Source organism: Zootoca vivipara, chromosome 8 (assembly GCF_963506605.1).
Source record: "Zootoca vivipara chromosome 8, rZooViv1.1, whole genome shotgun sequence".
Taxonomy (NCBI): domain Eukaryota; kingdom Metazoa; phylum Chordata; class Lepidosauria; order Squamata; family Lacertidae; genus Zootoca; species Zootoca vivipara.
The window spans coordinates 52272929-52519067 of record NC_083283.1 but is presented as its reverse complement, the minus strand read 5'-3'; the positions used below and the strand labels follow the sequence as shown (position 1 = coordinate 52519067).

At 40.7% G+C, this 246139-nt stretch overlaps 2 protein-coding genes and 1 long non-coding RNA gene across 6 annotated transcripts; 2 read left to right on the top strand and 1 right to left on the bottom strand.

The window, feature by feature from the left end:
* Positions 1 to 3262: 3262 nt before the first annotated feature.
* Positions 3263 to 20859, top strand: CD226 (CD226 molecule). Of its 3 annotated transcripts, none has more exons than XM_035126233.2 (7): positions 3263 to 3901; positions 4180 to 4500; positions 9377 to 9724; positions 12956 to 13055; positions 15022 to 15085; positions 16673 to 16770; positions 17229 to 20859. In XM_035126233.2, the coding sequence occupies exons 1-7, from the start codon at positions 3814 to 3816 to the stop codon at positions 17269 to 17271; spliced, it is 1062 nt and encodes a 353-aa protein (XP_034982124.1). In that variant the 5' UTR covers positions 3263 to 3813; the 3' UTR covers positions 17272 to 20859. The 3 variants fall into 3 exon arrangements, with proteins under 3 accessions (XP_034982124.1, XP_034982122.1, XP_034982125.1); XM_035126231.2 differs by having other exon boundaries at positions 9374 to 9724; XM_035126234.2 differs by lacking the exon at positions 16673 to 16770 and having other exon boundaries at positions 9374 to 9724.
* Positions 20860 to 26998: 6139 nt separating this feature from the next.
* On the bottom strand, positions 26999 to 194878 carry DOK6 (docking protein 6). Of its 2 annotated transcripts, none has more exons than XM_035125321.2 (8): positions 194379 to 194875; positions 120973 to 121080; positions 100681 to 100795; positions 86360 to 86479; positions 77639 to 77828; positions 65862 to 66000; positions 57932 to 58049; positions 26999 to 27138 (listed from the first exon to the last, which is right to left on the bottom strand). In XM_035125321.2, the coding sequence occupies exons 1-8, from the start codon at positions 194442 to 194444 to the stop codon at positions 26999 to 27001; spliced, it is 996 nt and encodes a 331-aa protein (XP_034981212.1). In that variant the 5' UTR covers positions 194445 to 194875. The 2 variants fall into 2 exon arrangements, with proteins under 2 accessions (XP_034981212.1, XP_034981213.1); XM_035125322.2 differs by lacking the exon at positions 26999 to 27138 and adding an exon at positions 43081 to 43472 and having other exon boundaries at positions 194379 to 194878.
* Positions 194879 to 202696: 7818 nt separating this feature from the next.
* LOC132592551 (uncharacterized) lies at positions 202697 to 245882 on the top strand. Its single transcript, XR_009558035.1, has 3 exons — positions 202697 to 203633; positions 214914 to 215014; positions 244928 to 245882. It is a non-coding gene; the product is annotated as an uncharacterized LOC132592551 (long non-coding RNA).
* Positions 245883 to 246139: the final 257 nt, after the last annotated feature.

Here is a 246139-nt window from a genome sequence, read left to right as displayed (position 1 = left end):
TAAAATGCAGTTTCATTGTTGGTAAAAACTCTAAGTTGGGGAGATATATTAGAATATGAGTATTTAAAAATTGAGTTTATAGATATAATTTAATGGTGATAAGGAATGAGGAAATGTTAAGTAATTAAAAATTATCTGGTATAAGGTGAAAACTGCTCTATGAGGAAGTAAATTAGGGAATCAAAGAGGGGGGAACCGGGGAAGTCTCAAAGTTATGAGAATGATATAAGATTATTAGATTGATTTTTTTTCCTTTCCTTTTTATTGTTGTTATATTTTTCTTTTTTTCTTTTTTGGGGGGGGTAGGGGGATCTTTTTCTTTTTCTTTTTTTGTATGCTGAATTTGTATTTTGTGTTATTTCTTTTAATGTGTAAAATGAATAAATATCATTTTAAAAAAATAAAATAAAGCATATTAAAACTGAATAATAATGAAGGGTAGTTTCCCAGGAAAGCCCACCAGATTCAAAGGGTGGGAAATGACTGAGCATCTCCAAAGAAATCCAGGAGAGAAACTGTAAAAGGCAGATGTATTGGGCTTTATGAAGCTTTGAGATGTGTTTGACATCAGCTGATGCAACACACAATGCTAAGCAAATCAAAATTATTTAAAACAAACAAGCAAACAAAAAAACCTGGCAGTTCTCTGCTCCACCTGCTATTAACACATCAAAAATAGGTCATATATGTTCCCATAGTATGCATGACTGAATGAATGAGCACAAAATTTAGCATCACTCTATGTTTTTTAACTATACATTTAGACTCGCTCTTTATTAATCACCATGTCCCTGCTATTCTCTATTTTGTTTGCCCATGCTAAAATCAGTCACTTGAGGGTATATCTGTGTCAAGTAGGGTTGCTGAAGGAGCACTGGCACATCACCGATAGAATTAAGACTTTTATCATGTCTATACAGTAGCTCATGCAATCCGACTGTTAGACTGGCCAATGGGCGGAGGATAGACTTACTAAATATTTATAATTTTATAACACAAGGACGTGACACACTTGCAATTCTGCAGAGATTAAGCCTACCCGAGAGAATAAATGTATGTATTCAAGCTAAATTGGAAAGTTTAGTGCAATTGTTCGGCAAACACTGAAACATCCCTCTTTCCTTTTTAGAATCGCATTTGGTATAACACATATTTTCCTTCCGAAGCTAATGAATACAGAGTAAAGATTTTTGTCTCTCAAGTGGCAGCTTGCTCACTTGGGCCAATATTTTTAGGCTCTATTGATTCAACAAAATTGATGAGGACAAATTGAATTAATGTACCTTTTACTCTGCTAGAGTGGCAAGCCATCCTGCTTTGTAAGACCTTGGAATGGTAAGCATGGAATTAGTAGCAGGCCAAGGATATGCCCCATCAATAGGCACAGTGTCTCACAGAAAGGGTGGCTAACCTGTAGTCCATGGGCCACCCATGTTTCCCCAAGGTGGGGTTTTTTTTTTGTAGCCCACAATTCCCCCACCAGCTTATTATTTCTTCAACATTTTGAAAAATGACGACTCCTACCCTGTTGTGATATTTTTGGGCCCTCCCAAGCCCCTTGTTTCTATTTTTTCACGTATAAAATGCTTTCGTTACTGGGTGCTCTCATATGTCTTCTGATGTAATCATTTAATCCCAAAAGGTTTATTTGTGTGCCTCTTGCCCCCCCAAGTTGTCCACTTAAAAATAATATTATATAATATTTCTTAACTGGCCTGCCCTATGGCCCTGTGGTGTGATTCTGTGCTGCTAAAGATTTTTGTGGTTTCCCAAGACCCTGCAAATTTGTTATTTCATGCTCCCCCCACTTCCCCCCAGATCTGCTTTTACATTTGGCCACACCCAATTTGTCATCCTCCCACCATAGCTTAGCCATGGGTCAATATGGCCTGCAGATCAAATCAGCTTAGCTCCTCCCCACTCCCCCCAACCCCGATTTAAAGAGTAGCAATAGGTCCCTAACCCAACACCATTAACTACTAAAATTTACTAGCAGTGGGAAAGTAGGCAAGGAGTAATGGGGATGGGGGACGGGGGGTGGGGGTGGGGACTAAGAAGTTGTGCAAAACTGAAACTGACCTGAAGGCCTGTGCAATAAATTCATATTGAAATAACATTGTGGTATTGAAATAACATTGTGAAAAGTGTTTCAACAAGGCAATACTGTATACCGGTGAACAAAAGGTGGCCACTTCGGTAAAGTAACCAAAGAACTGGAAAGCACTTCTTTCTTTCCTCACACGCACCCTCGCTGGTGGAAGAAAAAGAGGGGGAAGAGTTTTTATTTTTTACTTTTCTGGTGGTGTTTATGTTGTTGGTTCCCCCTACATAGCTTTCCTCCATATCAAAAAGGGAGGGTTTTTATTTATTTATGTATTTAAAGGAGACTATTTTTTTGCTTCCTTGGCCTCCCTCCCTCCCTTTGATAAAAAGGGAGCGGTTGGTGGGATGAGGGCCTTCTATGGGGTGGGGAGGGAATGGAGAGGAAAAGCGTTAGCTGGCTGCCTTATGCTGAAATGGTAGGTTGGGTACTATGTGAGAATGATGAGGAGGGTGTTTTTTGGTAAGCGGTGCAAGCAAATGTGTGTCAACTCACAAGTAAGCCCTACTGAATTCAATGAGGCTTGCTCCCAGGAAAGTAGAAGCAAGTTTAGTTGAACTCAGTGGAGCTTATGCATGCACAGATTCCACTTAGACCTCTGAGTGAGTGGGGAAGCAGATGCAACTTGACTGGCAAGTCACTTAAACTACTCTTATATTAGTTGAAAATACATTATCTGGAAGTTTATTAAATCTGCCACTATGCATTTTTAAGGCCCTCCACCATCATGAGGAGCCTTGTCAAGGCCCTCAGCTGTGGCGGAGAAGTGCCACACACACCCCGCCGCTGTGTGGAAGTACGGCGAGACCTTTTGCCGCTATATATACCGCGTTTCTCATAAAATAAGACACCATCTTATATGTATTTTACTCAAGAAAATAAGCCTATGGCTTATTTTCGGGGGTGTCTTATTTTTAAAAAATTACCTCCTCTTCCTGCTGAGGCTCGGCGCCCGGAACTGGCTGCTGCTGCTGCTGCTGCTGCTGCTGGGCGCTTTGTTGGCGCTTCAGCAGGGCACACTGCTGGGTCCTGCCGGGTCGGGGCTCCAAGCAGTGCGCGCTGTGGCTCTTGCCGGGTCCCACTGCTGGGTCGGGGCTCGGCAAAGCGCGCACTGCTGCCTTTGCCGGCTCCCGCTCATTTGGGACTTGGCGTGCTGCGCGCTGCGGGTCGCACAGGGTCCTGCTGGGTTGGGGCTCGGCGCGGGCGTGCTGCAGCTTCTGCCGGCTCCTGCTCCGTCTGAGCTCCACGTGGCGCATCCGCTTCCGGAAAGGACAGGCATCTTCCTTTTCCTGTTCCTTACGGAAGCGCCATCCGGACCTGCTCCCAGCACAGTATAGTGTCGGTACCCCAGCATGTCTTATTTTGGGGGGGATGCCTTATATTTTATTGCCTTGAGAAAATCATGCCATGGCTTATTTTATAGGCACGTCTTATTTTGTGAGAAACACAGTATATATATCATGATATATCAAGCTATCATGATATTTACCTGGTGATATATTGTGATGCTGAAAATCAGATAAGCTGAGCAGCTAGGATGGGTGTGAAAGTAACTTAAATTAAGAAGGGGAGCATCTTTGATTCTCACAGACTTGTCATAGGTCATGCAGACATTCCACAGAACTGTGGAAATGGCTTTTCATCTTGCTTACTCATTTCAACAGGACGTGAAAGTATCAGCTACACCATGTGGTCAGGAAATAGACACTTAGATGAAGTTCTCGCGCCTGTCTTTTTTAGTAGTGCTGGAGATGGATTACCTTGCCTTCTTCATTGTTGCTGCTCTGCAATCATATCAAAGTAAGATAAGTTTCTTAAGTAGCATGCTGGGTGCAATCTCTGGATTTCTTGCCTGCAGATCCTAAGCATGTTTTGTAGTAAGTTCCATAGAAATAATGTCACCCTTTGGAGATCCTTGTTTAGCCTGAGCTTGGTCAACTTGTTCTCGGTGTGGATGGTGGAGGGGGGCTGTTGGTTCTGGAAGCATTTAGCTTGATCATTAGATGCTGTAGGTGTTACTGTGGTTCAAAGTTTAATGAAGATAACAGCATTTCCCCCCTCTTCTCTTTCTGTCACAGTTGAAGGAAAACGTGTGGATTCTACTGTGGAACTTGCCAGTGCTATGACTCTTGAATGTGTCTTTCCAAAGGCTGGATATATATCCCAGATGTTTTGGCAGAAGGAGGAGAGCAAAGAGAACATTGCAGTCTTCAAACTGCCTGACCAATTGCATATTTCCAGCAGATATAAGGACAGAGTCAGTGTTACTAACAATACCTCGAACATCAAGTCCTTGGTGTTCAATAGCACAGCTGGGGAAGATACTGGCTTTTATCTATGCTCTTTTAATACCTACCCGTTTGGGATTTGGGAAAAGAGAATACAGGTTGTCCAATCAGGTAAGGTAAAAGTTTTAAGTACCGCCTTATACATTAATGTAAATTACAGTATACATTATAAATTCAATTTATTAACCTCTTATGATATAATAAATAATAAATCAGTGGTAAGTACAAATCCTAAATATCTGTCAGCAAGAAAACATCAGCTGTTATGATTAAAAATAAAGCAGATATTTCCAGGGATGCAGCTGCAATGTGAGCAGAGGTGGATTGAGGGGAGCATTACTGGTTTGGTCGCACTGGTGCCTCAGAGGATGCCACAATGATGGGATGGAATGGAAGGCAAGGGGTGGGGCGTGAATGTTGGCATTGCACAGGGTGCCACTGAAATTGGTTGTCAAAGTCCGCCATTAAGGTAACTCCTGCGACTCTTGTTCTTGTGACACCGCCCCCTCCCCACTGCTCTGGATACTGGACCAAAGTGGCTCAGAGGCAACCCCCATATGGCAAAATGGCAAGTAACCATTAATGGAAGCAATATAAAGTGTTTGTTGAGGCACAGTGGAGGGAAAGGGAGTTCTGGGTTGCATTATTAGACCACTTAAAAGAGAACAGATGCATTCCTCATAACTAAATTTGTTAAAATATCAGTATCCCTCTATTCTCCAAATCTTCCTCCACCACCCCATGGAATTCTGAATTCATGTATGCAGGATTAGAAATGCTAGAGAAGAGATCTGGCAATAAGAATGATCAAATTGCAAAAAGGGTGAAGAAACCCCTTTTCTATCATCTAAATTCCCTCATTCTGACTTTTCTAAATGAAAAAAAACCCAACAACTATTGGTTTTCAGCTAGAGGCTCAAAATGCATCCATCTCCCATATCCCCTTTAAAAATGAACATTTAAATAAGTATGTTTGGCTTACAGTCAGAGGAATAGGTCAATCACCCACAAGCACCTTCATTCTTTCAAGACGCACACGAGATTTTTCTCAAAATTGCTAGTCGGAGATTCAAGAAAACCGATAACATATAGGTGTTTCGTGGGAAACTCGGACTAAATCTGTGACTAATTATCTTCATCCCAAAGCTATTTTAGCTAAAGAAGAAAAATTGTACTAAGGGAATTGCTGCTTTTGTTGTGTGGCTGTCAGCAGTGAATTACACTAGCTATCCAATTATTCCACCTGCTGCTAGGAGTGTTTAATTGTGGATGCTGCTGTGCGTACGTTACCAACTTGAAGCTAGCAGCCCTTGTTAAATGAACCTTTTATTCGGTGATTTCCTGTCTGGCTTGAAAGTTTTGTTGCCTCTCATTCTGGACTTTGAATAAGTGAACTTGGACACTGAGTCCCCAGTTCAGATTGTTAATAAGTCCCAGTGAAAAGTTTTCAAAGTGAAGGTTCACATTGGGAGGTGGAGGATCCTCTGTGTCTGCATGTAGAATAAAAAGCAATTAGATGTCCAGTATATGAAATTCAGTGGGAATTTGACACTTGCCTCCCATAGCTGATGTCTTCTGATTGGCAGGCGCAATCCCTGTCATGTCGAGTTTAATGAGTTCTGTATTCTCTCTCTTTTCAACTGTAGCCAGAGTAACACAAGAAAGGCCTGCAGAAATGTCATGACAGTTTTCATCCTCCACAGAGGATGTGCAACCAGAGATATTCATGTTGTGTATGAGTGTGCTGACTTCTTGGTTTTCCAGAAGGTAGCACACAGTAGGCGAATATGAGTCAGTTACAGAGCCTATGGTTTTCACACAATGCCATAGTTTGCGCCTCTGGTTGGGAGATGATTGAAAAGACTCTTCAGTGATAGCGCAAGGGTACCATAGAAACAGAAGTTTGGAGTGACACAATACCAGAAACAGGTTGTTATATAACTAAAATGGTTGCCTGCATCAAAGAAGGTGGTAACTGGCCATTAATGAATCAATGAATCAATGATTATTACTAATAATTGTTAGTTTCTACATCAGGCATAGGCAAACTCGGCCCTCCAGGTGTTTTGGGACTACAGCTCCCATCATCCCTGACCACTGGGATGATGGGAGTGGTAGTCCCAAAATATCTGGAGGGCTGAGTTTGCCTATGCCTGCTCTACATTAACAAGGTGTGCTGCATAAGCCAGGTTTAAACACACACATACACCTGAGGGACTGGGAGTGGATGGAAAAGGTAGAATAGAGAAACTAAAAGTAAATTTCCCAGAAGTCCTCAGTCCTCTAGACAAGTTGTTATAGGAAAAGGTTGTAATTCTTCCTTTGCTCTGTAGCATCAAAAAATGAGCCTTAAACCCTTGTGATTGTAAGTGATTGTGACTTGCTCAAGGCCGACTATGATTTGTTTTGTCCTCTTCCTTCCCTGTCCCTTTTTCATTTTGTGTTGTGTGTTTTTGATTGCAGATCTGCAGACAGGGACTATTTTGTTCAGAATGATTGTATTTTTGTGTGCTTTTTTTTAGGGGTATGTGTGTAAGTAGGCTGTATGCCTGAGTCCCTTCTAATTCCTAGATTCGGCAATGGTTAAAATCGAATGTTGACATGTTAATGACCCTCAAAGTATGGGTTGTTAGGGTAACAGAGAAAGTGACTTTGTGATAGGGCAAATGGGCCCCCTCCCTCGCCTGTTGGTGAGAAGGACAAGGGCCAGAGACATTCATGTGTGAACTGGGCTAGACACAAGAGACAGGCAGAATCCTGATAGGGAGAGACATGCTTGATTTCTGCTTGAATCCAAGGCTGTGGCTTTGGGAGAGGCAATAGTTTCTTGGGGTGTTGATGCTGTGAGCTCCTGCATCAAGCTCGGGTTGTGTACATGTGCAAATAAGTCATATGTCACAAAGACACCACAGTCTCCAGTGTCCCTCATTCCAAGGAAATCAAACCCTGGGTAAACCCCTGGGATCTCACACTGCTCAGAGATTGGAATGGCATGCACCAGTATGTAGGCAGGTCTGGGAGCCTTTTTGGCCAAAGAGTGTGGGAAACAAATGATCTAAATAAACAAAAATAAATAAAACTAGCTGAACAGAGTTGTGAAACTTGGTTTCTCTCATCTAACATAAAAGCACTGCATCATGCTAAATACATCCTATGTGCTTTATTACATTATGACAATTTAAAAACTGTTGGAATATGAAGCCAAATAAGCCATCATGTAAAATATGGCAATATGAAAATGGATTGTAAGTGCCAATGACAGCCAAATCTCTATTACCATATGTAAAATCAAAGGGGGGCCACATACAGTATCCAGAGAATTTCTACTTTTTTTCATTTTATGAAGTTATAGCTTTATGTGCAGTATGTCAGCATTTCAAGTCACTATAATTGCTACATTTTAAAAGGCATTTTAAAAAAGATAGAAAAATGAGGTGGTTATATGACAGAAGGAGAGAAAATGGAGAGCCGATCTGTTGCTTACGAAGCCGTAAATCTGAAACTAGGGGAACCAGTGATAGGTAGCCATTAAAATGACACACATTCTTTCAGATGAGTGAGGAACAAGTGGCATGGAAATGCTTGCTATTGTAATGATCTGCTCATGAAGAAACTAAACCGGAGCTGTAGCAGAACAATGAAGAATAATAATAAAAGCACATCACCTTTGTAATAGCTCTGTTACTGCATTCATCTTTAATAGCTGCAAAAGATCTCCCTAGCAGGATTCTTGCAAGGAACAGGGTGGACGGGGTGGGGTGGGGTGGGGTGGGGAGATGAATGAATGAATGCTCTTGGAGATGCAAGGAAATTCTTCCCCCACCTCAGTCATTCCTAGCAGCCCCTTGCTTCTTAGAACATCTCTCTATTAGGCTTCCTGGTGTTCTCTTCCTTCCTGTATTGCTAAAAGCAGGAACATCAGAATGTAATCTCCTTCCTGCAGCTGCATTGCTAGCCTTACATGCACAAACATACACACCAAAGGGGGGGGGGGTAATGTCAGTAGCTAAAAGACAAGACACAGAAGGAAGACAGTGTTGAGGACAAGGTTTATGGATGTACGATTCTGTGAGATTTCCAGCGATCTTAGTTCTGTGGGGCAGGGAGTCCAGCTGCTGCATTCTGAACTTCTGACTTTGGGCTTCAGGACTACAGGGTCTAGCAACATATTAATATCTGCTAGGTGGATTATGCTATTAAGGACTTGAGCCATTTGACATGATTTAAGGATTGCAAATTCTATTTTTATGATGTTATCCAGTGACGACCTGTTCTTAACCTCAGAACCGTGAAGCATGACTGCATTGCGTTTTCTGGGAAAGAGTGTGTACCCATTCTTCAGGAATTGTCCTGGTATTTAGATTCCAACAAAAATGTTGAAAACAACAGCAGGCTTGGCTATATTCAGCACAAAAATGAAAGAAGGGCACTATGACTGATCACTGCATATAAAAAAAATGAAGCAAACTTGAGAAATCTAAAATTCAGTGTTAAAGGTCTCGATTGTGAACAGTTCATCTGGAGCATCTAATTAGACTTCCAGCTTTTATAGCCATTAGCACCTAAGCCAGGGAGGTGTGTGGCAGCATGCATGAAGAACTGTCTAGCCAGAAAGGGGCTGTTCATACCCTCTTAACACAGATAGAAATGATCCACAGTAAAGGAAGGGCTAGATAAATATGAATTTCAAAAGGGAGGGGGCCGCCTTCTCTAGTAATCTCTGACTGTAACACAGCAGGGGAGATTCAAACCATCTTTCTTGGCTGAGGTGAGGAAAATAAAAGATTTATAATGAAATCCAATGCACATCTACCCTCAAAAGTGAGCTCCTAAAACTTTAGTGGGACTTTCTTCCCAAGTAAGCATGCTGCCAAATCAGTGAATTGTTTTGCTGAAACAAAATTTGGGGTGGGTGTGTGTTAAATCACTTGTATAATTTTTTTTTTACAAAGTGTTTCTTTTCTCCTCAATTTCTTTTATTAAGCAGGGGATTTTCAGCCTCAACACTTGTCATATCGTCATATGGTTGCTGAACCAGGGGCAAATGTCAACTTTACCTATGGGCCTGACCCCGAAACAATACTTTATCAAGTGAAATGGAAAAAGATCCATGCAGACCGTGTGGACTTCATAGTACAATGTAATAAATCTGGTATACCAGTCTATGGTTCAGATTACGAAGACCGTGTAGCGATAGACTGTGCCGCACGGGTGGATAGCACCATTGTACTTCGGAATGTCACAGCTTCTGACTCTGGGATGTACAGCCTGTCTTACATTGGGACAAATGGCACAAATGCCACAGTCTGGACAAAACTCACTATTAATGCTAACAGTAAGTGAAGGGAATTTACAAAACCCTGCAGTTGTTTGTAGAATTATTGTTGTTTCCTAGACATTTGTATTAATTTGTATTAATTTAAACACATGTAAAATGGTGTGGAGGATTCCCTGGTCTTGAATGGGGTAACTGTGCCCCTGAAGGACCAGGTGCGCAGCCTGGGAGTCATTTTGGACTCACAGCTGTCCATGGAGGCACAGGTTAATTCTGTGTCCAGGGCGGCTGTCTACCAGCTCCATCTGGTACGCAGGCTGAGACCCTACCTGCCCGCAGACTGTCTCGCCAGAGTGGTGCATGCTCTGGTTATCTCCCGCTTGGACTACTGCAATGCGCTCTACATGGGGATACCTTTGAAGGTGACCCGGAAACTGCAATTAATCCAGAATGCGGCAGCTAGACTAGTGACTGGGAGTGGCCGCCGGGACCACATAACACTGGTCCTGAGAGATCTATGCTGGCTCCCAGTATGTTTCCGAGCACAATTCAAAGTGTTGGTACTGACCTTTAAAGCCCTAACCACCTCCACCATTCAGCCCGGACACTGAGATCCAGCACCGAGGGCCTTCTGGCGGTTCCCTCATTGCGAGAAGTGAGGTTACAGGGAACCAGACAGAGGGCCTTCTCGGTAGTGGCACCCACCCTGTGGAACGCCCTCCCAGCAGATGTCAAGGCAATAAGTAACTATTTTACTTTCAGAAGACAGCTGAAGGCGGCCCTGTTTAGGGAAGTTTTTAATGTTTGATGCTGTACTGTTTTTAATATTCGGTTGGAAGCCGCCCAGAGTGGCTGGGGGGGCCCAGCCGGATGGGCGGGGTATAAATAATAAATTATTATTGTTGTTGTTGTTGTTGTTATATAAAATTAGAGGCTGAATAGTTGTTTTGAAAAGCATTTGCAAGGCAAAGGGAGGGAGAGAAAGAGTGAAAGAGAATGGACCTTAGTTGGGCTTGGCTTGGCTGGATAAAAAGTAGCAAGAAAGGAAAAGGATAGATAGGTGTTAAAGAGGAAAGATTGAAGGTGGGAAATGATAGACACAACCGTCCCCCAGTAATAGTGGTGAAGGAGGGAAGCATCCAGCAGTCCAGATAAAATGAAGTGGTGGAGGGGATCAATTTCCTTCCCCAAGATCTCCTGCCTCCTGCTATAAGAGAGTGTTGGAGGATCCAGAAGCACTTATATAGCAATCTTCCTATAAAGAAAATCATCATCATCATCATCATCATCAGGCTATCATGGGAATATATATATTCAGAGAATGATAAGTGTCCTTATGGATCAGACCAAAGATCCAGCAGGATACTGCTCTACTCCCATCCCATCCAACATACTGTTTTCAACAGTGGATAGGGTTCCAGATCTCAAGGAGAACTTCCAAGCTTCTTTAACTGAGAATGCTTAGAAATCCCCTTCTGGCCTTTCTGCTCGGCTCTGGAAGATTGGTGTGGATCTCAAGTTCCCATTCAATGTCCAGGAAGAACACCTGAACAGGGTGTTATCTGCAGACTTGGCTATTTCGCTGTTCCAGGTAGTTTATTCCAGATGAACAGACAGGTTAGTCTGCTGTGATTAAATCAATAAAGAAAGTTGACTTAACCCGCACAATAATTTAGGGTGAAATTCCAGCCCCGCACATGAGGCAGGTAACAATTCTTGGTAGCCCTGGATTTCAACCTATTGCTTATCAACCCCTATTTGACTTACAGGGACATGCAGCCATTCCCCCCCCCCACCAGTATTGTTGCTGCCACACTTTGAATTTGTTCAGGAAAATGATTGATTTCAAACACCTGCTCTTCAACGTGGCCATTGTGATGTGTTTGCATCCTCCATCTGGTTTGTGTCACGTGAAGCTGTGTGCTCTCCGGAGACTGCCTCGCTTTCTGGTGCAAAGCTGGATGCTCAGGCTTGAGTGACAGTGGGAAGATGTTTGCAAGCTCATCACATGGCATATTTTAATTGAAATCAAGCAAGTGGGAGGAAACCACATGAGAGGTGCAACATCTGCTTAGGTGCAAAGTTCTTTTGCTCCATTTGAAAGTGTCTTCGTAGTTTCTCGCTGTCACAGACCTCTTCCTGCACAGTGTGTGCCTGCTTAGCGAACGTTGTAAAACCCTTTGTGGCAAGGCGCATGACAAGCTGTTGAAACCACTTGTTAGGTTTTAGTGCATTGTAAACTGTCGAGCCTGTCAGTGTTTCTCCCATCTACCTGAAGTCAGGGCAGTGAAGGTTGAAAGCACTCACCCACAAAAATTTTGGACTCCCGTGAAGAAAAAAGTGTCACTATAAAAGCACTTGCGTTTTTTGCCAGTGCTTTAGGGAAATGAAAACACTCATACACACACACTTAATAGTATCCTATCAACCTACTCCCCTCCAAAGACAGGGCAGATCTAGAAGACAAGTGATGTGTCTCTGACTTTTACACCATGTTCTTAAGAAATCATGGGTATTTATGCTAGAGATGAAATATTGAAGAAGCGCAGAACACCATAAACCGCTGCAAAGAAGCTAAGAGCTTCCAGGTTCTGCTATTTTTCTAAAAGCTAAATCTGTTGATATTCTTTTACTGAGATGCATAGACCCTGAATGAGTATGGTACAAAGGGAATCCATAGAAGTATGCAGTCAGATGTCTTCATCTATGTGTACAAAGTCAACCTGAATTGAACCCTTTTCAGACCACTGCAATCCCACAAATTGTACTGCTGTTTGGCAGGCACTGGTTCATCATGAGTATCTATTTTTGAGCACTTCATGGCTACAAGTTTGGCAATCAGTGCTCACTCTGAACAAAACAGCAACTAATATGAGCCTGATTTTCTAAATTTTTTAGAAACAGGTATTCTTACTGAAGCAAGTCCTACATCTGACGCGATAACACAATGAGCCAGACTGAAGCTCTTGAAGATGAAACATTGGATTATTGATCTCTTCACTGTTTAGAGCTTGTTATGCTTCAGTTAAATTCCAGCAGGGTTTCCAGATTTCAGAATATCAGATTAGAGTTTCCTCACGCAGCCAGAATTAGAAACCCTAAAGAAATGAGCAGATGCACACATGGGCGTGCATGCGCGCACACACACTTTTGAACATTTATTTTGCTCTTCATGATCACAACACAAGCTGACTAGAATTTCATTTGACTGTATATCATTCAGAAAATTGTCTTGTTTCTCTTCCCCTTGAGCAATACCGTAGTAATAACATTTACCATTTACCTTCCTAGTTTCTTTGGAGAATCAGCGTATCTTTGTTATTGCTGGAGCTGCTGCTGTCTTATCATTAATAATGATCATCATTACTGTGCTTATTTGTCATCATAAAAAGTAAGCAAGTTGTTCTGTACTCTATCTAATATTTGTTCACTAACCTGATACCTACTTAAAGCCTAATCCATATACAGTGGTATAAGTGGTTTAAGTACACAATTGGTTCTGGAAGTCTGTACTTAACTTGAAGTGTACTTAACCTGAAGCGAACGTTCCCATTGAAAGTAATGGAAAGTGGATTAATCCATTCCAGACGGGTCCGTGGAGTACTCAACCTGAAGCGTACTTAACCCGAGGTATGACTGTACTGTAATTGGTTTCGGAAGTCCGTACTTAACCTGAAGCAAACTTTCCCATTGAAAGTAATGGAAAGTGGATTAATCTGTTCCAGACGGGTCTGCGGAGTACTTAAACTGAAAGTACTCAACCTGAAGCGTACTTAAACCGAGGTATTACTGTATGCCCAGCTAAAATTAATGGTGATCTTCAAATTAGCAGTGATGAATGTGCGAACAAATGGATTGAAAAATTCATTTTACTTTTTTATTACATATTTATATACCACTTATTTACCACTTATAACAACTCTGTGAGGTAGGTTAGGCCAGTGTTTCCCAACTTTTTTCTTGCTGTGGCCCCCCTTTGACCTTGTTTTGTTCCTGTGGCCCCCCCCCATGGACGTAGCCGGGGAGGAGCAGCTGCCTCCTATAAGTAAAAATCAGTACAAATCAATACAAATATGAGGTTCTGTCCCCCTCAACAAAAGTCTGCCTCCCTAACAAAAATCCTGCCTGCCTCCATGCCCCCCCATTGTCCTACTGGTAGAAAGGGAACTCTTTAAATGTTTTGTTTATAAATAGAATGTTTTGTTTCTATTTTTTATAATTTATACAAAATACAATCACATAAAATAATAGGAACATAATGAAATATTGCTGAAGCAGAAAAACATAGAATCATGGAGCTGGCAGGGACCCCAAGGGTCATCTTTCTAGTGCAACCCCCTGCAATGTAGGAAACTCAGCTGAAGCATCCCAGACAGGTGGCCATCCAAGCTCTGCTCAGAAACCTCCAAGGAAGGAGAGTCCAGAACTTCCCGAGGGAGATCCATCTTCCATGTATTATAAAAAGTAAACAACACTTATTTGATCCCAGTTATTTGACACAGAGGGGAAAACCTACAGATATTGTCCAAAAGGTGCACAGGGAGTGGTATATATATATATGGGAGAATTTTTAAAAAGCAATTGGTCCTCACTGGAAACAAACAAGAACTGCTCCAAGAAAACGCTTGCGGCAAAAAGGAGTGTTAGGTCCTGGTGGGCTGCCCCCTTACCCACTTGTGATTGGCTTTTTAATTTTTTTTTAAAAAAATGATTCCCCCCTTCACTTCTCACTTCCCTCTGTGGCCCCCTAGCCTTGTGCTGTGCCCCCCCCCCTATTTCCGCGATTTTCACCTGTACTCCCCTTGGAATATCCTGCCCCCCCACCAGAGCCATATGGCCCCTGGTTGGGAAACTCTGGGTTAGGCCAAGAGACAGTGATTGGCCCTAGGTCATCCAGAGAGCTCTGTGGCTAAGGGGGGATTTGAACCCTGGTCTCTAGGACTTGGACTGACCCTTAACCACTTCGCCACACACAGTGGGTGAATGTATATGGGTGAATGCTCCTTTCTCATTAATTTGCTGATAACCAGCGTGGAAGAAGCATTTAGAAAGAGGGAGGCTATATCCTTCTGATTTCTGTTGAGGAAAAGTGCTTTCCCACTCCTCGATATGAGGCAGTTGCTAATGTAGAAGTGTGACTCAAGCTGGGTTGCAGCTAGTTCCTAGCAGGCATACAGAACATGACTGAACACTTTGATCATCTTATGAATGAATAGTTGGTCAGTCATTTAAATGCAGATTTTGCTCAGGGCTTCTAACTTCCAGAACCCGCCTTAATATTTTGCACAGAACCTCAAAATTCCTATGTCCTGGTTGTGGGTCAATTCTAACAACAGCGTGTTTTTATTTGCCAACAGAAAGAAGAAGAAGAAAAGGATGATGATGATGAAAGCCTTTCGTCTTGCTCACACACAGGCAAATGTAGGTGAAGCCTCCTTTCTTACAGAATCTCCTTTTGAGGAACATCTTCACCATATGCAATAAAGTCTAATGGCTGTGCCTCTCAAGTTTTTTTGAGTCAAGCAACTTGCCTATTAAAAGCAGGGATCACTTTTTGGGGAGGGGAAACAGTATTTATGAACAATTATGACATTTAGGGGGACCCAGGTGGCGCTGTGGTTAAACCACTGAGCCTAGGGCTTGCTGATCAGAAGGTCGGCGGTTCGAATCCCTGTGACGGGGTGAGCTCCCATTGCTTGGTCCCAGCTCCTGCCAACCTAGCAGTTCGAAAGCACATCAAAATGCAAGTAGATAAATAGGAACCGCTACAGCGGGAAGGTAAACAGCGTTTCCATGTGCTGCTCTGGTTTGCCAGAAGCGGCTTTGTCATGACCTGGAAGCTATACACCGGCTCTCGGCCAATAATGCGAGATGAGCGCGCAACCCCAGAGTCGGTCACAACTGGACCTAATGGTCAGGGGTCCCTTTACCTTTATGACATTTAGGATACTTTCGTATATCATAAAAACAAACTATGGGTTTTGGGCCAGTTGATTTGCTATGCTGAAGGATCAACACTCTGAAAGAGGTATTGTTGCTTTTAAAACAGGGTTCTGAACTATTAAAGATTTTTATGCTCTTCAGACTGAGCAGAGATTTGTTGTAACACTTAACTCAGTTGGTAGAGCATGAGACTTCCGATCTCAGGGTTGTGGGTTCAAGACCCATGTGGGTGAAAGATTCCTGCACTACAGGAGGTTTGGGTTAGATGATCTGCATGGTCCCTTCCAACTCTACAACTCTGTGATTCTGTTTTAAAATATGCTCACAAACCAGGCATTGCTCCTACCTAACCATAGAAGAGCATAGTGATAAGCCACAGGTTGTGGTTAAAAAGAAAATGCCATATGACTTGTTGGTCCCCCCACCTCCAAAGCAAACTTTGCCTGAGCTCATCCTGATTCATTCTTAGAATGTGCTTATAAACATGTGGCCTTTGACGCTTGACTAATGTGTATCCACATGACTCTATTAGTCTGAGGGTTTTGCTTTCTTTATTCATCCTTTTCATTTCCAGCAGAGGGAAAGGGGGATCAGTTAGTTACAACAGAGATCTCTTTTCCATTCTAGAGGCACTATTAAGCACTGCTGATCTGTGTGCTGATGCAGCACTGTTTCTTTCTAATGGCTGGTGGTGCAGGACAGAGGGCATATGAAGAGTGTTTTAGGTATGGTCTGTGAAAGTATTGTTTAGGAGATGGTGTCCAACAGCTTCATGGCCAAGGTGCCAAAGTTTCAATAGGAATTGCTTATCATGTTACATTTCAAAGGCATGAGTGCGTAAACATGTGCAAACAGCTTGCATGGATGAATGCACAAGTTGCATCTTAAGTGTTTTATATATTACCACTAACCATGTTCAGGGTAATCCAAAACCATTTACAGTACTTAGCTTTGTGTTATTTTGGGGGGTCACAAAGAGTTCCCATTGTTAGCAGTTATTTGACATACAAACATCTTCTTTGTTTTATTCTGTTGCTGGCCTGGCACCCTTTGTTCTCTTGCCAGCAAAGGCAAATGAGACTGCAAAGAATGAAGGCAAATGGGGTGCAGCAGCCAAGAGAACAAGAAATTGACAAGCAGCATCAAAACAAGGTGATCATTTGGTGAGATGGCCATTTTTCCAGTAATTTGTTCAACTATGTTAATTATAAAGAAAAGAAAAGAAAAAGGGAGAGCATTTGATGCAGCCCTAATAGGAGGAGTAAGGCACTGAGTTCTGTGAATGGTTTTGTGAACTTTTTCAGCTGTTTTTGGCAAAAGAAACCTATTTGGCCTCTGTTCTCTGCTTTTTTTTGTACACCGTAAACTGGATGGTGCATGGATGTTTCTGGCTTGGGGTAGGAGGTAGGATTGGGTCATTGGATGTTATGCCTCAAACACCCTTCCCAACTCAAGACCTGAAAAGCTGTTTCCAGAGTACTCAGTCAGACACAATGTGTATGGGCTTTGCAGTCAGCCTCCGAAGCCATTACATGCCTCAAATTTGCCTCTGTCATAAGCATCTCTGATAGGGTGGTAGTCCTCACTGTTCTTCACTGCTCTCTACTTTTCTCCTCTCTAGCCTTCAAACAAATACGGAAGACCTGGTTGTCAGAGTGAGGTAAATACTAGCAGAGGACAAATGACAGAGGATCCAGTCTATGCCAACTGCACAAATTACTCACACAGACAGAATATGTGAACACGGCCTCTTGTCTACTATGTGAATGACTTAGAGCCAAGGCTCCAACAATTTTTACATTGGGAATGTGACTGGAGAGAGAAAAAAACCATTCCACTACCATTTCACTCATCCGTGGCTGAAGAAGTCCCACACACATACAATTGAACTGTGTGAAGACTGTAGGTCTATACGAGGAGATAATTTACATAGGGGTCAAGAGATTAATAGTTGTGCAAGGAAGACAAATTGGCTGTGATGCGACTTGGAATGTCAGCAGAGCTGCTTTGTGCTTATTACAAATTTGAATATTAGTGGACTGTTGAAATAAGAGACTGAAAATAGGCTTTAAGTTGTCTTGCAGCCAAGCATTGAGTAGGTCAGATGCCACCTTCCATAACAAAACTGCTGCTGGCTCCTGGTGAGGTATGTTTCCTCTGGACACAATTCAATATGGACACAAACACACATCCTTCTGCCCAGAACAGGCAGCCTGAGCAGAAGTTCCTGCCCATTGCCATAAGATGACTACTCAAGCTTGCAGAGAATAGAAAGCAAATGAACAGGTGCCAAGTCTTTGCTTTTCTACCATACCAGTGAAAACAAAAATGCATGGACTCTTCTGTCAACCTCTAGAAAACAATTAGAATAAATCATTGTAAAGTTGAGTTATAGAATCATAGAGTTGGAAGAGATCCCAAGGGTCATGTAATTCAACCCCCTGCAATGCAACTAAAGCATCCATACAGGTGGCCATCCAACCTCTGGTTAAAAACCTCTGGGGGAGTCCACAACCTCCCGACGGAGACCATTCCATTGTCGAACGTCTTACCATCTCTTACTGTCAGAAAGTTCTTCCTGATGTTTAGTCGGAATTTCCTTTCTTGGAACTTGCAGCCATTGGTTCGAGTTCTGTGCCCCAGAGCAGGAGAAACAGGATTGTTCCATGTGACAGCCCTTGAGATATTTGAAGGTGGCTATCATATCTTCTCTCAGTCTCTTCTTTTCCAGGTTAAATATACCCAACTCCTTCAACTGTTCGTCATAAGCCTTGGTTTCTAGACCTTTGATCATCTTGGTCACCCTCCTCTGTACACGCTCCAGTTTGTCAATATGAAAACTAGAAATGCAAACTCTAATTGAGAGCAAGAACTGTCCATGAATAAGCATGGGGGGGGGGAATTTAAAAGAAAACAATGCTCAAACCACACTTCCTTCAGGCATCCAGAAGGCAGAAGGCAGGGAAGAGGAACCTGTTGTTCTCCATAAGTTGTCGGACTATACTCAATTATTGCCATTTTCTTCAGTCACCTCTCTGCATTCTGAGATTTCAGCAACATTGCCCGTATGCTTTCAAATGTTATCTTCAAGGCCAAAAGAAATAGCAACATTAAGAAAAAGGAAAGCTGTAGGAATCCAAATGTTGTGTCCAGGATTACAATGTTTCATCTCTTTCAGAAAGGTAAACTCAAATGCTGTTGAACTGCAAAATTCACACCACCTTAAAATATAACATGGTGACATATATGGGCTACATACTGTAGTTCCTATTCGCATGATTTTTAACAGTGCCCACAGACCAGAAACTATAAAGGAGTTAGCCCAATCTCTGTGCTATTAGTTATAACCAGTGGAAATTTAAGGGGCTGTGAAAGATGATCTAGGGACAGATAAGTAGCAAATACTACCACTATTAGAATCAACTCAGGCATGCATTCACATGGGAACAAATCCTGTCCTATATCTGCTAAGATCATTAAGTGATCTTTGCTCTAATGCTTAGGAGTTCTCAAATTCTTCCTGAAACCGAGATGATTATCTTATTTCTTGAACAATGAGCAGATAAGTTTACTGATTAGTGTTACTACCTGGTTTGTTTTTAAAGACGTATTGTGTCCTGTAGACTCGTATCACTAAGCATCAGCTCCATTTAACCTATAGGTAATAACAAAGAGAGAGAGAGAGGAGCTGCTGGTAGCTAAAAGTGTACTGTAATTTAAATAGCTATCTCCAAAAGCCAGTAATTTTTGGACCAATGAGATGGGGATCAGGAACGTTTTTCCAGCATTACATGGACAGTCTTGGACATTGTGCAGCTTTATTTATTTTACAGCAAAATCAAATAGAATTACAATAGTTAGTTTGCTTCACCCAGACTTGAAGAGTTTGATTGCCTGCCATGATTAGAAACCATCTTTTGGCACCTATGACCTCCTTATCCAAGTCACATATGTTACAATGGATGATGATGATGATTTTTTTTAGCAAAGAACTCGGGAAATGGGAATGAATTGGAAGTGTGTGCCACAAAACTCTATTATGTCAATGAGGTTTTTTTTGTCTGACATATCAACTGCACCATCAAATTTACAAGTAATAAGAGTAAAGAAATTTGCAATATTTACCAATGATCAGGAGTTCCATTTGCTAAGTAAATGTCAATGGAGAATGGGCATGCGGCAGCACTTCAGGCAGAGTGTAGAAGCTGCCATGTGTACTATGACATGCTGCGGCACCCATCACTCTCGCCCGTTGAGATTGTTAATCACATGGAGGGAAAGGAAGGCTGTGGTGGAGGTTGAAAGGGAGTTGCTGGGGGAATTACCTAGGCAAAAGTGGCTACAGCTATTGCTTATACCAGTGGTTTTCAACCAGTGTGCTGTTGGCCTGAATGGTCAGGGGTGCTGCAAGCAGCACTGGCCCCTGGCTCTCTTTCCTTCCCTGCCTCCTCTGATGCCCTCTTGTGTCTCTGCCTCCCAAAGGCTTGCGTGGTTGTTGCAGCAGCCCTTGCGCCTGCTGCCACCACAGCTGCCTCCCAAGGCGAGTAAGTTCTGGCCTCCGTCGGGCCACTAAGGCTGGGGGAATCCTCTTCCCAGGCCCTCAAGGGGCAGCATGAGAAGGCAGCTCTCTTTGGGGTGGGGTGGGCAGCTCAGAGACCAAGGCAGCTCTGGCAGCTGCCCTGAGGACTACCATGGAGAGGGGAGGGGGAGGGAGCACTTCACAAGGGTGTGAGGGACTGCCGGCTCTGCAGACAAGGGGTGACATAACTGGGCTTCTGAGGCTCAAAGCTCGTTTCCCCACCAAGGAGCCACAGAAAGAATGCAGTTGGTTAAGTTGAGCTCAGAGAGGTTGGAAACGTCTGGCTTAGGCATTTGTACATACCGGTATGTGGCCGTGCTCTGTGGACTGGGTAGCATGTAAGAGTGGCTTGATTGGGATCTGCAGACTTGCACAGGACACTGGAGGAAGGTTACCAGTTTCTGGTGATAGCCCAGCCACTTCCTTTTGAAATGCACCACCACCACCACCACCCAGGTCTGTGAACTATGTTGGTACAGCAGTCAGTACACACAGCTGTCTTGTTCCCATATGGTGTGGCTGTGCTTAGTAATTTGACTTCTACCCAGCTGGAACTTGAAATGCCTTATGCTAATTTATTTAAGACTTGAGTTTATAGCTCTTTCATGTAACACAATCAGTGTTTCTGGGTTGTGGGTTTTTTTGTAGTAGAATAACTTTATACTGGAAGAAAGCGAGCATGTTGTCTAAACAGAGAATGAAAAGGATTACTGTTGTCTTGTACTTTTTTAATTAGTTGGCTTTTTATCTAGTAAGCATTCTTTATTTTTTTGTTCATGTCTCAGATGCTTCCACAGTCTGTTCTGCCGCAAACTTTTCACATTCAAAGCGGGGGAAGGAGGGAGAGGGGAAATTATACAGCACATCTTAGTATTTGTTTAATCTGGTTTAATTCAAATTTCATAGATGCTTTGGTTCACAGGGAAAACTGGATCATCACATCACACAGAGCAGTGTATTTAATTCTTTCCATTAAATAGAACAGGAAACAACAGTAAATGTACCATTCAGTCAAAAGAGAGCATCAGTGAACAGTAGCTGAAGGCTGTTTTTAAACCATTAAAAACCACAGCTGCCCTGTACACACTTAAATTACATTCTGTCCACCACACAACTGGGGATATCAACAGCATCTCATAGAAAAATGTATCACCGTGTTTTCAAATTGTTTACACATGATGTTCTTGGAGAACTTTGCAGAGTGAGGTTCTCTTTAAATAGAAGAAGAGGGGGAACTGTTCCAGCTTCGCCAAGGCAGTGAAACTGATTCAAAAGCAAACATACAAGGGAAAGTGGAGAGCAGGAATACAGGATATGACCACATGGATCTTGCAATTCTTTAGAAGAAGGAGGTGAAAAACAGGTAGGCTTTGCTGAAGACTTCCCACTATTTGGCACAGTGAAGAAACAGCAAAGATCAGGCAGGGTAAAGAGGTAAGAACAGCTTTCATGTCACCCCCTACCAGCTGTCCATAGCACAAACACACATTTTATCAGGACTAGATGAATGAGAAAAACTACTGTTCCCAGCTTTGTACTTGTGATTGTTAATAGATGTGAGATTTACCCCAAATATATCTAGTATCAATGCAATGAAAATTTAGGAAATTCATAATGAACAATTACATGATTAGTGTGATAGTGTGATTGTACACATTACTCTTAGCTTTTTGTTTGTAACTTTGTTATTGGTATGTTTTTTATTGGTCTTGGTTGAAATCAAGGTAAAGTCAAGATCAATGCATGATCCCAGCAATGCATAGCTTAATGACCATAACTGTGGTCACTCAAATCTTTTGGAAATGTTTCATATGTAGAATAGTATTCCAGCTGCAAAAATTATAGTAGTGTGACCATTCATCTATATCTGTATGTTTCTGCTTGGGCACTTGGCTTGGCAACCTACTTGACCTGGAAGAGTAATTTCTAGTCTTGGATAAATAGCTAATTTCAGGGCTCCACTAGACATGCAAGGCTGTGCATTAAATGTACCACATTAAAACTCCAAAATTTATGCTAAAGATACTTCTGGTATATGCTGTTGCTTATTTTACTCATCTGCCATGCTTAGATCCTGGTGCACACTTTTTGTTTTCAGTGCAGAAATTCATTTTAAAGGACAAGTTTCAAAAGAACCTTACGTTCTTTAAGGTGCAACTCACATAAGAAAACCAAAAGGGTGCTTGTTTCAGTAGCCAATAGGATTGGTGCACGGTTGCCTTTGTGAAATGCCATTTTTACAGGCTATGAATAAGAAAAAGTTATTTCTCCAAGGGCCATTTTATATGCACATATATCAACATAAACACAGCTTTGCTTTATTGGCATCTGAAGTTTTCTGCTCCTACTTGGTTGGTTGGTTGGTTCCTTCCTTCTTGGACTGAAGCTGACTGTTCTTGAACTAGAGCTCCTTTTACAATTATTAAAAGTGTGAGAAGTGGGTAGACTGAAGGAGGCTTAAATTACACAGGCTTAAGAAAATGTACATATATGTACATATATGGAATGGTGTATGGAGGCAAACCCCCTGGAATTTAATGTTATTTACTTCTGACCAATCATGAATACCATTAGATTGTTAGCTTTTGTGAGTAAGACCTACATTGGTAAATACATATCATGGATACCGGTAGTTGTTCTCTTTCAACTGACCCTTATTGTTTGAGAACAGTAGAAGCAATGATAAGTTGGAGCATGAAGTTGTTATGGCAAGTGCCATATTTTTAACCAGTGCTTTTCTTTTAGAAAAGGAGATACTGGTACTGCATACCCTTGAGTACCCCCAGGAAAAAAAGAGCATGATGCATGTAGGCATTCTTATTAGCAGAACACATAATAAAATTGTGGGGCAGGGAGGAAGAAAGAAGTGGTTTCCATTTAAAAATAAATAAATCAAAGAATGCTAATCTACTTAAATTGTAATAAGAACACAGTCCAAGCCAAATGGATGTACAACTGACTTGGAGAAAATATGGGAAGTTTTTCAGCTGCATTAGTGCAATCTAGCTTTGTATCACTAATATTATGCAAAGCCTATATAGGACTGGTTCTTGTATAAAAAATATTTTTGACCAGGGAAGGATTTCTCACATGCTACATACAACTCCTTATTTTAAAATGACAAATGTCGATAACCACAGCTTCAAAAGAAGATCAGGGGGCAACAGCCAGAAGCAGAAATTCTGCATTGTGGTGGTAGGTAGCTCAACACTTCTCCACAGAGGAAGCTGGTCTCTCTGGGTAGTGGAAACAAGGTGAGTGAGATAAAGGAAGAGTAAGTGACAGAGACAGGGGGCGTGATTAATTCCATCAGATCACACACTGGTTTCATTCAGCAGCTGTTCACTGAGGTGTAAAAGTCTGCAATCTATTAGGACTGCAGGAATGGCTTGGGGGAAGTAATATCTCCCACCCTAATGTATCAATAAATGTTTAATCAAAGCAGACATTTCTTTCACACCATTTTTAAGAAATCTTTTCTTTCTGTCTTCAAAATGCAATAGATAAAACTTGATCTTACAGAGGTAGTGGGGAGAGGGAGAAGATTCTGACTCTTTCTTTTAACACATCCAGTGCTGGCCTCAGAAAACAATGAAAGGCAGGAAACTCTACTGCTAAAGAAGGCTGTCAGTTCTACAATGGAACAAAACACCCAGTCTGCTCACAGTGAATTTTCTCCCCTAAAATTTCAATTGTTATGAGAATTGTTTTCTACACATTCATTACAATGAGCTTTATGAAGATTGAAACACATGACCGGGGGGGGGGGGAACCTTTGGTGCATTTACGCTTATGCCTTTCACTGTGTCTGTCCCTTTATTGATTTCTAACATGTCTCATTTTGTTTGTTGTGGACTTTTAAAAAAACCAAAACTCTTAAATGGGGGAGGAACACCTATCTGGTGCCCTTTTAGAAGATGTACTCGTGAGTCATTATGAGTAGTTCAGGCCTCCTTAACAGTAGTATTCTCTAATTATTACATCCTGAACCCTAATTTGAAATAGAGGAGGCACATACTTCATATGTGCCCAGAGATCCTGTATTTAACTTACAATTTTCAAAGTGTGATCCAAAGCTGTTCACACAGTTTCACAGCTGAGACTTTTGTGAAATTACACTTTAGTTATAAGGGCATTCAGTTGTCCATTTCCCCAATGTTGCAGGTTGAAGACTCCCCCCCCCAGTACCTTGCAGTGGAAATTCACATGGAACTGAATTATTGGAAGCATAACCCCCCCCCCCAAGCCTGAAGGCTCATGCTGCAGTTCAGAAACTGCAACTCTGGTCAAGTTATTTGGAGCACGTGCCTCCATTTTTGATCACACTAAACTAGCTTGTTTCTCAACTGCTTGCTACGTTTAAAGCCTAAAATGTTTGCGTCTGGGTTATTGAAAGGTCTGCCATTTCTAGAATGATTCTGATTCCCCTTAGAGGTCAGCCACTGAGATCTTGCTTCATGACCCTTATTTGGTAGATAAGTCAATCCAGGTACATTGGACTCAGTTTGAACTGCTGGTTTTGGCCATTAGAGCTTTTCATAGTTCAGGGCCAGGGGATATGAAGGTCAGCTTGCATTCATGCATACCCACCCAGCAGGCACAGCCCAAGAAGTTTGGCTGCTTGTGGTGAAGGAGAATAGGGCACCTCCTCCCTACCCCATGTTAAAAAGCCAGCTGGACTGGGAGTGGAATTTCACTTTAACACTGGCAATAGGGTAGCATCTTCCATCACACCTGCAGCAGGCTAGTTTAGGGCCACCAGGACATGCCATATGATATATACAGCCACGTCCTACAACAGAGGGGACTGTCCAGGGAGCTCAGAAGGAACTACCAGGTAGGCTATTGCTCCTGATCCCTTTACATCGGCCACCTGAAGCATTCACCTACCTAATGGTAGGGCCAGCCTGAATATTAAGGTATGTGGCAGAGAAATCCCAGGGTTCTCTTGCTATCTGGTGGGAGGTGGGTTTCCTCAGTGCTGGCACCCTTAATTTGGAATGATTCTTCCAGAGATTTTTGCCTGACACCTGCGCAGATGCCATTTTGGCGAAGGTATTTTTCATTTCCCCAGACTTAGTTATTATTTTATGCCACTTCCTTTCATCTATGGTTATATATTTTAACAATGCATTTTAATTTTTTAACTGTGGATGTTTTTAACTTTACATGCTGCCTTGTGAACGTGTTGCTCTTTTTATCGTCTTAGTCATAACTGCATAATTTTGGGAGGAGGCAGGGAAATGCTAGGCCAAAAGCAGCTTTTTTATTTTTAGAAAATGATACTATGATAGAGGTATAGGAATGACACCAGTAGTGGCCAGCAGTCAATCAGTTATTTAATTTCTTAAGTTACAGTAGATCTCAGTGTTATTTGAAGACCTAGCTGAATAAATTGTGTTGTCCTGGAATGTGATAGGCATTAGCATCCTGTTAGCTCACATTTATTCTACTCATAGGTGCTGCCATTTATTTTTTGATCTTTAGAAAAAGACTGAAAGTTTTGGGCACACTGAGCTATTGTGATTTCAGCAAGACTCAAAAAAACAGTTCCTCATTTTCATGTGGCTGTCCACTGTAGGAGACTGTAAAAAGTCAGTGTTGCAATGAGACAAATGGCTGTGAAATTTAATCATACCCATGGTTGTGTAGCAGAGTTAGACACCAGACAAGGAATCTAGAACAAAATGAATGTTGACAAAGAGAACAAATCCATATCAACTAAGAAGACTTGAATAATAAGAACAAAACTTGAAATTGTAGTTATTTCTCCCAACCCAAGTATCTTGCCCTATAAAAGTATATGGAAATTGGGCTGCTGCCCAGCAATGTAATATCAATTTTCTCACCCGCACAGTATACAGAATTAAAAGTATACTGACTATAAAACCAGACTTCACTATTTAAATATTATCTACAATGGGAAGACTTTGACAATGCTTTGTGACAGTCTTCCCTTGATATCTCCCCAATGGGAAGTTTTGGATTATTAGGTTCAGAGTACACAACAGCAGAATCTGTGCATAAAAATTCAGTGTGGGGAATATTCTAGGCATATGACCTCTTAACACACAACACAATATATTTTCTGAAAGGCTACTAAGCACCGCCATCCCATCCCATTGACAGTATCTATCTCTATATCTTGTGTATTAACTGTAGTGATGAGAACCCGATTAAGAGCCACTGGTGCCTCCTCAGAAATTCCACTTTGGGCTACTTTCCTAAATCCCATGCATAAATCCCAATGGGAATAAACTGTGCATAATTGGTAATAGGACTGCATACTTCCTTCTGAAGTATATTTCAAATTTTGTTTGCCTGGTACCATTTCTGCAAGAATGACTCAGCTGGTGGACTGGTGCCTAGGATATCAAGGTAGCTACTGTCATAGATGAGCAAGCTTGACAACTTAATTGATCGGCAAGAGCCTCACATTGAAGACGTAATGTTTTGCTCCCCGCTCCCCCAAACAGGCAGTGTCTGTGGTTGTGCAGAAACTTCAGCTCCACACCATCAGTACTGCAAAGGGAATTCTTCTTTCTTCTTCTTCTTCACATTTTTCTTTTTTAAAAAAACAAAACATATGGACAAAACCAAATACAAAAGTTAAATAAATAAAACACTTAGACTCTGCCTCAGGGAAGCAGTGATCCAAGATTTCACCTTCACTGTTGCAGCCTGGAGACATGTGTCCTCAGTTTTCACTACGGCTTGTCTTCTGCAGACACCGAGGAAACGGCAAGTGGCTTCCAGGGCCTACAGGCAGGTTTCGGACTAGACGGTCTCTCTGGTTAGACACAGGGTGTGTGTCATTGGATGAGGCCTGAGCTGTAGCTGAATCCATAGCTGCTAGACAGTGACATGCGTGGCCCATGCTCCTCATCCTGCTCTGAGGTGTAGCTGGGAAATGTCTGTGCACGAGTCACTTTTGTTGAGCTGAGGCTGTGACCTGGAAGGAAAGGAGTGGGGAGGTGAAGGAGACCAATCTCATGAATATTGTTATACAGTATTTTAACAACTGCAAATTGCACATATTCTTGATGTTAACAAGATGCACTGATATTCCAAAAATGGTTTATCATTCATTTAAAAGGCTATGGTAAGATAGGTGTAAAGGGAGAGCTGATGTCAACAATAATTCTACAACCTATCTTGGGCTTAAAATATGTGTAAATGTTATGGTGCTCCTGCAGCCTATATCCCTCCTTATAGACTTCTGGACACTAGTTTGTTAAGGATTGCTGGGAATTATAACTGTGCAGTACCCAGAATACTTTAAGGGACATGTTTCTGTAATGTTACAGACCGTGATAGATTTGGAAAGGGGTGTATTGTTGCTCCACCTGTCACCATATATATTTTAAACACAACACTGGAAGATTGGACACATGCCAATTGAATGGGGAAAGGAAGGTAAGTATCACATAGATATCTCCAGTTTGCTCTAAACTCGTTGGTAGGTACATGCCAGCCCTTTACATTTGTCTCAGAACAAATTACAGTTACAGAATCTTTTGTAGTTTCCCCTCTAGTCTGGAGCAAAGAGATCTATGGCATGAAGCTTGGATGATTAGGATGATATGGCCATTCTAATGCACTATTAGTGTTCAGCTTCCCCTGCATTCAGATCACAGAATTATTAAAGGTTGGGTTAGTATGGCTCAGGCTTCCTCAACCTCTGCCCTCCAGATGTTTTTTGGCCTACAACTCCCATGATCCCTAGCTAGCAGGACCAGTGGTCAGGGATGATGGGAATTATAGTCTCAAAACATCTGGAGGGCCGAGGTTGACGAAGCCTGGTATGGCTGGTTATGCAAACATCTCATGACCATCTTGATCCAATCTGCTGGGGAAATGCAGTATGGAAAAGGTAATCTCATATAACTACTGCTTAAATCCACTGAAATTTACAAGCCAATCAAATCCACAGAAGGAGACCAATCAATAATAGTTATGAGCAGAAAAAGTACAACAGAAAACAGTGGTGGTATCAAGGAGTGAAAGCAGAGACAGTACAGTGACTGCAATGATCAGACAGTGTTCTAATATTACACATCAAATGTGAATACACATACATCTTAACAGTGTACTAGCTGGATGAATTAACCTTTGCTTTTGAAACCTTTAATTAAATATCATGGCTTAGATGTATTTTGGCTTCAGGAAGCCTTTGTGTTAAAATGTAAACCGGCAGATGATTAATGAATGGGAAGTCATCAATCTACGCAGTTTGCTGGAATACCAGAGACTGATTATAAATTGCTTCTAATAGGCATTACTCTCCCACCAGATTCCACTTGCTGTGCTTATAATACTCCAGAGGTTGCATCAGAATACAGTGTGAACTTGACGATGCCTCCTTTAGAAAGATGCCACCTGGCCTAAACTTTTGCGCTTCTTACTGCAGAAATGCCAGTGTTGTCCTGAAGGTCTAAATCTTGTCCCTATCATCCTGACTTTTTAAATGTTCCCCAGTGTGATGCAGATGTTTTATTTGTACTGATAAACTTCATAAGGAAACAAGCAGCTCTCCCTCCAAAAACAAAAATGCACATTCAAGATATTGCAGGCTGGTTCAGTTCGTCACAAAACATTTTAGCCATAATTTTTGACGCCACCTACAAAAGTTCTGTGAAGAACAATAGTAGCAGTATCTGGTAGTGCTTAAGTAGTTAGAAACATCTGAAACAGAGCAATGTGTATTTGGTTTTACCTAAAGAAAATAAAAGTTCCCAAATCCTAGGATGGTGGCGGAGGCGGGGTGTGTGTGTGTGTGTGTGTGTGAGTGATAGTAGGTCATAGCCATGGGCATTGTTCACAAATCCCATGATTTCTCTGCACTTTACTGATGTGTTTATCACCCTGCCTTATGCGTTTTCTTGTCATCAGGGCAGGGATGCAGAGCTTGTGGCCCTCCAGTTGTTGTAAGACTACAACTTCTATTAGCACCAGCTAGCATGACCAATGGGCAGGGTTTATAGGCGTTGTAGCATCTGAAGGGCTATGTAGGTTGCCTCTTCCCTGATCTTTTCTTCCACTGTCACCTGTAGCCAAACAGATTGTTCAGGCTGGCACCAATGCAACCTGTTTGGCAACAGTTAACATGAGTGTACACTCCATTGACCCATGACTTCCTCATTCAAATGACCTTCAATTTAAAACAAGAACAAACAAACAGACAAACTAATGGTGCTGTTCAACTTTAGTAATTCCCAACAGATTACTGCTAAATGCAGGGCTTTTTTTCATCTGGAATTCTGACCTTTAAAGCCCTAAACGGCCTCGGTCCGGTATACCTGAAGGAGCGTCTCCACCCCCATCGTTCTGCCCGGACACTGAGGTCCAGCTCCGAGGGCCTTCTGGCGGTTCCCTCATTACGAGAAGCCAAGTTACAGGGAACCAGGTAGAGGGCCTTCTTGGTAGTGGCACCCACCCTGTGGAATGCCCTCCCACTAGAGGTCAAAGAGAACAATTACCAGACCTTTAGAAGGCATCTCAAGGCAGCCCTGTTTAGGGAAGCTTTTAATGTTTGATGGATTTCTGTATTTTAGAATTTCTGGTTTTTTTGGAAGCCGCCCAGAGTGGCTGGGGGAACCCGGCCAGATGGGCGGGGTATAAATAATAACTTATTATTATTATTATTATTATTATTATTATTATTATTATTATTATTATGGCACCTCTCAGGTGGTCTCAGGGTTGGATTTAGGTTTGATGAGGCCCTAAGCTACTGAAGGTAATGGAGCCCTTTATATGTCCAGTTGTCCTTGGTCAACAACAAGTTGTCACTGTTTTTGTGTTGAATATATGCTATGTGGTAATTTATGGACCTAATAGGTATCTAAAGCCATTTGCACATAACAAAATATGTATTTTATCAAAGTAATTTTTGAACTGAAATACATCATAGGAGCCTTCACAAAACACTGTTGCTGTATGTTGGTTTTATTTTTTTATCTTTTATTTTGGAAATGTTCATCCAGTTTTTTCCCCTTTAAAATTTTTGGGGCCCCCAAGACAGTGGGGTCCTAAGCTATAGCTTGTTTAGCTTATACGTAAATCCAGAACTGGGTGGGCGCCATTGCCATTATAAGAGAACAAGGGAGACATTCATGGTGAGTTCCAGCACCTCTTTTTCTAGAAAAATAGAACTGGCTAAATTTACTATAACACAACCTGTTAGTAGACAACTTACAGTGATTTCGAGTTCATTCCCAGTGTAAAATTTCCGCTTCTAGCAGCCAAGCCATTTATAAATAATGCATACAACTGTTTTCATATAAAGGGGTGTGTGTAATGCATGCTTGATTCATGAGTTTGTGAGACAGATAGTTTAGGTCTTGTCAATAATTTATCAGTATTTAGAAACAGGATTTTTGTTCCAATTGAGAACAGCACTTCTGTAGCCAGCAGCTGGGAGACAAATGTTCCTTTTCATTGTTTCACTGTGGGGCTGACTTTGGGCTGGTAGGTCACCAGGGCTCCAAACTTGGTTCCAGTTGCTCCCGTTTTTATGTACACTTTGATAACACTCAGTCCCTACAGGAATTTATATAACAAACAGCCAACTAATCAAAATGACAAGAGTAAATGTAATAATGGAAGGGACACTGCAGGAGGCTGAGACAGGCAAGGGCCCACAGCCCAGATCCCTAGCTGGCCAGGTGGGGCTTCCTAGCTCTGAGTGGAGGGGTGTGATTTCTCAGCTGGAGTAGGCTTGGAACAGGTGAGGGTCACATGCCTTGTCAAACCCAGATGCTGCAATCACCATGCAAAGTATAAAAGGGTAGCAGAGCTGAGGTGTTGGGTGTGTTTAACTACCCAAGCTGATGGACCTTGACTTGGCTGCTACAGGACCGTGCTTCAGTTTGGACTTTGGACACATGGATTGACTCTGGGCTGGAGACTTTACAGTACTGACTTGCTGCAAGGTAGGCCAGAGTCTGGGACATTTTTATTGAAAATAAAGTGCCTGCCACCAAATAAAGGAAATGTTGAAGCTGACCTACAAAGCACTTTGTATTTATCACTCCTAATTTCAAAGGAATTTCAAAGGAAAATGTAACCAATCCACTTTAAGTTGTTTAATTGCAATGGTTCAGTTGCCAGCAAGTTTAGAGAACACTTGGGGTGTTTGTTGTTGAGCCTTACACTGCAAGTCTCTGCATGTCTATTCAGAGTCTCACTGAATAGGACTTTCTGCTATGTGCCTGATCATTCTCACAGTTTACATTGTTGTTGATTTATATCCCACCTTTTCCTTTGACAGGGACTCAACACAGCTTACAACCAAATTTTATTTCAGTCCACTTATCTGTTTAAGGTGTTGTACAAGCCTGTAAAGTAGGTTAGGTTGAGAGGTTTTAATTTGCTCAAGGTGACCAGGTGAGCTTTACAGGGAAGCTGGGAATTGAACCTGACACCTGTGTGTGTGACCTGTATGTGCATTGGGCAGGCTGTGTGTGTGTGGGGGGGCAATACAATGATGCTTGGTATCAAAACTGGCATGCTAAAAGCTGGTAACCTCTTGAAAGTTCCAGAGGGCACAAAACACTACAGCTTGATTTTTGTGTGCTTTGTATTGGGATTGTGTTTGGAAGTCTGGTTTTGTACTTTTGCAGATGAAGCTAAATTTCTTCCATGCTTTCACCTCCATATCACTAAACTGGAGGAAGGGAACTTAATTCTGTGGTTTGTCTCAGGTGCCAAAATGACTTGGGTCGGCCCTGATCCTACATACTGTAAATAACCTGCAAATTAGCAGCTTTTTTATAATACGGTATTACTGTTGTAATGTAACAGAACACAGATATATTTCAGTGGTTGTCAGTTTATCAACCTACTTGTATCATCTAGACGGCTCTTTAATAGGGTTTTTTGGGGGGTGGGGGGTGCTCCACTGAGTAATGTATTGGCTGCCATCTTTTCTTTCTCTTTCTCTTTAAGTTGGTTTCTTGCAAGTTATAAAAGCCAGGGGGTTATGACCAAAGCACCATAAGGTCATTTTTATCTGAAGAGCTGGTAGTGTTTGTTTTTTTCCTTTCATAGCTTGTTAATTTGTACTAAGAAAGAAAGATCTGTAGCAACTGCAGAGTCAATGGGGAATTTGGATTAGATGCTATTAAGGAGCTAAAAGAAGAACATTAATGGATATTTGAAGAATAAGATGAGAGCAGATGCTACTGCTCATACAATCACTTAGATCTCTCCAGATTGTGAAAGTGATCCCTTCTGATCAGAAAAGTTCATAAAAATCTTTAAGAAAATTTCCATTATTACTGCAAATTCCTATATATTTGCGGAAAGGCATAGAAATAGCATTGCTACACTTTGGAGAAAGTGTGTTTCAGAGGTGCATCAAATTCTATTTTTTGTAGTCATTTTGTGGAGAAATGTGACACAAGGGGATGGGGGGGGGGAGTCATATGCCCACAGTTAATTTCCACTGGGACGAATGAAAACACTTATTTCCAGAAAATCAATCATTATTATTGCTGCTGCTATTAAGGACATAAAAAAACCTTTCATATATATATATATATATATATATATATATATATATATATATATATATGAGAAAGTTTTCAGAACAACATACTCAGAATAAGAGCACATGAAATAAAAGTTTGCCATGTAGCCAGATTCTGATCCAAATGTTTTTTGGACCACAGCTATAGCATACTTAAGCAAGATCTGAAATCTGATCAACATCCTATAACCTCCTTTGAAGCATTAAGTGGCGGCTTGCGTATGTGTGTGGGTCATTATGGATCAAATATCAGTGAGAAACCTTTCATATCAACAGTATACAATTTATTAAAGTTAAGTTCATCCATTCAGCTGATAATTGAATCATCATGTGATATACATGCATGTGTTATCTGGTGCTTTCTGGCATTTATTTTCTAGTCTAAGGCTCATGAAAATGTGATGCCTTGCTTAATAGCCTAAGCTGTTAATTGCTTTATATTTTGCTGATGATCCTCTTCATTTTCAGTACTGATCCATTTGTGCCTGCCTGCATTGTGACTATATTTGATTAAATGTGGTTGTTTATGGCTAGTGGTAAGATTCAGCAGTAAGGAAATGCAGAAGACTTTCATTTTCATTAAAAACAGCTGTTTGGCATTATAGTCTGAAGTACAAAATGTGGCTGTGGTGTAAAATGAGCATGAAAAGGCAAAAGAGGAAGACAGTTATTGAACGCTCTGGTAGGAATATAATGATTCACCCTTTGTGAGAGTGCCTAGGGACTTAAGTTTATGGGCATGAACAAATAAGATAAAATATAAAAAAATTGGGGAAAATGTTTATATTGGAATGACCTCGAATGACCTGAGATGTGAAGGAAGATATAAAAGTAATGGAAAAAACGCAAACCAACCAACAGAAAGTGATTGTTGTGCCCAGGCACAACCCAAGCAATAGCAATACACCAAGAAAACATTATATGAATCAATGTATTGCTGATTTCACATCTAAGCAGATTTACAAGATAATTTTCTTTTATATCCTTGAAAATTACCTCTAGTACCTTGCATTCCAATAGGCACCTTTTACCAGCAGTGATGGATTTTTGATTTACAGTTCTGATAGTTCATATTACTTTCCCTTCTTGTCTCCAACCATGCCATTGTAATTAATCAGATGTACCCTTATCAACTGTTCTATATAAATACTTATCTATCCTATTGGATTCCCTCGTTGGTTGGCAATAAAATTGCAAGATGGAAGTAATATTAACATACTAATGTGATCTGCGAAATATTTCTCTGCTGGAAATTATTTATTACACTGTGAAGACCTGAGGAAGCTTTAGTGGTCTATTCCTGCAAGTTCAAGTGGGGACTTAGGATGGAAGGTAGTGTTTTGGCTGCCCCTCTCCTCCCTTCTCAGCCCAACCAAGAAACGTGTTGCTGCTCTTAGCCTCTTGGATTTGGAGAGGGCAATCTCTCTACTTCAAACAGAGAGGGAAAAGGGACTGATCTAGCTCATGAACAGATATATGGGCATTTGCATATTTAAACACCAACTTAGCTTCCTTCTTTCTCACATCTACCATAGTGTGTGTGTATGTGTATGCATGCGCTGGCGTCAGCTGTTGTGAAGAAATGGTTTGTCTACTATCTATCCCCTGATTATTGGATCTTATGACTTGGGAGAGAAGAGGGCTGCTTTTTCAGAAGGATGTGACATAAGTTCTTTCCTGTCCTGCCCAGCTGCCAAATGAGCTTCATTTGTAACCCTGATGCAGACAGAACAAAGTGACAACAGAATATATACAGTAGTTGGTGATGGGCTATGTGGTGTTCATCATCTGCATTATAAGAAATGCTGCAAGGGTTCGATTGCACAAGCTACTCCTGGAGAAGTATACAGTGGAACCTCGGATTATGAACACCTCCGTTTATGAATTTTCGGTTTACGATCTGGAACGGATTAATTCACTTTCCATTACTTTCAATGGGAAAGTTTGCTTCAGTTTATGAACGCCTCAGTTTATGAACAGACTTCTGGAACCAATTACACCCATGCTTCGGGTTAAGTACGCTTCAGGTTGAGTACTCTGCGGACCCGTCTGGAACGGATTAATCCACTTTCCATTACTTTCAATGGGAAAGTTTGCTTCAGTTTATGAACGCTTCAGTTTATGAACAGACTTCCAGAACCAATTGTGTTCATAAACCGAGGTACCACTGTAGTTGCAATCTTAGACATGCTTGACCTGAAATTCCTACTGACTTCAATGGGACTTTATTAAAATAATATCATTTGTTTGTTTATTTAAAACAGTTCTACTTTAAAGCACGGGTGCCGCTGTGGGTTAAACCACTGAGCCCAGGGCTTGCTGATCAGAAGGTCGGCGGTTCAAATCCCCGCGACAGGGTGAGCTCCCGTTGCTCGGTCCCAGCTCCTGCCAACCTAGCAGTTCGAAAGCATGTCAAAGTGCAAGTACCGTAGATTATTCCTGCCGCTCCGGCGGGAAGGTAAACGGCGTTTCCGTGTGCTGCTCTGGTTCGCCAGAAGTGGCTTAGTCATGCTGGCCACATGACCTGGAAGCTGTACACCGGCTCCCTTGGCCAGTAAAGCGAGATGAGCGCCACAAGCCCAGAGTCGTCCGCGACTGGATCTAATGGTCAGTGGTACCTGTACCTTTACTTTAAAACCATTCAAAAGTATAGTGTAATAATTTAAAAAAAACCTATTGATTTCATTAGCACAAAACAGAAACTTTTGGTGTGTTTCCTGGAAAACATGGTTATGTTTGTGGTGTGTGAATAAATGGCTCAGAACTGGCTGGTGCAGATATGCATCAGCATTAATATACTAGAACCAATTAAAAATGTCTCCTACTTCTCCCCAGACACTTCTCCCTTTTCAGATTAAAAGTTTTTTTTTTGTATGTGTGTTTTTGTTTTTTTAGGACTTCAGGGTTTGGAGAGTCCCTGAAGTGGTTTTTCTTCTAGTCATAAAAGTCTTTAGCAAGTAGTGTTAGGAATTCTAAAACAAACAAAGTAGTTTAGTAACCTGTTATAGATCTGAACAGTTAAGCAGACAGAGGATGAAGGCAAGCCAACGTTACAGCAGGTTCTTAACTCCCCATTCCGGCTTCACAATCTAAATAACAGACGTGAATTACCAATGTGCCTAATTTCCAATTTAATGTTGCCATCTGCAGGGATATCCTGTTCTTTATATATTTATTGTGATGCATTCAACTGGGAATCTGAAGAGTAGGGTTGTGCAGCCAAATCCTAAATTGGGTATATTTCGCACCCTTGCCTTAAAGAGATGAAGGCTTTATATTTTTCAACAGTAAACTCAATTCCTCTGTTTCTAAAATGCAGGATAGCAAATAACTTCTATGGGAAAATAATTTTGGGCCTAGTTTTCTTAGGTTTTGTTTGCGTTGCCATTTTACAAAGTTTTGATTGTTGTTGCTGTAAAACAGAAACTCCCTTAGATCTGCCTGTCTGAAATTTTGCTAGGTTAATTCTCTTGTATGTCTTCAGGTTTCATGCACCTATGTTTAAAAAAAAGACCCAGAGAGTTATGGCTGCTGATATAAACAGGATAGCTTACTATTATGAATGGAAGCAACTTTCTAAACAGAAGTGCATCGGGAAGCTTTTAATGTTTGACATTTTATTATTTTTTATATTTTGCTGGAAGTCACCCAGAGTGGCTGGGGAAACCCAGCTAGACGGGAGGGATATTATTATTATTATTATTATTATTATTATTATTATTATTATTATTAGAAACAAGCATTGTTATTCAGATTTGGAATAGTTTCCTATTCAAAGAAAAGTTGGTTTTCAAATATGGTTTTAGTATGTTAGGAAATAGTAAAAAAGAAGAAGATGGTGATTCATCCTTTGCTATAAATAACTAGATACAACAGCAAATATACCCAGTATACTTTATGGATGCCAGTATTGGTCCAAGATTAAAAGCAAACAAAAACTACAGAGCATAAGGTTGGTCAGTTATGTAACAAAGGAGACATAACCAATAATCCACCAAAATCACAATGAGCAACAGTTGCATTTACAGTTTGTCTTCTTGGAAAATAAGACTGTCTAAAAGTAATTCCACTATAATAACCATATTTCACTTTTAGTTAAAGCCAAATCAATTGGAGAACAAAGCTAAGTGGTGTACTCAGCTGGATGCGTCAGGCTGTGGCTGAAACAGCTGAAGTGTGGGATAGCAATGCCATTAATGATAATGCATAAAGATTTCTACTGAAACAATACCGAGAAATTATTATAATGGAACTCAGTCCAATAATGACTAAACCACCTTGATTACTCAGGACATTGATTTGGCATGATGAAAACCATCCCACTTCCAACCTTCTACCATTTAGTGGCTGTTGTTTTTACAGTTTCTAGCTACAGATTTTTATTTTTCTTACCCTAGAGAGCCAGCATAGCCCCAGGACTATTATGCATTACTGGGGGTTCTACTCTGCCTTCTGTGTACTGTAGTCATTTACTCTGCAACTGTTCTTTTGTAGGGCAATTTTCTTTTCTAGTATGTCTTGAGCCAAATCATATTGTGTGGAATGACAGGCTAAGTAAAATATGGCACCCTCCTCCTCCCTCTTGGGCTGCTCCTTGTCTGTGGCACTTCCTACATCTTGCTCCTCTTCATTAGACAGCAACAGTCACCCCAGTTGGGATCATGTGACACGTAATGACAAAAATATCCATAAAGGGAGAGCCTACCAGCTTTCTAGTTAAATGGTTCCATTGTTGATCGGCTATTACTATTAAGATGTTTCTCCTAACGTTCAGCCAAAACCTATCCTCTTGTAATTTAAGTCTATTTGATGTAGTCCTGCCCTCTGGAATAGCAGACAAGTATTTGCTTCCTTCTATGTGGCAGCAATTTGCATATGGGGACCAATTTGTGTATACTGTACTTAGCTATAATGGTGGTGCTGGAAACTCAGTGGATATGCAGGACTTGGAAGTAAGTGGTTTCCGGGGGGGGGGGGGAGCCATTGGCAACGAGACCCAAGCTGTTAGTTTAAACAGCAAATTGTGTCAGATTGAAACAATGAAACGGCAATTCAGGCACACACAGAATTACAGAATTCTTCTGTTTCAGTGTATCTGAAGAAGTGTGCATGCACACAAAAGCTCATACCAAAATAAAAACTTAGTTGGTCTTTAAGATGCTACTGAAGGAATTTTTTTATTTTGTTTCGACTCAGACCAACACGACTACCTACCTGTAACTAGAATTCTTACCGTTATCAAGAAATAAACTTATTTACTTATAGAAGTATTTATATACTTCTCTCTTGCAAAACATCAAGACAATGTACAGCAAAATAAAACCTTTAAAAGCAACACAAAACAATTGCTAAAATGGCCAGCTACGCCAGAAAAACACCCAACAACAACAACTGCATAGGCCTGTCAGCAGAAACTTTCATTTGGAATCATGCACTAAGATATAAACATAAATGAGAATATATGATGTGAATTTGGACGGTCAGAATCTAAAAGCTTTGTAATATAAGTAGTTAAATCGGGCACCTTTTTGTTGTTGTCCAAAACCATAGTATCACAGATGTCCCCTCAAGGGACATTTGAGAAAGCAAACCTGCAGTGGGTTTCAGATGACTGTTTCTAATAGTCTGAAAATATAATGCAACTATACATTCTCAGGTTGTTACCCTGAGGGAGAACGTTGCTAATTAAATAGTTTTACATTATATCTGGGCTTTTTTCTGGGTGCCTGTTTTTGTCTTAGTCTATTACTTAGATTTATTTTTTAAATCTACAGTCTGATAAGCTAATCTAACCTCATGGTTTTCAATAAGGAAACTTCCAGGTCCTGAGTATAAATTTCCTAAGAATCTGTCTACATTTTCCTTTGCCACCTGCTTCTTTCCAATATGTTGTCTTTGGCTCTTCCACAGCAGTCACAAGTAAAAAAGATGGCCCATCTGTTTAATGCTTTTGTCTGCCCACTGACAACCGGAATATGTATTTTGAAAGACCAGGGAGAAAGGATACAATGACATGTTTTGATTTTTGCTATTACAGCAGCTTGCAATAATTCTCAGAAATTAATATTTATCATGCATCCACTCACGATTATGAATCAATTTGTGTAATTACCTTTATTTCAACTAAAGTAATGTATTTAGGTATATAATTATATGAAGATAAGCTGACTGTTAACAAAGCACTTCTTCATGCTAAAATCCAATTACTACTTAGCATAACATTCAAATGCAAGTGTATTTTTAAGCACAGTGAGGTTTGAAGCTGGTGTGGTTTCATAAAGGTTATCTGCAAATGCTCTTTCAGTACAAAATAAAATATGCCGCTCAGTCAATTAGACACAGCCTGATCCTATATACGTGGTGTGAACAGTGACTTAAAACAGTGTTCCTTCGGTCACATCAGATGTGAACCATGACTCTCCTGCACTCCCTTTAAAACCAAGGTGGAGAACCTGAATGAATCTTGAGGCCAGTCATGTGTCTCTCACCAGCCCCCAGCTCTATAGGCTATCTCTTCTCTTTGTTTTCTTCAATGCAAGAGGCAGAGTTGGGATGGAGTAGCCCTTTGAAAAAGAAAAAAAAGTGTAACCCTGCACTGCTGCAGGTCCACCCACAATTGGTTTCTGGCACTGTCTATCATCAGCTGTGACCTTACATCAACTATTCCTGTGGTCAAGAGTCATTCATACGACAAGATTGTCACCAATGCCTGCTGTAGAACAAACCACTACAGTGTCTCGGGTGCAGAGGGATCCACAACATAAATGATTCCATTGTTGCTGAAAGGCTTTCAGTGTTGTATGTCATCTCCCATTTGCTCTGTTCCTATCCCATCCCAACCATCCTTTGCTTTTCCATGCCACCCAATAAGTCATGTCCATTAGCAATGCAATCTCACTACTGCACCACTTTGGTTTACACCGCTTTATGCCCCTTTCTCACTTACTTTTGGTCATGTGGTGGAATTGCTTCTCAATGTCTTCTATCCCTACTGTTGTCATAAGTAGTAATGAAGAGTATTTGGCTATCAGAACTGAATAATTGTCCGGGAGCCTTACTTCCAGCACGAAACATGATGGTACCAAAATGATATCAAGGTCTGTGCTAGGCAAGGCTCATTGGAGACAGCATCCTGCAGTGCAGGTGCCACCACTAAGTAAGCTTTTTCTTTGGTAGGTGATGGGGCACCCAAAAGTGTCTGTGTTGAGGAAAGTACATGGCAAGACAATGAGTCCTTCAATATTTTTGCTCCCAGTCATGAAGGGTGTTAAATGTGAAAATGAGCACTTTGAATTGAGTCTGATGACGAGATGGAAGCCAGTGGAGTTGACAAAGCACAGGCAAAATGTGAGATCGTAACACCCAGTCCCAGTTTACAGCCTTGCAGCTACATTTCGGACCAATTGTACTTTCATACTGTCTTCAAATGCAGCCCCAAGTATAACACATTACAGTAGCCTAATCTGGACACTTTTAAGACATGGGTCTGAGGCCAAGCTATTTTTGCCTAGAGCTTTTCCTTGTTTATATTGCTTGGTGCTGACAAGTCCAACCTAGGCCGAAAAGAGACGCAATTTTCCTGGTGGTGGTGCTTCCTCAAATGACTCGTCACACAGAGACTTTAAAAAAGAGACTGAAGAGGAGAGCCTGGTTTATAGAGCATATACTAACTTTTAGATAATGAAGAGATAATATATGAACATAAAGCTAAGATGTGACAGATATTATATGTAATAAAATGGTAAACTTTCTCTTTCTGGGCCTGCATTGCTTTATTCTTGCTTTTACTGCTTAAGTAATTCCCATTTGTCCTATTTCCCTACAAATGTGGCAACATTATTGTTACTTTGAATTCTAATATTTACAGATTAGTATCATGAGTCATTAATCAGTTATTCTCATTAGTGGAGTCTCAGGTGCCAGACCAGAGTACCCTCTTAAAGTCCAGGACTTACAGTACTTAATTTATTTATGAGATTGATACTTTACCTTTCTAATAGATATGAATTACTCAAGGAGGCTTGCAATAATTAAAATCACAGTGATTACTGCAACACAGCAACAAAATAAAAATATAGTAATAAAAAATAGGCAATAAGAGACAGCATGATAGCTAAGATGCAGACTACTTATGATGTTTCCTGCTTGGCAGGGGGTTGGACTGGATGACCCTTGTGGTCTCCTCCAACTCTGTGATTCTATGAAATCACTTCAGTGTAGCAAATTAAAAGCTTGCCAAAAAAGTGTTCATAAGGTGTTGGAAGGCAATCGGAGACGAGGCTATCCAAACCTCCTGAGACAAGTTGTTTCGCAATACTGGTGAGGCCACTGAGAAAGCCATTACTTTATTATTATTTCATTTTGGTCACCTTTTACACTAGAATGTCTCAAAGTGACTTGACAAAAAATAAGATACAGCAAATGAAGGCAATTTAAAACATTGACAATACACGATACATAAAATGCTCCACCAATAATAAATTAATAAGAACCAAGTCCTACCCACCCCACTGAAAGATGAGCACCACCGTATTGTTGGCATCTGCCCATCTTGGTAGACAATGGAAGGATGTGCCTTTGGGCATCAAACCATTGATCTAATTTCCCTTTTGCATTCTCACAATGCCCCCAACCTACCACTGCTCTGGTGAACATTATGGGAAATTTAAAGAGCAGCTAGATTCAAGTTGCCTGGTGGAACACGGCCACTGCAACCAGGTAAATTCACCAACAGGGGGACAGGCCCACCAGAGGACATTTTGCTCAGGGTTTCCTCAGACCTGGAGATCTGATGGTGGTAATGAAATACATTGGTCAATAATGACCGATTTGATGCTTTCTTTGTAATGTGCTACTTAGACTAGCTTGTACCACCTTGAATGTATTTAAAAATTGTAAAACTGAAAATATATATTAAAATATCACAGCTCAATCCTCTGCATGTTTATTCAGAAGTAAATCCCATCAAGTACAGTGAGGCATACTTCCAGACCAGTGTCTTATGTGGGGTGGTGGTGGAGATTCTGTGGCAATTGCTTTACCAAATCCCCATCAGGACATGGCATCCTCCTTTCTACAAATAAATAATGTTTAGCCGCCGCCACCTTTAAGAATCACATATATTCTGGAAATTCCTACCGAAAACACTGTGTTACCTGTATCATCAAACTCAACTTGGTTTTACTCTAGGCAAAGTTCTTTGACAATTTTAGTGTTATTGAAGGATCAAACTTATGTAGTAAAAGTGGAAGTTACTGCATTTACAGCAACGTGATTGATGGGACCCACTTGTGAACAACTTTGGATTCAACCTAATGGTCTAATTTCATGATCTGCTACAAACGATCACTTCCTGTATGTGGTACCATATCATAGGATTAATTAAGCTTTAGGTGGCAGTCATTTGGAGCCATCCATCTTCCTTCACAAAGGACATCCTCTCTGTTTGGCAGCTATTTAACTCTGCATTTCTGGTGTTTCTTTGAGCACAAATGAAAGCTAGCCTTTAAAAGGTACAGCATGAGCTGATAGAAAAATGCATCCCAAGACAGACACACACTGTGCTTGCTAGTAATCAAAAACTCACTTTTCAAAGCACTCTCTGTTGAGTCATACTTGACTCACCTCTAAGTACACTCAAACCACTGATACAAAGAAGCATGACAGCAGAGGAAAGGTTACAGGTAGGTAGCCGTGTTGGTCTGGATCGAAGTAAAATAAAAAAAAAAATAAAAAAAATTCCTTCAGTAGCACCTTAAAGACCAACTAAGTTTTTATTTTGGTATGAGCTTTCGTGTGCATGCACACTTCTTCAGATACAGTGAAATGGAAGTTTCCAGGCACTTATGTAGAGCAGAGGAAAGACGCAGTTTAAGCAAGCTCTGCCTAATTCATTAATTGAGATTCCAGCCAGATATTCACAAAGCTTTCTTTACACTGCCCGTGGCTGATACAATTGGTATGACATTTTGTTTTCTGTGTTCTCTGATACAAATCAGCTAAAATGCGAGCAAATCCTGTTGCACATTCTGTAGCAAAGTCTAAATTCATGCAACCTTCATTGCTATCATAGGTAGTTTTTCTTGCCTTTCTCCCCAACGTCGAAAATTTAAACTCCTTGGGGACAGAGCACTGGCTTTTTTTGTTTTGTTTTTTCATTTATGAAACACTGTAAAGTGCCATATACTGTACATTAATGGTGCAAAATAAATAAACTCACTCTTTAAACAAGAATTAGCTTAAGAACCAAAAATGTGGAACAATCATGGATGTTCTTCAAGAGTGATTATTTATTTATTTATTTATTTATTTATTTATTTATTTATTATCACCTGTAGAACAAAGGATGCATGGCACAACCATAATACAGTTCCTGGAGCCATTTATTATTACCTGGTTACTGAAACTAGGAAGGTATGTAAAACCAAAGTGCATTCTGGTAGGTTACTTTTTAAGTGGGAAGTCTATGCTATATCTTCTCTTATCTAATGTATACAAGAAGAAAAATACAATTCTATGCCAGCTAACCCTGGAGTAAGCCCATTCGAAATCATGCGTAGACATGCAAAGGACTGTGCTGTTGCTCACTCACTGAAATCCATGGAACTAAAAAAAAAATGCTTAAATTTTCTGGATCATGACTTAACGTTAAGAAGAAAAGTATTAAATATATTTTTCACTGTTCAGGCCAGGCAAAATAATGCAGAGGGAGTGGTGTTCTCTCACGCTTGTCCGTGAATCATGGTAAGGTTTGCCTGAGGATAAGGGAGAAATTAATTCATTTCACATTTTAATGTGCAGTTGCCTAATTTGTACTTTCTAAACCAAATCAAACTATAACACAGTGATCTTTCAAAATCTTCACCTTATGTAGAAACATGTGTATATTAGGAAAAAGGAACACAAACAGATGTGGAAATAGGGTGAATTTAACTGAGAATTGGAAAAACGAGAAACAGAAGCAAAAAATGGCTGTCACCCACCCCTAAGAATTTCAGTTTGCGTATGAAGCTTTTGACCACCAGAGGGCATTTGGGCTCTGTCGGCCATTTTGGCCCATCACACTGTAACATAAACATCTATAGGTAAATGAAATTAGATTATTCAAACCTGTAAAGTACGATAGTTACAGCGGAAACCAAACCTCAAATCCACCAGGATTATTGAGTTTCAAATAGGTGGAACTTGGGCTGTCCTGGCTGAAATGAGCTGAGGCTATGCTGGTTCAGTTAGGGCTCAACCAGTGAAATTTAAGCTGGCAAAAATTGTGCCGGTATAAATGCCCCGAAAGGGGCATTCCTGGGGTGTGAGGGGTGGTGAAAAGGGGCAAGGAGAGACCTATACATATTTCAGCTCAGTCATGTGACCCAATTACTGAATAGAACTAATGTTGGCTAAAAGGCTGGTGTAAGTCAAACTCTATTTTAACTCTATTGGTATCTGAAGAAGTGTGCATGCACACGAAAGCTCATACCAATGGCAAACTTAGTTGGTCTCTAAGATGCTACTGGAAGGAATTTTTTAATGCTATTTTAAAGTTTCAGGTAGGTAGCCGTGTTGGTCTGATGCAGTCGAAATATTTTTTTTAAAAAATTAAGAAATTGTCCAGTGGCACCTTAGAGACCAACTAAGTTTGTTCTTGGTATAAGCTTTCGTGTGCATGCATACTTCTTCAGATACTTCTTCGCGCATGCACAACGAAAGCTTATACCAAGAACAAACTTAGTTGGTCTCTAAGGTGCCACGGGACAATTTTTTATTTTTTTATATATTTCTATTTTAAAGGTTTACTTTCCCTCTCACAGGCAGCAGGCTGTCTCATCTGGCAGTACCTCCACTTCTGAATGGAGTTTGCGGTAATGTTAACTTATGCTGACATAATTTTGGGATTGCTCTGCCCATCAGAGTAGACCTATTAAAATCAATGGACTAAAGTTAGTCATGACTGACTATGATTTGGTAAGATGCCACTGGATATATACTTTTCCAGATAAAACTGATACCAAAGTGAAATTGTTTTTTTATTTGGGCTTATTTGCCGAAGTTTCTTTTGCTTTTGTTCCTGCTTCAGATGGTTTCAAAAATATGACCCGACCTTCCATTCAGGCCTTCTATCCACTGAACTGTACTTATCTACCAGACAGTGAAAAATAGCTATACTGTCCAACCCTAGGGTGAGTCATCCGACTGCATGCCACAGTTTTAGGTAGAAAACTTCATGCTAGTTTGAGAAGAGAGTTAACTGCCATGGAGTCAAAGCCACAGTTATTCAGGTGTAAGTTTCACTGCATTTAATGGTATTTACTAGATCATAGAGGATTGCAGCTTTTAAATGCTGATTTGTTATTTGAAAGTAATTTTATTTTCTTATTTGGTTGGCAAAGCTATTGCAACATTAAAGATTCTTTCTAATTGTCTGTGGAGATGACGAAAGAACAGCAAATCTGAAATGAAAACATTTGATCAATGCAAAGCATTATGCAAACCTGTAATCAACCTAACTTCGAATGAATAACCTATCCAGTTATTACCATTGCTTTAAAATGTTCTCATCCAGTCCAAGCCCTTTGGGCATCACAAGTCTAAGTCTAAATGCATAAGCAAGAAGTAACACATATGGACACACACACTTCCACTATAAGATCTGTCTGCAAAATATAAGATTATTTTGAATCAGTAAGTGAGCACCGTCCTCTCCTCCAATTGTGTGCTTTCATTTCTTCCAAATAGCTACTGTTGCTTTTGAAGTCCATTCCACCCCCATATCAGTCTGCAATACACAGTACCTCCTGTCCCCAGGACCTGGGAGCACTGAATTCATACAGGATTTATGATAGAAAGTTTTCAGCAGAAAATGCCTGATTTCTATGACTAGCTAATTAATCTAAGGTAAGACAAAGTCAGAAGCAGTCATTGGTCACCCCAGAGGAACAATGGACCAAATACTTTTGTGTTCTATCAACCTTGCATCCGTCCATCATTCTGCCCGGAAACTGAGGTCCAGCACCGAGGGCCTTCTGGCGGTTCCCTCGTTGCGAGAAGCCAAGTTGCAGGGAACTAGGCAGAGGGCCTTCTCGGTGGTGGCACCTGCCCTGTGGAACGCCCTCCCAACAGATGTCAAAGAGGAAAACAACCACCAGACTTTTAGAAGACATCTGAAGGCAGCCCTGTTCAGGGAGGCTTTTAATGTTTAATAGATTACTGTGTTTTATTTTTCTGTTGGAAGCCGCCCAGAGTGGCTGGGGAAACCCAGCCAGATGGGCGGGGTATAAATAATAAATTATTATTATAATTATTCTCTTCTTATTAAATAATATGTGCTTCTGTTTACTTGAATCCCCTTAAAAGTGGCAAAAGATGCAATATTTATAAAAGCAATGTAGCAAGAAAGTGTTTGTTTTATTCTGCATTCTTATTTTTAAAAATATTACACATACTAAAGATTGCTGCCGGCAATAGGGATTGTTTATCCCCAAGTCTAGCGCTGGTTTCTACAGATTTCAGGGGAGACAAAGCATTTGATTTTATTATTTTATGTTATTTAACGGATTGCTGGCACACATGATATGTAACAATAGAAAATGGAATCCATAGAGTCCTGTTTTGTGGCTGATGCATGCTTTTTGGTCCATTTGAAACCAATGGAGATCACTCTGGCCAATACCCAGTGCACTCTCTTGAGCTACACAGATTGTCTCTTACTGGCTCCATCTGAAGACATTTACAATCTCTCTCTAAGGCTCCTCATAAATTGCCAGCACGGTCATCACTTGGGCAAAATTTGGCTACCCTTTTCCTAAGCAGTTTGTTACTTCACACCTTTGAGAGCTATAATCAACTTGCATTGTAAAGCCAGCACAACAGGCACCCCCCCCTTACATTTATGACTGAAGCCTCAAAAATCTTGATGACTGGCTATAATTTTACAATACAGTGGAACCTCGGTTTATGAATTTTCGGTTTATGAACGTCGCGGACCCATCTGGAACGGATTAATTCATTTTCCATTACTTTCAATGGGAAAGTTTGCTTCAGTTTATGAATGCTTCAGTTTATGAACAGACTTCCGGAACCAATTACACCCATGCTTCAGTTTATGAACACTTCAGTTTAAGTACTCCGCGGACCCGTCTGGAATGGATTAATCCACTTTCCATTACTTTCAATGGGAAAGTTTGCTTCAGTTTATGAACGCTTACTCCGCGGACCGTCTGGAACGGATTAATTCACTTTCCATTATTTTCAATGGGAAAGTTCGCATCAGTTTATGAACGCTTCAGTTTATGAACAGACTTCCGGAACCAATTGTGTTCCTAAACCGAGGTACCACTGTACTCTGGGGCCTGTTATATCACCTCATTTCAATTTTAATATTTTCAGGATGGTGGGAGAGGCGCATGAAATAAAATAACACAGAGAACTGTTTAAAAGAAAAAGATCTACAAGGTGGAAACTAGAAACAAGCATGAAACTATTTTAACTATGATCCGATACGTCTAATGTGTACAAAGCTTATGACTCATGCATATAGCAGGCCGCCCATGCGGACCAGTATTACAGATACAATGCCTTTGCACAAACATTAGTCCATATATCCAATGTCTCTGTCACTGAAGTCCAATGGCTTGGGAGTTATTTCAGCCATTTTCTGCTCCTAATCACAATGTATGTGTTAAATGTGGTATTTATTTATTAGCAGAATCCAAACATGGGAATGAGAGCCTGAGCCCTAGCATCCTATATACAAATAGCATTCTGTGAGAGTGGACCTTTATGGGGTGCTAACTTGAATAAAAAAGTGGAGGGGGGAGGTAAGCCCCACCCCACACAATTGATCACATGGTGTGGTGTACACACAACATTTGAATGGCGATACCCATCAACTTTGGAGGGGGCCCAATCCCCTCCAATATTTTATTTCTCACAGTGAGAAAAGTGAAATTCAAGATGTAAAATACATACGGTAGGCAAAAGGCTGTGTTTAGGCAAGTTGCTATATAGTTAAGTCAATGATGATAGAATTTTGGGTTTAGGATATTAGAAACAAGATTTGCTTTTTTTCTTTTTACTAAATAACTATTGTTTTCCATAAATATATGAATGTCCTCCAGTCTGGGTGGATTATAGGAATAACATGTCTCACCTTTCATGTTAGCTGTGAATACAATGTTAACCACACAGAGAAGGTCTTATTATTCCCTGTAACTCTCCATGTTATCAATACTTTATTCTTGTGAGGAAGAAAGACTAAGGCATGGGCGTAGGCAGGGGGGCAGGAGGGGGCAATTGCCCCCCCCTAGAAGCAAAAGGCTGAGGGGCGCAGGCGCGGCAGCCCCAGGCTCCCGCTCCAGGCGCGACACTCTAGAGGCGCGCGGGGAGCGTAAGCGGAGGAGCGCTAAGCAGGAGTGGGGCCAACGCCGTCCAGGACTCTTGCGGAAATTATATGGGGATCCAGACAGAGTGCTGAGCCCATGAGAGAGGAACGTCTGCCATCGGGCGAGCTGGAACGGCCTTCGAAGCAACTACGACGCGTTTGCGAGGCTGCTGGACAGAAAGGGGGCGGGGTCTCAGCGCAGCCCAGTTAGAAGTGGGGAGGGGGAGGGCCTTCGGTCTTGCTTCCCTTTTGCGATTAGCCCTCCACGATTTCCTCCCCTCAGACTCGCGAAACGCCCTCTTCGACCGTGTGGGTCGCTGGCAGCGCCGCTTGAGCAGGAAGGGGGTGCAGTGATCCCTTTCCCCACCCCCACCCCTGCTCCGATTGGTGGAGTAGGCAGTCCATCCAGGGAGGCTCGCCTGGGGAACGGGAAGCTGGCCGCGCTTGTGCCGGGACCGCCGAGCGAGGAGGTTCCGCGCTTCCGCCGGGAATAATGGGAGGCTTTCAAGATAGCGCCGGCGCGTTGGTGGCGGACTGAGCGCGCTGTCTCCCTCTAGCCCGTTCTCTGGCGCTCTGAGCGGCTGGCCGCGATGGCTCTTGCGGGGCTGAGTCCCCCGAGGGCGGGCGAGGGAGTTTGGCCGGCCGGCCAGCAGCAAGAATCGGAGTTGGCTTTTCCACACGCGCACCTCTGTGAGGGCGAGGGGGGGCATGGCCACCATGGAGAAGCTGATGAAGGCCTTCGAGTCCCTCCGCTCCTTCCAGCAGCAACAGGGCCCCGCTGTTGCGGAAGACCGGGGAGGCGCAGGCAATGTAGCCCCGCCCACATTCCCACTGTGGCCCCTCCCCTCCCGCCCCTTGTCCCCCTAATTTTTATCCTGGCTACGCCCCTGGACTAAGGGAACTCTGAACTTGGTAACTAGCCAAGTGAAATTCCTAGTGATTTCCAACACTGGGGCTTGTTGGGAAGCCCTGAAACACCACACAACTGGAAATATTTTTGGCATCTACTAAATGTACATTTTGTTTGTTTGCTTTCAATAGGTGCCTTATGAGGAAGTACCACTTGATGAGATTATTGTTGTTTTTTACTATTAATACACTGTTTGTAGATAGATGGTTGTTACAACTGGCCACCTATCTCTTCTACCGGAACGGGGTGCATACATGTGTTTGGGAGAGAAAGTGAACATTTCTACTAGCTGGACAAGAGTTCTAATTTTCATTTCCAACTGACTATATGCATCAGTAAACTTAGGAGCTCCCAGTGCTGCCTACAAATCTGAATATTATATTACTGACTTTTAATGCAACAGCATGTGCCAACTCTGGGGGTATTACCCAGACTGTAGCAAATAAATGCTTGAGGCAATTTCATGCTGGGTGATGATATTGGGAAAGGGACCATGAACAGTCAACCATTTCCGCAGAGTTTTCCTGATAGTCTCAATAAGACTTTCTACTCAGCATCTATTGTGTAATTTTCTAAATCTGTTATTTATTAGCCTTTCACTAGAAGCAAATATAGCCATATAAGGCAAACACATCCCAGTGTGCTGAAAACCTTTCTTATAGATGACCAGTAGTTTGAGCAGTAATATCCTCCTTTTATTTGAGAAGGGAGAATCAAGTGCAGGAGTTCACAACTAATGTTATCTGCATGGTCTGCATCAATTTTATGATGTTCATAATATGTCTCCAGCTCAGGTATGTTCGAACCAAGGCTCTGGCACAGCAATCTCTCTTTGGATCTGGACCCACGTGCAGGGGCATAGGAATGTCAGGTGGTACCCGGTGCGAAAAATTTATTGTCAACCCCCCCCCATTGATTTTTTTTTTGTTGCCTGCAAAAATGGTTTTACGTTATTTCATATTTTCTTACAAAGGAATGTGGATTCTGGGCCTCTGATAACAAGTAGGCGACTATAGACAGCGACTATGGACAGATACTTAAATCTACAGGATGGATTGTGTTTTGGCTTGTGTTATTTTATTTATATTTATTGTTTATTTATTTAATAAAACTTACTTAAAAAAACCCTGCAAAGTGGTTTACCAAAACAAACAAAACACCACATCAGTGAAATCAAGAAAAATTAACAATCCTACTTTAAAACATACAAAGGTGCTGTCACAGTAAACAATGCAGTACAGATATTATGTGGAACCTGTAGTAGTGCTTGAAACTACTGAAGGAGAGGTTTTATTTATTGTGATTTCACCATGCTCTGTATTATATGAAAAGGAAAACATTTATTTCAAAAACGGGACTGCACAGCAGCAATCTAGTCTCATCACAGGAAGACTGCACAGCAGCAATCTAGTCTTTTCCCCCTAGTACAGTAAGAGAAGACCTTTGGAGAAGGCATTTTCAAAAACAAGTTTTTTATGAACTGCCCTAGTAGGGGAGTAATTGTTCCTTGATAATTTGTCACCCCCCTCCATGATGGCACCTGGGGTGGCCGGCCCCCGCCGGCCCCCCTTTCCTACGCCCCTGCCCATGTGTACATGCTGCAAGTCAGTTGATTTAATTTGTTCATGTTGGGGCCAATGAACATGCCATTTACGCTACCAGTTGGAAAGACCATAGCAGTGCAAAAAATGTATTATTATTATTTATTTATTTTTGGAGCAGTCTTTTATTTGCATGACTGTGGTAGTACAAAAACAAAACATGACTATCCTCAGGTTATCCATTTCCTAGCAATGGCCATTTGAGTAATGTATTAAGTATTTATGAATTTAATGAGTGGATCATCATTTGATAATTAAGAGAACTGATTCAGGTTTGCTTAAAAAAACCAATACAGTTTTTTTTAAAGGATGTTTTGCAATATACATTGGAAAGTGGAACACAGGAAAACAAAGCACTTCTGTTATGGTATGAAAAAAGAGAGATGAAAAAGAAATGCATACTGAACAGCATGCCTTACAGTGATATTTCTCAAAACAAAATACTCCTCTGATGAGTGGAGAATAATGAGACAGTTGACAAGACTGATGATAGATTTCCATTTCCTAACCTGACACAGATCATTTCATCTAGGGCAAACCATCTGGGACATCAAAGGCTGACTGAGGGATGACGCACCAAGTCTCTCTCCAAATATAAGCCTTGCAAAAACTGCTTAGGTGCTGGTTAATTATATATTGGGCATCAGCAGTGGAAAAGGTCTACTAAAGCCTGTATGATCCTGTAACATTGCCCCCAGAAGCATTGTTGAAGAGGAAGAAAAAATGGTAGCCAATGGGCAAGATCTGACTAGCAGTGGCTCACCAGAATTTCAGACAGGGAACATTCTCAGACGTTTCGGGAGATTGCTTTGCTTTGCTTTCGGGAGATTGCTTTGCTTGCATGCAAAGCAATCACTCTGCCATTGAGCTTCAGCTTTTGCTCATGGGATCAGAAATAAAAATGTTTCATTTTCAACAGGCTTCTATGAGAATATGGAAAAGCAGCAAAACATGGTCAACTAGAGTCATACTTGGTGGGTTTCTATTTTACCTCTAATAGCAGGTACCATCTGTTGATATTATACTTGAAAATGTACCTTAGCATAAAACAGAAACAAGTACCTTTGTAAATTAAATTTATATGGAGTAGGGGAAATGCACAATGTTGTTAAGAATTAAATGAAGTTTTTTTCTCTTAGGAAAGGAACCAGCCAAGCAAACCAATAAAACATGAACAGAGTTAAACAAGATTTGATAAAAGGTAATCCAATGAAGATATGGTAGAATAACCTCACTATTTTATAACAATTCATCTTTAAATAATGTCCTCAACAGTATAGCTTGCAATGCACACATAAAAATTCAATTTTGCTTAAATGTGTCATTCATATCTTAGCTCAAACTTGAATAGATGCTCTGCTTCACAAGACTTTGTGTCACCAAACCTGAGAAATAAGTACAACTATACTTGACAAATATGCTACCTCGCCTATGCGCCTAGGTCTTAATTTTATCCTATATAATAATGTCCAAGTTGTCCCTGCGTCCAAGCTGTCCCGTGTGTCCCTGGGTCACTGCGCATGTGCGCTAGGGATACAGGGATTGGACAGCAGAGACTGCGCGCGCGCACTCTCCCCCCTCTGCCTCCTCCAACCGCCGCTCCCGCTGGACACCGCCTCACTGCAGGGCACGTCAGGGAAGCGAGGGTGGAGGCCGGCGAAAGCCTCCTCACAACCCTCCCTGGCCCGTGAGAGGAGTGGCAGTTGGAGGAGGCAGGGGGGGGGGGAAGAGTGCGCGCGTCCTTCCTGTCGGCGGCTGGGGGAGAGGAAGGAAGGAGGAGAAAGCGCTTTCTCCTCCTCCGTTCCTGTCCCCCTGCCGCCGACAGCAAGGACGGGTCCCAGGGTTCGGAGAAGCGCTGCGCAAGCGCTTCTCCTAACCCTGGGATGTCTGCTTCCTGTCGGCGGCTGCGGGAGAGGAACGGAGGAGGAGAAAGCAGCGCTTTCTCCTCCTCCGTTCCTGTCCCCCTGCCGCCGACAGCAAGGACAGGTCCCAGGGTTCGGAGAAGCGCTGCACAAGCGCTTCTCCGAACCCCAGGATGTTCTAGCGCCCGTTATTAAACGGGCTGAAAACCACTAGTATGCTTATAATTTGTTAATTATGTTTCCCTAAATCAGCCTTAAGCCAAAATACTGGGCCTATCCATGTGTGTGCCTTTTGTACTGATGCTGGTTTCCAGGTTACCGTACTTAACATATGATAAACAAGACTTTAATGATGATGTTCTATTCCTCCATTCAGAGAATATATGTCTCTCTTGCTCTAGAAGTGGGATGGAGATGGAGAGGATGACCAGTTTATTCTGTTTCCTTTCTACTGAACGTGCAGAGCAATCCAACCCCCCTTTTGTGGGGGTTTTTTTTTGGGGGGGGGGAGTTGGATTGGACATAGATATCCTCCTCCCAGCAATTCAGGCTAAGCCATTAGTGCATCATTCCCACCCCCTTCCACCTGCCAAATGTGTGGGTGTGGGGGAGTGCCACAAGTGAGATCCCACTGGCAGCAACTATGGAAGGCCTTAAACAGGGCATTCTGGGGAGAGGGAGGGTCTAGCTGGCCTGGGATCTATTGGATCTGAACAGGGCTGGACTCTAGTTTCAAATCTCAGCAGCACCCTTTGCGAGCCCAAAATTTGGCACCCCTGTCTCTCGCCCTCCTTTCTGCTCAATTGACTATGTCATAGTTCTGATGCCCTGCAGTGCCCGCTAGACCTGGTGCCCCCACTGCAGTGGAACCAGTTACACTGCCCTAATTCTGCCTCTGATCTGAAGCTGGTCACACAACTGTCGTACAATGTCATTAGGCCCAGTTGCTAAACCATCTCCTGACTGGTGCAGCCATGCAAGGCAGGGTTGCTGATAGCAGTGTGAGTGTGTGGAGTGGGAGGTTGAATCTAAGGAATCCTTTTTTTGTTACTGTTGCTGAAAAGTATATAATATAACCTGTAACGTCTCACTCTGCATTTCTGTATCTTACTGTCCTATGGAATATGTGGAATAGCATTGCCAGAACCATGTGAAGCAAAGGAAGACTTGATACAACACATTTTGATGTGCTGTCTAGTGATGATATTATGACAAGATACCATGAAATGCTTGTAAAAACCTAAAAACAAAATCTGCTGGACCACTAAGTCCACAATCCTCTTGTTCACTAAGTGGCTAGAGAAACCTGAGGAGACCCCCCCCCCAAATAAATAAATAAATAAATAAATTGGTTGAGCAGCTGGAACTCACTCAGCATAGCCCATTATGAAAGGTGTATACACTAAACTTTCACTATGATTTGTCAAGACAAACCAGTTTCATGACTTAAGTCACGCATAGGCAAACTCTGCCCTCCAGATGTTTTGGGGCTACAAATCCCATCATCCCTGACCACTGGTCCTGTTAGCTAGAGGTGATGGGAGTTGTAGTCCCAAAACATCTGGAGGGACGAGTTTGTTAGCTTGTTTCAAAGAAATCATAGTTACAATTAACGGTTCAAATGAAACGGCACACTGTGCTCCCTTAAGAATAGAAACAGAAGTATCTGAAGCCTTCCTTCCAAGGAGAAGTGGGGTGGGGAAAAGAAAACACGTGCCCATCACAATGAACCATGGTGTATCATATTGCCCAAAAGCACCCATACTGGAACATTTTATATTATTTCAGAGTCACAGTAGGATGAAGGAATAAACTTAGCAGTTTCTGTGAATATGAACACACAGTGGATATGCCAAAATGATGAATGCCCCTGCAATTCTGTTAACACACTTTAATTTGCAGAGAACTACAGATGCGCAAAGGAAATGCCCACAGGATTAGCCTACACAAGGACTGAACAGAATGACTCAGGCAAGATTTTTAATGTTTTGTAATGGAATGCTTTTTTAAAAATAAAAATAAAAACCAAGTCATGATTTTGCAGCGAGTATTCATTCTGCTTTGTATTTTGCACTTGGGTGAAATCATTAACATCCTCTATATTTTATTTTCTTCAACAGTGAAACTTATATTTACACTTATATGCATTGGTAGCAGTCAGAATATTAAGATTTCAAAATGATCAATTTCTGAAATAATTACAAAAATATAATAAAAGGTCTTAGTAATGCAACTAACAGCTTGAAGAGCAGAAATTAAACACTAAGGGTGCGATCCTAAACATAGATCCACAGGGATGAACAAGTAAGGATGTGGTGGATCTCTAGCTCAGCCAGCAGATTCCCAGCTCACCAAGGTGGTACTGATATACGTCCCCCAATCCTGGCTTAACCAGAGATACACCAGTATAACTTCCTCATCCTGTCTCAGCTAGAGCTAAGCCAGCTGAACAGATATTGGCAGAACGTCATAGCATTAGCACTTAAGTAAAAATGAAGCAACTAAATTGCCTGGTGGCACTGTTTGCATAAAAAAACTTTAATGAAATTAATACTTTAGGTCCAGCCTTAAACATTTCTATTGATAAATATCAGAGTAAAGGATTTAAGCTGTACTCTAATCAATACAAATAGCACGAAGGAAATTTGGCTTGGATATCAAGTTTATACTACTTCATCCAAATGGCTATGAAGTCCTTTTTATTTATTTCTCCAAAGAAATCCACATTCTGTTTTATTTTTCCCATTTAAAACATTAAATTTTAGAGTCATTTATTAAGAAAATAGGGGCCAGAGCAAGATATGGGTAGCAGTTTCCCTTACCCCAACCCACTTTGGCATTCTAAATGATTGTACTGCCATAGAAAGTCAACCAGATTTTAAACACAAAGTGGGAAATTGAAGGGCTCTAACAAGTGAGTGGAACAGCTAGCTATGAAGAAAGATTATTTCTGCTTATTACTACACTCATTTAAGAAAATGGCATGCAAGCTGGTTAATTATTATTCAAGTGCACCTCTATGATGCATTCAATGTTTGCAGGAAAACTCCTAAACCTGTCTAGAAAAGGCAAGTTAACAGATTTATCCATTAAATAAAATGTATACATGCCTATGTATTGTACTTATACAAATGTTTGGGCTGCATTTGAACAATTGCTTGTGCAGGAAAAAAAGTTGCAATTACATGATTGATGTAATGGATAATAAAATATCTGGCGTTGGCACATACAAGTGGTGAGCTAGGCCTGTTAGTGTTTCTATGTCATTATGATATATTTATTCACTTTCTTGTGCCAAACTCTTAAATCCTTTCATCATCAGTTTGAGCTTCATTCCTTTACACACACACACACACACACACACACACACACACACACACACACACACACAATTAAAGAGGATTTGTGTATTTTACAGATCAATGGGGCATAGTCCCACGTAAATATATATAGTATTGCAGCTTAAATTATTCATCTTGGCCAATTTTCAAACCAAGGAATCAGCATCCTCTTCACCAAATGGAAATATTGTTTTATTTCAAATGAGTTGCAGAGAAGCGAAAATGAAACAATCTAACTTGCCTTGATGCTCACATTGTGTGTTTACTTTAGCAGTCTGTTCTACAAAAATGCAGCGGGTTACATGATCAGTTGAATTCATGGTGTAAAACCACATGCTTTACCTTACACATACATGCTGTCTTTTGAACAATTTCACAAGCTGGCCACCTGCTGAGGTTAATTTAAGGGAAAAAATATTTTTCAAAGGGAAACGAACATCTTTTAAAAACAACAACAACACTACACTATCAAAAACAGTTAAGTACTCCTTTGAGCAACATAACCCATATGTCCTATATTTTCTGAAACTAGTCACTGGTTTAACAATTGACTGCATAAACATATCTTCAGCATATATATATGTACGTTGTCATAGTTCATGTGAATTGAACAAAGAATGTGCATGAACCATAGTGATTTGCCTAGTCAAATGAGAGCACACAGGATGTAAACAAACTGACTGCTTAAATTGAGTATTTCATGAATTGCCAGTAACTGATCAGTCTCCAAACTGTGTTGTAGAGTGGGCTTTTATCCAATGATGTTTGTTTATATATATATATATATATATATATATATATATATATATATATATATATATATTACAACCATGTATATTAACAGAGCAAAGTACTAAATTCTGTGTTGGCATAACCAATTTGTGAAATTAAATGGAAGCTATGATTCTATGAAAGGATTATCTGTGACATTCTCTTTATATCCCTGTGCAGATATAACACTCTTGAATATTTAGCAAACCATGGGATCATGCACTCCCTTCCTGATTCCATTTTGGAGCACAGATTTTCATCAACTGCTACACGAATCACAACACTGTCATACAGGGCCAAGAGCTTAGGGAGAATTTGGAGACTGCTTTTTAAAAAATTCATCATGAATGAATAATCATTCACAAGTTGAATTTTTAAGCCAGGTTTGAGGACACTGACGCCTCAACTGTTCTACCATCAAATCAAATCATCACACCAGAAAGTCATGAACTTGTTATTATTGAAGGAATTATTGATGTTACTGTGTATATAGGGCACCCTTCTTTTGACGAGTTGACCATTTTAATTTAAATAAATCCAGGAAGCAACCGAGAGCAGATTACTGTCCAACCAACACAGTGGTGAATTCAAGATATTTCTTAATGACTTTTCAAGCATTCCTATGGAGAAGGGCCTCAGTCTGAGAGGATGATCTCTGGGTCCAGTGGCTGGCTACCACATTCCCTGGAAGAGTTAGCAGTGTTTCTTTTGCCTAGTTGCTTGCAGAAGACCATTCCCACCAGCATGGTCTCTTTATCAGTCAGAGAAAGTGTGCTTTCAAATGTACAACTCCTGGACAAGCAATAGGCTTTTGTCAAAGGTACGTCTCCTGCATGCAGAACCCTCACCATTTCTTCTATACTTGACAAGGCACTGCAGTAATTGCCTATTTATTTTTCACTGGGAAATGGCCAAAATGTATAGGGAATGTGCCAGTTTAAACAAAATAAAATCTTCTCTAACTGCAAATTGTTTCCTCTGAGAAATTCCATACCTGCAAATTGTTTCCTCTGAGAAATTCCATACAACCCTTCCTTATTAGATACAGAGAAGCCACACATTATACATATATTCCGTTTAAAAGCTGAACTGTCAAATTGACTTCTCAACCTATGCAAGATTTCTGGTAAGAATATATACCATTAGAAAGAGGTGGTGTGTGTTTTCTTTATTAAAAAAGTAGTGTGAGTGGTGTGTGGGGAAGCATATCTCACCATCCCTACTGAGTTTGATGACAAGCCTTAGTAAGTGAAATGGAAAGAAAACCGCCAGTGCAGATGAAAGCAGTTTGCATGAGTTTTGCTCAATGTGAGAGAAGCTAATGGACATACCATTTTAATATTCAAGTATCTTACCTTGTAAACTGTAGATTTCTCCCACGCTGTTCTGCCGAGTGATGTGATGCCAGTATGCGCTACGAGGAAGCGAGATTGACTTGGGCAATGTCATAGGTTCAGTCAAACTGGTCTGGAGCTTGAAAGAAGAATAAAATGCAATAAATTCTATTGCCCAATTCGCATCAGTGTTACATGTTTCAAACCACTATAATCACACACAGTGTTGTGAATTAAGCATAGTTTACTCACAGTTAACTACTTTTAATTGTGCACAGCAGTAATGAAGAGTCCACTGAAACATAGGAGGAAAGTACATTGATGATGAATCCATATGAAGTTGCTTCCAAAATTGCAAGTGAAATCCTGAGTGGAAGTAAAACGCTTTGACAACTCTTTTGGTGTCACAAGAAAAGAACTCCCCGCCCCCATCAGACTCGGTCAGATTTGGGAATAGGGCTGAGCAGAACTGGGAGCCAGCTGCTCTGAGAGGCAGTGTTCTGTGCCGAGTTCATGGGTTTGCAAGCAGCAATCTCATTAGAAGGTAATGATTCAGAAAAACAGCATTAATTCTCATGTGGCTCCTGTACTGCGGCTATTGTATAATGATTAAAGGACAACAGGGACATGTCAGAAAGGGACGCGCAGTACAGCACTCTCTGAACATCACAACAATGTGTTCCTTCCCTGCCTCCCCATTTCTGCCCACAGAAAATACTACATTAATGAGTATTGAATTGCTGCAAATTTAGATATATTCTTGTTGATTTCCCTAGGTAATATATTTATAATTACACAAATAATTTCTGCAAACAACATACTTACTCCAGAGAGATCCTATTAGAGTCCCATAAAATTACTAGTCTGGAGAAAATAATTTGTTTGTAGTTGCAACTCATATTATTATTATTATTATTATTATTATTATTATTATTATTATTAATTGCCCCCCATTTTTTTAAACTTGATATATTTATTAAAATGGGGGGGAACAATTCACTTGTAATCTGAATGAGCCTATTTCATTTGAGGCAGAATTTAAGTCAAGTCATCTCAGTCAAAACAGTTCCTGGATGAGGAATGAGGAATAAAATTGGGAAGGGGACACACTAAACTCTGAAATCATTCTGTTGACAGGCAAGCATCTTTCTATTATTATTTTAATAAATCTGACCTGTTTTATCTCTTCAAATTGTTTTCATTAATTTGTTTTATTTCTATGTGCTGCTTTTCACTTACTCGTTTAAACTGTGGTGTTTTAATATGTTCTACTGCATTTTTAACCCATTTTTCAAGTCGTATTTGGAACTTGTTGAAGAGTGAGGTATACATCCATAAAACAAAGAAACAACTATGCCTACTCTGCTAGATCACTAAGGGTGAACCACTCTGAGACCTGCAGGTATAGAGCAGTATATAAATTCAATAACAACAACAACAACAACAACAACAACAACAACAGCAGCAGCAGCAGCAGCAGCAACAGCAGCATAGCAGTTGCACCCTGCACACAGCCTCTGAACTTAAGACCTTTAAGCAGAACCTCATGTCTAAAAGTCTAAAAGCAGATCTATCGTCCATGGGTTTTTCCAACTCTTAATTCTCTTTTAAACCTATCTCAGGCAGTGACCATTAGCACACTTTGTGGTCATGAATTCCATACACATGCACCGGGTGAAGAATATTTTGTCTTAATTCCAGCCAATCAGCTTCATGGAATGACCCACAGTTCTAACATCATGGGAGTGGAAGAAAAAGTTTTCTTGATCTACACAGTACTGGGATACAGTAGCTCAGTAATGGGATATGTATAATCTAAGGGTTGTAGGTTTTGAGCCCCATGTTGGGCAAAAGATTCCTGCATTACAGGGTGTTGGACTGGATTACCCTTGTGGTTCTTTCCAGCTCTGCAATTCTATGATTCTACCTTATTGTCGTTTTATTTCTCAGGAACTAAGAGTCCCAAATACTCCAGATATTCCTCATAGGAAAGATGCACCAGCACCAATCGCTGCCATTTTCCTTGCCCTTTTCTTATGCTATATTTTCAGTTTCAATAATGATCATTTTCTGAGATGAGTCCACCTCAAATTCACCCCCAATCTGCTCAACAGCTGATCTTGTGAACCTTACTTTTAAAAGAAGGCAGGGTGTGTCCTAGGAGCAGCCTGGATGCAGAGTTGAACTGGACCACTACTTTTGGTTCAAGCAACCCTGAAAAGTTTCCATTTATTACATTTGATAAAAAGCCAAACGTAAAGTTTTGAAATATATGCCGCCTCTTCATTTTTTAATATTTTATTTTCAGTAAGAAGGAGGATATGCAAACAAGCACAATACACTGTTTCTGCCAATGGAAAAAATATGTATCTAATGTTGCAGTTTTATGGATATCGGTTTGTATTTCTGTATTGCAACATGTTTTCACATAGCTTACCTCACTTGCAAGTTTTTATTAGAGCCTGTATTGAGAGGACTGTAAAGTACAGGAGTACTGGGAGTGCCGCTCATGGGTGCCCTTTGGGTTTCGCTTCAAATGAGTAAAAAGTACCTCAACCTCCAGTGCGGCTTTTGAAGTTTTAAGAGCTGCATTTTTCTCTTGGAAAAAGGCTATTTGATCTCAGACATTATCTAAATGTTATGTGAGATCAAAAGACCTTTTTCTAAGAAAGAAAAACAAAATCTTCTAAGAACCTTCAAAAGAAGCTGCGGAAGACTTTATCTTGAGAAAGAGGGAATTCTATCTCAGAACCAAATCTGACCAGCAACAGTTCCCTGCCCTATTAAGTTAGCCTGGACTAGTTACATGTATTTACACAATGGGTTTTGGTTTACACGCAAAAACATAACAGCATGGTACTCAACAGGAAGTGATGGAACTAATGCTTGAGTTGTTACTTTTTGTTTTGCTGTAGCTATACTGTCAGATATACTGTTGCTATGGCATACTTCTGACAACTTCAGTTGGAAGAATGCCATTGTAGATTAAGATCTAGACACAATATATATAGAAGAGCTTACATATGGCCTGGATACAGGTAGGTAGCCGTGTTGGTCTGGATCGAAGTAAAATAAAAAAATTCCTTCAGTAGCACCTTAAAGACCAACTAAGTTTTTATTTTGGTATGAGCTTTCGTGTGCATGCACACTTTGTGTCTGCCCAAATGCCTCAGTTGCCTCTCACAAAGAAATGTGGAGTAGAAATGCACCTGAAACTAGGCTAGAGTTCAAATGTAGAAATATTAGAATAAAAATAGTTTCTGAAAAGTAAAACAAACAAATCAAAAGTGAGCATCTTGAGCTTTCCTAGGCCTTGATTTATTTATTTCCAGTCATTTGTGTCTAAGGAGTGCTTGTGAAATTTATTGCAATCTTTTGCTGCTGCATTTTATAACATAACATCTAGGCATATCTGCCTGTTTCTCCAGCTTGCACCATTTATATGAAATGAAATGACAGATTCATGTTGCCTTAAAAAGTAGCCCGATAACTGTAGTTGTGTCAGCCAAATATATGTCATCATGGCCTAATCCAAACCTGAATTCAACCTCAGGAAGATATTCTTCTCCATCCCCCTTTCCCATATGGAATGTGATTGTTATGGCTCTAAATATTATTCAAGCACAACTCTGATGACAAATCCCAATTTTATAACAGTCAGCTCAATATGTGACAACATTGCAATGGGGGAAGGGGGCTTAAATACTCCCTCTGCCCTTGTCATCTACCATCCCCTGCCTCCTAACCTTATGCACACAAACTCAAACTCTCTTAATATATAGCATTCTGAGCTGGTTGTATGCTGATGTTAAGACATACTGGAAAGCATGGTAGTTCTATGAAACCTTCATTAGCCAGTGATCCTAGTACTTGTTCTAAGTCATGAAAACATGGAAGGCATTAGAGAAAGCAGGGAAAAGAGAAATGTCCTCTCTTATCCTATCACTGCTGCTACCACTGGAGCAAAAATGGGCAAAAAGGCCCAGGGCAGAAGCTTTGTGAGAAATTCTGGACTTTTTCTACTTCTCCCACTGCTTTCCCCAGGGAAATTGGAGCAAATGTCAATTAAGTTCCAATTGACATTTTGCTCCAATTTCCCGGGGGGGGGGGGAGAGTGGGTTTTCCTGGGGAAAGTAGTGGAACAAGTGGAAAACTGCTCAGATCCATGCTTTCTAGGCATGGGACAAATGGAAGAGTGGGCGAGCCCTCAGGGAGTGGATGTGTGAGGCGGTATTGCATTTGGAAGATGGAGTTTGGCAGAAAGTTTAGTTTTGAAAGTCTTATTCTAAGACTGAGCAGGGGGTGTTTGGCAATCACTGATTCAAACACTGGTTTAGATAGGAGTCATGATTAGCATCAGTGCAGAAAGAACTTAGTTATTCAGAGAAGGAAACCAGAAAATCCATGCCACAGAAAAGGGGGAGATAAAAGTCACCTATGCACCTGGCTCCCAGTTTGCATATTACAGATTCCAGTGACTTGTACCTGGCCACAGAAATAATGTTTGCACATGGGACTTTGACTGTCTTTAGTTCAATGAAGTGCACCTTCAATATTCTGAGCATAGATTCCATAGGCTTTATGAAGAAATCCTGATTAATTGAATGGTACTTTAATGCATTCTGCCATTTTTATTGGTCTTCTGTTTGGTCAAGTGACAGTTGGTTTAACTGTCACTGAGGAACTTTAACTGAGAGCTGAGGTGGGGGTTGGAGATTGGACTCTCAGTATGCAAAAGGAGACTAGAAAGTATGCATTTTCTGATATGTGGTTGCAAGTTTAGAAGATTCAGTTAGACACTGTGGTTGGTCGAGCCTGAACTAAAGGTGCCGGAATGGAACATATAGCTGAGTGCTGGTCAGTCTATGTTGGTTGCTGCTTAGTGCTCATGGTGGATAGTCACAAGAAGATGACAGCAGAAGTTGAGGATCTGAAAAGAATGCAGGGTGGCTTGGTGGCCAGTTCAGGTTAAAGAGCCAAAGGGAAAACCTATGTATAAGCACCAAGGGTCAAGAAGTGAGAGGCAGTTTGGAATGTGAGGCTCTGATGTCTGGAAAGAGAACCAGATGAATATTCTTACAAAATAGGTTAGTAAGGGTTGAAACTTCAACAAGAGTCCTTGTTGAGGCCTAATTGGAGTGGAGCAAATAAGAAGGTCACCTGGCAAAAGAGTTTTAATAGGTTAACTAACTGCTTCTGAAAAACTTTCTTAGTAAAATAAATTCTATTTAAAATGACAGTAGCACGTTAATGAATTGTATACTTTTAAAGAAACAGTACTATATTAAAAAAACTACATAAGCTTGGGAGTGGAAGTTGGCAAAATGAGTTAGAAATACCTGCCTTCCCTTGCCATGGCTTTTAATAATGGATACACCATATTATTGCCCTAAATGTTACACCTACATGATGAAATATTTAAGTCCTTTTCAGTCCATAGATGTTAGGCTAGTATATGCTTCTTAAAAGGAACACTGCTAGTTTTTAAATTCTACAATCCTTATAACAGTGTCATTGTGCCATTCTGTTTCAGAATAAAAGATGTACCTGAAACCATGGAGAGAACCACTTCACACATGTTTTCCTTCTCACAAATTATGTAGTACACATAGACAAGAGTTGGGCATTTATGGAGAACATTGCAGAAATTATCCGATAGCAGATTTTACAGGGGGGAAACAGCAGGCTTCCTTTCAAACCTAACATTACTACAATTTCTGCTATTATTCCACACAACAGGAACAAAGCCAGTTACAAAGAAGACAACTATGAGGAAAAGGAAGAGAGAGAGAGTGAAGTTAAGCACTCATGCTATCTTGTCAATGTGATTCCATCTGAATTACAAACTGCGCAATGGGACTGCCCTCTCAGCCACTCCATCTCATTGGAAACTTGCCCTTTAGCCACTTATATGGAAATGGATTCTGACAGTGTGAATGCTTGCTGGAACAAACATCTTTCATTACAAGCCAGTCATGAAGTGGGGGATACAAACAAAAAAGTTGTGGTATGGGGTGACAGTGACAAATAGTCACTCCCCATATAATCTATATGGGCTTGTTTATTTTGTTGGTCTATTTAAACAGGACAATCCAATGCATGTCTTTTCAGCCCCATTGAGTTCAATGTACCTGATTCCCATAGTATAAGATTGTAGTCTAAATATCCAGGGCTTCATTTTTTTGGGGGGGGGGACACATCATTGAGCATGTTCAGAGAGCATTTCCTCTAGTCAGCTTCAAATCTTCAAAGAGAAGGAGAAAGGGCTTTAAGGCAGGCCTATGTTTCCTGAAAATATAATCATCTTAGCCTAGTGCTTTTCCTAGTGGCTCCTTCAGTTTTTATCACATCAAGAGGAAGCCTTAGGTCAGAAAAAGGATACACAGAACAAGTGTGTTCCATGCAGCTTTCTACTGTAGCACAAAAGACACTTTTGCATTGCCTGCAACCCTCACTAAGGATCTCAGCTTTCATTTAAAATAAATTAATCCACAGCTCGTAATTGGGATAGGAAACCTAAAGGCAAGACACTAGAACATCAGATGAACTAACAAACCAGAGACTAGATTGCCTGCACTTCCCAATTGCTCGACTCAACTGTCATTTAAATAAATAAATAAATAATATTCACCAAATTACACAAAAAGTGACAACTGAAGATAAAGATAAGATAAATATAGGAAAGAAAAAACCCCACATACTGTTGATAAATAAATACCAAGTATAATTGGGCCACAACTGTGGCCCTGTGTCAAAGGTAAAACAAATGAATTGCATTCTGCCGTTATAACCCAAAATCCTAGGGGGAGAAAGGTTTATCTTTAATGTCAGATTGTTTAGAATTCCATTTATTTCTAAACCGCCTCCATGCTTTTCTAAATAATATATATCAATGTTTGATATATATTATTCTTCTACCACGGTCCTTTTAAATAATATCCTAAAATGAAAAAGGAAAATTAAAATAAATCAAATGTATTGACTTTCCCCTAAACGGGCTCTTCCTTTGAACATCTTGTTGCCTAAAAATTAATGCACTCAGTTCAAGTTAGTGGGAAGGAACATGCCTGTGTGAGTCAACCATAGAAACATTGCATGCTCTCAATTTGCTGCAAGGCTGCCTGTTGCACCAAAGAAAGTGGCCTAAGCAAAGGACAAAATGATTTAGAATGCTATGATAGGAATTCTTCATGACTTCAAAGCTTTCCCCATAATAATATGCTCTCAAAATGTGAGGTGTTTTTTTTAAAGAGTAAAAACCAGAGTTTGTTCATGTGTATATTAACAGTCAAATATTTATGTTGCTAAACAAGGTAAGTTCAAATAAAGGGGGAGAGAATGAAGATTGTCTTGTGGCACCTAGGCAAATGTAGTCTTCTGATCACTGTATGATGACATATATTAACCTTTACGATGCCTTTGTAATAAGCTTAATTGGTTTTGCTTCAATAAAGGCAGGCTTCATCTACCAAACAGAAGAGCATATACTGGAATTCTTGAAAGCAAATATATTCATGGAATGACATCACTGGACATATTCCAGAAAAGAGCACATCTTGTTCCTTTTAAAAAAAATACCATGCCACAATCCAACTACTATTTAAACTTGGAAGGCTCCAAAAGCAGCTTGCAATGTGGTATGGTTAATGATTGGCATTAGGGAAAAGAGGATGTATACTCACATGGACACCACATTCAGAAAAATAACACCTTGGCGGTTGTTCCATCTACCTATCAGGGCTGTGTATTAAATATAGACTCTGAGGGAACATATGGCCTAAAATAACTACCGGTAATGTTTCATAACTAATCCATTTTTCAGAATCATGTTAACGTATCCATGGGTATTAAGTTTCTTAAAGAAGTCTGATTTTGTTTTTTAATTAATTTCACAATTATTCCCTTCCTAATGCAGCAAATGCCTTTTGCAATATTGGAGTAAGATCCTTACCCGTGCTTTTTGTTCCATCTCCATCATCAATCTTTCATGTTGTTCAGCTATTGCCAGCGTTGCAGAATGGACTTTCTGATAGATCATCTCGCCTTCTCTTGTCTGAAAGGTGAACAGCCCTTCTCCTGTGTCGCACATCCTAGAAAAAGAGTTTTTATTTATTTTATTTGTTTATTTTATAACGCCTTGATAAAATAAACATGCATAGTTGGGTTCTTCTGGTATTCATATTGCTAATGAATTACTCTGGCAATGGGTGCACAATATTATTCTGTCAATAGGTCAATGGATTTCTAATGACATAGGCAAAATTTAGTCTTGACATTAAAGCTGCTTTAAGAACCTTAAATACATGCATTTAACTTGTCCACATTCGGCTTTACATGTGTGGCAAAAATAAACATAAAAAATTTAAAGGGGCAGAAAAATAAAGTCTGTGGTCTTTATGTCACCCTCACAGAGACAACACCCTGCGGTCTTTCCTTTTGGGTGGCAACCTTGCTGATGGTGTGCCTGCTGCCCAAGGCAGCATTCCTGTTATGTTCCTGGCCAAGGAAGATGATACAGTTAGGCAGGGGCTGATGATAACCCTACAAGGAGGACCCGATAAGGAGGCAGCAGAGTCACTGTAAAAGGCCACAGAGTATAGGAAAAAATATGTCAGAGTTCATCTCTTTATTTGTCTGGGTCGATGTCTGTTCCCGCTCTCCTGCTGGTGGTCTGATGCTGCAACTGGTTCTTTAAGGTTCGGGCATCCATTTTTTGCCCTGGCCAACAAAAATGATGCTATTAGCTAGAGCAGGCACCCCCAAACTTCGGCCTCCAGATGTTTTGGACTACAATTCCCATCTTCCCCGAACACTGGTCCTGTTAGCTAGGGATCATGGGAGTTGTAGGCCAAAACATCTGGAGGGCCGCAGCGACTGCTGCAAAACTGTTTCAAACGTCAGAATTATCTGTCTAACTTATGCCTGGAAAAGTTTGCATATCAAAAAGGAGATCAAGTTCCACTTCCAGCCTACCTTCCTTGCTTTTCATATTGAATTTCAGCTTCTCCCATGGGCAAAGACCAGATCATTCACCCCAGTCGGTTTCAGAGTGACCATCTTCCTATATTACCATATCTATAGAACAGGGGTGGCATATGTGCCAGGTTGTTGGCCCTTGTATATATTTTAAATGCAATTGGTTCATTCACTTGAGGGAAGGAAGGAAGGAAGGAAGGAAGGAAGGAAGGAAGGAAGGAAGGAAGGAAGCAAGGATGGATCGAAGGCCAGAATAGGAAGTGGTAGCTGCCACAGTGACTGTGAAAAGTGCATTTGAAGATTGCTGCCTGTAAGTGAGACTGTGTCTGGATCATACCTCATCTTAGTCAATGCATGAGACATTTGCCCATGTACACTGCCTGTCCCTTCATGCTAACCATGATTAGACTGGAAAACTCTAATTACTCATAGTTTGGGGTACGACTTATGTTGCCACAAAAACTCATATTAGCATAGATTTAGCAGAGGGAAGCTTTGTGGCCGCAGTCCATTTGCCTGCATATTCACCATTGGCGTGTGAAAGAATTTTCCAAGTCCCATAATAATAATAATAATAATAATAATAATAATAATAATAATAATAATAATTTTTTATTATACCCCGCCCTCCCCAGTCAAACCGGGCTCAGGGCGGCTCACACCAATAAAATTACAATAAAACATAAAAAAGGAATTAATTAAAATACAGATTAAAATACAGTATTAAAATATAAAAATTTAAAATGCAGCCTCATTTTAAGTAGTCCATAAATCCAAGCCATGAGGGAGGAAAACACAGGGGTCAGACTAAGTCCAACCCAAAGGCCAGGCGGAACAGCTCTGTCTTGCAGGCCCTGCGGAAAGATGACAAATCCCGCAGGGCCCTGGTCTCCTGTGAAAGAGCGTTCCACCAAGTTGGTGCCAATACTGAAAAGGCCCTGGCCCTAGTAGAGGCCAATCTAGCCACCTTATGGCTCGGCATCTCCAGAATATTGTTGTTTGTGGACCTTAAGGTCTTCTGAGGGGCATACCAGGAGAGGCGGTCCCGTAGGTACGAGGGTCCCAAGCCGCATAGGGCTTTAAAGGTAAAAACCAGCACCTTAAACCTGATCCTGTACTCCACCGGGAACCAGTGCAGCTGGTAATGTCATCAAGCACCCAAAATAAAAAAGTTCCAGTTGGAATTTTCCCACTTACACTGTTGTGGGAACACAATTATACCAGTGCTATACTGCTACAATGATAGGGGGGAAAGCCAGGAGCTATACAAGGAATTTTTTTTTTAAAAAAAACACCAAACAGAAAAGAGCACTGAGGCTGTACTGGTAGGGTGAGATAGTCAATAAAGAAAAGGTTAAAGCACATAAAAGTTCACAATAAAAGCTTGCAAAGGTTAACAAGTAAAGATGAGAGTGAAGCCAACCAAAGTTGAGCAGGAAATGCAATTAATCAAAGCAGCATATCTTGACAGCAGACAAGCCCTATAGGTGAAAAAAGGTCATAGGAAAAGACCTGTAAATCAGGGATGACACAGAACAAAGATTAACAACAGGAAGAACATGGAGTAAATAAAGGACCATGAAGAGAACACACAGATCTAAGCAGTTCAGTGTCTGGTCTGCTCTAAAAGGTGTGATATAGTTATTCTCAGCTGCCTCCAATCCATTAAACTCAAGAAGTACTTGACAAGGTCCAAAAGTTCTACTGCTTCACAGGAGGGTTCTGTCCATATGTTACACATTTGAAATTTCCAAGAAAGATTAAAAACATGTATCTTGGATTCAGGAGTGAACTCACTAGCAAATATTGGTCCTGCTTTTGTGACTCGATGTGTTGCTCATAATTATTAGTTTGTGGGCTTCAGTAAATTAATTCCTCTTGCTTTGAAGTTCATCGGGCTGAAGTTGACAGAGGCAATATTCAGAGAGGTGGGGGAACCATTGGAAGTTGGTTTCACAGCTATTCAATTTGTTCAAAACTATGATTCTTAGGGTTTATGGAACTAACAATATAAACCCCTTTTTAGGTGATGAAGAGACAGGAAAAACTCAGAAATGTTCAACTGCACTTGTCTGGAGCAACCCTTCCTAGTCCTGAGTACGCCTGGTTATATATGTTGTGGGCTGATCAATTCTGTTACTCAATAGGAAGGTTCTTCTGTCTTGCTTACTCTCACCTTTCTGTTGTTAGTGTTCCAGAAAAATAGAATGCTGTTCTCAGGGATGAAATCCAATTTGTACAGTCTTTCTTTGTAAGTCCATAGTGACACTCCATAGTAACACTCCAAACACAAGCATGGCCAGAGTGTTTTTCACAAAGCTGGGCAGTGACACAAACACCTCCCATCCTGAATGAGGAATGCTCAAAGGGGAACTCCACAACAACAACCTCGGTCCTGTATACCTGAAGGAGCGTCTCCACCCTCATCATTCAGCCTGGACACTGAAATCCAGCACCGAGAGCCTTCTGGCAGTTCCCTCATTGCAAGAAGTGAGGTTACAGGGAACCAGACAGAGGGCCTTCTCGGTAGTGGCGCCCGCCTTGTGGAATGCCCTCCCAGCAGATGTCAAGGCAATAAGCAACTACTGTATTTTACTTTTAGAAGACAATTGAAGGTGGCCCTGTTTAGGGAAGTTTTTAATGTTTGATGCTGAACTGTTTTTAATATTCGGTTGGAAGCTGCCCAGAGTGGCTGGGGAATAAATAATAAATTATTATTATATTATAACCTGCTGGTACAAATGGATGAGCTGGGGCACTTTACCGGTTATTATACATAAAGCAATGTGTAAAAAGAGTTTTCCTTTTCACTGGGGTAAGACATTCCATGCCTGGTAGTTTCATCTTCACATCACTCCTCCTCTATCCATGCACTTACTGTTGTTATTTTAATAGCTATGGGCTTATTCTATAGATTTATTTTGAAGGGTGAGCTACAAAACCTAAAGTTATTCCAAGAAAGTTTTCATGAGACAGATGTTAGCCAATTTGAACTGACATTTCCCAATCTGGTTTTTAGAGGGCAGATGCTAACCTTTAAACCCCCCTTTGGATAAGCTGAAAACTTTTGCCAACTTGGCAGGTTTCTTGAATCCCTCTCAGAAATATCAACTGAAGATGGAAAAGAAACCAACTACAGTACAGTAAGGAGAGGATGTGAAGTATGTGATGTAGTATTAAGATGCGAACATGGGAGCTAATCTTTGTGTGGGTACATTTGTTTGTGTGGGTATATTTGAGAGTCCCGTGGACTGCAAGAAGATCCTTTCCATTCTGAAGGAAATCAGCCCCGAGTGCTCACTGGAAGGACAGAACCTGAAGCTGAGGCTCCAATACTTTGGCCACCTCATAAGAAGAGAAGACTCCCTGGAAAAGACCCTGATGTTGGGAAAGATGGAGGGCACAAGGAGAAGGGGACGACAGAGGACAAGATGGTTGGACAGTGTTCTCGAAGCTACGAACATGAGTTTGACCAAACTGCAAGACAGGAGTGCCTGGCGTGCTCTGGTTCATGGGGTCACGAAGAGTCAGACATGACTAAACGACTAAACAACAACATTTGTTCATGATGGATACATGTCATACTTGTGGTTAATATCGCTTTATATTTTGCACTTCTTCTAAAACAGCATTTCATATACCGCATAATGCCCCCTGCCCTCCCATAACCTGGCCAGCTCAGAAATGGCACTTGCATACTACTGATCTGTCAGGCAGCGCAGTGTGAACTTCTAAACTCAATGGCCAGCTGGTCCTCAGCCTTCACAGTTCTATCTGGAAAGGAGCCACAAGAGATATCCCTCCCCTCAGCACTGTAATTACTGAGGAGGTCACTAGACAGCCATCTTAGAAGTGGCTTCATATTCACTGGTGCTCTGGGCTATTCACTGGGCTACACAACACTACACTACAGTCTTGCTCAGGAAAGTAGTTCAGCTTAGGTCAAAACAGATCAGAGTCATGTGTCACTTCTGTGCTGACCAGCCTCCCTTCAGTCTTTCTAGCACTGTGGAGAGAGACACCCCAGGAAGCCTCTGAATTATTTCAAAGGTCTCTGGGGTTATGGAAGTGTTGAAAGATCTTTCAGCTCAGATGTGGCACACAACTCTGCAATGAGTATTGTGCTATTTGTACTATTCCCCCAATAGGAATAGTATTGACTGTGGAGGTAGATAAAGCATGCTTATAAACAAATTAAGTATTCAGAGAGCCCACCAACTTCAAAACATGAAGTTTACCTTAAAAACACAACACATTTGCAATAAAACATGAACATACACTGAGGAGGGCTTCCCCCCCCAAGAACCACCTTATTAAACTTACCTATATTACACGCTGCACTGAATAATAATATAAACACACAAACAAAAGCAGGCTGGTGAAACTAATTATCTATACAGTTTTAATGATGCATCCACCTTTTCCAGAGATGGAAGCAGTGGAGCAAACTAACATGTTGTCAGATAATTAATCCTCAAGAATTATAAAACCCAGTGCAATGGAATGAATTATACATATTATTTAGCACACCTTGCCTGGCTTTAGTACTTCTGCTTAACAAAGGCAAAATAACAGTACACACACACAAATTCAGAAGTCATAATGGTATATTCCAAAATCTGAGCTTCTTTCCTATGCTAGAGCAATAATTTATTAAGCTTATACAGTATTAGTCTTAAAATATTGTATTATTTGGACAACAAAAAAAATGTTATCCTTGTTACTGTCTTATCCTTCTCACTACAAATATGACCAATTTCATTCCTTCAAAAATGAAGATATTCTCATGTTAAGAAATAAAATACTTATGTACCTCCAATGTTACAATTTCAAATAGGAAATGAAACCATCCTAGGATGGTTAAGAACCATAGTGAGGTTTTTATTATGTTTTTAGATTTGCTATAAGCCACCCAGAATGGCTGGGGAAACCCAGCCAGATGGGTGTGGTATTATTATAATTATTATTCATACATATGATAACATAAGGCAAACAGTTCCATGTCTACCACATTGTAGGGTACCTCAAAAGTTCGACATGTAAGGAAGCAAGAAACAGGGATTTCATCTACACCAGATATCAAGCCAAAACAAGTGATGTGTTTTGCTTCTTGGTTGAATTTATTTCATTTCATTTCATAAAATTTATACACTGCTTGATTGTAAAAAACAAACAAACCCTCAAAGCAGTTTACAAAAAAAATATAAAAAAGTAGAATTATCAAGAAAAAATTACAATACAAATAGTTAAAATACCAAACAGGTTAAAATTCAGATCAACTTTCTAAGCATCACCTTCCTAAGCATCTAGGCAAGCTTGTTTAAACAATAATGTTTTTAGCAGGCATTGAAAAGAATAGAGTGAAGGTGCCTGCTTGATATCATTCGGCAGGGACTTCCAAAGTGCCGCAACAGTAAACGATCAGGTTCTTACAAATGCAGAACGTTTATCATGTGGCACCTGTAGCAGTGCCAATTCCAAAGTGGTTGAGTGGGAACATGCAAGGTAATGTGATCTCATAGTCCCAAGTTAAGATACTAATAGTAACACATTGAACTTGAATTTATGCACAGAACAAAGCTCATATGACTCCATTTCCACACAGAAAGGGAAATGACACTGAGCATTAGTTTTATAATGGCCTCAGACCAAAACAGCAAGTTTAAAAGGGCCTAGACTGACACCACCCATTCATGCCAGACAGTGAATCCACTAAGCCAAAGTAACACATTTTCCCTGAGCTTTGGCATGTTCCTGTATCCTTTGGTAGTTATTTGGTCCTACCTCCTGGCTTGTCCTTTCATCCTCACTCTCCTGCCCAGGCATAATTCCTTGGCTTCAGCTCAATTATCACAAGTTGCAATCTGTTTGTGACCTGGTTGTAACCTGTGGCCCTATAGACCCAAGCATGGCCATATGTGAGGGCAGAATTTAGCTTAACTTGAACACTAAATTTTCTCTGTAGGAGGAAATGTGGTGAATATATAACACAGCAAGTTTAAAAGTGAACATATTGCAGTAAATGTTTATGGTACTGAAATGACATCTTTAGTTCTTGGTCTACCTTGGGGGGAAAAGTTGTGATTATTCCCCCCCCCCTTTACTTATATTTTTCATCTGCTCCAGTTTCTTTTTTGCTGGATTATATATACTCCGTTCCACTCCTTTTTCTTTACAAAGCAAAAGAAACCAATTTATCTATTTATATTTATTTTTAACATTTCTAACCTTCATCAGAACATGATAACAGAGAGGAATACAACCACTCATCTAGATATATCATTAGTCTTCCATGGATGTGCTGCCTAGGGTAAATGGAAATAGCAATCGTTTAAAAACGTCCCTATATATTATGCCAACTGTGCTATCAGATACCAGCAGCTGTCTGACTTTCAAGAGTGGCAATCTCAAGATACTGACTGCACACGGCAGAAGATGGATGCCCACGGAGAGTCTCTCAATCCTTTTATGTCATGCATAAACTTATCATTCAACCTGCCCATGGCCCTAATCCCCAAAGCAGCTGATCACAGCAGGCCCTAACAGTCTTACGACCCTGGTTTTGCAGTCTAGGCCTTCAAGTCCCTGAGGGACAGTTAAGGATATCAGCCATCACTGTCTGCTCATTCATCTAGTTTTTCCACCTAGCAGATGCCAATTATATGGGGTATTCTGCAGGGGACAGAGGGAGAGAAATACTAGGACTGATGTTAACTGAAGAACTATGCACAACTTTTCCCATATTGAGTGTGTGTGTGTGTGTCTATATCATCTATCTATCTAGCTATCTAGCTATAACATTACACATTTACCACCACCTGAAAGCAGTAGCAGTACCTCTAAACCAAGCTCTGAACTACTGAAATGAAATAATAACAAGTTTGCCTGTCATGAAATGGAACAGAAAATGTTTGGGCATGCTTGTCATCAAAACAAGGTGTGTCAACATGACTGCAAATGTTGAACCAAAGCTCCATATTCAAGAGTTTACCTGACAAACATTCATAGCAACAATTGATACAGTGTTGTTAAATAAGACTTTGACATTTTACTTCTTTCCATTTACTGTTGCTTAAAAACCATACAGTTAAATTATTGCAAGTTTACCAATCCAACTCCCAGCTCCAAAGCTTAATCCCCCCTACATTTCTCTCTACAGTATTCCAATTTATTTTACATTGCAAGCAAAGAGTATGAGCAAACATTGTTTTCTATACCAAGGTGATTCAAGTAAATGACCTAAGCCAATATGGCAACGAATGATAATAAACAATCTCAATCGGATCTAGGAAACATTTGTTTTTTAATATAGCAAAGAGACCTTGAATGTAAAGCAAATTACACTCAACAAACCTCCAAATAAAGATGTTTCAGTCTTTCTCTCCAAAGCCTAATGCTGAGCAAGACATTATTTCATTATTTCAACCCTCATTTATACTGGATGCCAACGACCATCAGTTTCACAAAACCTACTACATTTATATACATATAAGGAGGTCCCTTCTTACGACTAAAAAGCCCCCATGCTCACATATGTGTCCTCTGCCTCTTTTTACACATTGATTCTGGAGCTTAAGAAGGATTGTGCATTGCTCCTAAATGTTATCCCTAGAGCTAATGTCACATTTTGCTTAAATGGTAAATCAGAAGGGTTACTCTAATCTTTGCTTATCTGTCTGCACTACTTAAAACTATTACGTTATACAATTTACCATAGTTGGCAATCCACAGAAAGAAACTTACAACAGCCACACACAAAATAAAATAAAATAAACAGGGCCAAGCTAAATCTGACACTAGAGTTTTCATCTTTTGGTAGATTCCTTTTATCAACACCATGGACAGCTATAAGACTGAAAGCTCCTCACCAGCATCTGGTTACATACTCTGCATCGACGTATACAAATGCCCACAGTTTATGTGGCAATGCCACATGAAGCTGCTGCTAGTTTATAGAACGATACAATTGTAGAGATGGAAGGTACAATGCAGGAATCTCAAAAAGTCATCTCCGTTCCTTTTTATAGGTCTGTTCTGAGCATGACACATATTAGATATTGCTAGAGATAGGTGATAAATTCAATTCTTATTTATTTATGTATTTTATTTATTTATTTATTACTTCTATATGCCACCTTTTACTCAATGGAGCTCAAAGTTGTGTACATGGTTCTCCTTACCCCAATTAACCCTCAGCATAGCCTAGTGTGGTAGGTTAGTCTGAGAGAGAGTGACTGCCCCAAGGTCACCAATGAGTTCTGTTGACACCAGGAATGTTTGAAACTACCATGTGATAAATTCCGGAACAAAGCAATAAATTTCTGAACGAGCAATTCCTGAACAAAAGTGACAAATTGGAAAGATAAAAATCTATGACAAATTGTTGTAAGATTTTTAATATTATTATTATTATTATTATTATTTTGAAAAATTAAGTAGGTCTTCCTCAACTTGAGCATGATAACCCTTACTTATGCTACTGGTTGCTCTAATATTTTTGGCTCATGTTAACAGTCCAGTTTCCCAGATTCTATCAATCACAAAAGTTTTAGCTGAATCTTATGAGCTAAAGCACACTGACTTCAGGCACACCAATTGTGATACGAAAAAGTTCATAGGTTTTTATCATCCTTCCCTTCCCTTCTTGGTAATGAAAACATTAGACACACTCGGAGGGAAGACCAAATAACAGAACTGATTCCTGCTCTTGAGCAGTTACGGTCTGAAAAAGCTCTTTTTAGACATTTAAAAGGTGGACTGAGGAGTCTGACCCTGACCTAAGCATGTTAATTATAATGTCTGTAGAGGGCCTACGTATGCAGATGCAAAAGGGTTTGCAGCTCCTTTGCAAAGAATACTCCACAGCTAGATACATGGGTTCTCTACAGGCATTCCAATTAATGTATCTGCCACCAACATGCTGCATTCCTCAAAAGTTTATTACAAATGTTTTAAATGCCTGAAAAGGGTTTTTACCATTTGGCATCACACCTTCTAGGTTCAAAACAAGCATGCGGCTCTTCTCTCTTCACCTAAGTATGGATAACTGACACACATTTGCTGCATTGTCAGCGTAGATAATGTGTGCTCAAAACCACAACTACAACTTAAGCATGCTTATTCGTCAACCTGAAATGTCTTATGCTTCATCCCATTTTATTATGGTAAGTACACTACCCTTTGCTAAGTTGGAAAGCACACAGACTAATGGAGTTTTCTGTCTTTGCTGTATTTATGTGTCAGAACTCCCAGAGGGTAGCTGTGCTGCAGCAAAACCAACAAGCAGTCCTATTGCAACTTTATAATAAATTTATTATGGCAACCTCCTTCCCCACACATTGCAACTACAAAGCACTCTTTTCACATTCCACTCAGTGATGAAGCCACCATTGCCTCATATTCTGCAGCCCTTTTTCGCACCCCTACTTTCACTCCCATTCCCATGCCTCCTACTTTCTCTTTTTTTTTGCACCTTCCCCCGCATGGTGGCGCTGTGGTCTAAACCACTGAGCCTTGGGCTTGCCGATCAAAAGGTCGGTGGTTCAAATCCCCGCGATGGGGTGAGCTCCCGTTGCTTAGTCCCAGCTCCTGCCAACGTAGCAGTTCAAAAGCACCACAAAAAGTGCAAGTAGATTAATAGGTACCATTCCGGCGGGAAGGTAAAAGGCGTTTCTGTGCGCTGCTCTGGTGTCGGTGTTCTGTTGCGCCAGAAGCGGCTTAGTCATGCTGGCCACATGACCCAGAAATACTGTCTGTGGACAAACACCAGCTCCCTTGGCCTGTAAAGTGAGATGAGTGCCGCAACCCCAGAGTCGTTTGCAGGGTCCCTTTACCTTTACCCACATTTTCACCTTCATTCCCCTTTTCCTTCTTCCTTTTCTCAGCTCTCCCTTGGATACAGACACCTCCCATGTCCATGTCCCCTCCTCTCTCTTCCTCTGCAGTCCCCCTTTGCACACATACCCCATGATTATATATGCTATTGTATCTTTAAGACGAACAGAATCTTAATGGCAAGTTCAGGCTGTTCAGTTAGAGGTGGTGAAGTTCAGCTGACGGATGTTGTAAATATATGGGCATTTGCTTCCTAATGAAATATGTGTTCTAAATAGAAACGCTGAATCTGGAGCTTCATGGTGGATATAGCACATGGTACAAGGAGTGAGATACATTCTGCGAGGGTACTATGGACTTTTCAGGGCTCTGGACCCCTTATTTCTCTCACAAGAGGCAGTGAGGAAAAGAAGAGGGGGAAGTTTGAGAACAATGAAAAGGAAAGGTCAATGAAAGGGGGGGAGTAGCTGTTTTAAACAATTACAGATGTTTGAGTAAAGGGTGGGTGGGCTTCCATGCCATGGCCACTGCAGTTGCGCAACCTGCCTTCAGTTTGATTCTCTTCCCCCTCCCTGATTTCATGCAAATCCAGGATTGTGAAGAGGCACCACAAATCCTCCAGTAGGGTCTACACTGTGACACTCTTCCATTTTACTAGATGCAAGACATGGATTAAATTCTGCTTCATCAACTGCATGAAGTCTGGTGCTCGGTTGTCAGGTATGTATACTTGATGTGAAAAGTCAAAGAAAGTTTGGATTAGAACTTCTTTCATTTTTTTAAAAAAATAATCATATTCCAGACAGAAGAATAACTTCTCTTAAAAAGTGCCCACTGATGCTTCATGCCCCATCATGGCAATAATAAAACATTCTTCAATATGAGTCAATCTACTTACTTTCCATAATTGTCTCTTACCTTCCAGATTCAAAAGTGAACCATGTTGAGTCCCGCCCATATCTTCTCAGAGAACTGAGAGGCCACATCACCAGCTTCACCTTAGCATTGTGTATATCCCAGAGATAGATGTTTTCATGAGTAATCTGCATTGTACATTCTCCATAGATATCTAAATTTGGTGTAGGCATTAGGTAAACATTGAAGCGCTCTGAAAAGGAGTGGAAAATCATGGTGAAAATAGTGAGCTAGCTTGCATTATGATGATAATTCCCTTTCAGTCTAGTGACAAGCATGTAAATAATAAACCCATTTAAATACATCAATGCAACTCTCTCAGAAGACAGCTCATAGTACATCTGGAAGCACAGCTGAGACCTCTTTATCATTAGTAACAGATGCTCAATGGCATAATGTAACAGTTAAACACTGTCTGTTGTCAGTGACCTTCATAAAATGATATCATTAGCTTCTTCTTATTGCATTAATAATTTCAATTAGCAAGCTATTTTGAAAGAGCTTCTTTACCATGATGGACCTTTTTTTATTCCAAAGGGAGAAAAAACCAAACAAAGCATCAACGTATTTCATTAGAAAATCTGAAAACATGTAAGATGAAACTGCACAATGGAACTAATTTTTCTTTTTGGTTAGGTACCTGTATGCCTTCAATTAGATACCAATAGAAGCTTTGGAAGAAAGTGGTTAATCAAGAATACTATGTAGAGTTAAACCCTCCCCTATGCTGTTGTCACAACCCAAATTGTCTCCTTACTTGTACTCCTTATTGGCTATTCTATCCCCTCACCACTACCGAAACCTTGATCTACAGGTTTTCCACATCACATCTAATTAACCTTCACAGGTGGGGTCTGGAAGGTCACATTCTTTCTACTGTGATTTTATCACTTCCCTCCCAATACTTCCACTTTGGGAGATATTGTGACATCACATAACTCAGATGCACTGTCTGGGCCAGCTCCTTTTTCAGATGTAACAGTAGGTGATGTTTATCAGGTATTCTTGATAAATTCAGAAGCCATGTTTATCAGGTATTCTTGAATTTTCAGTTGACATATTACTTACTCTATGCAAATGTGGACCAGCATATGCCCAAGAATATGTGAATATAGAGATTTTGGCAGTGGATATGCAAAGGCCTAGGGCTGAGAGGAGAGGGGAAGCAAAAATAAAAAATAAAATAAAAATCAGAAAAAGCATTTCCCTATTTTTTCCCCAAAGCTTCCTCATCCTCCCTGAAATTGGAAATTTTTGGATTAGCTCATATTTTCTTTTAGAATAATACATTTTAGGGCAATGTGTTGATGTATTCGACCTCCCCCCCCCCCCAAAAAAAAAATTCAAAAAACTGAGCTAGAAGACTTTTATGTAAGACTACATACTGTATACACCAAGAACAAACAAGTACTGAGTTATACACTAATACTACAGCTATCAAATGCAGCAGCAATATATATTGCTGCTTCTAGTGAGCACTGTCATTGCCACAACTGAAGGGAGGAGGATTCAGTCCCTTTTTAGGCTGTGGGCTTCCTCTTGCTGCCTAGATCTAGGCCTCAAAAGGCTGAGAGTGGGAGAAAGAACCCAGCAGCAGAATTTTGTTGCCATCCAATTCACAATTTTGGAAATCTGTTCAACCCAAGATTCGAAGGCAGAAATGTAAAAGATAATAGCACTGCTACTGTATTTGACTGGATTAAAAAACAAGCATCAGCTCACTTAGGGCTTGAAAAGCTTGCTGCTCTTGGGTGATGTGGTATTAATGCTTCAGAATGCAGAGGCATATTTTGCTCAGGATGTAGGGTTTAAACAAGTGGCTTCATTGCTGGAAGACCCACGTGGATTCTGTTTCTCAATCTTGGTTACAGGCTTGGTCTAGTAGTGCTGTGATCCAGCTTCACAGCAACTCTGCATAGCTGCCCAGCAATCACCACTGTAATTTTCTTCCAGATGGACTCTTCCACCAACAACTTGACAACACTTGTGTCTTTAGATGTACCTCTGTTACTGATTTCAGCTCATTTAATACTAGTCTTTTCTATGATCCTGGGACATATATTGCCTCTGGCTGTCAAATGCAAACCACTAAGCATTAGCTTGTGTCTTGATCTCTGGATACTGAAGTCATATATGACCTAGCATTTAACAGGATTATCCTAAAAATGTGAGGTTTTAAAAACTTAAAACTCAATGTAGGATCTAATCTTGTACAGCAAAACCAGGGCTAAGGATTACAAAGGAGTTGCAATTCACTGCAAATCACTCCAAAATGATATGCAATTTTTGAGAGGTGATAGAAAAACAAGCCTGAAATAAACCAGAGAAAAACTAAGAAATGTTTTTTTTTTAGAAATTTATGTGGCCAAAGAATTCTTATGTATATGTCAAAGACTAAAGCTCCCATATGGCTATAAGTAAATTTGTTAGTCTCAATATTATTTTCTGTCTCAGTCCATTTAATTTTTGTCCCAGTGATACCTCCTAAGCTGATTCACTCAATGTCACGGCTATCCATCCTCTCCTCTGAGGCTATATTTCTCATTAATCACACTAATGGGTGTCAGTCTTGCAACAAGTACTTTAAAACTAAATCCCAAGTATGAAAAGGCTATGTCTCCACTGCAGAATACTCTGATTTTATATGGGATTTCTGATTTTCGCAGTTTTCAGCACATTTGTTTACTGATTCTTCATCTTCCATCTGTAACCAGATTTACAGTGTTGAGTGGGCGGCACTCCACTAAGGACCACCACTGTTGAATGGCTTGGGGGGGCAGATTGGTATGGTGGTCTTGCAGCCTCATAGGTGCCACCTTCTGAATGTTGAGCAGAGGGGGTGGTTGGCACCTGTCAATCAATCCACATATGGTTTCCCTTTATGGGAATATGTTTCTGCCTCCCTTCAGTTTGGGTGAAGGAGTTGCTCTGAGACGGTTTGGCGCTTAGCAGCAAGCATGAGATTTTCTGCCTGCTAGCACAGGTTATACCAGCTTGCACTTCTGTTTGTTTTGGCACAAGTCTTCCTTGTTATATTTCAATAAATATAACCTTTAACCAATCCGTGTATCAAGTCTTCATTCTGGGTGTGGGGCAAAAAATACAGTCAAAACCTAAAAGTTCAACAGAAAGGAGGAAAACCCATAGCTTCCTTTAATTATTTGAGCATGTTATTGGAAAAGGGCATTCAGGGAACATGATATACTCAAAATGGCAAGAGACATTTGTCTGCTCTGCATTGGAGGTCAGTGTCTAAGGTGAGGTGTCATGGATTAAGAAGAAATGTTCATGATTAAATTGAACATCAGCTGCAAGGCAAAGAAACAGAAGCAACAGCGATTACTCAGGACTTGAGACAAAAAGTTATGCATTGGTACACTACAAGAATAGAACCAAGTGACTAAAAAGTTAACAGAAAATAATCATCCATAAATGATGCAAGGCACTGAAAAGATTATACAGAATATTGTTCCATTCCCTGGGTTTTTCAGCAAAGCTAATGGACATATATACACAAAACATTATTGGATCTTGCTAACAAATGTGTTTCCAGTTGTAGAAAGGGAGTGACACAAATTTAGAACAAAGTTGTTCGAGGCAGAATTTGTTTAGAAAAATGAAATCACCCTGATACAGACAGAGGGAGAGGGAGACAGCTAAATAGATCCTCTGTTTGGTTTGGACTATTTAGCAATTGCTTTGGAGTAGAATGTTCTCTATAAACCAATTCAGATATATAATCACTAAGTTAAAACAAATACTGGCTTCCTGGGCAGAACCCATGAAGATAAACAGGCCAAATATGACTGATCAGAGATACAGCCTAAACAATAAATAAATAAAGTACATCTGACAGCTCATGGGTGGAAAATAACAACTCCATCTCAAACCATTCTTGGAAGGACCATTCTGAATATTACTGGTGTTTCACCTCTGATACCTGTCATGCTGGAACATTATACTACTTGCAAGGCAAGTTAAATAATGGCTGGTTAGCAGATCTATGCTAACCAGTGTGCTATGGTCCATGGCGTGCTATGGTTCATGGGGTCACGAAGAGTCGGAAACGACTAAACGACTAAACAACAGCAGATCTAGTCAGATGTAGTGAAACTGAAGCTCAATCCTAGTAAGACAGAAACCTGTGGGTTAGTCATTCCTAAGTTTGGATAATTAGCAGGATGCCTGTTCTTGACAGCACTGCAGCTTCGGACTACTCTTAGAGCCATCACTATTACTGGAGCAGAAGTGTCCCCAGTTGCTAAGAGTGATTTCTTACAGCTTTGGCTGGTACACCAGCTATGCTCATTCCTGGACAGGGATAGTTTGGCCACAATGGTGCATGACTTGGTATCTGCTAGTTTGGGACTATTGCAGTTCTCTCTATGTGGGACTACCCTTTAGGTTGGTTTAGAAATTGCAGCTAATTGCAAGTTACTCTAAGGACCATTTGTCCCTTACTGAGATTATCTAGAGAAGCCCTGATTGTCCCAGTGTTTAGTTTCTGCACAAACTAAGGCCTTTAGTGCAATGGCAGCAGTACTGTACTTTAGAACACTGTTCCTATTTAAATCACAGATACACCTACAATTTTGATATTTCATCCCATGCTGAAAATACCTTCTTTTTTTGCCAAGCTTTTTCAGACAATTAACTTGATTCTGTGTTGGTCATTTGTTCTATATTTTATAATTTTATGATGTCTATTGCACATCGTCGTGACATCTTTTAACATGGCAGTTTAGAAATATTTTTATAAATAAAAAACAAAAATAGTGTATCTCAAATATGCTTTTAAATGTATAAACATGGATCTGTTCTGTAGGTACTGTAGCCCAGTTCAGATAACCACCTAAACCATGGCATAGGCCATAATGAATGAACAATGCAAAGCCTAAATGAAGCACTTTGATTATGCAGAAAACTTGGCAATCATCATTTAAATAACAAAAGAAAAACACAAACTCATTCTTTAAATCCTGTACCCATGTATACCACTTCACCTCAATAAAGCAAAACAACTGTAAACCAAAAGCATTTCAGATTCTAATCATATCATTTTGCATAAATCATCCCAGATGGAAAGCTGGATACAAAGCACAGCTAACCATCCATTAGCTGCTGCATTACAGATCTTTGATGTGCAAATAGAATGAGAAGGCAGATGAACAGAAGTGGAAGAAAACAAACACAATCTCGGGGGGGGGGGGCACAGTACTGTTGGTAGAGATACAGAAGGAAATGTTGTGGCTATGATCTTAGAGTGAGGCCAAAATATTTGTGTAAGAACAATGAAAGTCATAATTCAAGGTTTAGCTTTGGTCCCGGCTTTATATTATTTGCCACTGCTTCCCAAGTTGCCCTCATCACACTTCAACTGCTCCATTAGTTTCATTTTCCAACAACTGTGAAGGTTTGTGCCGCATGAACACCTGTCTAAATTAAATTAATTAAACAGAGTGGCTGTTGCTGTTGTTATTTATCAGATTTCTTTCCTGCCCTTCACCATAAGGCAACAATATAAAAATGCAATATTAATACCAGTTAAAACAATTTACAGCCAGAATATTTACAACCCTAAAAAATACAGGGTGGAATTCAATGTTAAGAACTATCTCTTCTTTATGGGTTTCACAACAACAAAGGACATGTAATTCATTGGGAATTTCTGTACAAGCTACCATCCATTTAAATAGGACTTGTACAGGTGAATACATTGAAGTTGATTCACCCAAATTTATATTCCTATTATAGAGATGCTATTTCTCCCCATAGCTAATGAATTTATTAATGAACAGTTTACATCATGTCCTCTTGCTACATACAAGCACAATGTCTGATTTGCTTTCTAGAGTTAGGGTGACAGATTTAGCTCTGTTAATTTAAATGTAAATTTCTGCGCTGGGGGATATTTATCAAAATTGCAATGTCTGAGGGAATGTACCTAATGATTCATCACAGAATATTACTGAAACATCAATTTCACTCACTCCTTACATTTTAAATGATGCCACTAATCATACCTCTTTGGTTCCTTATGGGTGTGCCTTGCACAGAGACCTTGTGTCTACTGGCCTAATCATGTTTGTTTCGTCCCATTTATTTACCACAGGACAATAAGCATGCTAATTGTGTTCATTTCTATTAGTAGTCAACTGTCAATGTAGTAAAATGGTGCACTGAAGCATCAATCCTGGCTTTCAGTTCAGTTCAGACCACTTATGTGACCAGCAGCTCCATCAGTGCTTGCCTGCTACTGTGATAGTCATAGCTCACGGACAACCCTTCTGGGACACACTTACTTTCCATAGTTTGCAAAGAACAGAGTTGAGGCCCAGTACTTCAGTTCCAGCGACTACACCTCAAACATTATTGTGAAAATTCTGCTAGCACTTCTGAAATACATGGTATCTCCTGCACATTAATCCAGGAAGGGTTTTCTTTTCAACACTATATAATGACTGTCCTCTATTTTGGTGGTATCTTTTCAGAATATGCCTCCCTATGAGAGACGGTGGTCCCTGCCTGCTTGACAGAAACAGTGGTAAGACCACTCCTTAAGAAGCCTTCCCCAGATTTGGAAAATCTAAGTGATTACCAGCTAGTTGCCAATGCTCCCTTCTTGGGTAAGGTTCTTGAGTGGGTAGTCATGGACAAGACCCAGGCACTCTTGAATGTAACTGATTTTCTAGATCCTTTTCAATGAGGCGCAGTTTTGGCACAGAAACTGCTTTGGCTAACCTGTATGATGATTTCTGCCAGGAGTGAGACTGGGGAAACATGCCCCTTTTAATTCCTCTTGACCTCCCAGCAGCTTTTGATACCATTGACCATGGTATCCTGGATGACTTTCTGAGTTGGGGGTTGACTACACTCCCTCTGAAAGAGTGGGTACATCACTTGGAAGTACTCCTGGATCCTTTGCTGTTCCACTTGAGGCTCACATAGCCTCTCTGGTGCCTTCTATGAACTTCAGCTGGTGTCCCAGCTGCACTCCTATATGGACAGGGATAGCCTAACTTCTTTGGCTCTAATATTTTTTTTATATTTTTCCCATGTCTTAAACAACGCGTTCCTCACTATGTGACCGGTAAAGTTATTATGCACTCTATATTTATCATAGTTTAAATAGGCATGCCAGCCATACCATAAGTCATGCCCTTCCAAGTCTAATAGTTCAGTATCTTGGAGTAAAAACCATTCTCTTAGCCAAGAAAAGCATGCTGCTTCATAATATAGTTTTAGGTCGGGGAGTCCAAAGCCTCCCCGGTCCCTGGTATCTATTAAAATTTTATGCTTAATTCTTGGTCTCTTACCGGCCCATAGAAATTTAGACAGTTCTTTTTGCCATTCATCAATACACGTGGTCTTATTTATAACTGGGATTGTATAAGAACATAGCTAATTCATGCTGGAGATGTGGGGGAAATAATGGTGACCTATACCATATGTGGTGGTTATGCAGAAAGGTTAAAAACTTTTGGGGTCAAGTTTATGATGAGTTAAAAAAACTATTAAAAACCCTTTATAAAACTAAAACTAAAAAACCCTTTATAAAAAGCCAGAAATCTTTCTACTGAGTATTATTAACAAAGCTATTCCAAAAAACCTAAAAGAGATTTTTCTCTATGGAACGGCCACAGCACGTACCCTGATAGCTAAAAAATGGAAAGAAACAGAACCCCCAACAACAACTGAGTGGCAAAGTAAGCTTCAGGAATATGTTGAAATGGCCCAACTAACAGACAGTTTGAGAGGAGAATCTGAACAAAAATTTCAAGAAAAATGGATAAGATATAAAGTATATATTAAAAAATATAGCAGGAATCGGCTAGTCACACCAGCATTTGAATAATCTTGAGTACGGTCCTAAACAAGTTAAATTCCGATGGAGATATAGTTAAGCAAGAGTATATGGGAAAAGGTAAAGATATTGTGGACTGAGTTGAAACATGCTCACAAAAATGATTGGATCATACCTTCGGGTTTGATAGGAAGTCACAGAAGGGTTATATGTATTGTATAAGAAGGGAAATTAAAGGATGTTGTACTTTAAAATTTGATAGTATTATTTTATATGGGTTTTTATTCATATGATTGTGTTTAGTTTAAAAATTTATTTGGTATTGATTTCTTTTCGATTTGTCAAATAAGCTCAAGTAATATGATGTAAAGTGATGTAAACGGAAACAATTTTTTATATTTTCTTTATGTACTTTATTTTTGAAATGATATAATAAAAACTTTTTGCAAGTTAAAAAAAGGGGGGGGGATAGCTTAACTTCTGTTGTCTATGCATTATATGTGGGGCTGCTGCTGAAGATGATTTGTGTTTGTGGGAGGGGAGGTTATTGGTTTGTTTTCATCTTTTTCATTATGCATTTTATTTTCTCATGTTGTATTTTCATGTTGTGAACTCCCCTGTGATCCTTGGATGAAGGGCGGCATACAAATTTAAATAATGCTAATAATCTTCTTAATTTTTTTTTAGCTAATGATATCCCACATCACCTTTTTTTGTCAGTCATAAATACTACAAATCCTATACTGCAGTGCAACGAATAGGCACACAATTTACTGGGTTTTTTAAAATTATTATTTGGGCTTTGAACATCATACCAAGGTCTTGTCAGAGATAAAAGAACCAAGCCGAGTTACCACAAATGAATTACTACAAGTTGAGGCAATAATGTTTAGAGGAGACCAGATGGCCTAAACACCTACCATTTTGTTCTCTCTGTACTCCAGCAGCAAGTAGATCAGGCTCACCAAGACTTATATCATTAAGCCTGGTTCCTAAACATTCTATACAAAGATGTTTGCACCATTCTTCTGCCTCAAGCTCTGAAAGAAAAAGAACAACAAATAAACTACCAGGAGTTACCACGAAGCGTCTGCAGTATTTGATTTAATTTAAAAGAAGGTACATAATGACAGCAAGCATTTGATTTACGGGGTAGTAATTGAACAACTTCCAGCTTAAAGAAAGTAAACAAACAAACACACACACTAATCTTGATTCATGATTGCTTTTGTTAAAAATATCAAATGCATTTTAAATGGATTAATAGTGAGTGGAAATTAATTGCAGCCTGCTCACTGTACTGGAAACTTGATCACTTGGGACATTAAGGCACATCATTTTTTGGTCTGTGAAGATGAATTCACATTATCCATTTTTGTTAGCCCAGATGACTTTTGCAGTGGAAGTATGGAGCCTTCACAGGATATTATTAATTGCCACCGTGACATGTACAATCTGTTTGCTGCATGGGTGACATAACAGGTAATGGGAGAAGAAGAGAGGAGGATAGTACTAAACTCTAAGGTTTGATGGTTTCTTTTGATGAGAAACATGAAGGGTTTCCTTAATGCTGAAAATCCCAAAAAATCCCATGTAAGGGAAGCCAGTGTTAAGTTAAGTTGGCGTTGTATGCTAGGTCACAGTTCTGCTTTGTGCCCTTATAAGCCCTTGCCCTCCATGGCCAGCTGCCACCATGCCCACTGGCTCCCTGCAGCCAGCCAGGCAGGTTCAGGACAGGCTGGGCAGCATCCCTAAGTGATTTCCAGGGTCTCTCTCTCCTCTCCATGCGCCCTCCGTATTAAATGGGGTGCTCCCCACTTTACATGATTTCACTTATGCACGTGGGAGCCTGGAAGTAGGGAGGTGCCTACATAGCTCTCTATCTCTATCATATCTATCTCTATCAAATCATACTTCCTTTGTTATATTATAGTATTAATAAACGGATGTGCTTTTTGCCACTAGTCATCCAAAGCCTCTTGCTCAGACTATGAATATGTATATGTGATTGCAAGAGCTGCCATTTCGCCCATAACCAACTTGCTGACCTGCTTACAACTGATTTTCCTCTTTTTTTATTTTAAAACCATGGTGCTTATGTCCAATCAATATAGCATATAGATGCAATAATCCTCTGGTCCTGATTATTAAAGTAAATTGCTTGGTTTTGACCTTGTCTTCAACTGTTTCCTGATAAACAATTACATTAAGTACTCTTTACTATTTATTTACTGTTTAAAAGCAAAAGCCTCCACCCTCAAAACGGGATACTGCCGGGACGGGGAACCCGTGGCCCTCCCTATGATGTCAGATTCCAACTTTCATAATCCATGGTCATTGGACATGTTGGCTGGGACTGATGTGAGTTCAACAACATCTGGAGGGCCAAAGGTTGTCTGTCCATCCTTGTTCTAGAGGTATATGAGAAAGGCTGCCACATGCTCTCACATACTGAGTTGGTAGGGGTAGATCATTCTGGACCTTGACCAGTCTCTGAACCTGGTGAACCCCTTCAAGGCTTCCAAAAGAATATAGAATCTTTTATAGTTATATAAAGTCTCTCTGACTACATATTTCATATATGCTTTGTATTGCTAAAAAAAATGTTGTTGTACCTGATGTTTTGCAATAGGGCAATAGAGAAATACTTTTATAAATAGGGGGGAAATTGTGCGTCCTGAAGTCTAGCAAAAGGAGCTGAGACCGATTACAATAATTGCTTCTAGGTGACAGAAGTTAATCAAATGTGGCTTGGCTTGGATCTAAATTTTGAAAACTACCCCCCCCCCCATTCACAATAAATTCGTAACCTTTGCAAGCACCAAACAACCATTCCTTTCTTCATGCGGACAGAATTTTGAGCAGAAGCTTTTGTCTCTTGAGAGGATGTCCAGACAGCTGTTGTTATCTGACCTGATTAAGACATTTCTGATGGGGATAAAGAATACATCCTCATCTGGGAAAACAAGCTATCAGTGAGTATCTTCTCATCCCGTGGAATGCCAAAATCTACTAATCTCTTTTGACAGGAAGGACTGGATCAAGATTTAAAGTACACAAGTATGAACTAGACAGAGAAACGGATGGTATCAAAAATAATCAACATATGGCATATCTATAAAACAAGGCAGGATCAATGAAAGAAAAAAAAAGGGGGGGGGGGTTCCAGCCTATTCAGTAAGATCAACCCCAGGCAGCCCGCATTTCAGTTTCTGTTCTGTTGTGTCCCAGACCCAGACTGGATACAGACTGCAGTAGAGGCCTCAGTTCATTGTCTTCAACCACTCTGAAACTAAACTTACAGACAGAAATATCAGGTGCTGGCCAAGAACCCAAGCAGGATCAGTTAAACAGAAGCAACTGATCCCAAAGTTGTTTTGCAATTATCTCTCTCAGACAATCTATTTGGCCTGGCCACTTAATTCCATCAAGCAAAGGCAGGAAGAATTAAAGCTGCTATTTTGGATGAGGCTTGAGAGTAGCTGATTCAACTTTTGAAACGTTAATGTAATTTGTGATGCACTAGCTACCACATTTTGTGTTTTTAAGGTATGTTTAATCTAGCTAATTCATGGCAAAAGGACATCGCCACCCTATAGCGAAATTTGCCTTGTGAATTTCCCCATTACATAAGGCAAGTAAGTGGGATTGTGTTTCTTGGGTGGAGGTGGAGAGTTGTCAACAATGCAGGGGGCAAACGAAGGCGTTGTGACAATCGGGGTAGCAAACTGCTATGTACAGCGCATGTGCGGTGTCGCACACATGCGCTGTACACAACGCCACCGCACATGTGCTGTACATAGCGGTTTGGCGCCGGCACCGCTCAAGCACCGTATGGATGGTGCTGGGATCCTCTGCTCATGGCTGTAGCTGCAAATGTAGGATCCTCCATTCGCGACGCCACTGTAACAATGGACAGCTATTTTATATTATTGTTTATTTAACAAAATGTATATATGGCTTGACTGTAAATAGACCCGCTAAGAAGCTTACAAAAATAAAACAAACTTTGTTTAATGGGAATTCTCTATCTATAAATATTCATTATCAGTGTTGATGTGTGATTCCCATCCAGGGGCAAAGAAAGGGGGCTGCCGTCCAGCCCGGGTGTCATCCCGGAGGGGGTGACAAAAGGGCCTACTGCAATACCCTGGGTGTCGGAGCAGCTAGCTACACTCCTGTTCCCATCTGGGGCATTTCTTCGCCAATTGCTCTCCTTAAGAAAGGCATGTGATTTGCTCTCCTAAGAAGACTATAAGATAATAAGATATGGTACCCTGAAAAGATAAGACTTTGTGTTGAAACTTCAGTATATCAGTGGAAGGGGCTGCTTGTTTATTCTTTGCTACTGCAATATTATCCAGGACCATTAGTCATTTATATTGGACTTGGAGGCAGGCTGCTTGTCTTTTGCTTTGCCTGTTGCTATAAAATCAAAGTCGCCAGCTCAGCAAGCTTTTTTGTTTTTAAAAGATGTAACAGATGCCACTGGAGTTTGACGTAGTTCAGATTACTGTATCCTTCATAGATAAGAAGCTTTGTTGCCTGGATTAAACTGCAGTAAGCAAGGGAGAAAATTGTTTCTCTTTAGATTTAGAACAATGAAATTACAGCCAACAGTTCTAAGTTACAACTGGAGGGAGGAGCATTTTAAATAATTTAGCCGGTGGTATGAAACAACTTCGCTTTATTATTATTTTGCACTGATAGCTGTGTCTGTGAATAATATTGGTTAATTCTGAATAATATCTAAACAATAATGTAGAAGATATTAAAAATGTTGATTAGCACAATACAAATACATTCATTCTTATGAAAAGGTCTAAAACTTCATTAGGTAAACAGAATATGTGTTTTTGTGCTTTTCATAATTGCAAAAATTGATTCAATTTTCCATTCATCCATGTATATATTGATACAGGAAGATTTGCTTCTGGATTTTCTTTCATTATTGAAGAAGCACTAAATTTGCCATAAAATTTCAATTCTATTGTAGCAAAGGTTATGTGTTCTTTCCTCCTATTTACTGAACAGATGATAACATTTTTGTTTCCTTTTTTCATAATTGATAGCTTCATAAAATGTTATGAATAAGGTACTGGGATAATTATTTTCTCACAAAGAGCCTAATCCCCTCTTTAGGGGCCATCTCCTCCCTTGCCAGCCTGCCAGCTCCTTATGATCAGGAGCTTTGTTTGACTTCTTCCAAGTTCTGATATGCTTAGAGTGCTGCACAAATGAGCTTCTATGGGGGGAAAACCCAGCTTTTTATAGCCTGTTTTTGTATCTACTGTGGCTGCTTTTATATCGTTGATCTGTATTTTTTATATATATTCTGGATTATGGCATCGTGATTGTAGTAAGCCATTCTGATTAATGTGAATGCATTAGAAGACCAGGATTGAAATCTCTAAGCGATAATCAACCATCTATTACAATCACCGATTCCGTCGTTGAAAGAATTTGATCATTTACTGTGGCAGTGCCTACACGTTAGTGAAATCAAGCAGGTGCCTTTACTGTACTCTTTTCAGCACCTGCTTTAAACATTACTGTTTAGACAAGCCAACCCAGATGCTCCGAAAGCTGATACAATTTAAATCTGTTATAGTGCTTTGAACTTTGGTGTGACTTAAAGTAGGGTTGCATTTTCCCCCCTTGATTTTACTGTTTTGTAATTTGTAAACCACTTTTAGGTTTTTTTTGTTTTTGTTTTTTACAATCAAGAGGTGTATAGATCCTATGAGATAAATAAATAAAACACTCTGTGGACAAAATAGTCCTAATCATAAATGCATCATCTTCTGAAACAACTTATTTACTGTAGTATTTATATTGCACTCAATTAGCCAAATATGTGGCTTTCAAAGTGGGCCATAAACTGCAGTCAACTCAAACATGTAGAGTTGTGTTGCTGTGTGAAGATCCCAGATAAAAAGAGTGGCCCAGCAAAGAATTAAGAGCAGGAGCCAGACTTTGGGGCAGCACCAATGCCACAATACCCAGTATCCCCCAATTCTCCCACCTGGGATTTTACAGGCATTCTCATTTCATAGATCATAGAATTGTAGCGTTGGAAGGGACCATTAGGGTCATCTAGTCCTGAAATGCAGGAGTGGGGCGTGAACTCACAACCCTGAGATTAAGAGTCTCATGCTCTACTGGCTGGGCTATCCCTTCAGTCAGTCTACTGACTGAACTACTCCTTTCATAGGGCCTGGTGAGCTGGGGTGCAATGTCAGATCCTTTAAGAGCATTGTCAGCTCCGCTATTGGTTTCTCTCACACACTACAGTGGTACCTTGGTTTAAGAACAGCTTAGTTTATGAACAACTTGGATTAAGAACGCTGCAAACCCAGAAGTAGATGTTTTGGTTTGTGAACTTTGCCTTGGAATAAGAACATGTTTCGCTTCTTGTTGTGTGTGTTCCATTGGTAAATTGAGTCCCCCGCTGCTATGAGAAAGCACGCCTTGGTTTAAGAACGCTTTGGTTTAAGAATGGACTTCCGGGACCAGATTTCCCAGCCCTCCCTTGGTTTTAAAGTCTTCCTCAGTCTAAGGCATTAAGTGGCCACTGTTTTTCAGAGCTGGAAAGGAATTTTCCTCTCAGCAACCATTGGCCATCGATAGAGAGGTTTTTGCCTTTTCTTGGTGGATAGCGCATGACTGTTAGGCACTACGCACATAGATTTTGCCACGTCTTGTGTGGAAATAGCAATGGGTAGGATATAAACATGGGGGAGACCCACACAAGGGGTCTTGAGAAGGTGCACCAGTTCCCGGTCCTAGTGGGCTGGGCCTGGCACCACCCATCTCAGGTTACCAGTGAGACTCCAGCCCCACGGCATGCACCCAACTGGATCCTTCTACACTGGTCAACTCCCAGGACAGTCCCCAGCAGGTGTGCTGGGATGGTGTATTGGGCTTGAGATCGGAAGTAAAGGTAAAGGTAAAGGGACCCCTGACCATTAGGTCCAGTCATGACCGACTCTGGGGTTGCGCGCTCATCTCACATTATTGGCCGAGGGAGCCGGCGTATAGCTTCCAGGTCATGTGGCCAGCATGACAAAGCCGCTTCTGGCAAACCAGAGCAGCACACGGAAACGCCGTTTACCTTCCCGCTGTAGCAGTTCCTATTTATCTACTTGCATTTTGACGTGCTTTCGAACTGCTAGGTTGGCAGGAGCTGGGACCGAGCAACGGGAGCTCACCCCGTCACAGGGATTTGAACCGCCGAACTTCTGATCAGCAAGCCCTAGGCTCAGTGGTTTAACCACAGCGCCACCTGGGTCCCTGAGATCGGAAGTCTTGGGGGCTAATGGATCTTTACCAAATGTCATGTCGCCCCCTTGCCTCACTGTAGTCAATAACACTTGCTATTTGCACCCACACTGGTGTCCTAAGTGTTATTCGCCCTCTACTCGGCTTGTGGGGGAAAGCACCCAAAATGTGGCCTGCCATGCAACTCTCAATATTCCTGTACTGACCAGAGCCAATTGTCCCTGAGATGGAGTAAAAAGCCTAACCAGAACCTTTGAAATACACTTCTAGTGACAGGCGCACCTGTAGAAGTTACAGTCATAAAATGGTGAACTTTCAAGCCTCTGTAAGTTCATTAAATTATAAAATGAGTGTGGGGGAGGAAAGAGTATGTGGCTTTGAGATTTTTTTGGGGGGAAAGGGGTCCTTAAAAATTGCTTGACTTTATCATTGGGAGGGCTGTGCCCTAATAGCCCTGGTGGAACAGCCTCTACTGCATATATCAGTCATCCACAAACCATGAATTCCTGTTTAGCCCTACTGGTTTAAAGTCATAATGGGGGGATAAAAATTTGCCTGCAAATTAATATTTCACCAGTGGTGGAACTGGGTACTCTATTCATTTCCTTAGAATGTAGGTTAGCTCTTTAGGGGGATTTGTGAAAGTATGAGCCATATTGCAGAGTCACATGACTTGCGCAACTCCAAGCATCCTCTGAGAATAATGCACATTTAGAGACAGCACACAAAAATGACAAAAATTTATATATGGAATTTAGGCTATTGACAGATGATGTATGAGCAGCTGGGCCTGGAGAGATTTCAATGAATAACATGGTAATTTACTGCACCTAACCTGAAATACCAGGTCTATTTTTCATTTTCTGTTTTCTGTCACTGTTTGGTCTCACTTGCATTTGGCAATTTATGTTGTATTTGCAGTACATGCAGCTGTAAATAGATTAATCACTTTATGAATTTTCTGAAATGCTGCATCTCTGACTGGTTGAAAGTCTACTAAAATGACCGCTATATTTAATAGTGGCACGCAACACAATTGCTCCCTCTAATATCAAACTCAGGTGTTGAGTGCCAATACCGGTAGTTATGTAGCAAAACCCAGATAACTGCAAAACAAGAGGGAGATATCCGCATTGCAAACCAAGGTTTGCAACCCCCCCCCCAAAAAAAACCAAGGTTTGCAAAAGTACATTTTTAGGACTCCCCTCAAAAAAGCATCTACTGTGCCAAAAAAGAAGAAGAACAAAAGAAGCCCAATGACGACCAACCATGTTAAGTGGCCAGATAGAAAATATTATGCCTGTTTAAAATGGCGCTTTCCATATTCAGCTTTTACACTAAAAATAATATAATTTTTCTGCCTGACTAGTGACCAACTGATTAATCAATAAAATGCTACAACCTCAGTTTACAGCAAGGCCTTTCAAAGAACATTTTAGTGCTACAGTGTAGTATAGTGGTCTCAGGGCCTTTCGCTAGAAGGGGGCAAGCTTCCTTAGATGATTGTAATTAGTATGGAGGGGGCACAAAGCTGAGAGAAGACTGGCTTGCCCAAAGCCAGAAAGTGGTTCATAGTCATCTGGGATTTGAAGTGGCAGCTTCTGTAGCAGAGCTCAGGCTGTTACCCCTTACCCCAATGCTACACTAGCTGACAGCTACTGTAAATCTGGTTCTAGCATCCTAGAATAGTTCTGAAAATGACAAGTATGTATGCACCTTGAGCAATCTGTGGCACTGTGAGTCACAGTGCTGGTCTTCCAACTAAAAACCAGATTGTGTTTATAATACATCTGCCGCAAAAATCAAGGCTTGATTCTTTCAGTTGCTGTGCTTTAATAGCAACCAACAAGTCCCAGTGCTGTAAAGTCAGCGGTAGTTGCAGCTGCTCCATCAAGGCTTATATGCAGGGTGTGATCTAGGGTGTGTCAGGATATATTTTAAGAGGACAGGATATATTATAGTTTCTTATGTTCCATTATATGTGATGTTTATCAGCTCTGGAACTGAGGATGAGTTATAGGAGAATAGGAAATGAAATGTAGCAAGACATCCCCACACTTGCTATAACTACTTTAGCTGCTATAGATCAAATGACCACAGCAGTTAAGTCCAACCTACACGATCAAGCTGCCCACCTCTATATTTCTTGCACAGATGTATGGAGGATTGTAGCGTGTATGGACTGATAGCATTAAATAGTTTAATTTGAGAGGGGTACACATTATCATACTTGATTTTTGTATTTTCCCCATCCAGCTTACAAAAAGATCTCATGCAAAGCTAACTTACAAAAAGGATTTTTAAACTGTACATCATAATCACAGATGACCACAGTCAGTAGTACACCTTTATCCCACCTAAAATAATTTCTCTCTGGACTCAGTGTTTTACCCTGAGATAGCCTGGGTGGATTAGGTTCACTTTGCCCAACTTTCCAAACTGATAAACTGAATGAAGAAATATTGAGACATTAAAGCAAATGATGGTGCTTTCACAGAGTGACTGAAATATAAATAGACTAAGCTGAGGTGGGTGGGTGTACTCAGTACTCAATTTAGTTCTCTCTCTCTCTCTCTCTCTCTCTCTCTCTCTCTCTCTCTCTCTCTCTCTCTCTCTCTCTCTCTCTCTCACACACACACACACACACACACAGCCTAAAATTAAGTACTTTCTTTGGGGCCTACCTGAAAGCTTGTTATATAAAGACATAACATGTATGGGAAAATAGAAATAAAGAGAATTTTAAAATGTCAGGAAACAGTGAAAAAAGTGAGTTTGGGAAAGCTGCAGAAAAGAAATGGACAGATGGTTTTTCACAGCATTTTCAAAATTTAGGCAACAGAGTTTAGTCTCTCTCTCTCTCTCTCTCTCTCTCTCTCTCTCTCTCTCTCTCTCTCTCTCTCTCTCTCTCTCTCTCTTATGTTAAGATTGAGGGTCCCAGTCAACTAGATTGACAATTCAATGATTCTGTTAACAAATGTTTGGCAAACACAGAGTAAAATGTCAATAGTTTGCACTTTTATAAAGGTCAATAATGAAATCTGAGCAATTGCAAAGCTGAAAGTACCACACATCAGAGATATAACTGAGTCAAATATTCCAAAACCCACAGTTGGAGAATACTTTCTTTAGGACCAATCAAAATGTCACAAAATAGCAACAAGCTTTTGTGTTCTCCAAAACTCAACTTTCAGGCAAGATGCTACACAAAGCATGAGATAACAGGGACAAAGGAAAACAAATACTGTATGCATAAGCCTTGGTTCTTTTGAAAATAATGAGAACCATAGATTCCCCCCCACCCAACCAAACTAATCCATTTGGAACCATCAATATCCAGCTGCCTAATTAAAAGGGGACTCTAATTAATTAATTAGCATGAACTAAAAGCGAGAAAATGTTTACAGTTGCTTTTTGTTTAAATGTTGCTCATCTGGACTGCAAACTCCAGGGCGTACCTAGCTTAATATATATGCTTATGTGTATATATAGACAGACATCATTGCTCTATGTAATCTTCATTCTTTTTGTTCTTTCCTATGCAAAAGTAATTGCTCAACAATTCAATGCAGGAAGCACAGTGGCTGGCCTAGGGTAATCAATTAACTTTTTAACAGACACAAGAAACAAACAAATTATGTTTCGGAAATAATGTATACTTTTAGTGGGTACAACTAAGATGCAGAAAATATTGTGAAAGGTTATGTCATCATCATGGTGTTAATCGGCTATGACATAGGTTCTAGATTTCTGCAAAATATTCTGATTGGTTTCATAAAGATGTTGAGAGTACTAACGTGCCCTGTATCTGAACATACATGCAAACTGGTCCAGGTCTGACCAACAACCCCAAGAATGCACAGTACACACAGTTCCATCATAACCAGGGCATAAATTGAATGAATGAATGAATGAATGAATCAATCAATCAATCAAAGAATGAAGCAAGTTTTCTATGCCTGCCTTGTAATATCAAGCAGGAAAGCAGATGACAGGGCTATCTTTCTACTTATTCTTGTAAGCCACTCTGGGAACACTTTTAGCTAAGGTGTGGTTTATAATCAATCAAATCCGTTTATTGTGAGGACCATGCCTGTACACAAATATCAACACAACAATAATTAAAAATATTAAAATCCATTTCATAATATCCCAACAAAACCTTCATCCCACAAAACACGAAGAGAAGGAAAACAAGCAACGAGTTAAACAGACGATGAAGGGGTCTTTACATTGTCATCTATAAATCTTTCCCTGGCTTTCATGGCCTTCATCACAAAAACCGCTACCGCATGGGTAATACGTGGGTTTGCATCAACCAACAAAAATTTTACTCTGTCTGCAGGATTGATTATGGAGTTGGGTATAATTTGCAGCATTGCGTCTCTAAAGCCCGAATAAATGGGGCAATAGAGGAGGTAATGTATAAGATCCTCTTTAATTTTCATAAGGCAAGGGCATAGACGATGTTCTACTGGGGTTTTTGTGAATCTACCGGTCAAATATGCAGTTGGCAATGTTTGAAACTGCACCATAGTAAAGGTGTGGTTTATAAGTAAGTACGTTCAGAATTCTCACAACTCCACAAGAACATAAGAGCCCTCTGGATCAGGTCAGTAGCCTATTTAGGCTCAGCATCTTCTTCTCACAGTGGCCAGCCAGTGAGACAACACCCTCTCCTGTGGTTTCCAGCAATTGGTATTCAGAAGCAAACTACATCCAACAGTGAAGGTAGAAACTAGCTAATAATAATAATAATATATTTACCGGTATACCCTGCCCATCTGGCTGGGTTTCCCCATCCTCTCTGGGGAAACAGGGTTAGTAGTCACTGAAATCTTCATTATCCATGAAAACATGTATTTCCAACATTCACATTACCTTTTGAGTTTTGATAGCTGCTACACAAACACTTCTATATGTAATGTGCAAAAAATGTGGGTTAAAAAACAGAGCCTAGGGCTTGCTGATCAGAAGATTGATGGTTCGAATCTCCCATTGCTTGGTCCCTCCTCCTGCCAACCTAGCAGTTTGAAAGCACGAAGTGCAAGTAGATAAATAGGTACCGCTCCAGAGGGAAGGTAAAAGGTGTTTCTGTGCACTGCTCTGCTTTGCCAGAAGCGGCCTAGTCATGCTGGCCACATGACCCAGAAGCTGTACGCAGGCTCCCTTGGCCAGTAAAGCGAGATGAGCACCGCAACCCCAGAGTCCTCCGTGACTGGACCTAACGGTCAGGGTCCCTTTCCCTTTACACAAACACTTCTATATGTAATGTGCAAAAAAAATGTTCAAATCACATGGATTTTCCACATTAAAGTCAGCTGTCAAGCTACAGATACAGTGGTACTATGGAACCACTCATGTGATCTAAGCATTAGTCTTTTAATACACTACTGATGGAACACAGAAAGGGAGCCATAGGGAAGGAGGTTTTAGAAGGTCACCCTGTCCAACCTGGAACAACACTAAAAGGATTTAAAGTGAAATGGGAGTTGGAAGTCTTGCAATAACATAGTGCCTGTGTAATTTTCTCTTGGGAGTCCATGGACTTAGCTCATCTGTGAACAGGGATACATATCTGTGAAAAATTACTCTATTTGCTGTTGCACTTTGAAATACTGGTTACCACATGGGACTTAGCACAATCTAACCCACTGGGAGCACTTTGACAATACCATTTTTGCTTCTTAGATGGCTTCCTTCCCTAGCCATTTATATCCCTAGGAATTGCTTTGGCTTTGCAAAGCGATCTGTCATCTGCTTCTCTGGCTGGCGTTTTCTCAGAGAAAGCAGCAAAGCAGAGAAGCAAGAATTGAAAAGCACACCACTTTTTATATAAAAGCAGCACACAAGATCTGTTCAGGAAATGTTTGCTTTCTTTTATTGCAGGATAACAATGGGTATGAACAAAAATATTTCAAATTGTCTTGAGAACAAAGGCCACAATAAATACGCACTTCCACGCAAAAGAGGGGGAAGCCAGCTATATGAAGCAAGTTTCCACTTCCATTATTATCTTTTAAGAAAACTTTTAAAAACTTTTGAATACAAACTTCAAGTGAATAAAAAACAACCACATTTTAACCTTCTGCTGAGAGCACATACATGCAAGCCTTTTGTATCGTTCTTCCACAGCTGCATGCTCCAAAGAGTCATCAGCTATGAGGAGGGACGTTTAGTCCCATTCCTTTAATCTAATCAAAAATTCTTGCACTTTGGGGGTCAAGCTCTGTGACAGAGCAGCTTGCTTACCGCAAGAACAACCAGGGAGAAACAGAGTGGCTGCAATCTTTTGACATGTCCTCACATTCATGCTCCAAAGTGCGGAGAGGCTTCCATCAGCTTTGGGTGGTGGCCCAGCTGCACTGCTCTCTGGTCAGGGATAGCCTAACTTCTGTCATCTGTGCTCTGGTAACCTCTAGGTTAGATTACTAGGTTATACATGGGGCTGCCTCTGAAGATGGTATGGAAACTGGTGCAGATGGTGCAGAATTCAGCGGCCAGGTTGCTCACCAGGGCAAGACGGTTTGAGTATATTACACAGATCCCTCCTTGACTGAACTGGCTGTCAAATAGTTTCTGGGACCAATACAAAGGGATGGTTTTGACCTACAGAGCCTTAAATGGCTCAGGACCGCAACAGTTTTAATAAAGATTTTATTAATTTTCAAGAAAAAATTCCAGGAACTCCCTTCGCCAAAACAGAAGACTAATGCACCAAATTTTCCCATAAATCTATATGTGTATTAGGTGAGTGCCAGCCATCAGGATGTTCATTTGGTTATTTTATAAAGCGGTTCCAAATGTCAACAAAACCATCAGTATCTGATATGTCATTCAGGGCACGGACTCTCTTCATTCGTTTCTCAGGACCACAACACCTCAAGGACTGCATCTCTCCATATGAACCAACCCAGACCCTGTAATCATTATCAGAGGCCGTTCTTCATGTGACAGATCCCCAACAGGTTGAGAGAGCAGCAACATGAGAACAGTGGCTTCCGACTTGTGGAATGCTCTCCCCAAAGAAGCTCACCTGGCACCTTCATTACATATCATTAGCTGCCAGGCACATTCCAAGATAAGGCACATTCCTCTTTTCCCTCTTTCCTCTCTTTAATTAGGCATTTGGCTAATTAAACAAGCTATGGCCTTTTAAACTGTTTGTGTGCAGGGGAGGTATTGTTTTTGCTTGTTATGCACGTTTGTATTTTTATACTGTAAACCATCCTGTGATCCTCAGAAGAAGGGTGGTATAGAAATGTAAATCATCATCATCGTCATCATTATCCATGGTTTGGTTTTGCATAACATGCAGCGCAGGCCAGCATAATGGTTGTGAAGGGGGAGAAATTAATACCAATATTGACTTCACATACTGAAAACATAATTTATTTTTTTCCAGAAGACAGAATCTTTTAAGACAGGATGACTGGCAAATGGTAGTGATTTGTTTCATAAAATGTAGAGAGTAGATCTATCAAAACTTTGTTCTAAACAGCCAGCCATAAACTATTTGAAGCTGAACTGGAATTTTAACTGTTCTTTGCTACTCTCTTATAGTGACAGGATTGTTACTACCCTAGAAAGTGCCTAAAGCAATACTTGGCAAAAAAAAAAAAGAGGCAACCCCTGATAATTCACATCAACGCTTGTCTTAATAGCATCCCATTGGCATTGTTTACTCAGCTCTAGAAGTTTAGATGAAAGCCTCAAGGGTCTTGTATCCAACTGGGGGCTAAATCCAGACAGAGAAAAATAAGAAACAAGCACCCAAACTAGTCTTTTTTTTTAAAAGGGGGAGGGACACATTTATCTCTGTATGCTAAAAAAAGATATTATGGCATATTCTCATTAAGATAAGGCACCCTGTTTAAATGCTGTATCTTAATCCATCTGAAGCATTGTTTCATAAGCAGCTTAATTTACTCAGGCTGAAGATGTGGTAATAATTGCTTACCTGACTCACAGGCAAATGTCTTTGATGTCTCATCATGGAAGATAATTGCCACTGCATGCTTCTTTGTCTCTCGAGGCAGTCTGGTTATGTTTTTGATGTTGTGCAGCTCAGTTACCTTAAAATGAAGAGATATAGAATTTAGTTTGGTTTATAAACAGGAGGAGAAAAAACCCAAATGTTCAATTTTCATCATTTTCTGATGACCATGGAATGGACTTTATCAAACAGTGTGTGTGTGTGTGTGTGTGTGTGTGTGTTGGAGCTGCAGAATTGTTTCTAGAACAGGGGTTCCCAACAAAATTTTCTCGAGGACCCCTCATCGAGCCGCTATTGTGACAAGGACCCCCATTAATTCCTAATCCTAAAATTAAAAAGTGAGAGCCAAATTAAGAGTCTTTTTAGTTACAACAGAGTACTCCATCAGTATACAGTTAGTTTTAATTTTCAGTTCTAGACCACATTTTACCAGCTTCTTTACAAGAATATCATGGGGCACCTTGTCAAAGGCCTTGCTGAAATCAAGATAGGCTATATCCACAGCATTCCCTTCATCTACCAGGCTTGTAATTCTGTCAAAAACACAGGATTTAGCCTGCACTGGTCTTGTTTTGAAATGCAAGTATTGAAATAATGTACAGTTCCAATTTAACCACTGGCTTGTTTAGTTCCCAAATCTTTCAATACTGCTCTTGGCTCAAACACCACCAAAAAAATAAATACATCAACAACATGTACTTGAAATGCATACTGTATTTGGACAGCAAATAACATTTAAAATGTGCATTTTGAGAGAAAGGCCCTTTAAAAAAATTCATGTTTAAATGTGAATTTTCCTGCAGACTTTTAGAGAAAAATCTGCAGGCTAATATGGATGGACTCATGACTTGAACATATACAGAACTGATATTAATGAGAAATATACTTATTTACTTGTCCCTGTTATAGGGAGTAAGGCAATATAGGAGAGAGGTGTGAAAGGCCCCCTAATTTCATTAAATTACCAAGTTTTAACTTGTACTGTTCAGATACTAAACTAAAGCAGTAGCCGTAGAATAAAGGACCCTCACAATCAGCTATCCCAATCCAACTCATGCTTAAGGCCCATTGAAATCAATGAGGTATAAATCTGTCGCAACTCACTTGGCCAAGAATGCACGCGGCGGCGGTCTCAGCGGCTCAGGAGCCCTTTGGGCAGCGCGAACACGCTGGCTACCCTCAGGAGCTCGGTGGCGCCGTGGCGCGCGCCAATAATGCCTCGCCGGAAGTCCAACAAGAAGCTGGAAAGATTCTCCCGCCGCAGCTGGACTCCGCCCCCTGAGCCCTATTGGCTGGCAGAGGGGTATGATGTGGCGGCGGGGAGGGGCTGGTGCAGGGGGCTGACTACTCCCCCCTGCAGACGCGGGAGCCCCAGGCAGTGGGCGCAGGCAGCGGGCGCCGGCGGCTGGCGGCCGGCCGGGCGGTGGGCGGGTGGACTCGCGGGGGAAGGGTTCAGCTCCCACGCAGCAGCGGCTGCGGTTTGGGTGGCTTTCTGCTTGTTTGGGGGCTGATTTGGCGGCACTAGCACGTTCGTTGAGTTTAGGAGCTCCGCGCCGCCATCTTGCCTCGCCAGAGTCCCAGTCTTGCGGACCCCTCTCGCATAGCTCGCGGACCCCTGGGGGTCCGCGGACAACCAGTTGGGAAACACTGCTCTAGAATAACCATTCTGTCACACATGATTTATTTATTTTTATTATACTTCGAGAATCTCAGAGCGATAGAGCCTATTCATTTTCATCTCCTTTGGCTTTGTGAATTACTTCATGATATACAAGCCACTTGTCTGAATTCCTAAACTGGCAAATTTGTTGCAGTAGTAGCAGCAAATAAGTTTCCATCTCAGAAAACTCTACAGCGTCAGCAAGAAGAAAGTTCATCCATCATGCCAATTAGCGCCACATACTTTTGCATTGATGTGGAGTTCTTTCCCTTTAAAGTGAGCTGGTAATTCTAGGGATATCCAAGCCTGAACCAGAAAATGCAACTTTGGCATTCATCTGAAATATTCCAAGGGCAAAGATCAGCCAAGAAAACTAGTACTGTATTGGTTTTATGGATTTGGGGAAGAAATAAGCTATCAAAATGTATTAACTGCAGAATAAGCAAGCTCTTTTTCTGCTTATCTTGGTTTACACAAACATTTCACATTAGCATCAAGAAGGGAGGAAACAACACAATGATCAAGGTGTGACTAGTAATTTTAAGAATGGATCAGCTCAGAAAATAGGGTTGTGGATATTAAGTATACACTGGGGACTAATTTGTGTCTGGCTTGTAGCAAACAAAAAACACCTTGAAGTATGATCTAATTAGTTTTCCAGGCTCTCTAGAGGCTTCCCACAGACTATTCAGTTTTTTCCTTAGGAGCCTAATCCCACAAAGACGTGAACTTTATGAACCCAATAGTACCTTTGCACAAGTTTAGACACATTTAGTTCCAACTTTGTTCTGTTATGTAAAAAAAAAAAAAACCAAACAAAAAAAACCTCACATGATTTAGCTTCTAAAGTGTTCTACCTCGAACAGAAAGTACTGGGGTGCCCAACAGATTCATCCGCTGAAGGTCCTTCCACATGTCACAATGTAGCCCGCTGTTAGCTAAGCTGCTTTTTGGTCAATATTTCTAGGATTTGAGCAGTTACCAGACTGCATTTTAAGTGAGCAATATTTAGTCTGGAAGCAAGCAACACCTGGAAAGCAGTTTTACTGGATACATGTACACCTTTTTAAAAGATTGCTTATCTTTTTTACTTTCTTGAAAAAAGGCAAAATGAGCAAGGGTCTCTCAGAAGTCATTGTTTTTCTCATATACAGTATATATTATAGGTGGATCTGTGATGCTAGGCTATACTTCTGCATTGATGCATGGAGTAAACGTTTGACTGGAAAATACAGTAAACCTGTACACTTCACAGGGGCCATAATACACAACTTTTTATAAAGTTATCCCAACAACATAGTTGTTACCTGAAAGCCAAATCATATGGGGATGCCCATGTGTTTGAGGACAACAGAATTCTGGTGACTGGTGGATGACGCAGTAACTGTGCATGTAAGCATGTACTACCATGTAACCTCCTGCCCAGGAGACAACTTGAGAATAATACCTAAGCTACTCTGAGTTCTCTCACAGAAGTGAAGGTTGAAGCAAATAATCTGTACAAACATTAGGAAAACCACATACTGTTTGAGGCATTCCCTGGCAGCATTCCTCTCCGCACAACCATGTGGGTGGCACTACATGCTAATCATTCAACTTCCTGGCAGCACCTGCGGCACTGAAATAGTCTATTAAATACAGGTCTCAGATAATGATCTAAAGGCATATACGTAAGGCCAAACCCCAGCTGAAGCTAAGGCAGTCTGGATTTTATTAGTGCCTGGCTGGGTGACTCTGGGAACCCTAGTACACTGCCAATGAAGAAAGGTGGGATAAGTGCAAAAGAGAGAGAGAGGAGCTCATGCTTCCGTGCTTAATTTTGTGAGAAACATCATTAAATCAATCACAACATTCACAGAGTTAGATGGGCATACACTGGAGCAAGAAAGTTTATACCATAAAATTCGGAGAGGAGTATCATTTTGTTGTATATGATATTATTTCATCTTATTTTATCCTTGAAATAACCACAGTCATGTGTAGGAACTGAGAAACAGCGATACACTTAGGGCAATTCAAGTGAGTATTTAGACTGAGTAGTAATGTGAGCTTAAGCCTCTCTCGTCCAAGGTCAAACCCCATATTCACTGCTCCAGGGAAACTGCTTCAGGTAGTATAGTTGCAGAAAGCCATGGAGGCAATATGATGCTAGCAACACAGATAGCCAAATGCTTTGGAAGTCTGGGCGCTTTGGAACTTAAGTAATGGAACCTATTGTTTAGAGTTAAATGCCCCAGTTGCAACCCTCTCCTTTGCCATTATAAGTGCCAGTTAAAGTTTTACTGCAGTAGCTGCATTTACCAGACTTGAACAGGCCTCGTAACATCGTCAGTTGGCCTGAACAGAAATATTGCTGGGCAAAATGGAACTAGGGAACTACTCGTTTCTTATTTGTTGTAGAGAAATAAAGAAAGGTCAGAGCTGCCCCAGGGCAGCTGCTGTTTCACACTTTTTTAAGCAATAAAGATTATGCTTTCCTTCTAAGAACAAGGGGCAAAGGAATAAAGCAGCTGCAAATGCTGAGTCCTTTCCTTTGGAGAACGATAGCAGGTATGCAATCCAGATGGACTGTACCAGGAATGTGTTTGTAAACTTCTCTCTCTCTCTCTCTCTCTCTCTCTCTCTCTCTCTCTCTGTTTCCTTCTCTCCTCCCCTTGTTAATCCTCTCTCCTGAAATCTAAACTGGAACTCCCATAACCAAATGTAGAAAAACTGGGGGAGAGGGAGAGAGAGAAGACTGCCCAACTGAAATACAATGAAGACTTTCCCTATACTTAAGAAATTGTGGGTTTTGTTTGCAAACAACTATGGAATACAGAAAAGCAGCAGGGAAGGGATTAGCTTAGCCCGAGAGCTGTAACTATAAATGCCAAGTGTGCAGCTGGGCTACAAACTGGGCAGGAAGGGAGGCAGCAAGTGGAACAGTGACAAGAGGAAAGCTCAGAAGCCTGGGTCAGAACCCTTCTCCCATTCAAGCAAAGTTGATGTATCTGAATACCCGCTAATCAGTTTCTAGGAAGGAAAGATCAAGCAGACATGATGGCGTGTGATGCCAAGAGTCTTCCAACAACCCCATGTAGTACAGTCTCAATTCTTCTTTTTGAAAGGAAAGATTCCTAGCTACTCAAAGAACAGGAACAAGAATTTAGTGTATGTATTCATCTGTGAGCACCAAATCTGTTACATATCCCTTTCATATAGGAAAAAAAGTTCTCTCTGGAATAGAAAAAAGGGGGAAAGATTGGATCACAATCTTTCAAAGATCTGAACTATAAGCTACATATAAGTTTTTTAAGTAGCATTTCAGTCAGTCAGTGATAAAAACTGTATTATATGGCTATTATTATAATTTGAGAAATTACTGAAATCATTTTGTAGTAAACCTTTTCCAGAATATAATATTTTTTTAAAAAAATGGTGATGCTGAATCTTGTCAAATACCATTTACACTGGTACTCCTTGCAGATGCTCCTACAAAGCAAAGATTGTGTTCCCCTTTGGTCATCCCCTTTGGTCACCTATACAGTGGAACCTCGTGTTACGTACCACCCTCCTTACAAATGCTTCGGGTTATGAGCTCCACTAACTCAGAAGTAGATGCTCCCGGTTGCGAACTTTGCCCCAGGATGTGAGCGAATGTTGTGCGCCAGTGGTGTGGCAGCAGCAGGAGGCGCCATTAGCGAAAGTGCGCCTCATGTTAGGAACGGTTTTGGGTTACAATGTTCTCAGTTAAAAAACCATGTTTTTGGAGGGAGTAGGAATGAGCACTCGGTTCTCTCCCTGTATACTCCTGACTTCAGAAAAGATTTTCTGCTTTATTAAATATGTTTCCTGTGATGTCCAAACCAGGAAAATTGTGACCTGAGCACTCCACACAAACTAGATTTGTGAACCAACATCAATCAGTTCCACATGCAGAGTTCCAGATTGCATAGAGGCCTATATGTATAATCTGCTGCTATTCAGATAACTATATGCAATGCATGGATACTTGGGAAGGTATTTAATGCAGTGCTAAGGAATTCTACAGATGAAGTTCCCTTCTGTTGGTTTAGCACAGGCACCCCCAAACTGCGGCCCTCCAGATGTTTTGGCCTACAACTCCCATGATCCCTAGCTAACAGGACCAATGGTCGGGGAAGATGGGAATTGTAGTCCAAAACATCTGGAGGGCCGAAGTTTGGGGATGCCTGGTTTAGCGTGTGAAGGAGACTTTAGATAGATGGTAGATAGATAGATAGATAGATAGATAGATAGATAGATAGATAGATGATACAGTAGTACCTCGCAAGACGAATGCCTTGTGCAACGAAAAACTCGCTAGACGAAAGCGTCTTGTGGTGTTTTTGGTGACTCGCAAGATGAAGTTTCCTATGGCTGCGCTTCGCAAGACAATTTTTTGTGGTTTTTGTTTTGTTTTTTGTTTGCCGCGGCAACCCGCGCTTCGCAAGATGAAATTATCGCTAGACGAAGCGACTCGCGGAACGAATTAATTTTGTCTTGTGAGGCACCACTGTAGATAGATAGATAGATGTAGGTAGGTAGATATAGACCAGCTATACCATGCATAATTGTTGGCTGTGAAATTATTTTGAAAGCTTACTAAAGGAAGGACTTCCTTTTGCAAAAGCCATGCTGATTTTTCCCTAGCAAAATGTGCTTTTCTATATGTTTATGAGTTCTAGTCTGTCTTAAAAAAAAATGTTTTTCATTCATTTACCTGGGCTTGAAGATAGCCTGACGAGTAATAATTTTTTGGATTCCCCTCAAATCTGTTTAAACACTGGTACTATCTTGGCTAATGGCCATATTTCAATACTTTTGGAATGAAGCCTGCTTTTAGCGATCAATTACATCTTTAGTTAATCGTTCAGCAATTTCACATTTATATTCTAAGAACTTTTGGGTGAAGGCCATCTGGCACTGGCAACTTTATGCTTTTTAATTCTAAAGCTTTGTCCTTTGTCACTGATTTTTTTTTTTTATAAAAACCTTACAACATTTAACTTAGTTACTGTGGTTATTTTTTTTCTTATTAGTGTATATATTCATATATAGAACACATTTAGGAACTTGCAAATTTTGCAGAATTGTTGAAATTAGTTCCACAGTTCTATGAAATTTAATCTGCATTCTCTGTTGGCATCCATCTGTCTCAAGAGACAATGGAGTGTGCCTCTAGGGGTGAAGTCAAACTGCAGGAGAATCACAGCACCTGCTGTGGCGGCAGCAGAGACAAGGATCTCTTAACTGCTGCCTCCTGTGTGGTTTTAAATGCATTAGCAAAACACTGCATTAGCAGTGTTTTTAATAAACTTTTGTCTACTAAAAATGTCCAAAAAAGAATATATTGATTATAATAGGAAAGAAGAATGAGTCCTCCAGGGAAAGCAAGTGTGAAATTTTGCGCACATACGTTCTCTTTCTTCTTTGAAGAGTTGATCTCCACGAATCTTTAAAGTTGCCATGGGAGCCGCATATTTTCTGAAGCCTAAAGTACCCTTATATTTCTTATATAACAGAAATTATGGATAATCATGCACACGCAAAAATATATGGCCACTCATATGGCAAGGAGTCACAAGGATTTGCATGAATGCCCAAGGACAGTGTGCAAAGACTAAAAACATTTTTTTAAAAAAGCAGTGGAAGTTTTCCATTTTTAAAAAAATCCAATTTGGTACCACTTGTACATAACTTTGCCCTATTCCATGCAATGCTCTATCACCAATTTAATGCTTAAATAATAACACATAAGATTATATCTATGCTCAAACAGACATTCAAACAGCATAACCTATATCCTGAGAGTCTACTGAAGGCCTTGTTATCAGTTCACTTCCATGGTAACTGAGACCATCTACCTGCCAATTTAAACACAGTCCAAGTGTATTTTTTCTGCTCACTTAATTATCTCAGAGTTGAAAGGCAATTAAACACTCAAATTAGTGAGGTTTTTCTTCAGGGAAGATACACAGTAACTAGAAATATTTGTTTCCTGAGTTCTCAAATACAGCTGCACTTGCCTTTTCAGGATTTAACAGATAGGATCCAGCTAGCACAAGATTAGTGGTATTTTAGCAATAGTCTACACACCCTGAAAGCAGAGGTGTCTCAGGGATGAAAAGAGCATCCTTTTACAGTTTTAATGCGGTATTTGCAGCAAATCCAGACAACCAATCAAACACCTGTACGAACCTGAAGAAGTAAGAGACATGGTCACTTACCTCCATTTGAAACCAGTGGAGTTTGTATAACTGGCTGGTCTGGTGCCAATAATTTTGACACATAATCCAGAGTTCGTAACCTGCAAGCTTTAGGTAACTCATAAAAAACACACGGGATATGGTGAGTGATAGCTAAAGTGATGTAAGCACATCTAGAATCAGCATCAGGAACTGGCATCCTTCGGTCTCTGTCTAGACCAGAGACCCTGGGAAGGCCAAACACAAATTCCTTGTGAGCAGGAAAAGCAGCTATAATTGCCTGCTTCATTTCTCTGATCTCAGGGCCTCCTCCTGAACAGGGCCGTCTCAAGCCGGTCGGGCGCCCTGGCGCCGTGGCACGGAGATCGCTCCGGCGCCCCCGCCCTGGTGGGCGGGCGCAGCGCAGCGCCCTGCGCCACCAAGACTACCCCTAGAGCCGGGCCTGCTCCTGAATCAATTAGCCCCCTTCCATGCCCCATCAGTTCCACACAAAAGGAAACTGTAGGTGGCAGTGTTCACTTTTTCTTGGCTCAATCTCTTTCGTGAAGTATATTATAAAGGTAAAAACTTATTTTAAAAATCCTCCTTATCCTCCCTTATCCTCCCAAGCAACATTTATGATGTATTGCACTCCAGGGGGCCATCCAAGTAAGAAATTATTAATGTTGTTGCATTTCCCATATGAGTTAGTTCTGGAATTTCCCCTGTGAGACTTAAACTAGTCCTTCATATATGGCTTTAAAAAAAATTAGCTGAAAAGTAAATGAATATGGATTGACTCATCTCATCTTCAATTAAGTGATAAAGAATTTTTCAAGATCAGTTGAGATGCAGGCTTCCGCGAATGAAGGGATGTAGCGAAGGGATGTGGCACACTGTCTTGGTGAACTTGCTGATCAGCTGGCTTCCCTCCCAACTGTGAAATTGCAGAGGTATTTTATTTATTTAAAATGTTGAAGCAGGCCATTCTGAGCAGCTGCATAGCTATGCTGGCCACCTCCTTAACTCCAACATTAGGCAGAAGGTTGGAGGTTGTTCAGCAGCTCCATGGTGAAGATGTCCAAAGAACAGCTGTGCGGAACCAAACCAGAAACTCTTCCCCCACTGACTTTTTCAGCTCCGGGTCAACATTTTCATTAAACTCTGCAGGATGTTCTATGAATGTCCCGGACACTGTAGAGCATATTCTCTTTCATTGCCCATTGTACAGTACGCTCCGTCAACGTGTGCTGTCCCCTCTTTTGGGTGGTCTGGAACCCCAGCAAGGTGAAAGTGTGGGATTCTGCCTATCTGATGTTGACCAAAGGGTAACGGCGGCGGTAGCCGAGTTTTTAGTAGCAGTCCTCCAAGGAGCAGGTTAACAAGGAAAACCACTGATTCTATATGTGTGTGTGTGTGTGTGTGTGTGTGTGTGTGTGTGTGTGTATATATATATATATATATATATATATATATATATATATATATATATATAGCCAACTGCTGCCTTTTTATATATATTTCAAGGCTTTTATATGTTATTTTCTCTTTTATGGTTTTATTTGCAAAATGCCTAATAAAGGTTTGATAAGTAAGTAAACTCTGCAGCACAACCCTAAGATATCTTTTCTTGGTCAATCAGTACTCATCAAGGCATCTATGAAGTTGGCTTTTTTTTTAACCCCAGTGTGCATCATTTTACAATTACTGCACCCCCAACTCTGCCTGTCTAGCTGGCCTTGCACAGCACACATTTTTCAAAAGAGAGTTACATGAACCAACAGCACATTAAAATACACTGTGTTCCTTTTTCCATTTAAGGACTATATCTGTCTGAAGTTATTAAGGATTTCAGAGTCTATTTTTATGAGATCTTCTGGTGATTCTTGACCCCTGAGCTATGACGTATGTATTCCTCTAAAATTTTTACTCAGTATGTCAGGAAAGTCATCCCACATAAAGCTTGTTGAAAGATGCTTCTGAGAAGTTGCTACAAAAAATAAACAGGATGAGGATGAGCAACAGGGTCTCATGACACCCTTAAAACTAACAGATTTATTACCACATAAGCTTTCATAGGCTAAATACCACTTCATTTGAATACGTGGGCTTTACTATGTAAAACCTACAGTATGCCGTAATATATCCATTAAGATGCCACAAGATTGTTTGCTTCTTCTTGTTTTCCTTGCTTACTTGCTTCTACATTTGACTAATACAGTGGAACGATTCAGAACCCAAATGCCAAAAACCCAGAAGTAATTGCTTCCATTTTTGAACATTCCTCCCTCGGAAGTCAAATGGCTTCTGATGCACGTTTCCCCCCATTTTTTTCTCATTAACTTTGCATTTACTTTGCAGCCAGCCCATTGATCCTCGGTTTTCGAACATTTCGGAAGTCGAATGGTCTTCCGGAATGGATTATGTTTGAAATCCCAGGTTCCACTGTATGGCCACACAAACACACCAGGAATTTTTCACCAGGAAAAAGGATGAACAGCGTGTTAACATGAAGCAAAGACAGGTGGAGAAAGCGATAGAAATCCGGTCATACATGCATCACTTCCAAATTGTAGAAATGCATAAAGGTAATAGTCATTAGCATCTAAACTTGATGGGTGATGATAAACACTGTTAGGTAGGATTTTATAAGTCCTTTTGGGACTAGGGTGTTGGTTTTGATGTTGGGGAGGTTTAAGGTAACTAGTCCTTTGGGTCCCGATTTTTGAAACCATATGACGTTGATGTGTACAGCTATACTTTGTCCTAGCGTTAGTGAGGTTCGATGGCAGCAGGTGGTGTAGTGTTGGATTAAAAAAGCCTCATTGGCTTCAGAACTTTTGGTGTTTCATTAGCTGTTTCATTTGCAATTTATAGGGCGAAGAGTGCAGCTACCACAGCTATGATTATGGTGGATAGCTTCATGGAGAGTGGTATGCTGGTAGGGTTGGGTTTTGTTGGTATGATAGTTGCTATAAGCATCCATCTTGTTAGCAGGCTTCTGGTGGTAAGGCAGATGGTTATAGCTGTTGCAGTTCATGGGGTTTTAGTGGGATGATTGTTCCCAGAAGCGCTTACAACTTTTGGCAACTCATTACTTCACACTGTGAAGCCATTGTTTTAATTAATATTTGATACATCCAGAAATAGGCCTTAAAACCTTAGCCATTATCTTGACCTTTCCCCAGCTGATTTGATCTGCTGGGCCATTTCACTGTATTTCAATAAGGCAACATACTACAGGGGTGACAAGATGTATTTTATGCCCTTTTACAATCTCTTAAGAGATAAGTCAAGTTCACTACTGACAGTTAAACCAGGCATAGGCAACCTTGACTCTCCAGATGTTTTAGAACTACAACTCCCATGATCCCTAGCTAACAGGGCCAGTGGTCAGGGATTGTGGGAGTTGTAGTTCCAAAACATCTGGAGAGCCAAGGTTGCCTATATGCCTGAGCTAAACTATCTACCGAATTCACTGTTTTACTTTTTAAACATTAACATTCTAAGTGCTTGTCATTTTTCCTGTTCAATTTAGAGATAAATATATTTTGGATACTACTCAGTGGCCAAGAATGGCCATCCCATTGCACCGAATAAACAACGGTTTTCAGGCCTGCCTGAATCCCTATGAAATCTATTTTATGAAATCTAAAAGGCTGGGTGTTGGGGCTCATTTAAACTGGTTCTAGTATTTATATTATTTTAGAACATACATTAAGCATTCCACAGTCTCTACGTGCCAAGACTGCCAAGCTTGGTCAGGGTAAATTATGCATGTTGGGTACCTTTCACTAAGTACTCGTCAAGCTATTTCACTTTGTCTTTTGAAACACACTGCAATAATGCTGCCAAAACCGAAGAATAGCTACCTCATCCATAAAGGCTGCCAGCACAGTGAGGTTACTTTCCCCTGGCCAACAGCTCAGCTGAAAAGTCAAAATTTAATGCATGTTTGTTGTGTGCCTATATTTCTCTCTTTTTTGGAATGTGAAAGGAGAAAAGTTATATATATATATATATATATATATACACACACACAGAAATACACATACATACAAATCAAATGCTACTTAACAAAACAGTTATTTAACAGCTTAAAATTACTCAGATGTGCAGATGTCCTTGAAATTATTGCCAGCTGTTGATGTTAATGAAAATGTGGTTACATTGAAAAAATATCACATAAAGCAGGATTGTCATTTCTGTCCACCATAGTACAAAAGTTCTTGTATTAATTTATAAGACACTTAATGGCTTGTGTCCTGGTACCTTAAGGATTCCTTCCTGATCCCTAGGGTTTTCAGACAGCCTGTCAGTTGGCCTTGCAAGGCTCAGATGCAGGACTCACATCCACCACAAACTGCACATTCAGTACTGTAGCCCAATTCTGCGGAACTTCCTTTGCACCAAGATTACAGCTGTTCCTTTCCTACTGAACCTCAGACAATTGGCAGAGACCTATATATTTCAGTTGACAATTTAAAGATTTTTTTTCCTGCTTTGACAATTTATTTTAATCCATCTCATCCATTGCATGCTTTTCAAATTGCTTGCTTAGAAACATTGGGAACTAAGTGGTATATAAATATTTGCATCAGATGCAAATATTGAGTTCAAATCCAGTGGGTTGAGCAGTATAGGTTCCAGCAGATCAACAGAATGGGAGAATGGGAAAGACCTGATCATCACCAATCAAGCCCAGGCTCATTTGCCAGCCCTGCTCACACTGCTCTGAAAAAGCACTTGAAATCTGATATAACTCCTGGCCAACCACACAGCAGCAACAGGATATAAAATGAGCATGCTGGAGACTCACTCGTAGGATTCAATTACGTTTCCACCACAACCTTTGTGCAGCAGAGCAGAAAGAAGGTGAGTAGGGGTCAAAGAGGCCTGAAATTGGCAAGGTCCTCTCTCCTGGGATTGGCCACCCATACTCAGGTGACCTCCTCGCCCACTTCCCTTAGGAAATTCCAATGGAGTCGCCTTCAGGTAAGGAGGCTGGGGTGGAGCAAATTCACCTCTCCTAATGGTGGGAGTGCCATAAACTGAGTATGCTACAGCCTCAGTTCACTTCACTTCTTGCCACTCGGTGTGGCATGCTGCCTCAAGAGCTCTTTGCATCAGGACTTTGTGCTTGGGAGAGGGACCCAGGACTTGTGGTGTAAGACACTTTGCAATTGAGGAACATACTCCAGAAACACTGGGCAGTTTCAGCACTTGTGTAACAGAGACCACACCCCAGAAAGTGGGGGTGCCCCGGGTGTCATCCCTGAGGGGGATGACAAAATCCACCCTGGGCAGATCACCGCCATGCTGATCAGCCCTCTGGGCGGATCGCCACTGCACTGATCACACACCCTGGGTGGATCACCGCCGTGCCAGATCTCACCACTGGGCGGATTGCCGCTGTGTGGATCGCCCTGCCCCCCAGTTGCATGGCGTGTGCGCCGCTCTGGGTGCCTGAGCAGCTAGCTCCGCCGCTGCACCCCAAAAACTGCAAGCAAGCTCCATGGCCACATCTCTCTCTCAAGCTTCTCCCTTCAACAGGAATGCAGCAGTAGCTGTACTCTGGGAAGCTAGCAAAAGAAGGAACAGAGAGAGAAAACAAGGTGAGTCTGGGAGGTGGGATCTCCAGGGGGGGAACCCTGACAACTTGCCCTTTCCAAATGCAATGCAGCACCCACAAACACCCCCACCCCACCCCACCCCACACTTACACAACCCAACAGCACCCACATACACGGATAACTCTGTAAGGTGGGGAAATGCCAAGAACACCCAACACCACCTCTCCAACCTGAGTGCTGCATGCTGCAGAACTGCTTTGCACCATGGCCACAAAGGGCACATACAGAGAGGTAAAAGGTCACCAGTTTTAGGGAGCCACATACAACCACTAGCCCTCATGGCCATTTCACTATCTGATTGCCTTGCAGCTAAAGAAGAGGCAGCAGCCGTACCACCACTTGCTGCAATTCAGGAGAACCACACCTGCAGCAAGGCAGGTGACAGTGGAGGGCACTCTCAGCAACCACCCCTCCTGCTCCAGTCAGCCACTCTATACTTTGCTTAGCAGGAGCCACCCCCTTTGCCACAGCAGGAGGAACCCCACCCAACCTGAAGGTCTCATATCACCAACACATGGAATCCCCTTGGTAGGCCAATGGCTGCCCTGGACATACACCCCACTCACCCAAAATATTGAGGCAGTGTACAACAGCATACACAACTATAATATAAACATAATTCTGTTATTGCTGTTGTTTATCTTGAGGACCATTTGGTGAAAAGGCAGGATGCAAATTTGAAAAAATGAAATATTTGAATATAATTTAACAATATATCGTGTTTCTCCGAAAATAAGACACCGTCTTATATTTATTTTTCCTCAAAAAACCACACTATGGCTTATTTTCAGGGGATATCTTATTTTTTTCCTCCTCCTGCCGCGACCGGTATTGCTGCTGCGCCTATCACTATGTCTTATTTTCAGGGTATGGCTTATATTCCTTGAATGCTTAAAAATACTGCTATGGCTTATTTTATGGCTACGTCTTATTTTTTGGAGAAACAGGGTAATAAGGCAACTCAATGCAAAGACACTTATCACACACAGAGAGCTTGTGACATAATCTGTATACTTGTGTGTGTTCAATTGTGAAACAAGCTACCAATCTGCAATACTTTTTTAGTAAGCGTGCCAACAGCAAAACACACCTGTAATTTAAAATTAGTAATTAGAGTTCATTAAAAACACAACAATAGCCTACATCAGGCTCTGAGTTAAAGAAACAATGAAATCCCAGATTCCCCTCCTTGCTGGTTATAATGTACTAATGTGCTATGGTAAAAACAATGATCCACACAGACATTAGCTCCAATGTGAACAATTGAAAAACATATGGTGTCTCTGGTGGCTGCATAAATGGCTTGATGATTTCTCAATTAACTAAAAAACACAGTATCAGAGACATACCAGTATATTTATTTGTTTAGGTTTCTTCCCCCCAGATCCCATTATTCTTGGTACCAGGTCAAGTTGCAAAACACATAAATAAATACAACACATAATATAATAATACAAGAGAGCAGCTGATAAATCTAATCCTCAAATCAATTAAAATTGATAAAACTAACCCTTGCTGTGGGCAACTCCCTAGCATCTCAACATTTAAAAGCTTGACAAATAAATAAGTATTGGACTGAAGCTGAATAGATCACCAGCTGAACGTTCAAAGAGAGGATGTTCCACATTCAGAATGCCACCAGTGAGAAAGCTGGTTCTTATGATGCCATCAGAGGAGGATTGAGGAGAGACCGAATGGTTTGGCCGCACTGGGTGCAAAGCCTTGGGGATGTCACCACTATGATTTAGAATGGCATGTGAGAGGCGGAGGGTGCTACTGAAATTTGAGACCCCAAGATCTGCCACTGATGTCACACAATGTACCAGTTCAGGACATAAAACAGCTATGCGGCCACAGTAATGATTTTTTAAGCCAAGGTTCATTGTATGCAATGCAACAGTCACAAATATAGCTTCCATATGTATGCACTGGTTCACATGAACCAGGTTCATTTAGAAACTCCCAAAAGAGCTTCCTTTGCTCCTGCAGCCCCTTTGGCTGTCTTTCTCATATATTAGTTATACTAAAACAGTTCAAGACCTGCTGGGACAAAAACGAAAAATGAAGCTTGTCATCTGAAAAATGCAACCAGAAAGAGTTAAATATGCTTGATGCTTTGAGGTAGCTCCTCGTTTAATTGCCATTAACGGTTGCTGCTTTAGTACAAGTCATTTCAATTGTCTCTTTTTTCACCTGCTTTCAAATTAAGTGAGATTTATTGGTTGATGATGTGAAAATTCTTTTAGTTTAATTGTCATAAGGGATGAATTTGTTTTGAATATGTTATGAGTGTGTACAGATCCATTTTCAACCCTAATGCATTTTTAATAACTTTCTCCATCTGCAAATGATTTGCATTTTAAATTTCTCTCTGCAACAAACTAAAACAAAAATATGAATAGATTTTAGAAAATTTGTCATAATAAATGTTTATTTTTATTTTTCCTGCAAGTATCTTTTTTTTTAGTCAACATATCAAATGTTTTATCAACCTTGAAAGTGCCCATAAAATGACTGGTACATTGGCAAGATAATCCTGTAAACAAAAAGCTTGTGCTAAATTTAAGTTAAGGCAGGGTAAAGTACACCATATCCAAATTCTGGAACAGGGCTATTGTTGGCTGGAGCCAGCCTAAACTAAGTCGGGCAGAAGGAAAACAAGCCTTTAAATAGAGTTTGAGTTTCACCACCCTTTTAGCTGGCTTACCGTAATTTACACTGGGTTCCCCAACATATAGAAAATCAGCTAAAATTAAAAGACTTTGAAGAGATAAGAGAACTGGTAACAGACTGGTTACAGTATCATCAATTAAATGATATTTTTAAGACAGATAAAAAGAAAGGTTTTAGTTATGAGTTATCAAGATTTCAAAAAGATGTTTTAGAAAACAATACAAAATCATTGTCGAAAATGTATAGTTTGCTCCTAGAATGGCATATCAAAGACGAACAGGTCAAATCGGTGATGATTACATTGGGCAAAAGACTTGGGGCATAATATACAAATGGCAGAATGGGAGAGGCTGCGGAAAACAGATTTGGAATTCACAGCATGTTGTTCACTAACAAGAAAATTATATGACAATGATGTACCGGTGGTATTTGACTCCTGTTAAGTTAGCAAAGATGTATAGAACAAGTACGAATACTTACTAGAAATCTAAAGAAAAAGATGTGGTGGATGTGTAAAGTAATTAAAAATTTATGGGAGATGATATAAAATGAAATGTAAAAAATATTTAAAATAACTTTTGTTTTTTTAAAAAAAACCCAGAAGCTTTCTTATTAGGAATTATAGGTACCGAGATACCAAAGGATAAGGAAAGACTGTTTATGTATGCAACAGCAGCCACCTGCCCAGAGATGGAAGGAAGCCTGACCAGAGAAAAATGGCAAACCACCTTGATGGTGTGCCGGAATGTCAAAATTAACTGGGAAGCTCAGAAATAAAGAAGACAAGATCGGGAAAAGGTTATAATTTATCTACGAGACCACTGCAGGTTAAAACCCTAGCAGGATTTTAACCACACTTGTAAAGTAATGCAAAGTATGGATAATTTAGATCAGGCATGTCAAACATGCGGCCCTCCAGATGTTTTGGCCTACAACTCCCATGATCCCTAGCTAGCAGGACCAGTGGTTGGGGAAGATGGGAATTGTAGTCCAAAACATCTGGAGGGCCGCATGTTTGACATGCCTGATTTAGATGGATACAAATTTGGATAAGTATTCCTATGCAGTTGTAAATATTATCATTAGGACCCATGGAAGGGATGGGGGGGGGGAGTAATGAGATTCAGAGTAATCTCGATATTTGGATTTTGAACTGTTTTTGTTGCATGTTTATATATATATACACACACAAACAAACAACCTTACGCTGGTTTCCCAGATCATGTCACCATGCTGACCAGGTTTAGAATCCATTCTAAGTCACCCTGTCACATCATGCTCCCACCATGCCCCCTTTTCAGGACTTATTATCACCTTAAAATCTGCTAGGCTTAACTAAACCAACCAGAGTGAGGACAGGGAATATTTGCTGGTGATGTTTCTCTGGCAAAGTAGAGATTAGTTTGGGAATCTCCTAGTTTAGCCGAAGATCCAATGGATCCTAATCACATTCATCTGGGCAGATCTCGCTACAGGACTGCTCCCTTACTTGCTTTCAGTGCAATGGAAACCTGCCTCAGGATTATCGGTTAATTTAGGCATGGCCAAAGAATCATGTAACCCCCGTGATTTATTTATTTTTACCATATAGAGATCCCTATATCTGCTCTTGAAATACCCAGGAGAGGTTTGCTATATAGGTGTGAGCTGTGTATCTTACTATTAGAGAAATTACAAACCCAAAACTCATTTCAGCATATAGAACTAGTCATAGGCCATTATTTTTATCTCGGAGCTTTTATATGCCCATTGAGTTTCCACACTAGATATTAGTTCTGGATAGTAAGACCTGTAAATTCAGTTAATTCCAGTAATCATTTGTCAAAAGCAATCTCTCTCTGTGTACACAACTCAAAAACACTATGTTGTTTGATCTGACATATTCTTATAATTGTATTGATTTATGACTTTGTTTCTGCCTTGAGCACCCAGGAAAACATCTTTACAACACCAGTAAAACATAATTGTTTGATGGTGCTGCCCAGGCATAGTGTTACAATCTTAAAATGTTTATTTGCCAGTATAGAAAAGACAAAGCACAGATCTTGTTCAACACATATATAAATATGATTAGGATAAAGGAATTGAGGAGATGCTCATCAAATTTGCAGATCACACCAAACTGGGAGGAATGAGGATTCAAGGTGACCTTAACAGATTGGAGAACTGGGCCAAAACTAACAAAATGAATTTCAATAGGGACAAACATAAGAACCAGCTGCACAAATGTAAGATGGAGCACACCTGGCATAGACTAATCTTGTTTTACTCTACCAGGCTTAGACTGGCTCACCGAGCCGTAACCCCACGTCACTACAGAACGGAGCTTGGATCTGGTTTAACATTATGCTGGCTTAACCTACACCAGCTTGCTTTACATCAGTTTCTTGTGAGTAAGCTATCAGTGGCTACTGACAACAATGACTAAGTTCCTCAGCCAGAGGCTTCGGCATACCAGTTGTTGAAAACTGCAGGAGGGGAGAGTGGCCTGATTCAGGAAACTTTTCTTTTGTTCTTACGTAATGCCATTCATAAAGAAAGCCAGAAAAGCAGCCTGCTCTACAATGTTTCATAGTCCTGATATTTACAGCAAAATTCCTTAGCAATGGTGCTGCCTGCCAAGTGCCAAAGCCTATAAAGTTGTTCCTATGTTTTGTTTTATAACTTTCTTTTGAAATGTCAAATTGGCTTAGTTTTCTTTTCAACTTAAAGTTAAGAGTCTGTGGCCCCTGCTGGCATGGGGTCCAAATCTTGTGTACCACCTGTCATTTTGCAGGCACAGCTTTACCTGTCTTTTGCTCAGGCCCACTGACAGTGGTGGACAGAGCCAGAGGGAAAGTGAGAGAGGCAAGAATGCATTTTTTTTACTTTTTTACACAAGGCTTTTTCTAGTTGGAATTTGACGGGTGCCATTGCCATTATAAGAGAACAAGGGAGGCTTTCATAGTCAGTCCCAGCACCTCTTTTTCTAGAAAAATAGCAGTTTGTACAGTAGACTAGTTTACACACTCACGAATGCACACATGTGCACATACCCCTCCATCTTCTATCCAGCCAACCAAGCAGCATTAGCACAGTTCAATGCCACATTCCAGCCAAGCAAAAATACCCAAGAAGTATGAAACAGGGCTAGTGGGAGATATATCTTGCCTGGGTGAGGGGCCAGATAGAGAGACCTGGAAGGCCACATTCCCTTCCCTATGCACTTGAATGTTCCCTGTATTTTATTTTATTTTAATTGCTATATATAGAAAATATGCATGTCAGTGAAATGGTTTCTAACCTTTCCCACAAGATGAACTTACCTTAACTTATATGCACAGTGACCTTAATTAGATGGAGATATTCAAACTTTCAATATCCTGCCTATAATTTGAAGTGCGTCAGTCCACAGAAAGCTGTTTGCATATCTTGGCTCTTGCAGCAAGTTACTTTGCTACAGCTCTGAACAAAGAAGTCCTGGAAGAGCCCCAGTCATCTTTTGTAGCAGTAAACAGCTATCAAGAGACACATCCTCAAGATTGCTGCACAAAAGGTTGAATCAATTATAGCTGCTTTGTTGAAGTATGAGTGAAAGGATAGGTTCCATTGAAATAACATATAATCATGTATTGAGTTGCAGATGTAAGATAATCACTGTCCAAAGCCTAAACTGTAGCAAAGTGACTGTTACACATTTAAGTCTTCAAAATCCTTGCAATCCCAGGCATCCTTATGTCAGTCCGTCAATCTTTTATTGTTGTTATTATTATTATTATTATTATTATTATTATTATTATTATTATTATTATTATTAAAGATACGGCATCAGGCATTTAGACACTGACACCTTCTGTTCAGGCTTCATTTGATTTTTAGGTAGTTACTAAACAAAAAGAATCTCATTCTTCACAATGATAACAAAAACGAACAGTAAAAAAAACAAAGAACTGGAATCTGGTTCTTAATTTGGAAAGATGGCTCTAGTCTTAGCCTATAATGACAGCATCACGAAATGTCGCTGTCAGCTTCAACAGCTTCAAAAGCAGAGAATGAAAATATTCTCTGTAATAGTTTTCTTCCCAGTAGCTTACACTACACATTTATGCAGATAATTATGACCTACCTTGTGAAAATTTCTGAAATATGCTGCCTTTTCATCTGGAAATTTTTCTAGCCTTCTAGGTCCTTTACTTGAGGCTTTCTTGAAAACCAACCAACACCTTCTGAAAATCTGCAAGGAAAATTAATGAATTATATTAACCTTTGGTTACACAGAACAGTATAATTCTTAGAAACTAACATATCTGCAACCAATGGAATACGAGTTGCCAACACAAGAAAGCTTCATACGATGGACTAGCATACAAATGTCAAATAAATGCACAAAACCCTTTGTCTTCTTGGTCCTTCCCCACCAAATTGCTTTCTTGTCCCTCCCCCATTGCTTTGAGCTAAGAACAACTTGGTAGATCCTAATTAGAGATCTGCTGAGTCAGTTTGACCGTGTTCCAATATGTTCCTGCCTAGACTTACACCTTAGATGCCAATGACATGCCAGCCATGATCCATGGGAGATGTGCGATTATGTAGGATTTCTCTTGTGAGGGCAAAAGCTCCATGGAGACAGCCCTATATGTGCACATCTGTATATTTTGTAGACCGCCTTCAGATTAAGGTTATCACATATTAACACATAAGGCTCAGGGCTAGCTGGGCACATTCAAGAAAGCTCATTTGCTCACTGTTTGATATTTACACAAATTACACCAAGCACAATAGTGACAGTAGCTTCTTTCTTCAGATATGCTACAAATCAGAAAAGACACACACAAATAAAATGAATCCAGTTTGGTTTTCAGAGTTAGTTCTTTAGAAGCTGATGATCAAATTCCATTAAATCAAGTAAAGTTGGTTTGATTAACAGTTTTAAGCATTATGGAAATTGCAATTATTATGGATTCATTTGTTTCACTTATCCCTTAAAAATAAACACAATACCGAGAGAAAGAAATACTAGAGCACCAAAGAACTTCCTGACTTCACAACTGAGTATGAACAAAATGCATATTCATGCATATTTCTGAAGACAGATGTTTGACTATAATCTGGGCTCTAACTAGTATGCAATCAATAAACTGTCAGAATTACTATTAAAGGAATGCTAAAATTTTAACAATTACTGGATTTGAATCACAGCTCATATCCATCTGCAGATGTGTCAATAACTCACCAGTGTAGTTACTAATAAATCAAACATTTTACACTATTTTCATTGCATTATTGCCAACTTGTCTTTAATAAGCAGGTTAACTGAATGGCCAGTCCTATGCAAGTTTACTCAAAAGAAGGTCCCAATGAATGAAATGTTGTTTACTCTCAAGTTTTCTTTGGATTACAGCCAAAAACCACACTCATATAGAAGTAAACCCAAATGAATTAAACAGAACTTATTCCCAGATAAGTATGCAGAAGATTGTCATCTAATTTTACTTACACTGTGTATGATAAAAGTGAATACTACCAATTCCTCCCTTAGAGTTTTTAAAATGAAAAATAGGAACTGTGTCAGTTAGGGCAGAAAGACATTCTCCAATGTCTTGAGGAAATGGCAAAATATTGTAAAGTAACTTTTTTTTCATAAAAATGATGAAACTGAAAGTATTAACATTGAAGCAGTACTGTAGGAAATCCATAGTTGACTAATACATGAATAGTGGCATCAATCATATTCATATGCAGGTCTTGTCCATTAAAAATACTTTTATTTCAATGCTTTGGAATGAATTGCTAAAATAAAATTGACCAGGTTGCTACTTGATATCCCCACCCCTACCCCGCTTTGCAGTTGGTTTAACAAGCCATCTTCAGAGCACTCAAACACAATGAAGTGCTTAAAAACCAGCCTGGTCCCTAACAGAATCTAAATTATTTCTGAGGTTTCAACAGATTAGGCAGCTGTCCCGATTAAACAGGAAATGTGCTAGCAGACTGCACTGAACTCTTCCGGTAAAGGTAACTTCACCTACAAGTTTATCTCCCAGAAATAATGTTACAACATGGCAGATTTCCAGGGAAGTGAAGAGAAAGTGAATACCCCGAGGTACCACTCCTTATGTTCTTTGATATCTAGTGGGCTCACTCAATGAATACCTAATTTACAGCGGTTTCACTTTCTGGTCCTTGAGTAACAACAGTCTCCTCTTATGTTCCCAGTCTCCAAGGGATTAGAATTCTGTTTCCTTTCCTCTTTGTTAATCTACCTCACTACTGTCAACTCTGATCTTTTTATTCAACTTCTGTTCTCTTTTAACCTACTTCTTCTGTTTATTTGGAAGAGTTGGAGAAATGTGATAATCTAATAGAGAGCTTTATCAAGAGCAACTCTCTTATTACAAGCATAATGAGCATATGCCTGCATTTAAACAAACGGTATCACACCCCCAGAAGCATTCAAGTGTAGAAAGCTGTGTTCAGATAACCACAAAAGACCACATAAGCTGCTTCTCTAGTCCCCTACTCTCTTTCTGTCTAAGCTTGGAGGGTGTAAGATCTGTAGGTTTCTTTATGCATAAGATAAAAAGCCTTCTGTGTCATGATAATATTTTACTTAATTGGCAGCAGAAAACTATGAACAGCAGCATGCCTACTTATTCTTTTAACTATATGCTGCAGGTGACGCCGTTTACCTTCCGCCGGAGCGGTCCCTATTTATCTACTTGCACTTTGATGTGCTTTCGAACTGCTAGGTGGGCAGGAGCTGGGACTGAGCAACAGGGGCTCACCCCATTGCAGGGATTCGAACCGCCAACCTTCTGATCAGCAAGCCCTAGACTCTGTGGTTTAACCCACAGCGCCACCTGGGTCCCTAATATGATAACTACTGGAGCTTATTTATTAACCCAAAAGTTTTTGCATGTAGGAATAAGATTAAGATAACTACTGGAGCTTATTCCTACATGCGAAAACTTTTGGGTCAATAAATTCTGCTCTCTAATACCAGATAAACTGAGTGTTTGAGGTTACACATTGGTAACAGATGATATCTGCCCACACACAGGTGCATCATCATCATCATCATCATCATCATCATTTCACATGTTTTTTATCCTGGGACTGACCCTTGCTCAAAGTAAACCTGATACTGCAGTCTTGTGTATATTATATATTTTAATGGAATTTAAGGTATCCGATATCTTATATCCCCTCTATGAAAGTCCTCACCAGAATCTTCATATATATCATATAATTATAAATTCTCCATACCTTATAAACTTCAAAGAGAACTGACCCTTCGTAGCTTAAAGGAGGGGGACGGAATTGTAGGTAAACTGAGCACAATCCACAGAGCCTTGCCAAGTTCTCTTTCTTGTTGGCTCTGATGGACCTGTCAGATAATATGGCAACAGCCATATTGTGAGCTCTCAAGGCTGAGTTGCCAGCTAGTTTGTCTTCCTAGTACTACAGAGCCACAGAACAAGATGAGTCACTGTCAGGTGGCAACAATATTCCAAGCTTCCAGAGCTGCCAAGCAAGAGGGCATGGCAGTCTACCAAGCTGTGGCCGATCCTTTAAACCAGTGATGAAGAACCTATGGGCCCTCCAGATGTTGCTGGCACTTCCCATCAGCTCCAGCCAGCATGACGACAGTCCAACAACATCTGGTTTAAGCGATACAGAGAGCTACTGTCTCACCGCTTAAAGGACCACAGAAAATGAAACTGGTCTCAAATCTGTCCTTAACTGTAAGTTCTCCAAGTCAAACACCAGAGAATGAGACCCACAGCAGGCAGGCTATCTGAATTGCATTGTTTTCAACTAATGTAACATATTGGCACATGTACTCAGACACACTATGCACTGAGAACAAGTGTTGTGTAGTGGTCAGAGTGTTGAATTAGAGTAGGGGAGAAGCAAATCCCCTACTTTCCATCTCTCAACCTAATGTGGCTCATAGGTTTGTTGTGAGGATAAAATAATGGGAACCATGTATGCTGCCTTGAGCTGTTGGAGTAAAGGAAGGAAAGAAATGAAAGATGTCAACTGTTTTCAAGAAAATTTATGCTCAGATGCTTTTTCAAGTGTCCATTCCACTGAAAGCAATGCAGTGTGAATAGATAAGCACTCCTATGCAAATTGCAAAAAGATCTACATTTTTAGAATATATACTGAATTTATGTTCTCCAAGTGTGTTTATGCAAAATTTCCTGCTGTAATAAAAGTTCATTCTCACTGATTTCAGCTGAGAAGTAAGTTCTAAATGTTTGTTAAAAAGAAAAGAACACTTCTCAAAGCTTTGAACAGGCAATTTTTGTAAACTTTAATAAATAATAAATAGGGCCAGCAAGATAGGCACCACTAATACATAGTAAATGAATGCATATTTTACATAAGACATCTTGTTGTCACACAGAAACCTGCTTAATTATTCAGGAACAGTTAACTATTCTTTTATCCCTGGCCTAGTTTTAACTGCCATTGGTTGTAACCAAATACAGATCAGATACTGTAGGAGATTGCTGATAATGTTTAGCAACTGTAGAAGAATTCAGTTTCAGCCTTTCAATAGGCTTTAAATACACCCCATTTAGCTATGTTTCCTGCAAGATGTTTTACATGTGGATTGTAATGATTGTCCTCACAAAAAATGTACATTTTGTAATAGCACACATTAAACACCACTTGATGGATATTTAACTAGAAAGAACAAGCCAGTTCCCACAACCAATTGCTTCAGTGTGGAGTGACCCTTTCTAGCCCTTCCTCTAGTCCTGGCCTTTATTTCCCATCATTCTCTTCCCTCCCGTCTACCTAATGGTCAGCCAACATTTTGTAGCTCCAAAGCATGCCAAGTTCACTTGAACTGGGTTTTGGGGGAGTGGGAGCAAGGGTGTACCCACCACGGGGCAAGTTAGGGCAGCTGCCCTACTCTAGAAGCCAGCTGCCCCCCCCCAAGCTAAAAAGAAAGAAGAAATCTCAATGCAAAAAACGGGGCACGCGGCCCCAGCCAGAAAGAAACAGACCAGCCCCCCCTTTCCCCTTTCCATAACCCATCGCACTTTCTCCTCTCCCCCTCCCACTATCGAGCTGCAAAAGCGGTGGGGTGTAAACGTAAGAGACGGAGGGATCCTCGCTTGTTCTCCCCACCCCACCCCGACCACCCCCACCAAGAAGTCACTTCTTTGTAGTTTTCTCCCCTGCAGCAGGAGAAACAGACACTCCCCCAATTCGAAATACAGTCACTGCAGGCTCCTTCAACCCTTCCAAGATCCTCCCTCCCCCCACTTTCTCCCCGGATCGAAGCACTCACACTCACTTTTCTGGCTGGGTGCCTTGATGTCTATGCAGAGCAGCTGCAGGGGCAGCTCAGCCAGGGACAGTGGCTGCAGAGCCAGCCCAGGAGGCACAGTGGGGAGCCGGGTGGGAAGCAGAGGAGGAGGAGGCTGAGCCGTCTGTGCTCGGGGCAGAAACAGCGCACCCGGGGGATGGGGCGAGCTGCCCAGAGGGGCGACTAGTGCCGTGGGCAGGGGGGCAGGAGGGGGCAATTGCCCCCTAGAAGCAAAAGGCTAAGGGGCGCAGCGTGGCAGCCCCAGGCTCCGGCTCCCAGCGCAAAGCTCCAGAGGTGCGAGGGGAGCGTAAGCGGAGGAGCGCTAAGCGGGAGCGGGGAGTGTAAGTGGAGGAGGCAGCCACAGGCTCGCGTTCCCCGCGCACCTCTGGAGCTTCGCGCCGGGAACGGGAGCTTGGGGCCGCCTCCTCGGAAGACCTGGGAGGCGCGGAGGAGGCAGCCCCAGGCTTGCGTTCCCCGCGCGCCTCTGGAGCTTCGCGCCGGGAACAAGAGCCTGGGGCTGCCTCCTCAGAAGAGCTGGGAGGACGCAGGCCACGTAGCCCCGCCCACATTCCCACTGTGGCCCTTCCCCTCCCGCCCCTTGCCCCCCCTAATTTTGATCCTGGGTACGCCCCTGAGTGGGAGAGCTTTTAGGAAGTTAATTAATTTATTTCTGCAAAGCCTTGAGTTGCCCCAGTGGGGGATTCTCCCCAACTTGCTTTGAAACATTCATTCATTTTCCAGGAATTTTCTAAGTCACCAAAGTTAGTGGCTATAACCACAACTTGCAGTAGTGAATTCTATACAGGGGTGGCCAACTCCCAAGAGATTGTGATCTACTCACAGAGTTAAATACTGGCAGTGATCTATTGTTGAGCTTTTTTTAGGTAGGAGAGCCCTGTTTTTAGGGGCTCAGGTCTACGTTGTTGAGCTTTTTTTAAGGAGGAGGAAATCCCTGTTTTGGGGGGGTGCAGGACAAAAATGTTGGGCCTTTGGGGGGGAGCCAAACTTGTTGAGCTTCTTTGGGGGGAGCCGGTGATCTACCAGTGATCTACCACAGACGTTCAGTGATCTACCAGTACATCCATCATGCTCTACCTGTTGGACGTGCCTGCTATAGTACAGGCATCCCCCCACTTATGCATAACTGACTTGTGCATGACCACGTATACACACGGTGCCAGAAAATAATTACATAATTTAATTCCTACCAGGAAATGGAGGGAGAAAGCTGGAGAGTCCTTGTGGCTCACAAGGATACCCTCTGAAGAGGACAACAATGAGGGTGGATAAGAGACTGGAGGCGCAGTAGGGCTTTGTCTTAGACTGTTCAGCCTCCTTGCCTAACAGCTGATGTCTGTGGTAATCCGTGGCAGTCACTTTCCCATACACCCTCCAGTCTCCTTCCAGCCCCAGAGCTTCAGTTCCAGTTGTAGATATTTTTTGGTACAGCATTTTTGACCTGGATTGTAGAGAGAGTGGCAGAGAGGGCATTTAAAGGGTGTTTAGAGGGTGTTCCCCACTTACACAATGTTCACTCATGCGTGCGGGGGGTCCAGAAGGTAACCCCCGTGTAAGCGGGGAGTCGCCTGTATAATGATTCACTGTGTGAAGAACTAGTGTTGTCAATCCTGAACCTTAAAATTATTTTATGCATAAACCTTTCACAATTGCATTTCCTTCTTGTTTGACAGCAGCTGTAAGAAAATAAATATGGTTGTATTAAATTACAGTGTTCACAATTCCATACAATTCCAATGTTCTTAGTTCCAGTTCTTTTGTGCTTTGAATATTTCCCCCATCTATAATATCACATTTTTTCCTCCTTCAATACCATTTTTCATTCTAGTGAAATGGCACTTATTTTGTTATAAAGGCTTAATACATTTGCATGATATTGGACACCTGTTATCTGACAAGATAAATGTTGTTTACCACAATGAAAGTGTGTCATACTATGAGAACACCTAATTATTGGGAAACTGCTTCCTCCTTTTGATGCTTCAGAATTGAAAATTCTGACCTTCACATGCAAAGTAAAACACAATATTTATGCTGAAAGATGGGTAGCTATCTACTTAAATCTCAAGTACTGTATGTTGGGAGCAAAGGGATTTGTCAAAATAAATATTACATTATCCAAACCATGCATCAGAATATCTTAAGAGATGCTGAATGGAATAATAATCACAGCCACCTGTTCTAAGCCACTGAAGGACAAAAATTCAATCACTTTTACAGCTCTAATTTATAGAGTTACAAGCTTAAAATGAGCCCTGGGGCCAATAAACTTATTTTTATGTTAACAATAGCTGGTACAAGAGTGCTTTGCACATGTAACCTTATTTCCGCGAGTCCTGTCATACTGAACCCTTTTATTCAGTGACAGTATTCTTACCATCATATCATCTTCTGGTCTTTAGAATGACAAGGTAGGTGGAAATAGAGGCTGTTTACTATGGGATTTAGTAAATCCCATCACCTACAACAACATTTTAAAGCCTGAAAATTTTTATTGAAAATGAAAACTGAATATGAAAGCTAGCTATGGTACAAAGCAAGTTTATTGTCTCCCAATCCCCACTTTAATACCTCCCAATACTTTTATCATGATAAGGCACAATTGACTTGTTTCCACAGTGTGTCAAATAAGTTCCCAAACCCTGTATATAAGAAAGTCCTTCCTTCTGCCTTGAATGCACTTGGTAATTCAATCTTCCTAAGCCTCAGCCTCACATCTGCAGTATGAGTTTGACATTTGTTACAGAATTTTTGCATAGATAACAAAATCATAATCAACATTTATAAGGCTCCTCCAGACAACATCTTTGTTGAGCATTCATCCTGATTTGCTTGAAGAAAACTTATGCAGAGGTTGTCCAGCACCTAGAAAGCATGGTCTGTTAAGTTTTCCACTTGCCCCATGCTTTCTTGCCACAAGTCTGAATAGTTTTTCATTTGCCCCACTGCCTTCCCCAGGGAAACCAGCTCTTTGCCACTGAATCAGGGCAGACATCAGTCAAAATGTCAAAACTCGATTGACATTTGCTGTGATTCAGCAGTAAAGAGCAGGTTTCTCCTGGGGAAAGTGGTGGGACAAGCACACGTGTGGGCTTTATTAATAATCCATGCTGATTTGTTTGTTCCAGTAGCACCTTAGAGACCAACTAAGTTTGTCATAGGTATGAGCTTTCGTGTGCATGCACGAAGTTATACAGCAATTAGAATTCATCCTGATTTGCTTGAGTGATGTTCATCCCATACTTTTCAGTGCATTTCCACATCCCTTGCCTAACCACAAAAAGTACATTTGTTGACTCAGAGTGCTTCAATCCACTTTATTATTCCATAATAATACATTGGTAAAAGTGAATGGATAAGTAGACAACACTATTTCCTTTCATGCCACAAAAATAACTAACATTGAGGGACATGAATATGGGGGAAAGGAAAGGGGCATCAATGTTGCTTCTTGGTGAAGGTGGCAAGAATGGGAAGAAGCAACACTCCAAAAAGCATCATCATCATCATCATCATCATCATCATCTGGCTGGGTTTCCCCAAGGCAAGATAATGCCTTTTTCAATGTGCTTCATACTAAATCCCAAAAACTATTGCTACTGTGAGGGGTGGAAGTATTTGATCCCCTGCTAAATTTCCCTGTTTGCCCTCTGACGAAGAAACGACCAGTCCATAATTTTAATGGTAGGTTTATTGTAGCTGTGAAAGACAGAATAACAACAGGAAAACCCCCAGAAACCCAGAAGACAAAAGTCAGAGATTGATGTGCATTATAATGAGTGAAATAAGTATTTGCTCCCCTATCAACCAGCCAGATGTCAGGCTACCTGGTATCTTCACTGTATGTAACAAGCTGAGATTAGAAGCACCTGCTGTAAGGGAGAGGTCTTACCTGTAATTCCAGCTCGTTACAGTACCTGTACAAAAGACACCTGTTGACAGAAGCAATCAATTTGGCAGATTCCAAAGTAGCCACCATGACCAAGACCAAAGAGCTGTCCAAGGATGTCAGGGACAAGATTGTAGACCTGCACAAGCCTGGACTGGGCTACAAGACTATTGCCAAATGTAAAGATAATCTTGTTAATAATCGATAATCTCTGAAAGTGCTTGACCGATTGCTTTGAAAATTTGACACAACGTTGCCACACCGTACACGAGTGTTTTTATATATCTAGATTATATAGATGCCTCACCTGTGACAGGTAAGAACATGCTTTTTTAGAAAAAACATCGCCATCTGCTGGATGTCAAAGCAGCACAGCTGAGGATGCCTCAGCTGCTGCCATTGGCTACAGACTATCTGTGACATCACAATAACATGGCATTGCCCAGCATTGGCCAGCCAGGGGAAGAGGCCAGGCCCTTCCCAAGATGCACATGGGGTGTGCGGGTGGAAGAGAAAGAGGGGTCGGGGTGACAGGTGCCATCACGCGGGAGGAAGATGATGTCACGGAGTGGGGGGGGAACCAGAGAGAGAGGTGTTGTGATGTCTGGGGTGAAGAACGGGGGCACTAAGTGGAGGAGGGCTGTGCCTTTGGGGAGGATGAATGGGTCAGGGCAGGGTGGGCAGATTTAACAGAACAAGTATGGGCAAGTATTTTTCTCTTTCTGAGCCACAGCAACGCGTGGCTGGGAACAGCTAGTTATAATAATACTAACTTGGTGGTTTCAAACAGAGGAGAAACAGTTGATTTCTTATTGCAGGCATTTGTATGAAAAAAGTTGTGGTCTGGTTCACCCCAAATACGTATATCATCTTGTGTCTTAATTAGGCTGCGGGGGCAGAATGTATTTCCTCCATTGTAGGTATCTCTTCTGAGATTATCCTCATAAACAACAATAGCCAGTATCTTTACTATAATAATGGGAATTAGAAAGTCAGAATACCTGACCCTGTCGGGGTTGTGTAAAAAATCTGCTATAATCCATTGTATTTAATCATTGATAGGAAGTGAATTTTACTTTAGTGAACTCTCCTTCATGCAGAACTGTAGGAATCCTTATTAGAATTCAGATCCCATTTGATACCAATCGAGCTGAAAAAGAAAAGATAAGGGAAAGAGGATTTGGCCCAGAGGGATCATTACATTCATGAATGTCACTGCTTCAGCACTATCTTTAAAGTCTAATAATATATCAGATAGTTTTTGACGTGTCTTTTGAGTTGCTTTATTTATACGGCAAGAGTCAACTGGCTCACAATAGGCAATAGTGCTTTAAAAGCTTCCAACGGAGATGTGCATTTTACAGTAAAAAGGAGTTAAGAATGAACTCACAGGAAAGGCTAAAAGAATAATAATCCCAGATAAGAAGAACTCAACTCAAACTCTTAGGATAGAGAGTTTGGCTTGTTGTTGTTTTTCTTTATCTTTCAGGGGAGAAGAAAAGTAAACAATTACAACCCGAGAATGAACAAGAATAAAACAATCTTATATTTCTAAACACAGGTTGCAGGGTTAAGCTGTAAACCAAAGTTTAAGGATAGAACTAGCCACTATGGAATATGGGTGCTTATTGATAAAAACAGCTCTGCACAGTCTCTCCTCTCCTCTTCCTAAAATGTCCAGTAAAACAAACAAAACATATGGTAATGAATGCTTACTGCTTTACGTCCCATCATGTTCACTGAAATGATGCTGGATCTTACCCATAGAGATCAGAAAATGCATGCCCACAAATAAATTTTTGACCTCTCCAGCGCAAGAGTGCTTAACAGGAAGCTTAGTATGCTTAATATCTACACTGGAAAAAGAAGCAAATCTGGCATTGCTAAGGAAACAATCTGGGTTTTAAATAACTGATAATGATGTAAAATTAAATTATATCACAGTCTCATTTGTTAGACGGATGCAGGGGAGAGCAAATTTAAGCATCTCTCATTAAAAAACTCTGTTAAGGAAAAAATTATGAGATTTCTCTTTTCAGTCCTTCTTTTTCTATTTCCTGAAAATTAACCAATTATTTATTACTGCATTTATGTCCTACCTTTGCTCTAAGGAGTTCAAGGTACCATTTGTAGCCCCCCCCCCAATATTATCTTCATAACAACCCAGTGATGTGGATTAGGCTAAGAATTGGTGACTGTCCCAAAGTCACCCAGCGAGTTTCCTGGCTGAGTGGGGATTTGAATCCTGGTCCGGGTCCAACACTAAAGCTATTGTCTTGTCTTCTTCTCTTATCCAATGACTGTTACCTTAGAAATCTTTAGGAAGGGCCTTTGTGAAATGTTTTTGAAGTCTGAGTAAATAATGAAGTTGTACTGGCATGCCGTCATGGCTCTTACAAAAATATATATTTGAGCAGCAGTGACAGTATTTTTCCAAAAAATTTTTTTACAGGGATTTGAGCAGAGAAGATCATCAGGTCCTCTAACTTTTTATTATTGTTCCCTGGGCTACTGTTTTGAAAAGCTGCCGGGGCATGATTTGGATTTGTTGATTTCATTAACGACCCCCTACCTTCCTCCCAATAATTTGAGCCCAATTATCTGTACTCAGCTAGCAAGTTCTGTGTGGACATGGTCAGATTAAAAACCTCTCATTTAGCAGCCATATACATTTACAGGTATCACATCTGAAATATTCACGGAGTATATGCTTCTAAGAGAATTGATAATCATGGTTGCTGCTCCCCCCCCTTTCCTCGCCTTCAAAGAAGGAAGAAACGTTCACTTAACCACAGTGAATTAGGAGTGCTCCTTTGAATTTAATAGATAAAAAGTAAAAATCTCATAGTGAGCTATTTTCTGCTACTTCTTAGTACCATGCAAACATGTCAAAGTCCTCTAGAATGTTTGCAGTTTAATATGTCAATGGTCTTTGGGGAGCTTTAATCTTCCTAATGTAAGTTTGGTAGACAATAATTGTCCCTTCAGAGATGTTATGCTGAATCACAGAATTGTGATTCTACATATAAAATAAATACATTTTCTATCTTACTGAAATCCTGCACTGTCAACCCTTTAAAAGTCATTCAGACTGCCTGTGTTTCATTTAAAACAGGCTGAAAATCACACTGCACTGGAACTAGAGTGGAAAGAAACTATTCCTTTACTATGCTACTCTACACTGTAATTTGTGTTAACTGTTTTGTTACAGCTTGCCCAAGGCTGGGTAATAAATAATAAACAATGATTAAATAATAATTGATAATAAATAAATAAATAAATACGTACATACATACATAAATGATGGCTGATAGATAGATAGATAGATAAAGAGGATACTATCACCCCAAATATATTAAGAATCATGATGAAAGATGAAAATATGCATTGTACAAGGTCCTTTAGAAGGGGTGAGGTCAAAGAAATGCAATAGGGAAATAATATTGCTGTGGCTTAAAGCACAGAGCCTAGGGCTTGCCAATCAGAAGATCGGCGGTTCGAATCCTCGCGACGGAGTGAGCTCCCGTTGCTCGGTCCCAGCTCCTGCCAACCTAGCAGTTCAAAAGCACGTCAAAGTTCAAGTAGGTAAATAGGTACTGCTACAGCGGAAAGGTAAACGCCGTTTCCGTGTGCATCCAGTTCTCCCTTTTTGCCCACTGCTTATTTAGGAAAATGTGCAGCTTGTGCTTTTATCCGACATTTGCAATCAAGGAGACAGGTAAGTTTCTATAGAGATTTTTTGTATTAGTGGGACTGGAGGTATTAACTATGTATGTGTGATTAGGCTAGTTATTGTTTCACTTTTATTCTTGTAGATATGCTCTCCTGCTTTAAGTCATTTGCATGCTGTCTTCTCTCGTATATTATGGTATGCCTTAGTTATGCATTCTCAATGTATTTTAAATTTTCCTTATTCTACTTGTTAATTCGGTGCAATTCTGTTACAATTGATTTTGACAGCTCGATGACTAAGCTCTTTAGCGACAAAATGTCTGATTACTGAACCACTGGTATATCACAAGTGAACTCTTTATTTTCTGTGTTTACAATTGTTTAAGATCAAACCTATTTGGGAAAGAAACTACTTTTGCCATTTTTATGGATGTTTATTGTTTGTTTACAGATAGTTGCCTTGGTTATATTATCTTGTGTTGATTGCAGTAGTCATTGTATCACCACCCTGTTCATTGTTTTATTCTTTAGCAAACATTTAGCAGCAATGCTTGCCTTAGCAAAGAAGGGATTAAACGCAGGAATATAACATTTCTAGAGAGACAGCTGTTGAATTCTTAGCACCCGCACAGGGATTATACATCAATTTAAAAGAGAGTGTGAAACATTGTCATAGTTGTCCACAGCATAAACTACATCTGCCTTAGTATGTTACCCACTTTCAACCATTAACATTTTTATTGCAAGGTCACCCAAGGTGCTAATTACCACAATAAGATGAATGCATAGCTGCCAAGTCTCCCGTTTTTCACGGGAAACCCCCATATGTCTGGACATGCGCAGAACCGATTTCGGGTGCTGCTCTGCCCATGTCTGGGCACCGGAAATCGTGCAGCGCCGGCACCAGAAGTGGCTTCTATGCATGTCCAGACATGTCCGCTGCTGATCCCGGATTTTTCTTACTGGGAATTGGAGTGTATGTGAATGTAAGATAACTTTGAAATTTATTTTATGTTGTTTAAACCTTTTTGAACATTCAGAATCAAAACAATGTTAATTGTGCTTGGATAATGGATCCTGTCTATTTAATGATCCTGTTTTATAGTTCCCCCCCTTTCCATTTGATAAATTGAGGGGGTGACCTTTGGGGAGAATTGTAAATTGCAGTGGTTTTATGCAAATTGTGCACAAGTTCCTTCTAGGCCTTCCCATTCTTCAAGCCTGCCATTCTTCAGTTGTACAGGATAGGGAAATGGAAGACGGGGGCACAGGAGAACCACATTGACCAAGGTTCCTTGGTCCATTATCCCCTGGCCATTTCAATGACTTAAAATGAGACCAAAGCAGTGTTGATTTGGACATGCTAGACCCAAAGAGCAACTAGATTCAGCAAAACTAGAGCAGCCTTGATGGATAGATAGATAGATAGATATATTTATTACGGCCATTGGCCCATCACACAACAATTTCCCATACCAACATATACCAACCTCCAAGGTTAAAACAGCCAAAAACTACAGAAAACAAACAAAACAGAAACAAAAAACCAACAACATACAATACAATAAATTTACAACATAAACATCGCCCTCTGCTCATAAATTAATAAAAGACATCAATGTTGATGTCACTTAATTACATCCTAAAACACAAATCATGGTTTAAAAGGGTTATCCGAGCCGCACAGGAGTCCGTTTTTCTTCTTTAGGGATAGAACGCTGATCAGGAATCTGGCAACCGTGAGTGATCTTAAAGGGTCTTCATCATTTAGTAGGTATCTCAGTTTGGCTTCATTTGAATCATCGGCAATTCCCTTTAGATATGGAGCAAGAAACTTGCTCCTGGGCGATGAGTGAAGAGCACAATCAAGGATTATGTGATGCAACGATTCCGGTCAGCCTTGATGGAATTAAATGAGATTACCACAAACTGCTTATAATTACTGCCAAATTAGGGTGCGACTTTGGCAATCGTAAGTAGGAAAAAACCACTGCACTTGAAAAGAGATTGGGAAATGTAGAGTAGCTGAGGAAGTCATAACATACAGTGGTACCTCACAAGACGAAATTAATTCATTTCACAAGTCATTTCGTATCATGAAAATTTCGTCTTGCAAAGCACGGTTTCCCATTGGAATGCATTGAAATTTAATTAATGCATTCCTATGGGGGGGGAAAGCGCAAAAGGCGCCAACTCACCTTTAAAACCAAAGTTTTAAAGGCTCTGGGGAGGGGGAAGCAGGAGGAGGGCCAGGGAGAGGCTCCCTCCCTCCTTCTCCAGCAGCCGGACCCTCACACCCAACCAGACAGACAGCCCGTTCGCGCGCAGGCAGGCAGGCTGTCTGGTTGGCCTCTCCTGTTCGCGCTCTCCCGTTTGTGCGCAGCTCTCCCAGGCACGGTGGCTTAAGGTGAGAGTGAGGGGGGATCCAGCTGCTGCTTGGCTGCCGGCAGCCATTTCAGTGCGGTGCCACCAATCGCCAATCGCCATATCCCTGCGGAAGCTGGGCGGAAGCACAAGGCGGGCGGGCGGGCGACCCGGGGGGAGGCTCGGTCTGACTTTCTCCTCCTTACGACGCCCTGCTTTCTACTCCTCGTGGCGCCCTGTTTCGTCTTGCTAAGTTTTCTATGGCACGGCCAAAGAAAACTTCGTCTAGCGAGTCTGCCAAAAAAAATATTGCAAAACGTTTTCATCTTGTGATTTTTTCGTTGCGCAAGGCGTTCGTCTAGCGAGGTACCACTGTACTTAGCATTGTTTTGAGAAGATGCAGAAGTCAGCAACGTTTATGTGACCTATGAAATGAGCAACCTACAATGATTTTTCAGTTTCACCTAAGAAGTTCTGAACATCTACAGACTGAACCAAGTTATGAAAAGCATTAGGGTTAACCGTCCATCTCTACACACCATTGTTCTAAACCTTACCAAACCCCTCACAAGTACATAAGAACATAAAAAGAGCCTGCTGGATCAGGCCATTGGCCCATTTAGTACAGCAATCTCTTTCCCCAGTGACCAACTAGATGCTTATGGGCAGGGCCGTCTAAAGCCCATCCAGCGCCCCCTCCAGAGCCTCTCCAAGGGCCCGGGAGCGCCAAGCAGAGTGTGGCAGCAGCGGGAGGACACCTCCGAGGACTCCGCGCTGCGCCTCCTTCTTGTTTCCCCAGCACTGGGTTCTGCTCAGTCAAGCTTCGCCACTAGCGCACGCACCGCGGGACCAGCAAGAGCTGCTTGGGCGCTGTGCGTGCGCTGGTGGCGAAGCTCGACTGAGCGGAACCCAGCGCTGGGGAAATGAGAAGGAGGCGCAGCACGGAGTCCTCGGAGAAGGAGCGCAGTCCTGGCCAGATCGCCGGAACCCTGCGCTCACTTGGCGCCCTTCCAGCGCCCTCCAGCGCCCGGCGCCATGGTTCTCCGCGCCACTAGCCTCTATGGCTAGGACGGGCCTGCTTATGGGAAGTACACACAAGCATGTTATTTCAAAGTGAACAATGCAATCTCAAACATCATCTTTCTTTATCGATAATCAGTAACATGATACAGCAGTATCTGCTCTTTCTCCAACACCCCCATTATTGCTTTGGAATTGTCATAGCATAAATGGGCATAATTGTTCATGATACAGCAACACTGATAACATAGAAACTGACAGGAAAAAGGCAGGCTTTCATGCTGCAGACTAAATCTGTAGTGATGGCCATGGACTTTCAGGATTTGTTCAAATATAGACTGTGCAAAAGCAAGCTCTAAGGCATTAATCATTCACCACCTACTTTTAATAGCCTTCTACTAAATTTTCATTTTACAACCCACAATGCTATATGAAAAGTATTGCCTGTGACCTCAATACATTAATCTAAGTGCATCAATAAATAAAGCAAATCAAGCTTCAGAATGGCACAGAGCAAATGCATTCCTTCTACTTCTGATGTTTTAAAAATAGCACTCTAAAATGATTTGCTCTTCAGAGTATTTAATAAATCTACTCCTTAATGTGGTTCACCAAGCCAGTCAACAGAGAATTAACCAGACTTTTAGTATTAATAGGACAGTGCTCACAATACAGCTGCCTTGCGGAGGGAGCTATAAATGCAGGGAGCTATTAATGTATTCTAGCTTGCCACGCAGATCACTGATGTCACCACAGGATCTTTTAAAAAAATAAAAGAAAAAATGCTGAAGCAGAAAGCTCATCATAGTGTGGAGAAACTAGTGTGAGTTTCCTAGAAAACTGGTTTACACAAATCCTATGGGGATGTAGATTTGTATTATTTGTACCTTTCACAACAACAACAACTTATCATCAAATTGGCTCACCACATTTCTGAAATCTGCCCAATGTGATAAATATATGCTGTACTCAGTATGCATTTGGTGCTTGCTTCTAAACTCATGGAAGTACATGTAGTATATGTGCAGCTACAAAATAAAGAAATTGCTTTTATAATATGTGTTAGCATCAAAGCATAGTCAGTTTGATGCATTTTGCTATGGGTAAAATGGACAGTGAACAATAGGATGTATTCTCATTAGTCAAAAGAAGAAATGCAAATACAGTACTGTAGAACCTTTTTTATAAGTATCTTTTGACTACCAAGTTTTGAAGAGGTAAACATACATTGGGGCTACACTATTTCAGACTGCAAATAGGAGGAAAGATAATTAAATTCTTCTCCCCCTAGAAAACCACCACCACCACCACCAAACAAACAAAAAAACCAAGGAGGGAATTCCTTGATATAGATAACCTGGAACATAAAAACACTGCATTTCCCCCGAAAATACATATAAGGAGTCTTCACTGTTTTCTGTTTTATATGTGTGCATCATGACTACATATATTAAAATTATTAAGACATGGCATAAAATGAATTCGTGAGTGTCACCTGTTCATATTAAATGGGGGTACTGAGCCGCCATGAAACACTAATGAGATATTATTAAACAGCAAGCTATATATTGGAAGTTTCCTAGCAATCTAAATGTAAAATATTCAATATCCCATGACTAATCCTTTGAGCCACCAAGTCTCTCTAATTGTATCCCCTTTATAGTGAAATATCTTTCACATGTTCCATTCAGAACAGAATGAAAAAAATACGATTCAGTGAACCAGGCATGGGATTTCAGTAATGTATTTACTGGTTCAGCTTTCAACAAGAGTTATTACAATATGTTTTCACTTAATGTAATTAGAAGGTATTTTTAACAGAGTGGCAGAGGACTGGCCTAGATTAACATTTCAGAGCATTATGCCATACATTTAATGATTTTGTACTTTATAGTAATGAACAGGAAGAATAATCTTGCCTGAAGATATATTCCTCTCTAGATACTCCTAAGGATACACTCCTCCACGATAGATACTACACATTATCCCATTTATAAAGTTCAGTTTGACTTAAATATTAAAAGTTTAAAGGTTATTTTTTCTGCTGCATCACACTCTTGACTCATGATAAGCTTGTAGTCTACTAAGAGCCTTAGATCCTTTTCACATGTACTACTGATAAGTCAGGTATCCCCCTGTCTTATATTTGTGCAGCTGGTTATTCCTGTCTTAGTGGAGAACCTTACATTTGTCCCTGCTGAAATTTGTTTTGTTAGTTTGGGCCCAGTTCTCCACTCTGTTAAGGTTGTTTTGAATTCTGATTCTGTCTTCTGCAGCATTAGCTAGACTCCCAGTCTGGTGTCACCTGCAAATTTGAAAAGCATCCCCCTCAATTCCTTCATCCAAATCATTTATAAATATGCTGAACAACAATGGGCGCAGAACAGAATGCTGCAACACCCCACTTGTCACTTTTTTCCAGGATGATGAGGAACCATTAGTGAGCACGCTTTGGGTTTGGTTAGTCAAGCTTGTAACTCGATCAAAAAGGGAAATGAGATTCACCTGGCCTTACTTGTTTTTAAGAAACCCATGTCAGGTCTTAGTGCACACACACCTGCCCTGTTTCACCAACATCCTCATACTACACAGTGCGTATTTATTTCAATGTGACATTTCACTCACCCCAAATATTTGTTCCTTGAAAGCAGAGGATGGATCACAGGATCAAAAATATTCTACACAGCATACAATTATTACTGTTTCTGCACAGAAGAGTGCAAGTATTAAAAACTCTTACTAGAAATTTCATCTTAGAACAAACTTAGAAGCAGAATTATTGAAAGAAACATTATAGTAGGTATTTCAAAACTACCATTAAATATCATTTTATTAGATTCAGATCTGATGTGTGGGTTGTAGGATGCAACAAGGAAGGGTTGCTGAGGGTTCAGGTGAAGAAAATGTAAGGGCAATGAATAATGCTTTAAAAGAATCACAGTGAGGTTGGGGAATCAATTAGTGTGAGACCTACGGTAAGACGAAAGTGATTAGTTCTAAAGTGGCAGACAGGTTAAGGACAAGTGAAGCTACTTGAGAGCTAGAGAGAAAAATACTGTTTTCTATCACTTGGCCCTGTCTTGTAAAGTGTAGCAATTACTCATTCTGAAGGACAGAGCGGACAGAATAAGCTAGCCACTATTTTTCTTCACACTGATTTCATTTCATATCTCCTCATCACACTGCCAGTCACTCTTATCTCACAAGACCCAAATAGTCACTATGAGAGAGAGCACAATTCCTGTGATCAAAATGGCTTCACTATGATCAGCATTCTTGTTAAGCCCACTGCACAATCACTGAATGATCACATTAATTTCACTTCTATTCTACATTGTTGTTGTTTAGTCGTTTAGTCGTGTCCGACTCTTTGTGACCCCATGGACCAGAGCACGCCAGGCACGCCTGTCTTCCACAGCCTCCCGCAGTTTGGTCAAACTCATGTTCGTAGCTTCGAGAACACTGTCCAACCATCTCGTCCTCTATTCTACATTAATAAAGATAAATTCAAACAAAATTTCCCAGTGTGGCTTACACAGAGTCTGCTAAAAAATAACAAAGGGGGGGGGAGTGATGTGACTAAGACAAGATGGTGTTTTGATATGTTGCTCCTTCCTTCCCCAGAAGCAAGAATAGCTTAGCTTGCTCCAAAACGAAGACTTGCACAAACTGTAGAATCAGAAACAACTAACAACTTAGACAAACAACGAAGAGAAGTAGGCAGTGGACAGGAAGGCACAGAACTCGAAGAAGACTTGCAGCAAATGAAAAATATAGGGAAGAAAAACAAGGATACAGTGGTACATGGTATCAAGAGTCACTGAGAAGTCAAGGATAACCAGCAGGGGTTTGCTCCCCATCTCTGTCCTGATAAAGGTGATCAACAAGGGCAACCAAGGGCAATCCTGGCCTAAAGTTAGACTGAAACAGTGAATGATAATCATTTCTTCCAAGGACACCTGCAGCTGAAACAGCACCTCTTTCTCAAGCACATTGCTCCAAATGGGGATATTCACAATGGGGCAATCATTATTCAGTGCTCCTGGATAAGAAAGGTCTTCTTAAAGAGAGGAAGTACCACCACATCAAGGGCAAGCACACCTTTCTCACTTGCAAGGAATTATTAGTCAACTCCTGGACCTATCCAGTCAATTCCATTTGGCATGTCTTTGTAAGCCATGATGAGCAAGGGCTGAGAGGTCAAGTGGTCGCTTGAGGGCCTGCAAGCACCTTGTGCACGTTCTCAGGCTGAAATATCTGAAATTAATCCACACAATCAATCAGACTGAATGGTACTTTGCCAGACATTTTAGGATTTCCTTTAACCCTGTTTTCTAACTCCATGCAAATCTGAGTGATTTTATCCGTCAAGTGTGCATTTCAAAAGTGTCACAACAGTTTTCCAATAATTCAAACGATCCACCTAACTGACCTGATGCTACAAGCCTCTTTACTACCCAGAATAGTTCCACTGGATGGCTACCTGAAGATGAAATGGTTGAAGAAAAGTAAGTGTGCTGCCTCCACTGACACACAGTAGGTGCAATAATGCACTCTCACACTCCTCTTTTCTTTATAGTAATGAGAGCATTAGCAATGTCTTACACTAAAGTATTTTTTCCCCTATTCTTCATTGCACCGACAGCTTAAAAGCTCTAGAGAAACAAAGTCAAATTGAAAAAGTCAAGGTAAATTTAAATTAAAGCCAACCTATCTTTGTTCATCCTTATACACAAAGAGAATGAAACACAGTGTTTCATCAACTTTTGTAACAGTCTTCTTTGTTCTTCAATACAAGGCTAGACCAGACAGCAAGATAGAAGCGTGATTGCATTTGTACATCTTGATTTAGAAAACAAACAAACAGCCTAGGGGCCCTAATTTGTATTGGGACCATGACACAGGGGAATAGGAGTTAATTTTTCTCCCTGTGCTATTTTTCTGATGATAATCACCCTCAAAGTCACAAACAGTAGCTTCCCCCTTCCCATGTAAATAGGAAATTCAGGGGAGGTGAATTTCAAGGCAGGTGGACAGTATTCTGAAAGAAATAAAGAAACACAAGTGCAATCACATATTTAAAGTATGATTTAGTTTGGCCCTAACACACCAAGACAGAATAAATGTAATTTTACTTTGTGCTTGAATAAAGAGAAGAGACATATATCATTGAAATGAATGTGGAGGGAGCTTTTATGTTTATGTTTTCACATTCAAATTGTTTATGGAAGGCAAAAGAAAACAAATTTAAATAGCAGAATATTAAACTCCAAATTGAATACCATTGGAGAGGATTTAATTACATAGTTCCTTTAGGCTTAATTAGTGTAACTACCAATATCAGATCCTGGTATTACAATTAAGGATAAGAGTATTTGTGATTAAGTAGAAATGCATTATTTACAACCTGCAAAATGTTCTGTTTCTAGCAAGGGGGGGGGGAATCTATCTTTCAGCTCAAATAATCAAAAGAACATGGAAGATTGTGCAGATTTGACAGTTTACATATAATTATTTCATGCTGAAGTTGTAAGCTAACTTACAGAAGTTCCATTCATCTCTTTTGTCTCATGAATAGACTATTAGACAATAGCAGGCACTGTGATAAAGCACTCAAGTTAACATGACCCAAGTGGCTGCATGGAAAAGAAAAGGAAATGAACAGATGGGGACTCTTGTTAACATGACTTTCCAAAAGCAGGTATTCGGTAATTATGCCCTAACCATGATGGGATTGCTTCTTTTTTCTGCAAAGCACAATGGAATCCTGAGCATGCTGCCCCTGGATGACCCAGAAGGAAGCTTGATCTTGTTCTCTTTTGTTTCTTGTCCATGAGACAGAAAGCCAAGTTGCTAAGAGTTTGCACAGCAGAACCTGAAAGCTGTCTTCTAATGTAATCTGAAAAGGTTAACATGTAACTAATAATATTTGACAATATACTTAAGGGAAAAATCTGCCCCTTGAAATGCCAGTTTGGTTTGAAATTCTGTGCCAACCTTGTTAATTTATTTAAAACTGTAAAGGCAGAAACCTGCACCAATGCTTTTGAAATTATATGCTCTCGTTTAGCTTCAATATGTTAGCATTTGCCATTCTAGAAAATGTTTCATTTTATTTTATAGGAAAGAGAAAACTGAACTGGTAAAAATGGCTCAAATGGGGAGGGGGGGTGGAGCAAACCCCTATGCTTTTTCAGTCTAAGAGGCTATTTTGCCTTCAGTTTACTTTCTAAGTAAATGACACAGACACTGTTATAATAGCGTAGTTTATCAAATCAAAGTCATCTAGCTAGTTGTTTACACTCTATGAGACTCTGCCAATGAGGTGATTGTATTTTAAGTTTTGATTACTTGCTTGCTTGCTGTGCCTCCACACTCTCAAGGCCAATTATTTGAAAGGTATAGCCTCATTTTCCCATTATTTTCTTTGAAGACCATCAAGCTGACACTTGAACACACCATGCAGAGGCACTCAAACTATTTGAGCAAAGCCTATTTCCCTGGCTCTGTTTATGCAGAAAATGTGTACTAGTGTCTATCCAACATAATTTTAATTGCCAATTACAGTTCTGTAAAGAAAATTATTTTGTTAAATTGGGTGGAAATTCTTTCCAATAAAAGCCAAATGGCTCCCTAAATAAATGCATTCCAGCAGCTTCATTTCCCTTCTTTAATTCTCCTTTTTTCTAGATTGAAAACAGATATCCTCCCGCTTCTCAGATATAAGGAGGAAGGGGCAACCAGGGCTAAGTGTATTAATTTTTAAAAGCAGGGGATGTAAATGGCAAACAATAACCTACACATTTTTCAGTATTCACATTTATGCTTCTTTGTTTTCTTTTTATAAACCATGGCTACTAGTGTTCAAGGAGGACCAGGTGAAGAAAAGAATTAGTGTTAAAAGATTAACAGCCTCCTAAAGTAGGCGCTGGCAACGTTTTCTGCCCGTGGGCCAGAGGATTCCTATTGTCCGTGGGCTGGACATGGGCCGCACAGGCGCAGAAGCGATTTCCAGTGCCGCGCTGCCCATGTCCCAAACACCGGGAATGGCTTCTGTGCATGTCCGTGGCTGCGCAGAAGCAATTTCCGGTGTTGGCTGCCCATTTCCAAAATGTCCGCAGTGCCAGAAATTGCTTCTGCGGCTGCGTAGACGCAATTTCCGGCACCGCTCGGTGAGTCCCCGCACCACGCTCGCTGGTTTACCGCAGCATGCGGGGGGCTTGTTGAGTGGGCGGCTTGGTTCATGGGCAGCCCGTGGGCTGGATAAACAGCCTCCATGGGCCATATCTGATGCCTGTCCTAAAGCAACTTTCCTGCAGGTTCTGTAGCAAAAACTTGATGGCCCTGGGACACAAGTGGCTTTTTCATCATTCCTTCCTGTTGAAGGTCATGGCCCAGGAAGAGAGAGGAAAATATTGAAAGTAAACCAAAGGCTGCACAGGTGAGGTCATCAGGAAATGTTTGGCTTCTTGGGCCATGGTCTTCCCTTGCTTGAGGAAGGACTTATAGAAAGAGATGGGTTGCACCTCACAGCAGGCAGCAAGAATGTGTTTGCTAAGAGTCTTACAGACCTGATTAGGAGAACTTTAAACTAAATCCTGAGGTTGGGAGGACAATATTACAGACAACAGGGGAACACCTGATACTGGGTATAATAGCTTCATTGATGCACACGATACTCTTGATGCAGGATATGACCTATGACCACACGATACTCTTGATGCAGGATATGATAATGACCTAACAGGCATTACTAAAACCTGGTGGGATGAGACTCATGACTGGAATGTAGGAATTGAGGGGTATAATCTGGTCAAAGAGAGTACACCAAACAGGAAGGGAGGAGTAGCAGCATTATATGTAAAGGATTTGTAAACTTGAGAAAAGATCCATGACCTAGAGCAGGCATCCCCAAACTGCGGCCCTCCAGATGTTTTGGCCTACAACTCCCATGATCCCTAGCTAACAGGACCAGTGGTCGGGAAAGATGGGAATTGTAGTCCAAAACATCTGGAGGGCTGAAGTTTGGGGATGCCTGACCTAGAGGATCAAAGGCAGATGGGTTAAAATTGTAGCAAAGGAAATAAGAGTGACCTTCCTGTGAATGTCTGCTATAGACCTCCAAGTCAGACTGAAGACTTGGATGATGCCTTCCTAGATTAGATTACCAACCATTAAAAAAGGAGTGATATAGTAGCCATGGGAGACTTCACCTGCCCCAATATCTGTTGAAACTCTGCCAGGTCCAACAAATTCCTCAGTTGCCTGTTGAAGATTTCATTTCCCAGAATGTGGAAGAAGCAACAAGGAGATCATTTATCTTTGACCTGGTCATCACCAACAGGGAACTGATCAAGGAACTGGAAATAATGGGAGGAAGTGATCGTGTCCTCTTGGGTTTCATTATACATTTCCTTAATTCTGTAATTCTCAAACAGGACTGGCTCAAGACAGGCAAAGGAAAGCTGAGTGCAGTCAGATTTCAAAAAGCTTAAGGAACTACTGGGTGAGATCCCATGGTCAGAAATACTCCAAGAGAAGGGACTCCAAAATGGATGGGAGTTTCTTGCCAGCTAATTCCAGTGTCTTAGTATTCCCAGATTGAGCAAGTGCAGATTTAGCCTGATCTTTTGCATCCCATACCTGAAAAAGCCTTACATACATACTACTTTAATTTTATATCACTGGGAGTTATACACCCCTGCAAGACTTTGGACTAAGTTTATTTGGAGACTTAATATCTTTGCTTCCTGCAATATAAGTGACCAAAGTAACTATCATAATAAAGCATAAGAGTAAAACTGAATTTATTCATGTGATTTAAGTAAGAGTTTCTAATAAACAATGAGTTTTTAAATATATTTTAACCCCAGTTATCTAGTAGTTTTGGCAGTTGAACATAATACAGATACCATCAAAATACCAATACAAAAGCCTTTGTAAAAGTGATCTGCATATTTAATTCATTTTTACTCCCTTAAATTTAGAATATGAAAGATAATCCATTGAAACCTATGTAGGGAAAAATGACTGTATCCTTACCTTTTATGAATTACATGTATGGAAGTGGGGATGGTTATGCTAAAAAAATATTTGCAATAAGAACTAAAAGTCAGCTGCAAAATTCTCTTTAGGCAATTCACCGATAAGAAAATCACTGAAGTAAAAGTTATACTTTTTGAAGCAACCATTTCCTATTCTGTAATGTAAAATCTGTTTATATTAACTGAGTCAGGCTTCAGCAGAACATCCCTGAAGAAATAAATATCATTACATGCAATTTACAGATATTTCATAGTATTTTCATCTATAAGATTGAAAATCAACATCATGACCCAATGTTAATTAAAATTTTAGATTCATTCCACTCTTATAGTCAACCCAAGGGCATGAACTTACAATTTACGCATGAATTTGTTTGTCACACAAGAAAGTTACTTGCATGCATGAAGGCAACATATCTGTATGCATAAGTTGGTAGGCCTTCAGACATCCATGCAGAAGCCACAAAGTATTTCTGTATCTGAAACAGACTGTAACACAGTCATGGTTTTGTTATCTCAATTGATTAGCAATGGTTTCCTGCTTTCCTTTACATAGCTTCGATATTCTTTTTTGGGGGGATATTAAAAATAGTCTTCTTCAAAACACACATTTTTATGCTGTGAATCATCCAATCAAACATCTATTTACATCAAAGGATAAAGTTTTCACAGTAGTATGTCTGCTCAGAAACAGGTCTCCTGGAGTTCAATGACGCTTAGCTCCAGGTAAGAGTGTATACTCTTAACAGGATATCAGTGACCAATCTGGATGAACAACTAGCAAATTTTATCAGGTGCTGCTAAGGGGGGGGGGGAGAGGCATTCACACGGCAGTTTATCCCATTCCCACAACATCCCCCGAGTGTTAATTTCCACATTATATTTGAGTTTTCACATGACGTAAAATCAATTTTCAAATAAGTATTGGAACGTGGTACATGTTTAGTGCTTAATTGCATGTTGTTATTTTTTAAATCCCATATTTTTTATTTATAAACCTAGCCTTTCCTGAAGTCAGCCTGCTTTCTCTGACTTTGTTGCCCTGACCAGCCTGAAGTATGTACAGTTGAGAAGAAAAAAGTCTTACATAACTGTTGAATCTACTGAAAACCTTTAAAATGTACTTATAAAATGCACTGCACAGATAGGTCTTCAACCAGTGGGTTGAGATCCACAGGTGCGTTGTTAGACCAAATCAGATGGCTTATGCCAAGGCTGTTGCCACTATATTGAACTCCGGCTAAGGCTGACCATTCCCAAGGAACGCTACATGCAGTATCTGGACCAGACACATTTTTCTGAAGCAACACTCATTTCATCAATTTCCATGAATGCTGTAATGCAACAGGTGAAAAGCCCTGTCTTCTTATAGCTATGCGTGCAATGAGGGACCTCTATATAGATCAGGTGCCTGCTTCTCCGTTTCCAGTCTATCTTTGATTCCAGTGCACACCATCAGCATTCATATGGCTGGCAAAGTGTGTGGCAGTGATGACTGGAGCAGGGAAAGGTTAACTAGCAGCTGTTTCATTTTGAGAGGGTCATCAGAATAGTCCTTCAACGCAAGTCGTGGAAGACAGAAGATAGCACACACATGCTGGCTAAGAGAAAGTGCAATATTTTTGGTCTAAATGAAAGTTTCCTTTCAACTGGTTCATTGCACTTGGCACAAATATATTCCCAAATATCCAGCAGCGACATATTTTCAAACTGATATTCATAGACCTTGCCAAAGAGGGTTGTTATTTATGCCATTCTACAAATTCATTATTGGGCTTATACACCCCCCTGACATAATGCTATCGCTTAATAGAGCTTCACTGTTGTTTTTTTAAAGGTCTAGAAGGAAGCCATGTAATTTGTGGTTGTTGTCATCTAGAAATGGGAAAGAAATACCGTCATTGTGGACAGACTATTAACTTTATTTCCAGCCAGGTTCAGAAGCAGGAAAGAAGCATAGGTTTTCAGAGTATATACATAACTCTCTTACTCAATATGTCTCCAGGAGGTGTAAGAATGATGAAGCCACCTGAGACAGTGAAAACCCAAGAGGACTCTGGCCCCTCTTAAGAATATTAATGATGCCACATCAACCCCTAGATGGCTGCATACTATTACAAAGCTTGTTTGTGAGTGAAACACCTTATTCAGCCTCAAATTACATTTCAAACCAGATTATAATTTGGCAAAATATTGCCTAGCTATGTTTAAAAATGCTCCATTAGCTAATTTTCTTCCTTTTGTGAAGTATTTACAGTTTGCAGTTTAATCCTTTATTTCAATATGAAGACAACTGACAGTTTCTTAACAAAGCTCTCACAAGCTTCTTCAAGCCGTCATAATGGTTTGCATGCCAGCGCTCCTCTTCTCCTCTTGGGTAAGCAGAAAAATGGGATGGGCTCTCCGCCAGCCTTTCTGGCAAGACACGCCATAAGCTTCCTCGTTCTCTTGAGATATTTTTACATTTTAATAAAGTTTATGGCTAGGAAAGATAAGTGGAATGCTGTTTAGCAAAGACACAACAGCAGACTACAAGCAGAAGACAGTTTCTAAAACACTGGGTGGTATGCAATGCTAATCCAATTCAGAGTTGACCCATTTAAGTTAACAGCCATGACCAACTTAGGTCAATGGGTCTACTCTGAGTAGGAAGTAGATGAATACCTCCTACTATATTATTATTACTTTCATCAACACAATTATTTGTTTAAATGAACCCATTTTCTAAGCAAGCTAAAAGCCCCCAAATCATCTTAAAATCAAACAAATAAAATGCATATAGTATTGTAAAACACAATATTAAAGCACAAATAAGATAAAGCAACGATGGGAGCATGAAAACAGTCAGCTTTGCTAAAACAGGTTATAAAACAGGTTATTTGCCAGCATCCTGAACAGAGGAAAGAAAATAACCAGCCCAGCCTCTCTCAGCTTGTCAAAAAGGACACCACATAGTAAAGAAAGGCAATAATAGGTCTTTTCCTATGGAATGTGAGGCACACATGGAATATCCTTCAGTTATTCAGCAACAGGACCACTTAGGTATTTACAAAGTATTGAATTGGACCTGAAAACTCAATGGTAGGAAATTTAACTTTAGTTCCCAAACAATTACATGTCCAATCTAACCAATGCTTGCCATCAGTCTGAATTTTGTAGCGCAATAGAAAGGTGCAACTGCTGTTCTTCAGTTTTTTAGTCTAGTAGATGTTGCCAAGACATGTATAACAAGTCCACATTTCCTAGAAGTTGACTTGCCACTAAACAGAGGGGAAAGGTACTCATGGACACTAACATTACCAGTAAATAGGGCCAATGGGCACTTCCAATTTGCAAATCTGAGCTTTCAAAGGGAGTATAACTCCATTCAGAAAAGGTCAGTAATAGCATCTGAGGTCAGCCTGGCCATCCATTATGAGTAACTCAGTTCCATCTGGATTTAGCTACAGGTTTTGGCATCCATTCAAACCCACTACAGACTCTAAGCAAAGTTTCAAGGTAAAGGCCAACCTCATTTTGATTTGTAAACATGTAGAAAAAAGCAGGGTGACTCAAGACTTCTCAGCAGCTTCTTGTAGAAATTGAGGGATAAGATTTAAACAACTGCCCACTATCATCTTTTGGATTATACCTAACAAGTAGAAACAGAAAAAGTATAAAACAAGAGTCCCTAGTCTCAAACCTGCCAAAATGATACTATGATTGATAATATCAGAGGTCTTTGCCAAGTCTAGGAAAACTAACAGGGACCTATTCCTAGCTGCTGATCTTCTTGGAAAGGTTATCTACCAGCACACATGCAAGGCAGTTGATATCTTGCACCCAACCTTGGGAATATTTTAATTGGAATATTTTGGTGTGAGTTCTGAATGTGTATGTTGTTGACAAATGATTTAGGCTGTTGTGGCACGGAATTTTATTCTTAAAACCATGTGGCAGGTGTGAGAAACGTTTGCCCTCCAGTTACTGAACTACAATTCCCAACAGCTCTAGAAAGCATGATCAATGGCCAGGGGTGATGGGTGTTGCAGTTCAGCAATGTCTGGAGGGCCAAAGGTTTCCCACATCACATATACACAATATATATATATATACCTCTTGCAGAATAGGAACCACAACACAGCCCACAAGCATACATGGTGGTAAAGTCTTCAGTATTTATCGTCTAGTTCAGAACCTATGGATCTGAACATAAATGTTCTATTGAACCACTTGGCTAACATTTCTGCTTCCTTGAGCAACATGCTAATTCTACAGTCATAAACAATTTAATTTGGGCTACAGTAAATCATGGAAATTTTGAACTTGACAATGCCATGATGATCTAATGGGCAATCTGCACTGAACTCCAGCAGTTACCTCTATCTAGAAAAATATATATTGAATTTTCACACTGCCTTCTATTGAACAGTAAATCATTTAGGATTGATTTCTACAAAGCTATTGATTAAAGCCTTTAAGACCAGGAGCACAGGAATAAATTAAAAATGCATTACAAGCAACAGAGAATTCAAAGTCAATTTAGAATGCAGAAGAAAAAGTTGTAAAAATTCTGTATAGTAGCGATGTATTTTTATATTTTTTAAAAAAGTTTTGTTTAGACTGAGGGAGCAATCCTACTTTTGAGAAGGCAGCATAATTTGCATATCTTAAATTAAGTCAATATAGCATTCAGCAGATCCAAACCCTGTTGAGGAGCAGGGCTACAGTTTGACGAGCTGGAATAAGCCTGACAGAGGAAAAACAAGCTTTTCCATCACCTTTTTTTGCCCGTCAAATTTTGCCAGTTTGTCAGGCCACATAGCTAAGCTGAACAATGTTAGGGTCCAAAGTCAGTGCAACCTGCCTGGTCCCACCCCTATCACTACTGCAGATCATCCATTTTTCAGGCTAATGCCACTTTAAGTTCCACTTAAGTTCCACAGTCTTGGGCTCAGATGGCTCAGTCTTTTAGATTTTAAACTTGCTGTGTTGTTTTTAATCTAGGTACAATAAGGACAGTGTTCTCGAAGCTACGAACATGAGTTTGATCAAACTGCGGGAGGCAGTGCAAGACAGGAGTGCCTGGCGTGCTATGGTCTATGGGGTCACGAAGAGTCGGACACGACTAAACGACTAAACAACAACAACACAACAAGGAAGAGGAGGGGGAAAGTCTATCCACAATGTTTGGTTAAAGTAAAGTTACTGTATACAGTGGGGCCTTGGTTTACTAACTTAATCCATTCTGGAAGTCCGTTCTTAAACTGAAACCGTTCTTAAAACAAGGCGTGCTTTCCCTAATGAAGCCTCCCGCCACTGGTGCCCTTCCACCATTTTCGCTTCTGTTCTTAGACCGAGGTAAAGTTCGCAAACTGGGACACTACTTCCGGCATTGCGGAGTTCATAAACCGAATCGTTTGTAAACAGGACCGTTCTTAAACCGAGGTGCCACTGTATATGTAAAATATATCTGTGTAACTTCCTTTACTCTGTCTTGTTGCTGTTTTACTCTGAATCTTTCATGTTCCACTTTACATCCAGGCTATTATTATCTATCAAAAAGATGATCGTTTGAGAAGCTCTTTCTGCTGCTTCTAAGATATGAATTGGCTCACTTTATTTTCATTATTCCAAAATACAGAGAAAGCGTATAATGTGTTTCCAAAAATTTCTCTCTGAGGCAACAATCTTGACAAGCAATCAGTTTTTAAACGGACAGACAAACGACCAAGCAGAAAAACCTTTAATAAATAAGTCTCAATTTGAGGCTTATTTATGAACCTCCTTCATCTAGTGGTGACACTGCAAATTATTTTGAAACATAATACATTTTAAAATGACTCAGGCAGTTTTCTCTGTCTGAAAATGTACTTACTGAAACATAGAACAAACAGTGCTGAAAGCCTCATGACCTTTTCAGACACCGAGTCACTGTCATGGCTTATTAGTTTCTATAAGCACAGATGGTGAAGCTTTCTGAATTCCTTCATCAAAATATACAGAAACAGCAGCAAATATTTAAATCATTAGAATTTTCAAATTTAAAGCATGATATACAAACACCCTGCATAAAATTTAGTACTGACAATGCCATGATAAGTCTATTCAAATCACAGCAACAGTTACAGTAGTATTCTATTAATGTGCCAACCACTTACATGTTTTAAAACAAACAGCAACGGTTTGAATAAAAAATGCCAATGTTTTAGTTCATTTCATTTATAAATCACTTCTCATGAAACACCCAAAGTGATTTATCAATTTTTAGAAAATGTCTGCCTACCGCTTTTCAATATATATTTTTCTTCAGTTGTTTCTTATAATACAGCCCACAAGTGGCATCTCTTCTGGCAAGTATTGAAAGGTGAAATGAGATTGGAACAGAAGTTCATTGATCACAAATCATTTCTTTTCTTCAGCAGGCTTTGCATATCAGCTGTTTACTGTTTTAACTTAAAATGATGCTGTAAACATGCAATGCTTCTGAAGATAACAGGTGTAGACATCACATATGGTGTTTACCTCCTCATTATCATTCAAAATATCAATATTAGTGTATTAGAAGTAAATAAGTGGACAAACTGAATACCGTAAAAAGATTGCATGTTTTGATATTTCACTATATCAGCAGACCTTTATTATTTACTTCCCATATGGTGATAAACTAGTTGTATAGAAAGTACCTTTTTGGTCTACAAAAGATGAAGTAAAATGAATTTTGAAATAAAATGATATATCCAAAAAACAAAGAACATAGTGCAGCAGACCGTGGCACTAAAACTGTTGGTCTCTAGACTCTAGCAAAGAGTTGTGTCTTCAGCTGACATCTAAAAGTTGCCTACGTGAAGAGTGAACTTTCCCAGGAAGGGAGTTCTGCAACCAGGATACCATTACTGAAAAGTCGCTATCTTATCTCTGTGCCAATGGCCATACCTGTGGATGGGGCCAAATGAAGAGGGTTCTTTGCTGTTCTCAGTGCTCAGGTTGGTGGGTATTAGAAAGAGATGACATTCTAACTGCCTGAGCCCCAATCTTTCAAAGCATTGTACACTAGTCCCATCATCTAAAATGGTCCCAGTAGTCCATAGGCAGCCAGTGCATTGCTTAAAAGATCACTGTCAGGTAATCCCATCTTGCCTGGCAGTGACATATGCCCCAGCTGCAACATCTGGACAGTGCACTGCAATACTCCAATCATGAGGTTATTAGAGCATGGATTACTGAAGCAAGCCTGCCCCAGTCCAGGAACAACCACTGAAACCACCTGGACCTCTAGCAACAATTTGAAATCAATGAGTACCCCCAAGCCAAATGCCCATTTCTTCATCTATACAGAACATCTCCCTAATTCTTAGACTCAAGAACCACTTACACCCAGCAGCTCCATCTAATCAGGATTCTGTGTCAGCCCATAACTGCACCTAGACCTTGGCCAAGCACCTGCATAGCCTCTACTGGTGCAGACAGGATGCGGATACAGTGACATCGGCATATTGGTGACACTGCATTCCAAATCCGCAGATCACATCTTTCAGTGGTTTCAAACTTTCACAAAGTAATAAGGTAGAACCTGGTTGTACCCCACAGCAGAGTGCCATGGGATTGAGCAGAAGCCCTCCTAATTCCATTCTCTGGTAGTGGCCCTGCAGGGAAGTGCAAGGCCAGTGTAACACAGTGCCCTCAATCCCCAACCTGCAGAGCCACTCCAAGAAGTTGCCGTGGCCAATGGTACAGAAAGCCACGGAGAGGGCTAGGAGAAGCAACAGAGTAGGACTCTCGCCGACTCCTAATAATGGTTATCAGTCATGGCTCCTAATACTGTTTCAGTGCAAAGCCCAGGCATGAAACCAGAAACTGAAATGGCTCTAGATAATCTGATTCATTCAGGTAGCCAGCCACCACCCCCTTGGTCACCTTGCTCAAGAAATTGTTATTTGCGACTGAGCAGTAGTTATCTAATAGGGATCCAGCGAGGGCCTCTACAGGAGGGGATGCATCAGTGCCTTTCTCCTGCAGTGAAATAGTAATCATCCCCTGAACCTACCCAGTCTCTCCCTGCTAGATAAGACACAATGGGAAAAGCATCAATATTGTGCCTCATAGACATATGCATGCTAATTTATAAAATCTTCGCTTTTTACTATAGCCCTGCCGAAATACAATTTCCTGATTTTTCTTCCCCTTCCGCTTCCTAGAAAAAAGGATATTTGCAGAGCTTTCTCCAAATATTCAACATCTCTCCCTCCCCCCCCCTGTGTGCCACTATTTTGTCTCCCACAAGGACCCAGAGCAATGCTAGGTATTCTGGGGCATTGTAGATGATGTAAACTGGTGTCCAGGCAGCCAACACAATTGCTGCTCCTGCCACTTGTAGTGGCAGGGTAAAAAAACAAAACCTTATATCAATTAAAGAAGAAGAAACCTGTGCTACTCCTATTCCATTTTAAACTGTTGGAGAATTTCTCCCCCACATCCTCTCAAAATTTGATGAACTTGTTCACCTATATATGGTAGAAATCTACAAATATATAACAAGAAACTGTGTGGATCAGAGGTAGGTGCTAAATGTATCTCTTTTCTATTCACTAGCATCTGTTGACTTATGTAACAGTTTTCTTGTCAAAAAATTAAGTGGAGGATTTACCCAAAAGGCTTTTTTTTCCACAAGGGACTTAATCGCCGCCAATGTAAATGTGTAAGATTTTGCAAATGACTTAGTATTTTGGCTTTTCTCATTTTCAAGGAATCTCTTCCTACAGGAACAGCTTACTTGAAATGAAATTGAATTAATACAGCATTTCTTTAATAATGCAGATTTAATTCCTGCCACTTCCAATGTCTCACGCATTTCTTGACAAGTCTTCACAAAACTAACCCGATTTCTGCCAATATCCATAGGCAAAAGAACAACACTGTTCTTGACAATATAATAAATGGAAATGAACAAAACTGTTCAAAGCAGTTAACATTCTAACTTAGGGCTCATATGCATGTAATTGATAGTTTTCAGATGTGCGGGGGTGGGTGGGGGGTGGGAACCAGTGCCATGCTATTCATGCATTATCCATAGAGCAGGTTATCCCTGAACCTAACTTGGCAGCTGTGTCTGGAGCAGCTGAAAGATGGACTTAATGTCCAGATAGAACCAGAGCTTAGTAGAAGCAATTCAGGTGCTATCAACATACATAAAGCAGATGCTTTGAAAGTAGGAAGGGTAATCAACAGCAATGGATGGGGAAGGAAGTAAAATACTTAATGGTCTTGACATGGTAGGAAGATACACCAGCCTTTACCCAAAGCACAGTTTTGCATACAGATAATGTATTGCATTGCCCATCCATTTACACACCCACAACATGAACGGCACAAATAGCACAAGGACAACGCACACTACAAGGATCAGGGGAAATCTATGCAATGGTGACTGCTTTTCAGAAGTACCAATTATAAGTACTAAGTATACATGGGAGGGAACCAGCATCCCAGTGATTAAATGGACATGAGAAAGGAATAATGGGTCCTGTGCATTGAGTGACTATTGGTCACAGTGACATGGCTCAATCCTTTTGTTGAAAAATAAAAGGTAACTGATTGACCTGCATTTGTAAAACTGTAGCTGTTGCTTGCACCACCTTATCTAAAAACTAACTTACATTTTTCAAGTGTTCCTGTTCATTACTTGGAAAGCCTTGAAGAGATTTATCAAGTGTATAAGATGAATAAATGAAAATAACAATTTAGCTGCCACTCTTCTTTCCTACAGCCACTCCTTCACCAGGTCATTCCTTACCCTGGTAAATGAGGAAAGGTATGCAAGAGAGGTTCTTACAATCCCCCTGATTTCTGGAAGGAATGCTATGCACATCATTTGCAGCCAATAAGAATTATTGAATAGTTTTGCTGTGGTTATTGCCAGTAAGAGATAGGTACATGAAGTGTCATCTCTTGCTGTTGATCAAGGGGCATGTTAATCACACTCCATCGCCTCTGGTAGGAAAAGATGCTCCATGCATTATTTTGAACCCACTTTCCGAATACTGTTTGCAATGTTCCTATGATAAGGCGCTACAGGGGAACTGCCGTCAAATGAAACGAAACAAAAAGAAAAGGCTGAAAATGGAGATCTTCTCATGTGTTTCTGTGGTGCAAGGCTTTGGCTTGTTGAACAAGAATGGACATGTTTCCAGAAGAAGTTTCTCACATTGCCTTTTGAAATCTCAGGTTTACTGATGTGACTAGCCTCAATATCCCAGGGGGGGGGGAAACACCCCAAAAATGTGCAGATGCAAAATCTGAAAATGATAACACCCCCAGCTGCTTAAGACAGTTCTCACATTTCACGATTTAGTATGTGCAGATATCAAAGTGCTCCACGTGAGTATATCTGCATCTTAAAAACATGGCATGAAAAATAGACCCACACCCAACTATTGAAACCTATATAAAATGGCTTCAAAATCATGAAGATAAGAATTTGTGCCATGCACTGATGTATTTTTTTTCTATAAAAGTGCCTCCACTAAACTTTTTTTATTTTTTGAAAACCAGCACAGCTGCTTGCACATTATGGTGATGAAATAATGACAGTTAATACAGTTCTTGATTGCTCATCCTCTGCAAGGTCTACAAGTTTTCAAAAGCTGCATGAAAGAAAATTAGTGACTAATTCTTTGTCGTGAACTTCCACAATCAGCTCAAGTACAAAAGGTCACATACCCCGGTACTACAACTAAGAGTATTCATATTTTATGTGTTAATATTTTTCTTGGTACTGTTTTATCATTACTGGATTGCTTAGGTACCTACAATTAAGTATCTGCATTTAATAGAACATGTCAAAGCTGTTTGTTTATCTATGGCTGGTAAACCCCCCATCAAAAAAGTCCATTTGGCAACTTACAAAATTTATACAATCAACAAAATGCAAAATACAATCAAAGAACATAAATAACTAAATTTAATTACAATATCCTTACTTACATCCAACTTAAAACTTATTCATCAGTTCATGTCAGAGACACAGTTTAAATGTCTATTTTTCCCACCTTGGTGGTGAATTGGCCATAATAAATTCTTCAAAGCATTGGGACTTGAGAATGGCTTGAGAATCACTGTAACTATAGAATGCTTTCACTGTCCTTGATTATAATTATTCAGTGTATTCTCAATATTCCTAGAAATGTTGAATGGATTTGTTTTGAGATCTTTGCTGCCAATAACAAAAAGGCCTGTCAATGACCAAACGTACAAAATGTACAAGGTAAATACATACTCATGGTTTTCTAGTCAATGATAAGCCACAGAAAAGGCACACATAATTTGCTTTCCAATGTCATCTCATTAAATCACTCTCTTTTCTTTCCTCTTCCTGTTTTTGTTCAGTTGGTGCAGCTTCAAGTGGGACTGAAACTCCAATTATAAAATCCAAAGAGCTATTTTCAGTATCTCAAAGGGCTTGCAATCACAAGGCAGATTTTTAAAAACATTATTCCCTTTGACCGACAGCACCCAAACGCACCTTCCACCCTATATCAAGGGCTGATTTTGACACGCCCACTCCCCTTCACAGTTTCAAATATATTTTGCTATGCTATTCTATAAACATAGGTACCAAATCCCTTTGGTAGGTAGAGTGTGGTACTTGGGGGATGCTGCTTGGTCCTGTGCACCCAATACAGGGTTCCACAGGGGTCTGTTTCATTCCCCATGTTGTTTAACATCTGCATGAAACCACCGAGTGGGTTCACCTGGGAATTTGTTGTGCATTGCCATCAATATGCAGATGACATGCGGTTCTATTTCTCCTGGGAGGTGTGGAATTGGATGTGGTAGACCAGTGTCTGCCCTCGGCGATGGATTGGGTGAGAGCCCATCTATGCAAAAATGAGGAACTGTTTTTAGGTGGTTCCCTAGACTGGATGGGTTTGTACTCGCCTTACTCGTACTCGTTCATCATTTACTGGGGTGGAGCAGGACAGTCCTTTTATAATATTGCAATATCACACCTTTAGTTACTATCATTTGGATGTTCCTTTCAATTTTATATTCTGAATACAATAATAATTGTAAAATGTGTTGAGACATTTAATGTAGATGAATACATGCAAATGTTATCATCCAAACTAAGTATATAGACCTTTCCTTACATACACTAATGCCCTATTCTGCAAACCCTGAAAACTACAAAGGTAATGAGAGATCCACTCTCCAAGATTACAGATGATACATGAGTCTATTTAAAATGTCACAACACACAGCATAGTAGTATCACTGTTGCTACCGTAAATCAAGTAACTATTGTGGTAAAATGAGTTCTCAGATAGAAACTAAGGAATTCTTCATGAACACAGCTCTAGTTGAAAATGCTGATGTTCAGATAATGCAGAGGTCACCAAACCTTTTGGGTCTGGGGAGACACACTTGGAATTTTGAGAAGGTGCCAGTCACAAAATAGATGCTACCATGGACGTAAACTAACACAAAATGGCTCCCAAAAGTGCAGGAAAAGAACATAAAATGAGTCCAATAAACATCTATTCCATATTTTTTTAATTAACAAAAATATTTGAAAAACTTTTCCAGGCACTAAGTCTGGGTTCTTATGTTCTCTGTTCCTGGCGTGTGATTGTACAATACAGTTAGAAAATAAAATAAAATTGAATCTAGGAACAATTTGGAATTATGGCCACAAATACACATGTAAAGTCACAAAGAGCCATAGCTGGCTGGCAAGTATTTTTGAAACTATTTTTATGGAATAGAAATACAAAAAATACTCAGGAAAAAATACCTCAGGTTAAAACGCTTCAGGTTACAGACTCTGCTAACCCGAAATAGTACCTAGGGTTAAGAACTTTGCTTCAGGATGAGAACAGAAATCGTGCTCCGGCGGCAGGAGGCCCCATTAGCTAAAGTGGTGCTTCAGGTTAAGAACAGTTTCAGGTTAAGATCAACCTCCGGAACGAATTAAGTTCTTAACCAGAGGTACCACTGTATATGAAAATCTCACCGGACTAGTAGTTGATCATTACTGGACCAGAGAAATTTAATATTTGAAACTGAAAACATATCGGGCCAGGCAGGAGGGAAAAGATGAAAAAAATGCTGCCCCTGAAGTGCCCCCCCCCCCTGCCAAAAGAAACAATAACCTTGGAACAACCAGGAAAAAGGTGGTCACTATTATCACCACCATTATTATGATGCATCTATACTGGGTTTCCTCCTTTTCAACAACTTTGGAACAATTTCTTCTATAAGGCATGCAGTAGAAAAGAGAACTGGTTGCTATAGCCTCTCCCTCCCCCCCCCCCCGCCACCATCCCTGTGTTCAGCTGAAGCTACTCCCAAGCAGCTGCCTGCTCCACATGCCAGCAGGCAGCAAAACAAAGCAAATAGAACAGAAAACAGGTAGATTCGATAACTAGAAAATAAAGCAGAAGCAGGAAAGGGGGAGGAAGAAATATCATTTCTTTAGGGCCCCAGAGATCCATACCGAGTCCAAACAATTCACTTATCAATCAAAGCTCTCAACAGCTAAAATAACTGGCTAGCAGAGGCAGGCAGGCAGGCTCATTTCACAGAAATTGGTTAGGAACTGTAACTTCACATTTTTTTGTCATTACTTTCTAGGAGCCTTTTTTAAAAAAATGAAAGCTTGGAGACCTGGGCTTTTCCTATTGGGGTGCCAATGTACGTCTTTGTGGGTGCCAGGCTGGTGAATCCCAAACTGTTAGGTATTCCTGAGACCTATTCAAAGCAGGCCTAAATTAATTCATTTATGGTCAAGCCCTGGTCAAAAACAAAGCTTCGGCACATCTGTGATAGCCTCCATGGGCCAAACTGGACATTTCCTCCTTCTCATTGTTCCCAAAAGAAGCTTGAATAAGGGATAATTGCTGTACTTGGATTAAGGTTATGAATGCCTAGGATACATATTAATATGCATATACAAAACCTTTTACATGCTTGTTATAAAAGTAGGAAACGCATGTTGACCACCAATTCCACCATATGGACAGATGCACCAGAAAGCCAAAACTGACTACATTTCTTCACAGGTCCACTGGCACCATGAGGCAGCCTTGAGCAGGTGCTTAGGCAGGCAAACTACAGATGTGAATTATGAAAGAAATGTGAGAAGAATAACAAATGCTGCTGTTCCCCCCATTTTTCTGTAATGTGTGAGATGCTTGTAAGCAATTTAAAATGTCAGTGGATAATAAAAGGATAAATGATAGGTACTTCTTTGGCCCTCATAAGTACCAACTAAAGTAGTGTTTCCAGAACAATGATCAGTTACTAAGTGTGTGTTCATGATCATAAGAATCCACTTCAAAGCAGAATAATTTTGAGATCATGAAGTCAACAACGTTTATTCCTCAACATAGTCCAGATCCTGTCCAATACACTTTTCTTTCATTCTTTCTAAAAACAATTGAGAATAGTATATGAACAGAAAAATAGCTTAAATGCTAACAAGTGGTATCATTTAAGGAAAAATCCAGGCTGGAAACAGAACTGCTAGACCCAAAGACAAAGAATCTTTCCAGAATGTACAATTTGCTGCTGCAGTGGCATACGAAAGATGAACAGACAAAAAAGGTAATGATACCCTGTTTCTCATATTTTAAGACATACCCATAAAATAAGCCATAGCAGGATTTTTAAGCATTCAAGGAATATAAGCCATACCCCGAAAATAAGACATAGTGATAGGCGCAGCAGCAATACCGGCCGCGGCAGGAGGAGGAGGAAAAAAATAAGACATCCCTTGAAAATAAGCCATAGTGTGTTTTTTTGAGGAAAAAATAAATATAAGACGTGTCTTATAATATGAGAAACACGGTAGATTGGGCAAAAGATGTGGGACATAACATTATGATGGAGGATTGGGAAAGGTTATGGAAAAAGAATATGAAATTTACTGCATGCACGGTTTTAAGAGAAAATATGATGAAAATGATGTATAGATGGTATCTGACTCCAGTAAAACTTGCAAAGATGAATCATAATCAGGACAATAAATGTTGGAAATGTAAGGAGGCAATAGGAACATTTTATCATATGTGGTGGACGTGCCCATTAGTAAAGGACTTCTGGGAAAAGATTTATAATGAATTGAAAAGAGTTTTTAAGACTACGTTTATTAAGAAACCAGAGTCCTTTCTTCTGGGCATAATGGGAAGAGAATTACCTAACAAAGATTGGAATTAGTTTTTGTATGCCACAACTGCGGCAAGAGTTTTACTTGCAAAGTACTGGAAGACATCCGAATTACCTACAGTGGAGGAATGGCAGATGAAAATGTTGGACTACATGGAACTTGCTGACCTGACCGGGAAACTACGCGACCGGGGAGAAGAGAAGTTGCAAGAAGATTAGAAGAAATTTAGAATATATTTTAAGAAGTATTGTAGATTGGACATTTGAGGGAGATTTTAAGCAAACATACAGGCTGTAGATTATGAAACAGGAGTTTTTTAAAAAATGGAACCTGTAAAGTGGAACTGATATTGGAACCGTTAAAAAGGGGACTCGAGGGGGTCCATTAAGGAACTATGAAATTTACAATTATGAAATTTTAACACATTATTTTTTGTAGGTTATATGTCATTGTTATTTCTTTTTCTTTTTTCTTTTTTTCTTTTTTCTTTTTTCACTTTTCTTATCTGTGTTTGTATTCCTTTTTTATGCTGTTATCTTTTGTTATACATTGGATGTGGATATATGGAATTGGAAGTATGATTGTCAGAATTGTTCTTTAAAATCTAATAAAAATAATTGGGGGGAAAAAACAAGTGGTATCATTTTGTCTTTGAATCCAACATCAACTGGAAGTTTTTAATGTTTGATGTTTTATAATGTTTTAATGTGTTGGAAGACGCCCAGAGTGACTGGGGCAACCCAGCCAGATGGGCGAGGTATAAATAATAAAATTATTCTTGTTGTAATTATTAACTGATCTTCAAAATAATATATTGTATGGAGCATATTTCATGTCATAGAATACTTTGATTTCCACCTGCTGCTGTAACATATGCATAGCATGGGAAAGAAAGCTCAACACACCATAATACAATAAACACAAAAGTATTGTCAGAAGTGGGGAGGAGTGTGGGGAAATAGAAAAGAAGAAGTGTGTGGAAATGACATTTGTCACTGAAATATTAATAATATTTTAATTAATCTCTGGGGTATATATTTGCTTTGTTTTAATTTAATTATCGCAAGTGGTAATAATACTGGAGGTGTATCAGCAGGGAGTAGGTCATTATCAGAAGTTGTTAACTTATTAACACACTCCAATACTCTTTTAATCCTTCAGCAACTAAATTAATTAGCTAGCACAGGTTGTATATGGAAATGATCCCACTGAGTTGTCAGATGCAAAAAAAGAGAGAAAGGAGTAATATTTTAATTGCTAAGGTATTATTTTAGGAAAATCTTAGTCCCAAAGCTAATCACAGTAAATCTTCTTCTCTCCAACAGTGTATTTGTGACAGAAATATACTCATAGTGGAACTCTTAAGGGGACACTTGAATGAAATGTAATTTGAAAAGCTGAAAAGAGCAGGTGTATAAAAGCTCCTATTTTCTCAAGATACACAATCTCTTACTAAACAAAGCCCTCTGAACTTAGAAGATTAGCACTTAACAATGTCAAATTCTGGTTCTAATACCAAAACCTTAGTACAAATGAAACTCATGTGGTCTTAAATATTTTTTCTATACGTTGTTAAAAGTTGACAAACAGCAGCATAAAATTATATAAAATTCCTAAGAGTTTCTAAAAATTAAAAAAACACATGAGTTTTTGTGTCTCAGGCTTCTGTTCCTCAGTAGATAGGCTTTTTTCTATTCATGCACCTAAATCTTCAATTATTGGATGGTACACTACTTGAAGAAGCAAACACAGAGAGACTTAATCCTTTTATTTATAAAAAAAGTTTATTCCACCTTTTCACACTCAGACAAGAACACTTTAGATGACCATCCTCAAAATACATACATCATAAAAACAATAAAACAAAAACCACAGTAATAAAATGGAAGCAAACTACATTGAATTATATATATATATATATAAATCAAATTGATGGGCAACGAAAGATAATCAAAACGAAACAGCCTTCCAACTATGTCCTTGGCACAACACATCAATGGTTATAGTTTTAGTAGTGTCATATAGGGCTGAGTTGCATTTTCAACAGTTTGCTAATTTGGTAAAATTAGGGGGAAATTCTGCTTCATTCTGGGGGCTGCAAGAAATTGTGGCAAGTTTTTCTCCTGAAAACCACACCCTTTCATTCTGAAAGCAGGCATGTGTGCAATTTCATGTCATATTTTATCCCCAGAATTTTCCCCTAATTTAATATATTATTATTATTATTATTATTATTATTATTATTATTATTATTATTATTATCATCATCATCCTGGGGAGAACACCACAGTGCCAGTCATTAACAGCTGTGAAGTACTCCAATCCATTTCATTAACCCACAGCCCCTTACCCAAATAACTACACCAACTGTCATTTTTTTTAACCTGTGTTTTAGCCCATAGAATTACACCTGTTGTACGGTGAGGGGGGAAAGTATTTGATCCCCTACTAAATTTGCCCATTTGCCCTCTAATGAAGAAATGACCAGTCCATAATTTTAATGGTAGATTTATTGTAGCTGTGAGAGACAGAATAACAACAGGAAAACCCCCCCAGAAGACAAAAGTCAGAGATTGATGTGCATTATAATGAGTGAAATAAGTATTTGATCACCTATCAACCAGCCAAATACCTGGTATCTTCACTGTAATTAACGAGCTGAGATTAGAAGCACCTGCTGTAAGGGAGATATCTTACCTGTAATTCCAGCCCGTTACAAAAGATCACTTGTCGACAGAAGCAATCAATCCAGCAGATTACAAAGTAGCCACCATGACCAAGACCAAAGAGCTGTCCAAGGATGTCAGGGACAAGATTGTAGACCTGCACAAGGCTGGACTGGGCTACAAGACCCATGTATGATGGATGGTGAGTGAGCAATGGGCTTTTCTTCTCATTGCCAGGTCCACTATAACAGCTGATACAAGCATGATGGATAAGGTGTTTCAAGATGGGAAAACCTACCCCCCTCTCAAATTCCCATACTGCAGTCATTATAGGATCTACCCACCATGAAGCTTTCAGCAGATTAAGAGAGACTTTGTTGTCACCCAAGGTCTATTGCCAGTGTTGCTTCTGCTGCCACTAAGAGTATCCTGAAAAAAACATGCAGCTGACAGAAGCACTGAATGGAAGTATTAAACACAAGAGTTTGTTGCACGTCCCACTTGCTCTGTTCCAGCTGTCATCATATGCAAGAGCTTTTCCCTTCCTTTCTTGAAGTTTCATCTGGAATGTATGTTAAAAAGAAAAACTCTTCTGTAACTGATAGTGTATGGAGAACTGAAGCATATCTGAATATTTTGGCAGGAGCTTAAATAAGAATTTATTTCCTAAGCAATGTCACAAGCAAGTTTCATTAATCCTTTCTGAAAAGAAGTTAATGCAGGGACTTCACCACAAAGCACACACGTATTGTTGAAGGTCAACAAGATCTAACATCTGACTAGTACTGAGAAGCAAGTGAAGCCATCATTTGTAAGATGTCATGGCTATGTGACAGCAAATGTGTCACATGAGAATAACAGATTAAAGGTTCAGGAAAGAGAAAAGATAACTTCAGGAAAAACAGGACATGTATAACCTTTTCATTTACCTCCATTACTTGTATATATGTCTCCTTTAACTCAAGTTCAGTTCTGTCAACCAGACAATGTTGTTTTGCTAGAGTAGTCTTGAACAACCAACTTGAATACATTTAAATGATTACTTGTTTAATGACACTTCCAGCAGAATATATATATATATATATATATATATATATATATATATATATATATATATATTCACACTAATTATGCTAATTTATAAGTAATCCCTTAAACCATTTCTGTTATGCAAGATTAAAAAATGTTACACAGTTGCACAATTAGTTGCACAGTGTTTGCTGGGGAAGAACAAGCAAGGATTCTCAAAAAAAAGTGGTACCTCGAGTTACAAACGCCTCAGGTTACAAACGCTTCAGGTTACAAACTCCGCTAACCTGGAAGAGTTACCTCGAGTTGAGAACTTTGCCCCAGGATGAGAACGGAAATGGTGTGCCGGTGGCGCAGCGGCAGCAAGAGGCCCCATTAGTGAAAGCACGCCTCTAGTTAAGAACAGTTTCAGGTTAAGAATGGACCTCCGGTATGAATTAAGTTTTTAACTAGAGGTACCACTGTACCTTGAGGGACCCAGGTGGCGCTGTGGTTAAACCACTGAGCCTAGGGCTTGCTGATCAGAAGGTCGGCGGTTCGAATCCCTGTGACGGGGTGAGCTCCCGTTGCTTGGTCCCAGCTCCTGCCAACCTAGCAGTTCGAAAGCACGTCAAAATGCAAGTAGATAAATAGGAACCGCTACAGCGGGAAGGTAAACGGCGTTTCCGTGTGCTGCTCTGGTTTGCCAGAAGCGGCTTTGTCATGCTGGCCACATGACCTGGAAGCTATACGCCGGCTCCCTCGGCCAATAATGCGAGATGAGCGCGCAACCCCAGAGTCGGTCACGACTGGACCTAATGGTCAGGGGTCCCTTTACCTTTACCTTACCACTGTACCTTACTATTCTTAAGAGTCAATAAAATGCAGGTGGTAGTAATCTACATCCTTATACCCATATTTTCAAAAGTTTGTGTAAAAAGAAAAAGCTTACCAGTCCTTACCAAAACTTCCTTAGTGATAGGGGGTAAGATGGGTAGTTTTACAGAGAGACACTTAGTTAAAGAATAGGAGGAAGAAGTTGGTAATAAATGGACAGTTCTCATAATGGGAGTTAAGTAAGCAGTAGGATCCCTGAAGAATCTATTGAAACCTGGCCTAATCATGAGCAAGCCACATCTGTGGATGACATACAAAAGTCAAAAACTAGACGGGATTAAATAAGTTTAAACCTACACACAAATAATGCAAAAGACAACGAAGAGACTCAGAGCCAGTAACCATAAATATTTTGTGTGTGTGAGCAACTCCAACTTCATATATATACAATATGATCTGGTCTGGCAGTGACTACTAAGGAGGAGATATTGGGTTTGTGATATCAGAACAACAAGTCAGCCTAGTGTGGGGCACTTGGGGTGGTATTCCATGGTAGGTATTACTAGAAAATGAACTGAGAACACCACTGCTCATATCACAACACTTGGATCAACAGGCTGGAGCATACAAGAAAGGGAATTGATGCATTTTAAAGAAAAGTTGTGGGGGAATGACAATGGGGTGTTGCAGAGACTTATTAGATTACAAATGACATAGACAGAGGGGAAAGAAAATTTAATGCACACATCCCCCCCCCTCCACAAAAAGAATACAGGAACTCTGGATCAACCAATAAAATTGATTAACATTTGATTCGGGACAGACAAAGAAAGCACTTCTTCAAATAACACAAACAATGAACTGAGTTTGCTGCTACAAGATAAGGCAATGGCTTATGCTTTTAGAAGGTAATGCACCTCTAAACTGCAGTTCTTTGGTAGGTTGTAGAGCAGAGGATAATGGCTGTGCCTTCATTCTCTGCTTATAAGCTTTCTAGAATGGCTGTTCTGTCAAGTTGGTCTGAGGAAGCGTAGATCTTCTTGTGTCGAGTTATAATATAGTACCGGTATTATATGCAACAAAAGTACAAGTTATGTGAAACAACACTTAGCTAAATGCTACTTTTAAGAAGTTTACTCAGAGAGTAGCTGTTCTCATGCATGTTGAATCATGAAGCATGTGTCCATTTGTTCTGGAAAAGTTATATCATACATGTGCCACAGGGATATGTAAAGTCGGTACATGCATTTCCAGATGGAGATGTGCAGACCACCTTACAAATGAAAATGCAATAAAAGGAGGCACAAAATATGTTTTTGCTTTAGTATTTTAAAGAACATAATAACGCAGTCTGATCACCAAGTGTTACTGAAATTATATGCATTGCTAACAAGACCCACAACTGCACAAATACAGCCCGGCCTTTGTAAATAAATTTTAGCAAATCTACACACCATACTGCATGAAGAAATATGATGATACAGTCTCTCACACAGAAACACAATCCAAATTCTAAATATAGACCTGCATTCTGTGAGTATGGCAGATATTAATGATAAATAGTCTACCATGTTCATATTTCAAAATCAGTGAAACAGGGGAAAGTGAAAAGACATTTTCTCATAAACAGAAGACAGAATCATTATCTAGCCAACATTCTAACAATCAGTCACTTCTCACTTTCACATTATCTCATATTTTCAGCAGCCTTAATCAACCAATCAAGCCTGCAATTCTCAGCTCAGGTAGAAACAGCATTTATAGCATCCATAGGGCAGGTGAAGAGGGATGAACAAAAGTGAAGTACAGTAGTAATCTTATTAGAATATATTTTTGAACCATATATTTAAATACTGTCAGTATTTACCTTGGAATCATAAAGACCACAGGCTAGCATCTGAAGTTTTTTTTGCTTGTGGTAGCCATTCACAGTCTATGACAGAACTCCCCCCCCCCATTTATGTGGGCTACTTGATAATCTTATTCTGTTTTCTGTCTCATGGATTTTCCATGGTTTCTTTACCAAGTCTCCTCAAATCAAGGCAAAACATCCCATTTTATGATGGTAGCTAGCTGTAAACCAAGGTCCAGGGGAATTTATGGATGAAGGTATATCACGTTTTAGACAGTTATCCTAAGAGAAGGTGAATTTTAGGGGGTTTTAGGTTGCCTTACTGACCCTGCAAAGGATATCAGAATTAGTAAATTTCAGGAAAACGTGGGGTTTTTTGGCCCATGTTATAAGGCCAAACACAAAGCCTCCTTTCGCCCCTATCATGAAGGAGGCAAGCAAATACATTGCGGAGAAAGAAAGAAGTTGGTCTCCCTCTCAGGCCATTTCTTACTGTGAAAATCACAGCTGAAAATTACTGTTATGTGTAAAGTTTAGTTTTGAGGGGGCAACTGATCGGTAAACATGGAAATAATACTGATTTTGATGCCACAATGCTTGCAAATCTGAATTCCCACAGACTTGATTTATAGGACAGCTTGAACAATTCTGCCATTTTCGATTGTGAGTAAAGGTGGAACTGAAAAGTGGAATGCCCTCCCAACAGAGGTCAAAGAGAACAACAATTACCAGACCTTTAGAAGGCATCTTAAGGCAGCCCTGTTTAGGGAAGCTTTTAATGGTTGATGGATTTCTGTATTTTGGTGTTTTGCTGGAAGCCGCCCAGAGTGGCTGGGGGAACCCAGCCAGATGGGCGGGGTATAAGTAATAAATTATTATTATTATTATTATTATTATTATTATTATTATTATTATTATTATTATTATTATTATTATTTCCTCTAGGATGCAAGGAGAGTGGTGCATGTACCAAGTACCTGGTGCAATACATTGTAGGAGTTCAATGCACACATCATGCACTCACATTTCCTTGTAGGAACCAGCATGTGGTGTAGTAGTTAAGAGCAGTGGACTCATAATCTGGCGAACAGGGTTCGCTTCCCCGCTCCTCCACATGCAGCTGCTGGGTGACCTTGGGCTAGTCACACTTCTCTGAAGTCTCTCAGCCTCACTCACCTCACAGAGTGTTTGTTGTGAGGGAGGAAGGGAAAGGAGATTGTTAGCTGCTTGAGACTCCTTAAGGGGAGTGAAAGGTGGGGTATCAAGTCCAAACTCCTACTCCTCCTCTTCTTCAGATGTTGTTATTTTAAAATTCATCTTAAAATACAAACTAATACTTTCTAATGATCAATAGTATGATATTTGATCTTTATTTGATCTTTGATTTTCCCAGTGAGATGACACTATTGTTGCTGTAAAGCTTGAAGACATAACACCTGTTGTGTGACGTTGCCAGACAACTTCAGCCTTTGCAACTTTGAGACAGGGAATTTCCAAGGAAGTGTCAGACATTTGTTACAATAGCTACTGTCATTACACCAGTTACTATTTTACCATAAACGTAAAGGGTAAAGGGGCACCTGGCCATCTGATCCAGTCGTGTCCGACTCTGGGGTTGCGGTGCTCATCTCGCTCTATAGGCAGAGGCAGCCGGAGTTTGTCCGCAGGCAGCTTCCAGGTCATGTGGCCAGCATGACAAAGCTGCTTCTGGCGAACCAGAGCAGTGCACGGAAACGCCGTTTACCTTCCCGCCGGAGCAGTCCCTATTTATCTACTTGCACTTTTAGTCTAACCCTAAAGCATCCTTTATGTGTGGCATAAAGGTAAAGGTAAAGCGACCCCTGACCATTAGGTCCAGTCATGGCCGACTCTGGGGTTGCGGCGCTCATCTCGCGTTATTGGCCAAGGGAGCTGGCGTACAGCTTCCAGGTCATGTGGCCAGCATGACAAAGCCGCTTCTGGCGAACCAGAGCGAAAACGTCGTTTACCTTCCTGCTGTAGCAGTACCTATTTATCTACTTGCACTTTGAGGTGCTTTCAAACTGCTAGGTTGGCAGGAGCTGGGACCGAGCAACGGGAGCTCACCCAGTCACGGGGATTTGAACCGCCAGCCTTCTGATCGGCAAGCCCTAGGCTCAGTGGTTTAACCCACAGCGCCACCCGCGTCCCTATGTGTGGCATACTAATGGGAAAAACATTAGGTGCTCTTTAAGCTTATAAAAGGAGATAATTATAGGAAATATTTGAACTGTCAATATTTTTTCCAGCTTTTAAGCTCAATAAGTAGTCTGCCAGCAATGATTTTTAATGGCTTGATTATGGAATTCAATTATGAAGCTGGGATTAATTAATTATTGTTGGCTTTGTAAAACTGACACTCTCATTCTAGGGACACATAACAGATTTTTGTGCACAGTATGACTCATGTACAATCACTAGGATTACTACTGGTTGGGAAACTACTCCATACTTCTAATTAACCATTCTATAGAAAGGATCTAAAAGACTTGAACTCTAAATTACAGTCCAGAACAGTTTTCTGAGTCACAATATTTCCATGTTAATTTTATCAAATGACAAGATACGAGGTATTAAAATTTACTGTATTACAATAATTACCATAGCTACATGCTATATGATCAGAGAAAGAGCCATAAATGATATTGTGTAGTATACATATGACTGCATAAGAAAACAGCTCTTCAGATAAAGGAATACTAACAAAAGGCTGCAACTCTAAATAGTATTAGGGTTTCCAAATTTCAAAGATGACCCAAAAGTTGTTGAGCTTCTAAAAAGAAAACCACCAAAATAGTGGAGATTGATTAAACTGGTTTTTTTAAAAAATAATAATTATGGAGTCTTATTAACAACCGTTTCCCCTTGGACAGAATTCTGGAATACAATGGTCTGAGATACTTGATCTGGCCTCTTGTCTCCTCTATCTCACGGACTTGGTATCATTTCCCCCCTTTTTACATCTCAGCTGTGAACAAAGCCCCTCATTTTGTACCGTCCTGCTCTCTTTGAAGTACCAGTAGGAGAGAGTAAGGAGATGATTTTCTGAGTGGCAAATCTGAACCTTTGACCATTGTTAAAATTCAGTCCATTCCTGATCCTGCACAGCCTTTAAAGACCAACATTGCATGCTTCAACTGAGCCAGAGTAGTTAGTGTTTTTGCTTGCAAGGCCTCATGCAACTACAGCTCTGGCTTTGCACTGTTTTTGCTGCTGGTTCTAGCAACCATTCTTGTACAAAACACAAGCATGGGGAAAAGTCAAAGCACAGATGCAAATGATAAGTCATATTTTTTGGTGTGTTTTCAAGCAGGACCAGCAACAAAAAATGTGTGTTGTGTCATTTCCCTCAATATTCAAAATGAATTGGATGAAACCTTGGGAAAATAGAAAAGTGGCCAGCAATTCCTGAAGATAAAAGATTTGAAGTAATCAAGCTGACAGAAAAGCGCAAGAGGCAGAAAAGCAAGATGCATGTTTGACACTTTTCTTGGGTAGTTGCTTCATTTATTTCTCTTATTCAGATTGTTACACAGTAAGGAAGTTGGTGAGTCACACACACACAAACAAAATCCATATTCAGTACTCTGGAGTAAATACACTCTATAGTTTAACGAGACTGTGGGATCAGTTTTCCCAGTTAATTATTCATTTGTCCTTAGCTGAAATATTGATCATTAAAGGCAAGTTTTGTGTCTAAGAGATAATTTGGTTTAAAAATTGCGTTATACCATGGTCAGACCATTGGTACATCTAACTCAGTATTATCAAAACTGTCTGGGAGCAGCTTTCCAGAGTTTCAGATAGGAATACCATATTTCCCTGAAGATTTGTACCAATTTACTGTTTGTCTGCGGACAAATGCTGGTTCCCTCAGCCAGTAAAGCGAGATGAGCCTCGCAACCCCAGAGTCGTCCGTGACAGGACCTAATGGTCAGGGGTACCTTTACCTTTACTTTAAAAATCACTAAACAATGCAATGGTAGTTTTGTACCAAACATGATAAAAGAAAAAAGTGTTTATGCTTCCTCAACTCAGGGAATGGAGAGATACCCATTCTTCCATAGAAAAAAACCACAGCCCTCAGCATGGTTTGAACACAATGGCACAAACAACCTTGCTAAATCTTAACAAGTATCATTCTAGGACTCAGCTACATTACTCAAGAAACAACATTTTGAATTTGTTATAAACATGCAACACCAGATGATGCCAGAGAGCAAAAGAAAAATTCCATGTGATTTTTACACAGTATTTTTTCCCTATAACAATTTAATTTCTGACTTATTTATAGCGGGTTTTTCCTCTATATAGATCCACCCCTAGTCATAGATCCTGGGGAGACTACCTATGAACATCCTTTACATTCACTTCAATGGAAGACAGGAAGACAGGCTACAAAAACAGTATTAAAAAAAAGAGTAAAAAGATGGGCAAATGGCATTATTAACAGTCTCTTTGCATAAACCCAAAGCAGCAATCCATACATCTAATAGTTCTTAAATTATAGCATTAAATTGTTTGTTGAATCTATGGAAGCACCTCAGGGCTTAGTGCTGAGGTTAATTTTGAAAGAGGTATTTCATAGCTTGTTTTATAGCTATACTTTCTAACTTGGGAGGCTGTCCTTGCCCTAATCCCCCAATCCAGATGTGTACACTGCAGAGAAGTTTGTCAAGGCTAGACAATGTTTTATGCCTCCCATTTGTATGCTGTTGAAAATGACAAAGGATACCATTGGCCTTGTTTCTAAGCCACTTAGGCGTTTTACTTACTATTAAGTGGTATGCTTATTTTGCCAAGTAAAAGTAAACAAAGACATAAATGGTTTAGAAATGGTTTAGGCGTGTCTAACTGGTAGATTGTGATCTACCGGTAGATCATGGAGGCGTCCTAGGTAGATCGTGGTATGAAGTTTAGTGACTGCCTTTGGTCAAACCCAACCCCCTCCGGCCAAAAAAACCTCAACAGCTCCTGGCAATGACAATGGGGAGATCACAGCCGGTCTTTTTATACTGTGAGTAGATCACAGTCTCTTGAGAGTTGGGTGTGCCTGGGATGAACCACCAGATTCCAATTCTCTATGGCCAGATCACAACCAAGTACCCCATGTTCACTGCTAAATGGTTTTATAATTATGAGTCAAACAACACAGAGATTATTAACCAAATCAGCAGTTCGTTCCCAGCAGGTTACATTTAGCTTCAAAGCACCATGGTTCCAAATGTGTGTTCCTGAATGTGCACTGCTAAGCATGCAATTGGGGGAGGGGATGGTGAGGGAGCGCTGCCACTGCAGAATTAGAAAGGAAGCTTATGTTCAAACGAAGCAGCCAGGACTGCTAATCAGTTCTCCCAGTCCAAAGAACTTAAACACACACAAGATGCGTAATAATTTGGTTTCTTTCACACAGAAGATGGATATTTGTCCAAGTCCCCAAGAAAACTGTGATTCTGAATTCTTAAAGCCTTTTAATATGGATTTGTTGAAATGTGTACAGATTTGAAGGTTTCATAATCTTCAAGCAGGAGGATTAATCAGTTAATACCTAGCATAAAATGTTCTACAAAAAAAGTATAAAAATACAACCATGGCAATATATGTAAAGGCTTTAATCAAAATAGAGGATGAATAAGCCCGAGTGTTTCCACCATGCAAGATGATTTACTGAATAAACAAAGTCTAAATACCCGTGACATTGGGAGCTGCTAGGGCTAAGGCTAACACAACTACATCTAGCAATAATTTAAGCAAAATGCTCTTGAAAAGCTGTTATTCAAGAAGCTCAGCCTGTAATTGCTCCTCACCGAACAGATAAATATGAATAAGTAGAATTACAAAACATAAAATAGCCCCACACTCTTTGTTTGAAATAGCTCTATGAAATTATGCATCATCAAAAAAATATAAAAAATACATCAAGCTAGTGTTCAGCATATATTTTATACAGGCCATACACCACTTGTTGTCCTATTTAACAAAATTATGGGAACAATCATAGAAACAAAAAAAATATTATACCAATTAAATTATTCAAGTTGTTAACAATTTTAAATCAACTAGCCCCATTTTCACTTAGCTTGGAAAAGACCTTTCCCTGCAATTCACATCAAAACACATTTTTATATATTTATAAAATAAAACAAACATAATAATCATTCATCATGATAGTTTAGAAACATAACTTAAATATCCAAATACAGTACATTTTCCAAGCCTTTAGAACTTCACCATTTGAAAACCCAACTGAAAACTGCTTAAGAGACCTTGGCTGCATTTGGGCATCATCATAAAATGATCTAAGTTAGCGGGTGTTCAGTGAGATGGGCAAGTTTGCAGATGATACTGAAGTGTTCAGGATAGTTGCAACAAAAAGGGACTGTGCAGAGCTCCAAAAGGATAATTCCAAACTAGATGAATGGGCATCAAAATCTGCAAATGAAGTTCAATGTAAGTAAGTGTAAAGGGATGGACATATTCAAGGAGGGGGAAGGGCCAATCCTAACTTTACATAAGTTAATGGGGTCTAAACTGGTGATGACTGTTGAGGGATGAGATCTTGGGGGTTGTGGTGCATTGCTTGATGAAAATGTTGACCCAATGTGCGACATCGGCAAATAGTTAGCCGTGTTTTATATACATTTTTAAAAAAACTTTGATGGCATTTATGGCATTTGAATTTCATGTCAGTTTTGTTTTGTTTTTTTAAAAAAATGCCATAAATGCCTCTGTCCTTGAAAGAGACAGAAACAATATTAAAGTAAGAGGCTTTCAATGAAATATTCTTCTTGTCTGCCCTGACAGACAAGAGAAAACAGAATGTAAAAAAACAGAATGACATTAAATGATCAACTACAAAAAAGGCTCTAATTATATTGTAGTTGAAATTGTTACAGCCAGTCCATCTTCCAAAACAGTTCATACTCATTAAATCTGCTGTCAAGACTAAAAATATTGGTATTGTATACTTAACCCTTAGTGGAGAGAAAGTGGCTCTAAGGAAACAAATCTTTTGTGAGGTTTCTTTCTCTCTCTTTTAATATCAATCCTGTGCTCTGGATTATGCCTTCCAGGGCAGAGAAACACACAGAAAGGAAAAGACAGATGTACTTATTTATTTAATTTCCATAGCACCATTCATCCAAGGATCAAAGGGCAGTTTACAATTTTTTAAAAAACACATAAATATTGCTGCACACACCCCCCATCTCTGAGTGGTGGGAGATTCCACGGGTTCCTCCTTTGAAATGAGGGACAGTGGAAACTGCCATGTCTTCTCCCACAGCCACACCCTTAGATTCCAACAGATATCAGTGGGAGCCTTCAGAGTGGTGGCCCAATATCCTCCATCAGTTCTGTTCCTTGAGTCCCGCTATTAATTCAATACATGACAGCAGCTACTAATTTGTTGGGATACTAGTTTAATGATAGGGGTGACAAAAATTGCTGTTTATATTTGCCTACTCTAGTGCCCTCCCTGGTGACTCCTGGTTTCTGTTTGTGCACTATTGTACTTGGAAGGTGATACATAAAAGCATTAAATAAAATAAACCAAAATTACATGTGCCCCGGGAACAAGGGTTATTCTTGCATCTGTGCAGGGAAACCTGTGCCTGACCTCAATGCTGTCCTCTTCTGGTCTCACAACATAAAATATTTGCTTTGTTTCAGTTTGTTTTCCATTCTTGTCCTGGTCCTGACTTCCATTTACCTTGGTGCCTTTACATTTACTTACGTGCCTTTAGCATGTTTTATCCTTGATTTCAGGCCTTTTCCAAATTTGAAATTTCAAATTTGAAAGAATTTAAGCCTCTTATGAAAACACCACTCTCCTTGCTTTATTCCAATGTTCCCAGCATTATTACACTTCAAAACTATGTTTTAATACTCAGTGGCTCAGGAACTGTGGGTCTGAAACTACCAACCCGAGTACATAATGCTCTGTGATCATTTGACACGGGCAGGACTTGCACTATTGTGTATAAAATAATTTTAGATTGCTTTCTTCTGTGTATACATACACACACATTAGAAATAGAAGATTTAGCACCTAGTTACTACAGTGATCAGCACTTCTGAAATGCCTCAGATAGATGGAGTCTTAGATAGAGAATGACATCCTCTGTGGAAGGATGTAGAAAAGATACATTTGTGTTTCAAAGAGCTGCTCATACCGATTAAATCATACTTGACAACTTATCAAAAATATGCTGCTATGGGATGTCATTTATTTCTCTGCTCTATACAATTCTCTTCTTCCTTTCTGTCTCTAAAGGATTTTACAGAACCTAGATGGCAAAAGAACTGCCATAAATATTCTAGAAGTGTAAGAACTAGGAGATATAAATCCAGCTGAAATATTGTCCGGTCATTTGGGTGTTTCCACTGAAGAAATCATGTTGTGACAGGGCCAGCGTACTGAACCCCTCCCTAAATTATATGATTTATTCTAATTATTTGCATTAATTGCAACTGTGATGTAAGTTTAACAAATGCTGTCTTGATGCCTATAAAAAGTACCAAGCACTTAAACAGAAAAAATCCAGCTTGTGATTACAATAGTAGACCTCAGTGGTCAAGGGTCATTACTTATTTACTTAACTAAATCTATATACTGGCCTTCCAGCCAAGGTCTTGAAGGTCGTTTATGATTAAAAATACAAGGAGGAGGAGTAGGAGGAGGACGACAACAACAACAACAACAACAACAACAACAACAACAACAACGTTGTTTCTGGCAGTTGGTAGCTGTTCTAGATGCTAACCTCCAACTTCTTCAACAATGAGAATTTCAACACTTTTTCTTCCTCTTTTGCAGAATAGTCATAGCTGACAAGTTTTCCCTTTTCTCGTGAGGAAGCCTATTCAGCATAAGGGAATTTCCCTTAAAAAAAGGGAGAACTTGGCAGCTATGAGAATAGTTGTATACAACAAAGGAGATGGAACAAGAGGATCTAATTCTTTTGTTTGTTTTCTTCATATATTGACTCTTATGAAGAAGAATATGCTATAAAGGTGTGTAAAAACAATATTTTGACAAAGTTAGTATCTTTTAAAAATGCTAGAATGTTTTGTACAATGTATGCAAAAAAATGTATCTATGGAAGCAACATTTGATATGAGCAGCCTTATAAAAATGAAATGATAAAATGCAAAGGAGGAGTTTAAAACAAAGTAGCACAGACAACTAGGTTTGAAGGCAACACCAACGCCAGCTAAGAGACTAAAATAAGGTTACCAGATGCCCCTGTTTCTCGAGGACAGTCCCCGGAGTTACAAATCAGTCCCCATACAAAATCCATTGAAGTTGAAAAGTGTCCCTGGATTCATTGAAAAAAGTCTGGTAACCTTACACTAAAATATTTTACAAAACCATAAATTTGGAAGAATTATCAAGCTCAACCCTATTCCTCTAAATATGAATAATCCTCAACCAACACACATCCCTAAAGGCCTCTAAGGTATGTGTGTGTGTGTGGGGGGGGGAGTCCATAATATAACATTTTGGAGGGGCGGGCTTTTTTTGTTTTTTTGTTTTTGCTCCCTTCCAGAGTTGTTCTTTTAGCTAGAATGTCTTTCCAGATACAGTAGTTCATTTCAGTCTGTAAGACAGAAATCCATTTTGGAGATAAGTTTTGATATACTAAAAAGCATTGACCTCAGTATACCCTGCAGCAGGAAGATACAATCACATTCCAGGAAGCTTCTCTCACTTTATCATCCTTCTAGGTTACATTAAGTAAATGTTAGTAACAGAAAAAAGTATCCATTCTACACAATTTTGATAATAAGCAGCATTCCACTCTGACAGAATTATGGAATGAGTTGCAGAATGCTGAACAATTAATATAAGCCTTGAAAGGCCTTGTTTTCTCCAATAAAACAAGAAGATGTACAAGAAATAAAATAAAAATCTCCATATCACTAGATCTCACTTAGTAATGAAAGGGTCTAATGCAGGCACTCCCAAACTGCGGCCCTCCAGATGTTTTGGCCTACAACTCCCATGATCCCTAGCTAACAGGACCAGTGGTTGGGGAAGATGGGAATTGTAGTCCAAAACATCTGGAGGGCCGAAGTTTGGGGATGCCTGGTCTAATGCATTGGGGGTGAGTTTGTCTAAGTCTAGTTTATCATAGATATTCTCTCTCTCTCTCTCTCTCTCTCTCTCTCTCTCTCTGTGTGTGTGTGTGTGTGTGTGTGTGTGTGTGCATAAAGTATTACAACCAGGGTCGCATTTCATGCTTAAATCAAGAGAAGAGTTAGCAGAGAATTAACAGCTCTTTACTGTACAATTTTTGTCTAGAGGCGTTTTCCTATGATATAAGTGCAATGGCACATCTGCTTATATTTGGATCTCTGTATCCTGGCAACAGAAAAATACACCCTCCTCCTGCTTCCTCACTGAAGCATGTTAGATTACAGAAGTCTGTAAAAGCATGGGATCTACAATTATTCCGCACTTCAGATTCCCCCCTTTTCTCAATAGTAATTAAATGTTCAAACACATCTGACTATTTTTATTTCAGTAGAAATGAAGTAATTCAGGCTCCTTTAAACCACTTTGTAAATTTCTGCTTTTGTGTAACATGCATGGAGGAGGCAAGAACCAGCTCAGGTTCTTTATTCAAAACCAGCTTTGAATAAAACTCCACTAAATATAGAATTCAAAATAAGTGAGCTTCCGTTATCTGCTCTGAAGCTTGCATCAATTGTCAGGTTACTAAGTCCAGAGAATTAAAGCATACAACAATGAATGCAGGATTTTGCATTTGAATCAGCAACTAGGTATGTTTTCTCAGAGGTGCTACCACTCAGTGGCAAAGGCTACTTTCTGGACCTAAGCTAGGCATACTTGGCTTTAACTATGGTTTGTTGATGAAGATAACATTCCATTTGCAGATGATCAAACAAAACTCAGCTTGTTGGTTGTTGTTGGTGTTGTTTTTCCTAGTGCTGGCTTGTTGTTCTCCTGCCTCCTCTTCAAATCTCTGTCTGCTATACCAGACAAAGTGCTTTGCAACAAACAAAAACTATCAAAGCATCATCACATTTTTGGCTTTCTTGACATTAGCCAGCTGCAAAGGGGGGGGGGAGAGAACATGAACACACACACCCCTTCAAGACCTTCATCTACTTTCAGCAAACCCTGGACATCTCACTCACAAACCTAAACGTTCTCTTTATTTACCATTTCCTTCTAATTCTTCCAAACAAAACCTTTCCTGTTGTGGCCCCCTTTTTCCAGTGCTAAAACCTTTTCCAGCACTAATGTTTTTGTTTAAAATAAGCATGGGGTCACGAAGAGTCGGACACGACTAAACGACTAAACAACAACAACAACAAAACAAAACAAGCAGAACAATGGTTTTAAGCAAAACATAGTATTTTCAGAAAAGGCTGTGGGTAGATTGTTGCAGAAAGTGAGTGGTTGGGGCCCACTTTTGAACCATTTTGTGCATTTGTTGGTAGAGCCTGATTAGTACTGACAAGCACTCCAGTATGCTTCGGAAGAGGTACAGAAAATGATTTCACAAGGCTCCTGCATAAATAGGCAGCCATAGTGGAAAGCATGACAGCAAGGAAGTGAAGGGAAAGAAGCCCATTATCAAGCAGAGGGAAGGGTGCAGAGGTCTGAGAAGCAACAGGGGACATCTTAGTTTTACAAACAGTTTCATCATTTAACTACTATTCCCTCCAATCTAGCCTGGAAGACTGGAAGAATGATGCAACAAAGTGGGATTAAGCCAGAATACCAAGTTTGGATGCCATGAAAACCACAGTTAACACAAAGATTCACAATCCAATGTCCAACCTTGGTTACAGATTGTGGTTTGCTTTCTGTGTTTCTGTGACAACTGTGGCATAATAAGTATATATTTAAATGGTACAGAAAAGGTATATGAACAACCACATGTGAAACTGGTTCTGTCTGCAAACACCCCCTGCTCTGTAGATCCTTATTTTTTTCTGATTCCTTCTAAACACAGAGTAATCTGAAAAGGGAACAAAGGCAACAGTATAATGTAAAACCCTCAAACAAAAATATTGCCTCTCTTTTGGCTTTTGAACTATTTTAGAACTATTTTCTAAGCGTTGCATTTTGCAGTTCAGAGACATTAGTAATTTGCTGATCAAATTAGGTAAACACATGACACACCTTCAATGAAAAGCAATGTTTCAATAGTGCAAATAAGCCGTTGAGCATCTCCATGCGTAAAATCTTTCAACAGAACTTTCCAACAGAGTAGCAGTTGAAAAGTTCAAAGTCAAAGGGAGACTTTTCTTACTGAAAAATCAGAGGTGCTTTTATTGTTTTAAAACAATCTAAGTTAAAAAAAATCAATAGTGAAGACCCTCTATTAATTTACTACATTCATTTAACTTAAGCTTCCATTGATTTTCTTTTGATTAGACAATGAAGTCCCAAAGAGTTGTATTACACTACGGAGAACTGTTCAAATAATTACCTTCAGCCAGAAGAAATATTCATTAATTAGGGTCAGAATATATTAAAATATTATACAATATTGATTCATCTTTGCTTCCCAACTTTCTCTCACCTTTCTTAACAAAGGTGGTTGGGAGGTGGAGATAGAAAGTCTTATAATAAAAGAATACAAGCAACAGATTTCTCTACTAGGATCAGTACTATTTAACCACAGTCCAGGGCAGTGTTAAGGAACCCCTTTCAACCCAAGGGCAGCATTTCTGTATCTGGGCAGAAGACACATGCAGAGGCATAAATAGGTAGAGCCTGGGGAGAGTTCTCACACCCCCCCCCCAACACATTAGTTTTAAATGTGGACCTTATTAATTAGCTTGACTTCTTTTTCACACAAAAATCCACATAGAACGAATTCAATCATTGTTTCATCTACAGCTGCATTGGAATATGACCTGTTTCAGAAATTATTTCTTCACTCAAACATTAACCTGATGGTTCATGTCAGCTGAATAACACCTGCCCTGTAGTTCAGCTGTTATAGCCTTCCAGGCATGGAGGTTTCATCTTGGCTTATTTATATCCTTTTTTCAAGGGTGCATAGGATTGGGAGAAAAGCATGCAAAACTAAGTGCCGGTGATGCAGTCACTATGGTATCAGCACAAGCGCTGCGCAAGCATACTGGCCAAGTGTGACCCCCTTTACAGTATCCTACAGGATAAACCCAACTAAGTCATACACCAAGTAAACTGACTGAAATCAATCAACTTGACTAACTTAAGTCTATTGATTTCTGTGCATCTAAGTCTTAGTTGGATAGAACCCTAATAATCTTTCAAGGCAGCTGTAACTAGTATGGTCAAAACAAGTCAGAAGTGGTCACATTTAAGATTCTAAATAAAGACAGAGTTGTCCCCATGTGCTAGGGCTGAATCTAGCCTTGCTAGAAACCCCACAAATAACAAATTTCCACATAGCAGTTAAAAATGCCAAGTAATTTATCAGATTGGGCTGATACAGTGGCTCTTTTTCCTGTCGGGCTGAACCTACACACAGGGGGGGAATGCTATAAAGTAGATCGTTATAAGAAAAGAAAAGAAACTCCTATGTAAAATCACTGTGGTTTTTTTGCTCTACAGCACCATCTAGTGTTGAGTTGTTGTTGTTGTTTAGTCGTGTCCGACTCTTCGTGACCCCATGGACCAGAGCTTGCCAGGCACTCCTGTCTTCCACTGCCTCCCGCAGTTTGGTCAGACTCATGTTGGTGGCTTTGAGAACACTATCCAACCATGTATGTCCAACCACTGTCCAACTCCAACAATGGAGTTACAATGATATAACTGACAGAGTGTATAGCCTTTGAATCTAAAATCTAAATATCCACAGTATTCTTTACAAATCTCCTTGCATTTTGCCATAACAAACAGACCAATAAGTTAATGCTATTTGAGATAGACACACACACAACTTTATTTCTAGCTATAATTCTAGAATAATGCCTAGAAGGCAGGCAAACTATGTTAACAAAAGCTGCAATTTTGAATAAAACATGCAAGCATAATTAATGTTGACATATTGAAAGGGACATCTATTTAACACTGGTTAAATTATTTTCTTGCTTACAGATAACAAAAGAACAGATGTTGGAACAGTAAGATTGTCATAATGTGACATTGCTGGGATACTTTTGATATGCAAGAAGTTTCATGTGGCTGACAGGCAGCTCCAAAGGCATGACACTACAAGCCTTTATGCATAGACACTGCAACTCATTTGACTACACATCTGTAGCAATAAAGAGATCAGGACTCACTCATCCACCAAGACAGACAGAACATTTGCCTCAGGCATGGCTCCTGCAATGGGTGCTCAGTAGTCAGTTGATGGGCCATTGTTCAGACAATATTAAAATATATTCTGACTGCTTGGCACCATATAAATCTTCAGCTACTTCCAACTCGGCACACGAGCAGCTTTCCCCATGCCCTTCTTTTGCCAGCAAATGCTCAGATTGCACCACTGTTCCGTTTTTATAAAATGATAGTGTTTGTGCATGCATGCAAACACAAACATGGGTAGTCAATAATCTCTGGAGCCCCATGTAAAGCCAGAAAAGAGGCAATTCCCAGGCTCCAGTGACTTGACCACAGACTCCTTAGATGCCTCCTAATATGCTTTTCTCAGAGCACTCCCCACATCTTCAAATGCCACTCAGTAGAAAAAGCCAGTGGATGCAGACAAAGGTAGTAACCCTTTCAGGGAACACTCGGGAGGAGGGGCTTACATTTTGACTGCCTAACTCAGAGACAAAGCTCTGCCAATTGCTGCAATGTAACTTCTGAGATAGCTTGCATTTTCTGCCTCAGCTTTACCAGGTAGGATCAGTGAATGCAATCTGAAACCAGCATCTTGGTCCTAATCCAAGGTCCTGGCCTTGCCTTACTTCCCCATTTGTTCCAAAGCCCCATATCTACAAATCACTACGTTGCTTGATCCTTGGTTTTCTCTTGGTGGTGGACATCACTATGTACTCAGGATAGCAATTCCTGTATCCGATGAAGTATACTGTAGTCTATGAAAGATTATAATAGGCTATAATAGACTTGTGGATTTTTTAAAGATACCTTAAGACTTTTTGTTTTTATTGTTGCAAGAAATGAACAGGACCACCCCTCTGGAAATTACCTTCATGTGGAATTTTACCTTTATCCTTTATTCAATCCATGCAACTGCTTCTGCTTAACACAAATATATCCAACCAGTTACATCAACTGGCTTTCTTGTGGGATCTGCCAGAATGAGTTTCATCCACACTCTGCATGTGGCGAAATGGCCACATTGTGAGTAACACAAACATTTCGAGTAAGGATTGAGGGGGATGTCTGTGGTAACTTTTGTTTTCAGGGGTTGTGGTTTCTTGCAAGCATAAAGTGCTTCACAACTGCATATCAAATGCAGTTCTTTGGGGGGCAACTCCATAAAACCTCTTTGCAAAAGGAATTAAGGAAAGAAAGTTGCAAGACCCAGAAGCCAAATGATTTGCATTCTATGGCTCACTGTACTTAAAACTATGTTGCTAAAAGTTTAAGCACACAGACTATCAGTCCTCTAGGTTTCATGGTAATGGGACACCCCACATTCAGCTCATAGCAATACAAGCAGCAATAACAAAGAGCAGACAATTTTGCAGTGCATTAACTCCACTCAGAGGCACCTATGTCAGTATCTATTTCAATCTCTGCCCAAACACACCTTTTACCATCTGAGCAGGCACCTGCATGTTTAGCCACAGGGTTGAACAGCAAGGCATGATGTCAGTCCATGGATTGCACATTATTAGGTGCTTGCCCCATGATTGCTAATCTGACTGAACATTTAGATAACTCTAGAGGTATGTATACTCTAAACACATCCAGGAATCCAACACCAAAGAAACTCAAATTGTTGCATGCAGCCTCTAATCATATTTGCAAGTCAGCTTTGTTTTTTGAACATTCACGAGACTGTGTTTTTTTGCACAGATTTACAGCAACAGAAAACAACCCTGCAAGATCTAAAAATCCCAGAGATTTGGCAGGCCTTTACTAGGAACTGGGTCTTTGGTATGGTAGGCCCTGCCTTGTGGCACTCCTTGCCAATGGAGGAGTTGGTAGGAATCATCTAGTTGCTTTCAGACATCTCTAAAAACTGCATTATTCAGATAGAACAAAACCTGAAATTCTTTGACAACCAGCTTTTTACTCAAGTGTTTGCCATTTTTACTCTAGTATTGTGTGCATATTTAAATAATAAATAAATAAAACAATCACACCCAGATCAACCATACAAAGCTGTGGTTAAGGAAACTCCCCGGTTAATCACGTAATCCAAGCACACAGAACCACAGACGGATTATCCTCCAGATATTTCTCCTTTCATAATAGTTGCTGAAACATCCAGCATGAGATAAGTTAAAGACCAGAGATTGTGCTGCATCTGATTTTCACTCCTGTCAATCAAGAACTCTTTACACGAACAGACAGCAGCCTGGAAGTCACTTCCACATATGCTCCAGGGGCATGGATGTAAATACCATGACCACATGGACAGGGTCAATCAGGCTACTCCTCCTCACATAATCGGAACCCCGCCAGGAGGAAAATAAATTTATTCACCAACAAGCTGCTTTAAACATATGTTTATAAGCATAGAGAGTTGACTCTGATACTGCTGGGAGCACATTTAAATACGCCTCAGTCAGCATTAAAAAAATAAAAATCAGCAAGAAAAATAACAACACTCAGATTTCAAAAGAATAGGCTATGATTTACTGACAAATGCCTTGGAATGTAATTACACTGCATATCAAGTATTAGTCTATGGCAGGGGTCAGCAAACTTTTTTCAGCAGGGGGCCGGTCCACTGTCCCTCAGACCTTGTGGGGGGCCAGACTATATTTTGGGGGAAAAATATGAACGAATTCCTATGCCCCACAAATAACCCAGAGATGCATTTTAAATAAAAGGACACATTCCACTCATGTAAAAACATGCTGTTTCCCGGACCGTCCGTGGGCCGGATTTAGAAGGTGATTGGGCCGCATCCGGCCCCCGGGCCTTAGTTTGGGACCCCTGGTCTATGGTAAAACTAGGGGCAATCTTTTCATTGGCAAAATGAGACTCCTTCACATGGTGCCTTCTATTCCACAACCAGACATCAAATTTTAACTTTAAAACTTTTCCCCTAATGTTAAGCATCATTTGTCACTGCGAATGCCTCACTCTGAGTGAAGAGAATCTAGATCAGGCATCCCCAAACTTAGGCTCCTCCAGATGTTTTGGACTACAATTCCCATCACCCCTGACCACTGGCCCTGTTAGCTAGGGATCATGGGAGTTGTAGGCCAAAACATCTGGAGGGCCGCAGTTTGGGGATGCCTGATCACTGCCTTTTTACTAGGCCTACAGGACTGTTGTATTCATTTTAATAAGTCTCCATTAATGAAATCATAAGGCGGCCTTTCTCAAAACTCAGTGACATTTGCCTCTAGGGACAACACTTTCACTCAGCATGCCAATAAAAAGAAAAAAGTTGTGAGGCAGGTGGCATACAGAAGTAAACAATCAAATATTTCTGACTACTTTTAACTTGCTAGGAGAAATATGCACTAAAATCCTGCTGGGTTTTCTTGATATGTTTTCTTGATACATTTTAAAAAAATGTATACTTATGTAGAAATATGGAGAAAGAACTTAAGATTGGAAAAATGAGAGAGAGAAGACTAAACTGACAGATCCTCCCCCCGTAGGATTAATCAAACGTAAAACACATATACTCTAAATCCGGCTGAGATTCCCATGACAAACCCTCCAAGTGCCTCTATTTTTCAGGGACATCCCCGATTTAGAGAAGCTGTCCTTGTTTCTGATTTGATCCTGGAATGTCCCACTTTTCCTTAGGATGTCCCTCTTTTCATTGGAGCAATGTTGGCGGGGATGGAGTTATCCCGCCTCAGAGCCGTCCGAAGGCAATCCTGTATAGGGAAGCAGTTTTAATGTTTAATGTTTTATTATGTTTTTATATATGTTGGAAGCATCCTAAAGTGGCTGGGGCAAACCAGTAAGATGTGTGGGGCATAAATAATATCATTACAGAATGGGACATCCCTATTTCCATTGGAGAAATGTTGGAGGGTATGCTGTGAATGCAACTTGATCCAGTAATCTGCTTCAGATATTTCTTTCAATAATTATTGACCACCCTTCTGGCTTTACCCTCATATGGTGGCTCCCAAAAACATTGAAACAAAACATTTGATGTTAAGTGCATAAAAGGAACTTCCTTGTTCAGATAATCTTCTCCGTTCACTTCTCTATGAAAAAATCTACCTAAAGAAAACAAACCTATGCAAGCAGCCATTGCTATCATAATTAGCATGGACTTTCACACATCATGCAGGCATCCCCAAACTTCAGCCCTCCAGATGTTTTGGACTACAATTCCCATCATCCCTGACCACTGGTCCTGTTAGCTAGGGATCATGGGAGTTGTAGGCCAAAACATATGGAGGGCTGCAGTTTGGGGATGCCTGAAGGCAGCTGAGTGCATGTAACTCTTTGGAACAGGATGTCTACCGACAAAGACTAACATTTCAGAATATACTCTTGTATGTCCCTAAGGCAGATAGACATGTGAGCTGGTTTGCAATATAGTTGTACAATTGTTTACGTAACCCTTTGGTTACATAAACTTTGGGATGCGCACATGGCAAACCCGGAAGTATTTTACCGGGTTTCGTTGCTTCTGCGGTCCTCAGGTTGCGGAAACCTCAGGATCCGACGGGACCTCCGGAACAGAACCCATCCGCAACCGGAGGTACCACTGTACCCAATTTGAACCAGGCTCCCTTCAGTTTGCATCCATTTCAGTTTGTATTTATAACAATTGTTCATTGTATAATTGCTCTAAATTGTAGAAAAATAGTATCAAGTTGTTCTTCTACTTTCCTTCTCCCTGTTGCAGGATCAGCCTATTTTCATAGAGTGTAGTATTAAAAATCCTCTGTCATTCCTATTTTAGTCCTACATGTTGGTAGAACTGATGGTAGGAGAAATGAACATTTGAAGTGGTACCTTGAAATTAATGTAATACTTTCTGTCTTAAATGCAGAGTTGGTTTTGAGTGGGAACATCTCCTTTCAGCAGAAGGCTTTTGATCCAGGAGAAGAGAGGTCCTCAAATGTTACGCCAGGAATCATTTGAAAATTGCTGAAGGCATTGATAGAATACTCAATATTTTTTTCTGACTGTTGTAGCAATTGCAATGCACTGCACTATATGATGTATGAGTTTTAACTGTATTTTTTTTTCAGATACACCACAGATCCATGGTACTCTTGAAGCAGAGGATCCCACTGCCTGAAGGCAGGAAGAAGCCATTTTTGCTGTTTTTCTCTGCAACCTTTCTGCACTGAGGGTCTTACAGAACTGCAGACTAAATTTTCAGAGGGTGCAAGGGGCTGCAGGGAGAAATGGCAGAAGTTACCACTTCCACCACAGGAAGAAACACTTGCATCCAAATGTGGAGCAAATAATTCAACAGGCTGTAAACCAAGGAATACCAAACATCTTGTCTTATGTTTTCCCCCCATTTTCTCCAGAAGAATATATAAAAATTAGAACAAAAAGAGGAAGTATATTAAGACTTCTATTAGTATTCAATGGGTTTCCTCTAACTTGCTTTTCAGAAAGTTAACAATATTATTCCTTCAGTACTAGAACACTTTCACCCAAGTGATCATTTAACAATCAGTCCATGGGTTGCATTAGATCAAAAAACCTTTAATTTGATTCCCAGCCAAGGTTTACTCAACCACAAAGAAAGATGGAATATAACAAAAAACACTGAAAGAATTTCTATAATGGATTGGCCACCTGCCCGAAAGAGAGCAAAAGCAGCTATGTTTTCTATGAGATTTATATTAAAACTTTCATGAGCCTTTGCAGAAATACTTCTTTCCTCATATCTGCTGTACAAAAAAATTTGATTTTTAAAACATGAACTTTAAAACATGAAGATGGAATCCACCTTCTCAAGGAATATTCAAATCATGGCAGTTTGTGTAATTCATAAGCATTACTGATGCATCATGTTATGACTACAAGCCTTAGCCTGTGGGGTTTTTGTTTTTTACAAAATTCTCATTTTTCTGAAGAAATGCATGGTATTAGAGGTATAAACTGTGTAGATTTGAGGATTGTTTTATAGATGAGCCATTCCTGAAATCATCTGAATGAAGTTCTGTATTCTTCAGCATTTGAAATGTGTTATGAAAATATAGGACACTGCCTTATATAAAGTCCATTTAATTCAGTGTTGTCTCTACTGACAGAACTGGCTCTCCAAGGTTCAAGAGAGGAACCTTTCCCAGTAGCCATTAATGCTGATGATTGAACCTGGCACACAACTTACCCATTAAAGTATGTGCTCTACCACCAAACATCCCTCTTAAATTATCAAGGCAAATAAACACCAAGTTTCCATATGGTGTATAATGACATGACTTCCCAATGCATTCTGAAACATTTGCTACCAAACATACTTCTCTGTCTACAGTTGCACACAGTGCTGACCTTGGGTCCTAAGGCTCAGGTTTCAGGGGGTTGTCTTCAGCCCTCCTGAATAAATGGCCTTCCCAGCACCTGGGGAGACCGAATCAGCTCCTTATTCCCAACAATTCCATTTTCTAACACACTCACACTGTGCTGGTCCAAGACATTCTGGAGTCTGATGTGTCCAATTGTTCTACTCTGTTAGGGCTGACACTAGAAAAAGCCTTGCTGAACTTGACACCACTTCCTCCCTTCATCTACCCTTCCATCATGGTGCTCCATGGCAGGGCAAATCCTGCAAACACATATATGAGGTGAAGAGTGAGAGGGTGGAGAGAGGAATAGAATTTTTCCAGTGTTCTATGCCCTTTTGGGGGGTGGGGTATTGGGTTGTTGTTTTTATTTTATTTTGATTATATATTTTGTGGTTTTATATTTATATTTTGTTCTGTGAATTGCCCTGAGACCTCCGGGCCTGGGGGGGAGGTATATAAATTCAATAATAATGAAGATGATGATGATGAAGAAGAAGATGTTATGGCAGCTGTTTGGAAACTGTACTGGGGAAGACATAATATCTCCTCTGTAGAAGTGTTATCTAGGTGAAAGGTATCCGGACTGGCCAACAAAACAAACAAACAAATAAGAATTATGCTTTGCTGGACCCTGAGAGTCATTGCATGGCTTTAACTTGTTCCAGTTCAAACATGTTGTCGCTTTCAGACATTACAAATTAGCCCTTCATTCAATTAGATCGTAACCGCCATTGGTAAAAATGTTCATTCACATTACAATGCCTCTTTGCCAATTTCTCTTCTACACCCATTAGCATAAATGGTACAAAATACATTCCAAGGGAGTTCAAGCATTGTTTACAAAATATACTTTATACAGAACCATTACCTTTATTGTTGATTGTATGGGCTTAAGCACCAAAGATACAGATTTCGCTGATTGGCCAGCTGATTGGCATCATTACCACCTGTTAACAAAAGACTTTGGGGTTTGGCCTTGCACTTTCGGTTATGGCCTCCTTCACAGTTTGTGTGTTTGTGTCTGCACACGCGTGTGCATACACACAGAGAGACACAACTACATATAGAGAATGGGATCTCAGAATTCCAACTCGCAACAGAAATCTCTGCACTCTTTCAAAAGCTTTACAAGTCCTAATACATTACTATTTTCCACACAACAAAGCTAGTATCATGATGAGTAAAGGAATATTGAGCATACCCCAAATATTTCCTCTGTGCCAATGTCATATCTAGTTTCAGTATAAAGCATGATCAGATTTATTTCCCTTATTTCATGAAGTAAGAAAAATTCTTGCTTCCCAATAAGGTTTTCTGTGTTCCATTGTTCTACTGAACTAATGTCATCCTGCCCTGGCATCAAGCAGCAATAATACTAACCTTCTAAGGCCTGTTGAAATTTTGTGATTACTTCCCAAGACATTGTTTGACACTGCCATTCAGTTTGAAACATTATTTTGGGGGTGCTGTCTATCCAGCCAAAGAGCATGAGGGATCCTTTCTACCTTGATTTAAGCTGCTTAAAACCACACACATTCATGTCAGCTGTACCGCAATAGTCTGTAATTGGGATTCCAACAACCCCACTGTGTTCTCTCAGAATTAACAGCCTTGTCAAGATAGCGAAATGTTCCAAAGGTCAATTTATGATTATTCTTCCCTTAGCCTTGAACACCCTTTCTGCAAAGAAAAGCACAGCTTCCAGGGCAAAGATAATATATATTAGCACTGTGATAAGCTTCTAGCCACTTGTAAAATTTTAAATTTCACATGGCCTCTCTCTTATCTCTTTTGGAAGGGGAACACATTCATATAAATATATAAGACACAGTCCCTCGAGATACTGGTAACAGTTTCAGCTTAAGCATGCAGTTTGCTGTCTGTTATATGTTCTCCTCATGTAGAGCAGGGAAATATTAAAAGTGGTTATATAAAAGAAATTGCTGCTTTGCTGGGCACATTGGAACCAGGTTGCAAATTAAATATTCTGATTGATCCTAAATCAGTACCCCCAAAATATAGAATTATTAAAAAGGAATTAGCATTTTCAACATATGCATTTCCACTATGCCAATTCCTACCCTGGAGTAGGGATGGAAGCACCTTGAAATCTGAAAGCCTGAAGAATGCTGGTCTGTGTTGTAATAATGGACATTATAGATTTGGAAGGTAACAGAAAGCCAGTTGCTAAAAGTCAACAACTGCACATAATGCTTAATATTGATGCAGAGAAGAATGAGCATCACTCCCAACCACACACCAACTCAAGTTTTCTTATATCATCTGATTCCCTCAACATATTACCCCTGATTGAGAGTTCCTGGTAGCCAGGGCGATTGACAATAAGGTCCATAGTCATAGATGGAGAAAGAAAAACATTCTTGATCACAGCTGATAACACAAAAATAACCAGATCAACTAATGAATATATCATTAAATGTTACTTTCACTCCAGCAAGGTTCTTTGCTCCTAGGGCAACTGTTTCCAAAAAGTATATTCTTAATACTGTAAAACCCTTCTTGGCTGCATATTTAATATAGTAAAGGCTGGTTGGATCCACCCCCATTTGACCCACATGATCAGCACTGCTGACAGGGGCTGTCCCAATGCTCTAGGACACAACCACAGTGGCAGATGAAACGCTACTATAGATTATCAACATTATATTATTTATTTAAATATTAAGTCCATTTATCTATTGCATACTGTCCTCAGATCTCAAAGCCATTTTCCAGGAGGAAAATCAAATTGAAGTACATAAACGTACAATAATCACAATTTCAACTGAGCAAAATGCAAATACATAAATACACATATCCACATTCATAACCATAACCATATCTATACAACTAAGATTAGACAATATTACTATGCAGAATGCCACAAACACCAAACCAAAAGAATATTTCAACCCACATACACTCACTACACATGCATATCCTTCCTGCAAAGGATCATTGCCAAACATATAAGAAGAGACTATTCACAGACTGTGTAGCACTAATGGGCCAATGAACCACAAAATACTCCCCTCCCACCTCTCACCTGGGACAGGTTCAGTTTGGGACCAGTGCAGACCCTTTGTATAAGGGGCATAAAACTACTACCATCAAATAACTCCCAACAACACAATTGTACCTCACATGGTACTGAACAAAACCCACCTACAAATGTGGACCATTTCACTTCCATGACAGTACAGCAGACAACACATAGTGGTACACTAAATGTATTGAGCAGCAGTTGTGACTTGCATTTCCCTTTCTGTATACTTGTACCTGAGAAGAAATAGTGACTGCATTACTGTGAATCCTATTCACATGTTCCTCATTTGGCGAACAGAAGCTGAATTTGCTACATGCAAGTCTGTGCAGTTATGTTTTCAGAAGACAAATAAATTAAGAGGCTTACAGTAACACCATGCACTGTACCTGTGGCAGAAACTGGGTGTGTAAGAACAGAAGAACCAGTAGCATGGGAATCTTTAGTGTAGGAAGTGTATGGAATGTAGCAAGGAACTTATTTATTAGCAACATCTGTGAATACCATGTAGCCATGAGTTGGTATATACATTCTAACCTTATATATTTAACTGGGCTGATTAGTGATGTCATTTGTATTGGAAAGCTACAATTCTACATGTTTTACAGCAGGCATCCCCAAACCTCAGCCCTCCAGATGTTTTGGACTACAGTTCCCATCTTCCCCGACCACTGGTCCTGTTAGCTAGGGATCATGGGAGTTGTAGGCCAAAACATTTGGAGGGCCACAGTTTGGGGGTGCCTGTTTTACAGGGTTTTGAGTCCAAAAGTCTCATTCAGATGTTCTTTGTTGTGTTGTAGTGAAGGACACTTGTGGAGAGAGCCTATCTACAATAGTGTCTCCAAAACACGTTCCTTCCAGTACAAAGCTAACAGAAAAGGATGTCACCATAAAACAGTTAAGCCAACTCAAATGGCAGTCATTCAGCAAAAGGCTAAGAAAAACAGTTGGATGCAAAGTGAACTTTTCCTTTGACCACCTTCAAAATTAAAACCAGTAAGCTTAGTGAGCAGGAGGTGGCAATTGTTTATCAAAAGTTGTTTATTAAAGTGTGTTATATTCTTCCCCATCAGAGAAAAGGAGGAGGGAAGAAGAAGCAAAGAACACAGACAGATAAAATAAAAAGGAGATCTCATGTGGGTGTTAGTACCAAAGGCCCATCTACTCCAGCAGCCCATTTCCCACAATGCTCTATCTGCTAGGCTTGCAAGACAGGAGGGCAAGAGACTTGTCTCACTATTGTTCCCCAATGATTGACATACAGAGCACTGTACCACTGATCCTGGTGGCAGCATATAACCATAATGACTAGCAGTGTTTCATAGTACAGCTCTCCACTGATAGCCTTAGTGACCACTAAGTTGTCAGACAGATGTTTACATGACTTCCAAAGCAAGCCACTTTCCAGGTATCACAATATTTCCTTGGTTTTAATTGTACTGTTGTTGTTTTCCTCTTGGCACAGGCTAATATCCTCATCACATGGCTCAGGATTGGTTTTGTCCATGGTATTGTATCAAATCTCAGGTTATTGCTCTCAAACTATAACTCTAAACTTTGAATCAGAGATTCGTTGCATGGTTTCCACATCTGCCTTCAAGCTGGTCAATACTCCATTTTCTTCCTAACAAATTTCTAAAGAGTTTCTTACTTTAGAGCAAAACCAGACAGTTATAATTACTACTTTTTGGAACTGTCATAGTATCTGCCAGCTCCTAGCAAGAAGTAAAATTTTTAAAGCATGCGGAAACGTTGAAAGTTAGGCAAGTACTTCTACCAATAATTATCTCATCTTTCTCATTCACCTTTCCAGGTGATTCCAACCTTTTGTCTGAAGCCAACCTTTCCTCCAAAAACTCTGTGATCTGCCAGTTGTCTAGTCCAGGGGGCAGCAGCATCCATTACTGTGCCAAATTTCCTGTCCATCTGTTAAACGTACCATTATCCTTTTGCCTAGTCTAGTTAAGTCTGTATCCTCTCCACCAACGATACTAATTCAAGCATACAACTCAAAAGATGTTTCTACCCATCATCATCACCTGTGTGCCACTCTACTCAGCAGGTACTTTTGCCTATTATGTCTACCTTTCCTCCTACTTCTAGGCCGCTAGGAGCTATTTTGAAACCTGTAGACCTTTCTGGCAGAGTGCCTTCGAACACACCTTTCGGGGCAATACATCCAACACACACTATACAACATGCACAAAGTTAACACAGTGCCCCGAGCTGCGACACAGCCACAATTGCAACCTGTTATAGATTTCAGCTGAATCGGAAAGCCAGGGCTTGGGGAAAGTGCTTAAAGGGAACGATGCCCTTCTCCCCCGTTTGCGGGAAAGGCAGCCACGCCACAGCAGGGGTAGGGGAATGGTGTGTGTTTAACAGCACAATCCTCCACATGTTGACTCAGATCCAAGTCTCGCTGTGCTCAGTGTGACTTACTCTTTAGCAGTTAGGCTTGCCGCCTATAAAGGTGGCGGAAACGAGTTTAACAGGTGATGGGTTTCCATTGTCTCTCCGCTTATGCGCGCGGGTATTCTTTCTAACACAGCGACAGCTATTCCCGTTGGGTTTCTTTCCACTAAACAGGCTGCAACCCTATAAACGCCCTAAACTGGGAGTCCTGCGCCTCTGAAATCTGCTGGATCTACTACTCCCGAGTAAACGCAAACAGGGATCGGGCCGCACCGCCCAGGAGCGCGATGATCGCCTCCACCTCGGCAGGCAGGCAAGCAAGCGGGCAAACACGCGCGGGAGGCAAACAATAGTCGAGAGCAGCAGCAGGCAGCTCCATTCAAGCGCGGCTGCTGCTGCTGCGCCTGCTGCTGCCAGCAGCCGGGGAGCCGCCGAGCGAGCCATCCCCGCACACCCACCCGCCCGACCCCCCACGCTGCCTGCCAAAGCACCGCCGCAGGAACGACAGCGGGCTGCTCGCTCGCAGCGCCGCCTTGACCAGGCGACCCCCACCTCCAACTCCGCCGCCCAGGCTCTGACAGACAAGAGCGAGAAAAAAGGGGGGAACAAAGCAAGCGCGCGCGCGCGCCGGGCGCCACTCACCCCGAGCTTCCTGCTGCGGATTTTCACATAGCCTTGCTTGACTATGTCGTTAAAGTTGGAGGCCATGGCCGGGGCGAGCCGGCTGCGGCGTCCCAGCTCCGTGCGCGGGGTCGTCTCCTATCTTGCCGCCTTCTTCTCCTCGTCCTCCTCCTCCTCCTCCTCGTCGTCGTCCTCTTCCCTCCAGCTGCTGCTGCGGAGCACCTTTGGCCGCCGGCTCGCGAGGAGCCTCTGACATCCAGGCGGCACTGGCGGCAGAGCGGCTCCTTTTGCGCGTGCCGGGCACGCCGTGGCCAAGCGCAGCCCGCCCCCTCCCTCCTGCGGGGCGCCACGCGCAGCCCGAGAACGGCGAGGAGCTGTGGCTCCTTCTACCGAAGCGCTAGCAGACGGGCGGGGAGAGGCTCTTGCCGCGCCGTTGCCTGGAGCAGCCAGGGAGAGAGGACTACTGCTGCTGCCGCTACCGCCGCCGCTGTTGCTGCTGCTGCTTCCCTGGCTCTTCCGCCAGCTCTCTCCCCCTCCCCGGCTATTGCTTCTCTGCCGGCACCCGGAGGCTGCTCGCGCCGCCGCGCCATCCCCCCTACAGCGCTGAGCGGGGAGAGGGAGGGGGAGGGGTTCCCGTGCGCTCCCTCCCTCCCTCCTCACACCTCAGCTCCCCAAGAAGGCCAGACCAGGCGGGCGGGCGGGCTGGCTAGCAGGGGGAATATCCGCCGCTCCCATTCCCACGCTCGCTTCCTTCCCTGGCACGCCTGCTAGCTAGCTAGCCAGCCGCCTCTTTTTTCGACGCCAAGGCTGGGCTCCTCCTGAGGAACCTTGTCCTCCCCTCCCCCCCCCGGCGGCATTTCTCCAGTCAGCTGAGAAGCACGAAGGACCCCTCACCCCACCTGGCTTCTGAGGAGAGAGAGAGATTTCTGCATAAAAGAGGCAAAGCCAATCCTTTTGTTTCCACCTGTGCATCTAGTGCTGCAAGAGTCACACGCAGGTGTTGCTGCTCTGTTAGAAAAGTGCAGCTGAGGGGCACAACACAACCCTAAATTATGTTTCCTGTGAGCAATAAGTCTCATTGGGTTTCCACAGAACTTACCCCCTAGAAAGCAAGTTTGGAATAGGAGCCGAAAGATCCCATCCCATGCACACCTTGGCAAGCAAGCCCCGTTGACTATATAATAAGGCTTCCTTCTGAATAATGGCACAGCCCTGCAGCATTAGGCTCCTGGGAATGGACATCTTCCAGAGTACAGCAGACATGGGCTGAGAAAGAGATGTGCCATGTTCTTACCTACGCATCTTTACTTGGAAATAATCCCCATTCAGTTCAGTGGTGGCCTACTCCCACCAAAGTAGGCACAGGATTACAGCAGCCTTTATTTTTTGCAACTGCTGGTTACAGACTATCCATAGGCATCTGCTTCACCGCTGTTAGGGGGGGGGGGGTGCTGAATTGTATAGACCAGGCATCCCCAAACGGTGGCCCTCCAAATGTTTTGGCCTACAACTCCCATGATCCCTAGCTAACAGGACCAGTGGTCAGGGAAGATGGGAATTGTAGTCCAAAACATCTGGGGGGCCGAAGTTTGGGGATGCCTGGTATAGACCATTGAGTGGATCCAGCAAGGTGCTTCTTGGGTTCTGAAATATGCCAAAAAATGCAGATCTGTGATTTTCACCATTTCTTACAAGAAGATCTACTGCACAGGTCACATGCACCCCACCCACACTTCCTTCACTGCAGCCACATGCAGCCCTTGAGAGTTGCCCATCATTGGTTTAGTGCCCATTGCTGGTCTAAATAGAAGATTGCATAGGAATTCTTATGTACATCACCATAAATTCCATGGAAGAAAGATAATAATAATAATTAATAATAATACCCAACCATTTGGCTGAGTTTCCCAAGCTACTCTCTGGGCGGCTTCCAACAGAACATTAAAATGCAATAATCTATTAAACATTAAAAGCTTCCCTAAACAGGGCTGCCTTCAGATGTCTCCTAAAAGTCTGGTAATTGTTTTTCTCTTTGACATCTGGTGGGAGGGCGTTCCACAGGGCGGGTGCCACTACCGAAAAGGCCCTCTGCCTGGTAACTTGGCTTCTCGTAGTGAGGGAACCGCCAGAAGGCCCTGGGCATTGGACTTCAGTGTCTGGGCAGAATGATGGGGGGTGGGGGAGGATATAAATGGGGGTGGATATAAATGAAATATTTGTAATCCACTTTCCTGCCCACTTGCAAGACATCTCACATTGTAAATCAAGACCATAAAACAATGTCATGTCTGAAATAATACGATAGTCTAATTAAAACACAGGGCACAAATGCATGTTTAAATGTTTAAGTTCTATTAACTTCTATAGAAATATTAAACAAAACACTTTCTCAATGAATGGTGTTATGCATTTTTATTTAAACAGTTGCCAGTCATATGACTACATGTGTCACTCCTTTGCTCAAGGCAGGATGGAGCCCCTCCACACAATCAGAAACAGTGTGCTATCGGGGTTCTCAAACTTGCACATGTAGATCTCTATGGTTGTGGGCTCCCAGTTCAAATGTCAGACGGATTTCAGATGTTAAAGGAAGGGTCACTGGGACATGTTGATGATGGAGGCCAAGTTCCTGATGCCCCTTGATATAGTGAATATATGTGTGGGTGGGCCTGAGTGAGCACCGTTAATGGTTAACAAAGGATTGCAATGGCTTGTGGGTGACATTGTCTACTCAACATATCTGAGTGGGCAAGTGGTATACATTTCTAGAGAAAGCAGCTGTGGAAGTATCATGGATTGAAATAGATACTGGACCAGGCCAATGCAGGAAGCGAGAGTTTCAGAGTTTTTCACCATGTCATGCTAAATATAATTTAAAAACCTTTGGGAAATCTGTGCAAAATGCACATGAGATATAGTGATCTCTCTCTGGAAAAGACAAAGAAAATGGTGCCCAAAGGAAGCTGAATTGTGGCTGCCTTTGAGAATTCAGTCCTAATTTTATTTATTTAGTTTGATATATGCATGAATGCATATTAGTTCCCTTCACCAAACACCCTCAAGCACACCATCAATTAAACCAAAACAGCTAAAATGTATGAATCCCTCTGGGGTTGAAAGATGGAACTCTTAAGCAGCATCACTCATATACTGTATCTACTGTACTCTGCCTGGTCATAAACTTATCTTTAATTATAATGCTGCTTTAGGCAGACGTAGAGAAAACAAGTTTTGCAATACTGAAGATGTTTTGAAGATGTGGGAGTGGATGGGTTAGAAGAGGAACAACACTGTTTGCCTTGCAATATCTAGTTTTGTCCTGTGATTCCCATTCCATTTCATATCTTGAAGCATTTTGGAAGCATCCTGTACAACCACAGATTAGTCTTCCACGTTCCAGTTTTATTAAAATCATGTGCAAATAGCATCAGTTACATGCAACTCTATCTAGAAATGTGGCATAGCTTTGCACCTGGTATTTCTTTTGATGTAGCTGAAGAAGCTGCCAAACCACATTATCTAAATTGCTAATTTTCTTCTTGAACTATTTTATTTCCTAAACATAGGTCTCATGAACCTTTGTCATGATACACCTTGCTTTTACTCATGCTAATATGGATGATGCCAATTGACGTTTTAGCTGTACTGGATGGATATGGTATTTGGCACCATCCACTATTATTTAGAATATTTTTTCACTCATATGGATGCAGTTGTTTTCTAATGCAGTTTTATTGCAATTTTCTATCCACTTACCTTTGGAGTGGGAAAGTCACAATGAATTCAACGGGACTTACTTATAAAAATACATGTAATGTATTTAATGCATCTGTTAATGTATTTCTATTTAAAACATTCTGGGTATCAGCAAGTGGATAAAGCTGGTCTATAAAATTGCTGTAGAAATACATGCACATTTTCCAGAGGACATCCTCTACAACATGGGTAGGCAAACTAAGGCCCGGGGCCAGATCTGGCCCAATCGCCTTCTAAATCTGGCCCGCAGACAGTCCGGGAATCAGTGTGTTTTTACATGAGTAGAATGTGTCCTTTTATTTAAAATGCATCTCTGGGTTATTTGTGGGGCATAGGAATTTGTTCATTTATTTTTTTTCAAAAGATGCTCTGGCCCTCCACAAGGTCTGAGGGACAGTTGTCCGGCCCCCTGCTGAAAAAGTTTGCTGATCCCTGCTCTACAAGTTCTCTTTGAACAGACTACAGGTCACCCACATGGAATAATTCTTAGGAGTTTTACACATCAATGAGTATTGCTAATATTTCTGGGCCAAACCACTTTGACAGATTGTGAAATGGTGGAGACAGGCTGAGGCTGCTTTGACAGGCTGCAAAAATGAGAGGGAAAATTTCCAGTGTGTGTGATGAAGCAAATCAACATTATATTTCTATTATCTAAATATATTACTTTAGACTATTACTTTAAATATTGAATGGAATTTTCTTCTATCACACTTCCAGATTTTTGAGTGTATCCGACTGCATGAGAGAACAATATTTGGAATGTGGTTCATAATGTGGGCATTTGTTTGAGATAGGGCTGCAAATGTTTGAGTGTGGCAAAGGCACTATGGCAGTGAAGGGTGGATATACCAGGTGAAGGGAAGATGCAGGTAAGATACATCTGGCTGGTGGGCAGCAGAGACAGAGTCTTTCCAGCAGTAGCCCCATATGTATGATTTCCCATTAAACATACTCTGAATATGTTTTTGTTTCAGTCTGCATTCCGTGTTCTTTTGTTTTAAAGGGGAATGTTATTATGCATAAATTGTTTTTGATGTTTTAATTTTGTGAGCTGCCTTGGGATGGCTGATGAGGAATTCCTGTTAACTGTTGGGGCCACAATCCCCTTTGATGCATACATAAGCTGACTTCTTTTGAATTCTGTCTCCATATGTATCACAAATTACTTTGGGAAATCTCAGTTTCAAAAGAAGCTTCTGAAGCATTGTAAGTGTTAGAGGGTGCTGGAGGGGACAAGGCACAGTGCAGGCAGAGATCGCCCCTAGTCAGTCATGGTCAAAGCCTGGAAGGAATGAATAAATGCATTTTTTTTGGCTCAGGTTTCTTAGTTCTGTGCTAAGCAGTGACACATTTCAAGAGGAAGGCAAAAATCCATTATTGATTGGTGGTAAGAAAAGAGAGACGGAGAATGCCCAGTTTGTGCTGACATAAGTAGGTGGGTCAGAAAATAGATGCTGGGAAAGTTGCTTGTACCTAAGTATTTGGACAATCAAAAATTGCTTGAGTAGGTACATTATGATCAACAGAAGAGCTGTCCTGTGAATGTTTTGTATAAAAAAATTACTCAGAAATTAATTATTGCCTGGTAATGTGTTTTGACTTTTATTTTACAGCATGTCATGTTTATTTGATGTGGATTCACCCCTCAAAGTTCTTGCCGATATTTCAAATGCAATTAGGTTCTTTCTACAGAATTATTGTTATGTGCTCTGGAAATGTACCTTCAGAATTATGATATAGCTGATACAGAATTCTGAACACTATTTATGGCTGCAGGATGTATTACTCCTCTACTCCTACCCACCTCTCCATAACAATGTTTGTTTTTATTGCTGATTGTTTTAAATCAACAGCCTTCCAATTATATTCCTTTTCATATCTTAATAAGGTCATTGGCCAATTTGGTGGGAGAGAACAAATACCGGTAATGCTGATAGGAGACTGAGCCAGGCATTAAAAAGCAGTTCTTACCATTTTCCTATATTTCTGCTTGCAGTACAGTATAAATTATAGCAGAGCTTTCACGCCTTAAAACAGGGTGGATGGGAAATTGCATACATTTTCACGGGGGGGGGAGGGGTATTTTCAGATACTAATTTTATTGCTGAAGTGGTTCATCACAGGAAAATAGGGAAGCACTGGAAAAATACTCATGCATAATGAACCTGCAGTTTTGCCAGTTGTGGTGTGCATGTAGCACTGTGAGAGACAAGTGTTACTTTGTGTGTGGTATGGCTAAATGGGAAGAGATTTCTAGGATACAGGAAATCCTATATGAGCCTTTGGGGGATCTCCAGAGGGTTGTGATTTGTGAGATCAGAATAATTGGTTCAGGACTTTTAATTGCTGCAATTCAAAGGTACTGTATGCTTCAGCCCAGATTGATCCTGGATAGTGGGAATATTAAGGGGTGTGAGAACAGCGTCTGTAATCTAAAGGAATGTATTCCTGTTCTCACTGTGCAGAGAATCCTGCATTCACAGGAGCATCACATGTGATACATTTATTTCTGGACTGTGCTACTTGAATGTCTGAATGTTTCCCAGTGAGCACCCTTTACATCCAAAACTGGTCCGTCAAATAGCAATGGGCTAAAGACACTGTGGGGACCCAGGTGGCGCTGTGGTTAAACCACTGAGCCTAGGGCTTGCTGATCAGAAGGTCGGAGGTTCGAATCCCTGTGACGGGGTGAGCTCCCGTTGCTTGGTCCCAGCTCCTGCCAACCTAGCAGTTCAAAAGCACGTCAAAATGCAAGTAGATAAATAGGAACCGCTACAGCGGGAAGGTAAACGGCATTTCCATGTGCTGCTCTGGTTTGCCAGAAGCGGCTTTGTCATGCTGGCCACATGACCTGGAAGCTATACGCCGGCTCCCTCGGCCAATAATGCGAGATGAGCGTGCAACCCCAGAGTCGGTCACGACTGGACCTAATGGTCAGGGGTCCCTTTACCTTTTTAAAGACACTGTAAGCTTATCACTTTACTTCAAAAGTTTTTCATATTCTTTTTCATCATTTTTTAAATCCTATTTCCCCCTTCCCCGTATAGAGTTACTGTGGCTGTTGATGAATTTGAAGAAAGTTATGCATTTAAATGTGACATATGCGTCATCCCATCCACCTTATAATCATGGCTCATTAGTGCTCAGGTGTACAACAGCAAGTGAAAATGTGTCTCAAGCCCACAAAGGTTAAAAGAACCCTGCAGAGTGCCATTAGAGTTTCATCTATTTTATCATGCAGCTGGAGGCCTATTCTGCTCTCAACAGGGCATGCACATGAATCTTATTTTGTGGTACATTTGATATGCAACTTAGGAAATGATTAATCCATTTAATTATCATAAAATATATATGGCACTTGCCTAAGGATTTTGAATAGAAAGCAAAAAAAATGGTGTACTATATCTTTGAGGGGTAGGTTTCAAACAAAGGACCACTTTACATGCTACATCGTTTAACAAACAATGGCTTAAAGTGAATGAGCAGTGTGCTTGCTGGTTCACACTGCTTTAAAGTTCTCATTCTAGTCTTACCTCACTCCTGCTGCTGCCACACCAGCAGAAAAAACAAGCCAAACTCTGACTTGTCATGTTGTTCTGAAGAAGTGTGCATGCACACGAAAGCTCATACCAATGACAAACTTAGTTGGTCTCTAAGGTGCTACTGGAAGGAATTTTTTTTAAATTTTTTGTTTGAACATGGCAGTACGCCAAGAACACCTCTTGGTTACTGTTCATGGTTTGTTTGGAAACAAACAAGCAAACCAGGAGCCCTGGTGCAGAATCTGGCTTGTTTTCTGGCAGTGCAGCACCAGCAGGGAGGAGTGGAGCAATAATCTTGTAAGTAGGATTCACATGTATGATGTTTCCTCATATTAATCCATCATTTGCTTCCAGTTATAGTATAATGTGATGTGAGAACCAGGCCTTTGTCCAAAGGGACAATTCTCCAAGGAGAGCTGCATTATTCAAAACTAGGAATAGTTGTGAGCATATAAAGATTCTAGGAAAACCCTGTTTGAGTACAGCAATATTTGCAAGTATTTCTGACCAGTAAAAGCAAGGATACTATAGCAATATTATTTTTCATCTGCAAGATATGAGAGGTTTCTAATCTGGTTATAGGAATCTGCAACTACCTTAAAGGTGTGTGTGTTAGATATGTACACTAGATAAAACCGTATCAAGAAAAGCAGTCCTCAAAAAAAATGGACTAACTCTATAACTCTGTTTGAACATGGCAGCCCCAGTTCCAGTGACAAGAGGAAAAGAACAGAGTGAGATACCTTTTTTCTCTCTTAGCATAGTCACACACTTATCTGGGAATAGCCTGTTGAACTTAATGGACCTTACTCTAGATCAAGGGAAGTAATAGTACCACTGTATTCTGCTCTGGTCAGACCTTACCTGGAGTACTGTGTCCAGTTCTGGGCACCACAGTTCAAGAAGGATACTGATAAGCTGGAACGTGTCCAGAAGAGGGCAACCAAAATGGTCAAAGGCCTGGAAACGATGCCTTATGAGGAACGGTTTAGGGAGCTGGGTATGTTTAGCCTGGAGAAGAGAAGGTTAAGGGGTAATATGATAGCCATGTCCAAATATATAAAAGGATGTCATATAGAGGAGGGAGAAAGGTTGTTTTCTGCTGCTCCAGAGAAGTGGACACGGAGCAATGGATTCAAACTACAAGAAAGAAGATTCCACCTAAACAATAGGAAGAACTTCCTGACAGTAAGAGCTGTTCGGCAGTGGAATTTGCTACCAAGGAGTGTGATGGAGTCTCCTTCTGAGGTCTTTAAGCAGAGGCTTGTCAGGCACATGTCAATAATGCTTTGATGGTGTTTCCTGCTTGGCAGGGGGTTGGACTGGATGGCCCCTGTGGTCTCTTCCAACTCTACGGTATGATTCTATGATTCTACTCTGAGTAGACATGTATTGGATAACTGTCAATCAATTTGCTTTTCTTGGCATCCTGCCAGCTCCTGACATGAATCCTAGCCATCTTACTAGCCTAGAGTAGTATGTAAATATAGTGGTTTTCCCAAGTTACCATTTCAGAAATTAAATTTCTCATGTTTCTGTAGTACTTATTGTCTCTGTGTCTTATTGTCTCTGATGGATTATTTAATTTATCATACACTTACCTGATTTACAGTGGAAATTATGTTGTTTCAACCTATCATGTACAAGACAAATACAAAAAGAGAAAACATATGGGGTTTCTCTGATTTATAGATTTTTTTACTGTCACCTGTAGATGGCATTATAAGGTGCCTAACACTTTGAAATAATCTCCTTCGTTGATCACACCAATTTCCTTTCACCTGTTGTCTTAAAGCAGCTATTTGCTTGATGTTCCAGATTATCCATCTAAAGCTGACTCAGGATAAGTTCATTTCACCCCATTGCACTGTGACTTTTGCTGCCAAAACATATTAGGATCCATCGGAATATATGGTGTCTAAAGAAGTATGGTGTGAAATAGACTCCTTGATCACAACACATCAGGATTTTTGGGGTAGGTTTTTAAAAGTATGATTACTACAAAGTGCATCACATGTTCTTAACCTATATAGAATCATAGAATCAGTGTATAGTGTGAAGAGCATTCGACAATAGTGTTAGTGTAAATGTTATTATGTGAAGAAAATTAAAATGGTGTGTCAAATACATTCTCAAATGGATGTGCCATGGATGATCAAGAATATGCATTTGAGAATGGATTTGGAGTACAATTTCTCTCTTCATCATGTAATAATAACATTTTCACTGGCACAATAATTTTTTTTTTGCTATAGATCTTTAGAATTATGCATATTTTTAGAATTCCAGGCATTTCCTTATCTGAAAATTCTAAAGTTCGTAAGTGGAACAGCAAAGTATTCAGCTAAAAGAATTAGTGTAGTTGACATTCTATAAACCTGATCAATGATTTTAACACATATGACACAAACAGTAAAGCTTAACCTCAAATAACAGTAAAGCTTAACCTCAACTAACAAAATAGTAGGTTTGTAGAATAAAAAAAAAGGCAACAAGGTTTCAATGGAACTTGTTGCAATAGGTAGTTGCAATATCATTTCTATAAAGAATCAAGTCATTTCATGATCAAAATGTTCTCCAGGGACTCAGGTGTAGTCACTAAAGCTGCAATCCCATTAGTCTGTTGCTGTTGTTGTTGTTGTTTAGTCGTTTAATCGTGACCCCATGGACCAGAGCATGCCAGGCACTCCTGTCTTCCACTGCCTCCCACAGTTTGGTTAGATTCATGTTGGTAGCTTTGAGCAGTGTTTCTCAACCTTTTTTGGGCCACGGCACACTTGTTCCGTGAAAAAAATCACGAGGCACACCACCATTAAAAAGGTTAAAAAATTTAACTCTGTGCCGCCCTATATTATAATTATGACTGTAAGAAACACTTGCCAAATATTGCTTTCCGGCGGGTCAGCGCTGTGTATTGGCGGCCACCAGGCTCGTTTGCACTGAGCTTTGGGAAAGAGGAGGAGAAATATTGCTTTCCAGCGGGTCAGTGATGCAAACAGTGATGCAAACAGTGATGCGGGTCAGTGATGCAAACATGACAGTGCAAATCGCCCTTCTCGTCACCGCACGTTGCGGCACACCAGCCAGCGTCTCGCGGCACACTAGTGTGCCGCGGAACAGCGGTTGAGAAACGCTGGCTTTGAGAACACTGTCCAACCATCTCATCCTCTGTCACCCCCTTCTCCTAGTGCCCTCAATCTTTCCCAACACCAGGGTCTTTTCCAGGGAGTCTTCTCTTCTCATGAGGTGGCCAAAGTATTGGAACCTCAGCTTCAGGATCTGCCCTTCCAGTGAGCACTCAGGGCTGATTTCCTTCAGAATGGAGAGGTTTGATCTTTTTGCAGCCCATGAGCCCCATTAGTCTAATGGGAATGAATTTTAAGTAGGCACATACAGGATTGCACTGTTAACTTGCCTGTGCACTTCTCAGGGACCAGTTGATAAGCTAAAGCTATAGGCACTCCTATCTTTGTTTACACATAGTGGCTGATTTTTCAAATGCGCCAATGAGTAGTACCATATGCTAATGAACAGCATCATAGTGAACAAGCGAGATGCTGATGCATGCAGATTTTAAAAATGGCACTGTTTGTAAAGGGATGGTAGCCCCCTCTTATTGAAAATATTTTTACTGTATTGTAACCCCCCCCCAATTGACATGTGGCAATGAATCAATCAGCACTGCACTCAGTGATTGTGTTGATCGTTTAAAATGGGATGAAAAAACCCCCATTAAACTTCTGAAAAGGCTGCAAGAACATAGATGAGATTTCGAAAGGTAACAAAACAGAAATTGTTAAGAGTGATGAAACAGCAATAAAATAGTCTATTGTATTATTTTTAACATTTCCTTTTGCTGCTCGTCGGGGGAAAAAATGAAGATCTCGGTATACAATGCTATTGTAAAGCTTTCTGTTTCATCAGGCATAATTACAATATTAGAAGGCTAGTATTACTGTTCATTTTAAAAATAAATGTAATAGGCTTGTTTTTGATTAGGGGACCTTTTTCAAGGTCAACATGCCCTTAATAATCTTACAGATTTCAGCGAAGAATATGTGCGCTCCATTATCTTTCAAAACACAGCACTGAGACACAACAGGAGATGTTTTACTAGATCATTAACATATGCCTCCAGTGCATTGTTAAGTTCAGGCTCTGGTCCCAAGAAGTGCATTAATCTCCAAATAAATCAAGCCCTGGAGTCCAAAACATTACATTTCATTTAGAGTTCCTGGCACTATTTCTCTGCTATTTTCTTACATTAGTATTTTTAATGTGAAACAAACTTGTTTGTAGCAGAGCAAAAAGAAAGAAAAGAAGTTAGTGGATGCCATTTACAACTTCTTTTAAAATAAATCTTCAGGAAGCTTTACCTTTGGTGATCCTGCCTTTACCCACTTGCTGCAAAGGACAGCTCACTTTTCAAAGCAAAAAAGCACCATTGTGCTCCCCACCCCCTTTTAAAGTCCAAATTGATTTGCAAGCAGGCTCTTTCATCTAAGAGATATCACTGAAATAAAGCAGTGTTTGCATCTCACATCATTGTGACACAATGACCTTGAGGGTGTGTGGGTGTTTTATTCTTTTGCAGGCAGAGAAACAGCAGTTAGACCAGACATTTAACTCAATGGAAATGACAGCAGAGAGCTTGTAGTTCTCTGGAAAATTTCCTACTTGTACCAGTTAACTTTTGAGATGGTTGAGACAACAGGAAGATTCCTGAACAGGACCATCCAAAGGGGATGTGGGAAATTACTGACATGACAATCAAATGCAATTTGTGGGAAATCTATGTCTTCCCAAGCTTTGCAACATTAATAGAGTCAATACCAAAGTGGCCTGAACATAAATGTATCTCACCTATGAAGAATGGAAACATAGAGCCTTGTGTGCTCAGGCGTTCTAGCTCTGCGTTCCTTCATTGATTAGAGGATTGGTCTAGATCAGGCATCCCCAAACTTCGGCCCTCCAGATGTTTTGGACTACAATTCCCATCATCCCTGACCACTGGTCCTGTTAGCTATGGATCATGGGAGTTGTAGGCCAAAACATCCGGAGGGCCGCAGTTTGGGGATGCCTGTTCTGATTCAAGATCTCTAGGAAGGAGAGCCCACTAGCCCTAAGGTAATTGATCCCATTCAGTGGATGTTAGTTCAATAAAGTAAGTTGGGGCACTGCCTTGCCAAGCTGAAACTGCCATTGGCTAGTACCGACCTGACTACCTCTTTATCTACAACCAGTCTATGGGATGTCACTGGCTGTTACCTTTCTCCTCCTTATTCTAAGAGTCGCCCTTATTGAATTCAGCCAGGAAGACAGTGGGGACCAAACCAGAATAAGTTGGCTATGCCCTATCATTAGCTTTAGCTCTGGTTTCTCTTAGCATTAGAACCTCTGCCTTCCACCCTACCAGTCCCAATGGGCACTAACCTCTACTGTACTGGTCTCATTATCAAATTGCTTTTATTGTTAAGAATTTTCACCGAATGTTCTGTTGACATCTATGTTCCTTTAACTTAAGGCCTTTAGATCTTCAGTTATGTAAGGTGTGCTGTCATGCCCTCAGGTTAAATTTATTTAGGTCCTTCAACCATTCCTCATAGGACTTGCTTTCCATCCCATCCCATGCCCATTGCTGTCCTCTAAACATTTCTCCCAATTTATCTGCATCCTTTTGAAAGGCTCACACCCAGGACAAGATGCAGCACTCCAGATGATCTCTGATCAGTATGAAATTCCTTTTCATAGCTTGAAAACTATAGTTCTATTAGTGCAGTCTAACACTGCATTGGTCTTTCTTTTGCAGCCATGAGAAGTTTCTGATTCATGTTCAGCTTATGATCAACTACAATATCTAGATCTTTCTTTCATATATCTACTGCCAAGCCGGTATCCCCCATCCTACAGCTGTCACTTGATTTGTGTGTGAACATCATATTGCAAGGCAAAAGAGAGTGAGGCTTGTCTATCACTACGGCCAAACACCTTTGTTCTTGTCAGATTTAACAAAGCAAAGTGGTAAGGGACTTAAATTATTTTTGTGTCTAAGGATTTGTTTACATCCAACTCTGCTGAATTTTTGTGGGCTTACTGATTATTAAACGTGTATTAGAATAACTCCCACCGAAACCTTGAAAATGTATAATATGCTATGCTGCATGCTGAGTTCCCTTGCATCTAAAAAAACTGTCAAAGGCTGCACTTACTTAATGGGATATGAATCTGAATAAATACATATAGGATTGCACTGTTAACTATCATGAGTGCAATGTATAAAATCTAGAACAGTGGTTCCCAATAAGCTAATTACTGAGGACCCATTTTTTTCAAAAGCGAAGCCACAGCCCCCCCCCTACTTTTGAAAATGTTGATAAATCTATGGTAGTTACCTATGCAAAGGAATTGTTTGAACAAAATGTGGGGTAGCCCCTAATGAGCAAAGGATTTTAGGCATACTAAAAAAACAGACTAGGGCTGAGCAATATCTGGCTTTCAGCATCATGATTTATCAGCAGCTAAACATCACAATATTCTGATATATCGCAGTGTCTGAAACTGGAGCTCAGGCATGGAGATGAGGGAAGAAGCATCCACAGAGATCAGAGGGGGGGGGGGAAGAGATGAAATGGAGTTACCTCCACTGCGTGGTTTGGGTGAGAAGGGATGGGAATGCTGTCATTGGGGCAGCCAGCAAAGATGCATGTCCACTGTGGCTGCTGCTGCTTTCCTATTGACTGAGAAAAGCTGCTCCGCCCCCCTGCCAGGGGAAATTAGTGCCACAGTGGCCACAGTGCCTTGAAGTGAGGTCAATCAGCTCCCCTGTTCACTGTCAGCATGAGGGGAAGGCAGAGCCTTGAAATTGGCTGCCTTGGTGTCCCTCTGCATGAGGGAAGGCAGCTCAGATCAGAAGCATTATCGGCTGAGATCATCATGCAATATCGGTGGTGCCTTGAAATTGGCTGCCCTGTTCTCCCTCGCGTGAGGAGCGATATGTTGCTGCGTATTGCCAGGTCAAAATCGTTATCGCGGTGTGATTTCGGCCAATATATTGAAAAATCGTGCAGCGCTAAAACAGACCATAACATTTGTGATATTACTATGCAAAAATGACAAAATGTAGTGTGGGGGAGGCAAGGGTTGGGGCCCTGGACCCCCTGGGTGTGTTACGCAGAGCCCCAGGGGTCCCTGGACCCCGAATTAGGAACCACTGACCTTGAACATTACATCAGAATTGGATTAAATTCCCCTTAATTTAAGAAGATAATACTTTTTTGTTAACCTGCATTGCACATTAAAACTAGAAGCACACATAATAAGGGATCACCTTCTTACTGAAAAGTAAGTAGAGATTATATAAATCTTTTTTAAATAATCATGCTATTGTTTATGAAATTATATATATGGAGGTAAGACATTGCATTTAGTTGTTACATTAAGAGCATGTTTTATATTAAGAAATAGAATCTTTTCATAAAGTTTAACTTGGATAAATAGCTCACATAAATCTTCCTGAGGTCACAGAGATAAATCATCTTCAAGTAAACTTTCTTTCTCATTTGCCTGAAAATAAATTATGATTCAGCTGTTGGGGTTGTTACAAAGCAAAAATGAGAACATATATTTCATACTTTTATTCTTCATAACACTATCAAGCATGGATTTTAATGTTTTTCTGATGATGATGCCCAATTCTTATGGGATTTGAAATAGGCCACACAGAAAAGTGTCCAGATCACTTATGTGAAAAAGTTATCTTGTTAAACCATAGCTATACTGCAGTGTGAGAAGAAATGACAGAAGGACCTCCATCTCCAAAGGAGATTGCATTCACACTCTTTTGCACCCACTATTTTTTGAAAATGCTGACTTCCAGGGAAATTACAACTCTCATGATCACCTGTCATGATGGTGACATATTACCTGTGGTATAGGCCTTTGGTCCAAGCCAGCAGAACCCTTATGTTCATATGACAGTATTGCTTCTCCATGATGGCATAAAACTGTAGCATAAATTCATTTGAAGAGCTTGTGGTAGTCTTAAGTGACATGCTACCCTGTCCAGTCATTTTGGTTTGTTTCTGGTTCTCAGAATAAATTGTATTGCTTAAAAAAACAAAGAAAGAAAGAAAGTGGTCTAAATTGGTTGGATTTTGTGCAATGCTATGAAAGGTTGCTCAGTAGCAAGTCCTACTGTGATTCTATCGGCTTTCCCCCAGAAATGTGTGCATGCTGTTGCAGCCTAAATTCGGAAATTTTGTTTATCCTGCTCAATGTTTCATATATCCCCGATTCTTCACTTTTTCAATCTGTTTGTCCCCACATCACAGGAATATAATTTAAAAGCACAGAAGCATACACAAATGTCAAATATTTTCCCCAAACCAAGTTGTTTTGAGCAACATTTTCTAGCCAAAATGAAGACACCAAAGGACATGGCCACATCATTTGTCACAAAGAGGAATCATCAGCATAAATTCAACAGGATTCATCTGAACAATGCAATTCCTTCCTATTTTGTTGTTTTTATAAGATTATTTTAACATGGTTTCTAACATCCAGAACAGTATCTGTCAACTGAGACTTTTAGTAAGTTGGGCTGTTTGGAAGTCTGTGAATGGTTGGGCAGGGCAGGAGGGTGGGGAAGCGTCATGTAAAATAAAAACTCTCCAAAACTCCCTGTCCATCATATTGAGGACTTGTAAAACGTACTCATCGTAGAAGCTGACAAGACCTGAGAAGAGTTGGTTAAACTATCCAATGGATTGATGCATTGATCACTGAATCAGGGACAATGTCAGCTTCAGTATGACTACACGAAAGTAAGTGAGCGGTAAATTGACAAATTCTTCCATAAAACCAGAGAACAGGCTATTTATTATGCCCTGGCTGAGGTCCCAAATCTACTTTGCCAGGAAAATCCATGTGCTTTTAATGATGTTCCACTAACATGCATTTTTAATGAAAGAAAGTAGAGGTCTCTCTTTTTCCGATATAAAGCTCTAAAAAGCATCCTGCACATTGTCAGAAAAATACTATTATGCCATGAGAGTTTATTTTGAGCTAGTTTATCTTGGTTATTCAGCTCTCAGAAATGATACTTATTTTTGCTAAGTACTTAGGGGAAAATAACTTATGCCTAGGCCTCCCCCCCCCCAGCAGAACTCACTGAAACTTTGTTCCAACACCTCTCAGGTGGGCGCCATTGTCATTATAAAAGAACAAGGGAGGTGTTCATAGTGCATTTTCAGGGCCATTTTAAAGTGCTTGCCTTAACCTTTAGAACTCTAAATGGTTTGGACCTGAGCTACTTGTCGGATCATCTACACCAGGACCATCCTTCCTGCACATAGAGATCTCAGAAGCCTTCTTGCTGAGTTTGCACCCAGGTGTGTACCTTTTCTGTGGCAACTCCGCATCTTTGGAACAAAGAAGAACTGCAGCTGACTGCTGCATTCCAGAATTTTCAAGAAGCCTTAAATATATCTACATATTTGTTTTGACTTGCCTTCAAGTAATTTTGTCCCACTGTCTGGATAAAGACTTTACCATTATGTAATGAAAGTTTTGGATAGGTTTTATTGTTTTGGTTCTGTGTATTTTTTTTTAATTGCTGTAAACTTCTTTGAAGGTGCTTTGCTCAGAAAAGCATACCATAGAATTGCGCACACACAAACACGTTTAAATAATATCTAAATTTTAAACCGCAAATGGAGTAAGCAAAATGGCCTTGATCCATTTACCGAGTAAAGGTAAAGGTAAAGGGACCCCTGACCATTAGGTCCAGTCATGACCGACTCTGGGGTTGCACGCTCATCTCACATTATTGGCTGAGGGAGCCGGCGTACAGCTTCCAGGTCATGTGGCCAGCATGACAAAGCCGCTTCTGGCAAACCAGAGCAGCACATGGAAATGCCGTTTACCTTCCCGCTGTAGTGGTTCCTATTTATCTACTTGCATTTTGACGTGCTTTCGAACTGCTAGGTTGGCAGGAGCAGGGGCCAAGCAACGGGAGCTCACCCCATCACAGGGATTCGAACCGCCAACCTTCTGATCAGCAAGCCCTAGGCTCAGTGGTTTAACCCACAGAGCCACCTGGGTCCCCGAGTAGAGGATGCTTTACCGAGTAGAGGATGCCAAATGAATCTGCAGCTAAAGTGGCACCCAATAATCAGATTGTTGTCCCATTGAGACAAACAATACAAAATTGGCTTGGGTGTCACTGTTTTGATTTCACTGGGCTGTGGATCACTGCTTAAGTATGAAAAATGCACACTCACATTTTGAAAGCGGGTATAATTCCATATTTACAGTGTGTTAATATGATGGCTTCCCATTTCTTATTGCCTTGGAGAGAATATTTATTATACAGATAGATTATGGATGTGTGTTGGGAACCCCATTTAGAATATTCCACTGAAATAATGGCTGATGCTGTAAAATATTTATTCATTTACTGCTCTAATTTAAGTACAGTACATTAAGAAATACTGCATATGAGTCAGACCTCAAAGGCTAGGCTGTTAACACATTTCATCTTCAATGGCAACCTTCACTGAACCTTTAAATCATGCTTGTAATATAGAATTCATTTTAAAATTTATTACAGTGCATAAAGGTCTTTGCATACTTAATAAGTTGCTTTATGGAGATGGGGTGCGATCTTTCCCCTGTTATATTAATGCAAGAACTAAGCCATTTCTACATTTGAAGAGTGATACAAATCCTACAGGTGAAGAAACTGAACTTGACGCAAAAGACCAGAAATAACGTAATGAACAACATACCTTTTTAACCATTCAAACCTTTTGATAGATTCTGTTGCACACTTTCCTCTTGAAGTTTGCCACTGTGGGTAGCTTTTGCATAAATTCTTTGTCAATTGTTTCTCTATCAATAACAGACTTGCACAATCTAAGGCCTGTTAATTCTCTAGCCTTATTTGGATGATCACCTTACACCTGTGATTCTAAATGTTGGAAGGAGAGTGAGGGCACACTGTCAATAATAATAATAATAATAATAATAATAATAATAATAATAATAATAATAATAATAATAATAATTTATTATTTATACCCCGCCCATCTGGCCGGGTTCCCCCAGCCACTCTGGGCGGCTTCCAACAAAACACCAAAATACAGAAATCCATCAAACATTAAAAGCTTCCCTAAACAGGGCTACCTTAAGATGCCTTCTAAAGGTCTGGTAATTGTTGTTCTCTTTGACCTCTGGTGGGAGGGCATTCCACAGGGTGGGTGCCACTACCGAGAAGGCCCTCTGCCTGGTTCCCTGTAACTTAGCTTCTCGTAGCGAGGGAACCGCCAGAAGGCCCTCGGCGCTGGACCTCAGTGTCCGGGCAGAACGATGGGGGAGGAGACACTCCTTCAGGTATACTGGACCAAGGCCGTTTAGGGCTTTAAAGGTCAGCACCAACACTTTGAATTGTGCTTGGAAACGTCTACTCTAGCCTCATGTACTCTTGTCTTGTCACATCACTGTTTCCATGCCCTCTGCCCTCTGCCAGAAGAACCTCCTTTTCTTGTGGTGACATCACATGCTATTTATGACACAGAATTATCCGGCTACTAAATCATGCAGAGTGCAGAAGGTTCTCCACTGCAGAGATTTGCCTCCACTTTCCTCATGGGATGTAGAATCACATGTCTGAATAGGCATGCCTGGAGGAAATATTCTGAAATATCCATTTTTATTTGTTGCTCCTCCTCTCCCTGGATCCAGAGGCACTTGATGGAACTAGTAGCTGTTTTCCCAGCTGGATCATAAAGATAGTTGCTACATCTTACAAAATTCCTTTTCCGTGTGCATATGGGTGATTTTCACTTTTAATGTGTCAAGCCTGTATTTGTGGCTATTGGTACGGAGCCTGTAGCTTTAATGGTACTAATCAGTGCCTTTCATGCCCACACATTCTTCACACACTCGAGAATCTCAAGACAGATTGCTGATTTTGTTATTTTACATTTATATTACAATTGTAACCATAGAAACAGCTTACTATTGTGTGAAAATGGCCTGGTTTGTACGTCTTGTGAAACTATAGTTGATGTCGAAATGGGATTTGATGCAAATGAGCACCGTGGTCCCGGTGCTTCACTCCTCTGCCAGGCTATGCCTGGAGCAGCAAGCCACAACCCAAGCCACACTTGGGTTCATGACACATTGAGCAGCAGACATGCACAAGAAAAAGCTCACTTCCGAGGCAGCTTTGCCCGAGACAAGCCCAAGGAAAGGGCCAGGATTGGCTTTGAGATGGACTTTGTTGGATACAACCCACTGGTCTTATGAACTAGCACAGTCTGGCACACTGATAATATTACTTTTGATATCATTTCAGAAGAATAAATATTTCCAAATCAGCTATTAAACTAACTGCACTACTAACCTGTTAATTAAAGTACAACCTTTATCAAGAGGAGCAGAGATTTGATGGAGATTAATTATCACCAACGTTATTATAGGCCTAACATTGCACATTCTGAATTCTAATTTTGATCTGATTAATTAAACTGGCCTTGTATAACTGGGCTATAAATTATTTTTAACACACTGATGCTTCCAAGTAGCATCCTTCTAGTTGTATTGAAATTAAAGGGGGAAGGGGAGCAGTGATCACATATTTCAATATAAGTAAATTATTGTCTTGTCTCAAGGATGTAGACAAATTTGTTACAGCCCTAACCAACAATTTTATATAGATTTCTTGATTACTTTTGTAATTATTGCTTAATGAATAAAAAAGCTACTCCTTAGCAAAATAGTAAAGACTGATTTTCCTCTTTTTTTCTAATTTATTATCTTGCTCCCAAATAGACAATATTGTATTACAATATTACAAGCACTGCAATGTTACAATATGAGGAAGCAAAATAAACCTTCATATTCTGCCCATATTAGTTACCATCACGCCTACGCATAGAATAAATGGATTAGGAAAGAGAGGGAGGAGGCTGGGTTCTTGATGTAAAGGAGAAGGAGAAGGAGAAGGAGAAGGAGAAGGAGAAGGAGAAGGAGAAGGAGAAAGAGAAAGAGAAGGAGAAGGAGAAGGAGAAGGGGAGGAGGAGGAGGAGGAGGAGGAGGAGGAGGAGGAGGAGGAGGAGGAGGAGGCGGAGGAGGAGGAGGAGGAGGATCTAGCTGAAACAGTTCAGCTTACTTTCACGATTCCATATTACAGTTATTCTACAGTCTTTAATGCTGCAATCTCCAGACCACTTTACCTGGAAATGTCTTTCAGCTGGTTGTACAAGTTTGAAAAGAAGATCTGGCTACAACTGTGTTCAACCTGCATACAGGTGACTGTCCAGCAACTTGTCTGAGTTCTCAGCCACAACTCAGGTCAGTGTTCAACACTGTCTGCAGCAAGTAAAGGTAAAGGGACCCCTGCCCATTAGGTGCAGTCGTGACCGACTCTGGGGTGCGGTGCCCATCTCGCATTATTGGCCAAGGGAGCCGGCGTACAGCTTCCAGGTCATGTGGCCAGCATGACAAAGCCGCTTCTGGCAAATCAGAGCAGCACACGGAAACGCCATTTACCTTCCCGCTGTAGCAGTACCTATTTATCTACTTGCACTTTGATGTGCTTTCGAACTGGTAGGTTGGCAGGAGCTGGGACCGAGCAACGGGAGCTCACCCCATCGAAGGGATTCAAACCGCTGACCTTCTGATCGGCAAGCCCTAGGCTCTGTGGTTTAACCCACAGCGTAGCAAGGCTGAAACACTCAGCTTAGGGGTAGTCTGCATGGTGCCCTCCAGTGGTCCAGGTGCCCTCTGACATTCTTGACCATTGGCTGGGGCTGATGGTTGTTGGAGTCCAACAAATCCAGAAGGCGCCACATTAGGTGCCCCAACCTACATCCTAGTTTTTTCCTTGGGCATGTCTCAGACAAAGCTGGCTCAGAAGGTGGGAAAATGCTGTTGCATTCAGGTCCTGCTTGAAAGGCTTCCTGAAGGTATCTAGTTAGCCATTGTGAGAAGAGAATGCTGGAGCAGATGGAACTTGGGCTTGAGTCAGCAGGACTCTTTTTATATTCTTACGTTGTTGTCATCTTCAATGAAATTGGTACACAGGGATCATATGAAGACATTTGCCAGGCATGTGTTCCACTCACTTTTTAATTCTTCACACACCATCCAATACAGCTACACATGGATACACAAATATTGCTGCCTTCCTTCCTTCCTTCCTTCCTTCCTTCCTTCCTTCCTTCCTTCCTTCCTTCCTTCCTTCCTTCCTTCCTTCCTTCCTTTGGCAGGAACAATTAGTTTGTGTAGAGATTATTTCATTTCCGGGTATACAAACTTCAAATGTCAATTACTGAGCATGAAAGCTTTCCTTAGAAAAACTGGATAGAAGACATTTATCTTCCCTGCCCCTCTCTCATTCACCATCGGTCTTTCTCTCACACAGCATCCTTGTTCTTATCTTCTCTCTCCCCCCCCCCTGAACTATAAAAATCCTTCCCTTTTACTCTTCATTAAAAGATTATTATATGCTACTTTGGATCATTGTTACAAATAAAGTATAAAAACCAGTTTATGAGGCATAATAAACTAGGGCATGGTTGGTTTTTTTGGTTCAGTTTTTAACAGTGCCTTTGCATCCATTATTTTCTATTGCGCTGCAGCCTGATTGATCTTTTAATTGTCCCTAATTTATGTTCATCTTAATGCAACTTGATTATTTACTTCATTGCAGAAGGCGAAGAATGACATTATGTATAAGCACCCTTGCTTGTACATAAAGAAATGCTTTCATGAGGAAAAACAAATGAAATCCTATTCATTTTAGAGGTTTAATCCCCCCAGAAAAGTTATAAGTAAATTTTAAAAAGATCCATAGCTGCCAAGTTTTCCCTTTTCTCGTGAGGAAGCCTATTCAGCATAAGGGAAAATCCCTTTAAAAAAGGGATAACTTGGCAGCTATGAAAAGATCTCATTTGAGGCAGTGAGAATAATATTTTGAATCAATAGGCTGACTGCAAATTTAATCATTAGTATACATGCTTGACAATATTTTGTGTGAATAGGTCATGTGCACAACTTGCTGGTCAAAAGCCATATGAACCAGAAATCTGCGGTAATTTATTGCAGTTTAGAAGAACATCCTGAGTATGTATTCTGTATGGGTGCATTTTATTTATCAATGCTTAAAACTTATATCCTACCAGCATGGTTTATAAAAGCTCTCAGGCCAGCTTCCAAAGACTTAAAGCAGAATCCTAACCATGTCTTTTCAGAAGTAAGGCAGTCTCCTAAGTTTCCATGCAAGTAAATCATAGATGAAAAACACAGGGTGATTTTATTAAATCTGGGTCAGTAGGACAGTGATTGGTATCTGCTCTTTGTGAGTACTTTTTATTTCTGCAGGCTGATTAGAAGCTTTTAAATGTACCTTGGAGAAAGACTTACAAATGGAAACAGCTGATTCTAAGTGGAATGCAATTTGGGCACCGAAGCCTTTTAAATCAAACACAGTCTATCTAAGGAAGGCATGGCAAAACCTGGCCCTCCAGCTGTTTTTGGGACTACAATTCCCATCATCCCTGACCACTGCTCCTGTTAGTTAGGGATGATGGGAGTTATAGTCCAAAAACAGCTGGAGGGCCAAGATTGGCCATGCCTTATCTAAGGGAATATTCCTCAAAAATTCTGCAAAGGCAGCACACCACTCCTGTGCAGGTTTCAGGAGGGGCATTTCCCCACATGGTGAGAATGCCTTCTGGCATCCAAGCTCTGGACTGATAATTTTCAAGAAATATACTTTTAAAAAAATTGTTTTCCCCACCCCACATCTTGCCCTTTTCAATTTGTGAGATGATAAAACAATGACCTTCTGTTCTAAGGAACTTCTCGTATGAATGCTAAAATAGGGAGGGTGTTCGGCAGCGCGAAGCAAGTGCCCCACCCCCATCACGCTGTTGCATTTATAGGTCCCCGGGATCATGCCACTCACCTCAATTGGCCCAAACAGCCAACCGCGATCCAGACAAGGCTTGGGCCACAACACACCCCATGGGGCTGGCTTAAGGGTTTCAAGTGCAACCAGGACCCTCAATTTAGCAGGATCCCATTTGTCTTTGCACTGTGACATGGCTGGCTGGGTGGCTGTGTACATTAGGCAAAACACTTTGGATCAGGGGTTCACAAACTATGCTCTGTGAACCACCTGTGTTCCTCAAGCGTCATTCAGGTGAACTGTGGCATATCTGCAAAAACGCAATTAAAAATCATAAAGCATGCAGTACAGTGCATTACAGTTGCTTCAACAAACAGAAAACTCATTAAGTGGTATGCCATGGCTCTGAGTGTTATCCAATGTTAGTGATCCTCAGAGTAGATCCTTTGAAACCAATATACTTCAATGGATCTGCACTACTCTGAGTATAACTTAGTTGGCTATTGCCCTCTGTTTCTTAGCCACAGAAGAAGAAGAGAAGAGTTTGGATTTGATATCCCACTTTATCAAAACCCTAAGGAGTCACAAAGTGGCTAACAATCTCCTTTCCCTTCCTCCCCCACAACAAACACTCTGTGAGGTGAGTGAGGCTGAGAGACTCCAGAGAAGTGCGACTAGCCCAAGGTGGAGGAGCGGGGAAGCGAACCTGGTTCACCAGATTACGAGTCTACCGCTCTTAACCACTACACCACACTGGCTCTCACAGGTCTTTGGGGGAGGGTGCATGTGTGCCCTGCCCATGTTTGCTCCACCCAGCATTGGAATGCATTGCCCAGCAGGCTGAACGTAGCTCCCCACCTCTGGTGTGCCTAAGCCCATGTACTTAAATGTAGAGGATTTGTGTCTAATGGATAAATTAGTTGTGCATTCTTTTTTTAAAAAACCAAGAATGAAGCTTACAGTCAAGTCATTTTCGAGATGTCATACTGCAGATAAAAGCAGATGGTTGCATTTCCCTCTCACCTTTTCTTATCACAAGAGTACACCCCCCCTTCTTTTTGCTGGCAAAGTTGTGATCTATGTTTTATTCTCCAGAAGAGTATGGATCATTAGAAAAATAAGTGAGATCCTTTAATTTTATGTTGAAATGTACAGCTTGAAAAAGTATTCAACGGCTAGATTTCAGCGGCTGTAAAAGTTGTACTAGGCTCTTACATAAATCTTGATAACTGGAGCTCTGTCCTACCGATTTGCACTGCCTTGTATATTTTATGGGAAGTTTTTGAAAGTTCAGCTTTATTTGTGAGAAATTAAGAGATAGCGGGTAGAAAGTTTCAGTGGAATAGCTGTTGTCATTATATGGTTTATAGAAATGAATACACATTTCACTGTGTACTGCCCAGGTAGTTCTGTTGATGGAACTTCTAGGAGAGGCCAGGAAATGGGGACTATAGTTTAAGATACTATAGCTTAGGAAGAACAGAGCTCATGTGCTGTTTGAACTACAGCAGAATAAAAGGAGGATACATGCTATCCACCCAGCAACCCATATGATCTTATTCATGCATAACTTATAGGATTTGCCTCCACAGGATGTAATGATGGCCACCAACTCCAGGGATGGCCTACCCATGAGTCAGGGTGAAGCCCACGGGTACTCTGCCTGTCCCGCCATCTCCACCAGAGAAGCAGCACCAGCTTCCGGTGAGATCTCACCAAACTCTCACAAGATCACAGTGAAATCTCGCAAGAGCTTGCTGAAATTTTGAGATTTCAGCAAGATCTCATTGGAAGCCACCACTGCACTGCTGATGCCTCCCTTACCTGGCTTGGGTGGTGGCACCAGCTTCCGGTGAGATCTTTTGGGGCGGCATGGTGGGAATGGTGATGGCGGCAGAGCAGTGCAGTGCAGTGGTATATTCCTGTTTTGCCTCAATGGCGAAACAGGGCTAGACACTCCTGAGCAGCTCAGAGACAAATTCATGGAGGATGAGGCTATCAGTGGCTACTAGTCATATGACTGTGCAATGTTTCCAGTATCAGAGGTAATATTCCTCTGAATTCCAGCTTCTGGAGAGGACATGTGGGGAGAGTGCTATGTAGGTAAGTAAAAAGGTAAAAGACCCCTGGACGGTTAAGTCCAGTCAAAGGTGACTATGGGGTTGCGGCGCTCATCTCACTTTCAGGCAGAGGGAGCCAGCGTTTGCCCACAGACAGCTTTCCGGGTCATGTGGCCAGCATGACTAAACTGCTTCTGGCACAACTGGACACCATGACAGAAGCCAGAGCACCTGGAAATGCTGTTTACCTTCCTGCCTCAGCAGTACCTATTTATCTACTTACACTGGCATGCTTTCAAACGGCTAGGTTGGCAGGAGCTAGGACAGAGCAATGGGAGCTCACGTTGTTGCAGGGATTCGAACTGCCGACCTTTTGATCAGCAAGCCCAAGAGGCTCTGTAGTCTGAACCACAGCGCCACCCACGTCCTTAGCACTCAGGTGCTGCTTGTGGGCTTCCCATACACATCTGACTGGCTACCATGAGAACTGGATGCTGGACTTGATGGGCCTTTGGTCTGATCCACGAGGGCTCTTCTTATGATTATATATACTTAAGCAAATGTATAACTGGAGGTAAAATTACAGTACTTATCTTCGGTATATTTTATAGGTAAAATTGTTCCAATTCCAATTTATAAATCCACTGCTGCTTCTGAATCTCCCTTTTAGTCTCCCTCTCTCCCCCCCCCACCTGTGCTTATGTATTAGTCATTTGTTTTCTTGAAGTCTGGGAAGAAAGATTTAATTTATTTGTGAAGTACTCCCAAATTGCCCAATAAATCAGTGCTTACTCATTTTCATGCTTTGCATCTGAACAACTTAAAAACGGCTAATGTTTCCACATTCAAACACTTGCAAGCAGGTTTGCCTGAGCATGAGCTAAAGGATTTTTGATACTGAACTTCTACTTGTATAAAAGTAAGCTCTTGCTTCAGCCTAGCCGAATTCTATACGTTGCTACGTTGCGCTGAAGTGATGGCTTATAGCAGTGGTTTAGAAACTGCTCCAAGGGTCTTCTAGAAGCTTATCGGGGGTTTGTCAATTGGAAAATTAGTAATGGTGAACCAGCTTCCATATAAGAAATCTTTCGTGACCACTACTTCTGTCCAGTGAGGTGCAGTAATCAGAAAATCTGTGTGTGCCCTAGGGGGAGTTCATTCTCAGATCACACTGGTTGTCATCTGGCACCCCACCTTAATACGCCCAGATTTATGAAATTTCAGATAGCAGATCTGCAGGTTTTTAAGCAGGCCTATCAATGTGCAGGACCAGTATTAACCCGAAAACCTGAAATTAACATGGTTACGAACAATGGTATATCCACATTTACAGAGATTAGCTGAATACAACTGAAACCTACAGCAAAATATTTATTATTTGTTTAGAGTTATTAATTACTTTTGTGGTGTGGAGCACTTCTGTTGACTGTCCCAGCCAGTCTCACCTTCCTTCAGGATAGTCCATTTCATTCCTACCTGCTCCTCACCCTACAGTTTTACATTCCCCAACAGGTACTCAGCAGTCTGTGGATACAAATTATGGTTAGTTCTCATTGGGCAGGCAGCTTCTTCTTCTTCTTCTTCTTCTTCTTCTTCTTCTTCTTCTTCTTCTTCTTCTTCTTCTTCTTCTTCTTCTTCTTCTTCTTCTTCTTCTCACAGCCATCTCTAAAAAATATACATGGTGCTTTATTTTGGCTACACTATTACCGTAGTATATACAAGTGAAACTTGCAACAAAATGTTGCAGCATGTAACAGGAGTTAGCCAGCAGTAAATCACACAAAGTGGTGTTAACTCTTTATTAGAAAAAACAGGATCATGCCTTTCCTGGTTCTGGGAGACCAGCGGTGAGGGGAGCTTGTCACAGCAGGAGGGGAAGACACCCATGACTCTTCACCAGCCTGACTAATCTCTGCCTCTTGCTCCCTCATCCCACTCTCCTGCTGCAGCTTCTACTTCTGATTCTGGACTGCTCTCTGCCACAGTCTCTTCCCGCTCACTAAATCCTGTTACCTCTTCAGCTTCTGACACCTCCTCCCAGGCTTCTCTCCTCTGACTACTCATCATCATCCCACCAATAATATAATGGTTCTGAGCCCTGTTCCCTTGGGGGTTTCCCAGCTGGTGCCTCCCACCACTCTCTGAGTCTGCGCCAAACCAGTCTGTGACATGGCATAAAGTGGTCCTGTTCAGCATTTTAGCCAGCCAACCACACTTTCTTTCAAGATACTCCATTCCATTCCCATACTGCATTCCAGTTTTCTGTTTGTTTTCCCACCCAGCAAAAACTCAGCAATCTGTTGCCATTGAGCATGCTGAATCTCCAATGAACTGCACTGGGCTTCTGCCCTTATTCCCTCTACATACTAAAGGTTTTTCTTCTTCTTTTTCTTCTGCTTCAAAACATTGGAGCTGTCCACACACGCACACACACGCACCCCACACACATTGACAATTTATTTTGTTTCTCAGTTTCTCATTTTGCCTGCAGAGTGATCATAACTCAACACCCGAGACCAGGAAATTCATTGGCATGGAGAATAGGGTGAGAAAAAGAAGTCCACAAAAAGGAAATAAATAAAGGTTCTCAACTTGCTCCAACATTTTAAAGATTTTTTAAAATGCACTTTTTAAAAAACAAAGGCTTTGATGTGATAAATCATTTGCTGATGGAGACAATTTTTCACATAACTTAAATGCAGTAGAATCAATGTTTAATGTGCAGTGCATGCAGATAACCTTTGTCTGTGCTATCTCTGATAATGCATTCAGCACCTGCTTATTCAAACTGTTCTAGCCACTATTCTGAAATGCACAAAGCAGGTGTCACCTTTTTTGTTTTCTTTCTTTCTTTCTCTTATCAAATGGATCTAGTTTCTAGTTGATGGTTAAGAATGGCTTCAGTCACAATCACTTTGCTAGGAAAATAGCTAGCGGGGTGTGACAAATTGAAGCACTTTTAAAATGTTTATTTCTGCCCGGCTGACAAAGAGTTAACCCACCTCCAGCCTGACTGGCATAGAACCCTGATGGGGGCGGGACTGTGCCCGGTTTGAAAGGAGGGAGTGTCGGTTTGGTCAGTTAGGAGGGAGAGGGAGGAAGGTGTGGTGTGGTGTTATGTGGTGGCTTGTATGAAGACAGTGAAGAGGCTAGGAAATCTTAAAGTTAAATGTTTGACTGAGTTTATTTTGTACAACTGGAACAAAGCTAATTAATAAATGTCACGTTAAAGAAACCCTTATGTTTTTAACACAATAAAACTTCATCTCTGTTTTGCCAAAAAGGTCCGTCTTTATTTTTTCCAGCGAGGTACCAGGACTCACAGCCGGGGTGGCTCAAGAGAGGGCAAAACTCACCTCAGGCAGGGAGGTGGCAGTTTGTGTCCTGGAGTTACACGGAGGAGGCTTAGAAGGGTAACCTGAGGTGCCAAGAAGTTGCCAGAGTGCATAGGGCAAACTTCTACAGTGGGGAATCCAACTGAGGGAGACCCTTTACTGGAGGCAAGAGGTTATTCCGTGGGACAGCCTAGAGTTCCTTAAGGTACCAGGTCACGCAGGCTGGAAGGCTCTCCTTACTTAGAAACCCATTAGTAAAAGGGGTTTATTTTTGAGGCGGCAGGAGAAGAGGGTGGGTGTTTTCCCCTCTGGATTCCTGTGTCGCAGTGATAGTAAGAGAGAGTGGGACACGGGTCGTCACACGGGGCTAAACTCTTCTGCAGATCCATGGCCAGATAAGCACATATATGAATAACTTACATCTTTCTCTGCAAATGCATGGGCTACAAGTCTTGTCTCAAGCTTTCCCTCAGCTATAGAAACAGATTTCATAGAGAAATCATTTATGAGCTGTGGGACCTAACAGTTTTTTTTTTTAAAGGACAGGCAGAAAGACAGACACACACACACACACACACAGAGAGAGAGAGAGAGAGAGAGAGAGAGAGAGAGAGATATGGTGTTCAATTGATTGAGGTTGAATCCTGACAAAACAGAAGCATTTCTGGGGGACAGTGGGCAAGCAGGTGTGGGGGACTTCCTGGTCCTTAAAGGAATAACTATGCACCTAAAGGACCAGGGACAGTCTGGGGGTCATTTTGGACTCACAGCTGTCCATGAAGGTGCAGGTTAATTCTGTGGCTATCAGCTCCATCTAGTATTCAAGTTGAGCCCCTACCAACTTGCGCACTGTTGTACAGGCCCTGGTTAACTTATGCATGGACTACTGCAATGCGCTCTATGTGGGGCTACCTTTGAAGGTGATTTGGAAACTACAACAGCTAGGCATAGCTGAATATCTGACATTAACACAGCAATCTGTACACATTTCCATTGGAACAGCTTCACTGAACAAAGTGAGACTTCTGAATAAACATGCATAGAATTGCAGTGAGATACAGGATCCATCATCCTGAACAGCTGAAGTATAAATGTCTCTGCTCTTCCCAATCTTTTCTTTGGAAGATAAGTGGCACTTGCTCATATCTGAAATAGGAGCTGTTGATGGCAAGTTGGATCCAGCATTGTAGCCTTGTCATTAGAAAGAATAGGTTCTCTACAAGTGTGAACTGTGTAGCCACAATATTATTCAAACATTAGAAAGATTAGAACAAATAACAAGTTTGAAATGTTTAAAAGGCTTGTTCAGTGTGAAAATGTTTTCAAATTAGGCCTTTGTAAAAGAAAATATTTTTTGCCACTTATTGCTTATTAATGTATAGGTGCTCTCTAAAAGCCAGTTTTAGCTAGCTGTTCTAAATTATACCAGACCCTCCAAGTGTCCCTATTTTCCAGGGACAGTCCCACGTTTACAGAAGCCATCCTGGTTTCTGAGTTGATTCCAGAATGTACCACTTTTCCTAAGGACATCCCTACTTTCATTGGAAAACTGTTGGAGGATATGAACTTAAGCAACCCACAAACCAAGGAGATAAATAAGGGAGCTGTGCCTGGAGGAAAAACTGTGAGGGGAGAGAGTTCATCAGGCAAGGCCTTCTTCCACCTGCCTTGCCCCACCCTCCAGTCTCTGCTTCTCAAATTGTATTGTATTATTTTATGCACTGTGGCTTGCCTTTGTTTTATTGATTATAGTTTAGAAATTATTCATTGTCATTGTTAAGAGTGGATTTCTGTTTAATTTTATATGCTGATACTGTATTATTATTCTATACTATTCTAATGATGGTTGAACGTTACTTTATTTGATGTAGGTTGCTTATTTTAAAGCTATGTTTTATTATTACATTTTTTGTATTGCATTAGATTCATAGCTGCCAAGTTATCCCTTTTTTAAAGGGACTTTCCCTTATGCTGAATAGGCTTCCTCACGAGAAAAGGGAAAACTTGGCAGCTATGATTAGATTGTTATAAGGTGTACGTTCTTCGGTTCTTCAGCTTGTAAACCGCCTTGAGTATTGTAAGATAGAAAGATGGTATAAAATTAAAAGTGATGATGATGATGATGATGATAAATTGGGTCCTCCCTTAAAGAGGGCATGTGTTGCAGTGAGACCTGGAACCCAATCCCCTGTGTTGTGGGTGGGTTCAATTGGTCAGCCACAACACCCGATTGGTAGCTCCCTCATTGCTGGGTTCAATCTGGCCAATGGGACGCAATCCAAACGGATCGAGGGACCTATATATGCCCATGCATGTGACCCAGAGCTTCCTTTTTTGGCGCATGCATTCGGAACACCCACCCACCTCTCCCTAATTTTAGGGCTTGTGCACTTGACCTTGCTATGCCATCATGTGTCATCTGTCGTTGGGACAGGGGCACGGCAGGAATTTCCCCCACTTGGCTGATTGGCTGTTGTCATTTGGGTTTTGCTTGCTGCTTAGCAAATCATCACAACTTGTAAGGTTGTGGATAGGCTCTGGTTCAGGTGATAAGGATGGGGGAACGCTCTCACCATCCCTATGTGAAGGGTCTTCAACCTCTGAGAGGGGGTTGTGCCCGTGCCTGAGTCTAGTGGGACATTTGGGTGGCAGACATAGTCCGTCCCTGACTTTCTGCTTATCCAGGTGTTCACCCTTGGCTGGCTTATGGTGGAGCCCAGGGAGCTAGTTGAATCAGAGCCTATGCAACCACTCACTTTCTGTAATCAATAAAGTTGTGGCCTAAATTCTGCCAAAAACCAAAACCAAAATTTGAGTCAAGTGTGAATTTATTTAGGGGGGAGGTTTCTGGGTCTCAACACGCAAATAACTATACAACCTTTTGAAGAGATCTGAAGGCAACTTTGGATAGGGAAGTTTCTTAATGTTTAACTTTTATTATGTTTTTCTATAAGTTGGAAGCCACCCAGAGTGACTGGGGCAACTCAGGCAGATGGGTGGGGTATAAATAATAAACTTCTTCTTCTTCTTCTTCTTCTTCTTCTTCTTCTTCTTCTTCTTCTTCTTCTTCTTCTTCTTCTTCTTCTTCTTCTTCTTCTTCTTCTTCTGGATACCTCTATTTTCACCAGAGAAATGTTGGAGGGTATGCTATACAGAACACAGTAAAGCAAATGATATTCCCATTTCTGCTACTGGTGAGAAGTTCTATGATAATTTGGAAGGTGGGATCACTGGAGATTTATGGCCTTCTGCAATATTTGAATTTATTTACAAGTACACAAAGTGAGCATATGGAAGGTGCCCAGCTTAACATTCCAATAGCAAATCCACTGCCCTGCATCAGAACCTCCAGAGAAATAGCTCTAATGTCCTTTCCAGAACTCAAAGCTCAAACTTTGCCTCTGTCTTACTGTGGTATCACTTTGATTCCTTTCATAGCTAGAAAGTAGACGCACATATACAGTACTATAGGCTCTGTGCTGCAAACCACCCTAAACATTACTGAATTTCAACAATGAAGAGTTTATTTAATCTGAGATGTGGCTTTTTAAAAATGTGCAAAGTTCAAATATTATGATAAGCACGCGCTAGTTAATTGTGACATACTGATGTATTTGTTTTACTGAGGTATCTCCTGAGGAAATGATTGTGTGGGGCAATAATGAATGTGAATGACTCTTGCTTAATCATTTAGTTATTAGCATAAATTTTGAATGAACAAATTTGGTGTCGACAAGATGTGGAATTAATGCAGGTGTCATTTAAGACCTCCAGTTCTAAATACACTTCAGCAGGATTAGTTGTTGTTTTATTGATGATGGGAAAGATGGACAAATGGTGAAGGCCAGGCACCCCCAAACTGCGGCCCTCCAGATGTTTTGGCCTACAACTCCCATGATCCCTAGCTAACAGGACCAGTGGTCGGGGAAGATGGGAATTGTAGTCCAAAACATCTGGAGGGCCCAAGTTTGGGGATGCCTGGTGAAGGCTGTATCTTTTAGCTCCTAAGTTTTGATATTTCTGTTCCATGAATGCATATTTGGAACAAGGTGCCACAGAATATTTTAAAATGTAGAAATACAACAAAGAGCACGCTTTTTAAAAACAACAACAAACAAACACTTTTTCAATATGCATTTCAAGGCTCAGAACAAGAAGTTATGATGTTTGACCTCTTTCACTTTTCACTTAGATTTTAGACTTGGTGTGCAAAAGGTTACCATTTTTTAATTATGATATTTTATTGTTGTCACATAATCCATCTTAATTACATCACAGATATCTCTGTTAATGAAAGGGGAGAAGAGATTATAGTATCTGAGTCCTTCTTCCTGGAGCTCTCCAGAAACCTCTTCCAGAAGATGGAGAAAGTCCTCGGAACAATGTGGAAAGTGATATGTGGGCTGTCTAGGGAAGGGAGGGTTGGTGAAAAACACCTCCCCCCCTTTTAATGGAGGCTTCCATAGATCATATGCTGTTCTGCAAATCGAAAGAATCCTTCTATTCATGGAAGGGCACCATTTAATACAACTCTTTGAGTCTAAGCAGTGGGAGACAATTGGGTAGCAGTGTCTGCTATCATCATTTCATTATATAGGTGAGGTGCATTGTTTACTATTTGGTGCTGGTTAAAGAGGCAGCTCTTTGCTCAGACTTTTTGTGAGAATTATGTTGCTGTACTAGTTGCTATTGATCCTGTTGCCTCCTGTATAGTAGTTATGTTTTTTGTTCTTTTTGGAAATTTTAAGTTGCCATTTGATATTTTGAATGTAACAATTTTATTGCTGGTTTTATGTGAAATCTGCCCTCAGTTCATTTGATTACGAGCAGGCCTAAAATTGGAAGAAAACAGGGAACAACAAAAAAAAAAAGAACAATGAATTATGTCACATATAAGAGAAAATAATCCAATGTATCATATGCCAAAATAAGGGTTGCATAAGGTCACGGTCCCATCAGTATTAATTTTTCCCAGCTGATTTTCTACAGGTAGGCATTAATTGGGTTGTTTTGTCAGCATGAAACATCTCTGATCTAATTGGCTCACCTGCGGACACTTCGTGTATACTGAAGTTAGAAAGAAAGGTCAGAAATCAATGAACAGATGGCATCTGGTAAAAGCAATTAAGAGCTGAAAATTCCATCCTTCCTTGTACAAGCTGCATGGAATGTTTAAGCAGACGTTTGACCACAGAGATCAGGCATTAACCCTCATGTTTTCCTTTTGACAGTTATTGTAGTACAAATGGAAGGTCTTCTAATGTTGAATAAAATATTTATCATACTACAAAAGAAGAAGAAACATTCCTCAAAAACAGAAAAGAGAAATCCTTATGTCGCAATTGAAGCCATTTGAATTTACAACATTGTTTTTCATTATGCAAAACATTCCTGCAGGGAACTGCTTCCCCTAAACCCCAAATATGTCACATAGAACTTGCCTTTGGGTTCTTGCACTTTGGTTCAGGCACAATATATTGTTGGAGCCCAGCTAAATGTGATATTTGCCATGAAGTTTGGTATTGTCTTGTGGACTTTTGTTTAACAAATAACAGTGCAGGACCAGGAAAGCCAGAAAGTGATCATGCAGTAGCAGAGGGATTGTCCAGTTGTCCACCTTTGGTCATATGACTGACCAAACATACAGCCAAGGTGGGCATGTGGAGAGAGAATAAAACTGAGGGTCTGCAACAGCTGGGAGGAATATGTGAATCTGCTCAGAGCAGAGGACCCCCTAAGATTTAACTGAATTATTAACTTTGCTTAGGCAAAGTTGTGACTAGCACACAAAATTAATCTGTAGAAAATGCTACTCACCTGTAAGCATCCCTCAGCTAAGAAAGGCTTCCATTCAACTTGGACTTAAATTTAGGAAGCACAGAAAGTTCATTCAGTGTTGCACTGCTGATTTCAAGTCAGGCATGAAGCTCTGCCTCTAGGGTCTTCATCTTAGTTCAGTGCTTATTTAGTTACAGGTAATTATGGGAAAGCATTCTCCTAGAAAATATGGTCATCCTGAAGACATAGAATGTCAGTATATTTCCTTTATAATGTTCACATCATAGCCTAATGAGCAGGGCATTAACCTTGCAGGAGCCCTAAGTCTGTACAATTGACTTTGACTTGTATAGCTCATTTACACTGTAAGCTCTTTTAATAAGAGGATTGCTAATATCATCCGTCACCTATAAGGTCTTGGAATTTCTGTTGAATGATCAGGAGTTTATAGATATGAATAACTTAATTTCTCCAGGGTGCAGACTTCCTGACTCTGGTCCATCACCCAGGCTCCTCTCCCCTGCCTGCCTATGTTTGGGCAGTTCGAATTTTAGATTTGGCAGGCTATCCCACCATCCAAAGCTGCTGGCCAGAGGAAAACCCAATGCCTGGCTGTGAAAGGATGAACACCCCCCCCCCCCCAAGACAGAGGGGGAGCCTGTGATGAGCTGCAACCGCTGCCCACCCCTGAGCAGGGTTAGCAGCCATTCTCTGGGGGTGCAAAAGGTTTTCTTATTTCTGAACAGGAAAGTATTCAAGTTCTACTCTTACTTATGCTTCCATTATTCCTGTTGGCACCAATAGAAGTAGCTCCATAGCAGATTCCTGATATGAATTAGCATGGTCTTTGATTCCTTCATAAGATGTTAGTTGTACAGAAGAGATAAAAACCAAAGAACTGATTCTGGAAAGGAGGGGGAAAAAAGATAACTTCATTATGAGCATACAAAATAATCTGGTACCAAGAATCAGGAAGGTGGGGGAGAATGCTACTCTCTCAAATTAAACACTTTTTGGGTTTGAATTGCTTATACTTAAAAGAATTGGGCACGAGTCATTCATATAACCATAAGCAAGATGAGAATAGTTCTGAAAAGGCACAATTATTCTGAATTAAGACCCACTCTCTTTGTAAGCTTTCTATGAGTGAAAAAATATGGACAAATGGAAGCTGACCCCTGTGCCTAGAAATGTCTGAGTGTTGACATAAGTCATCTCAAAACCCCAAATCTAACACCCCTCAAGTAAAAGTCATAAAGTCATAATAAAATGGACTTTAGCATTATTGTGAGACATTTTGATGTTCCTCAGCAATGAAACAAAAGTTGAAGGAGACCATAGAAATATTGGCCACACATGGTGAAACTGGAGAAACTAGCCAACTAAAATACATTGGTTCATTTTCACAGTCTGGCTACTTTGGTTGAGTCACGTGTCTCCACTGGAGTGCGTGTTCTTGTTGTTGCTGTTAAATCGGATTGGGGGGGGCATTTTTAATAGGACTTTTAGTGGCAAGGTTAACATGTACTTGATTCCTTCATTGTACCCTGCTACAAAATGTCTCTTAGATTGCAGTACCATGGCAAATCACAGGGAACTAAGTGAAGCTTCTTCCTGAGAAGCCATATGTAATATTGCACCATTCATGCTGCTAAATGAAATACAGTAGATAACAAACAATGAGAGTGTGAACATTGGTAAAGTTGAGCTGCAGTTCCTGTGCCAACGTGTCATGCTAGTTTACTCTCAGTGTAAGTGTTGCACAAACATCTGTTGCACTGGCAGATTTTCAGATGCAGGACTCTCTTGGTATGGAAATGGACATACAAAAAAAGATTTTTTTCACTCTGTGTGTATGTGCGTTATTTTAAACCGGAATTTTGGATTTATAATGACTAAACTGGATACACTAAAGCTTTTTGCTGTAGTAACCTCCCCAACCCCCAGTCTCTGCAGATAATTATATGAATTTAAATTTCCCTATGCACCCAAAGTACTCCTATATTTCACTCTTAAAATGTTTTATCCATCTTTTTAAGAGTTAAGATTGCAATCATTATCAGCTTCTTCATTTTATTCATATTAATTCAGCAACTAAATGATGCCTGCAGCATGCTGCTATTTTACTAGCCAATATCAGATTGTAGAAATTAGGCTGGCAGATAAAGCATTTTTATAACACCATCAATGTACAAAAGGGCACAGCAATTCCCACAGCCCACCTACTGTGCTATAATTAATAACCTCTCCTTATGGCAAGGACTGTGTTAATATATAAATTACATTGCAGCACTTGACAAATTAAATGCAATTATAAATCTTCCCCTAGACCAATTAGCATTTAAACAACAATTAAATGTAGGAGATATCCTTATGCAATGACCCACATAGAATGGAGATAATCTTCGCAACAGAAAATTCTCTGGCAAATACGCCTGCAGCACACAACCCATGCATTTCAGACCTTTGCCATTTTAAATAGGGTGCATACCACAATGTGTGGACACTATTTTCACATGTTCCCCAAAACACAGTCAGCTCAAGTGAAAGGGGCATTTGATATTTAAAACAGGCCCTTGCACACTTTGTAGTCAAACCACATTGTTGAAAACTGCTGTGGGAAGGAGCTGCAACATGTCCTCCCCCTTGGGGCCCAGAGCCTCTAATATTGCCTCAATGGTGCAAAAAACAGCTGACTTCAGCAGCTCATGTATATATAAAAAATATGTGCACAGAACCTTGGGCATAAGGCGATGGAACTTGGTTGAAGCTAACATGTCTCATGTTGGCTTTAACATGTCAATGATTTCAATGTGAAAAAAGTATTCTAAGTAGAATATATTAACTGCCATACCAGGTAAGATATATTCATCCTCTCATGCACCAATTGGTGCTATGTGCATGTGTTCCAATTCCATGCAGAATTATTCTAGGGCTATGTATATACAAAATTCCTACCACTTAACCACTGTCATCTACAACAGCTTTCAAAGAAAGGGAGTCTCCAGAGATGGTTCTCCATGATAGCTTCTGGCCAGAGGGACAGCAGTAGGAAATTCATCTCAGAAAGCAGGAAGACTTCAGAGAAGGCAATCATGCGGCAGGAGGTGTGTTCCGGTGTTTGCCAGAACGTGCAAATTCCAAAGTTTGGATTAAGGACAGGATTGTGTATGCACCCCTCTCTATTCCCTGATATTTATCAGAGTTCTTGCTCACACGGAAAATTATATTCACATGTGTGTCCCACACAGACCTTCCCATACAGCAGGGCAAAGGTTGAGCACTGAATGGGAGGGGTGGACACACATAAAAACATGGAAGGCGAAGCTTGTGTGCCCCCATTGACATGTTGGAAGATACAAAAAGAAAAAAAGAAAAAAAGAAAAGAGAGAGAAACATGCTTTCATAGTTTTTAATGGGACCTCCCCCAATTACATCAATACCATGGTAGATTATATTCAACCCCAAAATATATAACAACGAAAAATCCATCTTCACAATTAATTCTGTCAAAGTGGCTTTAAACTATGAGTCACATTCAGCTAGCCTAATGACATAATATAGATTTAGTAGTCTAGTTGGTTGCTGAATGACATCATACAATAAACACTTGACACATTGGCCTCATCATAACTTGTGGCAGTGTTTTAATACCCATGCTGAGTGAAAAAGGCAGAATGTGAAAAGTTCATTAACTGAAAGTGTTTGAAAGTGATGATAAATTAATGTTGGTATTTTTTTTAAAAAAAGATGAATAATATTTATTAACCTAATATCTGCTGGAAATGTGCCTTGATAGCAGGCAGTAGACTACTTACATATGTGGAGGTCACGTCCAGCAATCCAGACATTCTAGGCTTAAATGTAAAAGAACATCAAAGGGGTAATTAATGTTGCTTGAACTAACTCACACAGCATACCTAAGGCACATTGCTCATTAATATCCAACTTAACATCTGCTAAGCTAGTCATGGCAAAAAGCAATGCCAACTTTTTTTTAATAATTGAAGATGAGAAATAATGTTGATCATAAAAAAGCTGAACATTGCTGTCACAAGCAACACCAGCCTACTGGCCCATCTTGCCCATCTTGCTCAGAATCTTGTTCTCGCAGTGGCCAACCAGTCCACAAGAAGCCCACAATCAGAACCCGAGCACAATAGCACTCTCCTGCTGCTACTTGTTCTTTCACATATTCCTCGTACCAAATGGTAGCTGCTAAAGTTCTTGTGCCAGGAAAGCTGGTGGGCTCAAAGCTAAAATTACCGTACATTTGTTGTTGTCTTTTGCTGCTTCAGTGAGAAACACACCAGCTATCAGGAGGCAATCTGGTGGAGTGGAATGAAGCAATGTCAAGCAATTGTGCCCAAAGTGATCTCCAACTAAATGGAATTTGGAACATCTCCTAAGTATTACAATGCATCCTTTCCAGTGGGCCAAATTGCTTGTCTGTTCATCCAAAAGCTTGCTGGAACACAAGCATACAGCTACTTTGGCTGTACAAAAGAGGCCTAGAGCCCATCAGGGACTCTGGCCTTGAGAATGGGACGTCAATGGCTTCCTCTGAGCTACAGCATGCTTCTCCTAATGATGTCGTTTAGCAGGATTTTTTTTCTTTTTTTAATGTCCAAGTCATTCTGAATCAACAGTTTCATTCCACCATAGTACTTGTGTCTGTAAAAAGGAAGAAAGAAAATACATTGCACCAGATACTCTAATCCAGAGGCTAAGATGAACTGCAGAATGAAATGTGATACTATGTCACTACAAATGAAAAGGCTGCTTCACATGCACATCTCTTTACAATACAGTGGTACCCCAGGTTAAGAACTTAATTCATTCTGCAGGTCTGTTCTTAACCTGAAACTGTTCTTAACCTGAGGTACCACTTTAGCTAATGGGGCCTACCGCTGCCGCCGCGCCACCACTGCACAATTTCCGTTCTCATCCTGGGGCAAAGTTCTTAACCCGAGGTACTATTTCTGGGTTAGCGGAGTCTGTAACCTGAAGCATCCGAAACCTGAAGCATCTGTAACCCGAGGTACCACTGTAGTGGGATAATGTCTAGTAGCCACACAGCCCTGCCAGAAATATGTGCGCTGGACAAACACACACACCACCATTGCCCATGCATTTCACATATGTGAAATGTGGGGTCCAGGGTCAATCAATTCTCCCTTGTGTCAAGGAGTTCTTCATGTGTACACACATAAGAACCCCTCCTTAAACATGCTGAAAGTGCTTATGAACCTCATGTGCACTTTAGAGCCTGTGCATTCATATCATATACAGTGGCACCTTGGGTTACAAACGCTTCAGGTTTCAAACTCCTCTAGCCCAGAAATAGTACATCGGGTTAAGAACTTTGCTTCAGGATGAGAACAGAAATCGTGCTCCGGCAGCGCGGCGGCAGCAGGAGGCCCCATTAGCTAAAGTGGTGCTTCAGGTTAAAAACAGTTTCAGGTTAAGAACGGACCTCCGGAACGAATTAAGTTCTTAACCAGAGGTACCACTGTATTTACTGGACTGAGATCTGATGAATGATGAGTAGGATGGAGAAATCTGTCAATTTTGGCTCTCCGGGTTTCTCACTTTTCCAGTCTTAAATTCAGTTCTCTGTTTTTCCACAACAATTTGCATTTTCTTTTAAAAAAATACTCATGGAAATTTATCAACATTTTCATGCAAATTTCTTTTAATGAACACATTTTTTGTATGCAATTTTGTTAATATGCACATTTTTGCAAGCTTTTCCCTACAATATGACAATTTTAAAATGTTATTTTCAAGAATGTATGCATTTTTATACTCACTTTACCCTAGGATATGTTTTTTATTGCACTACTTGTCTGGGGAACTGTATTGCAAAATTTGGAGAAGTGAGAGTTTTGGTCCACATATTGTTTTGAGAAAACCACTTCCGCATTTTACGGAGGTGGTGTTGTGGGCGTGGCCCGTCTCGACCCTTGCGAGGGGGCTGAGAGTTCAGCCCTCTCGCGAGATGGGGGTTCCCGCCTCCGTCATTCCCCGGCTGACCAATAGGGCCAGCCGGGCGGGGCTTTCCCCATGTTTAAATCAGGCTGGAGGCGGGAACTCTGCCTCTCCTTCGCCCGGCACCTTGAGCGATCGGATCACTAAGCAGGACACTCTGAAATCATTTCAGTCCTGATTATAGGGAATATAAACAATACTGAAATATGCTGTTGGTCTGTATTGTCCTCTTTGTAATTAAAGAAATAGACTTTTGGTGCAAGAATTTAAAGGTACAGGGTCGGCGTCTTTAATTTTGAACACTTAAGGGCTAGTCTAGCCAGCGCAGGAGGTGCGTGAGTTAAATATTCTATTCCTCTGGTGACCATGCCATTTAATATTGAGTCATCCTGTTCACCTGCTGCTTATCCGAACTCGTGACCTTGGATAAATACCTTTATTACTTCAATTATGTTTTGGCTAACTGGTGTTGCCTGTTCACACGGTGGGCATTATTCCGTTTAATTTTCCTGCAGTTACTATAAGTTAATAGACATTTTGAAAGGTGGAGCCAATTTTCCACAACTTAATTTACATGGAATTCATTACGTTCAGTTGAAGGCTATCTATCTGCTTTTTCAAAATAACTGAATTTAAGCTTTCCTTGCTTCGGTGGGATACATTTTCGGATCCACTACTACCTATATTGTTCCTGACATATAATAATAATAATAATAATAATAATAATAATAATATTAAATAAATTAATGAATACTTAAATAATACTCACTTTAGCTTAAATTGTCCTAATTGCAATAACTGTTTTGGCCTGTTTTAGCATTAAGCCTGACACTCTCATTGCCTTCATTTGTGTCATTTTCTTTAAAATAACTGAATTTATTTAAGCGTTCGTTGCTCCTGTGGGATACATTTTTCGGATCCACCACTATCTATATTGTCCTTGACATCTAATAATAATAATAATAATAATAATAATAATAATAATAATAAAATAAAAAATGAATATTTAAATGAAATTCACTTTAGTTTAAATTGTCCAAATGGCAATAATTTTAATCATATGTTCTCTTTTGCTTATATATACTCTTCCCTATTTTCGGCTGCGGTTCAGTATAAACAATACTGAGCTAGGGCGCCACCCCTTTAATGCATTGTTATTGTGGTGATATTTGCATAATTTATATAATAATAATAATTTATTATTTACCCCGCCCATCTGTTCGGGTTTCCCCAGCCACTCTGGGCGGCTTCCGACCAAATATTAAAAACAGTACAGCATCAATCATTACAAACTTCCCTAGACAGGGCCGCCTTCAGTTGTCTTCCAAAAGTATAATAATTGCTTATTGCCCTGACATCTGCTGTGAGGGCGTTCGACAGGGCGGGTGCCACTACCGAGAAGGCCCTCAGTCGACAGGGCGGGTGCCACTACCGAGAAGGCCCTCAGTCAGGCTTGCCTAGGCCAGTGTACGCTGTACTGTACCAGACCCCCCTCCTGAATACCGCTGTTGCATGGTGCCTATAATGCCAAGGTTGCAATTTGATCCCCATGCGGGGCAGCTGCATATCCTAGGGGGTCTAATGGTTTTTTGTTTTTTCATTTCCAAGATATGCCATTGGTTTCTAAGTGCTTTCTAACAGTATATATTTGTAACTGGGACACCATATTTCGTGCTGCTTCCAAAGCTAGGTGACCAGAAACATCAGTTATAAAGGTTCCGGTACAGCTAGCAGCTTATTGAGGTATGAAATTTATCTTATATAGTTTGTCAGAATGTGCATGATTGCGAGGAGCGTTTAGGGAACCATCCAGCGTCCTCTTGTTTCAGGGGTAAGCAGTCCTTTCAAGGTGGCAGGGGGCTTTATTTCCCCCACACACAAATAATAGCAATAATAAGAATAATATATACAACAAGTATAATATTAACTATAATGATAATAACTGCAATAATAACTATAATAATACTTTAACTCTTAGGTATTTTCAATCTCTGGGGTTTCCTGAACTTCGCAAGTCAGGTATTGGCCTCAGTTATACGGTACGACCTCTCCAGCTTATCAGTATGAGATCTCTGATTAGGTTAGCATAGTAGGCTATTATGCATCATTCTTATGGCGCCCAGTTGATGGCTGGAATGCCTGTATGCCATTCATGCACATGCATACCAGATTAATCAGGAAACATTTGAGTTCCAATAAATTAGAGCCTGGCTGCTACTACCATACGATGTTCCAAAACAATGAAGTGTTGATGGCTGGTATGGCTTCCTGGAGCATGTTCTGACCTTGCCCATTGCATGGCACACACTTTTTTTTGCCCAGAACATAATAGTCAGGGATTTACAGTTGGCTCTAGAGCCTGCACCGGTGGGTGTGCATCAGCTGGGCTTCAGTCCTCTTCTTAAGGTATGCTGGCAGGGCAATTTGAGATTGTTCCCACATTGTCTGGTTCAATCAGGTCTCTCTCACGGACACCTGCATTTGCATGATGCTAGCTTGGTTACTATTGCATGCTATTTAACCTTTTGAATTTTCTTTCATAATAGTTCCAGTTCACCTTGGATGGAGGACTTGAGAGATCATCACGTTTGCCTTGGGTTGATAATCGAGCAGTCTTTGGTGGCCGTGCAAAGCAGTCCAAGAGCATGTCACTCCCGCTCCGCACAATTGGGCAGCTTCACCTTAAGTTTATCTTCACCTTCCCAACACATTTATTCCCGGGGTTACTAGAGGCATCGTGATGCCTGCCTCAATGGGCTGTGGGAGTAGCTAACCTTTCTAGAATTCTTCCCAATCGTGGTGGCGGCACACTTGTGGGGCTGAGGAATTCAGGAACCGCCGGGTCTGCTTTCAGACCGATAATCAAGTGGTGGTCTGCGTGATGTCTAGACAATCATCCCGTTCCACGAGAGTGTCTGCCCCTTCTGCGGGCCTTTGTGCTGCGCAGTCTAGAGCTAAACTTGCATTTCACCACCAAGTTCGTTCCTGGGGTCAATAATTATATCGCCGATGCGTTGTCTCGTTTCCAGATGGACCGCTTCCGCTCGCTGGTACCGGAGGCACAGCAGTGTCCAGAGCCGTTCTCGGAGTCCCTATGGAGCCTTGGGAGCGAGAAATCTTGAAGGGAGTATTCGCATCGGTTACCCCCTCGACACTGAGCTCTTACGAATGCGTTTGGACTGAATTTTCTAAATTCAGAAATAAGGGTCCCTCCCCTTCACCTTTGGGGCCCCCCACGGAGGGGGAGGTCATGCAATATGTGGTTCACCAAAGGGAGTTGGGCCGTGCGGCCAAGACACAACATACACATGGCAGCGATCTCTTCTACAATCCCTGTACTCCTCGGACCCTTGCGATAACTTTCACTTGCGCAGGGCCATGGAGGGTTGGCGCAGGCTGCAGCCGCCAGCCGGTGACCCCAGGAGACCCATTACATTTGACCTGCTGTGCAAGATTCACAGTCAATTGACGTCCCTTTGCTGGTCCCCTTATGAGGCGAGCCTGTTTTCCGCAGCCTTCTCTCTAGCATACTTTGGGGCCCTCAGAGTAGGAGAAGTAGTATGTGAGGACCACCCCGATGGATCCTCCCGAGGGATCAGGATGCAGGATGTATCCCTATCTAGTTTGTTAGCAGTAGTGCACATTTGCCGTTCTAAAATGGACCAGCGGGGGTTAGGGGCCACCATTCGCCTCCCTGCAGCAGGTGGCCAAGGCCCTTGTCCTGTAAGGGACCTCAGGCACTTCCTATATCTGAGACCGGCTGGCACAGATCCACTGTTGATCCACCATGACAGTTCTAAGCTCACGCGCTCCTGGTTCACACGGTTTTACGCAAGGCCCTCTCACTGTGTGGCGTTGACCCGAGCCAGTTCTCCACCCACTCCTTTCGTATCGGTGCAGCAACCTCCGCGATGCACTTGGGCCTTTCAGCTGAAAGGATTCAAGAACTGGGAAGGTGGAAGTCCAATGCTTATAAAGGATACCTGTGCCCCACCTCTTAGCCGCAAGCCCTCACTCCCCGGTCTGCCATCGACTGATCCCCTTTCTGCCATTGTTTCCTTTCCAGATGGGTGCCACATCAATGGGTGGATTGCGGGTCATAGCATTTTGCATTGGGCCAAAGAAAGGGCAATTGAAACCAGTTTTGGGAGTGATCTCGGCCTCCCAGAAACTGTCAAAGTATCGTGGATCGCCAGGCGCGGAATGCAGTGGAAAGAACTGCCTGCCTGCTGTCTTGGCAAGGGCTGCTTCAGTTGGGCCCCCCCTTGCGCTGGTCATACAGCTGGGGGAGAATGATTTGGCGTATTGAAACGCAGTGGACTTGAAATGGAATATCTTTGAGAACTTTGACAAGCTGTTGCAGTGGAAAGAACTCCTGCCTGCTGTCTTGGCATGGGCTGCTTCAGTTGGGCCCCCCCATGCGCTGGCCATACAGCTGGGGGAGAATGATGTGGCGTATCGAAACGCAGTGGAGTTGAAATGGAATATCTTTGAGGACTTTGACAAGCTGTTGGCTTCTTTTCCGGGGATGACGTTGCTGTGGTCCGCCTTGTTGCAGAGGCGCGTTTGGCGTGATGGGCTTTGCTCAAAGGCATTGAATAGAACCAGGAGGCTATTGAACTCATTTGTATTACGCAGGGTCCTAGATTTGAATGGTCAGATAATTTCCCACCCAGAGCTAGTACGCACTGAAGCAGCCCTTTATCGTAAGGACGGAGTACACCTTTCACCCCAAGGAAACGACATTTGGTTAGGTGACATAATTAGGGGGTTGGAGCATTGGTTGCGGGTGTGAGGGTATTGGCGGCGAGCCTTTGGGGCTCGAGTGGCGGTTAGGCATTGGAAATTTGCATAAATAAAGAATGGGGGGCAGATTGCGTCATCCTCTGCCCGAAATTGGAGATTTAATCCCGTTAAAGGGGTTCCGGGGGCGGTAGCTTTGTCCTGGGCCTACGGAGGTCAGGGCCTTATGGCACCCCCCAACGGTGGCCACAGGAGGTGTCTCAGTAGATGCATATCACTGGGCTCCTTTCTGGTGGTTAATTTCTCCCAGACTGTAACACACGGGTTGCAGTCGGATATAGTCGGTTAGGGTCCAATGCCTAAGCCAATACCGCTCAACATCCTTAACCAATAAAGTTGTGGCCTTTTCACCCACTTAAACTTACTTCACTGTGTCTTGTTCCTTATTTCTGGGGAGGGAGGGACATTGCCACACAAAACCACTTCCGCATTTTACGGAGGTGGTGTTGTGGGCGTGGCCCGTCTCGACCCTTGCGAGGGGGCTGAGAGTTCAGCCCTCTCGCGAGATGGGGGTTCCCGCCTCCGTCATTCCCCGGCTGACCAATAGGGCCAGCCGGGCGGGGCTTTCCCCATGTTTAAATCAGGCTGGAGGCGGGAACTCTGCCTCTCCTTCGCCCGGCACCTTGAGCGATCGGATCACCCACCCACCCACCCTCTGGTTAGGCAGTTAGGCAGGTTAGGCAGACGGTGCTATGGAGTCAGTCGGTCGCCTCGGTTGGCCGTGGGGCCGGGTAGGACTTTTTCCACTTGGATTAGCCAATCTGGTTTTTTCGCCTACCTCATAGCATTTCGTCACAACTTGGTTTGGCGGTTAGGCATTGGAAATTTGCATAAATAAAGAATGGGGGGCAGATTGCGTCATCCTCTGCCCGAAATTGGAGATTTAATCCCGTTAAAGGGGTTCCGGGGGCGGTAGCTTTGTCCTGGGCCTACGGAGGTCAGGGCCTTATGGCACCCCCCAACGGTGGCCACAGGAGGTGTCTCAGTAGATGCATATCACTGGGCTCCTTTCTGGTGGTTAATTTCTCCCAGACTGTAACACACGGGTTGCAGTCGGATATAGTCGGTTAGGGTCCAATGCCTAAGCCAATACCGCTCAACATCCTTAACCAATAAAGTTGTGGCCTTTTCACCCACTTAAACTTACTTCACTGTGTCTTGTTCCTTATTTCTGGGGAGGGAGGGACATTGCCACACAAGTGCAAATAGAATCGGTTTGCCTTTAAATGCAAACTGCATTGATTTTCTTCCCCATCCCTAGTGGGGAGACTGCTGCCAGGTCAGGCTCTTCTGTAAATCTTGTGTGGAGAGGAGCAGAACTGAATTTGAGGATCCATAGCTAAGAACTTCTCACATTACTCCTTGTGATATGCATGGATTTTGAAACATCAAAATAAGGCAGAAGCAATTTAGCCAGCCAAGCCTGTCACAACAGCTTAGCCAGATTATTTGGTGTGAAGGCCAAACTGATATACTGAGATAGTTATACCAACGGTTATTTTCAAGGAATGTGCTCGAAATATTTTACACAGCCATGTGTGAAATACAACCACAGAAGTGAGCTGGTTGATACATGATTCCAAGGGCTGCCTTAATCCACACAAAGAAACAGAGCCTTAAACTGGTGAGCAATTGCTTATTGCAGACTGCCTAATTACGTGCAAATATTTTATTTCAGTAGAAACCATTGTCACTAAAAGATAGTGTCAGATTCATTTTAATTTACAAGAATGGCATGGAAGCAGCTTCAAAACTAATGTGACGATAAACTCCTATGAAGGAATACATGCGTAGGTTTCTCACTGACATTTGGGTCTTTATCATTGAACACTACTGTCTTCAGACACTGCGTCTCTCCTACCAACATGTCACTTTCAAGTACAGTACTTCTCTCCATCACACCATCTATCTATGTCACATTTCTTGTCCTGCACATTTGAATGTTAATTGCTATTCATAGGGACCTGTCTCTAGTTATCTACTATCTTGCTTGTACTTTGACGAAATGTAGACTTCCATGACATTCAAGATTGTTTCATGTGTTCAGTAGTTCCTTTCATGCTTCAAACAGTCAACAATGTCAAGATCAGCAACATTTGACACTCCTTAGTGATGCTTGACAGATTATGCTAGTTGTACCAAAAACTTTTCAGTGGTAGTCCCTCAGGTTTGGAATGCTTCTTCCTCCAAAATGTTCTGCACCAATATTGTGCATCTTTCTTCAGCAGGTCAAAAGGCAAATTTTCTGCCCAGGCTTTGGGAGGGGTGGGGTGATATTATGTTTTAGTCAATTCCAGCCTCTCTACTTTTAAGACATACTGATATTTTGTCCAGCTCATTGCTTGCATTGCCACTGACCTTGAGACCTCAGCTACTTACCCTATAACAGAGAATTAATGGGATCAATAGAACCAATTAACATAGGACCATGCCTGACATTATAGTTTACAAATTTAAGTTACCAACATGCAGCTCCAAATAATGTTCATGATGAAAAGAAATGATATAATACCCATTCACATTAAATTGAGAACATGATCAGTTTGTTCTCAGCAATACTTAGCATATAAATAACTTCAATGCATGCAAGTATCTATCAAATGTCGAGAAAGTAACGGCAGACTTGAGATTTGTATGTTTATTGATTCATTAAAAATGCAAATCTTCCATTAATTTTAAAAATGAATGCCAACTCACAAAATACAATAAACACCGTAAAAACAGTCCAAATGACTAAAATCAACTCGATACAATAAATATGGATTGCATTATTTCAGTGTGCTTCATGCTGAAGACTGTAATCCTCTGCATACATATTTGAGAAAGTCCCATTGAAGATGGACGAACTTCTGGGCATAGAATTTTGCTGCATATGACTACTTTACTGCTGCCATTTGACAATCTATATTGAATGTTCTGCTCCACTGAAAAGTGATTGCATTCCACAACTCAGCTGGACTGCTTTCCCAATCTTAAGAAAGAAGAGCCACAATCAAACCTATGAAAGATTATTTCATTAGGGAAAGTAAATAACCTTATATATTTTTGCTCCATAAAGGGCTCCCAATTTAGTGAATAGCCTTCAAACAAGATTAATCTTAATACCAGCAAGGATTATTTGGATAACTGTTTCTAATTAAAATGAAGGGGGGGATGTGATACATGAATGAATGTTTAATTCATTTGGCACATGTAAAACAAGAGATTCTATTTTATATTAATCTATATGAAATTTAAAATCTATACGTATCTATGCATGCAGGCAAGTTTTGTTGTCTTATATGTCATCCAGCATAAATGTACTTATAATTATGCATACTACTCAGATAATTAATTTAAAGTCCTGCATAGATTATGCACAATGCCTGAGACTAACTGTTTGACTTGTTGCAGCTACTCCGTCATAATGCCCTGAAGTGAAATATCTCATTATTGCAATGCTGCTGTTTACAATACAAACTCACAAATTCTCTATTCCCTTCTTCCAGGGAAAACAGGGGAGGGTGAAACCCAAACACCACTTTTATATGCAGGAAAACAAAATGAATGTTCTTGGAAAAGGCAGCACTGATGGCATGAATCAATAGGAAACGCTGACCCTCTGGGTCATTTGGGACATGAATCAAAGTGTATTGTTCTTTCTTTACATTTCAGCATTACAGGAGCCTTAAAAGCATAGCAGTGGAATAATCTTTCCACAGTTTTATTCCTGTTTCGGCTATATGCCGTTTGAAACCCCACTCCATAAAAAGAAGCCAACGGTTGTGTAAAAAAGGCACCAGCCCTTGCTAGATGCCAGACTCAGAGAACTGGGCTTTAATCTTGACTCCATAGCCCAGGCTATAAAACTCCGAAAAGTGCTCAAACCCAGCAAGGAGACAATTTAGCTCTGCATCAACTGGATAGCTAACTCTGCCCAGAACCTACTGAACTCTGAATCAGCACCTTGGTCCTTGTCCATGGTCCTGATCTTGTCTGAGTTCCAGGCAATACTGGAATGCAGAACCTACTAGTCTCTTGTCTTGCTTCAGTGATCATCTCCTTTCGGTGGTGAAAATCCCAACTGATGAGAATAGGAAGCACAGGTGGTGGCAATGGCATGTCTTTTGCTTGCTTGGGCTGATATGCCAGTTGAGCTCCTATCTAAAAACAGTGGACCTAGCCTAGAGTCATGCATGTACTAATTACATTCAGATTAGACTACTGTACTGTAATTGCTGTACATGGTGCTCCCTTTGAAAATGATCCAGAAACTTCAGCTGGTACAGAACATGGCTGCTTTTGTTCAATATATTGCAATTCTTTTGTACCAGTTTCACCAGTCACCGGCATGTTTCTGGGCCCCATTCAAGGTGCTGATTTGACCTTTAAATGTTTCAGGCCTAGGTTACCTGATGGTCTGCCTATGCCCAAATTATCCTGCCTATGCTTAGAGATTCTGCTTATTAGCATGCCTTTAAGATCTGTTACAGGGACATGGGTGGCGCTATGGGTTAAACCACAGAGCCTAGGGCTTGCCAATCAGAAGGTTGGCAGTTTGAATCCCCGCAATGGGGTGAGCTCCCATTGCTCGGTCCCTGCTCCTGCCAACCTAACAGTTCAAAAGCACGCAGTGCAAGTAGATAAATAGGTACTGCTCTGGTGGGAAGGTAAACGGCGTTTCTGTATGCTGCTTTGGTTCGCCAGAAGCGGCTTAGTCTTGCTGGCCACATGACCCAGAAGCTGTACACTGGCTCTCTCGGCCAGTAAAATGAGATGAGCGCCACAACGCCAGAGTCGTCTGTGACTGGACCTAATGGTCAGGGGTCCCTTTACCTTTAAGATCCATTACACTAGCAGGCACCAGGGACAGAGACTTCTCCGGATTGGCCCCCACTTTATGGAACTCCATCCCTATGAATGTATGGTCATAGGCTTTAAAAAAACTAATTGCTTCAAAGAGTTTTTAACTGGTGTACCTTTGGGACCTGCCGGTGTTTTATTTACTGTGGATATTGTCTTTCACTGCTGTGGCTTTGGAAATGTTTTTGTTTTTTTTACTTGTTTATATTGAAATGTATTGCATGTTGAGACCCCGTAACCACCACCTCAAGGAGGAATAAAAACACTAGGACACAGGATATAAGGTTAATGTTATTGGGACCTGCCGATGTTTTATTTACTGTGGATATTGCCTTTCAATGATGTGGCTTTGGAAATGTTTTTTTTTTACTTGTTTATATTGAAATGTATTGTTGATTTGAAGGCTTTATTCTGCTGTTGTATTGTAATCTGGTTGTTAGCTGCCTAGGGTGGGCATAGTCCAGAAAAGTGGTTTGTATTACCGGTACTTAAGCAAACAAATAAATTAATAAGCAATTGTAATATATTTTTTTTAATGATCCAGGTAGAAAACTCCAAAGGTCAGGCAAATTCCCAATGTTTGGCAACATGAAGATCATCTATAGGATCCTTGTACGCAGCTTGGCCAGTGGTCAGAAATGATGGGTGTTGAAATCCAATGGAATCTGGAGGTCACAGGTTCCCCATCTCTGTGTCCTAATGCTAACCATTAAAAAAACCTTGAAGAGACTTTCACGGATTGTATGAGCAGACCACTTGACCAACAGTGGGTATATTTTGAATTCAATTATAGTAATTAATTATTGCAAGCCTTTTATGTGGCTGTTGTCCTTCATCCAGATGCAAAACCTTCTCTTGTTCCTGGCATGCTTGTCCACTGCAGTGGAGGACAGGCATGGCTGGATTTTCAGGCTGTTCCACATGCTACAATTTGGAATGAGGTAGCTGAAACCAAACAATGGATCCCATGGAAGAACATGACAATGGGAGGGACAACACCACCAATTTACATATGATACCACTTAAGTTGAGAAACAGCTGTTAGCTTTTTCTGTGCTTTTCCCATACTGTTTACAAAATAAGCTCAAGGAAGTTTGGCCGTTGCTACTTTTCCTCAGTTACTTTCAAAATTTTCTTAGAAAAAGTGACAATAAGTGTTTGCTTTTTCATTTTTATCCTTTACATTCTCATTAGTCTTCCATGTGTGACCTGAAAGAAAGCTGGCAGAGGGTACTAGAACTGATTGGCCCATGCCCTCTGCAAACTATAGAAGGCTCTGGTCTGTTAGTTATTTGATTCATTTTATGCTTGTCGGGTGCCTCTGTAATAAACCTATCTGTCACTCTATAGAATTCAATAAATTAAAGAGAGAAGATAGTCTAAAACAATTCAACACACTTCTGTTCACTTTGAAATCACAGACAAAAGATACTCAGTGTAGAATTTGTTTTGGAAGGAAAAATAAGGTTTACTTTTGCTTCTGGCAGCATATATCCTTCTCAGGCATGTAAGAATAATAATAATAATAATAATAATAATAATAATAATAATAATAATAATTATTATTATTAAAATGGGGTATTAGGGGAGGGGTAGTACCTCTGGTGGGGGACATATCATGCTCCTTTTGGGGTAGTTTCTCTACCTTTGGTCACCACCCTGTATTCAGCTCTCAGCTGTGGCTTCTAGAAGCTGTCAGCATGTAGCAGTGGTGACACCATGGGAATGGTTTTGACTGGCCAGCTAAACCAGCTAG

Coding starts and splice junctions, on each gene's coding strand:
- DOK6 (XM_035125321.2), bottom strand. CDS start 194,444: ATGGCCTCCAACTTTAACGACATAGTCAAGCAAGGCTATGTGAAAATC. Junction 121,081..194,378: donor TCCGCAGCAGGAAGCTCGGG/GTGAGTGGCGCC, acceptor TTTTCCTTGCAG/ATTTTCAGAAGGTGTTGGTT. Junction 27,139..57,931: donor AGAAATCTACAGTTTACAAG/GTAAGATACTTG, acceptor CTTTCCTTCCAG/GTCACAGCCTCAGCTCAACA.
- CD226 (XM_035126231.2), top strand. CDS start 3,814: ATGAAGTTCTCGCGCCTGTCTTTTTTAGTAGTGCTGGAGATGGATTAC. Junction 15,086..16,672: donor TTGCTCACACACAGGCAAAT/GTAGGTGAAGCC, acceptor TTCTCTTGCCAG/CAAAGGCAAATGAGACTGCA. Junction 16,771..17,228: donor CAAAACAAGGTGATCATTTG/GTGAGATGGCCA, acceptor TCTCCTCTCTAG/CCTTCAAACAAATACGGAAG.